At 37.9% G+C, this 288,358-nt stretch overlaps 2 protein-coding genes across 3 annotated transcripts in view; one reads left to right on the top strand and one right to left on the bottom strand.

Annotated features, from left to right (window-relative positions):
* LOC150090584 (uncharacterized) overlaps window positions 1–97,668 on the bottom strand; it is a 168,321-nt gene extending 70,653 nt beyond the window's left edge. Inside the window, exons 1-7 of one of the 2 annotated variants that reach the window (XM_090378868.1) lie at window positions 97,446–97,668; window positions 85,356–85,396; window positions 59,833–59,999; window positions 56,243–56,287; window positions 37,453–37,551; window positions 36,493–36,541; window positions 29,741–29,823 (exon numbers count right to left, since the gene is read on the bottom strand). In XM_090378868.1, the coding sequence (XP_090234994.1) occupies window positions 29,741–29,823; window positions 36,493–36,541; window positions 37,453–37,551; window positions 56,243–56,287; window positions 59,833–59,999; window positions 85,356–85,396; window positions 97,446–97,474 (513 nt within the window). In that variant the 5' untranslated portion in view covers window positions 97,475–97,668. The remainder of the gene's footprint in view (window positions 1–29,740; window positions 29,824–36,492; window positions 36,542–37,452; window positions 37,552–56,242; window positions 56,288–59,832; window positions 60,000–85,355; window positions 85,397–97,445) is intronic. The other variant, XM_090378876.1, reaches the window with a different exon arrangement.
* Window positions 97,669–121,220: 23,552 nt separating this feature from the next.
* Window positions 121,221–274,340, top strand: LOC150090583 (uncharacterized). Its single transcript, XM_090385101.1, has 9 exons — window positions 121,221–121,314; window positions 146,295–148,139; window positions 165,475–165,615; window positions 199,606–199,695; window positions 206,497–206,628; window positions 229,406–229,544; window positions 246,657–246,893; window positions 253,961–254,048; window positions 274,220–274,340. Exons 2-9 carry the CDS (start codon window positions 146,307–146,309, stop codon window positions 274,338–274,340), a joined length of 2,781 nt encoding a protein of 926 aa, XP_090241227.1. The 5' UTR covers window positions 121,221–121,314; window positions 146,295–146,306.
* Window positions 274,341–288,358: the final 14,018 nt, after the last annotated feature.

The raw sequence follows: 288,358 nt of genomic DNA, 5'->3' as shown, positions 1-288,358 counted from the left end.
TACATAATAATAGTTTCAGAATCATTTTCATATATAGTCCCTATTAAAAATAGGGTAACAAATATTTTGGGGGCTGAGCATGACATGGGATAATCAGTAATATTTCAAGCTTCCTTGTGAACTTGTCAGTTATCCAACCAAGGATCACTGTACATCAATTCTTTCTTCTTTTATAAGTGTCTGATAGGTTCTCACACTGAAACTGATAGAAGTGATGATGCAAAACATATACTGCTTCAGCTATTTCTTCGTGTTACCTTTAATGACATCACGAAGTACAAGAAAATTGTCCACAAAAAAAAATTTACAAATTTAAAATATGAAGCACTGCCAATTGAAATATTTCTGCAACCTCAGCATTTATAAGAACACCATTTTCAGTGAGAACTTGTGCATCTTGTAGTCACATGCAGCAATAAAGTACTTCATCACTGAACAAAATCTCTTGTTTTAGACTACAACTTTAGCAGTAGAAATGCCTAAGAATAAGTCAAAATTATCATTCTAGTTTGGTCTGCTATGGTAATCAACTTCCAAAATGGAAGTGGAAGGTTTAAAATCTGTTGATATAATAAATTTGTATATAATGTTCTTCAACATGTCTAGTAGTAATGACCTCAGGATATGGATGCGAGGTATGTTGGTTGGCAAAGCTACATTCAGATTTTCAAATGTTGGCATAACATTTAAAAGAAACAAGCAAACTGCTTTATTCAAGTCACAAGACAGGAATATGAATAGACTTTCTGTAAGAATGAGGATAACATACTTAGAATTATCAGCTTGCTTGGAATGTTTAGGATTGTTTTCACCATATGTTTATGATTTAGAAGTACTTTTCTTGAGTCCGTCAATTTGTCTTCTTTCAAAACTTATGGATTATGAAATGGATTTATATGTGAGTCAGTGCCACTTGCTAACTGCACTTCTCAATTTGTTAACTGTGAAAAGTGCTCATGGCTTCTCTCACCATTTCTAATCTCTTATTTATATAGGCATGTCAGAGGTTGCCACTGTTCTCTTAGTCTAATTATACACTTACCCAAAGACAGCCAATGTTGCATAAACACTCACTTAAAAATCTTTTTTTTTTTTTTTAAGTGTATGTCAGTTGAAACTGCTTACATCCATCTTTCTAGTTAGTAGTAAATGTCCACCACTGTTATTCATCCACTTTTGCAGAAAGGCATGTAGCTCCCTTTCAGCATGCAAATTAATAAAATAAAAAGGAGCCAGTTTATTAGCACAAAATGCCCAATCTCCTCTTTTAATACCCTTGCTTATGCCTACCACAACAGGCACATTATGAATACTAAAGGGACACACAGTTTTCTTAAGGAATCTCAAATGCCTTCATGTTGTTCAGAACAAGTTGCAAAATGCTGTACCCTGTAATCACCTTCCAATGCTAGAACTGAAAGCAAGTTTATTTCAATTTGATTTTATTTATTTATTTTTTTAATATATTAGGAAAGGTCAGCAACACAATGGTATACTGTTTGGAATCACTATAATTCATTGCCCTCTATAACAATCAAAAATGGCACATTTTTCAGAGATATCACTATCACTGCAATTTCGCTAACAATGCCTGCTGTTTCTGTTGTTCCACAACCATATTTTTTTTGCTATTTCACTATTGAAAACACATTACTGAACAATAAATCTACATAATTAGAGCAACTCAGAGGAAGACTACATTCTATGATACGTGATGCAAATAAATATTCGGCACATGATAGTATCATCTTCGCTATGAAATACTATGTCTATTTTTATATTTTATACTATGTGTTTATGCTTATTGTGCTTACGTAATTGTGCGCTGCACTTATGCTTATTTCTTTGCAAATGTCTGATTACATCATGTTTCCCATAACTCGAAATTGAAAAATTACATCTATATGGAATACACAGCAAACGTAACCTTTCCAGATTTTACAATATACAGGAAACCTTGTGTCTACATCTTCTGAAATTTTACATCATATTTCTTTGGTATCTTATTGAAAGACGATATTAATCAGCTTCACACACATATGCCAAAATAAAAAGAACTGTTTGTGGGGACTCAAGCATACTCCAACTGGATTTGCAGCATATTCAATACAATATTGCCATGAACATGCTGAAAAAGGTTACTACACATATCGATACAGATGGATAACATTCTAGTATATTCTGTAATATAACCCTAATACTAATATGAACTAAGTAATCTTATCTTAAATAAAAAAATAAATTATTTACAGATGTTCAAATACATATGGGGTCTTTTTTGGCTACAACACCCTATGAAATTATGAGGAACAAATTGAGTGGATCACATAAAAGAACTTATGTGAATATGTCATGAATTTTTTTTCTTAGTGACTACAGAATATACTGTCTACTCCAGGAGAATATCAGCTTCCAATTGTCAATTATTCAACGCATAGGAAATTCAAATTTTCACAGATAAGCAACTGTTGGGGAGTAAATAGTAAAAATGATAGGAGATATCAACTTCAAAGGTAATAAGCAAGAAATACTGTACATTTGCAGATACTTTCCATGTGGCTCGCAATGGTAAAAAAACAGTTGGATATCTTTGCGCACAGTTCCACACAATAGAGAATGTCTTGCTGAAATTACAGTGAACATGTTCAGTTTCAGTGACTGCATATTAAAACAAAGGTCTTTTCCTGCCCATAGTCATTTTCCAATTCATGTGATATCAGTAACACTGTGTGACCTAGATTGGTAGTGGACAAATATCATGCCAACTCAGAATCCATATCAGCATTTGTATTTACAGAATAAAGTATAAATGGCCATCATCTTAATTACAGAAGTTTAAGTAAAGCTATTTATTCTTATATGTAATAAAAACAAATATATGTTCGTATCACATAATGTTCTTCATGTACACAAACAAAGCCAGAAATTTTCTTATTTTTAATGACATACATCAGATTTATACTTAATTTGTCATTTTATTTTTCTCATCTCTTGATGTTAAGGGTATAAACAATCTAACTAATACCAATTATTTAACCCACTTTCAAACCAAGTCAAAACAAGCTTTGTCCTTTGTTAAGTGAAACGAAAAACGCTTTTATACCAACACTAAAAATAATTTTGCTTTAGTTTGTGTTCTTACTGTTAGTGCAGTGTAACAAGTAAGTAAATGTAAGCTGGCCCAACCCAGTACTATCCAATAACTGATAAAAAATTGTTTACACATAAGATTTCTAAATGTACTGTAGCAAACTGTCACTAGGCAAAAGTTGGGAAATTCCAATTTGGTAAAAATACTAATAACACATAGATGTCTAAAATCATATTGGAGGGTAGAAAACTTAGCTACTAAAATATGATTAAACTATAAGTTTGTGCAGTGGCATCATATCTATATGTAGCCAACTACTAAGTAGTTACAAGATGGTATCATTTAAGTATATCTCATATTGTGAATACCTTCAAGAGTTATCATGATATTATATTACCTCGAATAAGTAACACTTCATCAATGGAGAAGACTACTGTTACTTATTCTCGGTGGATACCACCACCCAGACAGCACCGTTTCAGAGCTTACTGGCTCTTCACTGGTGGGTGGGCAGGTATCCTGGTGTTGCAATGATGAGAATTCATCATTGTTACTTATTCTGCTGAGAATAAGTAACAGTAGTCTTCTCCATTGGTAAAGTGTTACTTATTCGAGGTGGTGCAACCCGTGAAGGAATTCACAATATGAGATATACTAAAATGATGCCACCTTGTAACCACTTAGTAGTTGGCTACATATAGACATGCCATTGCACAAACTTATACGTTGATTAACTTCTTTGTAACCTGAGGCTATTGCCCTAAATGAATTACCATATTTCCCCATGTACAAGACGCACCTTTTTTCAAAACATTTGGAGTCTAAAAACTGGGTGCGTCTTATACAGTGGGTGTACTTTTTTTTTTTACTTGCATTTCTCGCTTGTTGTCTTTGTGCTCATTGTTTCGCACTTGATACCGGTATATTAGGTTACGTTTTGCCACGTTCTGCCCAGAAATGGCTCAAAAAAGATTTTCGTACAGTGCTGAATTCAAGTTAAAAGTGATCCAGTTTGCAAAAGTGAATGGAAATCGTGCTGCTGAATGTAGAGAAAACAATCCGAGACTGGCTACGGGAAGAAGAAACCCTGCTGAAAGCGCCAAAGAAGGCCATTAGAGGCAAGTCAGCAAAATGGCCTGATTTAGAGAGGGAATTGAAGATTTGGATTGAGGAGCAAAGGGCAATTGGAATTCCTGTGTCCACAAAGATGGTTCAGCATGAGGCAAGAAGAACTGCTGATGAAGTTACTGATTTCAAAGGAGGACACAATTGGTGCTTCAGGTTCATGAAATGGAATGGACTAAGCATGCATACACGCACCAGACTTGCCCAAAAGATGCCTGAAAGCTATGAGCAGAAGGTTCTTGAATTTCATCGTTTTGTCATTCAATGTCAGAAGACACATCAGTTTGAGTTGGGACAGATTGCAAATATGGATGAAGTCCCCCTTCAATTTAATGTCCCAAGTAACAGAACTGTTGATAAGAAGGGGGTGAAAACTAACTGTGAAGACGAGTGGACACGAAAAGAGCCATTATACAGTTGTTCTAGCTTGTTGTGCCGACAGAATCAAGCTGCCTCCTATGCTGATTTTCAAACACAAAACAATGCCAAAAGAAGACATTCCTCGAGGAGTGATTGTCCACGTTTATGACAAGGGCTGGATGGATCAGGATGTGATGAAGATCTGGTTTAGAAAGTTTGGAGCAGGAGACCAGGTGGGCTCTTACGCAAACCTGCCCTATTGGTGCTTGATCAGTTCAGGGCACACATAACAAAAAATACAAAGAAGATTGCTGCAGAGCAAAAAACAAAACTTGCCGTCATACCTTGACATCCCAGCTCCAACCACTTGATGTCAGCATTAACAAACCCTTCAAAGCTGACACGAGAGACAAATGGAACCAATGGATGAAGTCTTCTGGGGACAATTTGACACCATCAGGAAGAGTGAAGAGACAAATTATAGGAGAAGTTTTGTAACTGGGTGAAAAGATCCTGGGATAATATCAAGATTGAGATTGTTGTCAAGTCATTTAAAAAGTGTGACATTTCAAATGCTATAGATGGAACTGAGGACGAGGCAATATATGAAGACAGTGATTCGTCACCAGACACAGATGAGGACAAGTTAATGGATGAGAGTTTTGACAGTGATGAGTTGTATGAATTTTATGATGAATAAAACTTGAGTTCAACAACTTTATGTAATACATTTTTTTTTCCAAATTTCGGGCCCCAAAATTAAGGTGCGTCTTATACATGGGGAAATACAGTATGTAATTTGATTAAACTTAAACAACACAATGCATAAATACTACTAAGTAAGAAAATTTAACAGACACTTTACTACATGAAATTTTTAATTGTACATGGTGCAATCAGAATGTGTAGCAACTGAATGGATTTTGTTTGTTTGTTCTTTGGTTTTTAGGAGCATTAGCAACTAAGGCCATATTGCTCCAGGAATATGCGGTGGTCATTCCCTGACCTTTCTGCATCCTCCGTATTTGGTGGTGACTGGCTCGAACCCCGGTATAATCAAGAAGTGTGTGCTACGCACTGCTGCTCCTTCCCACCTGGCTACAGAGGTACCCACTGAATGGGATGATATTTGGTAGATAATGAAGCTGACCAACAATTTGAATCGATCTCCTTGACATCATATCATATACACAGATTCCAAAACTGCTGCAACTCCCAGGAACATTTCTGATATGCTTCTTTTTGAATTGCTAATAATTCCTGTATAGTGCTCTGAATAATTTCCCCCAGTCATTTGCAGTAGCATTGTTATGATGCAAGTACCAATTCAACGAAGCATACTTTTCCCAGCCATTTTCACTAAACAACATTGTGCAATTGGTGTAGAAGTGTTTTGTAGTATTCCACGTTCACTGTTTGACCATGCAGGAGAAATTCATAATAAACAGTGCTCTGCGAATCAAAAAATACAATAACAATGACCTTCACATTCAATGAAGATAGTTTTGCTTTCTTGGGCCACATGGAAAAAACAGTCTAGACCTTTCTTTCGTGTGGCTATGTTATGTCATAGCCACACACTCATGACCTGTAATCAGTAAGGAAGAAAAAAGTGTAGGTCAGAAGCAATGCAAGAACTTGACGTTCTCTGTGGTCATCAGTCACTGTGTAAGGTACAAATTTGGCAGAAACATGTTACATTCAAAATCTTGTATTAAAATTAATCTTGATGTCCCATAAGAAATACCAATCCCACTGGAAACCTTGTTGGTAATTACACTGTGATAATTTTGATAAGATCACAAACAAGAGACCAAATCATTAGTTTTTGAAGTTGAATGGCAGCCAGAACAAGTTCATCCTCAATGGATAAGCAGCCCTCTTTCAACTATGCAAACTGCTAAAAAGTCTTTGAATGACTCACTGCATCTTCTCCAAGAACTGTTTTTAACATTTCATGAAGTTTGGTTCACTTTTCACAAATCTAAAACAATTTTATGCAAATTCACTATTCCTGATTTTAAAATGCAATGAAACACTTAGTATTCAGTGTGCCAGTTCAGACTGACTGCTGTTAAATGGGCGATTAATGCATTACTATGTACAGATGAATCACTGAACACATTGCAACAAGACAAACTCATTATGATGGCAGTTTCAAGGTACAGTGTCTGTTCCTGAAATTGTTGATAACACCTTTTTTTTTTTTTTTTTGTTAGTTGTTGGCATAATGCACCTCCTTCTTCGGCCATAATGCACCTCCCAAAGATTTTCTTTGCATTTTTACTCTGATCCAAGCCCGAGACAGGATTCAAACCTGCGACCTTTGGGTTGTCAGGCAGGCACTTTACCCACCTGGCTAGCCCTGTCGGCTTGATAACACCTTCATTCATCAATTTGTCCTCTCATACCAATCAAATAATTAAGTTTAATAAAAATTTTCTTATTCGTATTTGTATCACATTAATTTTAAATGCTCTTTTACTGGCTAGGTTACTTCTGTAACTGTCAGCATATCCTCTGGAAGAGAATCAAGTGAGTAGTTAAATATCACATATAAGCCTTTTCATATATTCTTTTTTGTGTAATATTTTGAACATTAGCTAACTTACAACAGCAGCTGTCATCATCATCATCAGCCATTTTCAATCCACTGCAGGATGAAGGCTTCTCCAACAACTTTCCAGTTCCTTCTGTTTTGAGCACTGGCCATCCATTTACTACCCAAAAACTCATGAATTTCATCTATTCATCTCTGCCTTTGTCTTCCAGGTTTTCTTCTAGCTCCTCTTGGGTACCATTCTGTTATTTTCTTAGTCCATCTGTCCATCATGTCTTCGAGCTATATGTCCTACCCAAGACCATTTTAGTTCTTTGGTTTTGATAAGAATGTCCTTTACTTGAGTTTGCTGTCTAATCCATGTGTTTCCCTTCTTATCTAACAGTCTGATTCCCAATATAATTCGTTCCATTCTTCGCTGTGTAGTTCTCAGCTTTTCTTCCATTCTTTTGGTGAGTGCCCAAGTTTCACTTCCATAAGTCATGGTAGGGAGTATACATTGGTTCATTATTTTACGTTTCAGACAAACTGGGATATTGCTTTTCAGTATGTGACTATATTTTCTGAATGCTTTCCATCCAAAATTCATTCTTCTCTTGACTTCCAGCCATTCATCATTATTACAGCTAATAACTTGTCCCAGATAAGTATATGACTCCACCTTTTCAATTACTGCTCCTTCAATCATTATTTCCCTTCCTGTGGCACACTTGTTCATCATTACTTTTGTTTTAGCCATATTCATCTTTAGTCAAAAATCCTTACTAACTGTGCATAACTGATTAAGATTTTCCTCTAATTCTTTGGGATCGTGGCTTATGACTACAATGTCATCTGCAAATCGTAAATGGGTTAGGTACTCTCCGTTCACATTGACTCCTTTCTGCGACCAGTCTAATCTTCTGAAAGCTTCCTAAAGGGCAACAGTAAACAGCTTCGGAGATATTGTGACTCCTTGTCGAACTCCTTTCTCGATTTTAAATTTCCTACTGTCTTTGTCTAGTCTAATAAAGGAGGTAGCACTCTCATATATTTTCTTCAAAATCATAATATATGGTATCTATGCCTTGTCTTTCCAGTGCCCGAAACATTGCCTTATGCTGTATGGAGTCAAATGCCTTTTCATTATTCACAAATGCCAGGCATAATGGTGTTTTATATTCATTTGCTTTCTCCATTAGCTGTGATATTACGTGAAGGTGATCCATAGTTGAGAATCCTGTCCTAAAGCCAGCTTGCTCTTTCGGTTGATTCTCATCAAGTATTCTTTCTAATCTGTTAGTAATGACCCTTGTGAACAACTTGTAGATGTGGGATAACAAGCTAATTGGCCTATAATTTCCAATTTCTGATTTATCTCCTTTCTTATACAGCAAAACTATGATTGCATTATTCCACTGCTTAGGCGTCAGACCTTTTCTAATGCACCTTGTGAAGAGCCTTGCCAGTTTTTGTGTTATGTCTCTTCCTCCCAATTTTAACAACTCTGCAGTAACTTCATCTTCCCCTGGGGCTTTCTGATTCTTCATTTTCTTCAATGCATGTTCTACCTCACCAGGAAGAATATCGGGTATGTCGTATGTGTTGCTACTTTGCAATCCATCTTCCCCACTGCTGGCATCATTCCCTCGCTCCTTGTATAATTCTCTATAGTAGTCTTCTGCTATTTGAATTATGCCCTCTCTGCTGTTTATAAGTACACCATCGCTATTCTTCAGTTTCAGTATCATTTGTCTTTCTGTATTACTGCTCATGGCTGCTGATTTAAATCCTTTGTTTTCCCTTAATGCTTGTTCTACTTTTCTTGTGTTAAATCTTCTTATATCCTCTTTGCGTCTCTTTTTAATGGCTTTGCATAACTCAGTATACTCAATTTTCTCCCTGTCAGTGTTTTTCTTACTCTTTTGTTGTCTTCGGTTCATCATGACAAGTGTTTCTTGACTAATTTTTTCTTCTTTGGATTTATTTTTCCGTATGGATTTCTTGGGCTTTATCACTTTCAGAAAGTTGTAGTATTCCTCGTCGATATCTTGGTCCTGAGCAGTCTGCAGAAGCTAAAACTTGTTCTTAAGTTCCAGTACATACTGCTTTTTCTCCTCCTCTGTTATCTCAAAGACCTTTGTATTATTTACTCGAGTCACTTTTTTCCTTTCCTTTCCTACATCTATATCAAGTGTACATCTTACCATTCTGTGATCACTTCCAACATTTACCTTGTTCAGGACCATAACACCATTCACAATATATCTTCTGTTAGTGAGGATGAAGTCGATTTCATTAATTGTTAATCCATTTGGACTCTTCCATGTCCACTTTCTGTTCACCCTTTTCTTGAAAAAAGTGTTCATTACTGACAGTCCTTGAGATTCTGCAAATTCCACAAGTCTTTCGCCTCTTTTAATTATTTCACCAATTCCAAAATTTTCTATAGTTCCTCTTTCTGCGCTGTTTTGCCTTTTTCTAACTTTAGCATTGAAGTCCTCCATAATAATAATGTAGTGGGTTTTCTGCTCATCTAGAAGACTCTCAATTTTGGTGTACATTTCTTCAACCTCTTCATCGTCATGGCTCAATGTTGGTGCATAAATCATTATAATCTTTAGCTTGTACCTGTTAGAAATCTTGAGTATTACTCTTGACACCCTTGGTGATGTACTTTTGAATTCCAAAATGTTGTTTTTAAAATCTTTATGGATCAGAAACCCAACTCCACATTCACTCCTTTCACTGTTTCCATTGGTGTACAGCAGATTTCCACTTGATAAACTTATAAGTGATTCATTTCTTCTTCTTCTTGTTTCAGCCAAACCAATGATAGCTACAGCAGCAGCTGTAGCAGTTCAAATTCTAGTTTTAAGTAAAAACTAGATAACAGTAAATATTGAATGAGACAATCTCATATCAATATCAGTTTGGATGAATATATTTCTTAAATGTGAGATTTTTCTAAACCCACTATATTCCTTTGGCTTCTGTATCGTACTATTCAATGTCTCACACCACTGTGAGACATTGAATAGTACGGTACAGAAGCCAAAGTGATACTACGTATTTGGAAAGTGAAAATTCCTTTGATAAGAATAAATTAGGTAAATTTCATAGAGTAATACTGCTAAGTTTCATATGTACTGATTAATTAATTAAATCCCAAGTGAAGTTTGAAGGAACGAGGACATTTATATATATCACTTATATCATATATTGTATATTTAGCAATTTTTGTACCCATTGAACCAAAAGTATAACTCCATTTTAAGTTCTGATGTTTTCTCTAAAATTTATTTGGATTTTGGGAGCATTAGCAACTAAGGCCATATTGCTCCGGGTATATGTGGTGGTCATTCCCTGACCTTTCCGCATCCTCCATATTTGGTGGTCACGGGCTCGAACCCCGGTCTAATCAAGAAGTGTGTGCTGTGCACTGTCGTTCCTGCCCACCTGGCTACGGAGGCACCCTAAAATTGTAGAGAACCTTTGGTTTGACTACAAAGAAATCTGAATATGTTCACTGGAATTCCAATTTTAATTTGTCTTTGGGGCAATAAATGTTGAATTTTTTTTTTTTTTTTGTATGCAAGAAAATTTTGCAAGTTGTAAAATTCACAAATAGCAGTCACTCGACTAGAATCATACTGTTCAATAACTGGTTATTCAGGATTTTCAGATTGCCTCAGTTTCTATTTACTAAATTCTACCACAAAACTTTCTAACAAATTGACAAACTAACAAAATATTAAACAGAGATAAAACATAAAATAAATTATAAGCATTAAAATACAATAAAATATTGACAAAACCAATATAATTAATAAAATATACAATAGCTTTTGAGATGGCATGCTTCTTAATGAGCTTATTCGGCAAATAGTGTAATGCAGTGTGTGTGTGTATATATATATACATATATTAGGCAAAGGATTGTTTATGAATTTTGTTGTTATAGATCGTTTATTGAGAACAGTACCGCTTAATGCCATCTAAGCGTAAGATTATGCATTACATCGGTCTGTATTGATAAGTACTAGATATGATGGAAAAAAATATCAGTTCGGTAAAGCAGTAGCAGTTTTTGGGTGAGATACGGTGCGATGTGTGGACGCCTTGTGCATCAAACACCCGAATAACGTGCATAGGCCAATGCCGGCACTATGGCGAAACCTAGAGATACAATATATAATATATGATACAATATATAATTAAAAGGTAAGCATAAAACAAAAGATAAAACACAGAGCAAAAAGATTTTGTTTTACGCTTACCTTTTAATTATATATTGTATATTATATCTCTAGGTTTCGCCATAGTGCAGGCGTTGGCCTATGCACGTTACTCGGGTATTTGACGCACAAGGCTTCCACACATTGCACTGTATCTCACCCAAAAACTGCTACTGCTTTACCAAACTGATATTTTTTCCATCATATCTAGTACTTATATATATATATACATACATGTGTGTGTGTGTTGGTTTAAACAGCAAAAGTCAGCCGAGCATGATCATGCATCAAGAGTCTGATGTCAGTAGAGCAGAATTATGTATACGTGACGACTGCCAGCACTCCCCTATTGCAATTCATGGTACTATTACTGCTAGCTATGTGCAGTGCCTGAAGCCATGAGCACTGGTGGTAATCACGTGAATAGCTGACGATTTCAATATCATGTTGGGGGTTGTTTATGCTGCTCAATCCAATAATGCTCAGCAACCGTGAAGCATTCAAAATTAGTAGTTCGAAGAGCCACCTCATGTTCGGAAACCCGATCTTTCAATCTCCTGGCAGACTCACCTACATAACACCCCCCCCCCCCACAATCCGAACATGTAATGCAGTATACGGAACCACTCCGTAGGAGAGGAGGAACAGGTGTTTTCACCTTAGAAATAATAGAATATAATTTCCTCCCTGGAAGTTGCACACATCATATATAGTGAAGATGCAAAATTCTAGCAAGATGTTCTGATATACTCGGATAATACGGGATGTAGGAGGTAGAAATAAATTCATCAACACAAAACAAATTCTTGAGCTTGGAGCTCACATCTATCTAGAACCTGAGGTGGATAACTGCAATTTGAAAGCTCTGCCGCCCTAATTTTTAAAATCTCCAACTGCCTGTCTAAGTGTGGGAGAGTAAAGTGTGAACAGTGCTACGCAAATAACCAGGGCATGCACAGACCCATAGCTGGTAAATTGGCATGCGCCCATTGGATGCCTAAAAATGGCATCCAATGTGTGCGATTGAACTGAAGATCGATAAGAGTATTATTGACCTTCAGTCCAATCGTAAACAATGAAAGCTGACAGGGAATTAAGATATTGCAGCAGTTGCGTTTCTGATCCCTGAGGTACAATGGCAAAGATATCGTCAACGTACCAACACCAGAGAGTGATAGGAACAGGTAATTCAAGAAAACCTGACTCTCAAGTTCTTCTGTGGTGATATTGGCCACGATATGACTAACGGGGACACCCACAGCTGTGCCTTGTATTTGGCAAAACAGAGGGTCATTGAACATGATCCCGCCCCCTGTTAAACACAGATTGAGAGCGGTAGAAATTTTGACTAAAACTCATTTAAAACAGCTTCTATTTTGCAACACATCCGGCCTATCAGTAACAACCTCAAACAATGTCAATGGGAAGTTCTTTCTTCTTTGTGTAAAGATGACACTATTGTAGTCTTGCCTGCAGATAAAGGAAGGCGCACTGTTGTCCTGGACAAGTCCGAGTAAATTCATAAAGCCCTCGCTCTATTGCAGTATAGTGAGGTTTATGAAACTGTGCAAGACTCCCCTATTAAAATGTTGGAGAAGTAGGAATCCAAAGTTAATAACCTTATGCATTCCTGGTTTTTAGGTAACAAGATTAACAAAAATGTTCACTGGAAGCTTCATGCAACAGGTGGTTGACTCGTGCAGTTTTATGGGCTTCCAAAGATCCATAAAGCTAATATTCCATTGCAGCCCAATGTCTCTTTTTGTAATATACCTATGTATGAAAACTTTCTAAATATGTCACTGAGTTATTAATAGCCGTTGTTGGAAGAACTGTTTATACTGTTTCTAGTATTACGCATTTTTTGGATATTATTAAAGATTTTACTATTTCTGAGAGTAAGGTTATGGTCTCCTTTGATGTGGTTTCTCTGTTCACTTCTGTTCCTGTACAACAAGCTATTGCCTGTATAAGAAGTCTTTTGAGTGGGGGTTACCACATTGGGAGACAACCTTGCTCTCTACAGACGATATTTATACCGCTCTCAATCTGTGTTTAACAGGGGGGGGTGATTACATTCAATGACTCGGTGTCGCAGAACACAGGGCACAGCTATGGCTGCCCCTGTAAGTCCTATTGTGGCCAATATTGCCATGGAAGAACTTGAGAGTCAGATTTTCCTGAACTTACCTGTTCCTATCACTCTCTGGTATCGGTACGTTGACGATATCTTTGCCATTGTCCCTCAGGGATCAGAAATGCGATTGATGCAATATCTCAATTCCCAGTCAACCTTTCATTCAGTGTATGATTGAACTGAAGGTTGATAATACTCTTGCTTTTTTGGATGTTTTAGTCCAATGTGTGGGTTCGCGGTTTGTAAGTTAGTTAGTTATTTTGGTTTTTAGGCGCATTAGGCACATTATTGCTACGGGATATGCGGTGGTCATTCCCTGACCTTTCCACATCCTCCGTATTTGGTGGTCACGGTCTCGAACCCCGGTCTAATCAAGAAGCCTGTGCTATGCACTGCTGCTCCTTCCCACCTGGCTACGGAGGCGTCCGCATTTTGTAACTTCCGTTTTTAGGCAGCCAATGTGCGAAGCCCAATTTACCAAATATAGGTCTGCGCGTGCCAGGTAATTTGCATCGCACTGCTCGTACTTTATTCTCCCACGCCTGAAGATTTATAAATTAAGACAGAGTTTTCAAATTGCAGTTATACACCTCAGGTTCTAGTTAGATGTGAGCTAAAACTCATGAATTTGTTTCACAATATAGGCCCGCATCATTGAATTTATTTTTACCTCCTACATCCCTTATTATCCGGGCATATCAGAACGTCTTGCTGGGCTTTTGCATCTCCCACAATATACAATGTGTGCAACTTCCATGGAGGAAATTGCAGTTTTGTTACCACTCCGTATACTGTAATGCGGTATATGGAGTGGTTCCGTATACCGCATTACATGTCTGGATTGTGTGTGTGTTGGGGCGGGGGTGGGGGTGGGGGGGTATGTAGGTGAGTCCACCAGGAGATTGAAAGATCGGGTTTCTGAACATGAGGTGGCTCTTCAAGCCGCTAATTTTGAACGCTCAGCAGTTGCTGAGCATTATTGGGTTGGACAGCAAAAACTTTATCCCCGATGGGATATTGAAATCGTCGACTATTCACGTGATTACCACCAGTGCTCATGGCTTAAGGCACTGAACATAGCTGGCAGTAACAGTACCATGAATTGCAATGGGGAGTGGCACTTGCACCCCATTATGGAATCTACTGTTTTGTAGTGCGATGAGTGCTAGCAATAATCATGTATACATAATTCTGCTCTACTGACACAAGACTTGTGATGCATGATCATACTGAGCTGACTTTTGCTGTTTCATCAACGTATACATACTGTTTGAACCAACATATATATAAATATATATATACACTGCAATACACCATTCACCAACTAAGCTGATGAAGAGGCACATAGTCTCAAAAGCTATAATACATTTTATTAGTTTTATCCATATTTTATTGTATTTTAATGCTTTCAATTTATTTTATTTATTTATTCTCATAATTATTTATTCTTTATTTATTATTTATTTAGAGAAATTATTCATTCTCGTAAGCGGTTTTCGATTTTAATTATTTATTCTGATACGTCTTTTCACACTCATGGTCTTGCTAAGTTGGTTTGATGTGTTTCGGGGTTGGATGGGAGCTCTTGGCTTTCAATTCCATTGCACGTCGAATTGGTCATATTGCTACGAGTGAAAGAATTCATTCAATTATTTTAATCATTACACTTTCCACTTCCCTGAGTGTAGTACCACACAGTTGGTACATTTCGCTTGGGTTACTGCTACCCATATGCAGTACTTTGCATTTGTCAATGTTAAACTTCAGTTGCCACTTCTCAGCCCATTTCCCTAACTTGTCTAGATCCAGTTGGAGAAGTATACTGTCTTTACTGTCGTTAACTACCCTGCCAACCTTTGTATCATCTGCAAACTTGGACATTAAACCTGATATACTTTCATCAATAACATTGATAAATATACAAAACAACAATGGACCTTTGTATCATCTGCAAACTTGGACATTAAACCTGATATACTTTCATCAATAACATTGATAAATATACAAAACAACAATGGGCCCAACACTGAACCTTGGAGAACTCCACTAATAACATATGACCACAAAGAGCAGTGTGGTCTCTATCCACTGTAGCAACTTAATCTTAGTGCCATAAATCTCCAATTTGTACAGCAGCATTCCATATGCAACAGTATGAAATGTTTTCGTGAAATAAAAGTATATGATATAAAAATTATTTTTGGTATTCAGTTCCTTCGTGATCACATCATAGTATCCAATCAAATTGGTCAGACGAGACCTCCCTTTAACAAACATGTGCTGTCTTAACTATTACTGGTCTTGTCTAGATTATCCTGCAATGCTTCTTTAACTAGTGATCCATTATTTTCCCCAGAACACAAGTTAAACTAACATGTCTATACTTCCTTATGTCAACTTTTGAAACCCTCCCCCTTTGTGAATTAGTGATACATTTGCACACCTCCAGTCCATAGAGACATCCCCTGATCCAAGGAAGCTCTCATAATTATGGCTAAGGGTTCTTTTGCTTACTTCTTTTGCTGCCTCCTTTAATATAACTGGATAGATCCCATCCAACCCAGGTACCATTTTTATGTTTATCTTCAACAATTTCTCCTCCACTTTTCTCTCAGTTATTACAAAATCACTTAGCTCCCTGTTAGCATTTGACAAACGTCTGGCACCTCCCTCATTGAATAGCTCCTCATGTGTGAATATAGATACAAAATACTCATTCAGTTTATCGGCTACCTGAGAATGATCATCAATAGTCAACCCATCTATGTTAAGTGGTCCAATCTGATTCATCCCTTTCTTTCTAGAGTTTACATAAGTAAAGAACTCTTTTCATTGCATCCTTTGCCAAAGATTTCTCGTAATCTGCCTAACCTCCTTTGTGATTTGATTAAAAACTAGCTTATATCTGCCAGGCGTCTGTGTCACCTGATACTTTATATGCATCCTTTACACTTTTCTTCTCTGCCACGAGCCTCATTAATTCATTTGACATCCATTTAGGCCTAAACCTTGAACAGCATTTCTTAGTTGGAATGAAAATCCTAGTAGCTTCCAAAATTAAGTCCCCGAAGGATTCCCATTTAGAAGTCAATGTTGGTAACATCATCAGTTGATCCCACTGTACAGAATTTAAAAACTGTCTGATACCTCTATAGTCACCTTTACGAAAGCAAAAGCCCTTCCCTTTATCCCTGATGGTAGTTACATCTTTAAGTAAATCCCACATCAATATATTGTAATCACTGTCACCCAGTGGATCCTTTATCTGCAAATTTTTAATGCATGAATAATCACTGTTGATAATTAGATCAAGAGTATTACTCCGTCTGGTTGCCTCTCGAACGTGTTGCTATAGAAAACAGTCATCCAATAAATCCTGCTAGTGTGCGAGTGACCAATCCACAAGTTCTGGTCAATATCTGAAAGTTAAAATGACCCATTATAAGACAGTCTGATTTATTTGCCCACTCTATTTCTCTGCACAATTGCTCATTATACTCATCAGATTCATTAGGCATATAACACACACCTACTCTCATTTTTCCTTCCCCAGTGCATATGTCACACCAAGCAGACTCAACATTGCTGTGTCCACCAACATCAACTGGATGCACTTCCTTAGATTTTATGTTTCTTAACTAACAGCATAATCCCTCCTCCCTTCCTGTCCTGTCTATCCTTTCTGTACACATTGTACTCCCCAAATTCCAATTCTGCACTGCTTATATCTATGTGATACCACGTCTCTGATATCTCAACAATATCTGCCTTTGATGTCTTGACTAGCACTTCAAGCTCATTAAATTTATTAACTATACTCCTAGCACTGGTGTACATGCACCTGTTTCTACCCTTTGTCACCCTAATACAGCCCAGGGGGCTTAGAAGGGAACAGGTATCCTGTGTGTTTTCAGGCACTCAGTCTAAAACACCAATGGATCCAATATCTTTCTATTACAGAAGATTTAGGAGAAGTCCGGTTGGCCTGCCTCCTGAAAATCCACTCATGCACACATTCTCGATGGTAAGCCCTGTTACATCACTTAGGTGGCAACAAAAGTGTAGAGTGGTTCTCTTCAAGACGTCTGGTCAGCACGAAGAAGAAAAGACCAAACCCTCCAGCATATGACAGCACAACAAAACAAATGGCCCTCGGTCCCCAGCAGCTTTCACTCCCTCTCTTATGGCAGCGAGAGGATCAGAGTGAAAGCAGAGGGTGCTAAGAATCTCTGGGTACGACCAGGCTGCCATGCACGGAAACTGAACTTGGCCTGTTACAATGTCAGATCACTCATCGGTGAAGACAGGATATTAGAGCTGGAAAAGGAATTAGAAAATATGAATTGGCATATCATCAGTTTGGCTGAAACAAGAAGAAGAAATGAATCACTTATAAGTTTATCAAGTGGAAATCTGCTGTACACCAATGGAAACAGCGAAAGGAGTGAAGGTGGAGGTTGGGTTTCTGGTCCATAAAGATTTATAAAACAACATTTTGGAATTCAAAAGTACATCACCAAGGGTGTCAAAACTAATACTCAAGATTTCTAAGAGGTACAAGCTAAAGGTTATAATGATTTATGCACCAACATCGAGCCATGATGATGAAGATGTTGAAGAAATGTACACCGAAATTGAGTCTTCTAGATGAACAGAAAACCCACTACACTATTATTATGGGGGACTTCAATGCTAAGGTTGGACAAAACAGTGCAGAAAGGTGGAATTATAGGAAATTTTGGATTTGGTGAAAGAAATGAAAGAGGCAAAAGACTTGTGGAATTTGCAGAATCTCAAGGATTGTCAGTAATGAACACTTTTTTCAAGAAAAGGGTGAACAGAAAATGGACATGGAAGAGTCCAAATGGATTAAAAACTAATGAAATCGACTTCATCCTCACTAACAGAAGATATATTGTGAATAATGTTACCGTCCGGAATAAGGTAAATGTTGGAAGTGATCATAGAATGGTAAGATGCATAATTGATATAGATGTAAGACAAGAAAGGAAAAAACTGACTCAAGTAAATAATACAAAGGTCTTTGAGATAACAGAAGAAGAGAAAAAGCAGTATGTACTGGAATTTAAGAACAAATGAGTTTCTGCAGACTGCTCAGGACCAAGATATCGATGAGGAATATTACAACATTCTGAAAGTCATAAAGCCCAAGAAACCTATAGGGAAAAAGAAATCCAAAGAAGAAAAAATTAGTCAAGAAACACTTGTTATGATGAACCGAAGGCGAAAAATGAAGAGCAAGATAAACACTGACAAGGAGAAAATTGAGTATACTGAGTAATGCAAAGCCATTAGAAAGAGACTTAGAGAGGACATAAGATTTAACACAAGAAAAGTAGAACAAGCATTAAGGGAAAACAAAGGATTTAAATCAGCAGCCATAAGCAGTAATACAGAAAGACAAATGATACTGAAAGTGAAGAACAGCGATGGTTTACTTATAAACAGCAGAGAAGGCATAATTCAAATAGCAGAAGACTACTATAGAGAATTATACAAGGAGTGAGGGAATGATGCCAGCAGTGGGGAAGATGGATTGCAAATTAGCAACAAATACGACATACCCAATATTCTTCCTGATGAGGTAGAACATGCATTGAAGAAAATGAATGAGAAAGGCCCGGGGGAAGATGAAGTTGCTGTAGAGTTGTTAAAATTGGGAGGAAGAGACAACACAAAAACTGGCAAGGCTCTTCACAAAGTGCATTTGAAAAGGTGTGACGCCTAAGCAGTGGAATAATGCAATCATAGTTTTGCTGCATAAGCAAGGAGATAAATGAAATTGGAAATTATAGGCCAATTAGCTTGTTATCCCACATCTACAAGTTGTTCACAAGAGTCATTACCAACAGATTAGAAAGAATACTTGATGAGAATCAACCGAAAGAGCAAGCTGGCTTTAGGACAGGATTCTCAACTATGGATCACCTTCATGTAATATCACAGCTAATGGAGAAAGCAAATGAATATAAAACACCACTATGCCTGACATTTGTGGATTATCAAAAGGCATTTGACTCCATACAGCATAAGGCAATGTTTCGGGCACTGGAAAGACAAGGCATAGATACCCCACATATTATGATTTTGAAGAAAATATATGAGAATGCTACCTCCTTTATTAGACTAGACAAAGACAGTAGGAAATTTAAAATCGAGAAAGGAGTTCGACGAGGAGACATAATATTTCTGAAGCTGTTTACAATACATACGACATACTTTCAGAAGATTAGACTGGTCGCAGAAAGGAGTCAATGTGAATGGAGAGTACCTAAACCATTTACAATTTGCAGATGACATTGTGGTCATAAGCCATGATCCTAAAGAATTAGAGGAAAATCTTAATCAGTTATGCACAGTTAGTAAGGATTTTGGACTAAAGATGAATATGGCTAAAACGAAAGTAATGATGAACGAGTATGCCACAGAAAGGGAAATAATGATTGAAGGAGCAGTAATTGAAAAGGTGGAGTCATATACTTATCTGGGACAAGTTATTAGCTGTAATAATGATAAATGGCTGGAAGTCAAGAGACGAATAAATTTTGGATGGATAGCATTCAGGAAATATAATCACATACTGAAGAGCAATATCCCAGTTTGTCTGAAACGTAAAATAATGAACCAATGTATACTTCCCACCATGACTTATGGAAGTGAAACTTGGGCACTCACCAAAAGAATGGAAGAGAAGCTGAGAACTACACAGCGAAGAATGGAACGAATTATATTGGGAATCAGACTGTTAAGATAAGAAGAGAAGCACATGGATTAGGCAGCAAACTCAAGTAAAGTACATTCTTATCAAAACTAAAGAACTAAAATGGTCTTGGGCAGGACACATAGCTCGAAGACATGATGACAGATGGACTAAGAAAATAACAGAATGGTACCCAAGAGGAGCTAGAAGAAAACCTGGAAGGCAAAGGCAGAGATGGATAGATGAAATTCATGAGTTTGTGGGTAGTAAATGGATGGCTAATGCTCAAAACAGAAGGAACTGGAAAGCTGCTGGAGAGGCCTTCATCCTGCAGTGGATTGAAAATGGCTAATGATGATGATGAACACAGCCCATGTATTTACTTGTTCCACTATGACTCCCAGCAGTCCTGGAAATCTCCATTGCCTTGCTTTCCAGCTTGCTGCTCATTCTTTTTTTTTTTTTTTGGTAGTTGTTGGCACACAGGCTTTGGCCATAATGCAACTCCCAAGGTTTTTGCAGTACTTTGATCCAAGCCCGAGGCGGGAATCGAACCCGCGACCTTTGGGTTGCCAGGCAGGCACTTTACCCACCCGGCTAGCCCAGTCGGCACTGCTCATTCTAATACAGTTCTTATCCATTTCCAAATGTCTAGAGTCTGACATTGCAACCAACACTGTTTTAGTTGTATGGCTAATAATATCCAATTTCTAGGGAGATATGTCATATTCTTCCATCTTAAATATTTTAAAATATCAATCACCTTATAAACCTCCTAATGATAATTACTGTCTCAGCTTAAAATTCAAAATAAACTGCCCTGAAAGAAGGTCGGAAATACATAGGAAAATTATGTACTAAATATGGATGGTAAAATGCTAATAGATATGGCCACTAATGTGTCAAGCTGAATACTATAATAAGAAAATACTTTTCATACTGTGAGGTGCTCTTTCAATGTTGCCAGGATATATCAGAGAGGACTTGCATGGGCACCGTTTTAAAAAAAAATTTAGTTTGATAAAATGTAAAAGACTATTTAAACCAGGAAGTAGTACCCTTAGCTGGAAATATTCTTAAATGAAATCTTTGTTAAAAAATTGAAAGCTCACCCCTGATGTTGTATAACAAGATATCAGACCATGATCTATGTTTACAATATGCCAGACAAAGATCAGTATTAATTCCTATTGTCGAAAGGAACTGGTACTCAGTGACACGCATGATACATTGAAATATTTGGGCTTATGCTACTAATTTAAAGAATTTGGTCTGATGAAAGTTTGCCTACAGACATATAGAAATGTTGCCTGTAAAAAAAACTGTTTACAGGTGACATGTCTGAATACAGGCAACATTCCTAAAGTTACTGCACAGTTTTGGGTTAGTCTGGCTTACATTTACACGTGATTCACTGCACAACAACAAGAACATGACAACTTAGGGAAAAATTATTTTTGATGTGGTGTAAAAGTGTTTTCCCTACCTTTACATAAAGTAAAGGTTTCAACTATTTGCATTTGTGTTTACCTGTGGTAAAACTGGCTATTGAAACAAAACAGGATAAATATATAAGAGCATTCCATGATTTCAAGTTCTTTTCACTTTACGACTAAAGAAATTCTCAAGTTATCCACATTAGCAACAAACAACTGGTGTTCTGATGACAACTGTCAATGTTACTGATATGCTGTTAAACTACAAGAGACTAGGTTATTTTCTGTATTGTAAAGCAAGCAAATATTCAAAAGGTTACAGTTTTAAGTAACTAAAAAATACAACCAAGGAAACTTTACGAAATGGTTACATTTTTAACATTATTTCTTCTGATGATTAATGAAATGGAATTAATCTGTGCTAACAAATGTAACTCTTCAACTGTGATATTGGCTTTAAAGTCCACATTACAATGAACCATAGTAGAAGTGGGTGCATAGCTGAAATGATTGCTATCACATATTAATTTTAAATGGGTATATTTTAAGAGGGAATTTTGTTGGAATGCCAATGATAAGTGTGTGTGTGTGGAGGGGTTGCTAAACATTTACTTCGCACATCTAATAAAATATAAATAACTACATTTCCTACAATACATGTGCATATTGTATATAATAAAGGAACTTGCATTTTAGTGTATAGGTGTACACGCATGCACATGCACACTCATAATAAATCATAACAGTATTTTAATATATAAAATCCCTATATTCCAACAACAATAATATTCCAAATTTTTTCATAAAGGAATGCATAAACAAAACATATAATAAAAGTAAATCAAAAAATATGAACTCTAAAACCATTACTCCCAACTCTTAAGAAATTAAGATAAAACTTGTTTTAGGGCATAATTAGCATTACAGGTATTCAGTAATACTTGATTGCACATACTATTGCCTACTGTAATATCAGAATGTTGATTACTGGAATTTTTACACTTATAGTTGAATCAAATAAAAATAAGTTAAAATAGGTAAGATATACCCATACAGCACAGATCCTCCCCTTCCAATTTAACAACAACTCACAACCCCATTCCAGAAGACAGATCCAAGAACTGTAGTAGTCATTTTGATTATACATCTCACACCAGTCATTTGGGAGGTGCTTTATAAGCTTATTATCAGGCAACCCAAGGAAGGCTTTTGTATATTCAATTTGTACAGCAGGGCCCACCTGGCCAGGCTTTCCCTTCAGTCTTAAGTTTGTATATTATACTCAGTATTTGTAGGAATTTATAATTTCTTTCTCTCATATTTTTAGCCCAGAAGGAAAACGACAATGGCTTTGAAATATCAGCTACCCATTACCTTAACCACCTTTCTTATTTTAACTTTATTTTTATTATCTTGTTCAATCATTAGCTTAATATCAATAAAAATTCCAATAACAAACATTCTGATGTTATACCAAACAGTAGTGTGTGCCCTCACTTATTAATGAGAGCTTAAATTACAAGAAATGACAACTAATAATTAGTCATTTCTCAGTATACAGTTCAGTAACCATTCTTGTTTACTGCTCTACTCCATTTAATATGAAAGGTTTGGAAGTGTAACCAGCTGGCATCAATTTCACTTAGATGAATATGGTCAACTAAATAGGGGTATCTGCCATTCATCAAAATTTCTAATAAATGATAGTAATGAGGGAAAAACAGAGCAGGTCAGTATAGCAGATGAATAATAAGGATAATATGGAACAGTCATCCCAAATGACAGGCTGGCAATTCCTGCTCTAGTATACCTTATTAGAGTTGTAAAAATAACCAGTGCACTGACAATCAAAAATACAATACATATACATAATGCAAATACTTTCTACTTAAAAAAAAACATAAAATAAAAAATAAATAATAACCTGATCCTGAAAAATAAGATAAAGTTAACAAAAACAAAGCAAAATCTGAACTGGAATTTCATTGTATGGGGATTTTAAAAAACATAATAATAAAATAAAAAAAGATTATAGCAAGAGCATATCTGGATATAGATAACAAGTAAATCCTTATGGTTCTGTCATTATATTAAAAGATCTTAAATATTGCAATGATCAATTTGAGAATGTACATAAATAGCAAAAATTTTATTAATACTAGTTTAAATGTTTAAACTATCCATTTCTATAGAGATAGTTTTGAATTTCTTCAAAACAGAAAAATAAATCAATTTATACACCAAAAATGCAAGTACTTATGGTTGAATGTATTTAACACTTGCCACCTAGCATGAAAAAGAATGGGGTTAAGGCTCATAGATGTGGAATGCATGAAAGCAAGGCTAAGGCATTCTATCTTAGACAGAGGAATAGTTTCTCATTCTTCAAACAAACAAATTGACTACAGACCATATACAGTTTATAGATAACACTTGAGCAAATTACTGCCATCTGAGGTGGCCTTTTAAAATTAGCATTATTAAAGGCATGCACAAAAGGAAACAAACCTTTTGTATCAGTCAAAAAACCACTTCGCTTGTTCAATCCTTATATTTTAGGGAAGAAAAATAATTAAAAAAATACTAATGCTTAACACTTCAAATGACAGCTGCAATAATTATAAACAGTAAAAATATAAATATACTTTATCTGTGCTCCACTGGGATACAGATAGTCCCCCTCTGACCAAAACTCAGTCAAAAGGGAGACTTCCTAACTCTAAAAAAATATTAAAAGAAATAAAGTATTAGATTATTAGAGGATTCAATAACATTACATGTATGTTCGGAAACACCATAAAATTTCCATTTCTGAAAAAAAATGGAAATTTTATTTCTAGTTCAAATTCACTAATAAGACACCAATCAACATGGAAAATATATGAAATGATTGTCCTTACATTTGTAGAGGACTATACCTGTGAATTGGTCCTAAAAGGACCAATGTTAATTTTTATATATACTGTGTTTATAATATGATTGAACTATTTTTAATTATATCTTTCTTATGCTAAAAGAACCATGTCTAGATCTCTTTCATTACTAAGAGAGCTAGACATTGGCCATTTTTTCCTAAGGAAGAAACAATAAAAAAAATAACAGTTCAGTCATACTATAAACACAGTATACATGAAAATTAACAATGGCCCTTTTACAACCAAGCCATAGACATTGTCTAATCACTAATACAGTAAAATACAGAACAAAAGGATTTACCTGTTAACTATATCCAAAAAAAAAAAAAAAAAAAAAAAAATTAGAACTAAGGAACCAAATATTAGTGATAAGATTAAATATTTTTGCCTAATGAAATAAAATACTGCCTTCATTATATTTAACAAATGTCATTTTGTAAAATGATTTTTATGTTAAAGAATAATTCCTTAAAAACACAATTATATGGCTGATTTCTTATCTCAGATTTATTCTTAAAGTTACTCTGAAATTCCAGGTAGAAACAAAATTTCAATTTCAATACACTGTTCATAAATAAAAATTAGTTCTCACCAGAAGAATAGTTAATCTTACAATTAGCTAAATGTTCACTCATACTTTAACCACACATACATTACAGAATGACAAAATTTACCAAACATAAAAAATTAATCTGCCCTTATAGACTAATGCGCACATTACTAATTTGAATGCTATTGATTCAGCAATGTTACTGATGATATATATCTAAGTTAATTAAATATCTTTTGCATGCAATATATTGTACATTTTTGTTATATGGCACAAAGGTAGCAGAAATGTTAATGCTATAATTTTCCCCCTTCCAACTGATGATAATAGCAAGATGGAGTATAGAGATGGAACTTTTATAATTAATGCTTTTTATAACTTAGAGCACATCGGATATATAAAGTCCATTAATGCATTAATGAATTTTGCAAAGTGCATTAATCTAAAGGGGTGGGTGGCTGTGTATAATTAGCATAAAATATTTTTCTAATCAAAATTACAAAGCACTATAATACAGAGAGCAAAAGCCCATTTTTACAGCATGATAAAACTAAAAATATGTTAGGCACTAACAGATGAAACCTCATGAATACTGCTCATTTTTGTTGTATATATTCAGAAAAAAAATAAATGGTCACTAATTTGGTTCACAAAACACAATAACACACACTTTACTGAACTAGTAATATGAGCACAAAGATGTAAATATGCCAGTTAGAAGAATTACAAGTAAATGGTATAGCATGGCATCACACAAAAAAAAAAGCATTTCAATTGCTTGTTCAATAGTCTTTTCTAATAAACAAATTTTACTGGTTTATTAAGAAAGACCATTGCTTTTAATTACAAAAGACTAATTTTATTAATGATTAACCCCCCGTCCAAAAAAAGTAATGTAGGTTAAAGTAGGATTGTCAACTATGTCTAGATTTAAGTGAGTATTCTGATACTTGGGGCATTATTACAAACACGCCATTATGTCTGCTTATAGATTAAATTAATTATGGTAAAGAAAAATTGCCAGTAATTTGGCAAAAGAAGTCATACTTTTGCACCATAAAAAAGTCAACTTTTTCTAAATTTACATAGCCTTCAAGTTAAACTGCAAAAATTTTTCAACAGTGTACTAAATCATTGCAACTATTATCAGCAGTAATGCTGGTAACAGTTCAACAACTGCTATGTTATATGATATCATTTTTCAAAAGAGGAATAAAGCACTTCAAACCATGTTAGGATACATGTTTATTTCCTAACCTAACCGCCCAGGTAGAAATATAACCCAATGGCTCATAAAAATTGTCACACCAGCCCTTACTACAATTCCAGAGTGGTAAAAATCTTGCAACATTCACTCAACCTGCTTGAAAACATCAGTGACGTAGACCTCCTGTTATCATTTGATGTAGATAATGTGTTTATAAATGTCCCATTAGAAGAAACAAAAAATCCACGAAATACTGGGAAACCAATTAAACACTAACTTTTTCTAACAGCTGCCAGAAATAGACAACCTCAATCTAAAAGACTTGCCTACATGAGAAGGTTAACTCAGACCCAAAGATACCTGTACAGACAAAAGCAAGGTCTGAATATGGGCAGCCCTCTCTCCCCTTACTCATAGAAATTTTCATGAGTTCTCAAGACAAAGCCTTCGAAAAACCACCCTTAAACCTACATTCTGGACCCACTAGACAGATGATGCCCTTATCATTTGGCCACATGACATACAGGAACTGGTCAACTTCCATTTATACATCAACAGCCTCCCCATCCACACATCTCTTTCAAAATTGAATAAGTTAAACCTTTGACCTTTCTGAGCTATCTAATAGTAAGTAGCAACAACAATCACTGATGAAGCAGTAAGATATACCTATGCACCATGTCACTCAAGCAACATCCTATATATCAGCATTTCATTTCTTGTGCAGCCTACTTTGCACAGCTCATACAGGCATTCTTGAACTAGATTTATCACAAGATGCATCTTACTTCTTGCATTTAATACATATATTTGGCTCTAGATTAGTTTCTCAATTTAGAATGCCATTGAGTACATCATAATAAAACTACTCATAAGCACATCATAATTTGGACAGTGAAAATTATAATCAATATTTCACATCAAACTACAATGCATACAGATATATCAATAAGAAATGATTATACATGTAATCTTTCTCTTAGCAAAAATGTTTGCAAATTACAGAATTAACTGTAAATATCTATTCAATTATTCCTATGTAAACTGGTTATGTTACAAGAATCAGAGTAATCTTATTTTTTGGTTGGCAGTCACACATATAAGAATTTTAAAATTCAATTTGAAAAATTAAATGCACACTGCTATAAATATACAGTATAAGAATGACTAAATGGTGCAAGGAAGTAGACTTTTGTGTCTAACCAAAAAAAAAATAAATAAATAAAATAATAATAATAAAAAATAAAACCACTCATAACCTTCCCATCACCAAAAAAGTAACCATTCAATTAAACTTTAAATTTTATCTAGTTTATCTGCCTCAAGCCACCTTTGCAGGTGATTTATCCCAATTTATTCTAATGCAATTATTAACCACTTATTTAAGAGAACCTTTAATCAAACTAGGTACAAATTCAAATATTTGTTCAGTTATAAGAGAAACAGGAAATATATTATGCATAATTTCTATAAATAACTTAAATGTCAAACTTATATGGAAGTGAAAAATTCATTCAGAACATATATTAATCAGATATCCTTCTAGTCTATATGCATTTACCTCCTTAACATTAAGTCAATATTAAACCGAAATTAGCAATAACAATATTACGTTAAAATTAATTTGTTGACTAAGGTGCGATTTATTAATATTCAGACTTACGACTAACAGATGAGGATCATGCCAACATAGATGACATTCAAATTATGAATTTTGTATTATGTCTGATATATCGGTAAATTAGGCTGTTAGAAAAGTGAAAGGAAATTTAATCCTTCATTTAGTTTCATTATTTACAATAAAACAATTATGGAATATCTCTGCAGAAAAAAATTCTTTATTTAAAAAAAAAATAAATATATGTAAACTAAATAGAGTTTAATGCCAAAGTAAAACAAAGCAAAAAAACCTATATGGAAACCCAAAAGGATAAGTGTAAGAAATAACACAAGGATCAGCAAGTCTTTTATAAATGAAAACACTTTTGATTCTGATAGATGTAACACAGAATTATACGCACACTGCTTATTATAAAATTTAAAGAATATAAGGTGATTTTAATATATGTTTATTGTGGGAAATTCAGTGGAGTTTCATAGGCTTTAAACATCTTTATGACCGGTTTCATCACTTAATTTTATTTTAAAATTATTTTGAAAGTATATACATGATTTCTGAACCCTGAAAGTAAGAAAAACACCCCGTTAATTAAAAAATGCTATTTATATGCAGGAAATGCATGATTTGCACATACAGTACTCTATATATATTTTCCTATAAGAGAAAATTATTCGTGTGTGTATAATTTAATTTCACATTTTTTAAAACAAGAACAGAAGATGAAATTAACTTTCAGGAAGTAATTTGATATAACTTTTTTTTTCTAAACTGTTCTCACATATATTGGCTCTATTCTGTAAATATAAAATGACAATTGTTTTGTTGACATTTTCTAATGAAAACATACTGAATAGAAAAAAAGTCTGACCCATTACCACTATTTCAATCAAAATAATCTAAGTGTAGGAAGGAGAAATTCAGGAATTTGTAGAACTACAGTATATTTATTTTATAAATACAAATAAACAGTGTAATCACTACTGTGGGAAGCTAACATTCAATAATCTGCTAGAATCTAAGAAAACATAAATAACAATATGTCAAGGCAAAAAAGTTATAAATATGGGGGGGGGGGAGAACACAGCTGATCAAGGCATGGATAATCAAGCTTCTACTGTTTATGTGTGTGTGCGTGCGCACGTGTTTAAAGAATTAAAGACTGTTCAAAATATTAGCATCAATCTCATTACTCAACTTTTTTAAACCTATTTGTATCATGTATACAAGGGCTGATCCAGTTGCAAATTTTACCATCTATAATAAGTGGGTGAAAGTCAAATCATTAAGTACAGCAAAACAAGATATAAAAAGAAAAAAATTCATAAAAAAAAAATCTATTCTTCTGGTAAGAACTTCCTAAAATCATCAAAGAGAGCTCATTTATTTCACTATTCATCTCCAGATGATTTTACAATGTAAATGCTGAAACTAGATATTTTGAAAATAATTCCATTTCACAAAATAACATTTTAATAATAATAATAATAATAAAAAAAAAAAACTATTTCAGCATTTACAAAATGATTCACCACTTTAGTCTCTCATGCTTCTTATATTTTAGCTTAAGATATGTTTTCATAGACTAATTTCAAAAGTAATTTTTATGAAAACATACTTATGTTTTTAACTAGGACTTATCATCTAAAACAATGAAAATACCTAATTACTATATTAAATACTTTCTTAACTAACCCCTTGACAGTCCTGGAGGCATTTTTTTTCGAGTCCAAGCATGAGAGAAAGACAACGGCAAAAAATTTTCAAAGAAAAAAAGGAAATTACAAATAGTCAACACTCCACCTGCTTGCCGCTGAAGGTCACAAAATGTTCTGCACAAACTTGATCGACGCTGTCTTCGGACTCGAATGACAAAAATCCAAAGCCTAACGTCAAATGACGAAGGAAGCACAATCTTATCTATTTAGTCTTCAAAGTAATGACACAAACCACTGTGACAAAATAAAAATATCTTCAAAGAACAAAAATGTTTTTTTTTGTTACCCCCAAAAATTACTTTAAAAAGTTTCATTTAATATTAAATTTAATAAGGCAATAAATTATACATTCCCAATATTTTTAATATTACTTTGAAATATTAAATTTGCTCTTAAACCAGGATGAGCACAGGAGTTTGTGTCATACCATGGTAAAACAGCACTTAGCAGGAACCTATAAGTAAAGAACAAAACTACATGAATTCCATTATTAACAAGAATACAACTTAATACAGTAAGAACTTGTTATAAGAAGGCACGGCATGATGCTTCACAACTCTGTGAAACGGTTTTCCATGTAGAAATATTCATTTGGTATGGTCCAATTCACTAACTCAAGTGATTTAGTCTACAAATAAGACTACCAGAGCAGAGAGCTTTCCAATATTTTAATCCATATTCTGAAAATAGATATATATATATATATATATATATATATATACTGCTACAAGTAAAAAGTACTACTCCCAACTGAAGAATTAAGAATAATAACTGGAAGGGCAATAGAGTACAAAAACTGAAATGGGATATTCTGCTACAGCAGTTACTACACTGTTATTCACACCACTGACAGCTAAAAAGGAGATATGTAATTTAAAATAATAAATTAAAAAATAAACAGTGAGTTAAATAATGGGCTATTTTTCCTGTGGCCTTAAGTACAGAATGTACATAAACAATATCCATTAGCTATAAAAACTGACTGGTTATAATACAGTCAAAGCATATTCCCAGCTAGATCCTTGGCACTGAATATTCAAAGAAAAACATTTCAAACAAGTCTTCATATATATATATATATATATATATAACAATTTAAGAAATGATAGCACCTATATGCCTTCTAAAATCTCCCATGAAGGGGGGGGGAGGGAATGTAGAGGGTAATGATGAAAACCAAGGCTATAATTAGGGTGACCACACTATATCAAATTTTTAAGTTATTCTGATGTCTGATCATATCCTGGAAGTAGACTGCTCAGGTGAGGGAGCATCAAAGATGTATTAAAGTATAATATGCAAATATATCTGGATTATAATTATATATATTTGTAAGATAAGTTCTCAAATTTTTTTAAGAAAACATAATGGGATATATGATATTTCTCTCACAATAAGAAAGCAACACAGCTGGCAACTGTCATGCAATGATACAAATTACACAAGTTTTATAAACATATCATTGGGAACTGTTCATTTTGAACAAATGTGTTGTTTCATAATTTGTATTTTGCTGTTAAAATATAAAATAACTCTGAAGCCACATGCGGGAACACCATTGTGTGTGTGTGCGTGTGTGTGCGTGTGTGTGTGTGTGTGTGTGTGTGTGTGTGTGTGTGTGTGTGTGTGTGTGTGTGTGTGTAGCTAAATTAATATAAAGTTGAATAAATCAAAGTGTAAATGAGTTTTTGTACTAACGTTTTTCGACTGAAGAAAGGTAACCTATGCCTGAAAGCTATTTATGTATGTTTTTTTTTATCTGCCTTCAATTTTAATAAACCATTCTAAGTTTTATGAAGTGTAAAAATGGCTGAAACATTAGAGGAGAGATCTATTACACTAAGAGATGTAAACCAGACTCTATGACTAGGAAGATGGGTGAAACACCGTAGGACTAATTAAATAGAAGTACCAGATGTGAATAATCAACAAGCTGTAATTAATGTGGAAGAGCATGACATAGGGAATGTGTGTTAAAACTGAGTATTGTAATACAAGGTATTGGGGACAAGAGTTAAACACATCGAATAAATACACTAAATGCTGTCATGATGGAAAGGCTTTACTTGACCCACTGTCTGAGACACCCACTTTATTACAAGAGCTGCTTACACGGGATACACGTGAAGCAAATTACTACAGAGAACATATCCAACATTACAACTCAGCAATGGCTTTTTTTTTTTTTTTTTTGATTTGGTAGTTGTTGGCGCATCGGCTTCTGTGGCCATATTGCACCTCCCAAGGTTTTTGCAGTACTTTGATCCAAGCCCGAGGCGGGAATCGAACCCGCGACCTTTGGGTTGCCGGGCAGGTACTTTACCCACTCGGCTAGCCCGGTCGGCTCTCAGCAATGGCATTCACATCAATGGGCGCAGAGATTAAATCACTGCCGGGAAATGGTCCATACTGTTTTAGAATACATGGCCAGATTTACCATTTGGTCTCACTGCTATAGTCAAATGAGGCAAATAAGCCAGGAAATGAACAACTTTATATTTTCGATTCTGCTGAAGCAACAACAACAAAACGGCTTGAAAAACAATCAAACCAAGGGTGTGTGGCCGAAGTAATGCAACAATTGGACGAGATGGTTAAGAGACAATATAATGTACCTACATCCAAAATGGAGGTTGCTGCAATATTTGTTGAAGAAGACAGTCAACCACCTGCAAATAGAGACATATGCATATATCCCACAGGTGACTGCCGTAAAATTATATCATCGCTAAACAAGAATGGTGATGACTGAAGGATCTAGATTAAACTATTTACGCCATAATCAGAAAGATGGCATATGTTACGTCGGGTACATCTAGAAATATATATATATTTAGCAAGAAAATCAAATTTAAAACTGGGCAGGCCAAGAACACCATAATAACCAGTATATTAGAATAAGTAAGCATAACCTATCTTCATCAGGGGACTGTAGTAGTCATGATGACTTATCTATTATACAGCATTTTGATGTTCAACACATTTGTCAAGATTAGACATTGTAACAAAGCATTAGAAGAATGCACAAGATACAGAATATATATGAAATAACATGGTTAATAACCATTTACAACATTTCATCTCATAGAGTTACTGGTCTGTTATATTTTTCTACCTTTCACTTGATCCCCACAGAGAGAGAGATGGTTTTGCATTAGCAACACCTACTTAATAATACCCCGTGGGGCCACCTTTACCCCATAATACAGCCCATACGTATATTGGAATGGACTCCACGTGTTACATGGTATCCTGTGGTAGGACTACCCATGCACTGCACAGTGTGTCCAGTAATGCTTGCATGGTCAGGTGGATCGTCATAGCTTCAAATGTCCTTTTCCATTAGGTCCCAAACATGCTCAATGGGGTTCAGATAGGGCGGGTTGGGAGGCCAGAGTTCACTGTTATGTTCCTGAAGCCAGTTAGCAACCTGCCGGCCCTTGTGGCATGGTACACTGTTGATAGATGCCAAAGTTGTAAGGATATGCTGTCATCACAGTGTACTTGGCTAATGATGATAGAAGGGAGGCGTTTGTTTTCATTGCGCTGTTGATTAACAGCGATCAGAGGACCCAGGGCATGTCACAAAAACAGTTCCAAACAATAACACCAATGCCTCCAGAACACTACTAGCTCATCCAGGTGCCATGGCCTCACATTGCATTCTCCAAATGCAGATATGCCCATCAGCACGAGAGTTGGAAATGGGATTTATCAGACCAGGTGACAGATATCCACATGTTGGTGGTACAGTGTTGGTGCTGACATGCCTATGCAAGGTGCAGTTTCTTGTGTCTCACAGTAAGCATGAGTACCAGTAATAGCCATCAACTGCCATAGCTTATACAAGCTAATGTTGGCACACTGTCCATGTGGATACTGGTCTTGCTATTCCTATGTTGTACTGTGTAGTTAGACTGGCTACTGTGCTGCATCACTGCTGTGTTAAGAGACAAGATACAACACACCCCGTGAACATAGATCACACATGGCTGTCCCATGTGACTTTTGGCTGGTTGTTCAACAACTATTGAACCAGTTACAAAAGACTGGTGATACAACAGAAAGGGAGCACTTAACCATGTTGGCCGTTGTTGAGATACTGGCACCTGTACGTCTTGCCTCCACATTTGAATTTGTAAATATTTCAGTAACAAAAACTCAAAAAATGACTGTGACAAGTGGGAACTACGCTCTTATATCAACCATTCCTGACTGAGCCTTTACCAGTACTACAGGCGAGTCCATTTCTACACAGGGGGGGGGGGGGGGGTTGCTAATGCAAAGCCAACTCTGTGTATAAACATCCATTCCTATTCAGTTTTCATTATATGCTGGTTGATTTGATTATCCACAAGTTGTCTTTGCACTACACACCTATTCACTCTCATAGTTTATTATTTAGTTTCTCTGCATCTATGACAGAACCTCAAATTGAAGATCTCCAGGACCCAGCATGTGCTAGATTTCTTAAAATTCCAGATTTTGAATGTTATGCCTATAGCCTAAGCATTCAGGGGCAATTTACTTTTGTTAGATAACAGACTAGCTCTTATCTCTATAATCTCCAGACAATGATAGTCACCACCATTAATCAAAAATGTTAACCCTACTGCCAGATTAGTCCAGTAGGTAAGATACTTGCCTGATAGATAAATGTCACAGGTTAAAATGCTGCCTGCAATATGGATGTTGTGATTGTCCATTTTTTTTTTTTTTTTTTTTTTAATATGAAGTATAAGTTAGTGCAATGTGATTTCAGCAATTGAATTTCCTTAAAAACCAAATACATACTATTGTACTACAGCCTGAACTAGTATTGAAAGTTTTGCAAATTGAATGACTTTATACCTTGCAAATATATAGTAACAGTGACATGCAGTCTAAGAAACATGTATAACAGAAAAAAACTGGTGTTTGAGAATTATTAATGGAACGTAATGCATAAATTTGGCACCCATGTTGTTGTTGAGTGTTGTTTTTTTTTTAAATTGTTCTGGCCTGCCTATTTCCTATCTTCTCTTGTGTTATTGACTCCCCTCAGAGAAATATTCAACAAGTTAGTTAATGTACGTTAAGTGTTACAGTTCAGGTGCATTACCAAATAGAAATAATTCATGATTTAAACAAAGGGGGAAGGGGCAAATAGAAACTACTTTTATGTGTGAACCAAGAAAATTTCCAGAAAATTGCCATATTGCCCATTATTCCTCCAACTAGAAGCATGGCAACAAACAATATCCAATACAATGCTTTAGCTACTAAAATATACAATACATGGATAGCCTATGTAATGTATATGAAAAATAAATAAATAACTGCTAGATTTCTAGAGGTCTGACTTTAATGAAATTTGTGAAGGGCCTTTCTAAAAGGCCCAAATATAAAATTTTATAAAAATCCATCCACTGGGGGTTGAGTTATTACATGCAAACAGATGGACAAAGAAATAATAAGATTTCTATTGGTCCATTTTAAAGAAATTTGAAAAGGCTCAACAAATCTTTTTTAAAATGGCCAAATATAAAATTCCATGAAAATCTGTCTACTGGGAGTCAACCTGTTACATGTGGATGTGCAAACAGACATGGTAAAGATAACATGCATATCATGCACGTATTCTAATGTGCCTAAAAAGTGGTGTCAGATTTCTGATGTTGTACTATACTTTTCTGTACGCTGATCCAACATTTAAGTTGTATTCCTGCTACACATTTGCAAGAATTATCTGTAAGATGGAAAAGAATCTTGAAAAAGTATATCATTGACTGTATAACAAATATAATATAAAGAACTTGAAAACTCACATTTTCTTATTTCTGAAATGCACTACACTTAAATAATCCAACACAAATTTAAAGTATGTTACGTTTATGTGAATTTTGGAGCTCTTTTTAACAAAATCCAAATCTCTAAAAATGCAACCCTTCTGTATTAAAATAATTCAAAACAATCAGGTACCTGTTTCCTCTGGATGTGAAAGGAGCAATGAAATAAATCTGTTATGTTTGTGAGCTTCCAAAAGACAAGTCTAATATCATAAAACTAATGCCAAGCCTGACCTTTGACAATGAATTTTGTATCACAAAAATAAATATATAGTTGTAAACTTAAAACAGCAGAGATAAAGTGACATCGCAAGAAAATCCATGGGCTAATGTATTTAAATTGTTTCACATTTGTTCATGCCAGCTTATTCCCCATTATATAGATCAGTCATGATTTTCTGAAAAAATTATACGGTCACCCTAACTATAACTGCTCATTAATTATTACTTCAAATAAATATCTCAGCATGCATAACAAATGAAACAATTTTAAAAAAATTTAATTAAAAAATGAACTTTCATTTGGGGGGGGGAATAAAAAATGTCAGTATCTGGCTTACACTCTTTGCTTTCAAGCCAAAGTGGGAAGAGCCGAGGGAGGGAGGGAGGGAGAAAGGATTTAGAACTACTTCTCCCCTCTAGGAATTCAAGGACATCAACTAGTAATTAGCAAACCAATGATGCTGCATTTAGACAATCATGATGATATATTATAACAAGTCCAAACTGTATTTTACATGGTTTCAAAGGGGCACTTAAATACATACTTTACTTTCTAAACTGCCTGTTTAGGCCAATATTTATCTCTTTTCAACTTTTGTATTCTAATTTCTATATATATATATATATATACACATACATATAATATATATACATACATATATATATATATATTTCTATAAAATTTAACACAAATTTAAAAATTTTATCTTAACCAAGATAGTCTTAGTTTTAATGAGCTTAGTTAACCTCTGTTAAAATTAGCAAAAAATATTTATGCAATACTTACCTCTTGATCTTTTCTTTTCTTGGTCATACATGATTACAACATCAATCACCTGTAAAATCAAAACAACTTACATACATATATATACAAATTAAACAGTATTGCCAGTACTAACAGTACAGAAACACTACAGACTTATTTCATGTTTGTTAACATCTCAGTTAAAATGTAGTGTTTTGAAGGAATCTACAGACTATAATTTTAAACATTTCATATTTAGAATAATTATTTTGCGTAAATATACAAGAGATCATTCACTGGCTGAAAACAAATTTTAAAATATTTGAATAAGTTCCATGTTTTACCAAATTTGTTTTATATACTGTTCTTGTTCTTAGAAAATTTTTGCACTATTCAGGCCATAGTGCATTTGCATCTTGTCTGTACAATTGTATCCTTACAGACTGATTGGCATATTGTGGAAGCTACTCACCCCCCCACACACACACCTGAAATTGGCTAGCTATGGCCCTGAGTGAAGAAGCCTTTTAAGAATTCCAAGCTTCAACTGGTTATACCATGTTTAGATAAAAAATAATGCCTAGGAATGCAATAGTGTATTTCCACTACTGATTTCAGATGGGGGGGAGATGAAGATTCAGCATTCAAAAGCCTCTTGGATATCTCAGTTTTTCAAAGGTGGCTATCAAAAGATATTAAAAATGCATACAAAATACCAAATGAGCAAAAAGGGCTCTTATTATATTCAATACTCATATATTCAAATTTCAAAATTCTTGTCAATCTGAAAAGAAAGCAACTGAGAGAGCCAAATGATAAAATGTAAAGACAAATATGCAAAAGAGACTAAGTGTAAATATAATGAACACAAAAAAGAGTGGAGAGAAAAAGAAAAAAAAAACCAATGACAAGAATAAAAACCAAAGCACATATGCATGAAATATATAATAAGAATAATTCTGTGGTATGACATGAATAATTCAAAATTCTTCTAGTACTTACTTTGCCGTATTTTGTAAAAAATCCCCGAATATCTGTTTCTGTACATGTGGGAGGCAGGCCACCTAAAAATATTTTGGGGTAGTTTCCACCTTTTTTACCCTATGACAAATAAAAAAAATAAAAAAAATAAAATAAAAAAAAAGGAAATGTAAAAAATCATCATAAACTATAAAATATTTGATCATCTTAAATAATCTTATAAAATTCTGGGTGCCCACTCTACAAGTTACCAAAATAAATTCAAATTAAAATGCAAGAGATGTATGAAAGTTTCTGATGACAATGAATGTGAATAAGGAAAATATGACATCACCTTGTTAAACATATAAGGGGAGTGCATGATTAAATTTAAACTTTACAAGGATAAAGTATTCCTTCACTGAAGCAAAATTACCAAGCAGTGCAATCCCACATGGCTGAACTAGGTTTGCCTTATTTCCTCTCATCAGTTGTAGTTCCACAGCTGGTATCAGTCCTTGTGGCTATTGTGAAGGCTTACCAATCCTAATCTTGTAGGTCCAATCCTAGTTACGAGCTAAATATACAATTTTTGTTTATATCATTCTATTTTATTTTATTTGATTTTTTTGCCATAAAAACAAAATACAGTAAACCCCGCTATTTGCGGTATCTGTATTCGCGGTCGCTGATTTAATATAAAATGAAACCTAAAAAAATGTGAATTTTAAAGCGCCGTGAACATTTTCCGCCATAAAAATACACGGGCGTGGCTAAAATTATCTTTCCCGGTCAAAACAGTGCTCAGTGGGTGGGGAAGAGGGGTGACAAAATCGCGAGCGCGGATGTTTCTCGCTAATCCTTGTTCAGTATGTGTTATGAGCTTGTCATGGAAGGTTTCGTTGTTTGCTTTTAATTTATATGCTTATAAATTGAATAAATTTATCAATTTATAAATTGATTTACTTACAAAAATGATAAATCTACCGTTTTGCAGTGTAAAACAGACTTTTTCGAGTGTGTTAATGGAAGAAAGTGACTTCATTGTGGACAAGTTCTTTCTAACCTGTACAAAAATATGGCTACAAATAACAAGGGAAATGTGAAAAGATCAAAGAAGGTGATGACATTAGCGAATAAAATTGAGTTATTGGATAAATTTTCTAATGGTGAAAGTGTCTCCTCAGTGGCAAAACATTATAAAATCAATGAGTCAACGGTACGATCAATCAAGAAATCGGAACAAAAAATCCGCTGTAGAGTCCGTGAAAACGCACTAACTGCTTCAAAAATTTGCTCTGTAACTCGTGATGTTAAAGTAGAAAAAATGGAAAAGGCTTTATATCTGTGGATAGAAGATCGAACTCAAAATAAAATTCCCTTAAGTTCACTCATCTTTCGTGAAAAGGCAAAACACCTTTATCAACACTTTAGCGAAACTGGTGATAGCACTGGAGGGATAAGTTTTTTAGTTAGCAAAGGCGCTGGTTTGAAATTTCTAATAAATATTACATTTAATATCAAACTGTTTCTTATTTTCATTTCGATGCCATATGCTTGCATTTCACTATATACTGTCTATGTACATAGTCATATTATGAAGATACATATAATACATACATAGACAAAATTTTAGACTAGTTTTTCTTATACAGTGGATTCCGGTTATTTGGGCCACCGGTTAATCGGGGCAGCCGTTTATTTGAGGCAAATCTTAAAAAACAGAACCCAATCGAGAAAATAGCCAGGGTTTACTTCGCTTAATTGGGACAAAATGCCGTTTAATCGGGGCAGGAGACCGCAGCATTGGAAATTACCCTACGATTGTCTCCATACAACGTAGTTCAAATTTTTGGAGGTCACAACCATAAAACAATTAGCAGTCACCTGTTTATTGGGCTTTTGTGTTAGTGAAATCTATCATAAACTGATAGTAAACTCGATCTTATTGAATATGCGATAATACCGACAGCTGGAATTCTGTGGGTTATTATGGTAAAATGTGTTTACACTTCCATGGAATCTTCAATCATATAAAAAAAATAATTTTCAGAATCTTCTCTTCATTCCTATTTTTAAAGCTTCATAATTTGTTACTCCATTCTCACTTGCGCGTATTGTGTTACTTGCAATTTGTGCATTCTGTGTTCTTTGTTACTGATTGCTTATCTTTTTACTGTTTTGAATTTTAATCCCCCCCGCCCACAAATGTCAGTGAACAGAAATGTCAACTAGTACGTATTAATTATTCTGATTATCACGTATATTCTTCTGAATTTCACGCATCATTTAATTTTTTAATTGGTAAGGTAATAAAGGGTAAATTTGTGCTTAATATATCTTTACTTTTATAGCCTGTGGATAATATTCCTTGCATTTTCGCTAATTAGAATCGCTTTTTAATTGAATTAAAATTCAATTCACAAACGTGATCACAATCATCATCATCATCATCAGCCATTTTCAATCCACTGCAGGATGAAGGCCTCTCCAGCCACTTTCCAGTTCCTTCTGTTTTGAGCACTGGCCATCCATTTACTACCCACAAACTCATGAATTTCATCTATCCATCTCCGCCTTTGTCTTCCAGGTTTTCTTCTAGCTCCTCTTGGATACCATTCTGTTATTTTCTTAGTCCATCTGTCCATCATGTCTTCGAGCTATGTGTCCTGCCCAGGCCCATTTTAGTTCTTTAGTTTTGATAAGAATGTCCTTTACTTGAGTTTGTTGCCTAATCCATGTGTTTCTCTTCTTATCTAACAGTCTGATTCCCAATATGATTCGTTCCATTCTTCGCTGTGTAGTTCTCAGCTTCTCTTCCATTCTTTTGGTGAGTGCCCAGGTTTCACTTCCATAAGTCATGGTGGGGAGTATACATTGGTTCATTATTTTACGTTTCAGACAAACTGGGATATTGCTCTTCAGTATGTGACTATATTTCCTGAATGCTATCCATCCAAAATTTATTCTTCTCTTGACTTCCAGCCATTTATCATTATTACAACTAATAACTTGTCCCAGATAAGTATATGACTCCACCTTTTCAATTACTGCTCCTTCAATCTTTATTTCCCTTTCTGTGGCATACTTGTTCATCATTACTTTTGTTTTAGCCATATTCATCTTTAGTCCAAAATCCTTACTAGCTGTGCATAACTGATTAAGATTTTCCTCTAATTCGTTGGGATCGTGGCTAATGACCACAATGTCATCTGCAAATCGTAAATGGTTTAGGTACTCTCCGTTCACATTGACTCCTTTCTGCGACCAGTCTAATCTTCTGAAAGCTTCCTCAAGGGCAGCAGTAAACAGCTTCGGAGATATTGTGTCTCCTTGTCGAACTCCTTTCTCAATTTTAAATTTCCTACTGTCTTTATCTAGTCTAATAAAGGAGGTAGCACTCTCATATATTTTCTTCAAAATCATAATATATGGGGTATCAATGCCTTGTCTTTCCAGTGCCCGAAACATTGCCTTATGCTGTATGGAGTCAAATGCCTTTTCATAATCCACAAATGCCAGGCATAATGGTGTTTTATATTCATTTGCTTTCTCCATTAGCTGTGATATTACATGAAGGTGATCCATAGTTGAGAATCCTGTCCTAAAGCCAGCTTGCTCTTTCAGTTGATTCTCATCAAGTATTCTGTCTAATCTGTTAGTAATGACCCTTGTGAACAACTTGTAGATGTGGGATAGCAAGCTAATTGGTCTATAATTTCCAATTTCTGATTTATCTCCTTTCTTATGCAGCAAAACTATGATTGCATTATTCCACTGCTTAGGTGTCACACCTTTTCTAATGCACTTTGTGAAGAGCCTTGCCAGTTTTTGTGTTATGTCTCTTCCTCCCAATTTTAACAACTCTACAGTAACTTCATCTTCCCCCGGGGCTTTCTGATTCTTCATTTTCTTCAATGCATGTTCTACCTCATCAGGAAGAATATTGGGTATGTCGTATGTGTTGCTACTTTGCAATCCATCTTCCCCACTGCTGGCATCATTCCCCTGCTCCTTGTATAATTCTCTATAGTAGTCTTCTGCTATTTGAATTATGCCTTCTCTGCTGTTTATAAGTACACCCTCGCTATTCTTCAGTTTCAGTATCATTTGTCTTTCTGTATTACTGCTCATGGCTGCTGATTTAATTCCTTTGTTTTCCCTTAATGCTTGTTCTACTTTTCTTGCGTTAAATCTTCTTATGTCCTCTCTGAGTCTCTTTCTAATGGCTTTGCATAACTCAGTATACTCAATTTTCTCCCTGTCAGTGTTTTTCTTGCTTTTCATTTGTCGTCTTCGGTTCATCATGACAAGTGTTTCTTGACTAATTTTTTCTTCTTTGGATTTCTTTTTCCCTATAGGTTTCTTGGGCTTTATCACTTTCAAAAAGTTGTAATATTCCTCGTCGATATCTTGGTCCTCAGCAGTCTGCAGAAGCTCATACTTGTTCTTAAGTTCCAGTACATACTGCTTTTTCTCCTCTTCTGTTATCTCAAAGACCTTTGTATTATTTACTCGGGTCAGTTTTTTCCTTTCCTTTCCTACATCTATATCAAGTGTACATCTTACCATTCTGTGATCACTTCCAACATTTACCTTATTCAGGACAGTAACATCATTCACAATATATCTTCTGTTAGTGAGGATGAAGTCGATTTCATTAGTAGTTAATCCATTTGAACTCTTCCATGTCCACTTTCTGTTCACCCTTTTCTTGAAAAAAGTGTTCATTACTGACAATCCTTGAGATTCTGCAAATTCCACAAGTCTTTCACCTCTTTCATTTCTTTCACCAATTCCAAAATTTCCTATTGTTCTCCTTTCTGCGCTGTTTTGTCTTTTTCCAACCTTAGCATTGAAGTCTCCCATAATAATAGTGTAGTGGGTTTTCTGCTCATCTAGAAGACTCTCCATTTCTGTATACATTTCTTCAACCTCTTCATCATCATGGCTCGATGTTGGTGCATAAATCATTATAATCTTTAGCTTGTATCTCTTAGAAATCTTGAGTATTAGTGATCACAATAACCGGCGTTTATTACACATCGCATAGTGAACAGTACTTTACTATGGTGACTCCAGCGTAACGTGATTTAATTGTACAGCGAACCAATTGTAAAGTGAGGCATTGTATTTTTAACTATTTACGTGAAACTTCGGATAATTGGGGCAGCCGCTTAATCGGGCCAAAGTGCACTAGTCCCGATGTGCCCCAAATAACCGGAATTGACTGTATATAGTATTTCATACTTTGGAATGGAACCCCTTTATTATTATGGGAGCCATAACTCAGTATTCGCGGCATTTCTCAGGAACGTAACCCCCGTGAATAGCAGGGGTTTACTGTAGTGAACTATTTTAATTGGTCAACTTTAATTACTGCATTCGCTAGATGACGGGCCATACCAGACCATAAGATGCACTTAGATTTTAGGAGAACTGTGTGTGTGGGGGGGGGGATATATATATATATACTTACATTTTCTGAATTGCTGGATGACCAAAATGTCTTTCAGCTACCATGTTTATATGTTCTTTGGCATAATTTAACATCTTCAATTTGAATTCAATGATGTACAAACACCTCATCTGCCTTGTACTTATTTCATGAAGGCCACAAATTTCTGACAAATTAAAACTACTGTACTGCATGAAGCACAAAAATATGAGCTACTAAAGATCTTGCTCCCCCACTAGCACCTCATTGGTTTACAGGACTTTTGAAGGTCACAGATAAGGTTAGTCAATTTGCAGAATGAGGTGAAGCACGTGTAGGCAAAGAATTTTCAGCTCCAGCAAATGGATAAGTTTTTAATTATCGCTTTGATTACTGCCATGTGCAGTAATCAAAAATGGCACATTTTTCAGAGCTATCACTATCTCTTCTTTCCCTCTGTGCAATTTCAGTAAAAATTGTCTGCCTTTTCTGTTTTTCCACAACCTTATTTTATTTATTTTTTTTTTGCTATTTTACTATTGGAAAACATTTCTGAACAACATACCTGCACAATTAGCATAACTCAAAGGAGGATTATGTTCTATTATAAACAATGCAAATAAACATTCAGCACGTGTCACCTTCAATAAGGCATGCTATATCTATTTTTGTATTTCAATCTACTTAGTGCATGTTGTCCTTATGGTTATTTGTTTTCAAATGTCTAATTACATTTCATTCCCCACTGTTCAAAACTTAAAAATCACATCTACATACTGTACAAGGCAAACGTGTTGCCTTTTTCAGATTTTACAATGCACAGAAAATCTTGCATATATCTTCTGAAATTTTACATTTCTTTTGCACCTTACTGAAATAATAGTGTTAATTCGCTTCACGCCACATATGTAAAATGAAATGGCTGCACAAATTGTGCAGCCATTTCAAATTGTGGACATCATGGCTATTATTCCACATTTCTATTTTGCAATGTAGGCAAAGCAAAGCTGGTAGCCAATTCATTCACAAAAATAGGCAGAAATTTGTGGAATTTTTTAAATTCTACTTTTAATTAGTTTTACTTTTTTTCTGTCATAAATCCAGAGAGTTGGCAGCTATGTTCTAAGAACATCATTAAATAAGCAAATCAATAAATTTCCACTTTTACACTGTATGGCCAGAGCCAAGAGTTTATAACTTCACTGTAACTGTTTTATTGCAGCTGCTACACCAAGGCAAGAGTTAACAAAGCATCATAATTTTTTTTTTTGGAAGCATGGGGGAGGGGATTTGATCTCACAATATGCATTTTGATGTTTATGTATTTATTATTTTTTATTGTTTGTATTTTCTGTTTGAGTGGCTCCTAGAACCTAAGTTCATCTCCGGCTCCTGGTCCTGTTAATTTTTACATATTCTGTTAAGGTTAGGCCATATGCGTGCAGTATTAAGAAAAACAAGAAGAAAAAATTATCACACACAAGAAAATCTCGTGCCGGATGCGGATGAAGATAGAGGAAGAGGGAAGTTTTTCATCCCGCACAGGAGCATTTCATCCTGCGTGGGAGAATGACAGGAAAGAAAAAAAAATAAATAAAATGTGAGCTTTAGTGTGTGTTCTGTGGTGTAGTGTTGGGTTTTAGCCTTTTGCAATCACCCAGAAGACTACTTCCAGGCACTCGTCCCTAGCCGCAGGAAGGCAATGCCTCCCCTACTATTAGCTTGCCTTCCTCCCTAAGGAAAGAATTTCTCAGGTAGAAATTAAATTTCAGAGAATGGGGAAGGGGGACTTTCCAGCCCAGAGAAGTCCCAATCTGGGACTGACTATGAGAGGGTAAAAAAAGTAATAATAAATAAATAATGATAAATAAAAAAAAGAAAGAAAGAAAAGAAACTCCTTAGAACAAGATTGGGAGAGGAAAGAGTGAGGCTGTGCTGGTCTGGGGAGCCTCAGGACATAGCAGAATGGGGGGGGGGGCACATTAGATCCTGTACCTGGCTGCAGAAAGGAAGAGAGCAGTAGCCGGGTTGCCAGCTTATGTATGTTACCCCCAAGACACAGTGAACCCAAAGTTAACAAATAATTCTTGAGCAAATGGTGAGATCCAAAGTTTCCTTTTAGGCCTTGGCCAATAATGGGCAGTCTGGTTCTGGGTTATGACAACTCATTAACCAGCTACACACAAACAGTTTTATCTGGAGATCTGAACCATGGTTGCAAAAACTGTCCCTCTATCAATAACACACACAAAAAAAGGGGAAAAACCTAAAAATTAACAGCCATGGTTAAAATTGGATGTATAGAAAATAATCATACATTTATCAGTAGTTTTGATCTAGCACATAATCCAGATGCCAGTAAAATGCATGCATTACTCTGTGCAATGTTGTGAGTGATTATTAAAAAAAAAAGTTCAAAGCAGGTTGTTAAGTCGTGGTTAAGTAGAAAGTAAGATCACATACAATTTTAAAAGATTTTGAAAATTGTAACTTCAAAGATTATTTAAACATTTGTTCAATTTGGTAAAAGTGCAATGATGAAAACACTAGTATGCAGAGCTATTCACTGAAATGAACTCTCAATAACTGCTCATGACTTTCAGCAAGTGGACAATATTGTGAATATAAAAAATTCACAGTAGAAACTGCTGCTCCAACTTTAGGTTACCTGATAGCTGAAAAATGCAGTTTTATATGAAGTATTAAAAGAAATTAGACAAAGGTAAGACATTATTAATCACTCATTCATTTTAAACATTTTAAATAAAAAGTATATGTAGCATCCAAGTTTGAAGTCATTACCCTAAATAATTGTTTTGAACAGTTTTTAAAACGTTTTTTTTTTTTTTTTTTTTTTTTGCCATTTTAGAGCTTCATTTATTTTTTTGGTAGTAGTTTGGTTCTTAATTCACTTAAAAATATATCGGTAAGTCATTCAGAATGTCATTGTAGTTTAATATACTACCTATTTAATTTCATTCACAGAAACTCACACATTCAGTATTTAATTAAGAAAAGTTTATTTTACCTCACGGAACCGTTACGCAGAACACCATTTGGGAATTTTCAGCTATTACAAAAGCATATTATAGTGACAAAGTAATTAGTAATAAACTTTTTTTACATGTTTTTGGTTCAATTCATGGTACTATTTAAGATTACAGTTTCTTTTCCCCCAACACCGTAAATTTAATAAAATCAAATAGGATAGGCTGTTTCTACTCTTTGGGTGATATTTCACGTCTTTTGGAACTGGTACCTCTCGGGGGGGGGGGTACCGCTAAATTAATAACTAATTGGCATTATCCTAAAATTTGTATAGTTTTTGTTAATTGGATTTAAAGATCGAAATTATATTAGGGTTTTTGGGCTACTATTTATATTTATTCTTTCTTTTCGTTCGATTGTTTATTTGGGTTATTTTTATGTTAATTTTCGCTCTACAGTTTTTGCCATACTACTGGCTTATGTTTTATTTAATTTAAAATAATGGATATATATATATATATATACTGAAAATTGCAAAACAGTATCTCAGATATAAGACAGAGACATCAGTCTCTTATTCTCTTCCATTTTTCCAGTTTAAAAGTGTTAAGCAAATAAAATTTCAAGCATGTGCATATTTCTGTTTATTGTATACATAAATATTTCTAAAAAAATTTTTAAAAATAGGGTATGACAAATGAAGTTCCCAGACCACTGAAAGAAAAAAAAACCCACACAAAGTGAAGAAGCTCAAAAATGGTTTTATTTTTATTCAAGGTAATCTACACCTAAATGAATACACTTTTTATACCATACTAAAAGTTCAAGAAAAGAGTCAGCACAGGTGTCCAAGTTCAGTGGTTAAGTTCTTTACGCTCTCAACATAACATCATTAACAAGTACAGGTTGATGTTGAAAAATAGCTGCGAGTTAGTGTTAAATTTGAAAGTGTCTGCACTTTTGCGCAGACACGACAGGACGGAGTATATGATGAGAGCCTTTTCGATTAATTTGGCCCTGGAAAGATTGTGAAAGACTCATGGTGTAGAAATTTTCTCAGCGGGATCTGTGCTTGCTACCATGAGATATTTTTCTACAGGGATGGGATACACTTAAATAGAAAGGGTGCAAGAATATTTTCTGATGCTATTGAGACAGTGTTAGGTGGGTCGGAAAACTGCTAGCTTGGAGGAATTCACAGACTAATAGAATAACAGTAGCCACAGGCAGAGGTGAAAGTGATTCTTGCACTGCTTCTATTGGAATGATGCTGGGAGTCATCATGGAACAAGTAAATATATGGGTTGTGTTAGGGTAACTAAGAGTAAGAATAGGTACATGTATACTTGCATGTACACCAACGTTAGGATAAAGTAAATAAATTTGATGAATTTGAGGTGTTGGTGAAGACATCAAAGGCAGATATTGTTGGAATATCAGCAAGATGGTGTCACTTAGAGATAAGGAATGCAGAATTGGAATTTGGGAAGTACAAGGTGTACAGAAAGGATAGAGAGGGAGGAGGGGTCATGCTGCTAGTTAAGAAAAAATCTAAGGAAGTGTATCCAGTTGACATGGGTGGACAGTGCAGTGTTGAGTCAATTTGGAGAGACATAAGCACTGGGAAAGCAAAGTTGAGAGTAGGAGTGTGTTGTAGACCTAATGACTCTGATGAGTACAATGAACAGCTGTACAGAGAAACAGAGTGGGCCAATAAATTAGACTGTCGTATAAAGGGGGATTTTAACTTCACAAATATAGACTAGAACTTGTGAGTTGGTAACTCACAAGACTTTTGTGGATTTATTGGTCTGATTATCAGCAGTGATTATTCATGCATTAAGAATCTCTAGAGAAAACAACAACTAGGAGGCAGTGTACACAGTGTATTAATATGGAATTTACTCAAAGATGTAACTACCATCAGGGGTAAAGGGAAGGTTTTCGCTTTCATAAAGGTGGCTACAGTGGTCTCAGACAGTTATTAAATTCTATACTGTGGGACCAACTGATGATGTTACCAACAGCAAATTCTAAATGGGAAACATTCAAGGAAGTAATCTTGAAAGATACTAGGCTTTTCATACCAACTAAGAAATACTGTTCAAGGTTTAGGCATAAATGGGTGTCAGATGAACTAACGAGACTGGTGAAGAAAAATGCATGGTAAGCATAAAAATAATTGGGGACACAGATCTCTATGGTAAATATAAGATAGTCTGTAATCAAGTCACAAAGCAGGTTAGGCAAGCAAAGGCAGATTATGAGAAATCTTTGGCAAGGGATGCAAAGGAAAACAGCAAAGAGTTCTTTACTTATGTAAACTGTAAGGAAGGAAGGAGATGAATCAGATTGTTGAAGATTCTGCTCAGGTAGCTGACAAACTGAATGAGCATTTTGCATCTACATTCACACATGAAGAATTCTGTAGGGAAGTGGAGGCCAGAAGCTTATCAAACTCTAACAGGGAGTTAAATGATTTTGTAATAAGTGAGAGCAAAGTAGAGGAGAAATTCTGAAATTAAACATAATGAAGGCACCCGGGGTGGATAGGTTCTATCCAGTTATATTAAAGGAGACAGCAAAGGAAGTAACCAGGCCCTTAGCCATGATTATGAGGGCATCTTTGGACTCAGGGGAGGTCCCCATAGACTGTAGATATGCAAATATACCCCAAATTCACAAAGGGGGGATTGAGAGGTGACAAGTAATTACAGACCTGTTAGTTTCACTTCTGTTTCGAGGAAAATAATGGAGTCACTGGTTAAGTAAACACTACACGATCACCTAGACAAGACTACAGAAGTTATAGTTCAGACACAGCATGACTTTGTTAAGGGGAAGTCTTGTCTGGCCAATTTGATTGGATACTATGATGTGGTAACAAAGGAACTGGATGCAAAAAATAATTTTTATATTATATACTTGGATTTCAGGAAAGCTTTTGATACTGTTGCACATGGAAGACTACTGTACAAGTTGGCATAGTATGGCATTAAGGGCAAGTTGCTACAATCAATAAAAGTATGGTTGAGTGGGAGAAGACAGATTAGTAATCAATGGACACTGCTCTTCATGAACTAATGTTATTAGTGGAGTTCACCAGGGTTCGCAGTATTGGACTCGTTGTTTTGTATAAATATGAATGATATTGATGAAGGTATATCACGCTTAATGTTCAAGTTTTCAGACAATACGAAGGTTGGTAGGGCTGTTAATGACAGAGGATGGTACGCTACTGCAACGTGATCTAGAAAAGTTGAACAGATGGGCTGAGAGGTGGCAACTTAAGTCTAATACTGACAAATGGAAAGTACTGAATATGGGTAGCAGTAACCCCAAAATAACATACCAACTGTGCAGTACTACATTCAGGTTAGTGGAGAATGAAAAAGACCTGGGGGTAGTTGTGCAGTCAGAAATGAAATTTTCTCAGCAGTGCAGACAGGCTGTAAGAATAGCTCACGGGGTCTGGTCAATGGTATATAGGAATTCTCCTAGCAAGGAATATGGAGGCAATTATCCCCTTGTATAAGGTAATGGTCAGGCCACACCTTGAATACTGTATATAGGTCCAGAGGCTTCATTTTAGGAAAGATGTTTAGCTACTTACACTGAGAGGACAGAATTAATGGGATACAGTAGAACCCCGTTAAACCGTACTTGACGGGACCACACTGTCTGGTTTAGCGAAAGTCCAGATTAACTGGAAACTATCTTTAACATACCAGTTTTTATTTAAAGTTACTAAATAACAAAATTTTAACTAAATTGATTTTTATATTAAATTAATAAAACAATATTTTAAAGTAAAAATTATAAAAATTAAAAGAATATGGTAAGTAAACAAAATACTGTACAAAGCAATAAAGTTTTAATGTAGAACATTACATTACACAAAAATATTACAACACAAAATAAATAACTATTTTCAAGATGTTTACTTGAAATAGTCCTCAATGTTTTTTTGCTTTAATTTTGAAACTCGCTTTTGGGCGGCACGATCTTGCAACTGCTTCAAGGTTGCGGGATTAGAAGCTCACCAGCTGATGTGTCATTCTGTCTCTCGAAATAAATCAGTAACTTCTCCAGCATTCCGGTTGCTTCAGTGTGACTCATGTCAGTTGTTTCCTCACACACTTCATCAACGGGAGTTATCGTCTTCATTAGCTTGCAATGATGATGATGAGCATGTTTGCATGATGTCGTCTTCAGTGAGGATCTGATGTCCAAGATCATTATCATACATTATCAATGGGGCAATGTCTTCATTTTTTACGTCTGAACAACCCCCAGATGTTGAAATAACTGAACAAAATCATTATCGTCCTTGTTATCATCAGGATCCAAAGAAATATCCATTTCCTCCTCAAATCTTTCTATTGAAACATCAGGCCAAAGTTTTTTCCAGCATTTGATAAGGGTAGTCTTGTCAGTTTCGTCCCAAGCTGCAGCAGAAAAATGAATGACTGTCTTTATGTTGACAGTTTTAAGGAGGTTCATCATAACGTTTGATTTTTCTTCAAGTGCCTCTTGTTGTTCTTACAGTGAGATTATCAACTTCTTTCTGTACCATCGCTTCACTGCCTCTATAACTCCTTGATCCATAGGCTGTAATAGTGAAGTAACATTGGGCGGTAAAAATTTTACAAAGATCTCAGTTGTTCTTCTGCTGGGTGGGGTGGAGCATTATCAATGAATAAAACTGCTTTTTCTTCCAGTCCTTGATCCCTTAAATATTTTTTTAACTAAGGGAACAAACCAGATGAAAAACCAATCATTAAAAAGAGCTAAACTCATCCAAGCTGATTTTTGTCATATGTACTTAGCTGGGAGGGCATTAAAGTTCACATTTTTAAAAGTGCGGGGCTTAGCAGATTTTCCTATGACTAGGAAAATATTTAAAGTGGTAACTTTAAATTCCTAGATGTGTTACTGCACAAAAGCAATGTCACTCTTTCCTTACTCAATTTAGTTGAAGAGTTCTGATGCAAGTGTTTTTTGGGTAACATTTTGAAAAATAAACCAATCTGGTCAGCATTAAAAATTTGGGATGGAACTAAACTTTCTTCACTAATAAACCTGAGAAACTGTACTTTAAATTCCTTGCTTGCAATACAATCACCAAAAAGACTTTCACCTGTAATTACGAGCTGTCGGATTCCATGACGTTCCTTCCACCTTGATAACCACCCCAAACTTGAAAGTAAAAGACGGGTCACCTCCTAACTTTTTGTTAAGGCTAAGAGCCCTTGATTGAAGGACTGGGCCTGAAAGAGAGCCCAATCCTTCAATAAAGAGGGAAATTGGGCCTGAACCCCTTGCTCTCATTCTTGACAAAACCAAATGTATAAGACCTTGTTCAAATTTTCATTTTTTTTGCCTGCTTAATGGTAGCTCTATTTCCTAAGCTGTCTTTGGCCACCATTTTTGCATAAAAGTCTGATTGCTTTCCTATTTTTTTTCCCAATCAGAAACAGTTTGTTTTGCCACCCCTATATTGAGAGCGATCTTTTTTAAACTTTCCCCCTTATCAATGCAAAAAAGTGCATTCAGTTTTTGTTCCATTGACATGGTACCACTTTCTTTTTGTTGCCATCTTCTGTTACCCAAAACCATAAAAAAAAAAATAATAAAATAAATAAATAAATAAAAACACAATAAAGAACTGAGGTAAAGGGGACGCATGGGCAATGCTAGCTGTAGCTTGTCAACTGAATAGGCCAGCACTTGCGATTACCCTATGATTGTCTCGACTATACCACGTGGTCCAGTCGGATTTCTGGAGGTCACAACCATAAAACAATTAGTAGTCCCCTGTTTATTAGGCTTTTCTGTTAGTGCAATCTATTATAAACAGATAGTAAACACGATCTTACTGAATTTGCGATAATACTGACAGCTGGAATTCTGTGGGTTTTTACGTTATTATGGTGAAGTGTGTTTCCCCTTCCATGAAATCTTCAATCATATCAAAAACATAAATAAATTTTCAGAATGTTCTCTTCATTCCTATTTTTTAAGTTTTGTAGCTTGTTACTCCATTCTCATTTGCACGTATCGTGTTAGTTGCAATTTGTGCGTGCAGTGTTCTTTGTTATCGACTGCTTATCTTTTTTACTGTTTTAAATTTTAAACCCCCTCCCAAATGTCAGTGAACAGAAATATATTTTTTCAATAGTTAGGATTTTTTTCCCTACTGAAAATCCAATTCGGATCATCGGAGTCCAGATTAACAGGGTTCTACTGTACCTGGTTCCTGGAAAACACGATACTGTCACCACTCTTGCTAGAGGATGAAACCAATGGTTGGCAGGTATACAGGTACACTGCATCACTGCATTCACGTATAAGGTAATTTGATGTCAGTATGAATAAACATAGTGACCAAACGACTTCGAAATAGGGATGACTGTGGGTGCCCGACACATAGGTAACTCTTATCATGGAGGTGGTACAGAAATTGCACTATTCCCGTTCAATAGTATCGAGAGTGTGTCGGGAATATCCCATTTACGGACATCCTCACCATGGACAGCACTGTTTGTGGAGAAAGGTGGCGGATGAATGTGGCTGTTGACATCTGTCTCGCTGTTTGTTTGTTTGTTTGTTTGTTTGTTATTTGGTTTTTAGGAGCATTAGCAACTAAGGCCATATTGCTCCCTGGGATATGCCGTGGTCATTCCCTAACCTTTCTGCATCCTCCGTATTTGGTGGTCATGGTCTGTCTCACATTGTTTCAGCCAACTGGAGAGTGACAGTAGCACAAATCACAGCAGACTTCAACGAGGGAGTTGCCAGAAATGTCTCCACCAAAATCATCAGGCGATCATTAGCTGCAATAGGTTATGAAAGCCACCCTACCCACCAGAGTCCCATTGCTAATACCACGACACAGGATTCTATGCCTCAACTGGGCGAAAGAACATCAGCACTGGAACTTGGATGACTGGAGATAGGTCTCCTGGTCTGACAAATTCTATTTTCAGTTATTTCAAGCGGACAGGATGGTGTGTATCTGGTGGAAACCACACGAAGTTATGCATCCGTCAGGTCAACAAGGAACTGTTCAGGAAGATGGACGGTCGGTAATGGTCTGTGGCATGTTCAACTGGCACATATTGAGACCTCTGGTACATCTAGATGCATCTCTGAATGGTCCAGGTTGATAATGATAATGTGCCTCAACACAGAGCCATGGTTCAAAGAGCGTTCTGCAGATTTTACCACCATGGAATGGCCTCCCAGTTCACCAGACATGAACCCTGTTGAGAATCTTTGGGATGATATGGAAAGGTCCAGTTAAGCTTTGGATCCTCCACCCAGGAATGCAACAAAATTATTGACAATGGTGCAGCAAGTATTGATGGAAATACCTGTGGAATGCTTTCATGAACTAGTGGACTCAATGCTTCGCTGTGTGACTGCCCTTATCTGGGCAAAAGTTGGTAACCTACCCGTTACTAGGTAGGTATCCCATGATTTCTGTCCACTCAAGTGTAGAACGAGTACAGAGAAGGGCAACAAGATTAGTGAGTGGAATAAAGTGTTGCTGCTACCAAGAAAGGCTTAAGTTCTGCAAATTGCAATATCTGGAGACTAGGCACCTGCAAGGTGATCTCATTGAGGTTTATAAGGTCTTGAATGGTTTGAGAAGGCTCAATGCTGATGGGATTCTTCCTCTTGCCAAGATTAATCACCTGGGGGAACATAAATTCAGATTGAGGAAAGACAGTTGTAGAATAGATGTGCAGAAATTTGCCTTTAGCCAGCGGGTGGTTGATTGCTGGAACAAACTTCCATTTGTCGTTATGGAAGCTGACGGCTTAAATAAATTAAACGCTGAACCAGACAACTTTTGAAGTGAATGGAAGGATGAAGCAGGAAGGGGTTTTTTTTTTTTTTTTTTGGCTTATGTTATATAAGCTTGCTTTCTTGCATCATATTGCATGCTAACATACTGAAATTTTTTTCCTTTGAGGAAAGTTTACACCTTGGAAAAGAAGATGTTTTTGTTTGTTATTTGGTTTTTAGGAGCATTAGCAACTAAGGCCATATTGCTCCGGGAAATGCGGTGGTCATTCCCTGACCTTTCTGCATCCTCCATATTTGGCGGTGACGGGCTCAAACCCCGGTCTGATCAAGAAGCGTGTGCTACGCACTGCTGCTCCTTCCCACCTGGCTACGGAGGCACCTCTTTAGCCAGCAGGTGGTTAATTGCTGGAACAAAACTTCCACCTGTCATTGTGGAAGTTGATAGGTTAAATAAATTTAAGTAAGGAGGAACTAGACAAACATTTAGAGGGAATTATTGTATGAATTATTTTTTTTTTAAATTTTTTTTTTGGCTGATGCTACATAAGCTCATACGCTTGCTTTCTTGCATCACATGCCACTATTACTATTACTACTATCCAACACTCATCTCCAGTGACAATACAGTCCAAGAAATCATGATTGTCTTGACAATTCTGGATGAAGCTTTCACATGATGATACTTTTCGTTACTTCTGCTGATCTGTGAGGCTGTACAGAACAAATTTTGCATGGACTTTCCTTTACCCTAAATCTTCATGCAGAATTTGACAAATCATGTCTTATCGTATCCAACTCATTAGCCTTCGTTGTGAGGGTCAAACAATAATCTCTTGCACAATTTCCTGAACTTGTGCAATTCTATCCTCATTTCAAGAGGTTGACAGAGGCCCGCTTCTTGGTTCATTACGAATATACTGACATCTATCTTTGTATCAGTCATACCATTTAAACACACTGAATACAATTTAACATTTCATCACTATAAACACTTTTTAACATTTTGTACATTTTTGTTGCAGGTTTTCCCGTTTAAATCAAAATGTGATATTCGTTTTTTGCTCCATAGCAAAATCTTGACACAGAAATGTTAATGCTACTAACAAAACTAGTTGTTACTTGTAATCTGTCAGTCTACTTAGCAATCTGTTCTACCATCTGTTGAAAAAGGTTTCAACTACAACATACTACGTCCATTTATTTTCAAACTCATTGAACACAACTGCAACAGCACCAGTTCAGGAACTTTATTGCCACAACTCGAATATTTTTGGTATTATTAGTTATTTCTGTTTTCAGGTTTTATTCAAATCTGTCGCACTTCACAGAGTGCGAAACATGAAACTACGTATGCAGCAATGGTCATCTTGAGGGAATATCTGGATTTGTGTTCTTGTTAAATAGTGGAAGAAGAAAAAATTTATACATATGATGAATATAAGTAATCTGAAACTATAAATAAACACAACATTGGTGCTTGTCTGGTACCACGCCACTCTTCAAGCAAAAAGCCAAATAGCAGCAAAGAGGGTGGAGAAGGGTCATCTGAAAGGTTCTTGCACACAATTTTCATACGAAAACTTCAGAAACTATGGCTGTAAAAGTTTGGCTATATTTAGGAAACTATAAAAAAATTTCAGACTTTTAATCATTGATTAATGGTTATTGTGGGAATTTTATTTGAAGGCCATTTATCAGGCAACCTATCACCAGTTAATTGTTATTGATTTGAGTGGTATCTAAGGTTTCACCTTCAAACACATACTTGACAGAAATTTCTAAATTTAGCCATAGACAAAAGTTATCAATATGAGCATAAAAGAATACTTTTATGTACTGAGGCACATTGGTGCTAATTTGAAAAATTATGATGGAAAATATTTGGTTACAGTTTTGATTTTTTTTGTTTGATCAACATGCAAATGACTCATTTTCACTTGAAATAAAATATAGAGTAATGTAATTTCAAATATAGGCAGTTGTGCAATTAGTAACATCATTTCTTTATTTCAGCATTATTTTTTAATCTTTTAAATAGGTACACTGGAAAAAATTACAAGTAGACATGCCCTGTTACTGTATACTCAATAATGAGAAATTCAATTTTTTTTAATTGCCTACACTTATCTCATTCTAATACAATCAATGACACAGACCGAAAGGCAAAATCAAACTGAAGAAATACCAAAATTCACATTATGTATGGAGTTATGTAGATGTCACTCATAGATATTTTTTAATTTTTAAATTAAAACTTTTTTGGTGTAAACTGATTTTTTGGCACACCCACAGTGAGCAATACAGATAATTCCAAGGAGATGGCAAATGAGCTGAAGGTTCTTTGCACCTATATTCATACAAGAACATATAAAGGATGAGACAAAAATAAAAAAAAAGGAAAAAACTCAACCACATTATCTATCTATTGTAAATAAGTAAACCGAAAATTAAAATTCTCTTTTTATATTTAACCTTCAAAAACAGAAAAACAGTAACAGGTCCTAGTGACCACTATTAGATATAAAGCTTAATAATCAAGATTTAAAGCAATATATAGAAAATATAATATGAGGAATAAAAATCAATACATACACTTACTTTTTGCATGCCACGAGGCGTACAAGCCTTTGGATCAATCTGCAAGTAAATTTCAATGCACAATAAGAAAAATATAACTTGAGCCATTCAAATCCAAGGTAATATATATACTTATTATATTTAATTTGCACAAAAAAAAAAAAGGAAAAAAAAAGAACATAATAGACAATTTGAAGAATCCCAAATAAAGAGATAAATTTCCAAGATTTAACTATGGCCTTAGTTGCTAATGCTCCTAAAAACCAAATAACAACATGATCAACTTTTCCTCAAACTGAACAAGATCCCACTCTTAATTATCATGCATGCATTAATAAACATAAAAACACACAAAGTATAAAATAAGGCTAAGAGAATATCTGAAAGTTTCTGAACTTTTGCAAAACTATTATGAGCTGTAGAACAAACAATACATATTATCACAAATGCAATTATTCCGTGAAGCAGGTCGGTTAAGGTTGAGATATGATTCATTCATATTTCTTGGGGGAAGGAACACAAATGAATGTGTTCAGTTGGGTTCCTTCCTTTCCTCACATGTCAATTCACTCAAAGATATACAGTCAGACCTCTCTTTAACGAACTTCCATATTGCGAATTTTTCTGTGAAGTGAACTTTTTTGATTTTCCCCTGGTCATTACATTGAAAACAGTTTCCACATAACGAAGAAAATTACCATAAAACAAATTACTTTCGAGAGACCTGGGAACGTACTGTTCGCACCTCTGGCCTTTAGGCAATAGAGCTGATGGTGTTGAAAGCACGAATTAACAGCTAAAAGGATTAAGAATTAATCACTTTAGTTTTTAATAACTAAAGAGTTTAATTCTTAAGAGCATTCCACAATTTAGTAGTGCCCATAAAGCCTTTACTGTAGCGAGAAGTCACGCTGGTTCACTGCTACCTATGTGTCCAAAGTATATTGGCAAAGATTAAGGCATATTCCCGACATAGACATTGGCACTTAGATTTGGAATTCCAGAAGGCTGGAACTTGTACTATGGTCAACAGTGAAAGTCACATCACTTAATTCTATTTGGGATAAGAAAAACTTGGTCTTAAAAGTGTAGTAACAAATGTGGGCACCCACACGTGATCAACTTAGGCACCTTCGTAGCCAGGTGGGCAGGAGCAGCAGTGCATAGCACACGCTTCTTGATTAGACTGGGGTTCGAGCCCATGACCACCAAATACGGAAAGGTCAGAGAATGACCACCGCATATCCCCGGAGCAATATGGCCTTAGTTGCTAATGCTCCTAAAAACCAAATAACAACATGATCAACTTTTCCTCAATCTGAATTTTCACCCAATAGGTCATGTACAGAAGTATGTGAGAATCAAAGAAATCTAAAGAATATCTTCAACATATTGAACTTCACATAATAGAAGGTCCCTAAATCTATGCTATGTAAACTAATAGTACCTCAGTCAGATTGAAAAAAAAACATCAGAACTTCCCAAACAGTCATAAGGTGCAAGGAAGCCACAAGCTTTTGCTACAATGGGGATAGGATAATATAACTTACACAATTCCTACCTCACATGGGTAACTATCCATTTGACCATTGAATTTCTTCAAATTGTCAACCTCAAGTTCCCATGGAGGTAAATTGTTCCAGTATTCAACAAATTGCTAGTTAAAAGAAAACTTCTTACAATGCAGTTTAAACCTCTTTCCCATAACTGGAATTTATGGACTCTAGTTCTGGAATTCTTTATAACAGTGAAAATTCCACTTTCAATCATTTTACTTACACCTCTCAGAGCCTTAAAATCCTCAATCAGGTCCCCTCTGAGGTGCCCAGTTGAAAAGCTTCATAACTGAAGTCTTTCCTTGTATGGTCACCCTTTTACCGATCTCACCATGCCAGTTACTCATCTTTGAATACAGTGAAATTATGATCTCCCTATCTCTACAGGATATTGTTTGATAAATTGTCAATAGGACATCTATGAGCTTTACTATCCACCTGTTTACACTTCTCAGAGAAACTTCACGTCTGTCCCTATTGTGACTCCAGATCCTTTTTTTCCTGTACTGTTTTTAATTCAATCCCAATCAAGTGGGACTGCTAATTCCCAATGTAAGACCCTGCCTCTTGCTAAATTACAACATAGCTGCCACTTCTCTGACCATTCCTGAAGCCTGTTCCAGTCGTCTTGAAGATGCATTGCTTGCCACTGATCATTAACAACGCTCCCAATTTTTGTCATCTGCAAATTTTGACATCATGATCTCTATCCTTCTGTTGATGTCATTTATGAAAATAAGAAACAACTGTCCAAGACCAGATCCTTGGAGATCCCGCATCTGAAATCACACCAAGCTGCAGAATATCCATCAATCACAACCTTCTACCCTACAGCTACCCTGTATTCGATTTTAAAATCTTTCCAGTAATCCTAACATGTTCATTAATGAGGAATAAAAGGTTTGTACTACTGCCAAGAGACAAAAAAAAAAAAAAAAAGATTTCACATTGCATTTATCAAAGTACTGTATAGGGGCAGCGATCCCAGAACAACACACCAACTGTGCAGTACTATACTGAAGGTGGAAGAGAATAAAACGAAGACTCGGGGGTAATTTTACAGTCCAACATGAAGTTCTCAGAGCAGTAGACAGGCTGCTAGGACAGCTCATGGGGTTTTCCCAACGATATACAGGAATTTTGCCAAGAGTGCCAAAGACGTGATTATCCCATTGTACAAAGCAATGTTTAGGCCACATCTTTCAGTATTGCACAGAAGTCAGGAAGCCTCATTTGAAAAAGGATGTAGATCTGTTGGAACGGATGCAGCTGAGACCAACAAGATTAGTCAAAGGAATAAAAGGGAGGCATACCCACCACGAAAGACTTGGCACGCCCTCCCTTAGGGGACACACTTGGTTTTTTGGGAGGAACTGTGTGTTGCTTTTATGAAGCATTTCTATGAATTGCAGCACATGGAAACTAGGTATCAGCAAGGAGACCTGACTGAAGTGTTAAAAGCTTTAAAATAAATTGATTAACCAAAATGCTGATGGCATCTTATTCTTTCTTTAGATAACATACATAAGGCAACAAATTTCAGTTAGTCCTTACAACATGGTACCCCTTCCTGATCAATTGTTGCAAGTAGCAGCGATTGATAGGTCTAGCCCCTCCTATTCATAGCTTTCCTTGCAGTGATTGAAAGTTCTGACCTCTTCAGTATATAGTACCCATTTTAGTTAGCATGTTTATCCCCCGAGGCTGTTTTAAAATCGAAAAACGAGTTCCCAATTTCAAAACAGTGGCGGGGAGATTCACTCTACTCAGTCACTGCTACTCATAATGATTGATCGGAAGGGATACCATATTATAAAGGCCAATCCAAACTTCAATTGAAAAAGTGGCTGCAGAATAAATGTGCTAAAATTTGATTTCAGCCAGAGATTAACTAATTGTCGGATGGGTAGTTTTTTTTTTTTGGCTGTTAAGCTTGCTTCCTTGCACCATTTTGCCACTACTATTATTAAAATGAGATTTTCATGTAACTCCCAGAGCAGTTTTGATTAAAAAAAAAAAAAAAAAAAAAAAATCACTTGGAATACATACTGTTCTACCATCCAATTCATGAGGACCAGTTGCAAGAACAATTGACACACAATTAGAATCTTTAAAAGTCACAAAACCAAATCCTCTTGATCTTCCAGTTTCATTGCTTTTCATAACCACACAATCTACAACTTCTCCATATCGACTGAAATAACTCTGCAAGTTCTCTATATAAAAATAAATACAAGTATTTATTAGTAAAAATGAATTTGGAAATGATTATATAAACTAAAAAGTATAAACTAAGCCTCACTTTAAAAATATAAGTTACTGCAATTAAAGCATCTGATCTGGCACATTTCCTTTGGTGTGTGTGTGTGTGCACGCAAATCCAGTAAAAAGACCAACTCGGCAGAATAATACATAAAGTGAATAAACAGTAGTCTCTACACACATGTGCACACAGACGGTATGAATGGAATTTGTGAAAACATTTTTGGACATTATCTAGAACAATTTCATCTCTGATCTCCCTCTCCAAATGATCTTTGTACCTTAATACAAAGTCACAAATCATGAGGGTGACTTAATATGTTATCTATCCTCTGCAAAAGAGAAACAACAGTTAATTTTTTGAAATTTTTTCGCAAGTAAGCCTGAGGCTTATGCTGCACCAGCCAAAAAAAAAAAAAAAAAAAAAGATCGAGAGAGAAGTAGAAAGGAATCACCAAGAAAGAAAAGAATGATGATATCCAGCTCAGGACCCTGGGTTTGCCAAACCCATACTCACCAGATATGAGCCCCTCGGGTGGTGATGGTACAGAGACTGTCCAGTAGGCTGACAGGTTGCAAGTAACTCTACTAATGAAACTGGTTGTTAATGTTCCGTGTCTTGAATTTGCAATGGAGCAACAAACAAACATTGAATTTTGCTTTAAATTGGGAAAATCTGCAACAGAAACCTATGAAAAGTTAAACACAGTTTATGGTGATGAAACATTAAGTCATACCAGTGTGTTTGAATGGTACTGAGTGGTTCAAAGATGGACATAAGGATATTTGTGATGAACCAAGAAGTGGACCACGGTCAAGCTGTCAAAATGAGGACAGTGTTGCAAAAGTTTGGGAAATTGTGGCAAGAGATCATCACTTGACTCTCAGAATGATGGCTGACGAGTTGGGTAGGAATAAGATGATTCATCAGATTCTGCATGGAGTTACAGAGAGGAAGTTCTGTGCAAAATTTGTGCTGCACAGCCTCATGAATGAGCAGAAGTAACAAAGAGTCTCATCATACAAAGACTTCCTAACAATCCGGTCCAGACAATCCTAAGGGTGGAATCACACTACTTTCACTTCGCAGGACTTCACACATAAACATGTCTAACGTCAAATGTGGGGAGCTATATTTTCCGTTTAGTTTATTGCTCAGAGATGCACTGTTGTCATTGGTTGTATTCACAAGATAACACGTTGGGCTTCAAGGCTGAATCACATTTTCAGGAGCTCAGATATTTCCGTTCAAACAGAAATTTCATTAGGCATGACAAGAGGAAAATGGACGCGATGCTAATAGAAAATTAAATTATAAATAAATAATGCTGTTTTGAGAGCACAAGAATATCCGAAAACAAATAACAACAACATCAAGGACGTTGATCCTGTGCCTATGCCGAAGCATCCTCTACTTCGACCGGCTACTCGGCATACTCACCGCAAATGTCCAGTCACACAGAAGCTCAAAAATGACCAAAGGAGGGAAACAGAGCTGCAGTATTACAATTAACAAATTTATAGGATGAACAAGTTGATCATTACGATTTGTACAACTCATAACAATTTCTTACAAGTTCAATTTTTAGCATTGAGAAGTAGTTTTGTTGTTATTAAATTTAATTAACAAGTTTTGTTTTGTATTTTGACAGAATAAATCCTTATTCAAAATTAAACTTATAGTATTCCAATTTTCCTTAAAGACTCAAAAAATGACATTCTATCTTATTTACAAAGAGGGTTATAGAATATTTATATTATGCTTACTTTGTAACCTTTTACATTGTACTTTACTTCTTTTTTATTTCATTGTAATGTTTTAAGGCTCAGGCAACACTTATTTTATTTAAAATTCCCAATATCAATATCGATTTTCTGTTTGAAGAATATGTTCTGTTGAAATCATTCCATAAAAAGATTGAGACAAAAGACCTCAAAAATACCACAGATATTTGGATAAAATTTTTAAATGCATACGAAGTATGTAATACAGAAAAAATTTTTTGTTTTTGCTCTGCCTCACTCAAATGCAATGAGTGAGCGAGTATTTAGCTTAATGTTTAATGCATGGAAAAAAATTAGACAGAAATAAATTAGATAGAAATAAATTAGACCTAAAGAATGTTGAAGGAGAACTGTTGGTAAAAACCAATCACAATATGTCATGCAAAGAATTGTATGCATATGTACTAAAAAAAGGAAAACTGTTAAAAAGAAAATTCGATCAAATGAAAAGTATTGCTAGGTAAATATTTTCTTTTTAATAAAATAAATCAGGTTTATTGAATATGTATTGTAAATAATTATGTAAAACATTTGATGTTAATATTTATAAAGTTTGCTCTTGCAATAAAAATTTCTGAATTAAATGAATTAAAGCACACGCTATAATTTGATTAATTTTATTAAAATTTGACTAATTTTGCATTCCATGAACTTGTAAAATTCAACAAAATATAAAAATAAAACATTTGTTATTAAAATTGTTCGTTTTTTTTTTTAAAAGATAATGCAAGTAGCCCAAAACGAGGAATGAATATCTCAAGCATAAGCATGAGTACCCCGAGATCAAACTTTTAATCTGGTCGCCCTACGTTACAGTTATGCTACTACGACCGACTTTATAGTTTACACTAAACAGTGACATGACGAGAGTCCCATGATGTGATAATAGTGTGTTTCTGCCTTAACTTCCTTGACCGTATTGTCACTGGTAATGAGTGATGGGTGTTTCAGTACAACCCTGAAATGAAGGATCAGAGCAGTGGACTTCAAAATCATCACCAAGGGCTAAAACATTTTGTTTACACAAGCCCAAGTTCAAGACAATACTGATCATATTTTTCGATAAACAGAGTGTAATTCACACGGAATTTGTAACTGAGAGAGTCAATGTTGTGTTTTATGAACAGGTCCTTCAAACATTATTGAAATGCATTTCCCAGGTGAAGCTGCAATTTTGAGAAAAAGGCAGCTGGTTCTTGTTGCAAAACAATACACCCACCCATTCCGCACCTGTTGTGAAGATATTTTTGATGAAACTAGGCATTGTACAGATCAACCATCCACCCTACTCTTCCTATCCAGCACCAGTGGACTTCTTCCTTCCCAAGGTGAAAACTACCCTCAAAGTTAAAAGATTTCAGGATGTTGCATATTCAGTTTAGCAGTTACATACATAACTGCTAAACTGAACATCAACTCTTTGGATGCCTTCAATGAATCTTTTCAGACTCTTAGAATAGCAAAATAAGTGCATTCAATCAGGTATTGATTACTTTGAATAAAAATAAAACCATTTTTGGACTCCTTCACTTTGGGTTCTTTTTATTTCATCACTCAAGGAACTTTACATTACTCCAGCTCGGCCTTAAATTTATTTAGGCTATTAGCTTCCACAACAAAAGATGGAAGCCAGTTCCACCAATCAACTACCCGCTGGCTAAAGGCAAATTTTCGCAGATCTATTCTACAACTATCTTTCCTCAATTTGAATTTCTGGCCCCTCAGGTTCTAAATCTGAGAAAGAGGAAGAATCCCATCAGCATTCAGCTTGCTCAACCCATTCAAGGCCTTATACACCTCAATCACATCACCTTGCAGGTGCCTACTTTCCAGGGGCTGCAATTTGCAGAACTTAAGCCTTTCTTGGTAAGAGCACTCCTTTGTTCCCCTCACCAATCTTGTTGCCCTTCTTTGTACTCGTTCTAGCAACTCTACATCCTTCTTAAAATAAGGCCTCCAGACCTGTACACGGCTCTAGGTGTGGCTTGACCATTGCCTTGTATAACGGGATAATTACCTCCCTGTTCCTGCTAGCAAAATCCCTATATATCATTGACAAGACTCTGTGACCTGCCCTGGCAGCCTATCTGCACTGCTCAACGAACTTCGTATTTGACTTCACAATTATCACCCAGGTCCTTTTCACTTTCCACTTCCCTGAGTGTAGTACCACACATTTGGTACATTTTTCTTTGGTTATTGCTACCCATATGCAGTACTTTGTATTTGTCAATGTTAAACTTCAGTTCCCACTTCTCAGCCCATTTTCCCAACATATCTATATCCAGTTGAACTAGCATACTGTCTTTATTGTCATTAACAACCCTGCCAACCTTTGTATCATCTGCAAACTTGGACATTAAACCTGATATACCTTCAATATCATTGATAAATATAAAAAACAGCAATGGGCCTGACACCGAACCCTGGGGAAGTCCACTAATAACATTTAGTAGTAGTAGTAGTGGCATATGATGCAAGAAAGCAAATGTATGAGCTTATGCAGCATCAGCCAAAAAAAAAAAAAATAAAAATAAAAATAATTGCAAAACAATACCCTCTAAATGTTTGTCCAGTTCCTCCTTAAATTTATTTAACCTATCAACTTCCACAACGACAGATGGAAGTTCGTTGCAGCAATTAAACACCCACTGGCTAAAGGCAAATTTCTGCACATCTATTCTACATGCCTTTCCTCAATTTGAATTTATGCCCCCTTAGGTTCATAGTCTGAACAAGTGGAAGAATCCCATCAGAATTCAGCATGCTCAACCTATTCAAGGCCTTATACACCTCAGTCAGATCACCTTGTAAGTGCCTAATCTCCAGCTGCTGCAATTTTCAGAACTTAAGCCTCTCTTGGTAAGAGGATCCCTTCATTCCCCTCACCAATCTTGTTGCCCTTCCCTGTACACACTCAAGCAAATCTACAACCTTCCTAAAATGAAGCCCCCTAGACCTGTACACAGTACTCAACGCGTGGCCTGACCATTGCCTTATACAGGGGGACAATCACCTTCTTTTCCCTGCTAGCAAAATTCCTGTATATCATTGACAAAACACCATGACCTCCCTGGCAGCATGTCTGCAATGCTCAGAAAACTTCATATCTGACTGCACAATTACTCCCAGCTCTTTTTCATTTCATTTTCTACCACCTTAAGTACTACCACACAGTCGGTACGTTTCTCTGGGGTTACTTCTACCCATATGCAGTACTTTGCATATTTGTCTATGAAGAGCAGTGTCCATTGATTACCACTCTCTGTCGTCTCCCACTTAACCATCCCTTTATCGATTGTAGCAACTTACCCATAATGCCATATCTCTCGAATTTGTACAGCAGTCTTCCATGTGCAACAGTATCAAAATGCCATAAAGGAACACAGTAGAGCAAAATTTACACTGTGTTTTTCTTCATGACATTGCTCCTATACATAAGTTCCAGAAAATAATTGCTGCTCTGAGAGATTGCATATTTCAGTAGTTTAACCTCCGTACAGACCTGGCCTCTAGTGATTATTTCCTTTTCAGAAATCTGAAGAAACACCTGTATGGGCATCAGTTTTCAACTGATGACACTGGAAGAAGTTATAAATGGGGTTTGCCTCTTTGCCTTCAGAATAGGGGACATACACTGAACCCCGACTTCTTTTTTTTTTAGGTATTTCATCTTTGTCCCAAAGTGGAGGACGTGTATTGAGCTCATACAAATATATGAGGTATGGATTTTCCTGCTAGCTAAATCCCTATATATCACTGACAAGACTCCGTGACCTGCCCTGGTAGCCTGTCTGCACTGTCAGCGAACTTGGTATTTGGCTGCACAATTACCCCCTAGGTATTTTTCACTTTCCACTTCCTTGAGTGTAGTACCACACAGTTGGTATGTATTTTTTTTTTTCGGTTATTGCTACCCATATGCAGTACTTTGCATTTGTCAACGTTAAACTTCAGTTGCCACTTCTCAGCCCATCTGCCCAACTTATCTAGATCCAGCTGGAGTAGCATACTGTCATTACTGTCGTTAACAACCCTACCAACCTTTGTATCATCTGCAAACTTGGACATTAAACCTGATATACTGTCATCAATATCATTGAAAAATATGCAAAACAACAATGGGCTCAACACCAAACCCTGGGGAACTCCACTAATAACATTTGTCCAAGAAGAGCAGTGTCCACTGATTACCACTCTGTTGTCCCCACTCACTCAACCATCCCTTTATCCACTGCAGCAGCTTACCCTTGATGCCATACCTCACCAATTTGTACAGCAGTCTTCCACGTGCAACAGTATCAAAAGATTTCCTGAAATCCAAGTATATGATATCAAAATTATTTTTGGCATTCAGTTCCTTTGTGACCACATCATAGTAACCAATCAAATTGGTCAGACAAGACCTCCCTTTGACAAACCCATGCTGTCTTAACTATTATTGCAGTCTTGTCTAGATGATCCCGCAATGCTTCTTTAACTAGTGATTCCATTATTTTCCCTGGAACACAAGTTAAACTAACAGGTCTGTAGTTACTTGTGTCACTTTTGAACTTCCTTTGTGAATTGGTGATACATTTGAACACCTCAAGTCCATTGGGAACTCCCCTGAGTCCAAGGAAGCTCTCATAATTAGGGCTTAGGGTTTGCTTACTTCCTTTGCTGCCTCCTTTAATATAACTGGATAGATCCCGTCCACCCCCAGGTGCCTTCCTTATGTTTAACTTCAACAACTTCTCCTCCACATCTGCTGTCAGTTATTAAAAAAATCACTTAGCTCCTCATGAATAACTCCTCATGTGTGAATGTAGATGCAAAATTCTCATTCAGTTTATCAGCATGAGCATGATCATCAATAGTCAACCCATCTATGTTAAGTGGTCCAATCTGATTCATCCCTTTCCTTCTCAATATCTGACCTGAATTCAATGTTTCTGGAGTTATCACTTCTGTTGATTATCCAAAACAGGGGCACCTATGGCTTTTCAAAACAGATTTAAACTGCTTGGACCAAAAATTTTATGTGGTATTCAGAAGTGGCAGCATATTCATGAATAGCTTTTGGTCTCCTCTGTCAAAAATTTCATGATGGAGTGATGTTTCAATTTCATGACATCCATATTTCCTTCAGGTTGGCTACTTTAAATCCCAATTTATTCTTCTGTAGTTCACTGTATTAGTAGTAGTAGTAGAGGCTTGTGATGCAAGAAAGCAAGCTTATGTAGCCTCAACCAAAAAAAAAAAAAAAAAAATTCACACATCCAATCCCTCTAAACATTTCCAGTTCTTCCTTGAATTTATTTAAGCTATCAACTTCCAAAACAACAGTTGGAAGTTTGTTCCAGCAATCAGCTACCTGATGGCTAAAGGCAAATTTCCACATCTATTCTATAACTCCTTCCTCAATTTGAATTTATGCCCCCTTAGGTTCTTAATCTGAGCAAGAAGAAGAATCCCATTGGAATTGAGCATGCTCAACCCATTCAAGGCCTTATACACCTCAACCCTTTCAACAAGCACAATGTCTTTCTTTAGGTGCAGTCTCCATACTTGAACACAGTATTCCAAATGTGGTATAACAATAGCCTGATATGACGAATTATGACGGCCTTATCTTGATAGGACACCATGGGCCTTCCTTGCAACCTGTCTACAATGCTTGGGGAACTTCATGTTGGACCATATCGTAACACCCAAGTCTCTTTCCTCCACTACCGGCTTTAGTTCAGCTCTGCCAAGTGTATAAGTTATTTTGGGGTTACTGTTCCACAGGTTTAATACCTTACACTTTGCTGAATTAAAGCAGAGCTACCATTTTTCTGACCATCCCTGAAGTCTGTCTAGGTCACTCTGAAGGAGCTCTGCTTGGCAGTGATCATTAACTACTCTACCAATCTTTACATCAGCTGCAAATTTAGGTATCATGCCCTCTATCCCTTCATCAATGTTATTTATTAAAATAAAAAACAACAATGGTCCTAATACTGATCCTTGGGGAACTCTACTTCCTACGTCAACCCAATCTGAGGAATAACCAATTATCACAACCCTCTACCTCCTGCCCTGAAGCCATCCATAACCTGTTTCAGCTTATAAAGTAACCGCCCATGTGGGACTGAGTCAAATGCTTTGCTGAAATACAAATAAACTATGTCGAAATTATTCCCTAAATCCAGCTCATGAGCGACCCTGTCAAAATAGCTACAATGATTAGTTAAATATGATTTTCCCTTTACCAAACCATGCTGAGTATCCTTCAAAATTCTATTTCTATCTAAATGATCCTGAATTCCACCCTTGTTCAATATCACCATGATTTTCAATACTACTGAAGTTAGACTGATCGGCCGATAGTTTCCCACTTCTTTTAGAACCACCCTATTTACTGTAGATACATTGGTACGTTTCCAGTCCAACAGAATTACTCCTGAGTCCAGTGATGGTCTCATAATTAGCCTATGATTCAATGCACTCACTTTCCGCCTCCCTTAAGATTATAGGGTATATGCCATCAACCCCAGAAGCCTTACTGACCATTGGGTTCTGACATTTTTTAATTTTATAAATATGTAAAATTTCGACATCATTAATTAAATTTTTTTATTCTTCTGTAAATATCGATGCAAAGTAACTGTTGAGTTAACTGCAAGTTCAGCTGAGGTATCTAATACTATCCCATGTCCGTTACATAAGGGTCCGATCGGGTTTTTTCTCTTCTTTGCATTTATATATTTGAATAATTCCTTATCCTCACCCTTTGCTCTCTTTGTCAGTGATTTCTCATAATCTGCCTTTGCCAGCCTAACCTTTTCTGTGGCACTATTACAGATAACTTTGTCGCTGGTATAAGCTTCAGTACTTTTTATTGCTCTGTAACTTTTACATGCCGTTTTCTTCTGCTCAAGTGATCTGGTAACTTCATTATTGATCCAACTTGGAATCCTCCTTGTAGAGTATTTTTTTAATGGTACAGTCAGTCCTCGTATAGCACGATAGTTGTGTTCCTAGAAACTCTCATGCAATGCAAAATCGTGCAATATAAATAACAGGGCCTATGGGAAAAACAGGATTAGGTGCTGACCACCCAAGATTGAACACACATTTGTAACCAAAACATTACCAAACACAATAAATAATCGTAATAAAATACGTAAGTATTTTATTATGACTACAGTGGATTCCAGTTATTTGGGCCACCGGTTAATCGGGGCAGCCGTTTATTTGGGGCAAATCTTAAAAAAAAAAGAAACCAATCGAGAAAATAGCTAGGATTTACTTCACTTAATTGGGGCAAGAGACCGCAGCACTGGAGATTACTCTATGATTGTCTCCGACGGTACCACGTGGTTCGGTCAAAATTCTGGAGGTCACAACCATAAAAACAATAAAAACAATTAGCAGTCAGCTATTTATTGGGCTTTTCTGTTAGTGAAATCTATCATAAACGGGCAGTAAACTCGATCTTACTGAATTTGCGATAACACCAACAGCTGGAATTCTGTGGGTTATTATGGCGAAATGTGTTTACACCTCCATGGAATCTCCAATCATATAAAAAAATTAATTTTCAGAATCTTCTCTTCATTCCTATTTTTACAGCTTCGTAACTCATTACGCCGTTCTTACTTGCGTGTATCGTGTTACTTGCAATTTGTGTGTGCCCGTATTCTTTGTTATTGATTGCTTATCTTTTTATTGTTTTAAATTTTAACCCCCACCCACACACAAATGTCAACTAGTTAGTATGTACATATTATAGTATGTATTAATTATTCCGATTATCACGTATATTCTTCCGATTTTCACGTATCATTTAGTTTTTTAATTGGTAAGGTAATAAATTTGTGCTTAATATATCTTTGCTTTTATAGCCTGTGGATAATACTCCTCCTATTTTCGCTAATTACAATCATAGAATTAAAATTCAATTCACAAATGTGATCACAATGACCGGCGCTTACTGCACATCGCATATTGAACAGTACTTTACTATGGTGACTCCATCGTAACGTGATTTGATTGTACAGTGAACCAATTGTAAAGGGGGGGGGGGTTTACATTGTATTTTTAATTATTTACGTGAAACTTCAGATAATTGGGGCAGCCACTTAATTGGGCCAAAATGCACTAGTCCTGATGTGTCCCAAATAACCGGAATGGACTGTATTACGTAATAAAATATTGCTAATGCTTTTGCTTCTATTGTAAGCAAACTTGTTTTTTGTTTGATTTTCTGTCCAAACAGATGACAGCCTTTTCATCTCTTCCAATTCTTTGTGTCTTAATCTAATGGATTTTAATTACACTTTGAGTTGCTCCTGCTATGAAAGTTTTTATTTTCTCTGCATTCTTTGTAATTCTTGGCGTTGCCTCATTTGGCCTGTAGCAGGTGCAATATCACGTGGTCTTTCATTTCACTTAAAGTGTTTCACAATTACATATATTTTTCTCTATCGACAGAGGCGGACTGGCCATAAGCCTTATCAGGGAAACCCTGGTGGGCCCGGGACCAGTGTGATTCTGGCCATAAACAATAGTGTGAGGCCACTGCAGATTTTCCCGGGTAAGAATTTTTGACCCAGTCCGCCTCTATTTATCGATATTGCTTTCCTTTTTCTCTCTGAATCTGTAGTGTCTTCACCAGGATGCTTCCTTTTCACATCTTTTAAGTATTTTACTCATTTTTAGGAAATAAAGCACAATTACAAAATGAAGAGGCATGCTTGATTCACATAAACAAAGCTGTGTGCGTGTAGCAGCTGAATAAACAACACCGCAAAGGCAGAGACATCTCTATTAACACCTCACTAGCTCACATTTTACTAAAGCACATTTATGGGGGTTACTACCATAAAACAACAAAAACAATTTTCAGTTGCGTTCCTGCTAGTGGAATCTGTTATAAACTGGTAGTAAACTCGATCTAATTGCATTTGCGATAATACCGAGAGCTGGAATTTTACGTTATTATGGTGAAATGTGTTTCCCCTTCACTGATATAAAAAACAAATACATTTTCAGAATCTTCTCTTCATTTCTATCGTGTTCAGTTGGGGTGATTCCAACACAAAGGCGAATCGTGCATAAGCGAATTCGGTTCGTGTTATATACGATACTGTTTCTCTATTTATAAATCGTGTATGATCGAATTCATGTAGTGTAAACACGTGTTATACGAGGACTGACTGTACTGATCTTCGCTAATTAGGTTACAGTTAATCTGGATGTCGGATAATCCAGAACGAAATATGAAAAATTCTGTTCACAGTTGAGTACTTTGAAAGACATATGGAATTTAGGCAGATAAGTTGTCACTCTGACTGTGTGCAAAGAGAGATGGGACATACATTACATTGTCTTGCATGTTGTGCGGTATCGTTGTTGACTCTGAGTTAATGGAAGTTATTGCTTATATCGCTTTATTTGTGTACTTCTTTATACGTATACATATACATAAGTTAACATATGTACATATAATTACGGGTTCTAAAGAACTGAAAAGTGGAATAAAAAGAAAGCAAGTTACTTTAACTATGATTAACAAGTTCAAAGCATTAGAACATAAAAATGGTGTTCCTGGGAAAAAAATTGCTGAAGAATTTGGTATTGGCCAACAGGCTGTGCGATATTAAAAAACAAAATGAATCTATAAAGACATTTGCTTTAAAATTTGATGGGGGAAGTTATAAAAGCAGTGTATCAAATAGAGAGACAAAAAAAAAAAAAAAAAGCCAAAAAAATTGTTGCTGAAAGAATCTGATTTAAGTGGTACAGTAAGTGCTGGTTATAGTGATCATGTTTGCAAATTGAATTTTGATTCTAATAAGCAAAAATCGACAAATATTATCCAGAGGCTATAAAAATAGAGATATAAAGCACAAATTTACACTTTATTACCAAATGTTTATTACCAATTAAAAGATACGTAAAAATCGGAATATTCTTCCGATCTTTACATTCCGAACAAAATAAAAAAATTTATCCACAGGTTAGCAAAATAAAAATAAATGTATACTTACGTACATAGCTTAATTAGCATTAGTAGAGGCATATGATGCAAGAAAGCAAGCTTATTCAGCATCAGCCAAAAAAAAAAAAAAAAAAAAAAAAACCACTACTCCCATTTCACCCCTCCGTTCGTTCGAAATACCTGTCCAGCTGAGCCTTAAATTTGTTTAGGCTATCAACTTCAACAACAAGCGATGGGAGTCTATTCCACAAACCAACTGCCCGCTGGCTAAAGGCAAACTTCTGCACATCTATCCGACATCCATCCTTCCTCAATTTGAATTTATGCCCTCTCAGGTGATTATTCTGAGCAAGAGGAAGAATCCCATCGGCATTGAGCATGCTCAAGCCATTCAAAGCCTTATACACCTCTATCAGATCACCTCGCCGATGCCTAGTCTCCAGGCTCTGTAATTTGCAAAACTTAAGCCTTTCTTCGTAAGAGCAACCCTTTGTTCCATTCACTAATCTTGTTGCCCTTCTCTGTACTCGTTCCAGCAGCTCTACATCCTTCTTGAAATGAGGGCTCCAGACCTGTATACAGTACTCAAGGTGTGGCCTAACCAATGCCTTATACAAGGGAATAATCACATCCCTGTCCCTGCTAGAAAAATTCCTGTATATCATTGACAAGACACCATGAGCTACTCTTGCAGCTCGTCTGCACTGCTCAGAGAACTTCATATCTGCCTGCACAATTACCCCCAGGTCCTTTTCATTCTCTACCACTGTCAGCGTAGTACCACAGAGTTGATACGTTGATCTGGGGTTACTGTTTCCCATATGTAGTACTTTACATTTGTCAATGTTAAACTTCATTTGCCACCTCTCAGCCCATCTGCTCAACCTTTCCAGATCCTGTTGCAGCAGCATAGTATCAGTAGTGTCCTTAACAACCCTACCAACCTTGGTATCGTCTGCAAACTTGGACATTAAGCCTGATACACCATCATCAATATCATTTATAAATACAGAAAACAACAATGGACCCAACACTGAACCCTGAGGAACTCCACTAATAACATTAGTCCACATTGAGCAGTGTCCATTGATTACCACTCTCTGTCTTCTGCCACTCAACCATCCCTTTATCCAAAGCAGCAATTTGCCTCCAATGCCACACTGCTCCAATTTGTGCAGCAGTCTTCCATGCGCAACAGTATCAAAAGCCTTTCTAAGATCCAAATATATAATATCAAAGTTATTCCCTGCATCCAGTTCTTTTGTGACTACATCATAGTATCCAATCAAATTGGTCAGACATGACCTGCCCTTAACAAAACCATGCTGTGTCTGAGCTATAACTGAATTCTTGTCCAGATGATCCTGCAGTGCTTCTTTAACCAGTGCCTCCATTAATTTTCCTGGAACCGAAGTTAAACTAACAGGTCTATAATTACTTGTGTCAGCCTTTGATCCTCCTTTGTGAATTGGGGCTACATTTGCACATCTCCAGTCCATGGGTACCTCCCCTGAGTCCAAGAAGCTCTCATAATTATGGCTAGGGGTTTGCTTACTTCCTTTGCTGCCTCCTTTAATATAACTGGATAGATCCCATCCACCCCGGGTGCCTTTTTTATGTTTATCCTCTACAATTTCTCCTCCACTTTCCTCTCAGTTATTAGAAAATCATCTAGCTCACTGCCAATGTTTACTTCACCTACGACATTCCCCTTCCTGAATAACTCCTCATGTGTGAATGTAGATGCAAAATACTCGTTTAGATTTTTAGCCACCTGAGCTGGATCCTCAACTGTTGAACCATCAACATCCAGTGGACCAATCTGATTCATCCCTTTCCTTCTTGAGTTTAAATAGGTAAAGAACTCTTTTCTGTTTTTCTTTGCATCCTTTGCCAAGGATTTCTCATAATCTGCCTTTGCCTGCCTAATCTCCTTTGTGACTTGGTTACAGACCAACTTATATCTATCATAGGCTTCCATGTCACCCATTAATTTGTATGTATCCCATGCATTTTTCTTCTCTGCCATATGTCTCATTAGTTCATCTGACAACCATTTAGGCCTGAACCTTGAACAATATTTCTTGGTTGGTATGTAAAGCCTGGTAGCTTCCAAGATTAGTTCCTTGAATGCTTCCCATTTTGAATTTGCTGTTGGTAACATCATCAGTTGGTCCCACTGTATAGAATTTAAATACTGTCTCAGACCATCATAGTCACCTTTACGAAAGCAAAAACCCTTCCCTTTACCTCTGATGGTAGTTACCTCCTTGAGTAAATCCCACTTCAGCACACTGTGATCACTGCCACCCAGTGGTTCCTTTATCTGCAGATTCCTAATGCATGAAGAATCACTACTGATAATCAGATCAAGAGTATTACTCCCTCTAGTTGCCTCCCGAACATGCTGGTGTAGAAAACAATCATCCAATAAATCCACAAAAGCTGTTTTTAACTTAATTAATATACATATTAAGTAAACATAACACTTTGTAATATGATTATAATTTAAAATAGTCACTTATTTTAGATTGCTTTAAATTATCACTACAAAGTCTATTTATGGATTTTTCAATTTTGTATAACAGGCTATATTCACGATCACTTGAACCAGTTTCTTCCAACGCTCTCCTCAGGATGGCTATAGCTTCACGAGTTTGCCGTCTTGTAACTGGAATTTGTTCGGGTTCATCTTCATTTTCCTCCTCCTCAGCGAAATTATCAGTAACAGACTAGGCAATTTCTTCATTTGATAAAGCTGTAGTAACTTGTAGACCACCAAATGTTAGGCTTTTCAACGTGATCAGTATCATGACTGAGCTGCCCATCATGAATAATTAATTCACATTTTTTGAAACAGTTGCTAATGCAGGTTTCGGAAACTTCATTCCAGGCATTCATTATCATGTGAAGTGCATCTAGAACAGTTATTTGCTTTGCGATATCGGATGATGTTCCCAAACCTTCATCTATAAATTGGATGATTCTTAGCCTCATATCCGAGCTATAAAAGGTCTTAAAGATTTTTATTATTCCCTGGTCGAGAGGTTCAATCAGTGATGTGGTATTTGAAGGTAGAAAAACTAATTCAACTTTTCTGAAAGTCAACTTTGGATGAGCTGGGCAGTTGTCCAAAACGAATGAAATTTTTTTGTTTTTCTTATCCAATTTCAAATCCCATTTTCAAAGACAATCTTCAAATAAAGAAGCTGTCATCCAAGCATCGGTATTATTGGCATATTTGACAGGCAGATGTTTTACTCCTTTAAAACATCTAGACGATTTACTCTTGCCGATAACTAACAGCTTCATCTTGATTGTTCCAGTCATGTTGCATGTTAAAAGAACTGTAATCCTGTCCTTGATCTTCTTTCCTGCAGACGCAGAGGAATTTTTAAAAATCATGCAGTGGTCTGGGGTAGCCCCGTTTCATCTGTATTAAAAATGTCTTCAGGATTATAAGTTCTTAACACGGTTTGCCAAAAGGTTTTCAACCAGGTGTCAGCTGCAGAACTATCGGAATCCTGTTTTTCTCCGCGAAGTTTTTTTGTAAACAATTTCATGCCTCTCCTTCCATCTTGTCGGCCATCCGCCCATCGTCTTAAACTCTTCGTGTAATTTTTCAGCAAAATCATTAGCTTTTTGAAGAATGCTACCATTGATTGGCACATTAAATGAGCTGGCCTGCTTGAACCAAACGAACAGGGCTTCATCTACTGTTTGGCATTTCCCTTCACGCTTCATTTTTTTGGTTTCACTAATCAGATAGTGTTTAATGTGTGACGTGATTTTAACAATTTTGATAAAGATGACTAAGGCACTTCTAATTTTACTGCCACTTCCCTTTGAGCCATATTGCCTGAGTTTAATTGATCATACGTTTCTAGAATTCGTAACTTATCATCTTTTACACTCAAATTCACTCTCTTTCTGGTCACTGACATTTTTTTTGGTAGTAAAATTTAAAACACAGTAAAAAAGATAAGCGTCAATCAATAACAAAGCACACGGCACACACAAATTGGAACTAACACAACACACGCAAGTGAGACAAAGTTTAGATATAGAAATGAAGAGCAGATTTCAACGAAGGGGAAAAGCATTTCACCATAATAATGCGAAAACACAGAATTCCAGCTATCGGTATTATCATAAATGAATAAGATCAAGTTTACAACCCATTTATTGCACTAACAGAAAAGCCCAACAAACCAGAAACTGTAAATTGTTTTATGGTTGTGACCTCTAGAAATGTGCTTTAGAAAAATATCACAGAGGCATTCAAAATTGATTCTTATAACCAAAAATGTGATTCTAGTAAACAAAGAAAGCATAGTGCATTTTACGGATTTGGATCAGTTCTTTGAAATTTGATTCAAATAACCAGTGATCACTATAATCAGTGCTTACTGTATTCACAGCGACAATCAAGTTCCATTGGTATGAGACGCCAGCCAAAGTAATAGAACAAATTGAAAATGGTGTTCCTGGGAAAAAAAATTGCTGAAGAATTTAGTATTGGCCAACAGACTGCGATATTAAAAAACAAAATGAATCTATAAAGACATTTGCTTTAAAATTCGATGTGGGAAGTGATAAAAGCAGAGTATCAAACAGACAGACATTTAAAAAAAAAAAAAAAAAAAAAAGCCAAAACAAGTTTTGCTGAAAGAATCTGATTTAAGTGGTATTCACAGTAACAATCAAGTTCCATTGGCATGAGATGCCAGCGCCCCCTGATAAATGCATAAAAAGACAATACATTTATTGATCTATCGATGGATAAATGTACTGTCATTTTATAGTTTTTAAATAAAGGTTCTACAGTGATATTTTTGTTATTTATTTTCATCAGCACTACCTATATTTTTTTTTTATTAAATTTTCCATTTATTTGTGTTCTAAGTTTTTGTTCTTTTAAGGCTATCTTTTGATTCACTAATCCGGATTATCACATAATCTGGGTGACCACTCCCCCAATTAATCCAGATTAGCAAGGGTTTCAAGGGTTTACTATATATACTTCAATCCACACTTAAATACAACTGAATCGTAATTCAATTGTATTTACTCTCTGTGCAATATCTACCCAGTTAATAGAGACCATGTAGCACCTTAAGCCATTTGTAATTTATTTTCCTGAAATTACAACCCATTCCTTTTCCTTTAACTACTGCTACCTCTCTCTTCATCGTCCACCACAGAATTCCGTGATCACTCCTTGCTACTGGTTCCTGTACTGTCAGCTCTATTATGTCATCTGGCTCATGGGTGATGATGAGGTCTAGAGCAGTGCTACTCAAAGTGTGGTCCATGGACAGATGCCAGTCTGCAAACTGTTTGTTACCTGTCCGTGACAAATTGGAAACTGGTCGCGGACGTTACCAGTCCGCAAGATTTGTATTTTACAAAAGTACTGGTCCATGACAGATAAAAAGAAATAAAAGAAACTGGTCCTTCAACACAGATAGTTTGAGAAGCACTGGTCTAGAGCAGTGATTTTCAACGGGGCGAAAATTCGTTTTGGGGGGCAAAAAAATCATGGTTATTACAATGGTTTGTGCCCTCCAAAGTTCGACCCTACCTGACATCTTATTTCTTAATATTTAATTTCTTGCACTGCACTTTCTTTACCCCTCAGAAAACTGATTTTTAACATATAGATATATTATAGTAGGAGTGAGTGAGAAATTTTAATAAAAGGGAGATAGTGAGTGTGATTTAATTCAACTACCTGTGCTTTTCATCAGCATTAAATGCCTAAGTGCTTTCAGGGATAATGTGTCTGCAATTCTTGGCATTTGCACCTTTCTGACGGCAATGTTTATTTATTCTTTTGTTTCATTGGTCAATATATGAGGCATGGATGGGATGAGGAAATGTTTCAGTCTATTGTTTTTACTTTCTAAGTGACAATTAGTACTGATTTATTGTTTCCATATGGAAGTTGTTTATTCTTGATTCACAATGCTTTTGTGAGTGACTATGAGAGTTAAATAAAAATTATTTATATTTTATTATTTAATTCTTTGTAGTTATTCAACACATCATCAATCATATCAAATGCTAAAAAGAAAGTGTTGACAGTATCTGGATGTATCTAGCTTATGGTTTTATTGAAAGCCCAATTGACTCAAGAATGCCTGTGTGTTATGTGTAATAGTTCTTTTTCAAATGAGGCTATGAAATCATCAAGACTTTTATATCACTTAAAAGGGAAACATCCTGATAAATTTGGTAAATATATTGAATATTTTAAAAATTTAAAACAGAATTTTGGGAAATGTAACATTGTTTCTTCCTTATTTAAGAAGAAGACACAAATAAATGATGGAATGATTGCGTATTATAAAATTGCAGAAATCATTGCAAAAACTGGTAGTTCTCATAGTTGCTGAGACTGTTATATGATCCGCATTAGAAACTAATTTCAAGTGATGCATCAAAATCCTTCCAGTATTTTAAAAGGATTGCCACTGAGCAATTATTCAATTTGAAGACGAATCGATGAGATATCAGTTAATATTGAAGAGCAGCTAATTGACAAACTAAAAATGAGAAAATTTTCTATTCAGATTGAAGAATCCACAGTTACTGACAATAAGACTGTTCTAATGGCATATGTTCATTATTTCAATGATGACTGCAAATTGCAAGAAGAGATGTAGTTTGTAAAATCTAAAGAAACTGACTGTACTGGAGCATCCATTTTTGCTGTTGTAAAAAACATGGTTTGATGAAAAACAAGTACCACTGGAAAATTTGGTATGCTCTGCCACTGATGGTGCTACCTCCCTGATTGGAAGACAAAGGTTTTATAGCCCACCTAAAGGAAATATGTCCTGAAGTTCTTGCGATACACTGCACTATGTACCGACATCATCTGGTTGAAAAAATATTAGACCATTTCTTTATCAATCTCTCAGTATAGTTATTAAAACCATCAGTAAAATTAAGTCACATAGCAAATATGATCGCCTTTTCAGAAAATTGTGCTGATAATGAAGAAAAGTATGCAAGGCTTCTTTTACATACAGAAGTCAGATGGCTTTCTAAAGGAAACTGTCTAACAAGATTTGTAAACCTTTTTGATATGATAATTAGTTTTTTAGAAAGTGAAGGAGACAGATTTAGCAAAGGAGATCAGGAAACACAAAAACAACATATACTATATGGTTTGGATTTTTTGAAACCTTAATGAAGTATCACTTCAAGGGAAATTAATTATTGTGATAGACTGCAAACACATATTAAAAGCCTTCACTGAAAAACTGGAAATATTTGAAAGCAATTTAATGAGAAAACAATTTCGTGGTATGCAAGAGTTAGCTGAAATCAATCTCTCATTGAGAATGATCTTAAGAATTATTCAGATCATTTGTATTCCTTAAAAGGTGAAACAAAACAGATTTTCAGATTTATTTTCTTTTTAAGTGAAGCCATTGGATGCGTTGTCCAGTCTACTAGTGAAGAAATTCAAGAACTCATTGAATTAAAATGTAACAAAGAATGCAAATAAAAAGGTGGAATGCAGAGTTGAGATGATCAAAAACAACTAAACTTTTTTATCCAACAATGTGGTCTGAAATGGCCAAAGTACTGATTTGTTTTCCAACATCCTATATGGTTGACAGTGGTTTTAGTTCAGTAAATAAAATATAAACAAAGGGAAGAAACAGAACTGGCATATGTTCAAGAGGAGACATTAGAATTAAATTTACTAAGATCGTACCAAACACTGACCTTTTAGCTAAGAAGTATCAGGCTCCGTTACCAGACTCATTGAATAAAAAGAGTACGTATAAAGTATTTTCTTGTTTAAAATTTCATGGGGAGTGATTAGAAAAAAAAAATTGTCTAAAAAAAAAAAAAAAAAAAGGCCTTTCGGGGGCAATAATGAAAACAAAAAGGTTGAGAAACACTGGTCTAGAGTATTCTTTTTCCCTAGTACTTTCCCTTGTTATTCCTTGTCATATTACTCAAACCAATAACATTCATTCCATAAAATGTCAAATTTCTGCATTTATACTGTATCTTTGTCGAAAGTTACACCAATCCTTACAAGAGGGAGAGATTATAAAAAAAATTCAACTTAACAGTGGGTAAACCAACTTGTAAGATACTATTCACCAAGCCAGAATCCTTTATCGGTGGTTGCCATGGCAACTATGAGCTCCTGAGTTAAGTTTTATTTTATTGCTTATATCAGGTTAGAGAAGAACATGAAGATATACTACAGAATGGCTATCTGACTTCAAACCACTGAGGGGATGCATTGTACCGTTCATACATCTTCATGAGCTGCATTATAAAAAATGCTTTATACTAATACAAATACTTGCCCTGCAATGATTAGATCTATGAAGCACAAGCACACTAATAATATAAGAGGCATATGAAAAGTTTGTGGCCTGAGTATGAAATAGTAGTGGTAGTGTTAAAAATTTCTGCACTTAAAATGTATAACACTTCAAATAGTAATCCATCAAGTTTTGTGCAGTTTCGATAACTGTCTTTTTTTTAATTACAGGTGCTGAAGTCAACAAAGTTGTGTGAATTGGGAAAAATGGACAAAATCAATAACTGTGCAATCATCCAGTATTTGCGAAAACAGAGACCAGTGCCAAAAGCAATTCATAATGATGTAGTTAAAACACTGGAGGATGATCTTCCTTCCTATTCCATGGTTAAGAAATGGGTAGCAGAATTTAAACGAGTGAGGGACGGCATGGAGGATGATGCACACTGTGAAGACCTGCCAAGTCCATCACTCCAGAAGTCGAGTGTGAATGATCTGGTGACAAGTGATCGAGAGTGATAGTTCAGTACTCGGCCAGCCTCTCTGGCATCTCATCTGAACATCTGAATGTGTGTACCATATAATAACAGAGGTTCTCATTAAGAAAAAAGTGTTAGCATGATGGATTCCAAAGTTGTTGACAGCAAATCAAATCTTGCATATTCAAGTGAACATTTACACTGTTTTCAAGCAGATCCAGAAAATTTGCTTGCAAGGTTTGTGACCACAGATGAGATGTGGGTCCATCACTTTCATTCATAGACAAAGGAGCAGTCCAAACTTCCTTCTGCTGGCAAGTTGATGACATTGGTTTTTTGGGATGCTGTGCCCCTTTCATTCGGCATAATATTCCCAGTGAAAGAGGCATATTATGAAGACACTGTGAAGCACTTGCTTGAAAACAAAGAAATTCTGAAGAAAACTCAGCAAAGGAGTCTTATTCCACCAGGCCAACATACCTGTTCACAAGTCTGCCATTGCCATGGTTGCACTGAATGAGTTGTGGTTTTGAAATCTTTAGATCATCCCCCATACGCACCAGATAAGCACTATCCAACTTTCATCCATTTCATAATTTGAAAAAATCCCTGGCTAGAGTCCAATGCAATGCATGTGTTATTGGAAGCCCAAGAAAAAAAAAAGCTTTCTTCACAGCAGTAATCAAAGCTTTGTAGCATCAGTGGCAAAAGAGTATTGACTCCAAAGGGGACTATGATGTTACAAGACTCATTAAATAAACCCTTCATATTTGAGCCACGAACTTTTCAAATCCCCTCCCGTCGTATTAGGCCCATAAGGTTTAAAACTATTAATTTAAATTTAATATATTGTAATGTTACATACCAAAATTTGAAATATTTAATGAATTTGCTTCTTATCAGAAGTTATTTACTACATGTCATGTGAAAAATTACAATATATAATAAGTACTGCTCTTAATATGTTTTCGAAACTTCACTGCTTTTTTTTAAAAAAAGGAGAAAAGTATTATCACATATTTTGGGAAATGGGAGAATAGTCCCACAGGAGAGACAAAACCAACTGATGGTACTGCATGCAATCCACCAGTTGACAGCCTTATACTACTACTAAGTTTTAAGAAACCACACTTTGTCAAGTGAATATTGTTTTAATGAGTTTATTGACAGAAAAAGATTAAAATTAGTAATGTTTTTTTAATACATCAACTAATATATCAGCTGATTTCAGTCAATTTTTATAAGCATATTTCAAAAATAATTCTTTAAATTTCACATCATGTCATAATTTTTGTGTTTACCCATAATGCATATAACTTACTAAAATTTAGGGAAATAGATACGACACTGATCTGATGTCTGCAAATAATGTTTGATGAGTTTAAAGATGGCAGCAATGTTAGGGAGGGTTAACAGGTTCAAACTTCTCTGTCTCCCACCACTCTCTTTTAGTAATGGAAAGAGTTGCAGTGTGAGTAGTTTGTTTCTTCTGTTTTGCTTAGCATTGTATAGTTAAAATGTTTAAGCAGAAAGAAAGCGTCCGAATAACCCTGATAATTGTGCTATATGCATGGATGATTTTCAACAAACTCATAAGAAAAAAAAATCTACACTATTACAAAATACACATATTCTTTGTACTTTAGTTGAATGATTGGTGATATCCAGACAAAACCTGGGCTCCACATATATGCTGTATTATCTGCACCACAAATCTGTGGATGTGGCTAACCTAGAAAATTAATATGCCTTTTGCCATTCCAAATGGCAAAAATGCAACGACATTGACAATTGCTATTTGCACATGACAGAAATATCAGTGATTTCCAGAAAAATGCAAGCACAGCATATCATCTACAATAAGGTTGTTCCACATAATGAAGACCTGATAATACCAGATCTGCAAAAATCATGGGATAAAGGAAACAGTGATGAACAGTCCAACGAAGTCATCCTTGGTACAAGGATACTTGTATCCTCGCACCAAGGATGACTTTGCTAGACTGTTCCACTTCAATAGATTTAGACTACCAACCAGAAAATTCTAACGTACTGCACTTAATTAAGCAAGAATGGCTGAATGACTAAGTTTGTGATTTAAACAACTGTTAATATTTGTTCTGAATTACAAGGGTGGAAGTATTTGAGCAGGAACTAAATTACAGTATATCAAAAAATGTCAAACCATTTTCAAAATATTTTATTGCAGATGGTATTGTGTTTACCCATAAAATATAAGGATATTAGCAGCTAATATTCTATAAGGATATTAGCAGTCTTTCAAACAAACTTCACTATCTTTTTCTTTTTTTTAAAAATTTAACACCATCCTAATGAATGGCATATCCTAAACAGTGCCTCAAAATTAAGTTTAGAGCAGTTTTGCAGCAGAACATGCAAAAATGCATTCCTATCAGTTCTTCTATTTCAGGCTTGAAAATAAAAACATGAGGGTATGTTCAAGATCCTGAGTGAAATAAAAGTATCGTGACTTTGCTCAGAATGTCTATGGTGACCTTAAAGTAATTAGACTACTCACTGGTCTGCAGGGTAGTTTCAACCATACTATTGTTTTCTATGTGTGTGTGGAACAGTCATACACAGATTAAAATATTAGATCATGCGGCAGTGACGAAAAGAGGGAAGAATAATTACTAGGGTGAAGTAATATAAAATGCTCCACTGGGCAAACCAAAAAAAAAAAAAAAAAGGTTCTTCTTTCACCTTTGCATACAAAACTTGGATTAATGAAGAATTTTGTTAAGGCTCTGGTCCTCTGGATAAAAAAGAAGTGGATTCTGCTACCTAAGGAAACTGTTCCCAATTTAACAGATACAAAACTGAAAGAAGGAATTTTCATCGAGCCTCAAATAAACTCCTCAAAGGTGATGCATTTGAAACAAAGTTACAGGATAGTGAATTAGCAGCTTGGAAATTGTTTAAAGTAGTTGTACATGAATTTCTTGGAAGAAAAAAAAAAGAGTTAATTATGAATTTCTGGTGTCAACTTTACTGCAATGTTATAAAGATATGGGCTTCCAAATGTCTTTGAAAATTCATTTTCTTCAATTCCTATCTGTTTTTCCTATCAGAATTTGGGAAATGTAAGTAATGAGCAAAGGGAACATTTTCTTCGGGAAATATCTATGATGGAAAGAGCAGTACCAAGGTCACTGGAGACTTACCATGACGTGAGATTACTGTTGTTTTAAGAGGGAGAGCAAAATGGACTATAAATAAAACTCAGTAAGTGGAAAAGATTTCTAAGGAAATAGAATGTATGCAGTACATTATATGTTGTTTGATTAAAGTATTTTAAAATGAACAAGTTTTTTTTTTAAGACATAAAACTTTCTTTCGCACATTAGAGATCAAAATCCCTTTATTCCATAAACAAGTTAAAGAACAGGACAGAATGCCAACTATTTTTTGCAATTGGGTATTCAATTTTATCTCTAACTTCTCATTGCAGGTGATGGTAGACAGCTGTCTTTCTCCTATTCATTTCCTCTTATATATCAATGACCTTCCAACTGTGACTAGGAAACTATCCATAGTTTTCTTGTGATAGCACTTCATTCCACCTTCCAGTTTGAGAAACCTTGCCCTGCATAAACAGCCTCAACTTCTCACATATCCATCACTAATTCCCTAAATGTTGATCTCCATGTAATTCTCCAATAGGATGAAGAACCCTTAGTTAATTTCAATCCTTCTAGAACTCAGTTCTATCTTATTTCTCATGAAAAAAAAAAGTCTACTGCTACTATGCTCATTTTAAATAACACAGATTTCTAGAAAAGATCATACATCTCTATCAAGGATTACCCTGACTTCTAATCTCTCTAGGCATATCACAAGTATTGTTTAATCTGTATAAAAAAAATGGGTTTTCTTTTTTTTTGCTATCTGCTACTGTTCCTATAATCAATTAGTATTAAACTAACATAAAGAAAAGAAAAAATATTAAAATAAAAATTATAAACAGAATATATATTTAGCATATACAAAGCCTAAACACAACCTTGGAATGGTAAATCTTCACTTGAACCCACAGATCACAAATGCTTATACTAGCAAGTAAAATAAAGGCAGTGATAAGGAGTAAAGGAAGACCTCTCTAGATCTTTTTCAGCTGTTCCTGAATATGGGGTCATATTAATTGTTCACTTTGCTTCAGTTAATACTTTATCATCACAACATTTAAACTAAAACAAATATGACACAATCGTGCACTGTCCATAAATAACTCGGCTATGTTCCTGATGAACTAAATTGGTACTTTATACCAATCTTTACAGACAAAAGACATTTTTCTCTGAAAAATGTCTTTTGTTTAAACAACTCTTCCTCAGTTTTAAACAACATGGATATTTTACAATGAGTGTAGGAAACTTTTTCATCCTGGGAGTGTAGACAGTTATGACGATTCAATTCAACAGAAACTTCTTTCCCTGGAAGGTAATGTCAGTAAAAGTAAACAAACAACCTTGGTGAAAGGTGGCAGAAAGTTTTTTGAAGGTCACTCACACTGAACCACATGTGGATGGGTTAACTCTTATAGCATTTGATGTGAAGAGTATTAGGGTTGAAGGGTAAAACTCCAGGAGATGGAGGGGAGTGATATATCAAACTGCACTATACCAGGGAACAAATGGTTTTGGTTTTGTAATTTTGTATTTGGTTACAATAAGTGGCCAATGATAGGACAAGAAGCAGCATCCACTGTATTTTAAACACAATATCTCAAACTATTTTATGAACAGGAATAACTTACCTTTGCTAGTCTCCCAACTTAAGCCGCCAACAAAAAGCTTTCTGTAATATATAAAAAATAAAATAAGAAACCCAGCACACACACAATTTGAGCAATCATGATTTACTGCTATAAATGGTAAGTAGTTAAACCTTATTACACATAAATAGACTAAGGTCACAACTGATAAAACAATTAAACCTCACAACGATAATGAATATATACAGTTATAATATATAATATGGTAAGTATATACAGTTAAGTATATCTATTTGAATTTACAGAGTGTGCGCACGCACACACACACACACACAATATTGTTATATTGCTAAATTTTAGTGACTTTTTCAAAGGTCAACCCCCAAAATATTAGCAGTAGTAATGGCAAATGATGAAAGAAACCAAGCTTATATAGCATCAGCCAAAAAAAAAAAAAAAAAAAAACACTTTACACTTCTCCCATTGATACCTTCCAAGAATTTGTCTAGTTCTTCCTTGAATTTATTCAAACCATCCACTTCCACAATAACAGATGGAAGCCTGTCCCACCCACTAGCTGAAGGAAAACTTCCACACATCTATCCTGCAACTATCCTTCCTCAACTTAAATGTATACCCCCTTATGTGTATAGTCTCAGCAAGAGGAAGAATTCCATTCACATTCAGTTTACTCAATCCATTCAAGACCTTAAATACCTCAATCAGATCACCCCGCAGGTGTCCCACAGGTGCCTCGCAGACACTGCAATTTTCAGAACTGAAGCCTTTCTAGGTAAGAGCACCCTTTTGTTCCATTCACCAATCTGGTTGCTCTTCTCTGCACCCATTCCAGCAGATGTACATCCTTCCTAAAGTCTGGCCTCCAGACCTGCATACAATACTCAAGATGTGGCCTAACCATGGCCTTGTACAAAGGAATAATCACCTCTTGATCCCTGCTAGCAAAGTTTCTGTATATCATTGACAAAAGCCCACAAGCTGTTCAGGCAGCATGTTTGCACTGCTTAGAGAATTTTATATCTGACTGCACAATTACACCCAGGTCTTTTTTCATTTTCCACTACTTGAGTGTGGTACCACACAGCTGATAAGTTAACTCTGGGATTACTGAGAGCCATATGCAGAACCTTGCATTTGTCAATGTTAAACTTTAACTACCATTTCTCAGCCCATTCACCCAATTTTCAATAAATTACATATATATACACACACACACACACACACAAGCATTTTTTGTATACTTTGTAAATTCAAACACAGAGATAATATACTTACCCTATTATATATTTCAGTTATATACATATTTTTTAATAAATATCTTACAAATATGAGTATAGTACAGTAATACCCCGAAGTTACGCGATAGGTGGGTCCGACGAAAATCGCGTAAGTCGAATTCGCGTAAGTCGGGGTACAACTTTGCATATAAATACATATAAATTTTGCTTAATTGGGACCAAGGACTAACAAAAACACTAGTTTAGAAGAAAAATATTAATAAAATTGCAGTTCTTTGTACATATTAATACAAAATATGTATTAGAAAAACAAATGACTTACGTTAAAAAGTTATTTCGATGTCGATGGCTTCATAAAATCTAGCAAATTCGTCTGACGACACAGCGCGTTCTTTTTTTCACGCAGAATTTCTTCGTAGCAAGCTAATAATTTTTTTATTTCTTGCTTTGTAGCTATAACGCGTTCTTCGTTGGAGTCTATGTTTTCTAAAATTTTTAAGCCCTTTACAATTGAGCCCTTTTCAATTTTCAACCTGTCAAGTTTGCAATTGTCATGTGCTTTTCGCCGTTGCTTCATTTAGGCCTGTAGCACGTGCAATATCACATGGTCTTTCATTTCGCTCAAAGCGTTTCACAATTTCATATTTTTTCTCTATCGACAGAGGCGGACTGGCCATAAGCCTTACCGGGGAAACCCCGGTGGGCCAGTGTGATTTTGGCCATAAACCATAGTATGAGGCCACTATAAATTTTCCCGGGTAAGAATTTTTGACCCAGTCCGCCTCTGTTTATCGATAATTGCTTTTCTTTTTCTCTCTGAATCTGCAGTGTCTTCACCAGGACGCTTCCTTTTCACACCTTTTAATTAAGTATTTTACTCATTTTTAGGGAATAAAGCACAATTACAAAACGAGGAGGCACGCTTGATACGCATAAACAAAGCTGCGATGGTAGCAACTGAATAAACAACACCATAAAGGCAGAGATACGCTATTAACACCTTACATTTCTAGGGGTTACTACCATAAAACAATAAAAATCCAGTTGCGTTTCTGCTAGTGAAATCTGTTATAAACTGGTAGTAAACTCGATCTAATTGCATACCGATAGCTGGAATTGTGTTGGTTTTTACGTTATTATGGTGAAATGTGTTTCCCCCTTCACTGATATAAAAGCAGCAAAGTTGAATTTTGTTCATCTTTCGCTCTCATTCTCCGCCGTCGCACCGTATATCGATAACATATGAAAAACGACCTTGAAGATAGTGGGCGGCAGTGTTGCCAAACGAAAAAATCAAGAACCGCGTAACTCCGAGTTCGCGTAAGTCGGGGTATTACTGTACATTAAGAATCCAACAATAATAATCTGACATCTAATGGTCCAAAACACCCAATAATTCAGCATCTGAGTGTGCCAGCCATCACCTCATAATATCTTAAAATTTAATGTTTTCTCAAATGCAGATGTGTGGGATGGAGATTTCAAATGCACGCAATAAAAATTCTTACCACACGGTTATTTTAAAATTAAGTGATGTGCAAGGTGTGCACACACTGTAATTAATTTATGCTACAGGGAATTTAAGAAAGTCATACAACTGTGTTGGTATTTCTGAACAAAGTTAGCAATGAGGAATTCAAAGGAGTTGTCAAGTCCCACAGTTGTTATATAAAGCATTAATCTGGCCATTCATGTTCGAGGAATACTGCATGAATTGCTCAAAGACTAGACGTGCAAGCAAGCTGTAGCATCAATGCCATGGGCACTTCTAAAGTTTTCATAGAATGAGTCTGGCTTTAGTGATTTTCGCTGCTATAGAATCTTTGCAATTGAGGTAAGATTTCTTTACTTGTTCTTTATTCAGTGGATGTTCTTCCACCTGAGTGATTAGTCACTGCCTCTGATGCTATATGACAACTTAGGAGTTTAATCCTGTCATGCTGAAAACTTCAATTAGCACTTAATTATGCAGTGTTCAGAAGAGAATTTGCTTTGGCACGTACGAATGTCCTTGACTGACTGACAAGGCCGCCTACTTCCTCCAGTGTGTTAACACATTCCCTGCCGGAATACAAAGTTGTGTCAAAATGAATTGAAAATTTTGTGCCTTAATGCAAATATGCATCCATTCAATTGTGGTTAATAAATATAAAAATGAGAGATGTAAAAATAAAGGCATGTGAAATGAACAACTGATTGATATCAATACACTGATTGAACCATTTGCATTTATGGCTGGGATTTTACTAAGCATTAATTTCATTGTCCAGAGTGCTATAAAAGCTGTACACCTGGTTCACAGTTTCATATGTTCTTTGCTTATGTTGAAGTTATTTTATCTCATTTAGTATTTTCCACAAGAAAAAGTAAAATTTGTTAATGATTATTGAATTTTAATTCTTATTTTGTGAAAAACAAAACCTCATTCTTAGTGTGTATGCCTACTGATAAAATTTTGTGTAAAAAGTGTTTTCTTATAAAATTTTATTATAAAGTTGATATAATGGATCCACAGCCTGAGACATCAGGACTGAAAATATAAAAAATATGTTACACTAAAGGCACATAGAAAGGACCCTTGCAAATATAAGCAACAGCAAGTGTGTTAAATAGCATGACTGTTAATTATCAAACTGACTGACTATCTATCTTGAGCATGGACAGCCAGCTTTAGATCAACATCATGCATTTTAATTTTTGTGATTATGAACTTCAAAATAAGAACTTCTACCCATTTGCATTTTTAACAGAAAAAATAATGAAATAGCCAAATATTGCTCATTCATGACAGCATTATATTGTATATTTCATAAAGCTTTGTTTGTGAATTACACATTTGTAACTGGAGAGCAGCTCAGCAATTTATCATCCCTTGAGATTTTTCAATTTGTACTGTTTCAATATACCAGTAATAATTAAATTATCATAAGATTAATTTACCATATGGTATAAATGTTACCTCTGTAAAGAAATTTAAGTTTTGCTTTAAATTTCATAGGGTTCAATTATTAACAGACCATCCAGTAACAGCACAGAATGAGTTGGGCATCAGCAGACATGCTCACCAGAAGCAACTATTCAGAACTGTGCCTCTCCCTCTTTTTTTTTTGGAAACTTTAGCAAAGTTTTCAAATGTAACTGGGTGTCACTTTGTATATCTGCTAAACTACTTTGGTTAAAATTAATTTTTTTTTAAAATTAATCTGACAGACATAAATAATGATGCAGTATGTTAGACAATTTCTATTTTGCAATGCACCCCCCCCCCCCTTTTAACCTCTATTAAATAAGAAAAGGTATTTCAAAAAACAAAGAAATTTATCAACTCTTGCAATTTTTCAATTTGTACTGCTTCAATACACCATTAATAATTACGTTATCATTTAATTTACCATATAGAATAAATGTTACCTGCATAAGAAAATTAATTATTTTTACTAGGTTCAATTATCAACAGATAATCCAGTAACAGTACAGAACAACTTGAGCATTAGCAGACGTGCTCACCAGAAGCAGCTATTCAGAAGTGTGCCACTTTTTTTTTTTTGGAAAGCTTTAGCAAATTCAAATATGAAGTTTTCTGAGCAGTGCAGACAGGCTGCCAGAGCAGCTTATCTTGTCAATGATATACAGGAATTTTTCTAGTGGGGATAAGGAGGTGATCAACCCTTTCTATAAGGTAATGGTCAGGCCACACCTTGAGTACTGCCATACAGGTCTGGAGGCCTCATTTTAGGAAGGATGTAGAGCTGCTGAAATGAGTACAGAGAAGGACAATGAGATTGGTGTGGGGAACTAAGGGTTGCTCTTACTAAGAAAGGCTTAAGTTCCACAAATTGCAGAATCGGGAGACAAGGCAACTGAGTAATGACCTGACTGAGGTGTACAAGGCCTTGAATGGTTTGAGCAAGCTTAATGCTGATGGAATTCATCCTCTCACTCAGATTATACACGAGGGGACATAAACTCAAATTGAGAACAATTGTAAAATAGATGTGCGGAAATTGGCCTTTAGCCAGTGGGTAGTTGATTGCTGGAACAAACTTCCATCGGTTGTAGACGTTTATAGCTTAAATAAATTCAAGGAAGAACTGGGCAAACTTTTGGAGTGAATGGATGGGCGAAATGAGAAGGATTTTTTTTTTTTTTTTGTTCTTTTTTTGGTTGATGCTGTATGAGCTTGCTTTCTTGCATCATATGCCACTACTAATATCTGCTAAACTACTTTGGTTAAAATTATAATTTTTTAATTAATCAGACAGACATAAATATCAACACATTGGTGAACAGTTGTTGTTATTTGGTTTTTAGGAGCATTAGCAACTAAGGCCACATTGCTCCGGGATATGTGGTGGTCATTCCCTGACCTTTCCACATCCTCCGTATTTGGTGGTGACGGGCTCAAACCTCGGTCTAATCAAGAAGCATGTGCTATGCACTGCTGCCCCTTCCCACCTGGCTATGGAGGTGCCTATTGGTGAATAGAGAATACGTTAGACAATCTCTGTATCCAATGCACCCCTTTTAAATCTCTATTAAATAAGAATACACATTTCTAAAAGTAATAAATTTACAGTTCCACAACAAGGAAGATTTAAGTTACCCTAAAACACACGGGTTGAGGAATGTGTTATCTATCTTTTGAAAAGATTTCTTGAATAATTTATTGCTGCCTCCATAGCCAGATGGGAAGGAGCAGCAGTGTGTAGCACACGCTTCTTGATTAGACTGGGGTTCCAGCCCGTCACCACCAAATATGGAGGATGCGGAAAGGTCAGGGAATGACCACCGCACATCCTGGAGCAATATGGCCTTAGTTGCTAATGCTCCTAAAAAAAAAACAAAATAACAATTGAATAATTTATGTTATATTTTTACAATCATTAAACAATTTTTCTAAAAAAAAATATATAAATAAACAAATAAATACAGTCTCAACAAAATATACACAACAGAAAACTTCAGTGTGTCACATAGCCATAGAAAGCAAAGTTAGTATTCAGGCAGTTTTTTTCCCTAACTGAAATTCAGTGGCCACCTGATAAACTTTCGCCGTGGCTAAAGCTAATTTTAAAACAACCAAATTCTCTACTTTATATTCAAGAGCAAATGGTTAACATTAACAAAATCCAATTTTTTTCTAATTAAATGTTCCCTTGTACTTTTTTCCTCAATGCTTTACCTCTCTAGATGCCAACTTGCATGAAACAGAGAAAGTTTCTCTTACCTATGATTCTTTAGAATAACTAACTTGGATAACATATAATTTATTTGACAGAAGATTGTTACTAATAAAACATTTTATTTCTGTGTATTCTGCATTTCAACGGTCATCTGGAAGAGTGCATATTTCAAATAAATTTCCAAAAAAGCAGAGGTTTCCTGTATTTAACTTAGCTTAGCTTGTATAAGAATGAACTGCGCTAAACAAGAAAAGCTTTTTCTTCTATTTCCTTAACAGATATGGAATAACTTTTATTTATAACAAAAACATTTTCATTTTGATTTAAAATTCTCCACTTAATGTAATTAAAACATATCCATTTAAGTTTCACTTCTCTAACACTATAAATCAGTGCCACTAGCAATCACCTCACTCATATATCTAAATCTGCTTTCACATGAAAATGCATACATGATCATTCACCTAACAATGATAGGAGCAAAAGGAAAACAATGCTAAGTATAAGAAATACATTTTTAACCAAACAGCTACATTTTAGAAGTTTATAATAATAAACTTTATAACATTTCAATAGTTTCATTATGACAAATGTGACTGTTTTACAACACTTTATAAAGTTAGGTATAGTTTCTTTCAGTCATTGCCAGAACTTCACATATAGTTAAAGAAAGTTAATAACATGGGAAAAAAACAATTGTAACATGCCAACAACATTCTAAATGTACACAATTTCCAAAAATGAACATTACTAGTGCATTTAATGTTTGTTCTTGAAGAAGTGGCGGGAAAAAAAAAAAAAAACTGAAGGTTCACAAAATCAATAAAAAAAATAGACACCTGACTCCACGTTATTTGTGAAATTTTAAATAGTTAACTCAATCCTTGAAGTAGAAATTGGACAAAAAAAAAAAAAAAAAAAAAACCCTATTTCTTACCAATATACCGTAGTCTCCAGTGGCACAAAAACAACTTAGTTGACTTCAATTCCACTAAAACTCAGTCCTGTCTTATATCTTGCAAAAAGGATTCTTCTGCTACTTTGTTTATCTTTGGTGATACTGATTTCTAGGCATGATAATATATCTCTTTTGAGGATTATCATGATTTCTAATCTCTCTTGGCACAAGCACATTATAAATATTGCTTCCTCTGCATCTAAAAAACTTGGTTTTCTCTTTCAGTCTCGCCGTTACTTTTCTTCCAAACAGCTGTTCATTTTGTACAAATCGCAAATCCGCCTTACCATGGAATATTGTTCCCACATCTGGGGCAGTGCCCCCAAAACCTCTCTTAGGCTTCTAGATTCCATTCAGAAGAGGGCAATTAGGTTAATTAATGACTCATCTCTAACAGAGTCTCTCCACTCTGTGACTCAGACATTCTGTTTCTGCTGCATGCCTTTTCTACAGATACTTCCATGGACACTGTTCTTCTGAATTGGCTTCTATAATTCCCGCTCTCTCTTTCAAAACATGTGCTTTCGAACATGTGCTGCCACCAGCCAACATCCATTTACTGTCCAACTTCAAACTCGCAGAACAAACTTTTGATCTTCCTCGTGTATTCATTCAACTGCCGTTTTCTGGAAGAACTTTCCTTCATACGTATTTCCTGAAAATTAGTCTACAGAAGCTCAAGTCTAACGTACACAAATATCTTTTGTCTTCCGAACCTCCAACCCATGCACAGTACTAAGTACTATAGGTTCTAATATCTTTCATGTTTGGGGTTTTCATATATAAAAAAAAAACAAACAAAAAAAAAAAAAAAAAAAAACTGTCCAAATAACAGAACATTCGAGCTAACAGCACATTGAGATCAAATGTTTACATACAGCGCAGATGTCTTGCAGTGCTGAAAAAAAAAAGGGCAAGTCACGTGATTACTGTATTTGTTTATGTTTGCCATTTTGAAAGTGAATTCTATACTGATATCACATATTATACCACTGTTTTAGATTTATTTTAAATAAAAAACTCCTCTCTATGGCTCTTAAAGTTAATAAACCTTATACAGAGAAGAAAAGATGAACAACATTAAAACTTAGTGACAAACTTGATATAATCCAAACTATTACATTAGGGTCCCTCGGAAAGTTAATTTATACTCATGCGAATTGTGTCCATAAATTGCGTGTGTTCTCTGGTCAGTTTGCCTGTTTTGCTGGATGAACCACCCACTTCTGGAGAAAAACCTTGCTATCTACACCTGAGACAGACTAACTCAGCCACAGAGTGAAAAAAGCCCATAAAAGTTCCTTGTGTCATCGGCGGGATTTGAACCTGGGCCTTTTCTACCCAATGTGGGGAGGATGGTGACAATACCAGTGTGCTACCCATGCAGACTAAACTTGACATAATAAAGAAAATAGAATGGTGCATAAGGAGGAGTGTATTAATGGGAAAATATAATGTTGGACTGTCAACATGTTTATGTTTTTTTTATGTGCAGTTAATAAAATTGATTCTTAATCTCTATATTTCTTATTTAGCCTCATTATTTCTGCATTAAATATATCAAAAATAAAACTTTCTAGATAATGGAAAAATCAAAATAATGGAACTCTGAATGTGCCGTTATTCTGAAAGTCTACTGTACCAGATAATATTTCATTCTGGTCAATGTTTTGGATCCAACTTTGGGCATCCCTTATCAAGAAAAATGCAGTATACTCAAATAAAATAATATGCCAACTAGATTATAAAATAAATCAATGAAGTACTGGCTAAAATGCAGTTACTGGAGTATTCACACAACTAAACGTGAAACTACACGATTTGCTTTTTGTGCACTCCAGACTATCAGCTAGAAGAAAAGGAACACGGCAGTGATTGACAGATGGAGACGCCTGCCACTCATTGCTTTTCCCCTGTTCTCCTTGCAATATGTTAAAGGGAAAGGTCACATGATGAACAATAAGGTAAGGCTGATCTCAAGACCATGTGTTTTGTTGTTTCTTGACGATTTGATTTTTTCTTTTCACCGGCAGAGTTCTCTTTTTATTAGTAGGGGTATGGGGAAAAGTCATTTCTGTTGATATGCATGAGCAATCATCATTGTTAATGCACGTGAAATCATCTAGTAATGCATGGGTAAGTAGAATCAGTGGTTGCATGTGGTGTTAATTTTTGTTAGTTTATAAAAAAAAAATTGCCATTTCTTTTTCATTTCAGCTCCGACATATTGTGACGTCACACGACATCCTCTAGAAAGATCGACTTCAGCCCAGAGAAGAGGAAAGCAGCGTGTGGGATGTGACTTGTTTCTGCCACTCCTTGCCTTCGCCAAAGGTAAGTCACGTAGTTTTCCACTCAGTTATTCGAATAATCCAGTAACTACATTTTTACCGAAGTATTTCTTCAAAACAGGATGCTTTATCACTCCAATTATTTGATATCATTTGAATGATATGAACATAATCAAAATAATTTTTTTTATTTATCATTTCTTAATCAAAGTTTCAGTTTCCAAGGAAATTCCTCTGCTTTTAAAATGGTAGAACTAATTCAAAACATTTTATACGGCTCATAACTTAACCAAATGAAATTTTAAATAGGCAGAGATTCAGAAACGGGTGCCCCTTCCAGACTGCTAGCGATACAGCCGTGATTGACGGGTGTTGACTCCGCCTATCGTCACGTGATCTCCTTAAGAGACGGATGCAGCCGGCACGGTAGAACACGCACTGCGTGCCACCCGTGCCACGTAACACAAGGAAACACGTGTTTTGATTACACGTTGTTGCGAGGAACTTCTTTTGATTATTGGTATTGTTTATTGTTCCCACCCCTCACATAGACGGGGGTCTGGGGGCGGTAAGCCCCCTTCTTTTGAGTATTGGTATTGTTTATACCAATTACCACCCCTCACATAGACGGGGGTCTGGGGGCGGTAGCACCCAGAAAAAAAATTATTAAAAATTAATAAAGAAAAAGAATGGCCGCAATCAATAGCCGCACTTGTTACTTGTGGTGTTTTGATATCACGTGGTTGCAAGGTATGTCTTTTGTTTATTGGTATTGTTCTCCGTGACACGTAACTAACGGCACTGGAAACACGCGACGATATGAAACCGTCCTCGTGTATTTTTATTGTTCGTCACATATTATTATTGTTCGTTTTTTTTTATTGTTCGTCACATAATGGCCGTGGTGGCCGTTACTTTGTGGTGTTTTGATGTCATGTGGTTGCGAGGTATGTCAGCTGAATAATTCCGGGGGGTGTGGGGGCTGGAGCCCCCACATAGACAGGGCCCCCAGAAAAAAACAAAGTAAAAAAATAATAAAAATTAATAAATATCACGTGCATTTTGTGTAACTTTTTGTTTTATATTAATATTTTGTTGATTTGCGGTTCCTTTTCTTCGGCGAAATTTCGTTGTCCCCTTTTCAGCTAAATCAGACTCATTCAAATATCACGTGACTTTTTATTTTCGCGAAAAAACGTGCATTTTTGTTCCTTTTCTTTCGCGAAATTTCTTGGTCCCCTTTTCAGCTATATCAGACTCATTCAAATATCACGTGACTTTTTATTTTCGCGAAAAAACGTGCATTTTTGTAACTTGGATTTAACTTGGATTTACCGTGTAACTGGGATTTACCATTTGTTTTCTGCAGCCATTTTTGTTGCTGTGCCAAGTGCCGTTCGCGTGTCACTTGAAATCCATCGGGCGAGGAGAGGAGGGGGAACGCAGTGAGTGGGCGGTGTCACAACCCGCCAATCATTGCTTTTCCCCTCCTCTCCTCGCCGCCATTTTGAAAGGGGCACCCGTTTCTGAATCTCTACCTTTAAATAAATCAAAAGTTCCCTTGGCTATTTTCCCAATTTTAAAATAAAATTTAATATAAACCTGTTGCTCAGCACTTTCTGAAATCCTACTCATAAAAATCACTGGGAAGAAAAATGCCTGTCATTTCAGCTTGCCTCATATTTATACATACACAGTAAAGTGCAACCCTTATAGGCCAACTCATGTGGATATACAAAGGGCTCTCACTGGCTCTATTTCATTTGTAAATGGTGTCCTATGACATGTCATATCATAGGACACCATATTTTCGTAAATACCAATTTTGCACTCCAACCCCATGTTATTGAACTCATTAAAACAGTCCGTCTCTCGGGCTCTTCTAGTTTTGCAATTCTTAGCAAAAAAATTCCAATTTCAAAACCCCAATGATTCATATTCATTTTAATCAAAAATACCCACTTTCCTTTTCAGACATTTCGCGTTACTTTCGGAGATGACTTCAAATTCCTTCCTTGGAGTTACGGCTGGAACTGGCAAAATAACTTCTTAATAATGTTCGCAGTAACTGATACAAGGAATTACGATTTCAGTTTACATTCCACAAAGGAGTTATCAACTTTATCGTAACTGCTTATTGCAGTCAATAAACCGAAGTAACAAATGACGGACAAATATTTTTTGTGCAAGAGTACAGAATTTATCAAATATGCTTAGTATCGGCGTACATTATCTCGGATCTATGTTACCTATTCAGATCAAGAAACAAATACACAAAGAGGAATGTGAAAACCAACTTTCTTGTTGAGACTTCTGTAACTGCATTGTAAAACTGTCAGAAATTTTAAGGATATTAAAAGGCATATGTTAAAACACATAAAAGGTGCAGATCTACAATTTAAAAAATAATAATAATGTATAAATTAAATTAAAATTCCTACCCAGCTTCTTCGCCTTCGGTTTGAGTCATTTTAACACTTGAAATTAAGAGTTCACTAAAGAATGCTGCTATCTGTGACCTCTCTCACTGTTAGTCTGTGTACCAATTATCTCTATATATTAATATTAATCTACTTGAAATAACATATTACCCAAAACATACTGATTCTAACAGAAAAAAAAAGAATTACCTACACGTACGCGTAATTACTATATAGAACGGCGGTAAAGTTATTGGGGTCGATCTTGTAAATTCAGGGAAGTATACAACGCCCTCTCATATTTCCAGAAATGAAAAACAAAAAATGTCAGTTATTTGTTTCTGATGTATTTGAACGTTTAAATCAAAAAAAAAAAAAAATCGTTATTATAAATTTTTTTTATGTTTTCACTCCGGGACAACCTAACGGTCAGAGAAATTCACAAGATAGATAGAATACAAGGAACAGCACCGTATTCAGTAATCACGGGTTTGAACCCCGGTCACTCAAGGCACGTGTACTTATGTACCCGTGCGCCTGACCACTAGGTTACGGCGGCCTCGATATTCTTATGTTTTATTATTATTAGCCATATGATGCAAGGAAGCCTGATGCTTAAGCTGCATCAGAAAAAAAAAAGGTCCCTGAGACAGAGAGAGTCAAAAGTAGAAGGAATTCGCCAAGAAAGAGAAGAATGATGATATCCAGTTCAGGACCCTGGGTGTGCCAAGCCCATATTCACCAGATATGAGCCCCAAGGGTTAAATATTATTGCTCTTATATTATTTCTCAATGATTCGGGGTTCCACCTCGTGACGGCTATTGCTACCAAGTACACAGGGTGGTTATTGTTATGTCTGGTCAAGGAATTCTCTCACTGTCCTACAGGTCTTCAGGATTGTAGCTTTCTTGAGTTCCTTGTAGGATTTCACTGCGAGACCTATTGCTGATAGGCTGTTCAGTAGGGTCTTTGGTACAATACTTGTGGTTGACACCATAACCGGGTCGATCGTAACTTGTTGCATATGCCATATCTCTTTGATCTCCTGCCTTAGGTTCGTGTACTAATTGTTGAAGTTAAACATAATAAAGGCACCAGGGGTGGCTGGGATCTATCCAGTTATATTAAAGGAGGCGGCAAAGATACTAAGCAAACCCTTAGCCATAATTATGAGAACATCCTTGGACTCAAGGGAAGTCCGCACGTACTGGAGATGTGCAAGTGTATCCCAAATTCACAAAGGGGATCAAAAGGATGACACAAGTAATTACAGACCAGTTAGTTTTGATACCAGAGAGCTATTAAATGCTCGATATTTCCTATATTCTATTATATTATGAATCAACAGGGCTTAGCTTTATTTTTGATATAGGAAGCTTCTTTTCCAACTCTCCTTGTCCAACTCGCTAATAATTCATGTGGAAGGCGATATCAATTTTGCAAGACATTGTCATAAAGTTAGATTTTGGAGGTCTAAACTGGCTAATAATTAAGGATCGATTTTTTCTTTTTGGTGCTGTGGCAGGAATTTTGAGTTAAATTTAGGGGTCTAATAATTGGATATGTGGTGGGGGGGTGGGGTTATTCTCTACATTCCTTAAGTCGGACTAGAACTTTTCGGGGTGTCATGTTCACAGGAAGAGAGCTACTCACAATTAAATCGAAACATTTGTCTTATGTTGTAGTGTTTGTTCTTCACGCATGCGTATAAGTGACCAATCGTCGGACAATAGGAATGGCCTACGGATATTGATGGAAGTTGCATGTAGTTTCATATCTAAGGTTTTTGCAATAAGTAGTTTGTAGTAGTTGTGTTGAATATTTATAATTTTAGTTTCACTAAAGCCGAATGTATGTCGTTCATTTATGGCGTGGAACGAAAGTTCCGATGCATTTGAACGACCCGCCGGCACTGAAGCTTCGTGTTGTTTTGCTCGAAGCTGTGCCACTCCCATGGTGGATCCTACGTAGACAGCATCACAATTTTTGCATGGTGTACTGTATACTAGGTCATTTCATCACCATTCCATATATCAAGCACTGGTACAATAAACTTAACCAAATATGCAAGGGAACCGACATGAAAATCATAGCAAAACCCATGAACAAATTACACACATTCTTCAGAAATCGACCTTCAAATACCACATTCCAATTACAGCATGACCTAGTATACAGTATACCATGCGAAAATTGTGACACTGTCTACGTAGGATCCACCATGGGAGTGGCACAGCTTCGAGCAAAACAACACGAAGCTTCAGTGCGGGCGGGTCGTTCAAATGCATCGGAACTTTCGTTCCACGCCATAAATGAACGACATACATTCGGCTTTAATGAAACTAAAATTATAAATATTCAACACAACTACTACAAACAACTTATTGCAGAAACCTTAGAGATGAAACTACATGCAACTTCCATCAATATCCGTAGGCCATTCCTATTGTCCGACGATTGGTCACTTATACGCATGCGTGAAGAACAAACACTACAACATAAGACAAAAGTTTCGGATTAATTGCGAGTATTTCTCTTCCTGTGAACATGACACCCCGAAAAGTTCTAGTCCGACTTAAGGAATGTAGAGAATAACCCCACCCCCACCACCCCATATCCAATTATTAGACCCCTAAATTTAACTCAAAATTCCTGCCACAGCACCAAAAAGAAAAAAATCGATCCTTAATTATTAGACAGTTTAGACCTCCAAAATCTAACTTTATGACAATGTCTTGCAAAATTGATATCGCCTTCCCCATGAATTATTAGCGAGTTGGACATGGAGAGTTGGAAAAAAAGCTTTCTGTATCAAAAATAAAGGTAAGCCCTGTTGATTCAGAAGACCAGTTAGTTTAACTTCAATTCCGGGTAAAATAATGGAGTCACTGGTTAAAGATGCATTGCAGGATCATCCAGACAAGACTGCAGCAATAATTCAGACACAGCATGGGTTTGTTAAGGGAAAGACTTGTCTGACAAATTTGATTGAATAATATGATGTGCTTACAAAGTAACTGGATGCAAAAAATACTTTTGATATCATATATTTGGATTTCAGGAAAGCTTTTGACATTGTTGCGCATGAAAGACTACTGTACAAATTGAAGCAGAATGGTATTAAGGGTAAGTTGCTACAATGGATAAAAGGATGGTTGACTGGGAGAAGACAGAGGGTGGTAATCAATAGGTGCTGCTCTTCATGGGCTAATGTTGTTAGTGGAGTCCCACAGGGTTCGGTGTTGGGTCCACTCTTGTTTTTTATATTTTTCAATGAAATTGATAAAGGTATATCAGGCTTACCGTCGAAGTATGCAGATGATACAAAGGTTGGCAGGGTTGTTAATGAGAGTAATAGCAATGTACTACTGCAACAGGATCTAGAAAATTTGGGAAGATGGGTTGAGAAGTGGCAACTGAAGGTTAACATTGACAAATACAAAGTAATTCATATGGGTAGAAGTAACACCAGAGGAACGTACCAACTGTGTGGTACTACACTTAGGGTGGTAGAAAATGAAAAAGAACTGGGAGTAATTGTGCAGTGAGATATGAAGTTTTCTGAACAATGCAGACAGGCTGCAAGAGCAAGTCATAGGGTTTTGTCAATGATAGACAGGAATTTTGCTATCAGGGAAAAGGAGGTGATTGTCCCTCTGTATAAGGCAATGGTCAGGCCACGCTTTGAGTACTGAGCATAGGTCTGGAGGCTTCATTTTAGGAAGAATGTAGATTTACTTAAGCGTGTACAGAAAAGGGCAACAAGATTTGTGAGGGGAAGAAGGGATCCTCTTACTAAGAGAGGCTTAAGTTCTGAAAATTGAAGCGGATGGAGATTAGGCACCTACGAGATGATCTGACTGAGGTGTATAAGGCCTTGAATGGGTTGAGCAAGCTGAATTCTGATGGGATTCTTCCACTTGTTCAGATTAAGGGGGCATAAATTCAAATTGAGGAAAGACAGTTGTAGAATAGATGTGCGAAAATTTGCCTTTAGCCAGCGGGTGGTTAATTGCTGGAACAAACTTCCATCTGTCGTTGTGACAGTTCATAGGTTAAATAAATTTAATTAGGAACTAGACAAACATTTGGAGGGGATGGTTTTGTGAATTTTTTTTTTGGCTGATGCTACATAAACGCATACACTTGCTTTCTTGCATTACATACCACAATTATTATTACTAGTATTACTATTACTATTACTTCCTGATTGTTTTCCCCATGGGTTTTCTGAAGGTTGCCAGTGTTGGGACCGCTATGTCAATCAGATAAGTAGCCTTTTCTTTTGTCCAAAAGGGTTATGTCCGGTCTATTGTGCATGACTGGCTTCTTTGTTATTATTTCGCGAGCGCAGTGCAGCTTGTGTACTCGGATCTCTAGTACTGCCTTGGGTTCCTACTTGTAGTACAGCACATTCTCTTCGACCAACTGGTATGTCCTTGCTAGCTTCTGGTGTATTATCTTAGCTACCTGGTCGTGTCTACGAGCTTGCTCAGTCTTGGTGATCATGCAGCACATCATCCTGTGATGTGCTGGGTTGTTTCCGAGACCAGGTAGCATTGTCGACGTGTCATCGACACTCGGGGCTGCCTGGCGATGTATTTTCTATAGTTTCTGTTGTTGATTACCTTAGTCTCGGATAGTAACCATGAATACTTCAGTCTCGGAGAAGAGAGTCCCGCTAGTGAGCCGTGCATTGCAATCAGTTTTATCTATGCAATCTCGTTGTGTTTCATTATAATGTCTGCCAGGGAGTGTCTTCTCTGCCCATCTTTCTAGCTTCATTTGTGCCTCGTTGTTGGGAGGGCACTTCTCGTTTAAGTCAGTGGGGTATACCGCTTCACTATCTTCCTTATGGTCTGGTGGAGTGCTGCTGTGTGTTTCTGGAAGTAATCTTTCAGGTTAGCAATCGCTGTTTTCTGTTACTCGAACTGGCCTCTCAGGCCCCGTCCTCCTTTTTTTTCGAACAAATGTCAGTCTCTACATTGCTAACTTCGGGTGGTGTTGGCGGCTGTTGCTCATCATTGTACTTGTCTGTCTCATGATATCTTCCAACACGGTATTAGTCTATCCATGACCCAGAGGGAGTATGTTAGCAATAGGACTGCATAGATGTTTAAGTTTAACTGTGTTTCCTCAATTCAGTTTTGCTTTCAGCAGGCTATTGAGTCAATGATGATATTTTTCGTTAAGGCAGGCCTTAATTTTCTTGTACTGTAACTGCTGAGCCCGCATCATCCCCTAGTATTTGCAGTCCTCTCCCTCTCCCATGGATTCGATCTGTTTACCAATCTGCAGCTGGTAATTTCGGTTGAATAATTTTTCCTGGTGCAATTTGTTGGTCTTGCATTTGTCTAGACGAAATTCCACTCTAATATCATTGCTGCATTCTTCCGTGATCCCAAGCGGTTCCTGGAGTTCCTTCTCGGTTCTCGCGTAGAGTTTGATGTCATTCATGAACATCAGGTTGGTGAGGGTGCACAGGTTCTACCTTCCGTCTTTGAGGTTATATCCGTACTTTCTGCTGTTGAGCATGGTGGACAGCAGGTTAAGTGCTAAACAGAACCACAGTGGGCTCAGGGAGTCTTCCTGAAAGATACCTCTCCTAATGGGGATTGGTCTGGTTGTGATGTTCTCTACATTAATGGTGGTACTCCATTTCCCCTTCATTTCTCATGGGAAGTTTGTCACTATCGGATTGACATTGTAGATGCTCAGCGCCTCTGTTAGCCAGGTATAGGTATGTTGAGGGTCAGACTGCTCCGGGGATTTCGCCCATCTCAGCGTATGTTCTATGTATCAAGTGAGAGTACCCTGTCTATGCCAAAGGTTTAAAAGTAATGTATGGGTCATGTGGTATGTAGTTTGTTGTGCCCATTGTTCACCCGGCCTGTTGGCCGCAAGGCCCCCTAGTGGAACCCGGCGTTTCCATACCTAGCGACGGGGACGCCGGTCGGGTGTACCAAGAGACTAATTATATTCTCGCAGGTCCTGCCACCTACTTTCCTGGGATTTCGGTGGCTAGGACCTAGAATAAATGTTAGACCGATTGCAGTTGATTTCGGTAAAACTGCATTTAGAAAGCGGTGCGTGGGGTTTTCGCTGAAAGAACTATTTCTATAGAGCCTAAAAGGTCGGGCAAATTTTGATGTGATTTAAATTTGGACATGTTGGGCAGTCGCTGTACAAGAGAAAGTGTTGGGAGGGGAGGGTGAAGACGGTGCGGTAAAATAGGAAGAAGATGGGGTCGGATAGGAAGGTGACCCCCATTTCCAGTGAGGCATGCCTCACTGGAAATGGAGGGGGGTCACCTTCCTATCAGACTATGCCCCACCAGAGTGAACATATGGGGAGGCGAGCAGGGTAGTAGGGAGAGGGTCACCAACAGGCCATATCACCTAAGGGTGGGGAGGAGACGGGAACCGTCCACTCCCCCTCTGCCAGGGGTTGGGGATTTAAAGAAACCAGGTTAGGGCACCCGGTTTAGATTGGGAAATAGCAGAAGGTCAGATTTAGGATGTGGCTCTTCCTAACATCCCAACTGGGGGACTAGAAGATGGTTCCATTAGTTGGTATTTGTTATACTTCAGTTGAATTTCCAGTTCTTCCATTTGCTAGTTTCGGTTTTGGTAGGGAATCTTGTACTGCTACTTGGCGCATTGTGGATAGTCAGTTCTGTTCCACCAGACATGAGGCTGATTTGGGACTTATCCATCACCAGTGTCAAGTTGCCATAGGCATCCTCCTTTGTTCATTGCCTTTTCTATTTAATAGTGTCAAGTTTAGGTGCCATTTCTGGGTGTTCAGTCAGTAAGGATTTGTTGATAGGGGCACCATTCCCTTACTTAGGTTCCCTGCTGCTGTTCTCTTGCTCATTTGGTGCGGGTCTACGATCTACTTTCTTAAGCTGCTGTGTTGTTGTGCAGTGCAATCAATGTCCTTCACCTTGCGAAAATATCCTGCGCAAGCTTACTGAACTCTTTGTATTCTTCTTCCGTGTCCAGTAAAAGATGTTCCCGATTACCAGGAAGGTATGTCGTCTTGGTTATTAGGATGGTTCGGAGATGCTCATTATATTCACATTCGTACATTATGTGTTGCCAAGTCTCTATCTCTCCGCATCCACAATTTGGGTCGTCTACAAGTCCCATATTATTTAGCTTGGCATTTATGGCACCATGACCTGTCAGTAGGTATGTAGTGTGTAACCTGGGAAGAACCAATGTGGGGTTCACTCTGCGACTTGAGGTGTGAATTTTCTTGTGATTTCTCCTTTACAGAAGTTTGACCATCTCTTTTGCCATGCCTGCCGCAGTTGCAGCACCAGCTGCGTTTTTGCCTGTTTCCGATTATTCGCCAGATCTGTTGTGTACCCTATGAAAGTTGTTTGGATTCCTCTTGAATACATGTACATTAGCCCACAACGAACCACCTCTAGATCAAGGGGAAGCACGCCTGCCAGGGTTTGTAGGGCATGGGTGCTCACAGTACACCAGGCACAAGTTATAGTTAGTAGAATATTTCTCTGGATGGTGGGTTTTTTTTTTTTTTTTTGGTAGTTTGTTGGCGCATCGGATTCTGTGGATGGTGTCAAGAATTCTTTTGTTAATGGCTGCAACTGCCTTGGTAAACCATACAGGCGAGCAGTAGGTTATTGCTGGGATAAATATCGCTTTCTAGTAGAGTGCCAGAGTTCTTCGTTTTAGTCCCCAGTCTTTTCTAGTGACTCTTGCAATCATGGCCGTGTATTTTCTGAGATTCTCTTTCCGGTAGAGGAGCTGTTGCTTGAAGGATAAGTTGAGTCTAAAATGATTCCAAGATACTTTAGTTGCATGCTAAGCTTGATGGTTGCACCCTCAATTTTAATCTGTGGCCGCCCACGAGTGTGTAGGGTCCCTTTTCATAGGATTGAGCCTGTCTTTGTCGGCGAAATTGACAATGAGTGTAGCATCGTCCATTCCAGTAGCTTTTTCAATACCCTGTTTGCCTGGATTTCCAAGCCGGCCCTTGAGTTCGCCTCCACAGTGAGGATAAGGGCATTTGCAAACACTCCACTGTTCACCACTCCCAGGTCCGTCGAAAAGAAATCATCTAGAACTACATTCCACACGAGTGACCCCAGCACTGAACCCTGTGGGCAGCCTCGGTGAAGGGTCTAGTTATTTTCTGACACTGTTATAACTTCCAATTTTCTGTCGTGTAGGTATAATCTTATGGTGTTGTATAGATTCATCGGTAGGCCTGCCTCCCGGAGTCTGCCGAGGACGCTCGGCCACCAAAGTTAGTCGAACGCCCCGGCAAAGTCAATTGAGAGCAGCTGGAAGAATTTCTTGGAACACTGTTTAGCGGCTTGGATAAAGTTTTGGAGTGCATCTATTGTTGACCAGCGTGATTTGAAACCATATATATTATCTGCTAGAGGCGAGGTTTGCTGAGTTATAGTGGGTAGTAATTGTCATGTGTACGAGTCTCTCGAACAGTTTGCTCACCGTGGAGAGCAGAATTATTGGCCTATAGGAGTCCGGCCTATCTGGTTTCTTGGTTGGATTTTTATAATCAGCCTCAAGTTTGCAGTTTTCCAGCTAGTTGGAAATTTTCCTGCCATGAGGCAGCAGTTGAATAGTTGGAGTAGGAGGTTTGGGGCTATTCCTACCACTTCCTTGATAATCTTTGGTTCCAGAAATCTGGGCCAAGACATTTTTTGTTTCCAATTTGCGCAGTTGCAGCTTGAAGTTCTTCCATTGTAAATTGTGGTTCCATCCTTTGCGTAGTATAAGCATCCTTTGCCTGAAAGATGGTCTGTTGATCAGCTGTTAGCGTGCTGGGTGGTTCCCGTAGAATTCAATTCAGTATGTTAGTTGTTGAGTCCTCCCAGGTTGTTGTTATAGTACCTTGTGGCATCTTAGTTGCCGTTTGAAGCTCTCCCCTCGGGAATTTCTTTGTAGTTATTTTATAAACCAGTTCCCAGGGGTCTGTGTTCGGAGTAATGGAGAGTAGCCGTTCCCAAGAAGGCCTCTTGTTTTTTTTTTATTCTCTTAGTGTATCCGTTCCTGGCTTCCCTATAGCGATGGCGCAGAAACTCAAAATCCGCAGCCGGCCATGATCTACGGGCTTGCTGGAACTCTTTCCTTTTTGCTGGGACTTCTCTCCTCAGCCCTTGGAGCTCCGGAGTCCACCAGGGCTTGGCACCCGATGCAGGGGTCTTTCTTCTCATTGCTGCCTCTGCCGCTATTGTAATTATTTGGGTTATTTTCTTTGTAGGATATCTGGGTTTCCCTGCCAATCAGGATTTTCGTACCTCAATTCATTTGCTTTAACTATAATTTGCTCCTGAAACTGTTCATCTTTATTGAAAATCTGTTTATCTTTAGCCTGATGGTAGGTCTCCTCGTCATGGTTCTGTCAATTTGGAATTTTATGGTGCGATGATCAGATGTGGTCCAGGCGGTTGGGACTTCCCAGTTTGAGACCTGCTCTGCTATGCTCCTTGTAGTTAGTGCGATGTCGATTGTAGCTTCCCATAGCGTATTGCAGAAGGTTAGGAGCTTGAAGGGTTGGTTCTGCCCTGTGTAGGTAGAGTTTGACAAATAGGCTTCCAGTTGCTGGCTGTTTCAGGTGCCTTGCCGGTCTTGGGTTGTGCTGTCCTAGGCTGGCGAGCGGCAGTTAACATCCGCTCCCACTATTATTTTTGTCCTGAAAGGATACCTTGGATAGCCTGGAGGTATCTTACAGATTGTTGGATGTCATCCCCTGGACTGCGGTAGAGTGCGATCACGTAGAAGATTGCCAATAGAGGTGACAATATTGGTGCACGGTGCCCACCTAGTACATAATTGTGGAATACGGGTCGCAGTTATCTCTGGATTGCGGATAACAACAGCTGCCTAGTGTGTATTTTCATCAGTGTGGATCACTTTTTGTAGGCCAGGGGATATCCGCTTACCTGTTTCATATGTGTATTTGGTTCTTGAAGCAGGATTACACCCACGTTTTCCTCGTCCGCCTTAATGCGGACCTGCTCAGCCACTGCTCTGGCCCTATGTGCGTTTAGCTGGTGTACTTTAAGCGCTCCACAGTTGTATTATTTAAACATTGTCCCCATAATTGATTCGAAGTTCGTATGTGCTTTTGACCTTTAAGTAGGTAGGACACTTGGCATCTCCAATAGTGTGAGTGATCCAACCGGAGAGACTTACAGTTGGCACACACAGGTTCGTTTGTCTTGTTGGGGCAGCTATTAAATTCATGGCCCTTCTCAGAGCAGTGGCCGCTGGTCGGTTTAGTTTGTGTTCATGTATGGGAAGTGTGGCTGGACTTACAACATTTAAAACAATTTGGAACAGTCACATGTTCTATGAAGCGCTGGCTTCCCCACTCTATGTAGATCCTGTTCTGCACCTGCAGTACCAGTCAGGCTTATGGGGCCAGTTGAACGATGCGATTCGGGTTGCCATTGCTTCTTGTTTTTTTCTTTTTTTTTTTTTTTTTTTTTTATGAGAACCCCAAACACGAGAGATATTAGAACCTATAGTACTTAGTACCGTGCTTGGGTTGGAGGTTGAAAAGACGAAAGAAGATATTTGTTGACATTGCACTTGAACTTCTGTAAATTGTAATTTTCAGGAAATACGTATGAAGGAAGGTTGTTCCAGAAAACGGCAGTTGAATGAATAAATGAGGAAGATAAAAAGTTGGTTCTGTGGGTTTGAAGCTGGACAGTAAATGGAAGTTGACTGGTGGCGGCACGTGTTCGGACTGTTTTGAAAGAGAGAGCGGGAATTATAGAAGCCAATTCAGAAGAACAGTGCCCATGGAAGTATCTGTAGAAGAGGCATGCAGCAGAAACAGTACGTCTATGAGAAAGCGAGTGGAGAGACTCTGTTAGAGCTGAATCATTAATTAACCTAACTGCCCTCTTCTGAATGGAATCAAGAAGCCTGAAAGAGGTTTTGGGGGCACCACCCCAGATGTGGGAACAATATTCCATGGCAGGGCGGGTTTTGCGATTTATACCGAGTGACCAGCTGTTTGGAAGAAAAGTAACGTCGAGAAGGAAAAAGAAAACCAAGTTTTTTAGATGCAGAGGAAGCAATATTTGTAATGTGCTTGAGCCAAGAGAGATTACAAGTCAGGGTAATCCCCAAAAGAGATATATCATTTTGCCTAGAAATCGGAGTGTCACTAAAGATAAGCATAGGAGGAGAAGAATCCTTTTTGCGAGATATAAGACAAGACTGAGTTTTAGAAGGGTTGAAATCAACTAAGTTGTCTTTGCCCCACTGGAGAATTACCTGAAGATCAGCATTTAAGGAATTGGAAGCAGATTTTCGTAAACTTGAAGCTGATTGAGCAGGACAAGGTTTCTCAAAATGGAAAGTTGAATGCAATGTGCTATCATCGGCAAAACTATGGATAGGATTTCCAGTCAATGGAAGAAGGTCATTAATATACAAGAGGAAAAGAGTGGGGGAAAGAACTGAACCTTGGGGGACACCGGCATTAGTGGAGAAGTTAGAAGACAGAGAGCCATCTACCATCACCCCCAGTGAGCGATCAGAGAGAAAACTGGATAACCAATTACTAAAAACAGTTGGCAAACCGTAAGATGGAAGCTTGTTTAGAAGACCTTTATGCCAAACACGATCAAAAGCCTTTGAGATGTCAAGACAACTACTTGTGTTTCACCGAACCTTTCCATTGAATTAGTCCATAAATGGGTAACATAAGCCAGAATATCACCAGTGGATCGACACTGACGGAATCCATACTGGCGATCGTTGATCAGACGGAAGGTTTCTAGGTAGTTTAAGAGTTGGCAGTTAATTGATTTCTCCATTACTTTAGAAAGAGTACAAGTAATTGCAATGGGACGATAATTGGATAGGAGGGTTTTGTCACCCTTTTCAGGAACTGGCTGGATATGAGCAAATTTCCAAGCAGAAGGAATAAGAATTGGAATAAGAAAGTGAAAAAAGGCGGCAAAGAATAGGAGTAAGTTCAGGAGCACAGGTTTTGAGAACAAGTGGAGAAATACCGTCAGGACCTGGAGCTTTCTTAGCATCAAGATTCATCAAAATCCTTCTGATATCCTTTTGACGGAAGACCACAGACGGCATTGAATGGAGTGTGTTAGGAATGGTGGGAGGTGTTTTACCAAGATCATTAATACATGAGCTGGAAGAAAAATGGGATGCTAGCAGGTCAGCTTTATCCTTGGCTGAAGTGACAACAGAACCATCAGGTTTGGACAGAGGTGGGAGCAGAGATGGACAAAAGTTGCGGCCAATAGCTTTGGTAAAAGACCAGAATGCTCGGTTGCCATTAGGGCAAGAAGCAAGTTTTCTACTCTTAGCCTGTTCAAACACTTGTTTGGACTGATTAATAACTGCTTTACAATTGTTGCGAGCTTCGGTGTAGGCAGAAAATGAAACTGAAGAATTAGAAACAAGCCAATTACGATATGCAACATTCTTCTCTTGGACAGCCTTAGCACATTTGTTGGAGGACCAAGGTTTAGATAAAGGACGAGATTTTATAGTGGAGTGTGGGATAAAGGATTTCATTCCTGCAAGAATAAGGTGTAAGGTATATTGTTGTCATGCGGCACCAGGGGTTTCCCCCATCTCCGCGTTGCTTTCTTTGTGGGTGTACCAGTTTCCTGGGAATGCCAGAGGTTTAAAAGTGTGTGGGTATTGTACCTGTGTAATGTCGTGTACCGTTGTTCATCTGGTCATTTAGCCGCTGGACCCCTGCTGGAGCCCAGCGTTGCCCCACCTTCGCCCCGTGGAGGCAGACCAGGAAACACCAGTAGACTAAGATTTACTCTGGCAGGTCCTGCCGCTTAATTTCCTGAGATTTCGGCAGCTAGGACCTAAAAAAAAAAAAAACTATGTACACATACACATATATATAAGAACATACACATATACGCACATATACACGACAGTGATACATAATATAATATATACGCATCCATGCAATCGTAATTACTTTGGATGTTTGCATACAGCACGTGTGCATGCATTCATATGGCAGGAGTAGGGCAGTTCGGAGGATAATTAGGCCGAGACTGGGCGAAGATTATTTTTGGGATAGATTAAATTTAGTGTGTAGGGCGCTCGCGTCGTGTATAGATAGAGTGGGGGAGGGGAGGAAGAAGGTTGGGGGGAAAAGGCAGAAGTATGGGGGACACAGAAGAGATTCCCCCAGGTTGTCAGTGAGGCATGCCCATGCCTCACCAGAAAGAAAGGTGGGGTAGCAGGGGGGCGAGGTGACTGGTCATCTTGTCCTCCTGCCAGGAAGGGGTATTAAAGGAGAGCCGGGCTAGTGCTTGGCTCAGGCCGCCAGAACAGCTGCTATTCGTCCTTCATTCAGATTTTTTGTTTATCTTCATGGTTGCTTGGTAGGTCCTCTTTGGTGTTATGCACATTTTGGCTTCTAGCCATTATGTGGCTAGTGTGCATTCAGGTCCCGTCTTCTTCTGTACAAGGCTTCAGCGAACTTTGAGAAGGCAATATATTCCTGCCTTCCGTCCAGGAGGTGTTGTTCTCTATCTCTGGGCAAAAAAGTGATCCGGGTGATGAGCTGACAGCGGAGGTCATCATAAAGCTGGCATTCATGCATGAGGTGGTGCCAGCTCTCCAGCTCTCCACAGCAGCAAGTAGGGTCATCTGTAATGCCTAGGGCTGTAAGTTTAGCCTTAAAGGCACCATGTCCTGTTAGCAGGAAGGTCGCGTGGAGTCCCGGCGTGAACCATGCTGGAGCCATTGGATAGAGTTTTCCAACGTTGGGGAAGAATCGTTTGGTGACTTCTCCCTTTGGGGAATTCTCCCATCTGGTTTGCCAGGTTTGCATGAGATGATTTGTAAGTCTCTTTTTCTCAGTCAAACGGTTTGTAGTAGGATCTGCGTCGAAGCTGGCGAAGGTGCAGGCTCTTCCCTTGGAGAGTTCATATAATATTCCACATTTAGCTACTTCGAGGTCTAAAGGTAGGGTTCCCGCCAGCACCTGCAGCGCGTGGGTGCTAACTGTTCTGCAGGCCCGGGTTATAGCGAGCAGCATGGCTCTATGGATAGAGTCGAGGATTCTGCGATTTACAGCCATGGTAACTTTGGGGTACCATGCTCCGGAAGCATAGGTAGCTATCGGCAGGAAGGCGACTTTATAAAACAACTTGAGGGTCTTCTTTTTCAATCCCCAGTCCCTTTTTGCGACTCTGGTAACAAGGGCTGTATAGCCCAGTATCTTCTTACGGATGTATTTCAAGTGTGCCTGGAAGGAGAGAGTGGGGTCCAGTATCACTCCCAGGTATCTAAGTTCCTTGGACAGTCGTAATGTGATACCATCAATCTTAATCTGTGGGGGGTCTCCTGTAATCTAGGGAACCCTTGAGGAGAATGGAGTCCGTTTTGGTTGCAGAGATCCTAAGGAAGTGGATATTGGTCCACTCTTGTAGGATTTTAAGGGCATGATTTGCCTTTCTTTCCAGCTGGATTCTGCTGTTTCCCTCTATCATCAGGATGAGGTCGTCTGCAAAGGCTTGTGAAGACGCCTCTCCAATATTTGTATTTAGGAATTCATCCAAGACGATGTTCCATAACGTAGGTCCTAAAACGGAGCCTTGTGGACAGCCTCTGTAGATTTTTCTGGTGAGTATTCTATATGGAGCATTCACCATGATGAGTCTACTGGAGAGGTAGCTTTCGATTACTCGATAGAGGTTGCCCGGCATCCCACTCTCCCGGAGCCGGACCAGGACGCTCGGCCACCAAAGGGTGTCGAACGCCCCAGCAAAGTCGATAGAGATAGCCAGGAAATATTTGTTTTCTGTGGCAGCTGCATGTGCAAGGACGTTCTTCAGGGCATCTACAGTCGAAGCTCCCGGTCTAAAGCCGTACTGGTTTGGGGACATTAGGTTTGCCTGTAGGTAGTGAGCCTGTATTCTGGTTAACAGGAGTCGTTCCAAGAGTTTACTGCAGACTGTTAGTAGGGCTATTGGTCTGTAGGAAGTTGGTTGGTCTGGTGGTTTTGTCGGGTTTTTAATTATGAGTTTAATATTTGCTTTTTTCCAGTCCTTCGGATAGGTTCCAGTTTGGAGACATAGATTGAAGAGGTTTAGTAGCATGTCAGGGGCTATCTCCACCACCTTCCTGATGATTTCCGGCTCCAAGAGGTCCGGACCCGGACATTTCTTACTTTTAATAAGGTGTGCAGCCGCTTGTAATTCCTCTATTGTGAAATCCGGTTCCCTGTCTTCTGTTCGGTAGTCGTCATTCTCTGTGCACATCTTGATTTGTTGGGGTGTCTGTGGGTCTACATGAGGGTGGAAGGTTGCGTCCAAAATATTGTTAACAGATGCCTCCCAAGAATTGGTAGCATCTCCCTGTGGTGTTATGGTGGTTGAAATTACCTCTCCCCTGGGGAGTTTATTAGTGGTTACTTTGTAGACCACCCCCCAGGGGTCAGTGTTGCCAGTGGTTGCGACCAGATTTTCCCACGAGAGTTGTTTATTTCTGCGTATGAGCGAGGTGTACTGGTTTCTGGCCTCTTCGTAGATTTTCCTGCATCCACTTCAGGGGCAGGCCAGGAGCGTCTGGCTCTCTGGAATGCTTTTCGTTTGTCCTGGACTTCCCTGCGGAGCCTCTGGAGCTCCGGACTCCACCATGGTACAGCGCCTGAGGCAGGTTTTCTTCATTTTATGGCAGCATTCGCTGCTTTAGTAATAATCGCTGTGACTGTTTTTTGGAGTTGGTTAGGGTCTTGGTTTGTTTGAATTGCAGCTTGCTGTGTATCTTTTTCTGCTATTAGGGTATCTATGAATGGGTTCCAGTTTGCAGTGTTCAATGCATATCTCTGCAGCATTTGTCTCTCAGGATATTGTTATTGATGGTCTCTGTTGAGTTGGAAGGTCAGGACCCTGTGGTCGGACGTTGTCCAGGCATCCTGAACCGTCCAGTCTGTTATATTGCCAGCAATGTTCCTAGTGGCTAGGGAGACATCGATGGTTGATTCCCATCGTAGGTTGCAGTAAGTCGGTAGTTGATTAGGTTGGTTTAGCACTGTTATCGTTGATGTTGCTAGGAATTCCTCCAGGCGCTGCCCATTCCTTGTTCCCTGCCTGTCCGGGGTATGGCTGTACCAAGCTGGTGACCTGCAGTTCACGTCCGCTCCTATTATTAGTTTCTGGTCAGGGAGGATATTTGTTACATGTTCTAGGTACCTTGTAGCCATCGTTATGTCCTCTCCTGGGCGGCAATAAAGGGCTACGACGTAGAAGGCTCCCAGTGCTGAGATAAGATGTGCACAGACTGCCCAGGCCGTGCAGAGGTGAGTGATCCTGGTAACTGTTATATCTGGGTTTCTGACCACAATAGCGGCCCAGGGGATTTCATTTTCAGGCTGCAAGAATAATTTCAATGACACGATCTGAGCAAACGTTGACATCAGAAGTTTTGAAACAGTAATCAGACCAAGGAAAAGAAGAAAAGAAGTCTCGCAGGTCATCCCATTTTGCATTCTTGTAATGCCAAACAATACGAGGTTGGGAATAGCCATGAGATAAAGGTTCCATTGGAGAAGAGACAATCACCAAGTTGTGATCTGAAGTGCCTAAAGGACCTTTCACTTCGACCGTGTACTTAGAAGGGTTGTTTGTGAGAAAAAGATCAAGCGTATTGGCTGTATGATTAGGATTGTTCGGTATTCTTGTAGGTAAATGAACAATCTGTGCTAGGTCGTTAGTAATTGCAAAAGCCTCAGCATCTCGACCTGCTGGGTCGGTGTGACTAGAAAACTTAAGCCAGCTGGAGTTGTGAACATTAAAATCACCAAGAAAAATTACCTCACTGTTAGGAAAGTTGGACTGGAGAAAGTCAAGTTGCAAAGAGAGGAAGTCAAAGAGCTCCAAGTGATTAGTGGAGTTGGGAGAACGGTAGAGACAACAGATGAATTCGACATAATGAGGTAGAGAGATTTTAAGCCAGAGCAGATCAAAGAGAGGAGATTCCAAATTGCCAAGTCTCTGACAGGGAATATCAGAACGGACATATGCACAAGTACCACCTTTGAGACGAAAGGGATCATACAGCAAATAATTTGGACATCTGAGATGAGCAGTTGTTGAATCAACTGATAACTGAGATTCAGTCAGAAAAAGTACATGGGGTTTGGAAGACTGCAAGTGGAAATGGACATCGTTGAGATTGGAATTGAGACCACGTATACTTGTGAAATGAATTAGGAAATCCTTGGGAGGTTTAGGTCTTTTCGCAGATAAGCTTGCTCTATTATTTTGACAAGGTTCTGTCCTCTCTGTTCGGGTAGGTCGCTTTGCAGGTTTCTTCCGTAAACTTCTTCTATTAGTTTCTCTTGTGTCAGGTCTTTATCAACATGAAAGATGATCAACGATGGCCTTTTCTTTTTAGGGGGCTCAGCAAGTTGACCCAGCATGGTCATTCGGGATTGCTGATTATGTGCTGCATCTCCTGTTTCGTTTCAGTTTCGATCACGACACCCGGATTTCGGGTCTTTCTAATTGCGTTTATCCTGGTGGTTCTAAGGTGTCTTTTAGGTTTTCCATTATTTTCGATTTAATCTCCTCACGTGTTTGTTTCTGTACTCCTGTTGGTCCTACAATTACAAAATTAGGTGTTGGTAGTAATGTTTTCTTTCTTGCTTGGGGAAGCTTGGGAGCTACTGGTTCACTGTTTTGTGTGTTCCTCAGCGCTTGTGCCTAAGAAGGGAACGCTGTAGCATTTGGATTCGTCCCACTTTCCGTGTACACCTCCAGTTTTGCGGTGGCTCGTTCGCATTCAATGTGAGTTTTTAGGACCACAGTTTCCAGCTTCGTCCAGAGGGTACCGATCTGTTCCCTAAGGCCGGTTGTGACGGTGTTTGACTCGTCCTTTAGTAAGGCCCCCAGGGCCTTACTCAAGGACGAGTCATACACCGTCACAACTGATTTTAATTTTAGCTTCTTTTCAAGGCCAGTGCCGTCTGGAAGGGTAGGGTACAGGGGGGAACCCTGCTGCTTGTTGGTGTTATCTGTTGTGACACGAATAATGACCGGTTTGTCCTGAATCTCCTTGTTTTCATTAACTCTTCTTGTTTCTCGTTTCATTTTTGACACAACCATCTTGTTTTTTTTTTCTTGTTTTTTTTATAGGCTGGCTGGGGGTTGGGCTCTCTGAGGAGATAATTTTTAATGTGCACTTGTGTTAGCCAAGTATGAGGTATGGAGTCGAAGACCTTGCGGTAATCGGTGTAAGCTGTGTACATGTTGTGGCGCTTCTTGTAGGCTTGCTCCATAACCACGGCATCTATGGTTAATTGCTCCTTGCATCCTTTGCTCAGCCGCTTGCATCTTTCTGCTGTTCGGCCATTATGTTCTGGCTGTCCAAGTTGTCTGATATATTCCTGGTTATGCAGCTGGACAGGATCTTATACGTTGTTGGGAGGCAGGTGATTGGGTTGTATTTCGCCGGATTTCTTGTAACTTCCTCTTTAGGCTTCAGTTATGGGACTCCTTGAATGAGAAACTTCGGGATTGTCTCTGGGTGCCTTATCATTCAGGTGAACTGCTCTGTCAGGTGCTGCTGCTGTGTGCAAGCGAGCCTCTTGTACCAGTAGTTCTCGACGTTATCTATTCCGGGAGTTCACCAGTTGTGAGGGTTCTTGATCGTCTGTTTTACTTCTTCTTCCCGAATCTTTCGCTCTCTTGTCTGTTTTACGTCCTTGGTTTCCTATTATTATTATTATTGTTATTTCTTACTCTTATATTATTTCTCCTTGATTGGGGGATTCCCCTCCGTGACGGGTACTACTACTATTAAGTACACGGGGTGGTGGTAATGTTTGGTGTTACTGTTGGTCGAGGAAATCTCTGACTATCCTACAGGTGTTCAGGATTGCGACTTTCTGCAGTTCCTTGTAGGTGTTCTCTGGGGGACCTATTGCGGCTAGGCTACTATGTAGAGTCTTTGCAACCATACCGGTGGTTAATACGATGATCCGGATGGTTGTTTCTTCTTGCATATGCCACATTTCCTTGACCTCACACTGAAGTTCGTGTACTTCCTAATTTTTTCCTCATGGGTTTTCTGGACATTGCTAGTTTTCGACACCGCTATGTCAAACAGGTAGGTAGCATTTTCCATCTTGTCCACAATGGTTATGTCCGGTCTGTTGTGCTGGATGGTCTTATCCGTTATTATGGCGCGGTCCTAGAACAGATTGTGGGTTTGGGTCTCTACTATTGTCTGGGGCTCGTACTTGTAGTATGGTACACTTTCTTTGGTCAACTGGTATTTCCTCGCTAGCTTATGATGTATTATCCAGGCTACCTGGTCGTGTCTATGAGTGTACTCAGTCTGGGTGATCAACTTGCACCCTGTGGTAATGTGTTGGATAGTTTCTGAGGCCAGGTGGCATCCTCGACATGTGTCATCTGACGTTCCGGGCTCCTTTGCAATGTATTTTCTATAGTTTCTGGTGTTGATTACCTGGTCTTGGATGGCCACCATGAATCCTTCAGTCTCAGTGAAGAGCGTCCCGCTTATGAGCCATGCATTGGAAGCAATGTTATCGATATGATCTTGATGGAGGGCATTGTAGTGTCTTCTTTGTCCATCTTTCTAACTTCGTTTCTCGTGCTGTCTGGGTGGGTGGGGGCGTTCCTCGCTTAGGTTGAGTGGGGTATACCATTTATCTATCTTCCTTTGGCCTGATGGAGTGGGCTGGGTTGTTCTTGAAGTAATCTTTCAGGTTAACTATTGCTGTTTTGTGTTGCTCTATCAGGTCTATCATGCCCCTTCCTCCCTGTTTCCGAGCTATTGTTAGTCTCTCCACTGCTGACATCGGGTGGTGTTGGCATCTCTTGGTCATCATTGTCTTTGTCTTTCGCATGATAACTTCTAGCTCGGTGTTAGTTCAATCTATGACCCCGAAGGTGTATGCTAGTACTGGAGCTGTATAGGTGTTTATGGCTTTAAATGTGTTCACTCCGTTCAATTTTGCTTTCAGCAGGCTTCTCAGTCTCTGATGATATTTTTCGGTCAGGCATTTCTTGATTTCCTTGTGCTCTAACTGCTGAGCCTGCATCATCCTTAGGTATTTGTAGGTCTCTGCTTCTGTCATAGCTTCGATCTCTTTACTAGTAAGCAGCTGGTAGTTTCGGCCAACTAATTTTCCCTGGTGCAGTTTGTGGGTCTTGCATTTGTCTAGACCAAATTCCATCCTTATGTCCTTGCTGAATTCTTCGGTGATCCGGAGTAGTTGCCGGAGTTGCTTCTCGGTTGCCGCGTAGAGCTTGATATCATCCATGTACATCAGGTTGGTGAGGGTGTACAGGTTCTTTCTTCCTTCTTTGAGGTTATATCCATACTTGCTGCCGTTAAGCATTGTAGATAGAGGGTTGAGTGCTAGACAGAACCACAGTGGGCTCAGAGCATCTCCCTGAAAGATTTCTCTTCTAATGGGGATTGGCCTGGTTGTGATGTTTTCGATCTTAATGGTGGTACTCCATTTCGCCATTGTTGCTCCTAGGAAGTTTGTCACTATTTTATTATTATTATTATTTCTCCGTGATTGGTGGTTCCACCTCATGATAGTATTGCTACCAGTACACAGAGTGGTTGTTATTATGTCGGGTGTTACTGTTGGTGGAGAATTCTCTGACTATCCTACAGGTGGTCAGGATTGCGATTTTCTGCAGTTCCTTGTAGGTGTTAGCTGGAAGACCTATTGCTGGTAGACTCTCTGGGGGATAGCGCCCCCATATGCAATGTGCTTCGCTGCACTCGCCTCTTTTAATAAAATAAAATACGTAGTGAGTCTTTAATGGGAGATTTTATTTTCCCAGATATTGACTAGAATTTGTGGGTTGGTCACTCACACACTAGCAAGGCTTTTGTGGATTTATTTGATATTTGTTTTCTAGATCAGCATGTTCGGGAGACAACTAGAGGGAGTAATACTCTTGATCTGATTATCAGTAGTGATTTTTCATGCATTAAGAATCTGCAGATAAAGGAACCACTAGGTGACAGTGATCACAGAGTGCTGAAGTAGGATATACTCAAAGAGGTAACTACCATCAGGGGGTAAAGGGAAGGGTTTTTGCTTTCGTAATGCCGACTACGATAGTCTGAGGTATTTAAATTCTGTACAGTGGGACCAACTGATGATGTTACCAACAGCAAATTCAAAATGGAAAGCATTCAAAGAACTTATCTTGGAAGCTACTAGGATTTACATACCAACTAAGAAATATTGTTCAAGGTTTAGGCCTAAATGGATGTCAGATGAATTAATAAGACATATGGCAGAGAAGAAAATTGCATGGGATACATATAAATTTATGGGTGACATGCAAGCCTATGAGAGATATAAGCTGGTCTGTAACCAAGTCACAATGGAGATTAGACAGGCAAAGGCAGATTATTTTCTGCAAAGGCAGAAAAACAGAAAATAATTCTTTACGTATGTAAACTCTAGAAGGAAAGGGATGAATCAGATTGTTCCACGGGATATTGATGGTTCAACAGTTGAGGATCCTTCTCAGATGGCTAACAAACTAAACGAGCATTTTGCATCTACATTCACACATGAGGAGTTATTCAGGAAGGGGAATGCCAGAAGTGAAGTAAACTCTGGCAGTGAGCTGGATGATTTTGTAATAACTGAGAGGAAAATGGAGGAGAAATTGTTGAGCATAAACATAAAAAAAAAAAAAAAAAAAAAGGCACCCGGGATCTCTCAAGTTATATTAAAGGAGGTAGCAAAAGAAGTAAGCAAACCTTTAGCCATAATTATGAGAGCTTATTTGGACTCAGCCAGGTACCCATAGACTGCAGATGTGCAAATGTGACCCAAATTCACAAAGGAGAATCGAAGGCTGACATAAGTAATTATTTCAGTAATGTCAGTCAAACCTGTGAGTTTAACTTCTCTTCCAGGAAAATTAATGGATGCACTGGTTAAAGAAGCACTTCAGGATCATCTAGACAAAAACTTCAGTTTTAGCTCTGACACAGCATGATTTTGTTAAGGGAAAGTCTTGCCTGACCAATTTGATTGGATACTATGATGCAGTCACAAAAGAACTGGATTCAGGGAATAACTGTGATATTATATATTTGGATCTTAGTAAGGCTGTTGATATTGTTGCGCATCGAAGGCTGCTGCACAAATTGGATCAGTGTGGCATTGGAGGCAAATTGCTGCTTTGGATAAAGGGATGGTTGAGGGGGAGAAGACAGAGAGTAGTAATCAATGGACACTGCTCATTGTGGACTAATGTTATTAATGGAGTCCCTCAGGGTTAAGTGTTGGGTACATTGTTGTTTTCTGTATTTATAAATGATATTAATGATGGTATATCCATCTTAATGTCTAAGTTTGCACACCTAAGTCTGCATGAGTTTGCTTTCTTGCAGCATATGCCTCTACTAATGATAATGCTAATGCTAATGAATGTTCCGGGTGGCCCTAGAGTTTCTTTTTATTTAGAATCCTCTTTACTGGAGGTTGTAGTCAGGATTTTTCTTAGGAAAACAATATGGTTTCCCCATGAGTTCTTGAGCCGTACAACATGTAAATGAGTCCGCGAACACTGCTTTATACAGACATAGTGCACAATGGTTATGATCATACACCGGGGAATGTTAAGAACAATACTGTACTTATTATGTTAGCACAGTGAACTTCGCAGCCCTTTCGCATCGTATTGAGAAGGCAAAACTCTGAATATTGTTTGGACGAGAGAAACTTTTATTGGCTTCTGTGTTTCACAACTTAATCGGGGTTGTCTCTCTCGTGCGGTGTTGCGTGGTTTTATGTGGGAGAAACTGTGATTTTTCGTCCAGCACATCGCTCAAGAGTACAACCTGATGATATTAAAAAAAAATAAATTTTCTGTTTATACTCCGGGACGAACAAACGGTCAGAGGAGTTCACAAGATAGAATACAAGAAACAGCACCGTATTCACTAGACACGGGCTTGAACCCCGGTCACTCAAAGCACGTGTACTTATGCCCCCGCGCGCCTGACCACTAGGCTACGGCGGCCTGTTGTCGACTTAGTTGATTTGACACTTGTCGAATACTTCAACTAACCTTAACCCTGTAGTTAAGGTTAGTTGAGGTTAGTCTAATTTTTATTCTTAAAAAAATTCTGAACCCTTTCTATAAATTTAGTTTAGACGTTATTAGGTGTCCTACAAACAGCTTTTGTCACAGATCTGGACTGCCACTGTTCCAGTGTTTTAATACTTCCAGTAATTTATTGCTAACTAATTATTTTGTAAAATTTTAAAACTGAAAATTTTTAACGTTAATAGCATGTCATGCAATAGCGGTTTCATCTGTTATTTTTTATTTTTCATGCAGATCTGGAGCGAAAACTGTCCATGTGTTGCTGCCTATTTCCGCAACACGTTAACTTTTATGATGTTTGAATGATTTTGCTTACAGTAAAAGCCGAAGAAAGAATTTATCTTAGAAATCTGTTCTTCAAAAGTGGTTAGTGGAAATTTGGGTAAAATCCTTGAATAAAATTGTTATATTTTATTTGAGTTATACTTTTTTGGATCCCTGTTTTTCCGTACGACTTAAAAACTTCGTAGGTCCCAGGTACAGTGCGTAAAGTGTGTTATGAAAAAGGTGACCTTGCCTTGTTTTAACGTCGGCGTTTATTCTAAACGGCCCCAGAGTGTAGTAATCTCTGAACGCCCCAACCCACAGAGTAGTAAGATATCTTACTACATGTATGTGCCCCAACCCATTCCGTTTTTATGATGTAGTATTGCAGTAGACCAGCTGATGGCGCTGCCGTTAGGGAATATTGTATTTCTAACACAGTGCGCTTTTGGCTGTCAGTGTTTTGAATTGATGTAAGTGTTTGGATATTAAGTACATAAGCTTTTCTGGCATGAAGCTTCTTAAATAAGCCATTTTATTTCATTATTTGAATAAAGAAATGTAATATATTTTAAAAAAATACCTTTTGTTTTATAAATAAGTTAATTTTCGCATAAGTGGCGACATAGTGCATAATAACAGAAGGCATGCGTTACCCAACCGATGCATTACATGAGGCACAATCTGAGACCAATTTGTTAGGCGCAGAAGTACTATGTTATGGCTCTGAAGTTATGGTCTAAACCAAAACTATTATATTTAGGCCACCCGAATAATTAAATTCTTCTGTCGTGCTGTGTTTTAATTGCATGTGTTCTATGGTTGAGTTGTCTGTTTGCTGGATGAAAAAAATCCCAGTTTCTGGGGGAAAAAACCTTGATTTCTACGCCCGAGACCCAACTCAGCCACGGAGTGAAAAAGCCCATTAACGTTCCTTGTCATCGATGGGATTCGAACCTCGGGCCTTTTCCACCCGGTGTGGGGAGGACGGTGGTGATACCACTGTGCTACCCGTGCAGACTGAAGTTATGGTCAATAGTTGTGCTAAAATTTTTGCACATTTTTTTGACGGCAATGGTTGTCAGATTTGACTAATGATAAAGCAATGTAGCCAATTTTGAATTAGCATAATAAAAAAAAAGGGTTTGTAAAAGCAATCTGGTAATACCACTTAAACTAGCTTAAACTGTAAAACTAGCACCTCCCTGTGGAGCTTAGCCAGGAGGAGAGGAAGTGTAGGTGGTAGATGACTCTCATCAACCAGTGCAATACCACCACTTTGCTTATTGGAGGCTTGAAGTAGTGAAACCCACGTTTAATCTCTAGAGCAAAGTTTCCAACATTCCCCCCCCCCCCATACTTCTCCAACCCATGCACGGTACTAAGTACTATAGGTTTTGATGCTTTTCGTGTTTTGGGTTTTCATAAAAAAAAAAAAAAAGTAGAGTTACCCTGTGAGGTATGGTTTTTCAGCCAACATGCAAACTGACCTACAAAATCTAATTTTGTACAGACAGCATATCATAGATATATGATTGACAGCTCTGTTCACCACTTATGTGAAAATAAAACTGGCAGCCAGATTCCAACTTAAAAGAAAAAAAAAGCCAGTTGGTAAGCCTAGTTTAGGCTCACCCAATCTAGCAACAAGCCTATTAGTAGCTCTAAATGTTACTCTGTATTCTAAGACTATCTCCCATTGTCAGTATTCTCTGAGTATGGTCCTGGCCCTAAATACATTTTCTTTGATACAGAATCTCTTGCACAAATGAAGTTTAGCGAAAATAGCACCAAAAGCAACTTTATTGAAACTTTGAAATTCATTAAAAAGTGAAAACAGATGTCGGAAAACCACAGTTATATAACACTTAAAAACTCAAAACTGTGCAAATTGATCAAAATGCTGTGGGTTCTTGAGTCGTGAATTGCTGAAGTAGTCAGCTTTTAACATCTTTATCAGAGCTGTGCCGAAGGTGAGGTGAACGAGGCTCTTGCCTCAGGTTAAAAGCTGAAAGGGGTGCCAAAAGAAAGATTAAATAATTGCCAATGTTTTCAATTTTATGTTTTGATTATTCCAATCCGTTTATCAACTTGCTTTTGCAAGACAAAAATCTCTGTCGTGCCACTGTACAGATACTGAGCTCTGCGCTAGGGTGTGTCACCATTGTTGTCGCCCCACTGTTTGTCATTTCTATAACCTCAATTTTAATTTTTTATTAAAACGTGTACCAGAAAAATATTTTAAATAAGTTATATATTTTTTTTAATTAAATTTTTTTTTTTTTTTTTTTAACATTTTAGGGAGGGCACAATTTTTCATTCTTACATTAGGTACTAAAACTAAAATGGCTTGGCACAGCCCTGATATTTATACTGCTTTCTTGTCTGCTTACTACAACTGAAAATATCCAGTGAGCAATAAAATTTTAAAGCTCGGTCAAGCTGAATAAATTAATAAAATTAGGAAATATTCAGCCGATAAAATTTTAACATTCAACTAAAAGCTTTGGTGCCATCTTTCAATAGAATAATCATTAGCTTTTAGAAGTTTATCTATTGTTCATTCATCCATATAGAGACTAGACACCTGTGAGATCTGATTGAGGTGTTCAAGATTTTAAATGGATTGAGTAAGCTGATTGCTGACGGAATCCTTACTCTTGTTCAAACTACACAACTGAGGGAGGTGCATAAATTTAAATTTAGAAAGGATGGGTCCAAGATCAATGTGTGGAATGCCTTCAGCCAGTGGGAAATTGGCTGCCTCCGTAGCACTGCTGCTCCTGCCCGCCTCTGTGGGCAGGAGCAGCAGTGCGTAGCACACACTTCTTGATTAGACTTCGAGCCCATGACCACCAAATACGGAGGATGCAGAAAGGTCAGGGAATGACCACCGCATATCCCCAGAGCAATATGGCCTTAGTTGCTAATGCTCCTAAAAACCAAATAAACAAACCAGTGGGTAATTTGAATAAATTCAAGGAAGAACCAGACTAACTATTAGAGGTATGGACATGAGGTGAAAAGGTTTATTTTTTTTTGCTGCTGCTCTATAAGCCTGCTTTTTTGCATTTTCCACTACTAATATTCCAGATATTTATTTCAATCATTGATTATCAGCACATTTTATACTATATGCTTTGTCTTCAGAATAATCAGTTATGAGGTGGTAATATCTCAGACAAATTTTTCAAAAGCTGAAATGACATTTTGAGTAACAAAAGGAAGTGTTGCAATCAATTCTCATATACTCTCATTTTAAGTGAAAAGCCATTCTCTTCTTGGTGTTACTGTTTGAAACCATGTAGTTGGTATTAGTAGTAGCAAATGATGCAGGACAGAAAACTTACACAGCATCAGTAAAAAAAAAAAAAAAAAAAGCTCAACACTTCCCATATTACCTGTCCATCCCTTTAACAGTTTGCCTAATTTTTCATTGCATGTATTCAAACTAACCACTTTTACAACACCAGATAGTGGTTTCTTCCAACAATCAACCACTTTTTTTTTTTTTTTATGAAAACCCCAAACACGAAAGGCATCAAAACACATAGTACCGTGCATGTGTTAAAGGAGAAGTATGGGGGAGGGGGATGCCGGAAACTTGCTCTAGAGGCTAAACATGGGTTTCACCACTTCAAGCCTCCAAAGATTGGTGAATGGGACAAAGGGGTTCTCTTACGAAGAAAGGCTTAAGTTTTGCAAATTACAGTGTCTGGAAACTAGGCACCAGCGGGGTGATCTGATAGAGGTGTACAAAGCCTTGAATGGTTTGAGCATGCTCAATGCTGATGGGATTCTTCCTCTAGCTCAGAAAAATCACCTGAGAGGGCATAAATTCAAATTGAGGAAAGACAGATGTAGGATAGATGTGCGGAAATTTGCCTTTAGCCAGCGGGTGGTTGGTGGGTGGAACAGACTTCCATCCCTTGTCGTGGAAGTTGATAGCCTAAATAAGTTTAAGGCTCAGCTGGACAGGTATTTCGAACGAACAGAGGGGTGAAGTGGAAGTGGTTATTTTTAATTATTTATGTTACTTTTTTTTTTTTTTTTTTGGCTGATGCTGCATAAGCTTGCTTTCTTGCATCAAATGCCTCTACTAATGCTAATGCTAATGCTAATAAGCAAAGTGGTGGTATTTCACTGGTTGACCTGCTGGCCAAAGGCAATTTTCTACATATCTACCTTGCAACAATCCTTCATCAATTTGAATTTGTCCTCTCATAGAAATAGCATGAGAAAGAGAAAGGATTCTATCAGCATTGAGCTTACTCAATCCATTCAAAGCCTTAAACACCTCAATCGGATTTCCTTACAGGCATCCACCCTTCAGTTGCTGCAGTTTGCAGAACTGAAGCTTATCCTGGTAAGAAAAGCCTTTTGTTTCTCTCACTAATCTCACTGTGCTTCTCTGCCCCTGTTCTAACAGATCCATGCCTTTCCTAAAATGAGGCCTCCAGACCTGTATACTCAATATGTGGCTTAACTATTGTCTTATACAATGGGATAATCACCTTCTTATGCCTGCGTACAAAACTTCTTTATATCATTGACAAAACCCTATAAGCTGGCTTGGCTCCTCATATCTGACTGCAAAATTACCTCCAGCTGTATTTATTGTCCAATACCTTTTTCATTCTCTGTTATCCAGATTATCCTACCACAGAATTGATATGATAATCCACAGTTACTGCTACCCATATGAAGTGCCTTGCATTTGTCAATGTTAAAACTTCAATCAGCTATGTGGTTACCTTCAATCAGCTATGTGGTATGTTAATCTGGAATTACTGCTAACCATATGTAGTACCTTGCATTTTCATTGTTTAACTTCAGTTCACACTTTTCACCCCATCTCCTTAATTTATCTATATTTTGTTGCAGTACCATACTTGTCATTAACCACCCTTCTAACCTTCATAATATCGTAAAACTTAAGACATTAGGCCCGATATGCCTTCATCTATATCATTATGGAATTTGTGGGTTGGTCACTCACACACACACTAGCAAAGCTTTTGTGGATTTATTAGATTGTTTTCTACCAGCAGCATGTTCGGGAGGCAAGTAGAGGGAGTAATACTCTTGATCTGGTTATCCATAGTGATTCTTCATGCATTAAGAATCTGCAGATAAAGGAACTACTACGTGGCAGTGATCACAGTGTGCTGAAGTGGGATTTATTCAAAGAGGTAACTATCATCAGGGGTTAAAGGGAAGGGTTTTTGCTTTCGTAAGGGTGACTACGGTGGTCTCAGACAGTATTTAAATTCTATGCGGTGGGACCAACTGATGATGTTACCAACAACAAATTCAAAATGGGAAACATTCAAAGAATTAATCTTGGAAGCTACCAGGCTTTTCATACCAACTAAGAAATATAGTTCAAAGTTTAGGCCTAAATGGATGTCAGATGAACTAATGAGACATGTGGCAGAGAAGAAAAATGCATGGGATACATATAAATTAATAGGTGACACGGAAGCCTATGATAGATATAAGTTGGTCTGTAACCAAGTCACAAAGGAGGTTAAGCAGGCAAAGGCAGATTACGAGAAATCTTTGGCAAAGGATGCAAAGAAAAACAGCAAAGGGTTCTTTACTTATGTAAACTTTAGAAGGAAGGGGATGAATCAGATTGGTCCCTTTGATATCGATGGTTCAACTGTTGATGATCCTGCTCAAGTAGCTAACAAACTAAATGAGTATTTTGCATCTACACTCACACATGAGGAGTTATTCAGGGAGGGTAATGCCAGAGGTGAATTAAACTCTGGCAGTGAGCTAGATGATTTTGTAAAAACTGAGAGCAAAGTGCAGGAGAAATTATTGAAGATGAACATAAGAAAAGCACCTGGGGTGAATGGGATCTATCCAGCTATATTAAAGGAGGCAGCAAAGGAAGTAAGCAAACCCTTAGCCATAATTATGAGAGCTTCCTTGGACTCAGGGGAGGTACTCATGGACTGGAGATGTGCTAATGTGACCCCAATTCACAAAGGAGGATCAAAGGGCGACACAAGTAATTACAGACCTGTTAGTTTAACTTCTGTTCCAGGGAAATGAATGGAGGTACTGGTTAAAGAAGCACTGCAGAATCATCTAGACAAGACTTCAGTTATAGCTCAGACACAGCATGGGTTAGTTGAGGGGAAGTCGTGTCTGACCAATTTGATTGGATACCGTGATGTAGTCACAAAGGAACTGGATGCAAAGAATAATATTGATATCATATGTTTGGATCTTAGAAAGGCTTTTGATACTGTTGCACAAATTTGAGCAGTATGGCATTGGAGGCAAATTGCTGCTATGGATAAAGGGATGGTTGATTGGGAGAAAACAGAGAGTGGTAATTAATGAACATTGCTCTTTGTGGACTAATGCTATGAGTGGAGTTCTCCAGGGTTCAGTGTTGGGTCCATTGTTGTTTTCTGTATTTATTAATGATATTGATGTTGGTATATCAGCTTAATAATGAAAATAGCAATAAGAGCTTAATTTTCGGTACTCACCTCAATTGATCTACTTAGTTACATGGTATTGAAGTGGAAATGAAGTTTAAAATAAATAAATACGGAATTGTTAAAACTTGTAATTAAAATTTGCTCAAGGAAGAAGAAGTGCACTACCTCATCCCTGGTTGTCGTTTATAAAATATTAATATGAGAACAAGGTGATATTAATATTTTTAATTACAGGTTTTAATAGTTCTGTATTTATTTATTTTAACTTATTTTAAACTTCATTTCCACTTCAATACCATGTAACTAAGCAGATCAGTTGAGGTGAGTACCGTCAATTAAGCTCTTATTGCTATTTTCATTATTAAGTCGATTGCATAATGGTACATTAAGAAGCTCTATAAATCATCTAAGGTATATCAGGCGTGATGTCTAAGTTTGGAGACAACATGAAGGTTGGTAGGGTTGTTATTGACACTAATGACAGTACGCTGCTGCAACAGGATCCAGAAAAGTTGAGCAGCTGAGCTGAGAGATGGCAACTGAAGTTTAATATTAAAGTACTGCCTATAAGAAGGAGTAATCCCAGAGTAATGTATCAATTGTGTGGTTGATACATTTCATTCTCTACCACTGACAGTGGTAGAGAATGAAAACGACCTTGGGGTAATTGTGCCGTCAGATATGAAGTTTTCTGAGCAGTGCAGATGGTCTGCAAGAGTAGCTCATGGTGTCTTGTCAATTATATTCAGGAATTTTTCTAGCAGGGATAAGGAGGTGATTATCCCCTTGTATAAGGCAACGGTCAGTACACCTTGAGTACTGTATACAGATCTGGAGGCCTCATTTTAAGAAGGATGTAGAGCTGCTGGAACGAGTACAGAGAAGGACGACAAGATTAGTGAATGGAACAAAGGGTTGCTCTTACAAAGAAAGGCTTAAGTTTTGCAAATTATAGTGTCTGTAGACTAGACACCTGTGAGGTGATCTAATTGAGGTGTATAAGGCTTTGAATGGTTTGAGCATGCTCAGTGCTGATGGGATTCTTCCTCTTGCTCAGAATAATTGCCTGAGAGGTCATAAATTCAAATTGAGGAAAGACAGTTGTAGGATAGATATGCAGAAGTTTTCCTTTAGCTAGCAGGTGGTTGATTGGTGGAAGAAACTTCCATCTGTTATAGAAGTTGATGGCTGAAATAGATTCGAGGCAGAGGGTTTTTTTTTTTTTTGGCTGATACCATATAAGCTTGCTTTCTTGCATCATACGCTTTTACTAATGTTAATAATAAATATTGAAAACAACAATGGGCCTAGCGCTGAATCCTGGGGGTTCACTAATATAATTCATCCAAAAAGAGCATTGCTCACTGAAAACAATTCTGGCTTCTCCCACTCAACCATCCATTGCAGTAACTTGCCCATAATGTTACACTGCTCCAATTTGTACAGCAGTCTTTTATGTGCAACAGTATCAGAATCTTTTCTGAAATCTAAGTATATGATGTCAAATTTATTTTTTCCCAGTTCCTTTTTTACTGTCCAAGTATCCAATCAGATTGGTTAGATTGATCGTGCCTTAAGAAATCCATGCTGTGACTGCAGTATAACAGCATTCCTGTCTAAATAACCATGCATTACTTCTTTAATCGGTGACTCCATTATTTTCCCTAGAACAGAAGTCAAGATAACTGGTCTGTAATTTCTGATATCACTCTTTGATCTCCCTTTATGAATTGTGAATACATTTGCACATCTGCTGTCCATATGGGCCCCTCCAAATCTAATGATGCTTTCATAATTATGGCTAGCGTTTTCTGACCTTGTTTGTTGCCTCTGTAAATATAATTGGATAGCTCCTGTCTACCCCAGGTGCCTTTTTTACATTTACATTGAATAATTTCTTCATAGTATCCAATCAGATTGGTCAGACAAGATCGCCTCTTAACAAATCCATGCTGTGGCTGCAGTGTAACCTGTCTAGACAGATCTCCCTTACTTCTTTTACCAGTGACTCCACTATTTTACCTGGAACAGAAGTAAAGCTAATAGGTCTGTATTTACTCATGTCACCTTTTGATTCCCCTTTGTGAATTGGGGATACATTCACACATCTCCAATCCACGGACCCCCCCCTTAATCTGAGAATGCTTGTATAATCATTGCTTGCCTCTTTTGCTGGCTCTTTTCATATAATGGGTAACTCCCATCCATCCTTCCCAGGTGCTGTTTTATATTTAGCTTCAACAATTTCTCTTCCGCTTTTCTCTCAGTTGCCACAAAGTTATTCAGCCCTCTGTTAGAATTTGATACCCTTCTGGCATCCCATCTCTAAAATATTCTCAGTGTGAATATAGATGCAAAATACTTATTCAGTTTGTCAACATCCTGAGTAGAATCATCAGTGGTTAAACCATTCATATCTAGTGGACCAATGTGATTCAACTCCTTCCTTTTTACTGTTTATGTAAACAGTAAAAAGGAAGGAGTTGAATTTTACTCTTTGCCACAGACCTCTTGTAATCTGTATGCCTATCCTCCTTTATGACTTGACTGAAGACTAGTTTATATCTATAGTAGGCAAATATATCGCTTGATAATTTATGTGCAACCTGTTCATTTATCTTCTCTGCCATGAGTCTCATCAGTTCATCTGACTTCCATATAGGTCTGAACCTTGAACAGTGTCTTTTAGTTGGTATAAAAAGTCTGGTAGCCTCTTCAGTTACATTCCCAAAAGCTGCCCATTTAAAATTTGCTCTTGGTAACTGCATTAGATGTTCCCAGTTCATGGAATTTAAAAACTCTCTGAGAGCACTGTAGTCACCTTTACATAAGCAAAAGCCCTTTCCCTTGCCTTTGACAGTAATTACATCTTTAAGTAAATCCTGCATCGATTAACCGTGATTACCACCACCTAGTGGGTCTTTTATCTGCAAATTCTTAATGCATGAATGGTCACTGCTGGTAATCAGATTGAGTATTGATTTTTCTCATTGCCTCTCTAACATGCTGGTATGGAAAAAAATCATCCAATAAATTTACAAAAGTCTTGCTGCTGTGTGAGTGACCAACCCACAAGGTCCAGTCAATATTTGGAAAGTTCTCCCCCCCCATTATAAGATATACTTGATTTACTGGCCCTCTCTTTGTATGTCTGTACAAAGAGAGGGCCTGTTTGTTGTATTCATTAGGTCGAAATAGAATCTTTACACTGATTGAAATGCAGCGACTGTTATCTATTTGGATTGAAGGTTGTAACCAAAAACGAATCCCACTAAGTATCGATATTATTAAATCAAAAGCATTGTCTCTTCTCATCTTTGAAAGAAAAGGCCACAGAAGATGGAAAAGGGAACAACGAAGAATTCAGTGCTAGTCGTGCACAGAATGCTAGGGCTCGTAAAGTCTTAAATCAAGGATCACACCCTATAATTTGGCAATCTAACAAGAAAATGTGGATAACTAAAGTTCTATTTGAAGAATGGTTCACAGGCTATTTTTGCCCAACAGTTGAAGATTATTGCAGAAAAATAATCTTGATTTTAAAGCTTTATTAATTTTGGATAATGCTCCTGGTCATCCCATTACTCTTGATTCCTTGTGTGAAAATATCAAAGTGATATTTTTACCACCTAATACAACTTCCTTACTGCAACTGATGGATCAAGGGTCTATCTCAACTTTTTAAAGCTTACTACCTGAGGACTTTTAAACAGGCAATTCAAGCAACATATGGAGGGAATGCAATTTCATTGATAGAATTCTGGAAAAAGTATAGCATCAAAGATGCCATTGAAAACATTCATCAGTCATGGATTGTACTTTCATCAAGCAATATGAGAGCTGTGTGGAAGCATCTTCTTCCTCACTGTGGAAATGAATTTAAAGGCTTTCCAATTAGTCTTTCATATATTTTCCCTAGTACAGGGAGTAGGGCTATTGGTCTATATGATTTGGGATCAATAGGGGGTTCTCAGTTTTTTGAGAATTAATCTTAACACAGCTTTTTTTTTTTAATATATTTTTGGGAATATACCTTTTTTCATACAGTTATTATGTAGTGCTATTAATTTGTCTGGTGCTGTTTCCACAAATTTTTTGATAATCTCAACCTCTAAGAGGTCACACCCAGAGCATTTATTGTTTTTGGTTTAAGATAGTGCTATTTCTAAGCCTTGTATAGTAAACAGAGGTTCAATATTGGCATTGTCATATTCAGTGTTTTATTTCATAATATCTAGCTGAGTGGGGGAATGATCCCCAGTTTCAATCTGAATAATATTATCTAAGATGTTATTTACAAAGTCTGCCCAGCACAGGGTTGAGGTCCATCTGGTTTGACAGTAGTTTCTAAGACATCTCCTATTGGCAGCTTGTTGGTCACTATTCTGTAGACAACTCCCCAAGGATAGTTGTTCCCAGTAGTCCCCACCAAGTGCTTCCAGCTTTTCTTATCTCTTATGAGCCTTGTATACTGATTCCTGAGAGTTCTATAGGAGTCTCTCACTGCATCCACCTCATTTTGTGGACAAGATGTTCTGGCTCTTAGAAAATTGCTCCTCGCCTGGTGCACTCTTCTCCTGAGTATAGTCAGTTCAGGGCACCACCAGGGGATTACTTGCTTCCTCGGTTTTTTCTGTGGGATAAACAGGTTTACTGCTTTTATTAAAATCTTTGTCATAGTCAGTGCTTGCTCGTCTGGGCTGCAGTTGCCTGATCTACACCACTCACTTTCCTGATTTTGCAGTTCAGCTACTGTATGGTCTGTGAAAATCTGCCAGTTTGCATTTTTAAGGTTATACCTTTTGATATCAAACAAGGCGTGTTGGGTTGTTGGTAATTGCCTGTTTAGTTTGAAGGTGATGGCTGCATTAGTAGAGGCATATGATGCAAGAGCTAGCTTATGCATCATATGCCTCTAACTTGTCAACTTCTACGATGACAGATGGAAGTTTGTTCTAGCAATCAACCAGCGGCTGGCTAAAGGCAAATTTCTGCACATCTGTTCTACAACTGTCTTTCCTCAATTTGAGTTTGTCCCCTTAGGTGATTAATCTAGGCAAGAGGAAGAATCCCATCAACATTGAGCTTGCTCAAACAATTCAAGGTCTTATACACCTCAATCAGATCACCTCATAGGTGACTGGTCTCCAGACACTGATTTGAAAAACTTAAGCCTTTCTTCATAAGAGCAAGTCTTTGTTCCATTCACTAATCTTGTTGCCCTTCTCTGTACTCATTCCAGCAGCTCTACATCGTTCCTAAAATGACACCTCCAGACCTGTATAAAGTACTCAAGGTGTGGCCTGACCATTGCCTTATACAAGTGGGTAATCACCTTATCCCTGCTAAAAAAATTCCTGTATATCATTGACAAGACACAACGAGCTACCTTGCAGACCATATGCATTAATCAGAAAACTTCATATCTGACTGCACAATTACCCCCAGGTCTTTTTCATTCTCTACCACCCTGAGTTATCACACGGTTGATACATTACTCTGGGGTAGTTTACATTTGTCAATGTTAAACTTCAGTTGCCACCTCTCAGCCCATCTGCTCAACTATTCTAGATCCTGTTGCAGTAGTGTACTGTCATTGGTGTCATTAACAAACCTACCAACCTTCACATCATCTGTAAACGTCGGCATTAAGTCTGATATATCAATATCATTAATAAATACAGAAAACAACAATGGACCCAACACTGAACCCTGGGTGACTCCACTAATAACATTTGTCCACGAAGAGCACTGTCCATTATTACCACTCTCTGTCTTCTCCCACTCAACCATCCTTTTATCCATAGCAGCAACTTGCCCTTAAGGCCACACTAATCCAATTTGTACAGCAGTCTTCCATGTGCAACAGTATCAAAAGCCTTCCTATGGTCGAAGTATATGATATCAAAATTATTCTTTGCATCCAGTTCCTTTGTGACCACATCATAGTATCCAATCAAATTCAGTTATTCGGTTTCTGGATCGTGGTAATGAATCCAATCTTCATCTGTTATCTCCAACATTTATTTTGCATTCTAAAACATTTGCAGAGATGAAGTGGTTTTAGTTCCAGTATTTACATTAACTTATTTGAATTCTAGGAAGATCTATGAGAGTTATCTTTGCACCACTTGCTGTCTCTTCTTTGCATTCCAGTTTTTCAGTACACATTCTGTCCGAAAATTTTTTTTCATGCTGAAGTTGTTTGTGGGCAATACGATGGACTTGTTCACAGGATATTTTAGTCTTTGCTATTTATTATAGCCTAATCTGATGATCTTTCAAAATCCTGTCATCCTTCAAACAGCATTAGTGTTTTCTGTTGATGTGATATAGTCACCAGTCACCCAAGCCTGAATACAACTTTAGTGATTCTACAATCCATTTTGAATTGAGCAGCCCCTTTCTTGATAGTACTTTATCATGGATAATCATTGTGTAATGTCTCCATATCCTTTTGTAGATTTTGTTTTTGGACAGTTCTTTCATAAAGGGGATTTCAGGGCATGCTGAGGGTAAGTATGGAACAAATAAATACATAGGCTGTGATAGAGTAACTAAGAGTAAGATCATGTGCCTGCATACTTGCATATACACTAATGCTAGTGGAATAGTAAACAAACTTGATGAATTTGAAGTACTGATTAGTCGTCAAATGCAGACATTGTGGGGATGTCGTGTCACTCAGTTATAAGGGATGCAGAATTTGAATATGGGGAGTACCCATAACAAGGTATGACCCAAAATTTGTTGATTGGCATTACCTGCATTGACCCTTCATGCATTAAGAATCTGCAGATAAAAGACCCACTGGGTGGCGGTGATCACAGTTCACTAATGTGGAATTTAATTAAAGACTTAACTACTGTCAAGGATAAAGGGAAAGGCCTCTGCTTTCATAACGGTGACTACAGTGGTCTCAGACAGTTTTAAAATTCATTGCACTGGGACTAACTAATGATGTTATCAACATTAAATTCTAAATCTGAAGCACTCAGGAATGTAATTGTAGAAAGTACAGTACAGTTACAAGGCTTTCTTATACCGAATAGGAGATACTGTTCAAGGTTTAGACCTAAATGGATGTTGGTGGAACTGATGTGACATGGGGCAGAGAAGAAAATTTCACGAGTTGCACATAAATTATCAGGTGAAACAGAAGCCTGTGGTAGATATAAATTAATTGGCAATCAAGTCAGACTATGAGAAGTCTCTGACAAATAGTAGCAAAGATTTCTTTAGGTAAACAATAAAAGGAAGGGGTTGAATCATATTGGTCCGCTTGATCTAATGCCTAGGAAGTGAGCTTAAATAACTTTAAAGGTGTGTCACAGTAGTTAACTATACAAGAACACTAAGTCTTGATTGTTTATACAGTAATGTCAGAAGTGTCTATAAAATGAGTGAATTCGAACTGCTGGTTAGGACAAGTAATGCTGACATAATAGGGCTTATGAAACGTGATGCCACCCAGAAATAGGGGGTGATGAGTTTCAGTACGGTACATACAATGTATTTAGGAAAGATAGGGCAGATAGAAGGGGTGGTGGAGTCATGCTTCTTATCAAAAGCAGCCTGAGCGCGACAAAAACTTTCCCGGATTCAGATGTTTTGCATGCTAGTATAGAATCTGTATGGTGTAACATAGTAGGAAGCAAAGGTATAATGAGAGCGGGAGTAATCTACAGTCCAGGTGATTGTGAAGATTATGATGAGAGCTTCTACATGCAAGTGGAAGAGGAAAGTAAGATTGAATGTCTTATTATGGGTGATTTTAATTTGCCTCCAATTGAATGGAGCAAATGGGAAGGAAACTCCACTTGGGGGACAAAATTTTTAAATCAACTAGATGATTTTTATTTGTACCAACATGTCAGGGAAAGTACTAGGGAAAAGAATATTCTAGACCTCATCATTGCCCATGAACCAAATGACATAATAGGGCGGACAGTACGGGAACCAGTAGCAGGAAATGATCATGAAGTTCTACAGTGGATGATGAAGAGAGAGAGCGAGAGCGAGCAGTAGTTAAAGGCAAAGGAATGGGTTGTAATTTCAGGAAAGGAAATTATGATGGCTTAAGGTCTGTATTAACTGGGTAGATATTGCACAGAGAGCGAATACAAATGAATTATGGTATACCTTTAAAACATTAATCACAGAAGCCTTCAATGTGTATGTACCATTAAAAAAATACTCTACGAGGAGGATTCCAAGTTGGATGAATAATGAAGTTGCCAGATTACTTGATGCAGAAAAAGACAGCATGGAAAAGTTACAGAGCAATAAAAAGTACCGAAGCCTATAACAGCTACAAAAATGATCAGTAATAGTGCCACAGAAATGGTTAGGCTGGCAAAGAGTAGGGATAAGGAGTTCTTCACATATATAAATCCAAAGAAGAGAGGGACAAACCATATCATATCCTTATGTAATTGATGTGAGATAGTATTAGATACCCCAGCTGACGTTCCAGATGAACTCAACAGTTACAGACGAGAAATCCTTTATGTCAAAGAGAAATTATGGGAGCGAAGTTTAAAAATATGCAATTAATGATATTGAAATTTCACATGATTATTTATTGAAAAAACTTTCAAGCCTGCAGGCCAGTAAGGCTCCTGAGGTTGATCGCATATACCGCATAATATTAAGAGAGGTGGCAAGTGAGTGCATTGAACCATTGAGGCTAATTATGAGAGCATCACTGGACTCGGGCATGATCCCATTGGATTGGAAAAGTGCCAATACTATCTTCAATACATAAGGGTGGTTCTAAGAGTGAAGTGGGAAATTACCAACCGGTCAGTCTAACTTCAGTAGTCAGTAAAATCATGGAGGCAATAATCAGGGATGGATTTCAGAATCATTTAGATAGAAATGGAATTCTGAAGAATACTCAGCATGGTTTTGTGAAGGGAAAATCATCAAGTTTAACAAATCTAGTTAGCTATTTTGATAAAGTCACTTTTGAACTGGATTTAGGGAATAATTTCAACATTGTTTATTTGGATTTCAGCAAAGCATTTGACTCAGTCCCACATGAGTGGTTACTTTATAAGCTGGAACAGGTTGGAATCACAGGGAAAATTCTTAGATGGATAGCTGGATGGCTTCATTGCAGGAGGCAGAGGGTTGTGATAAATGGTTATTCCTCAGATTGGGTTGATGTAAGAAGTGGGGTTCCACAAGGGTCAGTATTAAGACCACTGTTATTTTTGATTTTCATAAATGACATCGATGAAGGGATAGAGGGCATGATGTCTAAAGCAGATGATGTAAAGATTGGTAGAGTAGTTAATGATCACTGCCAAACAGAGCTTGGTGGTGATCATTAACTACTCTACCAATCTTTACACGTTACTGTTCCACAGATACTACAGAGGTGGTATCTGTGGAACAGTAACCCCAAAATAGTTTATACACTTGGTGGAGTTGAACTAAAGCCCGTAGTGGAGGAAAGGGACTTGGATGTTACGATACAGTCAGACATAAAGTTCTCGGAGCATTGTAGACAAGTTGCAAGGAACACCCATTGATGATTTATCGAACAATTGCTAGTAGAGATAAGGATGTCATAATCCCATTATATAAGGCTATTATTAGACCGCACTTGGAATACTGTGTTCGAGTATGGATACCACACCTAAAGAAAGACATTGTGCCTGATGAAAAGGTACAAAGATGAGTAACTTGCCTTGTGAATTGTAAAAAGTGCGTCCATATGAGGAAAGACTTCGAATATGTGAGTTGCAGAGCTTGGAAACTAGTCACCTTAGAGGAGACTTAATGTGTTTAAGGCTCTGAAAGGAAAATGAAGGAGGGTGAAATTTTCACGGTTATAAGTGATTCTAGAACTAGGGACCATAAATTCAAGTTAAGGAGGAAATGTTTAGACTGTATTGCAGCAAGTTTTATTTTAGCTAGCGAGTTCTAAATTACTGGAATAAGTTACCTACATGGATGGTAAAGACTGATGGTTTGGGGAAATTCAAATGTTAGCTGGATAGTTACCTACGGCAGAAGTGAAGTGCGTAGGTTGTCTATTTCCAAAGTATATTGTGTATTGTCAAAAGGTTATTCTTTTATTAATTATTATTTATTTATTTATTTTTTAATTTTCTGCTTATTATTACCTTTTTTTTTTTTTTGACTGGTGCACCATAAGCCATAGGCTTCCTTGCACCATTTGGCCATTCCTAATACTAATCTCGGTCATGTAACTGTTCATGATCCTGCTCAGGTAGCTCACAAACTGAGTAGGTATTTTTTCATCTACATAACTGCATGAGGAGTTCTTTAGGGAGGGAATGCAAGAAGTTCATCAAAATATTAGAGGGAGTTAAATGATTTTGTGATAACTGAGAGGAAAGTGTAAATGACATTGTTGATGGGATCTGGGTGGACGGGATCTTTCCAGTTATATTAAAGGAGGTAAGCAAACCCTTATCCATAATTGTGAGAGCATTTTTGGATTCAAGGGAGGTCCTTGGGGGCTGGAGATGTTGAATGTATCCCCAATTCATAAAGTTAGAGCAAAAGGTGACAGGAGCCACAGTTCCAACAAAATAATTGAGTCACTGGTTAAAGAACTAATACAGGATCATCTGGACAAGATTATAATTATACTGCAGTCACAGGATCATCTAGACATGATCATTGCAAGATCATCTAGACAAGACTGCAGTAATAATTCAGACACAGCATGGGTTTGTTAAGGGAAAGTCTTGTCTGACAAATTTGATTGGATACTATGATGTGGTTACAAAGGAACAGGATGCAAAAATAATTTTGATATCATTTACAGGCAACCCCCGTATAACGGTACTTCTACAATGTGGTTTCACTCTAGCACGATCGATAAATTGCAGAAATCCTCACACAACATGGCACTTCTACAACAAGGTTTCGCTCTAATGCGGTTTGAGAATTGCTGGAAACCTTGCATACACAGAATTTTTGAGCTTTTGTGTCGGGAAAACCCTGCTATTATGTTAGATGTAATTTTCAATGCTTCCATTCCTTTTTGTGAATCCCTGCTGTTGACTCTCCAATTAGCATTAGTAGATGCATATGAAGCAAGAAACCAAGTTTATGCAGCATCAGCCAAAAAAAAAAAAAAAAAACCCTCCCATTTCACTCCTCCATTCATTCCAAATGCCTGTCCAGCTCAGCCTTAAATTTATTTAGGCTATCAACCTCCACAACAAAAGATGGAAGCCTGTTCCACCAATCAACTACCAGCTGGCTAAAGGCAAATTTCCGCACATCAATTCTACAACTGTCTTTCCTCAGTTTGAATCTGTGCCTACTCGGGTTCTTAATCTGAGCAAGAGGAAGAATCTCATCAGCATTCAGCTTGTTCAACCCATTCAAGGCCTTATACACCTCAATCAGATCACTTCGCATGTGCCTAGTCTCCAGGCACTGCAATTTGCAGAACTTAAGCCTTTCTTGGTAAGAGCATCCCTTTGTTCCCCTCACCAATCTTGTTGCCCTTCTTTGTACTTGTTCTAGCAACTCTACATCTTCCTAAAATGAGGCCTCCAGACCTTTACACAGTACTCTAGGTGTGGCCTGACCATTGCCTTGGTAAACGGGATAATCATCTCCCTGTCCCGTCCCTGCTTGCAAAATTCCTATATATCTTTGACAAGACTCCATGACCTGCCCTGGCAGCCTGTCTGCACTGTTCAGCGAACTTCATATTTGACTGCACAATTACCCCCAGGTCTTTTTCACTTTCCACTTCCCTGAGTGTAGTACCACACAGTTGGTATGTATTTTTTTCTTCGGTTATTGCTACCCATATGCAGTACTTTGCATTTGTCAATATTAAAACTTCAGTTGCCACTTCTCAGCCCATTTACCCAACTTATCTAGATCCAGTTGGAGTAGCATACTGTCGTTAACAATCCTGCCAACCTTTGTATTATCTGCAAACTTGGACATTAAACATGATATACCTTCATCAATATCATTGATCAATATACAAAACAATAATGAGTCCAAACCGAACCCTGGGGAACTCCGCTAATAACATTTGTCCACGAAGAGCACTGTCCATTGATTACCACTCTCTGTCGTCTCCCACTCAACCATTCCTTTATCCATTGTAGCAACTTACCCTTAATGCCATACCTCTCCAATTTGTACACAGTCTTCCATGTGCAACAGTATCAACAGCTTTCCTGAAGTCCAAGTATATGATATCAAAATTATTTTTGGCATTCGGTTCCTTTGTGACCACATCACAGTATCCAATCAAATTGGTCAGACATGCCCTCCCTTTAACAAACCCATGCTGTATCTTAACTATTACTGCAGTCTTGTCTAGATGTCTGTGTCTTAAGACCCATGCTGTGTCTTAACTATTACTGCAGTCATGTCTACAGTGCTTCTTTAATCAGTGATTCTATTATTTTACACGGAACACAAGTTAAACTAACAGGTCTATAGTTACTTGTGTCCCCTTTTGACTCCTCTTGTGAATTGGTGATACATTTGTACAGCTTCAGTCCATGGGGATCTCCACTGAGTCGAAGGAAGCTCTCATAATTGTGGTTTTGCTTACTACTTTTGCTGCCTCCTTTACTATAACTGGATAGATCCATCCACCCCAGGGGTCTTTTTTATGTTTAACTTCAACAATTTCTCCTCCACTTCGCTCTCAGTTATTACAAAATCACTTAGCTCTGCTAGAGTTTGATAAACTTTTGGCATTCCCCTCTTTGATTAACTCCTCATGTGTGAATGTAGATGCAAAATACTCATTCGGTTTATCAGCTACCTTAGCACAATCATCAATAGTCAACCCATCTATGTTAAGTTGTCCAATCTGATTCACCCCTTTCCTTCTACAGTTTACATAAGTAAAGAACTCTTTGCTGTTTTTCTTTGCATCCTTTGCCAAGTATTTCTCATAACTGCCTTTGCCTGCCTAACCTCCTTTGTGACTTGATTACAGACTAGCTTATATCTGGCATAGGCTTCTGTGTCTTCTGATAATTTATATGCAACTCATGCATTTTTCTTCTCTGCCACGAGCCTCATTAGTTCATCTGACATCCATTTAGGCCTAAACCTTAAACAGTATTTCTTAGTTGGAATGAAAAGCTTAGTAGCCTCCAAAATTAAGTACCTGAAGGCTTCCCATTTAGAATTCAACATTGGTAACATCATCAGTTGATCCCACTGTACAGAATTTAAAAATTGTCTGAGACCCCTGTAGTCACCTTTACAAAAGAAAAAGCCCTTCCCTTTAGCCTTGATGGTAGTTACATCTTTAAGTAATTCCCACATCAGTACATTGTGATCACTGTCACCCAGTGGTTCCTTTATCAGCAAATTCTTAATGCATGAATAATCAGATCAAGAATATTACTTTCTCAAACATGTTGCTGTAAAAAAAAGTCATCCTATAAATCCACAAAAGTCTTGCTAGTGTGCAAGTGACCAACCCACAAGTTCTAGTCAATATCTGGAAAATTAAAATCCCCCGTTATAAGACATTCTGATTTACTGGCCCACTATATTTCTCTGCACAATCAGATTCAATCGGCCTATAACACACACCTACTCTCATTTTTCCTTTCCCAGTGCTTATGTCACACCAAACAGACTCAACATTGCATTGTCCACCAACATCAATTGGATGCACTTCTTTAGATTTTGTGTTTCTTAACTAACAGCATAACCCCCTTCTCCTCCCTTTCCTGTCCTGTCTATTCTTTCTGTACACATTGCACTCCCCAAATTCCAATTCTGCACTGGTTATATCTGTGTGTGACACCATGTCACTGATATCCCAACAATATCTGCCTTTGATGTCTTGACTAGCACTTCAAGCTCTTCAAATTTATTAACTATATTCCTAGCATTGATGTACATGCAAGTATACATGCACCTGTTTTTACTCTTAGTTACCCTAACACAGCCCATGTATTTATTTGTTCCACTATGACTCCCAGCAGTCCTGGAAATCTTCATTGCCTTGCTTTCCAGGCTGCTGCTCGTTCTAATAGAAGCAGTGCAAGAATCACTTTTGTCTCTGCCTGCAGCCACTATTAACCTTTTAGTCTTTTTGTACCCCGAAGTTAGCAGTTTTCCAACCCACCTAACACTGCCTCGATAGCATCAGGAAATATTCTTGCACCCTTTCTGTTTAAGTGTACCCCATCCCTGCAGAAGCACTCTCTCCTGTCAACAAGCACAGAACAGGCTGAAAAAAATTCTACCCCTTGAGCCTTGCACAATCTCTCTAGGGGCAAATTGATCGACAAGGCTCTCATCATATACTCCCTCCTATCGTGCCTGGGCAGAATTACAGACACTTTCACATTCAATCCCGACTCGTGACTTTTTTTCAACATTGACCTGTACTTGTTGAGTAAATCTGCAGATCTCTTACTTAGTAAGAGTTCCAACGTATACAAAAATATCACCTTTTGTGCTCTTATCTGCTCTACATCATCATCAACTTTTGCCCCTGGGAGACATACTCTAGTCCTATTCAACCTATCCTTCTTGCATAGTATATTTCCCATCTCCCTGACAATAGTCACCAACAATAACTAGTTCTAACAGAGGCAATCTCCAAGGCAGAATGTGCTGGGCCTTTGGGACCAGTGCATTCTGCCTTGGAGATTGTCTCTGTGTTGCATGATGCACAGGAGTGAGATCTGCCATTGAGCTGGGTAGCTTGAGAGCTTGACAGGCCGCTCATATTAATTTCTTTGAGGTTATCGCCTTTAGTCATATTTTTTGTGATATTAGTTGTTATTGCCTTAGTGATATTTTTCTAAAGCACATTTCTGGAGGTCACTACCATAAAACAATAAAAACAATTTGCACTTTCCGGGTTGTTGAGCTTTTCTGTTAGCGTAATCTATTATAAACGGGTAGTAAACTTGATCTTCTTGCATTTGCTATAGTACCGATAGCTGGAATTCTGTGGGTTTTCACATTATGGTGAAATGTGTTTCCCTTTCCATGAAATATTGAATCATAAAAAACAAATAAATTTTCAAGAACTCATTACTCTGTATCGTGTTTGTTGCAACTTGTGCATGCCATGTTCTTTGTTATTAATTGCTTATCATTTTTATTGTTTTAAATTTTAAAACAAAAAAGTCAGTGAACAGAAATATCGATTAGTTTGTATGTACATATTAATTAAACTATGTATGTAAGCGGAAATTTATTTTTATTTTGCTAACTGGAAAATATTCTTCCGATTTTTACGTATCATTTAACATGGGGGTCCACTGTATTTTTTTGGGAGATCCCTGAGTTAGGTTCTGTGCTATTGAACTTGTGCCTGTTTGAGACCATAAAAAATAATTATGACTCTGAAGAGTGCAGTTCGTGACTTTTAAAGAGAGCAGACGGTACAGGAAATCTAGCTGCTGCAGAAGAGATTGTGCTTAGACGCAATGAAGAGGAATTAAATTAAAAGAGAATGTACATTATCTGACATATAATTATCACAGTTTGTAAGGTAAGATGTTTGTTCAGTTATTACTATTTAAGTTACTACTATTATAAAAATAAAGTTAAAATATTAAGTTATTACTACTATAACAATTAAGTTTCCGATAGTTATAAAAAAAATAGTGTATTTTTGTTAGCTTTTGGAACGTAACCCCCCTTTTTGTATTGGTTCTTAGTCCCATATAACATGGTTTCTCATTACACGAGATTTTGTAGGAACCAAACTACTGTGTTATACGAGGATTACCTGTACTTGGATTTCAGGAAAGCTTTTGACACTGTTATGCCTGGAAGACTACTGTACAAACTGGAGCAGTATGGTATTAAGGGTAAGTTGCTACAATGGATAAAAGAATGGTTGAGTGGGAGAAGACAGAGTGGTTATCAAGGGTCACTGCTCTTCGTGGACCAATGTTATCAGTGGAGAAGACAGAGAGTGGTAATCAATGGACACTGCTCATCGTGGACTAATGTTATTAGTGGAGTCCCTCAAGGTTCAGTGTTGGGTCCATTATTGTTTTCTGTATTTATAAATGATATTGATGATGGTATATCAAGCTTAATGTCCAAGTTTGCAGACGATACAAAGGTTGGCAGGGTTGTTAAGGACACTACTGACGCTATGCTGCTGCAACAGGATCTGGAAAGGTTGAGCAGATGGGCTGAGAGGTGGCAAATGAAGTTTAACATTGACAAATGTAAAGTACTACATATGGGAAACAGCAACCCCAGAGCAACGTATCAACTCTGTGGTACTATACTGACAGTGGTAGAGAATGAAAAGGACCTAGGGGTAATTGTGCAGGCAGATATGAAGTTCTCTGAGCAGTGCAGACGAACTGCAAGAGTAGCTCATGGTGTCTTGTCAATGATATACAGAAATTTTTCTAGCAGGGATAAGGAGGTGATTATTCCCTTATATAAGGCAATGGTAAGGCCACACCTTGAGTACTGTATACAGGTCTAGAGACCTCATTTCAAGAAGGATGTAGAGCTGCTGGAACGAGTACAGAGAAGGGCAACAAGGTTAGTGAATGGAACAAAGGGTTGCTCTTACGAAGAAAGGCTTAAGTTTTGCAAATTACAGTGTCTGGAGACTAAGCACTGGCGAGGTGATCAGATAGAGGTGTATAAAGCCTTGAATGGTTTGATCATGCTCAATGCCGATGGGATTTTTCCTCTTGCTCAGAATAATCACCTGAGAGGGCATAAATTCAAATTGAGGAAAGACAGATGTAGGATAGATGTGTGGAAATTTGCCTTTAGCCAGCAGGTAGTTGGTTGGTGGAACAGACCTTCCATCCCTTGTTGTGGAAGTTGATAGCCTAAATAAATTTAAGGCTCAGCTGGACAGGTATTTCGAACGAACGGAGGGGTGAAATGGAAGTGGGTTTTTTTTTTGGCTGATGATGCATAAGCTTGCTTTCTTGCATCATATGCCTCTACTAATGCTAATGAGTTCGCAGGATTCAATGCTGGGCCCATTGTTGTTTTCAATATTTATTAATGATATTTATGCAGGCATAGCAGACTTAATGTCAAAGTTTGAAGTGATACAAAGGTTGGCAGGGTTGTTAATGTCAGTAATCAGGTTGATCTACTACAACAAGATCTAGGAAAATTGGATCAACGGGCTAAGAAATGGCAGTTGAAGTTTAGTATTGACAAATGCAAGGTATTGCATATTGGGTTGCAGTAATCCCAGATTAATACTGACAAATGTTAATCTGGGATTATCACTGACTACACTTAGGGTAGTGGAAAATGAAAAAGACTTATGGGTAATTGTGCAGTGAGATACGAAATTCTCTGTGCAGTGCAGACCGGCTTCTGTGTCTTCTCGTGGGTTTTTGTCACTTCTATAGAGGAATTTTGCAAAGCAATGCATAGGTCTGCATTTTGAGTACTGTACAGATCTGGAACCCTCGTTTTAGCAAGGGTGTAGATCTGCTGAAATCTGTGCAGAGAAGGGCAGTGAGATTGATGAGGTGACCAAAAGGTATTCTTACCAAAAAAACCCCTTCAATTCTGCAAATTGCAGCATTTCCCTTGAGACTGTGCACCTCCAATGTAATCTGATTGAGGTGTTTAAGGCTTAGAATGGATTGAGCAAGCTCAGTACTGATGGGATTAGCATTAGTAGGGCATATGATGCAAGAAAGCAAGCTTATATAGCATGAGACAAAAAAAAAAAAAAAAAACCACCCCATTTCACCCATCCATTCACTTGAAATGTTTTTCTAGTTCTGCCTTGAACTTATTTAAGTTGCTGACCTCCACTACAACAGATGGAAGTTTGTTCCAACTATGAAACACATGCTGGCTAAAAGAAAATTTCTGCCAGCAGGTGGTTGATAGTTAGAACAAACTTCCATCTGTTGTAGTGGAGGTCAGCATCTTAAATAATTCCTCTTGCTCAGACTGCACACAATGGGGGGTACAAGTTCAAATTTAGGAAGGATTGTTGCAGAATAGATTGAGGTGTTTAAGGCTTTGAATGGATTAAGCAAGCTCTCTTTTCACGGCATTCTTTCTTTTGCTCATACAGCACACGAGAGGCATAAATTTATTTAAATTGAGGAAGGATGGTTGCAGGATAGATCTGTTGAGGTTTGTTTTCAGCCATGTGGATGTTTGAATTTTGGAAAAACGTCCATATGTTGTTGTGGATGTGGATAGTTTGAATAAATTCAAGGAAGAAATAGACAAATTATTGGAGGCAGCACTGTACAGATGATGTGGAAAATTTTTCTTTTCCACCCTGGGTGATGCTTTTTAAGCTTGCTTTCTTGCATAATTTGCCACTACTAATACTTAAAAAAACATATATTTTGTTACTGCTTGCTCTCTTTTTTTAAATCATTGTTTCTAGTAGACATTCCTTATTTTAAACCTAAATACATAATATTTAGAATATTACTTTAAAAATTAGGTTCATACAATAAGTGTTTGTAATTTAAGATCTGTTTATTTTATTTTCGAGTAATGAAATATACTGGAGCCTAGAATACAGTGGGAGTTCCCGAACTTGTCAAAATCCCTTGTAAATCGTTAAACAGTGGTATATCTTAATAGCGTCTTAATCTATACATAAATTGAATGATGATAATTTATTTTAATAAATTATTCCATGTAACAAACTTTTATTGGCAGGTAAATGTATTTTTTTTAATGGACCAGTTGTACTTAAAATTTTATGTTTTTGCTTAGAGATAACAAATAAGTGGAATATTGGAGAACTTGATCCAGTTTGTGCCGGATTTTTTTTTTTTTTTATCGTTACAGATCCTATTCGGTGGTACAAATTGGAATCAAATATCTGATATTCTTGTTTAAATTTCCTGCTTTACTGTTACATTCTTTTATTATACATTACTTTTTTGTACATATATTAGTGACCATCAGTGCACTGATACAGATATTTCTTATTAAGTTTATCTTAAATGAATTTCTGTTTACAGTTGTAGTTAAAATACTAATTTATTTCTTTTATGTAGGTGAACCGCAATATGTCATTTAATCCTCCAGGTGGTCCCTGGTCAGTTCCTTCATCTTCTCATTCTACAAATCATCTTTCATGGGCTATGATTACTAACAGAGAAGGTTCATGCTTTTCACAGTCTGGAAAGCCAGCTAATTTCCCACCACCACCAGTCTCCCAACTATTGCCATCTTCAGCACCCTCAGAAAATATAAGACCAGTATCGTCACAAATGTATTTTCACTCTTCGCCACAGTCTTTGCCTCCTCCACCACCAGTCATTTCATCGTCATCTTGTACTCGTCTTCTTCCACCCCCTCAATTTCAGCAACATCAATCACAAAAGTCATTTGAAATAAATCAACCATCAGTAACACCTGTGCGACCACCACCATCAGTACAGTCAATGAATCATCCTCCATCAGTACAATCAGTTCATCATCCACCATCAGTACAGCCAATGAATCATCATCCTCCATCAGTACAATCCCTGCATCATCCATCATTGGTACAATCTGTGCATCGTCCATCATCAGTACCTGTACATCATTCTTCATCATTAGCACAATCTGTGCACCATCCACCAACAGTACAATCTCAACCTATGCACCATCCACCATCATCAGTGCAATCAACACAATCTGTGTGCCATCCACCATCCTCAATACAGTCAGCACAGTCTTTGCACCCATCACCATCATCAATACAGTCAGCACAACATATGCATTATCCACCATCAGTACATTCAGCACAACATGTGCACCATCCACCATTGTCAATACAACCAGCACCTCATCCACCATCATCAGTACATTTAGTAGCCCATCAATCATCATCACATTTAGCAGCACATCCACAATCATCAGCACATTTGGCACCACATCCACAATCATCAGCACATTTGGATCCACATCCACAGTCATCAGTGCATTTGGCTCCACATCCACAGTCATCAGTGCATTTGGCTCCACATTTACAATCATCAGCACATTTGACAGCTCGTCCACAATCCTCAGCACATGTGGCACCCCAACTACCATCATTAGCACATTTGGCATCCCAACCATCATCATTGGTGCATTCAACATCCCTGCCACCATCATCAGTAGAAGCTATGCCACCACCACCATCAGTACCATCAGCACTTCTGCCATCAGTAGCAGTGAGACCAGCAGCAACAGTAGCATCAGCACACCCACCATCAACAGTGGGAGCATCTGGAACAGTTTTAGGTTCATCAGGAGTGGCAACGATGCAACCAAAATCACTTTCATCACAAGTGCAGTCATCTTGTGGTTTTCACTTTCAGAATAACTCAAATTGTAATGCTGGCTCATGGCCTCAAGATCCTTCTTCAAAAAGTGGTTATCCATTAAATCAACAACAGACAATGCAGGCTCAACAGCAATCTTTTAATTTTCTTAAACAAAGCATTCCAGTCACCCCAAGTCATGTGAATCAGATTTCCAGTACTCCAACTTTAATTCAGCCTTCATTATCTCTTCCTCCATCTCATGCTGTATCTGCTAGTGTTCGGCAACCAGCAAACTCTTCAAATGTGATTTTCCCTCATCACCAAAGTGATATGAATTTAAAGGCACTTCCCCCTCTTCCACTTCCTTCATCTGCAGGCATCATTTTTCCTGCTCTTCCCATAATTAGTGGTCCTCTACAACCAGGCATGCTTGCACAGTCATCACCACATTTGGTACCCCATCCCCAATCGTTGTCACATATGGACATGGGAGAACTTGGACAATGTGAGTCTCAGAAAAATATCGATCAAAAATGGTTGGATAGCTGGTTGGCAAAAAGAGCAAAACCTTCTGAATTCACCAATAAGACAAAAACAAGCATTACAGTAAGTTATTATAATTGTTTTAAAATATTTTGCTTTATTTCTTAATGATTGCTTTTATTGCTTTTTTTATGTATATAATGAAATCTCTGGATGCCCTCTCTCAAAAATTGGCGCCTCTGTTGCCAGGTGGGAAGGAACAGCAGTGCGTAGCACACACTTCTTGATTAGACCGGGGTTCGAGCCCGTCACCACCAAATACGGAGGATGCGGAAAAGTCAGGGAATGACCACCGCATATTCACGGAGCAATATGGCCTTAGTTGCTAATGCTCCTAAAAACCAAATTACTAACCAACCAACCTCTCAAAAATTAAAAACAAATTGTTGTTGGTAAGAACATGAGGTGTTTTTATTCCAAGAGATTGCTTAACCTTCGCAGTCACTACTTGGAAGCATCTGTGTAGGTGTCTGAATTTGTAGCTTAATAATGACTAATAAACTATAGGTTAAAGGGGTCTGTAGTTTTATAGACCTGTTTTTCAAATCCTGTTGATAATCAGAGGAAAAATAGATATGTTATAGATTTTTAGGTATTTAATAGAGATTTTAACCCTGTGCTAATAAGTATCAGGCAGAGGTGGTAATGTTTTTTTAGGGAACTTTGGTGTCTCACTCTTCAAACAGACACTCTTTAGAACATATTCAGCCCACAGAAATATTGTCTTGATGTATCACAAACTGACCTCGTAATATATGCAGTTTACATACAACATCCTGCTGCATAATGAACTGACTTTATGTTGCAGTAATGTAAACAAATGATTTAGTATATACCAGAATGAATTTTAAACTTCAAATCCACTGTTGATAAAGCATAAGGAATAAGGCAGAATGGAAAACCAGTGGCAAGCTTTGGTATACATTGCCACAAGTGGCATGTATAGAAAGAAATATGAGCACACAGCCATTCATTAAAAGGTATTTTTTATATATATATTTAAAAACATTTGTTGTATCATTGTTTTGGCACAAATATTGTAGCACATAACTAGTAATGCAATGGAATAGTAGGGTTTTAATTGGGATAAATAATTAGCTCAAAAGTTCTAATCACTTGCTAGGTGTATATATATATATATTTGTTTTGTTTGTTTTTAGCTAAGAAATTTCACTTTTACTAAGGATATAACTAATTTAAAACACTGATCGTAATGGTATAGCATAATATATATCTTGAACTCGAAAACGTAATGTACATCTTGAACTTGTTAGTGTAATAAGTATCACTGCATTTAGGAATCTATTAGCTTAGTGTGGAATTATGAATTTGTCAATTAAATTTAAATTGATTAATTTTCATTGTTAAATCAAATTGTATTTAAACAGAAATCAAATTGTATTTAAACAGAAATCATTCCCCAGACTAGAGCAGCAAAGCAATGGGCACAAAGTAGCAGAAGTGCTGTGGTTTGGGGGGGGGACTGAAGGGGACAATTCTCCTACTAAACCATGGCCTAACAAAATGTGCAACTTGTGCAATGTTTGCAGGCTTTCTGGAACAGGACATGATACAGCTAAGGCAGATGTGTGTGTGTTTGGTGCAGAGAGCATAAAGAAATTAAGCGCCAACTCAGCGTTCTGATGGGCATTTATAAGGGTTTGAAGAGTAGGGTAGATGCCCTCGAAGGAATTAAAATGGAGGGGGTACATGCTCTAGGTGCCCAACTCTATGCCAGAGCTCACACTTGTGCATTAGACAATAAAACGGCAATCTTCACAGCCTGAATATGCTGGTCCTGTCTGTGACTCTATTGTCAGGGAAATGGGAAATATCTTGTGCAAGAAGGACCCAGGGTATGTCTGCCAGGGGCAAAACTAGCTGGTGTAGAACAGATATCCTCTTTTAAGAGCACAAAAAGGTGATATTCTTGTGCACATTTGTGTACTAATGATATTAAGAGTAAGATATCTGAGGACTTACTTAAGAAGTACAGGTCAGTGTTAAAAAAAATCACAAGCTAGGGTTGAATTTGAAAGTATCTGCAATTTTGCCCAGACACAATAGGAGGAAGTATATGATGAGATCCTTGTCAGTCAATTTGGCCCTAGGGAGATTGTGCAAGGCTCATGGGTTAGAAATTTTTTTAGCATTGTCTGTGCTTGTTAGCCGGAGAGACTGCTTCTACAGGGATGGGGTACATTTAAATAGAAAGAGTACAAGAATATTTACTGATGCTATTGAGGTAGTGTTAGGAAGGTTCAGAAACTGCTAGCTAGGGGAGGATACACAGACTAAAAGATTAACAGTGGCTGCAGGCAGAAGCAAGCAAAAGTGATTCTTGCACTGCTTCTATTGAAATGAGCAGCAGCGTAGAAAGCAAGTTACTGTGGATTTCCAGGACTGCTGGGGGTCATAGTGGGAACAAGTAAATACATGGGCTGAGTTAGGGTAACTAAGAATAGGAACAGGTGCATGTATACTTGCATGTACACCAGTGCTAGAAGTATAGTTAATAAATTTGATGAGTTTGAAGTGCTGGTAAAGACATCAAAGTGAATATTGTTGGGATATCAGAGACGTGGTGTCACACAGTTATAAGAAGTGCAGAATTGGAATTTGGGGAGTATTTGCATCTCATAGATGGGACAGGCAGGGAGGAGGGATTATGCTGTTAGTTAAGAAACATAAAACCTAAGGGAGTGCATCCAATTGACATTGGTGCACAATGCAATGTTGAGTCAGTGTGGCATGACATAAACACTTGGAAAGGGAAAATGAGGGTATGTGTGTGTTATAGGCCTAATGAATCTGATGAGTGTAATGAGCAGTTGTGCAGAGAAATAGTGGGCCAGTAAATCAGGATGACTTATAATGGGGGATTTTAACTTTCCAGATATTGACTGGAACTTGTGGATTGGTCACTTGCACACTAGCAAGACTTTTGTGAATTTATTGGATGACTGTTTTCTACTGCAACATGTTTGAGAGGGAGTAATACACATGATCTGATTATCACCAGTAATTAGCATTAGCATTAGCATTAGTAGAGGCATTTGATGCAAGAAAGCAAGCTTATGCAGCATCAGCCAAAAAAAAAAAAAAACCCACTTCCACTTCACCCCTCTGTTCGTTCAAAATACCTGTCCAGCTGAGCCTTAAACTTATTTAGGCTATCAACCTCCACCACAAGGGATGGCAGTCTGTTCCACCAACCAACCACCCGCTGGCTAAAGGCAAATTTCCGCACGTCTATCCTACATCTGTCCCTCCTCAATTTGAATTTATGCCCTCTCAGGTGATTTTTCTGAGCTAGAGGAAGAATCCCATCAGCATTGAGCATGCTTAAACCATTCAAGGCTTTATACACCTCTATCAGATCACCTCGCTGGTGCCTAGTCTCCAGACACTGTAATTTGCAAAACTTAAGCCTTTCTTCGTAAGAGCACCCCTTTGTTCCATTCACTAATCTTGTTGCCCTTCTCTGTACTCGTTCCAGCAGCTCTACATCCTTCTTGAAATGAGGCCTCCAGACCTGTATACAGTACTCTAGGTGTGGCCTGACCATTGCCTTATACAATGGAATAATCACCTCCTTATCCCTGCTGGAAAAATTCCTGTATATCATTGACAATACTCCATGAGCTACTCTTGCAGCCCGTCTGCACTGCTCAGAGAACTTCATATCTGCCTGCACAATCACCCCCAAGTCCCTTTCATTCTCTACCACTGTCAGTGTAGTACCACAGAGTTGATACGTTGCTCTGGGATTGCTTTTTCCCATGTGTAGTACTTTACATTTGTCAATGTTAAACTTCATTTGCCTCTCAGCCCATCTGCTCAACCTTTCCAGATCCTGTTGCAGCAGCATAGTGTCAGTAGTGTCCTTGACAACCCTGCCAACCTTTGTATCATCTGCAAACTTGGACATTAAGCTTGATATACCATCATCAATATCATTTATAAATACAGAAAACAATAATGGACCCAACACTGAGCCCTGAGGGACTCCACTAATAACATTAGTCCACGATGAGCAGTGTCCATTGATTACCACTCTCTGTCTTCTCCCCCTCAACCACCCCTTTATCCATAGCAGCAATTTGCCTCCAGTGTCACACTGCTCCAATTTGTGTAGCAGTCTTCCATGTGCAACAGTATCAAAAGCCTTTCTAAGATCCAAGTATATAATATCAAAGTTATTCCCTGCATCCAGTTCTTTTGTGACTGCATCATAGTATCCAATCAAGTTGGTCAGGCAAGACTTCCCCTTAACAAAACCATGCTGTGTCTCAGCTATAACTGAAGTCTTGTCTAAATGAACCTGCAGTGCTTCTTTAACCAGTGCCTCCATTAATTTTCCTGGAACAGAAGTTAAGCTCACAGGTCTATAATTACTTGTGTCAGCCTTTGATCCTCCTTTGTGAATTGGGGTCACATTTGCACATTTCCAGTCTATGGGTACCTCCCCTGAGTCCAAGGAAGCTCTCATAATTATGGCTAAGGGTTTGCTTACTTCCTTTGCTGCCTCCTTTAATATAACTGGATAGATCCCATCCACCCCGGGTGCCTTTCTTGTGTTTATCTTCAACAGTTTCTCCTCCACTTTACTCCCAGTTATTTCAAGATTCTGTAGCTTACTGCTAGAGTTGAATACACCTCTGGCATTTCCCTTGCTGAATAACTCCTCATGTGTGAATGTCGATGCAAAATATTCATTTAGTTTGTTAGCTACCTGAGCAGGATCATCAACAGTTGACCCATCAATATCGAGTGGACCAATCTGATTCATCCCCTTCCTTCTAGAGTTTACATAAGTAAAGAACTCTTTGCTGTTTTTCTTTGCATCCCTTGCCAAGGATTTCTCGTAATCTGCCTTCGCCTGCCTAACCTCCTTTGTAACTTGGTTGCATATCAACTTGTATCTATCATAGGCTTCTGTGTCATGTGTTAATTTGTAAGTATCCCATGCATTTTTCTTCTCTGCCATATGCCTCATTAGTTCATCTGACATCCATTTTGGCCTAAACCTTGAACAATATTTCTTAGTTGGTATGTAAAGCCTAGTAGCTTCCAAGATAAGTTCTTTGAATGCTTCCCATTTTGAATTTGCTGTTGGTAACATCATCAGTTGGTCCCACTGTATAGAATTTAAATACTGTCTCAGTCCATCGTAGTCGCCTTTACGGAAGCAATAACCCTTCCCTTTACCCCTAATGGTAGTTACCTCTTTCAGTAAATCCCACTTCAGCACACTGTGATCACTGCCACCTAATCATTCATGCATTAAGAATTTGTGGATAAAGGAACCACTGGGTGACAAGTCATCACAGTGTACTGATGTGAGATTTACTTAAATATGTAACTACCATAAAGGGTAAAGGGAAGGGCTTTTGCTTTCGTAAAGGTGACTACAGTGGTCTTAGACAGTTTTTAGTTTCCGTACAGTGAGATCAACTGATGACGTTACCAACGGTGAATCTAAATGAGAAGTCTTCAGGGACTTGATCTTGGAGGCTACTAGGCTTTTCATAACTAAGAAATACTGTTCAGGATTTAGGCCTAAATGGATGTCAGATGAATTAATGAGGCTCGTGGCAGAGAAGAAAAATGCATGAGATGCATATAATTTATCACGAGACACAGAAGCCTATGCCAGATATAAGCTAGTCTATAATCAAGTCACAAAGGAGGTTAGGCAGATTACGAGAAATCTTTAGCAAAGGATACAAAGAAAAACAGCAAAGAGTTCATTACTTAGGTGAACACTAGAAGGAAAGGGATGAATCAGATTGGTCCACTTAACATAGATGGTTTGATTATTGATGATCATGCTCAGGTAGCTGATAGACTGAATGAGTATTTTGCATCTACATTCACACATGTGGAGTTATCCAAGGAGGGGAATGCCAGAAGCTTATCAAACTCTGACAGGGAGCTAAGTGATTTTGTAATAACTGAGAGCAAAGTGGAGGAGAAAAATGTTGAAGTTAAACATAAGGCACCTGAGGTGGATCGGCTATATTCAGTTATGTTAAAGGAGGCAGCAAAGGAAGGAAGGAAACCCTTAGGCATAATTATAGACCTGTTAGTTTAACTTGTTTTCGGGGGAAAATAATGGAGTCACTGGTTAAAGAAGCATTGCGGGATCATCTAGACAAAACTGCAGTAGTAGTTAAGACACAGTATGGGTTTGTTAAAGGGAGGTTTTGTCTGAGCAATTTGATTGGATACTATGATGTGATCACAAAGGAACTGAATGCCAAAAATAATTTTGATATCATATACTTGGATTTCAGGAATGCTTTTGATACTGTTGCACAGTATTTTTTTGGAACGGTATTGTGTACCGCCACCTTTATTAACAGTAATGTGTGACATTTGGATGCAGTACAATTTGAAATTTGTAAATTTGTTTTCACATGTTTACCTACTATTCAAATAAGCTTAAAGTTATTTAACTAAATTTGCATTTTTCACTGTCTATTGTTAAGATATTTTTTATATAAAACTTTATAACCATTTTTAGAATTCTAAATTACTCAGTCGGACCTCTGTTTACCAAACTCCTTTTATAGAAAATTTTTTTGAATTCTCTTTGGATGTTGCATTTAAAATAGTTTCCATTGAGAGAAGAAAATTTTCATATAACGAACGGATTAGGATAGACGTAACTCTGTATGTATTGTTCACATTTCTGGCCTTCGGGAAATTTGTGCTGCTGCACGAATTAGGAGAGCTAACGGGATTACCAATTTACAACTTAGTGGTATTCGTAAAACTTATCCGACCACCTGCCCCACATATGGAGAAGTTGCGCTGGTCAACAGTGAGCAGATCAAGGAGTATTCCCAATGCTGACAATGGGCTGTGGTTAACCTTCTACTGCAGTGGTGTCCATCCTTTTTCTGTAGAGGGGTCATATTCAAAAGAATTCAAAGTTAGATTTCTTTTGCAGTCCGCACTGAGTGATTCGAGAAAAATTAATGTGTTACATTTTCCATATCTTGTTACATGTAAAAGTAAAATTGAAAATATCCGAAAATTTTATTAAGTACATACACAATCACATTTACTGAACAAAACTTTTAATGATGATAAATTTTTTTTGATAATTAACAAAATTTAAAATGCTGTTTTAGTTCACTTTCCACGTTGGCCCTATGTTGGGCCACTGTGAATCAATTGTAAGAGAATTAGGACAGAGTGATTTTCTTTTACCCTGATAAATAATCATCTGTTGTTTTGCAGAAGTGCATTATCCACTTTTTTTCCTTAAATTTACCCTATCTCTGTTTAAACAGTCACAGTACCTGAATATCTGAATGACACCGACAGATATTCAGGTTGCGCAGGTTCAAAAAAAAAAAAAAAAGAGAGAAGAAGAAATTGAAATTTAACAACTAGTTCAAAGAACCAGTGACAGTGTCGATGACAAGAGAAGGAAAATGAGAATAACGACAGTATTAAACCTTCTAAACATGAAATGTTGGCATTTGGTAAAAACAAAGTTAGGAAATTGTCAGTTAGGTTACAGTGAATTAAATGAAAGAGACACAATTTGTGGATTTCGGGAATACCTAATTGAAAAAAAGGTTTCGGAAGAATTGAAGCATTTGATGGACTCTGAATATGATATCAATTTCATCAAATGAATGTGAATGAGGATTTTCACAAATGAATCTGATTGTCAGCTCAACCAGAGCTTCGTTGATAACAAAAACAATTGTAGGCTCACTGCTGACCTGCTTCGATCCAGCAAAATACGTCGATTCGTGGCTGCTTCGGAAACGGAATTCACTAACCTACACAGACAGTAAGAAAAGAAGTTGGCATAGTGTGTTAGATGAGAACTTTAAAATTTGTAATATTCTATAAAAATTTTATTATGAAATTACTTTTATTTATTACTTAATTTACTCACATTTTACTTATTTTTGTTATATACTTGACTAATAAATTTATGCTTAATAGACTGTGTGTTAATACACTTAATTTGTTGTTCTTATTCTAAAAATATTACTACTAAAGTAACATTACCAGGAAATAATTTTTTAGAGTACTTTTCATATCCATGTAATTTTCAATTTTTCCTGATAGCAAAGAACGAGTACCAGCATCTATTTTTTTACCAAAAAAAGCACTGCTGTTTCACATGTAAAACTGCTGTACAGATTGGAGAGGTATATCATTAAGAGCAAGTTGCTACAATGGATAAAGGGATGGTTTAGTGGGAGACGTCAGAGAGTGGTAATCAATGGACACTGCTCTTCGTGGATTAATGTTATTAGTGGAGTTCCCCAGGGTTCGGTGCTGGGCCCATTGTTGTTTTGTGTATTAATCATTAATATTGATGAGGGTATATCGAGCTTAATGTCCAAGTTTGCAGGTGATACAAAGGTTGGCAGGGTTGTTAACTACAGTAAAGACAGTATGCTACTTGAACTGGATCTAGATAAGTTGGGCAAATGGGCTGAGAAGTGGCAACTGAAGTTTAACATTGATAAATGCAAAGTACTGCATCTGGGTAGCAGTAACCTAAGAGAAATGTACCAAGTGTGTGGTACTACACAAATTGAAGTGGAGAGTGAAAAACACAGGTGTAATTGTGCTGTCACATATGAAGTTTGCTGAACAGTGCAGATGTGCTGCCAGAGCAAGTAATGGAGTCTTGTCAATGACTCCATGACCTGCTTATCCCGTTGTACAAGACAATGGTCAGGCCACACCTTGAATACTGTGTACACGTCTGGAAGCCTCATTTTAGGAAGGATGTACAGTTGCTAGATGAGTACAAAGAAGGGCAACAAGATTGGTGAGGAGGAACAAAGGGATGCTCTCAAGATAGGCTTAAGTTTTGTAAATTGCAGTGCCTGGAGACTAGACACATGCAAAGTGATCTGATTGAGGTGTATAAGGCCTTGAATGGGTTGAGCAAGCTCAATGCTGATGGGATTCTTCCTCTTGCTCAGATTAAGAATCTGAGGGGGCATAGATACAAACTGAGGAAAGACAGCTGTAGAACAGATATGCAGAAATTTGCCTTTAGCCAGCAGGTAGTTGATTGCTGGAACAGACTTCCATCTCTTGTTGTGGAAGTTGATAGCTTAAATAAAGTTAAGGCTGAGCTGGACAAACATTTGGAGTGAATACATGGATGAAATGGGAAGTGTTTTTTTTTTTTTTTTTTTTAACTGATGCTGCATAAGTTGCTTTCTTGCATCGTAAACCTCTGCTAATGCTAATTCAGCCCCTGGAGAAAATGTGTAAGGTTCATGGGGTAGAATTTTTCTCAGTGTGGTCTGTTCTTGATAACAGGAGAGACTTTTTTACAGGGATGGGATATAATAGAAAGGGTGAAGAATGTTTGTTGATGCTATCAAGGTAGTAAGTAATAGGTGGAAAACTTCTTGGGGGATACACAGACTAAGAGGTTTTGCTCTGCTTCTGTTGGAATATGCAGCAGCCTGGAATGCAAGGTAAGGTGTTGGGAATTTCAGGCCCTGCTATATTTCATCATGGAACAAATAAATACGTGGGCTGTGTTAGGGTAACTAAGAGCAAGAACATATGCATGTATACTTGCATGTACACTAATGATAGGGGCACTGTAAATAAATTTGCTGAATTTGAAATACTGATTAAGTGATCAGATGCAGATATTGTAGGGATAGTGGAGACATGGTGTCACTCAGGCATAAGTGATACTGAATTCCAATATGTTGGGTACAATATATACAGAAAGGAGTGAAGAAGTGGAGGAGTTATGCTCTTAGTTAAGAAGCATATTAAATCTGAGCAGTTCATCCAGTTGACAGTGGGTGACCAGTGCAATGTTGAGTCAGTTTGTGTGATATAAGCACTGGGAAAACAAAATTGAGAGGAGGAGTATGTTATAAGCCTCATGACTGTGATAAGTATACCAAACAGCTTTACAGAGAAATAGAGTGGACCAGATAATTAGAATGTCTTATAATGGGGGATTTTAACTTTCCAGATGTTGACTGGAATTTGTGAGTTGGTCACACAAACTAGCAAGACTTTTGTAATTTTCTTGGATGACTGCTTTCTACGGCAGCATGTTAGAAAGGCAACAAGAGGAAGCAATATTCTTGACCTGGTTATCAGCAGTGATTCTTCATGCATTAAGAATCTGAGTAAAAGACCCACTGGGTGTCATCACAGTGTACTAATGTGGAATTTAATTAAAGCATAACTACTGTCAAGCATAAAAGGAAAGGCTTTTGCTTTTTTAAGGGAGACTACAGTGGTCTCAGAAAATTTTTCGGTTCTATGCAGTAAGACCAACTGTTCATGTTATCAACAGCAAATTCTAAATGGGAAGCATTCATTGAAGTTAACATAGAAGCTGCTATGTTTTTCATACCAACAAAGAAATACTGTTCAAGGCTTAGACCTAAATGGATGTCTGGTGAACTATTGAGACGTGGCAGAGAAGGAAGTTGCATGGGATGCATATAAATTATCAAGTTATTCAGAAGCTTATTGTAGGTATAAATTAGTCTATAATGAAGTCACAAAGAAGATTGGGCAAGCTAAGGCAGATTATGAGATGTCTCTGGCAAAGAATGCAAAAAAAAAAGCAGCAAAGACTTTTATGCTTGTATTAAAGGAAGGGATTGAATCATATTGGTCCACTTGATATTGATGATTTAACTGTTGATAATCCTAACCAGCTTGCTCACAAACTCAGTAGGTATGTTGCATCTACATTCATGCACAAGGAGTTCTTTAGGGAGGGAATGCAAGTTCATCAAAATCTAAAATGGTACTAAATGATTTTGTGATAACTGAAAAGAAAGTGGAAGAGAAATTGTTGAAGCTGAACATAAAAAAAAAAAGGCACATTGAGCAGATGGAATCTATCCAGTTATATTAAAGGAGGCAGAAAAGGAGATAAACAAACCCTTAGTCATACTTATGAGAACATCCTTGGATTCAGGGGTGGTCTCTTAGGTCTGAAGATGTGCAAATGTAATCCCAATTCATAAAGGGGATCAAAAGGTGACATATGTAATTATAAACCTGTTAGCTTAGTGTCTGTTCCAGGGAAAATAATTGAGTCACTGGTTAAAGAAGGATGTAGGACCATCTGGACAGGAATGCAATTATACTGAAGTTACTGCATTGATTTGTGAAGGGGTGGTCTTGTCTAACCAATCTAATAGGTTACAATGATGCAGTGACCAAGAAACTTGATGCAAAAAATAATTTTGATATCTCATACTTGGATTTCAGAGAGGCTTTTGATGGTGTTGCACATAAAAAATTGCTGTACAAACTGGACAATGTTGGCATTAAGGGCAAGTTACTACCATGGATAAAGGGATGGTGGGCACTGCTCTTCGCTGACTAATGTTATTAGTGGAATTCCCCCCAGGATTCAGTCCTGGGCCCATTGTTGTTTTTAGTATTTATTAATGATAATGATGAAGGTATATCAGGCTTAATGTCAAAGTTTGCAGATGATACAAAGGTTGGCAGTGTGGTTAGCAGCAGTAATGATGGTATGCTACTGCAACAAGATCTAGAACAATTAGTTCAATGGCCTGAGAAATGGTAGTTTAAGTTTAACATTGACAAATGCAAGGTACTACACATGAGTAGCAGTAATCCCAGAGTAACTTATCAACTGTATGGTACCACACTCAGGGTAGTGGAAAATGAAAAAGACCAGGGGGTAATCTGTATATCATTGACAAAACCCCATAAGCTGGTGAATATTCACCAATTTCACTGGTAAGGTCTACGAGCAGCTCTTGGGAGACCATGTGCACCCTGCCATGTGGGATTTTTTCCCAGACAAAAACGGGATCTTCCAAGACGATAATGTGACACATCTTTGGATTTGCACTGGGCATGAGCAATTCGAGGAACACAGTGAAGATATCACCCATCTTGATTGGCTTCCAAATTCGCCTGACTTCAATCCAATTGAACACGTGTAGAATGTTTTGGAATGGGAAGTGAGGCATGGACACACACACCCATCATCTGTTCCAACGCTATGGAAATCCTTACAGGTAGCATGACTGCAGAACCCTATGGAAGTCTTCAGACATCTAGTGGAATCAATGCCTAGGCAAATAGCAGCTGTTATCCATACAAACAGTAGCCCAATGTAGTATTCGGTAGGTGGTCATAATTCAGTAATCACTGAGTGTGTATACACAAGATCCGGAAAAGTGGCCCCTTGCATTTCGCCTCACACATTTCGCCCTCTGAAATGTAAATGATACACCTAATTTTTTAATAATTCTAATTTATTTTGTTTTAATAGAATAAATGCACATTATTATTGTTTAAAACTCGAAGTTGTATGCAATACCTCTAAGGTAATCGATCACATTACGATTTTGAAAATCTTGGACTATTCTTTTGATTCTAGCAGAAATTGCAGCATACTTCTTGTTTCTTTGATTGCCTGAATTACCGGAAATTAGTTGTGTAATTTTGAAATTGTGTAGCCCTTGTTGTTTCTTTAAAGAATCAATGAATCGGTAAATATTTGGGAATAAAGTAGCACAAGTTTCCTGAAATCCCCTGTGCCACCCCTCCACGCCGTTGTTGGTACGTTGCTGATAATTCAGTGTTCATGTGTAAACATTCCACAATTCGATGGCAAAAATGGGTAATTGCTGGCCTCTCCGTTGTCTTCTTCCAATATATGTATCTTCAAAGTAGTTTGCAATCACCATAGCTTCAATGAGGAAGTTATCAGCTTCAACTAAATCTTCAAATGCTTTAATAACGTTAGCAGAAGGAATAAATGCCAATGCCGGAATCATTCGAATCCAATGAGCAAATTCGTGGTCTTCTTCATATCGGGCTTAAACCTTCATTCGTACCTTTTGCCAAAGCTTTGGGAAAGATGAAAAAAAACAACCAGTATTTACAATACCAGGAAATTCTTGTTGGAAGGCTTGCATGGCACTTTGTTCGAAATTTGTAATAAGTCGCTGGGATTGGAGACCTGGTTGTAGATTTTTAACTTCTTGAAGCAACTTGATGTATGTGGTACGAGTTTTGTTTGGCAGAAGTGCGTAGACCACTGGAATAACTGCATTGAATTGAACCACATGAATTGTATAAAGCTGCTGGAAATGTGTGGGTACTGTGCTAAAAGTTCCATCAGAAAACCATTCCTGGCTACGCGCCAATAACTGAAGATTGTTACTAGTGGAAAAAATAAGCATGCGACCCAGGAGCAGTTTGTCCTGAGAATCATACATCAAAAACTGTTGTACATTGCCATCGATAATAATTTCTTAATAATTTTGTATCGTCTGCAAACTAGGTCCTGGAGATTGCTCGGTAAAGCAGGAGTACCATTGTTGCATCGAACATGACGAATGGTTCGTTTAAGTGAATCCTTTTTAGGAAGTAATGCCGTGACATTGGCATTACTTGTATCAGTAATTGCAGACTAGCCTCTGCAATTACTGATGCAACAATTTGCTGTGACTGTTCGTTCGTGGTTGTTGCATGTTGCCGTATTTGACCAATCAATTGCAATGCTTCCAACCTTGCAGCTTGAGCTGCATGGTTATGTTTAGTTACGACTTTCACAACAGGGCCTTCCAAACCCTCTGTCCAAACACGCTTTTTGCAGGTGGAATGTTTTTCACAAACCCAGATTCCATGTTTTTCATCTAGAGTTCTCTTTGAAAACACGTAAATGTGGTTGTCATCATCTACCAATTTTCTTTTGCCTCTTATTGACGGAACACTTTTTGCCATTGTACACACAGGATTAATCAATCAAGATGCAAAAATAATATGCTGATATTGCACTGCCTGTGACACTCAGCTTGTTCACATGATGCACCGCCGATAATGAGGCGGCGAAAACAGCAAACGCTTGCTGTCCACCTCACAAGGAAATGGGAGGAGAGCCAGATGCAGGAACTTTTATTGTTTGAATTTAGACAAATCAGAACAAGATTCACTTGTTACTGAAAAGACTCCTATAAGATTAGTCACTGTTCCCTCTCCCCATGTCTGTCATTAACACGTGACTATCACTCTCATGGTCAAGTATGTATTCTTTCTATTGTAAAAGGATTAACAGTTCCAGTTAATCCTTTCACAATGGAAAGAGAATCCTGAAGCCATACAAAAAGGGAGAAATTAGTTTAAAGGCTACGTGACAGTTTGTACACGAATGTAATTTTGAAAATTTGTTCAGAAAAGTTAAAAGTTGTCGGAAGTTCAGTTCGAGTAATCGAGATAGTTTAACATTGAATCTCCACTAAAGGAGCTGCGACTTCAATAAAAATTCGACTTATCGAGAATTGACTGTATTTACATTTTTGTAACCTACTTATTATCTACTGGGGGAGAAATGCGAGGGGCCAATTTTCCATAACGCTGTATACATATACACATTCACACACACTTAGCTGAAAAAGAGTGATTAAAAAGTCTCTAATCCTCAATTTTATTATTAAAAATAGTGATTATTTTTAATAATCAAAAATAGTTGTTGTTGAAAAATTGTTGCAAAATAAAATTAAAAATTATTTACTTAGCATTAGCAAAGGCACATGATGCAAGAAAGCAAGCTTATATAGCATCAGCCAAAAAAAAAAAAAAAACCCTTATTTCACCCATCCACTCGCTCCAAATGTTTGTCAAGTTCTACCTTGGATCTATTTAAGCTATCGACTTCTACAATGACAGATGGAAGTTTGTTCCACCAATCAACCACCCGCTGGCTAAAGGCAAATTTCCGCACATCTATCCTACATCTGTCTTTCCTCAATTTGAATTTATGCCCTCTCAGGTGATTATTCTGAGCAAGAGGAAGAATCGCATCCGCATTGAGCATGCTCAAACCATTCAAGGCTTTATACACCTCAATCAGATCACCTCACAGGTGCCTAGTCTCCAGACACTGTAATTTGCAAAACTTAAGCCTTTCTTTGTAAGAGCAACCCTTTGTTCCATTCACTAATCTTGTTGCCCTTCTCTGTACTCATTCCAACAGCTCTATCCTTCTTAACATGAGGCCTCCAGACCTGTATACAGTACTCAAGGTGTGGCCTGACCATTGTCTTATACAAGAGGATAATCACCTCCTTATCCCTGCTAGAAAAATTCCTGTATATCATTGACAAGACACCATCAGCTACTCTTGCAGACCATCTGCACTGCTCTGAAAACTTCATATCTGCCTGCACAATTACCCCCAGGTCCTTTTCATTTTCTACCACTGTCAGTGTGGTACCACAGAAGTGATAAGTTAATCTGGGATTACTGCTCCCCATATGTAGTACTTTACATTTGTCAATGTTAAACTTCATTTGCTGCCTCTCAGCCCATCTGCTCAACTTTTCTAGATCCTGTTGCAGCAGTGTACTGTCGTTAGCGTCATTAACAACCTGCCAACATTCGTATCATCTGCAAACTTGGACATTAAGCCTGTTATACCATCATCAGTATCATTCATAAATACAGAAAACAACAATGGACCCAACACTGAACCCTGACGGACTCCACTAATAACATTAGTCCACGAAGAGCAGTGTCCATTGATTACCACTCTCTGTCTTCTCCCACTCAACCATCCCTTTATCCATAGCAGCAATTTGCCTCCAATGCCACACTGCTCCAATTTGTGCAGCAGTCTTCCTTGTGCAACAGTATCAAAGGCTTTTCTAAGGTCCAAATCAGTGGATTCCAGTTATTTGGGCCACCGGTTAATCGGGGCAACCGTTTATTTGGGGCAAATCTTAAAAAACAGAACCCAAACGAGAAAATAGACAGGGTTTACTTCGTTTAATTGGGACAACATGCCGTTTAATCGGGGCAAGAGACCGCAGCACTGGAGATTACCCTACGATTGTCTCCGACTGTACCACTTGGTTCGGTGGGATTTCTGGAGGTCACAACCATAAAACAATAAAAACAATTAGCAGTCACCTGTTTATTGGGCTTTTCTGTTAGTGTAATCTATCACAAACTGATAGTAAACTCGATCTTATTGAATTTGCAATAATACCGACAGCTGGACTTCTGTGTTATTATGGCGAAATGTGTTTTCACTTCCATGAATCAACCTTTCCCCTGCAGACATACCCTGGTACTGTTCCATCTATCCTTTTTGCACAATAAATTCCCCGTTTCCCTGACAATAGTCACCTACAACAACTAGTTCCTTTGGGACCAGCGTATTCTGCCTTGGGGGTTGCCACTGTTTTGCGTGATGTTCTAGTGCAAGCTGTGGCATTGATGTGGGCAGCTGAGAGCTTGATGGGCTCCCTCAATTTAAATCCTTCGAGGACATCCATCCTGTCCGTCAAGCTCTCATATAAGCCCATAACAATGCCTAGTTGGCGCCTGATTTCCTCGCACTCCTTACATCACACACACACACAAAGACATTCCCCTTGACAATATCATGTCCCATTCCTGATTGCTCCACAAACATCAAACAAGCGGTGCATTTCAGTAGACTGTGATTCAGAGGACAACCGCTCCCCTCAGTTCTCCCCTGAGCCACAGCACTTCCACTAGTTTGAGCGTTTTGCTTTGCTGCTCTGGTCTGAGTCATGATTCCTATTCAAGTTCAAGAAAATTTCAATACAAAATATAACCCTAAACCTATATCCCAATGCTGTTATAACACTATATATATGTATTTCAGTATCGAATATTATCTCTGAGTTACGTTATATGACTTTCTTATCCCCTGTCAACTTATATGTATTAATTTATGATGTTACATTTGTAATAACTAGGTCACTATATTTATTTAGTTAAAAAAGTACAATTCAATTGACAATGAAATTTAATAAGATTAATAAATTTTACTTATTAATTGATACTACTATACTCGCTATCTAGTTTTCCGTTAACTTTATGCTAGCACACGTTATATCATATAATGGCGACAAGTTACGAACGGTTAATCTACGGACACGAGGTATTATTTACTTTCCAAATCACGCTATGTAAATTCAAAATAAACCACGGAGCTTGACTAGGTCTATAAGTTACTTATAGAAAATAATTTAATCTAACAATTAAGTCAATAAAGCGACCAAGTATAATTAAAAACTTTTCGTTCACGGGAGCTGCAAAACCTGTCCACATGTGGATTTGTACCCTTACCGATACTAAGTAATAACCTACAAAATCTCTATCTAAATTCAATTTAAACTAAAGTATTGTTACTAGGAATATAAAGCAACTCTAAAAAATAAATTAATATGCCAATTTAAGTCAATAAAAAAGCAAAAACTTCTCTATTTAACATTTTATTATTATGAAAGCTTTGTGGCAAAACTTTTTTGTTGCAAAAAATTTTTGTTAGCAGATTTACTTGTTAAAAAGAACTAAAATCAGTAAATGTATTCTCAATTTATAATTTTAGATTCCAGAATTTCGCATGTTATTGAAGCAAGCACTTTTATTGTTAACCGAACTTGAAATAGCCCGTGAAAATCTTGCAACGTCAATCGATGTAGACGATGACACTTGGAGATACAGACTACGACGTACAGTGAGAGTAAAGGTTAGTTGTATTTCCATTGCTTTCATGATAAAAACCTGTTTTACCAATTACCTTTATTTACTTAAACCTTTTAATTAGTACATTTATAAATACTTTTTTTTTTTTTGCATACTCATTAATGCTAATGTTAGCAGCAGTACACAGCACTGTAGCTGAGTGGTCAGGAGTGGGAGTGCAGTGGTGCATGCTCTTTGTGTATACTGGGGTTCAAGCCCCTGACTGCTAAATGTGGTCGATCTGCCAACTCGCTCTGGACTAGCATGGCAGATTATGGTCTATTTTCCTCAACATAAATTGTTGAGGAGGCTTCCATTTTGCAGTGGATTGATAATGGCTTTAGTTTACTTTATATATATATATACACACACACACACACAAACACTAAAGGAGTAGCTCATTTTTGCCTTATTATGATGGAGTTAGTAAACTTCCTTAACTAATTATTTGTTTATTAAGCTAATTTACCTGCTGAATTTAGTTGTGGATGCAATGAATGCCTTAAAATAATGTAGTTTCTAAATTATTAATAGCTTGTGCTGGTGTACAGAAATTGCCCAGGGAAATCTGCATTTTAGAATCTCAACTGTGCTGGAAGCATGATCAAAAATATTTGCTAATGTAACCAGCAGCTGGCATGTTGGCACAGAAAATTATACAAATGAAAAGGTGACACTACACTGCATAGAAAAAATATTTAATCTTGTCCTGCATGATAGTATAGCAGTTCTGTCCTTGTTTTTGAAAGGTCTGGATTCCCATTCCATCCGAAGCCAGAATATTCTTGAAGATCTTCATTCTTGTTGTAGCTGATTTTGCAGAGGGAGTTGGATTTTTCTTGGCTTTTAGCCTGCACAACATGTAAATTAACCCCTGAATGCACTTCTACAGACATAACAGACTGCAGCAATGCGGCCAAAGATTCTATAAAGACTCTATAAAAACATTCCATGACAGTATAGTGGTTTCATCACTTGTCATTCATTTGGGGTAGGTCTGAATTCAGATTACATTATAGATTGGAGGAGTTTATAAAGATCTCTTCACTTTGGGGATGTTGTTAACTAGTCTCATGCAGAAGGAGTAGGGTTCCTCCATGAGTTATTTTGAGTTTTTCAGCCTGCAAAACATGCAAATTGGTTCCTGAACACACACTTATTATTAGGCATTCCATTTTTATGGCTAAGTTTCTTGGGCATAAAAAAGTCAACAACATAAAACCATCAGAAATAATTTAGACAATTAATGACGCACTGTACATTGCAATAGAAGATAATTACAAAGCTTTCACAAATTTCGCACAAAAAAATATTTGAAATGCGAAAGAATATTCAAAGAAGGGCAGTTCAGCCACCCCAGCAGCCAAACAATAATTAATAGCCAAAAAATGTCCATGTCTCTCACCATGCCCAGATGATGACATTTGACAGGGCAGCTGTTTCCAGCTCCCTGACAGATAGTTGACTTGACAAAACTGGATTGACCAGAGTTTCCCCCAGGAACACCCTGCTCTGTGTAGGGACCTGGGGTCGCACGCCCACTATGTAATCATGTAGGGGAAGGAGATGTATGGGCAGCCAGGGAAGCATCTTAGCTGAAAAATATTAGTAAGCTAGTAGCAAGGGGATACAATATAGAATGAAAGAAGTACAATATTAGCATTAGTAGAGGCATTTGATGCAAGAAAGCAAGCTTATGCAGCATCAGCCAAAAAAAAAAAAAAAAAAAACCCACTTCCACTTTACCCCTCTGTTCGTTCAAAATACCTGTCCAACTGAGCCTTAAACTTATTTAGGCTATCAACCTCCACCACAAGGGATGGAAGTCTGTTCCACCAACCAACCAACCACCCACTGGCTAAAGGCAAATTTCTGCACGTCTATCCTACATCTGCCTTTCCTCAATTTGAATTTATGCCCTCTCAGGTGATTTTTCTGAGCTAGAGGAAGAATCCCATCAGCATTGAGCATGCTTAAACCATTCAAGGCTTTATACACCTCTATCAGATCACCTCGCTGGTGCCTAGTCTCCAGACACTGTAATTTGCAAAACTTAAGCCTTTCTTCGTAAGAGCACCCCTTTGTTCCATTCACTAATCTTGTTGCCCTTCTCTGTACTCGTTCCAGCAGCTCTACATCCTTCTTGAAATGAGGCCTCCAGACCTGTATACAGTACTCTAGGTGTGGCCTGACCATTGCCTTATACAATGGAATAATCACCTCCTTATCCCTGCTGGAAAAATTCCTGTATATCATTGACAATACTCCATGAGCTACTCTTGCAGCCCGTCTGCACTGCTCAGAGAACTTCATATCTGCCTGCACAACCACCCCCAAGTCCCTTTCATTCTCTACCACTGTCAGTGTAGTACCACAGAGTTGATACGTTGCTCTGGGGTTGCTGTTTCCCATGTGTAGTACTTTACATTTGTCAATGTTAAACTTCATTTGCCACCTCTCAGCCCATCTGCTCAACCTTTCCAGATCCTGTTGTAGCAGCATAGTGTCAGTAGTGTCCTTGACAACCCTGCCAACCTTTGTATCATCTGCAAACTTGGACATTAAGCTTGATATACCATCATCAATATCATTTATAAATACAGAAAACAATAATGGACCCAACACTGAGCCCTGAGGGACTCCACTAATAACATTAGTCCACGATGAGCAGTGTCCATTGATTACCACTCTCTGTCTTCTCCCCCTCAACCACCCCTTTATCCATAGCAGCAATTTGCCTCCAATGTCACACTGCTCCAATTTGTGTAGCAGTCTTCCATGTGCAACAGTATCAAAAGCCTTTCTAAGATCCAAGTATATAATATCAAAGTTATTCCCTGCATCCAGTTCTTTTGTGAATGCATCATAGTATCCAATCAAGTTGGTCAGGCAAGACTTCCCCTTAACAAAACCATGTGTCTGAGCTATAACTGAAGTCTTGTCTAAATGATCCTGCAGTGCTTCTTTAACCAGTGCCTCCATATATGATAAAAACATATATGCAGTTTGAACAAAATGCATCAACTATATGATTTTTAATAAAGGAGTCCAGTCAAATTTGAACTGAGTAAGAAAGCACAGGCTGAAAGAGTTGTCTCTTCTGCTTGAGAAGTGTCTAGCAAAAAAAAAAAAAGTTCTCATCACATGTTACTCCCAAATCACTGTAGCTGTTTACTTTATTAATGGGGGGTGAACCATTTTAGTAAGCCATTCCATATAGAATGGATTAATTGAGTGACAGAGTATGAAAGACTGAGTAAATGTGCTGGGCACTGAATGATTGAGCAAAAAAGGAGTTGTGGTAAAAGGGAATGAACGTTAGTTTTCGTGAAAGAGAGTGACCCAGTAAGAGACAAGAGGGTGCCTCCGTAGCCAGGTGGGAAGGAGCAGCAGTGCATAGCACACGCTTCTTGATTAGACCGGGGTTCGAGCCCGTCGCCACCAAATATGAAGGATGCGGAAAGGTCAGGGAATGACCACCGCATATCCCGGAGCAATATGGCCTTAGTTGCTAATGCTCCTAAAAACCAAACAACAAACAACAAACAAACAAGAGACAAGAGAGTATGAATGAATGAAAGAATGAATGTAATTGACTGCATGATTACACACTTAAAAAATAAAATAATAATAATAATTTATTTGGCTTAAGATACTAACACAACCTGATCTATATATTAACAACACCAACACACTGTACTCCTCCCTGGTCTGCAATGCAACTGAAAAATACTAAGTTTGGGTGCCAGAGGAGTGCAGACCAGTAAGAAAGCTGAACAAATGAGACCAATTCCAGAAGAATGAATGAGAGTATGCCTGTGGTTCTGAAAGAATAAAATACATACATGTCTAATTTTAGTACTTACTAACCTTCTTGTTCTATACTCCTTTTAAGTTACTTAAATTTAGTTATTAGTTATCTAGCACAGCATTTCCCAAACTGGGATCCATAAACCAGTTCCAGGGGGTGCCCAAAATGTTGGTCGACCATATATATATATATATATATACATACAGTAGAACCCTGTTAATCTGGACTTGACGGGACCACATTCGGTCCGGATTAACCGAAAGCTATCTTTAATGTACCAGTTTTTATTTAAAGTTACTAAATGACAAAATTTTAACTAAATTGGTTTTTATATTAAATTAATAAAACTATATTTTAAAGTAAAAATTATAAAAAGTAAAAGAACATGGTAAATAAACAAAATACTGTACAAAGCAATAAAGTTTTAATGTAGAACGTTATATTACACAAAATTAAACACAAAAAAAAAATTACAACACAAAACAAATAACTATATTCGAGAAGTTTACTTGAAACCGTGCTGAATGTTTTTTTTTGCTTTAATTTTGAAACTCACTTTTAAAATTAACACGTGTACCTGTGGACTAGGCTAGCTGCAGCTGTCAACTGAATAGTCCAGAACTCGAGATTATCCTACGATTGTCTCTGACCATACCACATGGTCTGGTCAGATTTCTGGAGGTCACAACCATAAAACAATAAAAACAATTAGCAGCCCCTATTTATTAGGCTTTTCTGTTAGTGCAATCTATTATAAATGGATAGTAAACACAATCTTATTGAATTTGCGATAATACCGACAGCTGGAATTCTGTGGATTTTTATATTATTATGCTGAAATGTTTCCCCTTCCATGAAATCATCAATCATATCAAAAACATAAATAAATTTTCAGAATTTCTCTTCATTCCTATTTTTTAAGTTTCATAACTTGTTACTCCGTTCTCACTTGCACGTATTGTGTTAGTTGCAATTTGTGCATGCGTTGTTCTTTTTTATCGATTGCTTATCAATTTTATTCTTTTAAATTTTAAACCTCCTCCCAAATGTCAGTGAACAGAAATATATATATATTTTTTTCATTAGTTATAATTTTTCCCCTGACTGAAAATCCAGTCAGGATTAACGGGGTTCTGCTGTATATAGGGTGTCTCAAAAATACATGGAATAACTTCAGGAATCAGTTCCTCATATGTAGACAATTAAAAATATTTTGTATCAACATAGTTCCGGAAATGCTTGGTTTCTGAGTTTTGAAGGTCTGTCTATGACACTTAACTGTTCACATCACCTTATAGTAATTGTTCAAAATGTCCACCTTCTGAGACGTCAATGTGAGGCCTGAATACAGGCCTCACATTGATGTCTCATGGACTCGCAAAGACAATGCCAAATTCCTGGCATGTTTCGTATTGTCTCACTACCTGCCACAGTTCGATTGCTGAGAGTTTCCACATCAGCTACCGGAGTCGAATACACCAATAACTTTAAATGGCCCCACAAGAAGAAATCTAGTGGGTTTAAATTAGGTGAGTGTAGAGGCCAGGCAGTTGGTCCACCTCTACCTATCCACTGACCAGGAAACCTTCGATTCAGGTAATTGCGGGCTAGGTGGCTGAAATGTGCGAGAGCACCATCATGCATGAAGTGTGCTTGTTGACGAATGATCAGTGGTGTGTCATCCAAGAAATCAGGCATGTTGTTTTCCAGAAAGTTTCTGTATGCCTGCCCTGTGAGTTTGTTTGGAAGTACATGGGGCCCAAATAACTTATCATCAAAAACACCCGCCCAGATGATGAGGCTGAACCGCTGTTAGTGATGTGATGGAAGAATTGCATGTGGATTTTCCTCAGCCCATACATGCTGATTGTGAAAGTTTTGGGTTCCGTCTCGTGTGAACTGTGCTTCATCTGTGAATATCACTAAGGCAGGAAAGTGAGGAGTTGTGCCACACTGCTGCAAGAACCATTGGCAGAACATTACTTCTGCAGGGTAATCTGCTGGTGACAAGGCCTGTATCCATTGCAGATGGTAAGGATACAGTTGGTGTATATTCTACATTTGGAGAGTGGCAACACTCTCCAAATGTAGGATACACACGTAGAATAGCAATGAACAGCCAGTTACATTACTATTCTAAGTGTGTTGATTCCAGGAGTGGCATACAACATCCAAAATCTCCTCCTCTACTTCAGGAATCGTAGATTTTGGTCATCCTCTGTCGTCAGCACAAGGTGTAAAGGTACTATGTGCACAAAGGCGACAATGGATATCTTCAAACATTTTCCTGCCTGGACATATTTGTTCTGGGAATCTTTTGTGGTACAAACGGCGAGCCTCCAGAGCATTGCCATCTGCCAAACTGTACATAAAGTGCATATCCACTTGCTCTTGATTTGAGCACATGGTAGGAATGGAAAACCACCAGATTCTGTCAGTACCTTGTGATGAAGGAAATCACCTGCAGGAGATAAGACATTCCAATTAATAACTTGGGAACCAAGCATTTCCGGAACTATGTTGATATAAAATATTTTTATTGTCTACATATGAGGAACTCATTCCTGAAGTTATGCATGTATTTTTGAGACACCCTGTATATATAGGGGTCTGCAATTTTTTTTTTTTTTTTTTTTTTTTTTTTTGAAGGGGTCTGTAAACTTTTTTGATTTTTGAAAGGATCCGGTAGATCTCAGTAGTTTGGGAACCACTGATCTAGCATAATAAGATACACCACACACCATTGCCTTTCCCCTGGTGTGAGAAAGAAGGATAAATGAAAGGAAAAATGTAAGAAAAATGCACAAAATTAGAAGAAAATGTGAAAAAAAAAAACAGAATGAGAGTAGAGAACAAATGACTATTGAGTGGGAAAAATTTGCTTGTTACCCACCTTTCCCCTCCTGGACTGACTGGTGTGCAGATGGACAAGCATGGCCCCTGCCTACCCAAGCAGACACCATGCCTTAGCTATTAGCCAGAGTGGTGTGGGATGCAGACACTGGTCAGCAGGGCTTATCCCTGACCAGTATAGAATGAGCAGCAAACAGGCACTGTTTGCTGCTCATTCCCAAAGTTCATAGGGAAAGGGATCCACATATGGATCCCTTTCCCTATGAACTTTCTGTTTTACCACCTGGGTTGGTTGTTCCTCACTCCCCCCCCCAAATTGGGTGATTCCCCCTTTTTTTCCTAATGGGTAACTCCACTGCCACCTGTCAACTCCCACCCCAGGGCAGGATGGGCATCTAGTCCTGGGGGGGGGGGGCTATACTACCCAACTTTCAACCAGGTGGATGTCTACACTACTGCCCTCCTCTTTTCTCTACCACTTTAACCTCCTCCCACTACTATCTTCCATTTTCACTTTTTTTTTTTTTTTTACTGGGCTCTCCCTGTCTGTATCCTTGGCTACCACAGGGTTCTCTCCACCAGTGCTTTACATTCACTACTGCCCAGCCCACCTCCTCGTGGCACTGGACAGTAAACTAGATATTTTTGTGTGAAAACACAGGCCCCTAGGCTGAGAGTCCAGATGAACAACACAACCAACATAGCCTCACACTAATACTACACCAACACTTACTACATAAATCTGCCTTTACAGAGTTTTGTATTCATCACATTGCTTGACATGGAGTTGGGGGAACTCTTAGAGCCGCATTACAAATAACACTGTACACTATGTACATTGCAACCACTGCACGAGGATCTTTCCCAAAGTTACCTGCACAAAAAACAAAAATAAAAATTTACATTACATTAATCAGAGTAAAACTAGCAAATAACAATCTAAAAATGGCACACTATACATAGGAAATAGCCAGCTTTCTGTTCAGATTTATTGGCAGATTTATGATTGATATTATTGAAATGACTGTAAAACTAGATTCAGACATGAAATGTCATATGTCATTTCTTCATTTAAGAAACAAAAATGGACAATAAAAAGAGTGTGATATTTTCTGTGTGTGGTTTCACCACATTCTCATATGGTGAACCATTTAGACATATTTTTCGGTTTTACTTTGATTGTAATATGTGATATATATTTTACTTTTTTTTTTTTTTCCTTCTCTCTTTTGGTTGCATATGCTGTTGAGGAAAACCACCCCAAGCAAGGATTGAAATATATGCTGTACCTCTCTAGTGGTAGATTCCTTTGTAAAGTGCTTGGATAATTTTGAGTGATTTACAAATTATTTTGGAGTAAATGACTTCTCGGTAAAATATTTTTATAATTTTATGAGGCAAAGATTTTTTTAACATCCCTACAATATTTGTTCATTGTGCTATGTGACATTGAACTTTGCCAGTTCTTCAAAAAATACAATTTGATGTGTGGACTTCAAAACTTTTATAGTGATTTTGATTGGCTACTTTCACTTCATTCAAAAGGCAAGTCTCATATATGTAATATAAATGGCAAATGGGGTCCTTGAGGCTGTCACAGACATTCTCTCATATATGCAGAGCTGCCTTGCTACCTGGGAGTCTGAAACACTGATGGAACTGATATTCGGGTGGCACTCAAGTCAAGTGGACTTAATTTCGGCAAAGTCAGATCAGTCTGTGACAGCCAGATCCTTTGCTTATACCTTCGCGATGGTGGGACTTTTAATAACCTGGGTTTAACCCCCACAAGCGAGCAAGTCCTGAAATATGAGAAACTCTGCTTATGTTGGTTCTGACCTCTGCTTATGTTGGTTCGCAACATAAACAGAGATAGGGGCGTTGTGCCCATGCTACATGGGGGATGACTCTCATCAACCGGTGCAATACCACCACTTTGCTTATTGGAGGCTTGAAGTGGTGGAACCCATCTTTAGAATCCAGAACAAAGATCCGGCAACCTCCATCTCTGCCATCATGCGGTATAATTGATGTCTTTTGAGGTTATGATGGACATCATGGCAAGATCTTATCTTCCTTATATTTCAAAGGTATGGCACTAAAACAGTGTTCGCAGGCCAGTCACTAGATAGTCCACGGGACTGAATGTATTGGTAACTTTCTAAGTGGCTTCTGGATCAGCGAGTGTATAATCTCGCTGCCTCTACTCTGCCACATAGTGAGTGGAGGGAATCTGAGGAGTGTGTATTGGGGGAGACATTTGAGGCCACTGGCACCTCCGTAGCCAGGTGAGCAGGAGCAGCAGTGCACAGCACACGCTTCTTGATTAGACTGGGGCTTGAGCCCGTGACCACCAAATACGGAGGATGTGGAAAGGTCAGGGAATGACCACTGCATATCCCCCGAGCAATATGGCCTTAGTTGCTAATGCTCCTAAAAACCAAATAACAAACAACAACAACAGCATTTGAGGCCACATTATGTTAAGGAGCTGGGTATATTCTTCAATGTGTATACCATATCCAAAAATTTCATTAGTCATACATATCCTTCCCACCTTTCCTTACTACTGAATACATCATGCATTGTCAAACTAATAGAACAAACTTATCTGCAAATAAGATCTAAACTTCCCAAACAATTCCTCATTCATTTCACAAATATACATGGTCTCAGTTCTAATCTCACTGATGTCCATTTTCATTTAATCTGCCAAAACCCATGTACTTTTAATGACAGAATCCCAGTTATCAGTTGATTTTAACCATTGCTCATCTTGGTTGGCTTAATTATTCTCTGTACAATTTCTTTGCTTTAGAAGTGGTACTTGTGCATATGTCTGTTCTGATATTCCCTGTCAGAGATTTGTAATTTGAAATCTCTTTTTGATATTCTGTCTTAAAATTTCTCTACTAGATTCTATCAAATTCATATGTTGCTCTATAGTTCTTCCAACTCCACTAATCAGTCGGAACTCTTTGACTTCCTCTCTTTGAAACTTGACTTTCTCTGGTACAACTTTCCTAATAGTGAGGTAATTTTCCTTGGTGATTTTAATGTTCACTCTAGCTGGCTTCCGTTTTCAAGTCACACTGCCCCAGCTGGTTGAATTGCTGAATTGCTGAAGCTTTTGCAGTTACTAATCAACTTGCACAGATTGTTCATTTACCTACCAGAATATCAGACAATTCTAACCATGCAGCCAACACACTTGATCTTTTCTCACAAAAAACCCTTCAAAGTACATGGTTGATATGAGTGGTCCTCTAGGCAGCTCAGATAACAACTTGGTGATGGTCTCTTCTCCAATGGAGCCTTTCTCTCGTGGCCATTCTCAACCCTGTGTTGTTTGGCATTACAGGAATGCAAAATGGAATGACCTGCGAGATTCCTTTTCTTCTTTTCCTTGGTCATATTACTGTTTCAATTCTTCTGATGTCAACGTTTGCTCAGATTGTATCAGTGAAATTATTCTTGTAGGGATGAAATCCTTTATTCCGCACTCCACCTTAAAATCTCGTCCTTTATCTAAACCTTGGTTTTCCAATAAATGTGCTAAGGCTGTTCAAGATAGGAATGTTGCATATCACAATTGGCTTGTATCCAAATCTCCAGATTCATTTTCTACCTGCATGAAAGCTCGCAACGATTGTAAAGTAGTTATTAATTAGTCCAAACTAGATTTCGAACAAGCTAAAAGTAGAAAATTTTGCTTCTTGTCCAAATGGTAGTCGAGCATTCCGTTCGCTTGCCAAAGCTATTGGCCATAGCTTTTGCCCATCTCTGTCAAAACCAAATGGTTCTATTGTCACTTCAGCCAAAAATAAAGCTAACCTTCTAGCATCGTATTTTTCTTCCGAGACATGTATTGATGATCTTGGTAAAACACCTTCCACCATTCCCAGTACACTCTTAATGCCTTCTGTGTCATCCTTCAAAAGGAGTTTGAACAATCTTGATGCTAAGAAAGCACCAGGTCCTGATAATAATAATAATAAAATTCTTTATTCACAAATTTTTTTACAAGGATATGATTCCCATTACAGGAATTCAGAGGAATCTAACAATCTAATTGGAGACATATCTGTTTACATACAAGCTGCTAAAACATGGAAAAACTGCACAAAGTACATAAAACATCCATAGAATACATACAACATCCATATAATACATCCATATAACAACAATATAATACATATAACAATATAATACATATAACAACAATATAATACATATAACATCCATAGAATACACAAATCACAGTGAATATATCACTTTCTCCAGCATAAGATTAACCTAAATAGCTTTTAGTTATCAATAATTGCATTTGAACTGGATCTTCTGAGATACTGATGATAAGGGGCTGTACCATAGAGTACGATCTGGGTATAACTTGATAGACTGATTGAGCCAGTCTGGACATCTTTCACTTGGAGTCAGTTTTAGTGACAGTTACAGGAATGGTGATGGCATCTGAATATGGATTTTCTCTTTTTTTTCCTGTAGGCCGGAACACTGGACCACAGAACAAAATCAATGTTGGCATAGCTCAGTGTGTCGATGATGCCATTGGAAAAGTATGGTATTTTTCCACTTGTTTTCAAAACCTGTGCTCCCGAACTTACTCGTATTCTTTGCTGCCTTTTTTCAATTTCTTATTCCAAGGAAGTTTTCCCTTCTGCTTGGAAATTTGTTCATATCCAGCCAGTTCCTAAAAAAGGGTAATAAATCCTTTCCATGCATTATCGTCCCATTGCACTTCTACTCTTTCTAAAGTAATGGAGAAATCAATTAACCACCAGCTGTTTAACTATCTAGAAACCTCCCATCTGATCAGCAATTGCTAGTATGGATTCTGTCAGTGTCAATCCAATGGTTGATATTCTGGCTTTTGTTACCCATCTGTGAACAAATTCAGTGGAAAAGTTTGGTGAAACTCAAGCAGTTGCTCTTGACATTTCAAAGGCTTCTGATCATGTTTGGCATAAAGTTCTTCTAAACAAGCATCCATCTTATGGTTTATCATCTTTTTATTTATTTATTTATTATTTTTTTTTATTGATTGTTCAGTTTTCTCTCTGACCGCTCACTGTGGGTGATGGTAGATTGCGCACTCGCTCGCCCTCTCTCTCTCTTCCAACTTTTTTACTAATGCTGGCATTCCCTAAAGTTCAATTATTTCTCTCACTCTTTTCCTCTTGTGTATTAATGACCTTCCATTGACTGGAAATTCTATCCATAGTTTTGTTGATGGTAGCACATTGCCTTCCACCTTCCAGTTTGAGAAACCTTGCCTGGCACAAACAGCTTCAACTTCTCTAATATCTACTACCAATTCCATAAATGCTGATCTGCAGGTAATTCTCCAGTGGGGCAAAGATAACAGTTGATTTCAATCCTTCTAAAACTTCGTCCTGTTTCTCGCAAAATGAATCTTCTGCTCCTATGCTTATTTTCGATGACACTGATTTCTAGGCAGGATCATATATCTCTATTGGAGATTACCCTGATTTGTCATAAGCGCATTGCAAATATTGCTTCCTCTGTGTCTAAAAAACTGGGTTTTCTCTTTTGCTCTTGGCATTACTTTTCTTCTGAACAGCTGTTCACTCTGTACAAATTGAAAAACCACCCTAGCATTGAATATTATTCCCATATTTGGGGCAGTGTCCCCAAAACCTCTCCCAGCCTTCTAGATTCCATTCAAAAGAGGGTAGTTAGGTTAATGAATGACTCATCTCTAACAGAATCTCTTCACTCTCTGTCTCATAGATATTCTGTTTCTACTATGTGCCTTTCCTATAGATACTTCCATGGGCACTTTTATTCTGAATTGGCTTCTATAATTCCTTCCCACTCTCTCTTCCAAAGCAGTCTGAATACTTGCCACAACTAGTCAACATCCTTTTACTGTCCAACTTCAGACTCTCAGAACCAACCTTTTTTCTTCCTCATTTATTCATTCATTCGACATTCCATTTTCTGGAACAACCTTTTTTCATACGTTTTTCCTGTAAATTATAATTTACAGAAATTCAAGGGTTGGTCAGGCAAGATTCCCCTTAACAAATCCTTTCAGTGATTCCCATATAACTGCATTCCTCTCAAAATGATCCTATGTAACTTCTTTGAATGCTGACTCCATTTTCCTTTGACAGAAGTCAAACTTATCAGTCTGCAATTACCCACTTTGCCCTTTGATCCCCTTTATGAATTGGGCAGACCTTTGCACATCTTAAATCCATAGGGACCGTTCCTGAATCCAAGAATGTTCTCACAGTTATGGCTAAAGATTTACTTACCTCTTTTGCTGCTGCTTTTAATATAATTGGATAGATTCCATGAGCACTTTTACCTTATTTACTTTTAGCCTCAACAATTTCTCTTCCATCTCTATCCACATTCTGAAAGTGATAAAACCCAAGAAACCTATAGGGAAAAGAAATCCAAAGAAGAAAAAATTAGTCAAGAAACACTTGTTATGAAGAACTGAAGGCAAAAAATGAAGAGCAAGATAAACACTGACAAGGAGAAAATTGAGTATACTGAGTTATGCAAAGCCATTAGAAAGAGACTCAGAGAGGACATGAGAAGATTTAACACAAGAAAAGTAGAACAAACATTAAGGGAAAACAAAGGACTTAATCAGCAGCCATGAGCAGTAATGCAGAAAGACAAATGATACTGAAACTGAAGAATAGTGATGGTGTACTTAAAAACTGCAGAGAAGGCATAATTCAAATAGCAGAAGACTACTATAGAGAATTATACAAGGAGCAAGGGAATGATGCCAGCAGTGGGGAAGATGGATTGCAAATTAGTAACACATATGACATACCCGATATCCTTCCCAATGAGGTAGAACATGCATTGAAGAAAATGAAGAATCAGAAAACCCCGGGGGAAGATGAAGTTACTGTAGAGATGTTAAAATTGGGAGGAAGAGACATAACACAAAAACTGGCAAGGCTCTTCACAAAGTGCATTAGAAAAGGTGATGCCTAAGGAGTGGAATAATGCAATCATAGTTTTGCTGCATAAGCAAGGAGATAAATCAGAAACAAGCTGGCTTTAGGACAGGATTCTCAACTATGGATCACCTTCATGTAATATCACAGCTAATGGAGAAAGCAAATGAATATAAAAAACCATTATGCCTGGCATTTGTAGATTATGAAAAGGCATTTGACTCCATACAGCATAAGGCAATATTTCGGGCACTGGAAAGACAAGGCATAGATACCCCATATATTTTGATTTTGAAGAAAATATATGAGAATGCTACCGCCTTCATTAGACTAGACAAAGACAGTAAGAAATTTAAAATTGAGAAAGGAGTTCAACAAGGAGATATAATATATCTGAAGCTGTTTATTGCTGCCCTTGAGGAAGCTTTCAGAGGATTCGACTGGTCGCAGAAAGGAGTCAATGTGAACGGAGAGTACCTAAATCATTTACGATTTGCAGACGACATTGTGGTCATAAGCCACAATCCCAAAGAATTAGAGGAAAATCTTAATCAGTTATGCACAGTTAGTAAGGATTTTGGACTAAAGTTGAATATGGCTAAAACTAAAGTAATGATGAACAAGTATGCCACAGAAAGTAACATAATGATTGAAGGAGCAGTAATTGAAAAGGTGGATTCATATATTTATCTGGGACAAGTTATTAGCTGTAATAATGATAAATGGCTGGAAGTCAAGAGAAGAATAAATTTTGGATGGATAGCATTCAGGAAATATAGTCACATACTGAAGAGCAATATCCCAGTTTGTCTGAAGCATAAAATAATGAACCAATGTATACTCCCCACCGTGACTTATGGAAGTGAAACTTGGGCACTCACCAAAAGAATGGAAGAGAAGCTGAGAACTACACAGCGAAGAACGGAACGAATTATATTGGGAATCAGACTGTTAGATAAGAAGAGAAACACATGGATTAGGCAGCAAACTCAAGTAAAGGACATTCTTATCAAAACTAAAGAACTAAAATGGTCTTGGGCAGGACACATAGCTCAAAGACATGATGACAGATGGACTAAGAAAATAACAGAATGGTACCCAAGAGGAGCTAGAAGAAAATCTGGAAGACAGCAGTGGAGATGGATAGATGAAATTCATGAGTTTGTGGGTAGTAAATGGATGGCCATTGCACAAAGCAGAAGGAACTGGAAAGTTGCTGGAGGCCTTCATCCTGCAGTGGATTGAAACTGGCTGATGATGATTATCCATATGTTAATTATCTGTGAAACACTTTTAACCCATGTGACTAATTCAAATTAGTTTATTAAGTACTTATAATCTAATTATCCTAAATTAGATACAAAGGCTTATATGAAATTTAGTGTAATTTTTAGGTGATAAGCACTTAATAAACTAATTTGAATTATTCACATGGTATAAAAGTGTTTCATAGATAATTAAAAAAAATCTGGAGAACTTACTTCAAAAACTTAACAAAGAACTGGGGAACATAAAGGAACATAAAGAACAAAATCAGCTGGGGAACATAAAGAATGAGAAGAAGGAGATGGAAGAAATAAAAAAAATTAGGAAATAGAAGAAACCCTGAAAAGGATGAAAAATAGTGGAAGTGTGTAAGCAGACAGGAATGGATGAATTTCCTAATGAAATTATAGACATTGGGGAAATAGGGATCACTTGGTTATGACTGATATTTAACCTGATATAGAATAAAGGGGAAACCCCCCTTACATTTGACAAAAGGAAATTATTGTTCTAATTTTTAAGAAGGGACCCAGAAGACATTATCAAAACTATAGAGGAATCACATTGTTGTGCGATTGCACAAAGTTATTTGAAAAAAATTAGAAGCATGAGTGATGTGTAAAGCAGAATTAAAACTAAGAGAAGAACGGTATAGATTCAAGAGAAGAAGGAAAAGTTTGACCATTGACTTTATAATTATGGAAACTAACAGAAAGGAAATGTGTATGAAGCATTTTTGGACATTTTTAAGTAAATTTTTGGACATTTTTAAGAGAAAATTTGGAGTAATGTAAGGAGACTGAACAGAAGAGAAGAGAAGGTGATATGGTCTGCAATATGTACAAAAAATGTAAGAGCTGTGTTATGACTAAATATGCAATAAGAAGTTGATTCATCATTAAGACAGGGATGGTTCAGTGAAGTATTTTATCTCACCTGTTATTCATTCTCTAACACTTTATCAAATGTTAGAAGACATTAGGGATATAATGAGTTAGTTTTTGTGGATGATTGGATGCTTTGGCCACTCAAGAAAATGATCCCAAGAAAGAAATGGATAGATGGGAAAGCATCTCCAAGATGCATGAATTAAAGATTATCATGAAAAGCAGTGAAATTGTGGTGGTACATACAAAGGAAGGAACTGTAATTAAAATCATATTGGAAAATAAATCTCTTTCAGCTATGAAACACTTTTATATCATGTGAGTAATTCAGATTAGTGTATTAAGTGCTTATGACCTAAAAATTACACTAAATGTGATATAAACCTTTGTATCTAATTTATGTTAATTAGATTATAAGTATTTAATAAACTAATTTGAATTAGTCACATGGGATGAGTGTTTCATCAGATAATTAACATATGGATAATCAGCAAGTATCGTCATTCCCAAATTACATTACATGGGTTTTTTTCCTCCTTTATCAAACAGAAATTCCATTCCATTTATTATTCTAATTTTTAACCATCCTATGGATCATTTTCTTGTTTCCCAATATGTCCCCCTTTTCCAGTTGTTTTGTATACTTATCCTGCATTTTTGCTTCCCTAGTGTTCTCTATTTTTTTTTTTTTTTTTTTTGTGTTATATTTTTCATAAATTTTTATAATTTTTGTGAATATAAAAGAAAAGGTGTGAATTTTATATCCCAGTTTTTTCATCCTGCTACTAGAAAGCAATCAATTACAAATCCTATTAAGAGACAGAAGGTGTGGAACACTTGGATATGACTGACCAGGAAAATCACTAGAATTGCTGAAGAATTTTAAAATGCAGACAGTTACTACTTAGGATGCTTTATCTTAGTGTTGACATATTTCTCAGAAATCTGGACAAACTACCAAGAATAGGGATAGAATCCAGGCATTGGAAATGAAGTTCCTGAAAACTATATTATCAAAAACTTGAAGAGACAGGATTAGTATTAGAGAAAGATTAAGGGTGGAGAATATTGACACAAAAACCCCGTGTAGGGTAAAGTGGTGTGGATATGTGAAAAGAATGGAAAAGGAAAATAGGCAGGTATTTTTAAGGGAACAGATAAAGGAAGATGTGTGAAGTGGTCAACTCTCAAAGACAAAAAAACTTGGTAAAACAGTACAAAATGGTGGAAATTGACTCTTTGACCCAGTATGATGTTGGAACAGAGGATGGACAATGATAATGAATGTGACAAAGCCAAACTTATTTTATTGACCACACCTTTTCATAGTTATATTTAATTGGAAGTATTCATGAATTTAAACAATGTAAAATTCTCTCCGAAATTATAAGAAGAGTGCCATGGCAATGACACTTTAAAAGTTCATTTTAAATAGACTATATGCTTTTGAGGTAACCTAATGTTGCTGTTATTATGATTAAGTGCGCGTGCTGTGATGAACATGTGCTTGAAGGTGCTCCTGAAAGTTTGCATTTTTAAATGGTATTGTCAAGCTTTTTTATGGTGATTATTCGTCTGCCAGGGTCTAAACTCACCGAGTGGTTCCAGTTCTGGTCTTGCAGCATCGACTCGTCAGATACAGGTAATTATTTATAATTTTTAGTTTCTTCCACATGCGATGTGACTTTCTACCTGTTTACTCCGTTCACTTTAAAACTTGAATTTTCACTGACCTTGTTAAGCCCCACCCTGATACTTCATGTCAGCTAATTTCGGCATGAGTGAAGTTGCGTTTTGCACCGAATGTCTTAAGAAAGCAGATTTTCTTCTTGTTTGCACTTCCTGTAAGCAGGTATGTCTTTGCGGACCATGTTTTTTTTTTTTTTTTTTTTTTTTTTGTGAACCCCAAACACGAGAGGTATTAGAACCTATAGTACTTAGTACCGTTCTTGGGTTGGAGGTTGAGAAGACGAAAGAAGATATTTGTTGACATTGGACTTGAACTTCTGTAGATTGTAATTTTCAGGAAATGCATATGAAGGAAGGTTGTTCTAGAAAACGGCAGTTGAATGAATAAATGACGAAGATGAAAAGTTGGTTCTGTAGGTTTGAAGTTGGACAGTAAATGGATGTTAGCTGGTGGCAGCACATGAAGACAGAGAGTGGTAATCAATGGACACTGCTCATCGTGGACTAATGTTATTAGTGGAGTCCCTCAGGGCTCAGTCCATTATTGTTTTCTGTATTTATAAATGATATTGATGATGGTATATCAAGCTTAATGTCCAAGTTTGCAGACGATACAAAGGTTGGCAGGGTTGTCAAGGACAGTACTGACACTATGCTGCTGCAACAGGATCTGGAAAGGTTGAGCAGATGGGCTGAGAGGTGGCAAATGAAGTTTAACATTGACAAATGTAAAGTACTACACATGGGAAACAGCAACCCCAGAGCAACGTATCAACTCTGTGGTACTACACTGACAGTGGTAGAGAATGAAAGGGACTTGGGGGTGGTTGTGCAGGCAGATATGAAGTTCTCTGAGCAGTGCAGACGGGCTGCAAGAGTAGCTCATGGAGTATTGTCAATGATATACAGGAATTTTTCCAGCAGGGATAAGGAGGTTGTTGTTGTTGTTTGTTTGGTTTTTAGGAGCATTAGCAACTAAGGCCATATTGCTCCGGGAATATGCGGTGGTCATTCCCTTGACCTTTCCGCATCCTCCGTATTTGGTGGTGACGGGCTCGAACCCCGGTCTAATCAAGAAGCGTGTGCTACGCACTGCTGCTCCTTCCCACCTGGCTACGGAGGCGCCGGATAAGGAGGTGATTATTCCATTGTATAAGGCAATGGTCAGGCCACACCTAGAGTACTGTATACAGGTCTGGAGGCCTCATTTCAAGAAGGATGTAGAGCTGCTGGAACAAGTACAGAGAAGGGCAACAAGATTAGTGAATGGAACAAAGGGGTGCTCTTACGAAGAAAGGCTTAAGTTTTGCAAATTACAGTGTCTGGAGACTAGGCACCAGCGAGGTGATCTGATAGAGGTGTATAAAGCCTTGAATGGTTTAAGCATGCTCAGTGCTGATGGGATTCTTCCTCTAGCTCAGAAAAATCACCTGAGAGGGCATAAATTCAAATTGAGGAGGGACAGATGTAGGATAGACGTGCGGAAATTTGCCTTTAGCCAGCGGGTGGTTGGTTGGTGGAACAGACTTCCATCCCTTGTGGTGGAGGTTGATAGCCTAAATAAGTTTAAGGCTCAGCTGGACAGGTATTTTGAACGAACAGAGGGGTGAAGTGGAAGTGGGTTTTTTTTTTTTTTTTTTTTTTTGGCTGATGCTGCATAAGCTTGCTTTCTTGCATCAAATGCCTATACTAATGCTAATGTTCGGACTGTTTTGAAAGAAAGAGCGGGAATTATAGAAGCCAATTCAGAAGAACAGTGCCCATGGCAGTATCTGTAGAAGAGGCATGCAGTAGAAACAGTATGTCTATGAGAAAGCGAGTGGAAAGACTCAGTTAGAAATGAATTATTAATTAACCTAACTGCCCTCTTCTGAATGGAATGAAGAAGCCTTAGAGAGGTTTTGGGGGCACCACTCCAGATGTGGGAACAATATTCCGTGGCAGGGCGGATTTGCGATTTATACAGAGTGAGCAGCTGTTTGGAAGAAAAGTAACGCCGAGAGCGAAAGAGAAAACCAAGTTTTTTAGATGCAGAGGAAGCAATATTTGTAATGTGCTTGTGCCAAGAGAGATTACAAGTCAGGGTAATCCCCAAAAGAGATATATCATTTTGCCTAGAAATCGGAGTGTCACTAAAGATAAGCGCAGGAGCAGAAGAATCCGTTTTGCGAGATATAAGACAAGACTGAGTTTTAGAAGGGTTGAAATCAGCTAAGTTTTCTTTGCCCCACTGGAGAATTACCTGAAGATCGGCATTTAAGGAATTGGTAGCAGATTTTTGAGAAGTTTAAGCTGATTGAGCAGGACAAGGTTTCTCAAAATGGAATGCAATGTGCTATCATCGGCAAAACTATGGATAGAATTTCCAGTCAATGGAAGAAGGGCATTAATCAATCAATGGACGAAGGTCTTGGGGGACACCGGCATTAGTGGAGAAGTTAGAAGACAGAGAGCCATCTACCATCACCCTCAGTGAGCAATCAGAGAGAAAACTGGATAACCAATTACTAAAAACAGTTGGCAAACCATAAGATGGAAGATTGTTTAGAAGACCTTTATGCCAAACATGATCAAAAACATTTGAGATGTCAAGAGCAACTTCTTGTGTTTCACCGAACCTTTCCATTGAATTAGTCCATAAATGGGTAACATAAGCCAGAATATCACCAGTGGATCGACACTGACGGAATCCATACTGGCGATCGTTGATCAGACGGAAGGTTTCTAGGTAGTTTAAGAGTTGGCGGTTAATTGATTTCTCCATTACTTTAGAAAGAGTACAAGTAATTGCAATGGGACGATGATTGGATAGGAGGGATTTGTCACCCTTTTTAGGAACTGGCTGGATATGAGCAAATTTCCAAGCAGAAGGAAAAACACCTTTGGAATAAGAAAGTGAAAAAAGGCGGCAAAGAATAGGAGTAAGTTCAGGAGTACAGGTTTTGAGAACAAGTGGAGAAATACCATCGGGACCTGGAGCTTTCTTAGCATCAAGATTCATCAAAATCCTTCTGATATCCTTTTGACGGAAGACCACAGGAGGCATTGAATGGAGCGTGTTGGGAATGGTGGGAGGTGTTTTACCAAGATCATTAATACATGAGCTGGAAGAAAAATGGGATGCTAGCAGGTCAGCTTTATCCTTGGCTGAAGTGACAACAGAACCATCTGGTTTGGACAGAGGTGGGAGCAGAGATGGGCAAAAGTTGCGGCCAATAGCTTTGGCAAGAGACCAGAATGCTCGGCTACCATTAGGGCAAGAAACAAGTTTTCTACTCTTAGCCTGTTCAAACTCTAGTTTGGACTGATTAATAACTGCTTTACAATTGTGAGCTTTGGTGTAGGCAGAAAATGAAACTGAAGAATTAGAAACAAGCCAATTACGATATGCAACATTATTCTCTTGAACAGCCTTAGCACATTTATTGGAAAACCAAGGTTTAGCATTAGCATTAGCATTAGCATTAGCAAAGGCATATGATGCAAGAAAGCAAGCTTATTCAGCATCAGCCGAAAAAAAAAAAAAAAAAACCCACTCCCATTTCACCCCTCCGTTCGTTCGAAGTACCTGTCCAGTTGAGCTTTAAATTTGTTTAGGCTATCAACCTCAACAACAAGTGATGGAAGTCGGTTCCACCAACCAACCACCCGCTGGCCAAAGGCAAATTTCCGCACATCTATCCGACATCCGTCCTTCCTCAATTTGAATTTATGCCCTCTGAGGTGATTATTCTGAGAAAGATGAAGAATCCCATTGGCATTGAGCATGCTCAAACCATTCAAAGCCTTATACACCTCTATCAGATCACCTCGCCGGTGCCTAGTCTCCAAACTCTGTAATTTGCAAAACTTAAGCCTTTCTTCGTAAGAGCAACCCTTTGTTCCATTTACTAATCTTGTTGCCCTTCTCTGTACCCGTTCCAGCAGCTCTACATCCTTCTTGAAATGAGGCCTCCAGACCTGTATACAGTACTCAAGATGTGGCCTTACCATTGCCTTATACAAGGGAATAATCACCTCCTTATCCCTGCTAGAAAAATTCCTGTATATCATTGACAAGACACCATGAGCTACTCTTGCAGCTCGTCTGCACTGCTCAGAGAACTTCATATCTGCCTGCACAATTACCCCCAGGTCCTTTTCATTCTCCACCACTGTCAGTGTAGTACCGCAGAGTTGATACGTTGCTCTGGGGTTACTGTTTCCCATATGCAGCACTTTACATTTGTCGATGTTAAACCTCATTTGCCACCTCTCAGCCCATCTGTTCAACCTTTCCAGATCCTGTTGCAGCAGCATAGCGTCAGTATTGTCCTTAACGACCCTGCCAACCTTTGTATCATCTGCAAACTTGGACATTAAACTTGATATCCCATCATCAATATCATTCATAAACACCGAAAACAACAACGGACCCAACACTGAACCTTGAGGAACTCCACTAATAACATTAGTCCACGTTGAGCAGTGTCCATTGATTACCACTCTCTGTCTTCTGCCACTCAACCATCCCCTTATCCATAGCAGCAATTTGCCTCCAATGCCACACTGCTCCAATTTGTGCAGCAGTCTTCCATGTGCAACAGTATCAAAAGCCTTTCTAAGATCCAAATATATAATATCAAAGTTATTCCCTGCATCCAGTTCTTTTGTGACTACATCATAGTATCCAATCAAATTGGTCAGGCAAGAACTGCCCTTAACAAAACCATGCTGCGTCTGAGCTATAACTGAATTCTTGTCTAGATGATCCTGCAGTGCTTCTTTAACCAGTGCCTCCATTAATTTACCTGGAACAGAAGTTAAACTAACAGGTCTATAATTACTTGTGTCAGCCTTTGATCCTCCTTTGTGAATTGGGGTTACATTTGCACATCTCCAGTCTATGGGTACCTCCCCTGAGTCCAAAGAAGCTCTCATAATTATGGCTAGGGGTTTGCATACTTCCTTTGCTGCCTCCTTTAATATAACTGGATAGATCCCATCCACCCCAGGTGCCTTTTTTATGTTTATCCTCAACAATCTCTCCTCCACTTTCCTCTCAGTTATTACAAAATCATCCAGCTCACTGCCAATGTTTACTTTACCTGCATCATTCTCCTTCCTGAATAACTCCTCATGCGTGAATGTAGATGCAAAATACTCGTTTAGATTGTTAGCCACCTGAGCAGGATCCTCAACTGTTGAACCATCAATATCCAGTGGACCAATCTGATTCATCCCTTTCCTTTTCGAGTTCAAGTATGTAAAGAACTCTTTTCTGTTTTTCTTTGCATCCTTTGCCAAGGATTTTTCATAGTCTGCCTTTGCCTGCCTAATCTCCTTTGTGACTTGGTTACAGACCAACTTATATCTATCATAGGCTTCCATGTCACCCATTAATTTGTATGTATCCATGCATTTTTCTTCTCTGCCACATGTCTCATTAGTTCATCTGACAACCATTTAGGCCTAAACCTTGAACAATATTTCTTAGTTGGTATGTAAAGCCTGGTAGCCTCCAAGATTAGTTCCTTGAATGCTTCCCATTTTGAGTTTGCTGTTGGTAACATCATCAGTTGGTCCCACTGTATAGAATTTAAATACTGTCTCAGACCATCATAGTCGCCTTTACGAAAACAAAAACCCTTCCCTTTACCTCTGATGGTAGTTACCTCCTTGAGTAAATCCCACTTCAACACACTGTGATCACTGCCACCTAGTGGTTCATTTATCTGCAGGTTCTTAATGCATGAAGAATCACTACTGATAATCAGATCAAGAGTATTGCTCCCTCTTGTTGCCTCACGAACATGCTGATGTAGAAAACAATCATCCAATAAATCCACAAAAGCCTTGCTAGTGTGCGAGTGACTAACCCACAAATTCCAGTCAATATCTGGGAAATTAAAGTCCCCCATTATAAGACTCTCTGATTTACTGGCCCACTCTATTTCCCTGTACAATATCTTATTATACTCATCAGAGTCATTAGGCCTATAGCACACTCCTACTCTCAATTTTGATTTCCCTATGCTTATGTCACACCAAACTGACTCGACACTGCCCTGTCCATCGATGTCGACTGGCTTCACTTCCTTGGACTTTATGTGTTTCTTAATTAATAGCATAACCCCTCCTCCCCTCCTGTCCTGTCTATCCTTTCTATACACATTGTATTCCCCAAATTCCAGTTCCGCATTACTTATATCTGTGTGACACCACGTCTCTGATATCCCAACAATATCTGCCTTTGATGTTTTGAGCAATACCTCAAATTCATCAAATTTATTTACCAAACTCCTAGCATTGGTGTACACGCAGGTATACATGCACCTGTTTCTATTCTTAGCTACCCTAACACAACCCATGTGTTTACTTGTACTGCAATGACTACCAGCAGTCTCTGAAATATCCTGCATCTTGTTTTTCAGACTTCTGCTCGTTTCAATAGAAGCAGTGCAAGAATCACTTCCACCTCTGCCACTGGCTACTGTTAATCTATTAGTCCTTGTATCCCCCCCAACTAGCAGTTTTCCGACCCACCTAACACTGCCTCGACAGCATCAGCAAAAATTCTTGCACCCTTTCTATTTAAGTGTATCCCATCCCTGTAGAAGCAATATCTCCTGTTAACAAGTACAGTCCAGGCTGAAAAAAATTCTACCCCTTGAGCCTTGCACAATCCCTCCAGGGCCGAATTGATCGACAAGGCTCTCATCATATACTCCCTCCTATCGTGTCTGGGCAGAATTGCAGACACTTTCAAGTTCAACCCTAATTCACGGCTTTTTTTGAACAGTGACCTGTACTTGCTAAGTAATTCCGCCGGTCTCCTACTCTTAATATCATTAGTGCCAACGTGTACAACTATATCACCTTTTGTGCCCTTAAAAGATGATATCCGCTCTACAACGTCATCAACCTTTGCCCCTGGCAGACATACCCTGGTCCTATTCCACCTATCCTTTTTACAAAGTATGTTCCCCGTTTCCCTGACAATAGAGTCACCAACAACTACTAGTTCCTGTGGGACCAGCGCATTCTGCGTAGGGGGCTGCTTCTGTGTTGCCTGATGACCAAGTGCAAGCTCTGGCGTTGATGTGGGCAGCTGAGAGCTTGATGGGCCCCTCAATTTATTTCCTTCGAGGGCATCCACCCTGTCCTTCAAGCTCTCATAAAGGCCCATAACAACGCTGAGTTGTCGCCTGATTTCCTTGCACTCCTTACATCGTGCACACACAAAGACATCCCCCTTGGCAGTATCATGTCCCGTAACCGACTGCTCCGCAAACATCAAGCAAACAGTGCATTTTAATAGACTGTGATTCAGAGGGCAACTGCCCCCCTCAGTTCTCCCCAGAACCACAGCACTTCCATTAGCTTGAGCCTTTTGCTTTGCTGCTCTGGTCAGAGTCATGATTCCGATTTAATTGAATAAAATTCAAAACAAAAATTAAATCCTTAAGTTATATCCCAAAACAGTTATGTTATATATATATATTTTTCGGTATCTAGTGTTTTCTACGAGTTCTCTTTATACAACTTCCGTATCACGTGCACCACTATAGTTATGTATTAATTATTTGTTACGATTAAGTCGTTATATATATATATATAGAGTTAAAAGTCCAATTTAATTGACAATAAAGTTTATCAAGATTAATAGATTTACTGATTAATTGACAATATTATATTATGCACTATACGACACTAAGCTTATGCTATCGTGTAAAAATGGCGGGAATTCACGAACGGTATTTCTACGGACTCGTAAGTATTGATTAGCTTCCAAATCTCGCTATCTCAATTTAGAATAAACTAAGGATCCTGACTAGGTCTATAATCTACTTATAGAAGATAATTTGATATAACAGTTGGTTAATAAATCGACTAAATTTGGTTAAAAAAAATTTGGTTTGTGACACGTGGATTTGATACCGTTACCGATACTGAGTAAAATCTACAAAATCTCTGTCTAAGTTAAACTTTAAACTAAGTATCATAACTAGGAATATAAAGCTACTCTAGAAAATAAGTTAATATGACAATTTAAACTAATAAAGCAGAAAATAAATCAGGAAAAACTTCTCTGTTTGAAGAGCTTTAAGGACAATGTCCGCACAGGCCTTTAGGTTTAATAAAGGACGAGATTTTAAAGTGGAGTGTGGGATAAAGGATTCCATTCCTGCAAGAATAATTTCACTGACACGATCTGAGCAAACGTTGACATCAGAAGTTTTGAAACAGTAATCCGACCAAGGAAAAGAAGAAAAGAAGTCTCGCAGGTCATCCCATTTTGCATTCTTGTAATGCCAAACAACACGAGGTTGGGAATATCCATGAGATAAAGGTTCCATAAAGACAGATGTAGGATAGATGTGCGGAAATTTGCCTTTAGCCAGCGGGTGGTTGGTTGGTGGAACAGACTTCGACTCCTGAGAAGAGACAATCACCAAGTTGTGATCTGAAGTGCGTAAAGGACCTCTCACTTCGACCGTGTACTTAGAAGGGTTGTTTGTGAGAAAAAGATTAAGCGTATTGGCTGTGTGATTAGGATTGTCTGGTATTCTTGTAGGTAAATGAACAATCTGTGCTAGGCCATTAGTAATTGCAAAAGCCTCAGCATCTCGACCTGCTGGGTCGGTGTGACTAGAAAACGGAAGCGAGCTGGAGTTGTGAACATTAAAATCACCAAGGAAAATTACCTCACTGTTAGGAAAGTTGGACTGGAGAAAGTCAGGTTGCAAAGAGAGGAAGTCAAAGAGCTCCAAGTGATTAGTCGAGTTGGGAGAACGGTAGAGACAACAGATGAATTTTATACAATGAGGTAGAGAGAGAGAGAGATTTTAAGCCAGAGAAGATCAAAGAGAGGAGATTCCAAATTGTCAAGTCTCTGACAAGGAATATCAGAACGCACATGTCCGTTCTGATATTCCTTGTCCGTTCTGACAAGGAATATCAGAACGGACATGTGCACAAGTACCACCTTTGAGCCGAATGGAATCATACAGCGAATAATTTGGGCATTTGAGATGAGCAGTAGTTGAATCAACCGATAACTGAGATTCTTTCAGAAAAAGTACATGGGGTTTGGCAGACTGCAAGTGGAAATGGACATTGTTGAGATTAGAATTGAGACCATGTATATTTGTGAAATGAATTAGGAAGTGCTTGGGAGCTTTAGATCTTTTCGCAGATAAGCTTGTTCTATTAGTTTGACAATTCATTGTGTATTCAATAGTAAGAAAAAGTGCGTGGGACATGCTGTATGAAGTAATGAAATTTTTGGATATTGCGTACACATTGTAAAAATATACCCAAATCCTTGACATAACGTGGCCTCGACAATGCTCCCCGCATACACACTACTCGGACTCCCTCCAGTCACTATCTGGCAGAGTAGAGGTAGCAAGATTATACACTAGCTGATCCGGAAGCCTCCCAGAGAGTTACCAATAGGTTCAGTCCAGTGTACTAACTAGCGGCCAGCCTACAAACACCGTTTTAGAGCTGTACCCTCGAAATGTAAGGAATATCGGATCTCGCCACAACGTTCATCATAACCTCAAAAGTCATCAATCATACTGCATGATTGAAGAGATAGGAAAGGGTTGACTGGAACTTAGCTCTAGAGACTAAACATGGGTTCCACCACTTCAAGCCTCCAATGAGCAAAGTGGTGGTATTTCACCGGTTGATGAAAGTCATCTACCACCTAGTACTGCCTGTTAACATAGAGGGGCGGCGTTCCTCCATGTGGTGTGGGTGCCACACCTCGACCCCTGATTACGTTGGTTCACACCTGGGTGGTCACCCACCATGTACTTGAGCATGGAGGTTATACCCAGGATTGCTAACAGTCCCACCATCGTGAAGGTGCAAGCAGAGGATATGACTGTCACAGACCATCCGGGGCACTTATGAAACATTTCTACCATTCCAAGCATCTCTCTACCGAGATGCAGTTTCCTGAAGGGTGTGAAACCATGACGAAGGAAAGGAAGAGCTGACTCAGACCCACCATCAAGTCTAAGAAAAGGGAGAAGCATTCAGGTTATACTGTTCCGAACCTCTCCAAAGGTACGAACAGCCTCATAGAAACAAGTCAGCAACAAGAACAACCAATAGATTGACAGTAGCCACTGGCAGAGGTGAAAGAGATTCTTGCACTGCTTCTATTAGAATGAGCAGAAGCCTGAAAAACAAGATGCTTGATATTTCAGAGACTGCTGGGAGCCATTGCGGTACAAGTAAACACATGGGTTGTGTTAGGGTAGCTAAGAATAGAAACAGGTGCAGGTATACTTGCGTGTACACCAATGCTAGGAGTTTAGTAAACAAATTTGATGAATTTGAGGTATTGCTCAAAACATCAAAGGCAGATATTGTTGGGATATCAGAGACCTGGTGTCACACAGATATAAGTAATGCGGATCTGGAATTTGGGGAATACAATGTGTATAGAAAGGATAGACAGGACAGGAGGGGAGGAGGGGTTATGCTATTAATTAAGAAACACATAAAGTCCAAGGAAGTGAAGCCAGTCGACATCGATGGACAGGGCAGTGTTGAGTCAGTTTGGTGTGACATAAGCATAGGGAAATCAAAATTGAGAGTAGGAGTGTGCTATAGGCCTAATGACTCTGATGAGTATAATAAGATATTGTACAGGGAAATAGAGTGGGCCAGTAAATCAGAGAGTCTTATAATGGGAGATTTTAATTTCCCAGATATTGACTGGAATTTGGCGGCTGGTCACTCACACACTAGCAGGGCTTTTGTGGATTTATTGGATGATTGTTTTCTGCATCAGCATGTTCGGGAGGCAACTAGAGGGAGCAATACTCTTGATCTGATTATCAGTAGTGATTCTTCATGCATTAAGAATCTGCAGATAAATGAACCACTAGGTGGCAGTGATCACAGTGTGTTGAAGTGGGATTTACTCAAGGAGGTAACTACCATCAGAGGTAAAGGGAAGGGTTTTTGTTTTCGTAAAGGCGACTATGATGGACTGAGACAGTATTTAAATTCTACACAGTGGGACCAACTGATGACGTTACCAACAGCAAACTCAAAATGGGAAGCATTCAAGGAACTAATATTGGAGGCTACCAGACTTTACATACCAACTAAGAAATATTGTTCGAGGTTTAGGCCTAAATGGTTGTCAGATGAACTAATGAGACATGTGGCAGAGAAGAAAAATGCATGGGATACATACAAATTAATGGGTGACATGGAAGCCTATGATAGATATAAGTTGGTCTGTAACCAAGTCACAAAGGAGATTAGGCAGACAAAGGCAGACTACGAAAAATCCTTGGCAAAGGATGCAAAGAAAAACAGAAAAGAGTTCTTTACATATTTAAACTCAAGAAGGAAAGGGATGAATCAGATTGGTCCACTGGATATTGATGGTTCAACAGTTGAGGATCCTGCTCAGGTGGCTAACAATCTAAATGAGTATTTTGCATCTACATTCACGCATGAGGAGTTATTCAGGAAGGAGAATGATGTAGGTAAAGTAAACATTGGCAGTAAGCTGGATGGTTTTGTGATAACTGAGAGGAACGTGGAGGAGAGATTGTTGAGGATAAACATAAAAAAGGCACCTGGGGTGGATGGGATCTATCTAGTTATATTAAAGGAGGCAGCAAAGGAAGTAAGCAAACCCCTAGCCATAATTATGAGAGCTTCTTTGGACTCAGGGGAGGGTACCCATGGACTGGAGATGTGCAAATGTAACCCCAATTCACAAAGGAGGATCAAAGGCTGAACAAGTAATTATAGACCTGTTAGTTTAACTTCTGTTCCAGGTAAATTAATGGAGGCACTGGTTAAAGAAGCACTGCAGGATCATCTAGAGAAGAATTCAGTTATAGCTCAGACGCAGCATGGTTTTGTTAAGGGCAGGTCTTGCCTGACCAATTTGATTGGATACTATGATGTAGTCACAAAAGAACTGGATGCAGGGAATAACTTTGATATTATATATTTGGATCTTAGAAAGGCTTTTGATACTGTTGCACATGGAAGACTGCTGCACAAATTGGAGCAGTGTGGCATTGGAGGCAAATTGCTGCTATGGATAAGGGGATGGTTGAGTGGCAGAAGACAGAGAGTGGTAATCAATGGACACTGCTCAACGTGGACTAACGTTATTAGTGGAGTTCCTCAGGGTTCAGTGTTGGGTCCGTTGTTGTTTTCGGTGTTTATGAATGATATTGATGATGGGATATCAAGTTTAATGTCCAAGTTTGCTGATGATACAAAGGTTGGCAGGGTTGTTAAGGACACTACTGACGCTATGCTGCTGCAACAGGATCTGGAAAGGTTGAACAGATGGGCTGAGAGGTGGCAAATGAAGTTTAACATTGACAAATGTAAAGTACTACATATGGGAAACAGTAACCCCAGAGCAACGTATCACCTCTGCGGTACTACACTGACAGTGGTGGAGAATGAAAAGGGCCTGGGGGTAATTGTGCAGGCAGATATGAAGTTCTCTGAGCAGTGCAGATGAGCTGCAAGAGTAGCTCATGGTGTCTTGTCAATGATATACAGGAATTTTTCTAGCAGGGATAAGGAGGTGATTATTCCCTTGTATAAGGCAATGGTTAGGCCACATCTTGAGTACTGTATACAGATCTGGAGGCCTCATTTCAAGAAGGATGTAGAGCTGCTGGAACGGGTACAGAGAAGGGCAACAAGATTAGTGAATGGAACAAAGGGGTGCTCTTACGAAGAAAGGCTTAAGTTTTGCAAATTACAGAGTCTGGAGACTAGGCACCGGCGAGGTGATCTGATAGAGGTGTATAAGGTTTTGAATGGTTTGAGCATGCTCAATGCCAATGGGATTCTTCATCTTGCTCAGAATAATCACCTCAGAGGGCATAAATTCAAATTGAGGAAGGACGGATGTCGGATAGATGTGCGGAAATTTGCCTTTGGCCAGCGGGTGGTTGGTTGGTGGAACCGACTTCCATCACTTGTTGTTGAGGTTGATAGCCTAAACAAATTTAAAGCTCAACTGGACAGGTATTTCGAACGAACGGAGGGGTGAAATGGGAGTGGTGTGTGTTTTTTTTTTTTGGCTGATGCTGAATAAGCTTGCTTTCTTGCATCATATGCCTCTACTAATGCTAATGGTAAGAACACCTGCCACCAACTGCTGAGGGACATATGAAGATTAAAGTGAGAATTACCTCCAGAACGAATCAAAGCCAATATTCAAAGGCCACCAGAGCTCCAACAAGGACATACATCAAAACTTCTATGAAGTGCACTGTTTTCTACCAAAACGCTAGAAGCCTGAGAAAGAAGCTTCAGACAATGGAAATTCTTCTCCTATCAAGGTTGTATGACGTGATTTGCATTACAGAGACTTGGCTCTCCCCTAATGAAGAGAACTTCGCCTTCTCTCAACCTGCATGTTTTTCTGGTATTTTTGCCTCAAGAGAGCGGAGGATTGGTGGCAGTGTAGGCATTCTCTTCAACACACAGAAATTCTTACTGACTAGCTCAGCCACTTTGAAGACAGAACTGTTTGAAACTGTAAGAGTCCCACTCAGTGTCCAAGACAACAGACTTGACATGTGCACAGTCTATATCTCCCCACCTTTAGTTAAGAACACTATACAAGAGGTCTCTAACTGGATCATTAATCAATGCCACCCAAAAGAAACTTTACTTTTGTGTGTGGAGGCTTTAATATTAGCACAGACCAACACAGTCTTCACAGATTGTTGTCCTCTAATCTGGCTGCAGTAGGACTGACCCTCCAGAACTTTGCCCCCACTAGAGGCACTAGCCAGTTAGACCTAATCTTTGCAACAGACTCCCTCACCTTAGACAGCCAGCCTGAAACAGCCTTCATGTCAGACCACTTAACAGTAGCCCTCTGTCTCCCAATTGCTTCCAAGTCACCATGGCAACATCAGATACCAGTTAAGAAAAATGTGATTAGTACTTCACTCCTTGATCCACAGAAATGCTGCTTTGAAGCATCCATCTTTCCTTGGGATGCCCTAAACTAATGTCATTCACAGCTCGGGCTGCACTTTCTTACCTGCTGGCTGAATTCCATTGCTCGATCTGCAGCATCAAAAACCATGTCAATTTCTCGCCGGAGTAAAGCATGGTGGAACCAACACTTCAGCCTCGAATTTCAGAATAAGCAAAGGCTTCATGCAAAATGGAAAGCCACATCAGACCTAATAGACAGGATAGCATACTCAAGAACCCGTGCTCAGTTTAACAGAAATAAATCTAAAGCCATGAAAGCCTACATTGATATCTGGTGTCTTCCCTACTCAAGGTAGGGAAGACACTGTTTAAGGCAGGTCTTGATGATTTCCCTCAACAAATTAATCCGATCGAATGGCTTGACCACATTACAAGATTCGAGCCCAAGTATGCGTCAGACTGTAAGAACCTTCACAACAGTTGTCCGAGAGATACCTTCACATCCATCATCATTACAAAAGGAGAGCTCATCCAGTCCATCAGTAGTATCCCACCAACATCATGTGCTGTATTTGATGGTATCCCACAATTTATCCTTAAGAGTGTAAGTGTTTTCATCATAGATGCACCTCTAGAAATCATAAATGGAATTCTCACAACTCAAAGTTTCCCAACAGCCTGGAACCAATATATAGTTCAGGCAATTCCAAAAACACATGAAGCTACCTCAGTATCACAGTTCAGGCCAGTTATTAACGCGTCATGCATCCTCAAAGTTATGGAGAAGTGCCTTCTTCCCATCTTAACCAACCAAGTTCTCCCATGCAATTCACAATTTATCCGTTATGCACTGAAATGCAGGTCCACCATTACCAACCTGTTGGCAACTACTAACACCATTCTGGAGGCTCTACAGGATAGGGAGGAGATGGCAATTGTGTATCTAGATATCCAGTCTGCCTTCAACTGCATTGATGTCCAGCCCCTCCTTTGGCTATGTGAGGAGGGATACCAGATTAAAGGAAATATCCTTGAATTCTTAAAGTCGCTTCTTACAACCAGGGTTCTTCACCTGACGGTGAATAAAAAATCCTTCACTAAGAAAGTCAGTGTAGGTGTTCCCCAGGGCGGAGTTCTGTCTGGGCTCCTCTTTACTGCTGCCATCCACCCATTCCTGTTCCAGGAAATGGATTTTCTTAGCTACACAGATGATTTGAAGCTCCTCTATCGGATCCATGGGACCGACCAACCTGAGACTGCTTCCGACACCGACAACAGCCTAAAAGCTCTTGTTACGTACTTAGCACAGTTCTCTCTCCAGATTAATCCAAATAAATCTGCACAAATGGTGCTCTCACTCAAATCACACCCAACTCAACTAAACCAGAAAATCCATGGAACCTCCATTCCTCCAGTAACCAAGCACAGAGATCTTGGGGTCATCTTTGACCCTAAGCTCAGCTTTAAACACCATGTGGCAGATATTCACAATAAGGCCTGCTGATCCAGATGGCTTGCCAAACAACATCATGTCACAGAGTCTCAGTACACCATTCAATATATTTACCGGTTTCTTTAGCCAGTCATTACCTACTGATCTGAAATCTGGGCATCGGCAGCAAAAACCACGCTAAAAACCATCTCATCTGATGAGTACTGGCTTCTTCGGTGCGTGCTCTTCAAGCACAAGCTTCCACCCTTCACACATACTTCAGAAATGACAAACTTCTAAACTACAGAAAAGTCTCAGAACGGATCTTCACCCTCCACTTGCTCGTCACCATTAAAATGATAGCGGGTGAAACCAACAGGCCAAGTTTTTGGCAGATTTGTAGTTGGAGAATCCCCCCCGAGACCCGTAAGGGTCCTCCCTTCTTTACAGTCCATGGTGTGGAAGCTCAGGAAGGGCGACAGATTCCAGCCAATGGAGATGCTTCAGAACGTCCAAGATATGGATGCTGACTATAAGAAATTCATTGAGGACAAAGCCTACAGAAGATGTATCATCATGGAGCAGCTCTTGTCTTCAACCGAGTGACTGTTACTATTTTTCCTTGATTGGTTTGTTGATATTGTAAAAAAAAAAAAAAAAATCTTTTCATGTGTTTACAACTTATGTTTTTGTTATTAGAGTTTTAGTTTGTTTCTGTGTTAAACCCCTAGCATTTTTGCTGTTATGGGCATTGCATATATGTAAAATATACTTATTTTTGCTGGTTGCAATAAAGATATTATATTTATATTATTTTTACATGTGCTATTTTTAACACAGGACTTTAAGTTATTTGATATCATGTATCTTTGTTGTTTAGAATGATGTCTTACTTTTTTAATTTAATATATGTGTAACAAGTTGTAATAATTCGAATGCCTGTCTGTAGAAACTTTAATGGAATATTTATGCCTTGTATTATAGGTGTACAAAAAAAAAAAAAAAAAAGGCTTGCAGTAATACTGAGAGGGGGAACATGGGATTGCAGTTTCTATGATTTTTAATTGTAGTTACTATGCAATTTTTATATCTTTTGATTATTAGAGCTGCAAATATTGAAAGTTGGATATTCTTATAGGAGAAAGTGCAGAATATTGCTAAAGCACTGTTGGAACCTAATGTAGTTTCTCATCTAAAGAAAAAGCTAGAAAGGATAAAAAAGAAGAGGGTAAGTGCATTGTTTATAAAACAAATCGATAAATTGATTAACATACATTTTATATAATAAAATGCTTATTTAATTATTCATTTCCTGTATTCATTCTTTAATCTTATTAACTTAATTTTCTTCTAATTTTAAATCCATCCTTTGAATTGAAAATGTTTCTTTCCTTCTAACACTGTCTTTGAGCATGAAGCATTTGATGAATTTTGGCAAATATATTATAATATTTTTTGAACCATTTCATACACAACAGTACAGCAGGCCCCTGTTATAACGCAGTTCGCTTTACGCCGATTCGCTATAATGCTGTTCTTATATTATAACCCGTATCTGACTATAACATTGTCACAGATCACTATAACGCTCTTTTACAGATTGCATTTTTGGCATATTTAACGAAATCGTTTCATTTGATGGAGTCGATGGCTTGAAAATGAATATCAAAACAGCATTAAAACATTTCCCATGCCGACTGAGAAATTTTCCCACGGTCAGTGATATTTTCTTGCACGCTAATTTAATTGCAGTACAGTGACTTGTTATGTAGTTTCGAGATCAACATTTTTTTAAAATGTTGATCTCGGGAAAATTATGATACAATGATACTTGAACATTGTATCATAATTAATGCAACCAAGGCAGTTACATTTTCGAAGAGTTAATAATGGCCGATAAGAATAAAAAAGCAACAAGGTCTGGGTGCAGTACGAAAACTATAAATGTAAGAAAAAGACTGAATTTTAAAATTAAATTAGATGTTTTGAAGCAAATCGATTCCGGTCAAAGACAAGCAGATGTGTGCCATAATTTAGGACTTGCAAGTTTAACTGTAAGAACAATTATAAAAAAATAAAGAATTAATTTTATTTCCGGAAAGCCGGAAAGATACAATACGATGATCTGAAAAAAACTCACCTAAAAAAAAATGTGGAACCATTTAAAACTAGTAAGGGCTGGTTGAATAGATTTAAAATCCAGGGAGAAGCCGCAAGTGCAGATTAAGGAGCCGAAACTTTCAAAAAAGAACTTGTTAAAATTATTGAAGAGGGATATTATGTGTTATACTTCTCAACAAGTTTTTAAAATAGATGAAGCAGGACTTTTGTGGAAACGAATGCCTAAAAGAAGTTTCATATTGAAAGAAGAAAAAAACATGCCAGATTTCAAAGCGGCAAAGGATCGGTTAACTTTATTGTTGGGTGGTAATGCTGCGGGGGATTTAAAATTAATACCCCTTTTAGTTTATTTGGAAGAGGGCCAAAGTTCAACCCAAAATCAACATATTTTTCTTGATTAAATTCATCAATTAAATTAAATCAATTTAGATCAATTAAATTCATGATTTTAATTGGAATTTTAAGTTTAATTTTGATACGTAAGTAGTTACCACATAATTATATACGTATGTAATGCAGAATATTTTATACGTACAAATATTTGAATATTAAATATTTTGACCGACATTTGTGCATCTTTTCACTATCGTTTATTATTGATCAGGAAATATCCTATTACCACATAATTATATACGTATGTAATGCAGAATATTTTATACATACAAATATTTGAATATTAAATATTTTGACCGACATTTGTGCATCTTTTTACTACTGTTTATTATTGATCAGGAAATATCCTATGGCATCGACCACAACTCACAAATACATACGTTACCTTATGGGAATGTGGTGCTCGCTTAGCGCAGATTCACTTAGCGCTCTGTTTTTCCGGAACGAATTATCAGCGTTAAGCGGGGGTCACCTGTATTTGAATTCTGTTCAATTGAAACATTTGGTAAATCTAATGAGTACAAATTCTAAGCAGGAAATGTTCAAAGGAGCAAATGGAAAGGTTACTCATCAATTTTTTAAACTTTAAAGGGTTGTTATTAAGATCGTTGTTTGATTGTTATTATTAAGGTTGTTGTTTGATTGTTATTATTAAAATTGATTATTGTTAAGATCATTCAAGGATTATTGTTGCAGTAGTTATCCACCAAAGTGGATGACTATTCAGTTAATGAAGTCTCAATTAATGAAGTTAGTAAGAGAAAAGGAAGTATATTGCATGGGTTCAATATAAATTTTAAAAATACTGGATACTATGACAGGTATAAATTTATCCATAAAGTTACTTGTTCAGCAAGGCATGCTAAAGCAGACAATGAAAATACTTTGTAAAAGTGGGCTAAGAACAACTAGTGAATTAAATATTTTGCACCAGTATTTACACGAGAGTACTCTTTTAGAATTGAGTTCTAATACCTGTTTCAAATATCAGTTATTGGAAACTACATGATTGTGTGATCATAGAAAATGGATTGAAAGAGAAACTGTCATGGTTGCAAATGAAAAAAAAAGACATTAAGAGCTGTTGGGATTTATCCATTTATATTAAAGGAAAAATTAATCACACTTGAATGTCAAAAAGCACAATGAGTTGATGGGATTTAGCCAGTGATATATAAGCCAACAGCAGGACAGAATATCAAACCCCTTTCCATTATTAATCGCTGCATCCTTGGTGAAATCTCAATAGTTTGGAGATGTGCAAATGTCTGTCTACTTTACAAAGGTGGTTCCAAGGGTGTAATGCAGAGGTTCTCAACCTTTCTCGGTTCACACCGCCCTTAGTGTTCCAGTAATTTTTTTCACGGCACCCCTAGGATAAAAGAAATACCTAACACAGTGGTTTTCGACCTTTTAATATATACCTATATAATAATTTTATTCTTTATATAGAGGTACTAAATAAAGATCAATTATAGATCACCACAAAATTAAAAAGATATGGTACAATGGATATTGTACTGTACCTTTAAAATGTACCCTTTTATAATGAAATAAATATATAAATTTCAAAATAATAATAATAATATCTTTAAGTAACTTAAACCCAAATTACAAAGCACCCCAAGAATGTTGTTGCAGCACCCCAGTTGAAAACCACTGGTGTAATGTGTTAATTACAGACCCATAAGTTTAACTTTTGTGGCAGGGAAAATACGAAGTCCATTATTAGGGATGTATTGTAGGATTATCTTGATAAGAATGCAGTTGTATAAGAAACACAGCATTGATATTTGTGTAGCTAGTATGAATTTGTCACAAAGAACTGGAATGTGTTTTCAAGTTTTCATGGATACACCTAAAGGAAGATAGAACTTCTATAACAGGTTCAAAGAAGGGCAACCAAATTGGTGAAGAACACTGATCGCTGTCCCTACAAAGAACAACTTAGGAGCTATAACTGAAATTTGAAAACTAGATGGCTTGTGGGTGAGGGTTGTTCTTATGAAGGTATTTATAAGGGTCTCAAAGGGATGAATAAAACAAAGTATGTTCTCACTTGTAGAAAAAGAGTCAAAGGATACAATTATAAAGTCTTAAGGAGTAACAGAAGGCTGGATTTTGTGAAATTTACCTTTTTGCATAGTGTTTATAAACAAAATTTCTGCATTGCCCAAGATAGTCTATATAGAAATTTAGTTAGTGTTCAAAGTGAAATTTAAAGAACACTTCTTGGCAGTGGAAAAAGTATGAGTAATTGTGATAGTTTTTGTATATGCAGATAAAGTCTGCACTTCCTTACATCATTTGGCTATTCTGATACTAATATAAATTTTGTAGCACATTTTCACCCTATTCAGTAGACTTATTGAATTTTTAATAAAACCATTAAAAATAACCTTAAAGCATAGTGGGTTCCAGCATTTTGAACAGAATAGCTGGAATGAAGTTGGAACAAAGTAAAAAAAAAAAATATATATATATATATATATACAAAGGGTACTAGGAAAGTTTTGCAATACAGCTTTGTTTATTTAATTTTTTCAAAGTAATTTCCTCTACATTCAATACACCTCTCCATCCTCCGAAACCAATCTTTAAACCAGTTCTGCCAAGTTTCACTAGGGAGTAAAGCACACTCGTTGTCCCAAGCCCGTAGAAGGTCCTCATCACTGGAAAACCGCCTCCCTTTTAGCTTCATTTTCACATGCGGGAACAGTGCAAAGTCACAGGGAGCAAGATCTGGACTGTAGGGAGGATGCTCGAGAAGTTTCAGTCCTGTCGTGGTCAAATATTCGGTGCAGGCTTTGGCGCGGTCAGCTGGAGCATTATCGTGATGGAGGTACCAGGTGTCCATTCTTGACTTTGGCCGCAGGTTCTTCATAGATCCAATGACTTTAGGCAGGCATTGTTCAGTATACCACTTAGCTGTGACTGTCTTCTGCTTGTCCAAAACGACACGTTCCACAATTCCACTCGATTTGAAAAATACAGCTATCATTTTCTTCTTTACAGATCGGGATTTTCTGACAATTACGGGCGTGTCGTCATCATCAAAGACCCAAACTTTGTTTTGAGCCTTGGTCGGCAGATCGTAATAGTACAGCCAAGTCTCATCACCTGTCACGATGTTGTTCACATACCGAGATTGTCCCTTATCAAACTTTTTTAACATCTCCCGGCACCAAGTCACACGTCGTGTCATCTGCTCTTCGGTCAGTTGATGCGGCACCCAGAGAGAACAAAGTTTCTTCACGTGCAAATGATCTTGCAGAATCGAACGAATTGCTGGTGCATTTAGGCCCAAAGTATCCTCTATCTGTTGGTAGGTCACTCGCCTGTTTACGTCAAGCATTTTCCTCACAGCAGTAACGTTTTCCTCCGTAACTGACGTTCGTGGCCTTCCCGGCCTCTCAGAATCCTCCAGAGTGAAATTTCCCCTTTGGAATTCTCTATACCACCTGAATATCGTTGTACGATGTGGACAATCATCATCTAGTGCAAGAGTCATTTCTTCTAAGCACTGGTCTATGGTTAAACCACGCACGAAATTATACTGCAAAACTGTCCTTATCTCATTTCGTGACCACGATGCCATCGCAAGCACTTTACACTCTCACTACTAATGAATAACTGAGCCCATCGACTTGGCGCGGCGGCTACTATGCACGTATGAGCATGTCTCAACATGCAGCAACAAGCAGCTTCCTGTGATTCATTGTTGCGTCATATTGCAAAACTTTCCTAGTACCCTTTGTATATATATATGTATATATATATAAATAAATAAATTATGAGGTCAAAATGGCCCAATCACTTATTTATTAGCACAACATAATTGTATTTACTTTGTTCAAAATACAATTAGATCATGCTAATTATATTTTTTGATGAGGGGATGATATTATTGAAATAAATTTCACAAGGTATCACTGTTAATACTGACTACTACCCAACAGCTACATCTCACAACCATTTAATAATTGTGAGATGAGTCCACTGTAAATTAACCTGAAAAAAAGGTGAAACAGGTGGCTCCTTCACTATGAAAATGCACCATGCCACACATCACTTATTATCTAGCAATTTTTGACTGACAAAGACATTCCTATTGTGCCACCACTATCTTATTTTTCTGATTTAGCACTAAGTGGCTTTTGGCTGTTCCCAAAATTAAAACAGGACATGAAAGGAAAATGGTGACTGAATTCAAGAAATCCAATCAAACAAAACTATAACAAGGTTACAGAAGGAGAATATTAATAATGTAAACATTTATCGTTTGCAATTTATGAGTGGTAGATGACTTTCATCAACCGGTGAAATACCACCACTTTGCTTATTGGAGGCTTGAACTCCTTCAACCCATGCATGGTACTAAGTACTATAGGTTTTGATACCTTTTGTGTTTGGGGTTTTCATAAAAAAAAAAAAAAAACATTTAACAAAATGTTATGTCAAATCTTGCAATTTCTTCTCTCTTGCCTTAAATGTTATTATATGTTGTTTTTGTTTTGTTTCAAAATTAGATGATGTTTAATTGAAAATAAATTCTCTGTACTTGTTGTTTCTGCAAAAATCATGGAAATAACAAAGATATCACAAAAATCTTAATCAGTTAAGCAGAGTTAGTAAGGATTTCAGGCTAAAGATGAATATTGCTAAAACAAAAGTAATGATGAAAAAGTATGCCACAGGAAGGGATATAATCATTGAAGGAGCAGAAATTGAAAAGGTGGATTCATATATTTATCTTGGACAAGTCATTAGCTGTAATAATGATAAATGGCTGGAAGTCAAGAGAAGAATAAATTTCGGATGGATAGCATTCAGGAAATGTAGTTACGTATTGAGGAGTAATATCCCAATTTGTCTAAAACATAAAATAATGAACCAATGTATACTCTCTGCCATGACTTATGGAAGTGAAACTTGGGCACTCACCAAAAGAATGGAAGAGAAGCTGAAAACTACACAGCGAAGAATGGAATGAATTATATTAGGAATCAGACCGTTGGATAAGAAGAGAAACACATGGATTAGGCAGCAAACTCAAGTAAAGGACATTCTTATCAAAACTAAAGAATTGGACTTAGGCAGGACACTTAGCTTGAAGATATGATGACAGATGGACTAAAAAAATAATAGAATGGTACCCAAGAGGAGTTAAAAGAAAATCTGGAAGATTTAGCACCGGAGATGGGCAATTTGTGGGCATTAAATGGATGGCCATTGCACAAAACAGAAGGAACTGAAAAGTTGCTGGAGAAGCCTTCATCCTGCAGTGGATTGAAAATGGCTGATGATGATCACAAAAATTCAAGTTCAATTATTGGTTTTATAATTATGTAGATTAAATGTAGATCTGTGCAGATAGAAAGAAACCTGAAATTTGGCATATATGTATATTATTAATGTATCAGTTTATTTGAACAAATGAGCATTTTTCTGTATATTGGACTAGCATACTTATAAAACTAAATTGGTCATAGCTAGGAATATTTTGTTATTATAGGTCATACAGAGGAGGCAGCGAGAAGAACGAAAACAATTGAAAAGAGAAAAAGAGCAGGAAAGAGAAGAATTAAATAGGCAGTTGGATAGTTGGATAGAACACATTAAAGAAAAAGACATTCAAACTAAAAAGGCAAGTTGCAGAAGTAAAAATTTTATTTTATTGAATAATATTTAAAATTATTTGATAATTTTTGTTAACAGAATTTATCTGAAAGGATTGATTAAATAATATAAAATATAAAAAATATAAATTAAATGTGATGTAATCAATTGATGACAGAACAAACTTATCTGTGAAAAAATCTAAACCATCCAGAAACTTCATGATTCATTTCAAAAATATATGTAGGGTTAATTCCATCCACAGTGATATCCATTTTTATCTACAATCTGTGAAGCCCAACTTACATTTTTTCCTACCAGAATCTCAATTATTGATTGCCTCAACCCACCGCCTCATTTTGGCTATTCTAATTATTCATTCTCCGATTCCTTTGCTTAAAAGGTGGTGCTTGTGCATATGTCTGCTTGGGATTCCTTGTTAGAGACTTCCTAATTTTGAATTTCATCTTTTTGCCTCCCCCTTGACTTAAAATCTCTTTAACCAATTCTGTGTATTCATCTGTTGTCTCTATCATTCTCTGAACTTTCTGATTTCCTTTCTTTGAAACTCTTCTTCCTATAGTCAAACTCTCTTAAATTTTTTTTTTTTTTACAAGCTTTTATCATGATTTTATTTCTGTTTTTATGCAATTTTTAACTAGTTTTCTGCACATTGTGGGTGATGGTAGATAGCTCTCTGTCTTTTAACTTCTCAACTAATACTGGTACTCCCCAAGGTTCAGTTCTTTCTCTCACTCTTTTCCTTTTGTATGTTAATGACTTTCTTCTACTGACTAGATCAAATACCAATTCTTTAAATGCTGATCTCAGTAATTCCTTGATGGGGTGGATAAAACTTAGCCAACTTTATTTCTTCTAAAACTCAATCCTTTTTTATTTCTTGCACAAAAAAGAATTCTGCTTCCTTGCTTATCATCAATAACATTCATATTTCTAGGCAGAATCACGTCTTTTTTGGGTTTACCCTGACTTCTAACCCCTCTTGGCAAATCACAAATATTACTTCTACTGCCTCAAAAAAAGTTTTCTCCTACACTTTGTTAGTTTTCTTTTGAAGAGTTACTAACTCTGTACAAATCTCTTATCCACCATGGAATATTGTTCCCACATCTGGGGTGGTGCCCTCGAAATCTCTCTCATGCTCTTGGACTCTGTCCAAAAGAAGGTAGTTAGATTAATTAGTATTAGCATTAGCAACAGCCACATGGTGCAAGGAAGGCTATGGCTTATGCTGCACCAGCCAAAAAAAAAAAATTAAATAAAATAATACTAAGAAGAAAAAAAATTAACAAAAATTAAATAATTAATAAGAGAAAAGGAAATAGACAACCTATGCATTTCCCTCCTCCTATAGGTAATTATCCAGCCAACCTTTGAATTTCCCAAAATTGTCAGCCTCTACCACCTATGTAGGTAACTTATTCCAGTAATTTATAACTCGCTGGCTAAAATAAAACTTCCTGCAATCCAATCTAAACATCTCCTCGAGTAACTTGAAATTATGGCCCCTAGTTCTAGAATCATAACTGTGAAAATTTCATCCTCATTCATTTTACTCATGCCTCTCAGAGCCTTAAACACCTCAATCAAGTCTCCTCTGTAAGGTGCCTAGTTTCCAAGATCTGCAACACATATTCGAATTCTTTCCTCATATGGATGCCCTTTTGCCAATCTCACCAGGCAAGTTACCCATCTTTGCACCCTTTCAAGAAGCATAATGCCTTTCTTTAGGTGCAGTTTCCATACTTGAACACAGTATTCCAAGTGGGGTCTAACAAAAGCCTTATATAATCAGATTATGACATCCTTATCTCTACTAGTAATTGTTGGTTAAATTATCGATAGGACACCATGGGCCTTCCCTGCAACTTATGTACAATACTTGGAGAACTTCATGTCTGTATTGCACACCCAAGTCCTTTCCTCCACTACTGGCTTTAGTTCAACTCCACCAACTGTATAAGCTATTTTGGGGTTACTGTTCCCTAGGTGTAGTACTTGACACTTTGTTGGATTAAAGCATAGCTGCCATTTTTCTGACCATCCCTGAAGGCTATCTAGGTTACTCTGAAAAAGCTCTGCTTGGCAATCCAACAGAATCACTCGAGTCCAGTGATGCTCTCATAATTAGCCTCAATGGTTCACTGCACTCACTTGCCACCTACCTTAAGATTATAGAGTATATTCCATCAACCCCAGTAGCCTTAGTGGCCTGTAGGTGCAAACGTTTTTTCATTAAATAAACATTTGAAATTTCAACATCATTAATTACATATTTTTCAACTTCACTCCCATAATTTCTCTTTGACATACAGGATTTTTCTTCTGTAAATATCGATGCAAAGTAACTGCTGAGTTCAACTTCAGCTGAGGTATCTAACACTATCCCACATCCATTACATAAGTCCAGTGTGGTTTGTCCTTCTCTTCTTTCCATTTATACATGTGGAGAAATCCTTATCTCTACTCTTTGACAACGATTTCTCATAATCTGCTTTTGCCAGCCTAACCTTTTCTGTGGCACTATTATAGATCACTTTGTAGCTGTTATAGGCTTCGGTACTTTTAATTGCTCTGTAACTTTTCCATGTTGTCTTTTTCTGCTCAAGTAATCTGGCAACTTCATTATTCATTCAACTTGGAATCCTCCTCATAGAGTATTTTTTTAATGGCATTTATGCATTCAAGGCTTCTGCGATTAATGTTTTAAAGGTAGTAGTAGTAGTAGTGGCATGTGATGCAAGAAAGCAAGTGTATGAGCTTATGCAGCATCAGCCAAAAAAAAAAAAAAAAAAAAATCACACAATTGCCTCCAAATGCCTGTCCAGTTCCTCCTTAAATTTATTCAATCTATCAACTTCCACAATAACAGATGGAAGTTTGTTCCAGCTGGCTAAAGGCAAATTTCCGCACATCTATTCTACATCTGTCTTTTCTTAATTTGAATTTATGCCCCCTTAGGTTCGTAATCTGAACAAGTGGAAGGATCCCATCAGAATTCAGCGTGCTCAACCCATTCAAGGCCTTATATACCTCAATCAGATCACCGCACAAGTGCCTAGTCTCCAGCCACTGCAATTTGCAGAACTTAAGCCTCTCTTGGTAAGAGGATCCCTTCATTCCCCTCACCAATCTTGTTGCCCTTCTCTGTACACGCTCAAGTAAATCTACATCCTTCCTAAAATGAGGCCTCCAGACCTATACGCAGTACTCAAGGCGTGGCCTGACCATTGCCTTATACAGAGGGATAATCACCTTCTTTTCCCTGCTAGCAAAATTCCTAAATATCATTGACAAAACCCCATGACCTGCCCTGGCAGCCTGTCTGCATTGCTCAGAAAACTTCATATCTGACTGCACAATTACTCCCAGGTCTTTTTAATTTTCTACCACCTTAAGTGTAGTACCACACAGTTGGTACGTTTCTCTGGGGTTACTTCTACCCATATGCAGTACTTTGCATTTGTCAAGGTTAAACTTCAGTTGCCACTTCTTAGCCCATCTGCCCAAATTATCTAGATCCTGTTGCAGTAGCAAACTGCAATTACTGTCATTAACAACCCTGCCAACCTTTGTATCATCTGCAAACATCGACATTAAGCCTGATATAACTTCATCAATATCATTGATAAATATACAAAACAACAGTGGACCTAACACCGAACCCTATGGGACTCCACTAATAACGTTAGTCCATGAAGAGCAAAACCCATTGATTACCACCCTCTGTCTTCTCCCACTTAACCATCCTTTTATCCATTGTAGCAACTTACCCTTAATACCATTCTGCTCCAATTTGTACAATAGTCTTCCATGCGCAACAGTGTCAAAAGCTTTCTTGAAATCCAAATATATGATATCAAAATTATTTTTTCCATCCAGTTCCTTTGTAACCACATCATAATATTCTATCAAATTTGTCAGACAAGACTTTCCCTTAACAAACCCATGCTGTGTCTGAATTATTGCTGCAGCCTTGTCTGGATGATCCTGCAATGCATCTTTAACCAGTGACTCCATTATTTTACCTGGAACAGAAGTTAAACTAACTGGTCTGTAATTACTCGTGTCAGCCTTCGATCCCCCTTTGTGAATTGGGGATACATTTGCACATCTCCAGTCCGTGGGAACCTCCCCTGAGTCCAAGGACGCTCTCATAATTATGGCTAAGGGTTTGCTTAGTTGCTTTGCCGCCTCCTTTAATATAACTGGATAGATCCCATCCACCCCAGGTGCTTTTCTTATGTTTAACTTCAACAATTTCTCCTCCACTTTGCTTTCAGTTATTCCAAAATCATTAAGTATCCTGCTACAATTTGATAACCTTCTGCCATTTTCAAACCTTAATAATTCCTCATGTGTGAATGTAGATGCAAAATACTCATTCAGTTTGTTTGCTATCTGAGCAGGATCATCAACAGTTGAACCATCGATGTCAAGTGGACCAATCAGATTCATCCCCTTCCTTTTAGAGTTTATATAAGTAAAGAAATCCTTGCTGTTTTTCTTAGCATCTTTTGCCAAGGATTTCTCGTAATCTGCCTTCACCTGCCTAACCTCCTTTGTCACCTGATTACAGACTAGCTTATATCTGCCATGCTTCTGAGTCACTTGATAATTTATATGCATCCCATGCATTTTTCTTCTCTGTTATGAGTCTCATTAGTTCATTAGATAACCATTTAGGCCTAAACCTTGAACAATATTTCTTAATAGGTATGAAACTTTTAGCAGCTTCCACGATTAATTCCTTGAACGCTTCCCACTTAGAATTTACTGTTGGTAACATCGTCAGTTGATCCCACTGTACAGAATTTAAAAACTGTCGGAGAGCACTGTACTCACCTTTACGGAAGCAAAAACCCTTTCCTTTACCCCTGATGGTAATTAAATCTTTAAGTAAATCCCACATCAGTACACTGTGATCACTGCCACCTAGTGGTTCCTTTATCTGCAAATTCTTAATACACGAATGATCACTGCTGATAACCAGATCAAGAGTATTACTTTCTCTGGTTGCCTCTCGAACATGCTGCTGCAGAAAACAATCATCCAATAAATCCACAAAAGTCTGACTAGTGTGTGAGTGACCAACCCACAAGTTCCAGTCAATATCTGGGAAGTTAAAATCCTCCATTATAAGACATTCCGATTTACTAGCCCACTCTATTTCTCTGTACAATTGTTCATTGTACTCAATCGAGTCATTAGGCCTACAACACACTCCTACTCTTATTTTTGCTTTCGCAGTGCTTATGTCACACCAAACTGACTCAACAGTGCACTGTTCATCTATATCAACTGGATGCACTTCTTTTGATTTTATGTTTTTCTTAATTAACAGCATAACACCACCTCCCTTTCTATCCTGTCTATCCTTTCTGTACACATTGTACTCCCCCAATTCCAGTTCAGCATTCCTTATATCTGTGTGACACCACGTCTCTGCTATCCCAACAATATCCGCCTTTGATGTCTTGACCAACACTTCAAATTCATCAAATTTATTTACTATACTTCTAGCATTGGTATACATGCTCCTACTCCTATTCTTAGTTACCCTAACACATCCCATATACCCACCTATTTCAGGATGACTGCCATCCGTCCCTGAAACCCCCCACGCTCCAGGTCGCTACTTATTCTAATAGAAGTTGTGCAAGAATCGCCTTCACCTCTGCCTACAGCTACTGTTAAACTATTAGTCCTTGTATCCCCCCCCCAAAGGTATCAGTTTTCCGACCCACCTAACACTGCCTCGATAGCATCAGCAAATATTCTTGTACCCTTTCTATTTAAGTGTATCCCATCCCTATAGTAGCAGTCTCTCCTGTTAACAAGTACAGTGCCGACCGGGCTAGCCGGGTGGGTAAAGCGCCTGCCTGGCAACCCAAAGGTCGCGGGTTCGAATCCCGCCTCGGGCTTGGATCAAAGTACTGCAAAAAACCTTGGGAGGTGCACTATGGCCACAGAAGCCGATGCGCCAATAACTACCAAAAAAAAAATAACAAGTACAGTCCAGGCTGAAAAAAATTCTACCCCTTGAGCCTTGCATATTCTTTCCAGGGCTGGCAAGGCTCTCATATACTCCCTTCTATCGTGTCTGGGCAGAATTGCAGACACTTTCAAATTCAACCCTAATTCTCGGCTTTTGTTCAACAGTGATCTGTACTTGTTAAGTAATTCTGCCAGTCTCCTACTCCTAATATCTTTAGTGCCAACGTGTACAACTATATCACCTTTTGTGCCCTTAAAAGATGATATCTGCTCCACAACATCATCAACCTTTGCCCCTGGCAGACATACCCTGGTCCTGTTCCACCTATCCTTTTTACAAAGCATGTTTCCCGTTTCCCTGACAATAGAGTCACCAACAACTACTAGTTCCTGTGGGACCAGCGCATTCTGCCTTGGGGGTTGCCGCTGTTTTGCGTGATGATCAAGTGCAAGCTCTGGCGTTGATGTGGGCAGCTGAGAGCCTGATGGGCCCCTCAATTTAGATCTTTCGAGGGCATCCACCCTGTCCTTCAAACTCTCATATAGGCCCATAACAACGCTGAGTTGTCGCCTGATTTCCTTACATCGCGCACACACAAAGACATCTCCCATGGCAATGTCATGTTCCATTCCAGAGAGTTCGGCAAACATTTCACAAGTTGCACATTTTTTTAGGCTGTGATGCGTTGGAGAATCGCCCCCCCTCAGTTCTCCCCCGAGTCACAGCACTCTTGCCACTTTGTGCCCGTTGCTTTGCTGCTCTAGTTTGGGGCATGATACTTTAAATTAATAAAATCAATAAATTAAATTAATTAAATGTCAATACTACGCTATCTAATAGAAACAGTGAAGCGTATTACTCTAAATTATGCGTTAGAGCTACCTAACTACCTCAATTAAAAAAATTTGAATTCCCTACCACTATATACAAAAACAATGGCTGCAAGATTCGAGCGAATCTTGCAGGTATTCCATAATTCAATTGCATTCACTCTCTGTGCGAGTGAATGCAATTCATTGTAATTTCCTTTCCTGAAATTACAATCCATTTACTACATTTACTATCACCTGACCTGTAGATTACTCCCACTCTCATTATACCTTTGCTTCCAACTATGTCACACCATACAGATTCTATACTAGCATGCAAAACATCTGAATCTGGGAAAGCTTTCGTTGTGCTCAGGCTGCTTTTGATAAGAAGCATCCCCCCCCTCCTTCTAAATGCGCTGTTTTCCTAAATACATCGTACATACCATACAGAAACTCATTATCCTCTATCTCCGGTTGGCACTATGTTTCTGTAAGCCCTATTATGTCAGCATTACTTGTCCTAACCAGCAGTTTGAATTCACTCGTTTTATTGATGACACTTCTGACATTACTGTATAAACAATTAAGACTTAGTGTTACTAAGAGAAAAGGAAATAGACAACCTATGCATTTTCCTCCTCCCATAGGTGAGGAGGGAAATGCATAGGGAAACACACCCTTTTAAGTTTTTTAAGCTCACTTCCCTGGCATTAGCTACCAGTCCATTTGAAACATTTCTGTTCCCAGAATAGCTTGCTAATATTATCGGTTGCGGTAACAAACAAGAACTCCTGAGGTATGTGCAAGCATTACTTTGACCAATATTATCAGATAAACTCATGTCTGTATTACCCTTGTCCTCCCCAAACTAGCAGTTTCCCTGAACCTTTAAGGTATCCTTGATAATACTGGCAAAAACTCTTGCACCACCTTTGTTTAAATGTATCCCATCTCTACCTACAAGTGTGGGCCAAGCTGATAGAAATTTCCACCCAAAAGCCTTGCAAAATCCAAGTCTTGAGTTAATCCACAAGGCTTTCTGCATGTAATCCCTCCTATCGTGCCTGGACAGAATTGGAGAAAATTGACATTGTGACCTAACTCGTGGCATTTCTTCAGCATGGTCCTATATTTGAGAGGAACAAAGGGGTTCTCTTACCAGGAGAGGCTTAAATTCTGTAAGTTGCAGCATCTGGAGACTAGGCACCTGCGGGGTGATCTGATTGAGTTGTACAAGGCCTTGAATAGTTTCAGCAGTCTCAATGCTGATGGGATACTTCCACTTGCTGAGATTAAAACCTGAGGGGGCATAGATTCAAATTGAGGAAAGACAGTTGTAGAATAAATGTGTGTAAGTTTGCCTTTAGCAAGCAGGTAGTTGATTGCTGGAACAGACTTCCATCTGTTGTTATGGAAGTTGATAGCTTAAATAAATTTAAGGCTGAGCTAGACAAACAGTTGGAGTGACTGGATGGGTTAAATGGGAAGGGTTTTTTTTTTTTTTTGGCTGATGCTCTATAAGCTTACTTCCTTGCATCATATGCCTCAACTAATACTAATTTGTGTAACAAATCATCAGATCGTGTATGCTTAATATCATTAGTCCCCATATGAATAATAGTCTCTTTATCCCCCCCTTAAAATCTGACAGTCTGTTGGTGACATGATTAATAGTTGCTTCCAGCAGACATACCCTGGTTCTAGTTCACCTATCATTATTCCAAAAAATATTTCCCATTTCCCTGACAATGGAGTCTCCTAATAGAACTAAGGCCTTTTGAACCAGAGTAGTTTGCACTTCGTTATTCTGCTTTGGGGCTCGAATCGGGAATGCATCACTTGGTAGGTTACTAGAGTCTTGAATCCCTGAAGAGCTCCTAGTTACATTATTCTCGGGGGCAAGCACCCGTTTTTTTCAGCGACTCAAATTGTTCTAGCAATGCACCAAATTTTAACTTAAGATCGGTACACTCCTTACAGTGGTGACAAAGAAAAGTATCGCCAAGTGAACTATGATTATCCACTAGGTCGACCTTGGAATACATGCCACGGGTTCTGCAAAAAAATCATGACTCACTCGGAAATCTCCATTAGTTGCTAATGCTCCTAAAAACCAAATAACTAACTAACAGACACAGCATGGGTTTCTTAAGGGGAAGTCTTGTCTAACCAATTTGATAGGATACTACGATGTGGTCACATCGTAGTATCTGGATGAAACTGGATGAAAAAAATAATTTTGATATCATATACTTGGATTTCAGGAAAGCTTTTGATACTGTTGCACATGGAAGACTGCTGTACAAATTGGAGTGGTGTGGCATTAAAGGCAAGTTGCTGCAATGGATAAAGAGATGCTTGAGTGGGAAACAGCAGAGAGTGGTAATAAATTGGCACTGCTCTACGTGGACTAATGTTATTAGTGGGTCCCCCAGGGTTTGGTGCTGGGCCCATTGTTGTTTTGTGTATTTATCAATGATATCGATGAAGGTATATCAGGCTTAATATCCAAATTTGCATATGATACAAAGGTTGGCAGGATTGTTAATGACAGTATGCTACTGCAACAGGATCTAGAAAATTTAGGCAGATCGCCTAAAAAGTGACAACTGAAGTTTAACATTTACAAATGCAAAGTACTGCATATGGGTAGCAGTGACCCAAGAGAAACATACCAACTGTGTGATACTACACTCAGGGAGGTGGAGAATGAAAAAGACCTTGGGGTAGTTGTGCAGTCAGATAGGAAGTTCTCTGAGCAGTGCAGATGAGCTGCTAGAGCAGCTCATGGAGTTTTGTCAATGATATGTAGGAATTTTGCTAGCAGAGATAAGAAGGTGATTATCCCTTTGTATAAGGCAATGGTCAGGCCACACCTTGAGTACTGAATACAGGTCTGGAGGCCTCATTTTAAGAAGGATGTAGAGTTGCTAGAATGAGTACAGAGAAGGGCAACAAGATTGGTGAGAGGAACAAAGGAGCACATTTACAAAGAAAGGCTTAAGTTCCGCAAGTTGCAGTATCTGGAGACTAGGCACCTGTGAGGTGTATAAGGTCTTGAATGGTTTGAGCAGGCTCAATGCTGACAGGATACTTCCGCTTGCTCAGATTAAGAACCTGAGGGGGGGGGCATAGATTCAAATTGAGGAAAGACAGTTGTAGATACATGTGTGGAAATTTTCCTTTAGGCAATGGGTAGTTGATTGCTGGAACAGACTTTCATCTGTTGTTGTGGAAGTTGATAGCTTAAATAAATTTAAGGCTGAACTAGACAAACATTTGGAGCGACTGGATAGGTAAAATGGAAAGGGTTTTTTTTTTTTTTTTTTTTTGGCTGATGTTCTATAAGCTTGCTTTCTTGCATCATATGCCTCAACTAATGCTAATTTTATTAAAATATTACAGTAATTAAATTAACAAAATGATACAATAATTAAGCAGATACTATAAGTTTATAAACTCTTGAACTTAAGAATTGAAACTTACAAGATCTTGAAAAAAAAAAAAAAAAAAGAAAAAAGAAAAAGAAACCATAATTGGCTTTTAGCAATGGTGCTGTTATCACAACTTTTGAAAAATTGATAGAATCTAAAATTCATATTACTAGTAACATTTGATACAAGGAAGCAAGCTTATACAGCATCAGCAAAAAAATAAACAAGACTTTCCATATCACCTGTCCATCTTATCTAATAGTTTGTCTAATTCTTGAATTTATTCAAACTATCTATCTCTAAACACCAGATGGAAGATTGTTCCAACGTTTAACTACTTACTGACCGAAGGCAAACTCTCGCAATGTGTATCCTGCAACCATCTCCTCAACCTGAATTTATGCTACCTCTGTGTAATCTGAGCAAGAGGAAGGATGCCATCAGCATTGTACTTACTCAATCCATTCAAAGCCTTGGGCACCTCAATCAGATCTTTTTTCAGGTACCTAGTCTCCAGACACTGTAATTTACAGAACTGAAGCCTTTTTTGAAAGCACCCTTTTGTTTCACTCACTAATCTTGCGCTTCTCTGCACCCATTCCATTAGATCCTCATCCTTCCTAAAATGAGGCTTAACGAAAGGGGAAGATTAAATTTACAGAATATCACAGAAAATAATCAGAAGTTACCAAAATTAAATTTATAAATTAAAAAAATTCAATTTACAAGATATTCAAGAATGTTTGAACTCATTTTCAGTCGTAATGGTGACAATTCTTGCAATGGTGCCCTTGTCGCTACTTCCGGAGAATTGGAAAATCGGAATTCTCCAATTGGGAGGCAGGTAACCCATTCTAAAAAGAATACTTTTTCATTAGAAAATTATTTGAAAAACTGTCTTTTATATAAATAAAACAGCTGCTGGCTTGATGATGGTAAGGTATCCAATTTTAATGCAGCAAGGAAAGAGGCATTTCGGAAGTTTGTGTTCCGAGATTGCCACAGGTAAAAGAATGTTTTCTGATAATTAAATCCAATTTTTCTCCTCCAGATATGGATGCCTGGCTATCTTGTTCCTCAGATTTAATGGAAAAATCAGGATTCTGGGGGTTCTATCAGCTTTTTCTTTCCTGTCAATTATCTGATTTGTCTGACATCGAATGAAATCAAGAAATCCTTATGGAGATTATTAACAGTCTGCTAAATCAGTCTACTCTTCCTTATTGTAAAATTCCAAACTTTTGTCTGAAGGCTGCAATGTGTATTTGACTTGATATGTTAATGTCCTTATTTCCACATCCTTGGTGTGGGAATATTTCTAGAGAATTGGTTGGTTTATAAGGTTATTGCTATTCCAAAAAGAGTAGTAAATATGGCTATAAGGCTTTAGACAAATTTGGATCTCCATTTCTTAAAGCCCTAGAGAAATTGTTTTTTCCTTCTGTGTCTAAACAAATTTGCTTTGATAAATTTGAAACTTCTTACTATAGGTGTGAATGTATATCTACTGTTGTGTTTGAACCGGCTAACGTCCAAGATTTATAATTCTTGGCGGAAAGTAGGGAACATGTTCTATTTATTAATGTTTGTGCTGCAGTTCAGTCTGTTGAGATAAAGCTTTTACTGTATCCTTGAGATAATTATTATTTAATCATCAGATCCTTGTTAGCCCTTCTACCGTTGATTTATCATGTTTCCAGCTTCCTTGGACTCAGGGGAGGTACCCACAGACTGGAGTTGTGGAAATGTGACCCCAATTCACAAAGGAGGATCAAAGGCTGACACAAGTAATTATAGACCTGTGAGTTTAACTTCTGTTCCAGGAAAATTAATGGAGGCACTGGTTAAAGAATCACTGCAAGATCATCTAGACAAGACTTCAGTTATAGCTTGGACACAGCATGGTTTTGTTAAGGGGACCAATGCCCGACCAATTTCATTGGATACTATGATGCAGTCACAAAAGAACTGGATGCAGGGAATAACTTTGATATTATATACTTGGATCTTAGAAAGGCTTTTGATACTGTTGCACATGGAAGACTGCTGCACAAATTGGAGCAGTGTGGCATTGGAAGCAATTTGCTGCTGTGGATAAAGGGGTGGTTTGTTATTTGGTTTTTAGGAACATTAGCAATTAAGGCCATATTGCTCTGGGATATGCAGTGGTCATTCCTTGACTTTCCGCATCCTCCGTATTTGGTGGTGACGGGCTCGAACCCTGGTCTAATCAAGAAGCGTGTGCTACGCACTGCTGCTCCTTCCCACCTGTCTATGGAGGCGCCTTAAAGGGGTGGTTGAGGGGGAGAAGACAGAGAGTGGTAATCAATGGACACTGTTCATTGTGGACTAATGTTATTAGAGGAGTCCCTCAGGCTTAAGTGTTGGGACCATTATTGTTTTCTGTATTTATAAATGATATTGATGATGGTATATCAAGCTTAATGTCCATGTTTGCAGACGATACGAAGGTTAGTATTGTTGTCAAGGACACTACTGACACTATGCTGCTGCAACAGGATCTGGAAAGGTTGAGCAGATGGGCTGAGAGGTGGCAAATGAAGTTTAACATTGACAAATGTAAAGTACTACACATGGGAAACAGCAACCCCAGAGCAACGTATCAACTCTGTGGTACTACACTGACAGTGGTAGAGAATGAAAGGGACCTGGGGGTGGTTTTGCAGGCAGATATGAAGTTCTCTGAGTAGTGCAGAAGGGCTGCACGAGGAGCTCATGGTGTATTGTCAATGATATATAGGAATTTTTCTAGCAGGGATAAGGAGGTGATTATTCCCTTGTATAAGGCAATGGTCAGGCCACACCTAGAGTACTGTATACAGGTCTGGAGGCCTCATTTCAAGAAGGATGTAGAGCTGCTGGAACGAGTACAGAGAAGGGCAACAAGATTAGTGAATGGAACAAAGGGGTGCTTTTACGAAGAAAGGCTTAAGTTTTGCAAATTACAGTGTCTGGAGACTAGGCACCAGCGAGGTGATCTGATAGAGGTGTATAAAGCCTTGAATGGTTTGAGCATACTCAATGCTGATGGGATTCTTCCTCTAGCTCAGAAAAATCACCTGAGAGGGCATAAATTCAAATTGAGGAAAGACAGATGTAGGATAGACGTGCGGAAATTTGCCTTTAGCCAGCGGGTGGTTGGTTGGTGGAACAGACTTCCATCCCTTGTAGTGGAAGTTGATAGCCTAAATAAGTTAAAGGCTCAGCTGGACAGGTATTTCGAACGAACAGGAGTGAAGTGGAAGTGGGTTTTTTTTTTTTTTTTTTTTTGGCTGATGCTGCATAAGCTAGCTTTCTTGCATCAAATGCCTCTACTAATGCTAATGCTAATGTCACAATTTAAAATTTCATAATTTTTAGAGTTGGGATCATTTGTTCCATTTCTGTTATTTGTCTAATATTGGGACTCTTTCAGCATATTATTTGCTGCCATTTTGATTCCCTTCTTGCGGGTTAATCCAAACTTTGTTTCTTGTAATGATGATTAGTATCTCTCTGGCTGTCAAAAGACATTCCATGATATGCCATAGATTTTTCAGTTTTGTGGAAGAATCTATTTATATATTTGTATTTGTATATCTAATTGTATATATATTATATATCTATTTATATATGTTCTATCTGATTTTATATATAGGATATTAGTACTAATATAAATACTAACAGAAACTGTTGAAAAAAAGCAGTGAATTAGGGTTGAATTTGAAAGTGTCTGCAATTCTGCCCAGACACGATAGGAGGGAGTATATGATGAGAACCTTGTCGATCAATTCGGCCCTGGAGAGATTATGCAAGGCTCAAGGGGTAGAATTTTTCTCAGCCTGGTCTGTACTTGTTAACAGGAGAAACTGCTTCTACAGGGGTGGGATACACTTAAATAGAAAAGGTGCAAGAATATTTGCTGATGCTATCAAGGCAGTGTTAGGTGGGTCGGAAAACTGCAAACTTGGAGGGGGATACAAGGACTAATAGATTAACAGTATCCATTGGCAGAGGTGAAAGTGATTCTTGCACTGCTTCTATTGGAATGAGCAGCAGCCTGGAAAACAAGATGCGGGATATTTCAGAGACTGCTGGTAGTCATTGCGGTACAAGTTAAACAAATGGGTTGTGTTAGGGTAGCTAAGAATAGGAACAGGTGCATGTATACTTACATGTACACCAATGCTAGGAGTTTGGTAAATAAATTTGATGAATTTTAGGTATTGCTCAAAACATCAAAAGTAGATATTGTTCAGATATCAGAGACGTGGTGTCACACAGATATAAGGAATGCAGAACTGGAATTTGGGGAGTACAATGTATACAGAGAGGATAGACAGGATAGGAAGGGAGGAGGGGTTATGCTATTAGTTAAGAAACACATAAAATCCAAGAAAGTGAAGCCAGTTGACATCGCAGGACAGTGTAGTGTCGAGTCAGTTTGGTGTGACATAAGCATTGGGAGATCAAAATTGAGAGTAGGAGTGTGCTATAGGCCTAATGACTCTGATGAGTATAATAAGAAACTGTACAGGGAAATAGAGTGAGACAGAAAATCAGAGAGTCTTTAATGGGGGATTTTAATTACCCAGATATTGACTGGAATTTGTGGGTTGGTCACTCACACACTAGCAAGGCTTTTGTGGATTTATTGGATGATTGTTTTCTACATCAGCATGTTCGGGAGGCAACTAGAGGGAGTAACACTCTTGATCTGATTATCAGTAGTGATTCTTCATGCATTAAGAATCTGCAGATAAAGGAACCACTAGTTGTCAATGATCACAGTGTGCTGAAGTGGGATTTACTCAAAGAGGTAACTACCATCAGGGGTAAAGGGAAAGGTTTTTGCTTTCATAAAGGCAACTACGATGGTCTGAGACAGTATTTAAATTCTATACAGTGGGACCAACTGATGATGTTACCAAGAGCAAATTCAAAATGGGAAGCATTCAAAGAACTTACCTTGGAAGCTACTAGTCTTTACATACCAACTAAGAAATATTGTTCAAGGTTCAGGCCTAAATGGATGTCAGATGAACTAATGAGACAATATTGTAGAGAAGAAAAATGCATGGGATACATATAAATTAACATGTGACACAGAAGCCTATGATAGATATAAGCTGATCTGTAACCAAGTTACAAAGGAGGTTAGGCAGGTGAAGGCAGATTACAAGAAATCTTTGGCAAAGGATGCAAAGAAAAGCAGCAAAGAGTTCTTTACTTATGTAAACTCTAGAAGGAAGGGGATGAATCAGATTGGTCCACTTGATATCGATGGTTCAACTGTTGATGATCCTTCTCAGGTAACTAACAAACTAAATGAATATTTTGCATCGACATTCACACATGAGGAGTTATTCAGCGAGGGGAATGCCAGAGGTGTATTCCACTCTGGCAGTAAGCTAGATAATCTTGTAATAACTGAGAGTAAAGTGGAGGACAAATTGTTAAAGATAAACACAAGAAAGGCACCTGGAGTGGATGGGATCTATCCAGTTATATTAAAGGAGGCAGCAAAGGAAGTAAGCAAACCTTTAGCCATAATTATGAGAGCTTCCTTGGGCTCAGGGGAGGTACCCACAGACTGGAGATGTGCAAATCTGACCCCAATTCACAAAGGAGGATCAAAGGCTGACACAAGTAATTATAGACCTGTGAGTTTAACTTCTGTTCCAGGAAAATTAATGGAGGCACTGGCTAAAGAAGCACTGCAGGATCATCTATACAAGACTTCAGTTATAGCTCGGACACAGCATGGTTTTGTTAAGGGAAAGTCTTGCCTGACCAGTTTTATTGGATACTATGATGCAGTCACAAAAGAACTGGATGCAGGGAATAAGTTTGATATTATATATTTGAATCTTAGAAAAGCTTTTGATACTGTTGCACATGGAAGACTGCTGCACAAATTGGAGCAGTGTGGCATTGGAGGCAAATTGCTGCTATGGATAAAGGGATGGTTGAGGGGGAAAAGACAGAGTGGTAATCAATGGACACTGCTCATCGTGGACTAATGTTATTAGTGGAGGCCCTCAGGGTTCAGTGTTGGGTCCATTATTGTTTTCTGTATTTATAAACGATATTGATGATGGTATATATATCAAGCTTAATATCCAAGTTTGCAGACGATACAAAGGTTGGCAGGGTTGTTAAGGGCACTACTGACGCTATGCTGCTGCAACAGGATCTGGAAAGGTTGAGCAGATGGGCTGAGAGGTGGCAAATGAAGTTTAACATTGACAAATGTAAAGCACAGTAAAGTGACAAATGTAAAGTAAACCCCCGCTATTCGCGATCACTGATTTAATATAAAATGAAACCTAAAAAAATGTGAATTTTAAATCGCTGTGAACATTTTCCGCCATAAAAAATATGGGCGTGGCTAGAATCATCTTTGCTGGTCAAAGCAGCGCTCAGTGGGTGGGGGGAGAGGGGTGAAAAAATCACGAGCGTGGATGTTTCTCGCTAATCCTTGTTCAGTATGTGCTATGTGTTTGTCATGGAAGGTTTCATTGTTTGCTTTTAATTTATATGCTTATAAATTGAATAAATTTATCAATTTATCAATTTATAAATTGATATACTTACAAAAGTGAAAAATCTACCGTTTTGCAGTGTGTTAGTGTAAACAGACTTTTTCAAGTGTATTAACGGTAGAAAGTGACTTTATTGTGGACAAATTCTTTTCTAACCCCTACAAAAATATGGCTACGAATAACAAGAGAATTGCGAAAAGATCAAAGATGATGGCATTAGCCAGTAAAATTCAGTTATTAGACAAAATTTCTAATGGTGAAAGTGTCTCATCAGTGGCAAAACATTATAAAATCAATAAGTCAAGGGTACGATCAATCAAGAAATCAGAAGAAAAAATCCGCCATAGTGCCGTAGTGAAAACGCGCTAATTGCTTCAAAAATTTGCTCTGTAACTCGTGATGTTAAATTAGAAAAAATGGAAAAGGCTTTACATCTGTGGATAGAAGACCGAATCCAAAATAAAATTCCCTTAAGTTCACTCATCATTCGTGAAAAGGCAAAACACCTTTATCAACACTTTAGCGAAACTGGTGATAGCACCGGCGGGATATGTTTTTAGCTATAGCAAAGGCACTGATTGAAAGATTTGTTTGAAATTTCTAATAAATATTACATTTAATATTAGATTGTTTCTTATTTTCATTTCGATGCCTTATGCTTGCATTTCACTATGTACTGTCTATGTACATAGTCATATTATGAAGGTACATATAATACATACATAGACAAAATTTTAGACTTGTTTTTCTTATATATTTCATACTTTGGAACGGAACCCCTTTATTACTATGGGAGCCATAACTCAGTATTCGCAGCTTTTCTCAGGAACGTAACCCCCGCGAATAGCGGGGGTTTACTGTACTACACATGGGAAACAGCAACCCCAGAGCAAAATATCAACTCTGTAGTACTACACTGACAGTGGTAAAGAATGAAAAGGATCTGGGGGTAATTGTGCAAGCAGATATGAAGTTCTCTGAGCAGCGCAGATGGGCTGCAAGATAGCTCATGGTGTCTTGTCAATGATATACAGGAATTTTTCTAGCAGGGATAAGGAGGTGATTATTCCCTTGTATAAGGCAATGGTCAGGCCACACCTTGAGTACTGTATACAGGTCTGGAGGCCTCATTTCAAGAAGGATGTAGTGCTGCTGGAACGAGTACAGAGAAGGGCAACAAGATTAGTGAATGGAACAAAGGGTTGCTCGAAAAACAAGATGCACGGTATTTCAGAGACTGCTGGGAGCCATTGCAGTACAAGTTAACACATGGGTTGTGTTAGGGTAGCTAAGAATAGAAACAGGTGCAGGTATACTTGCGTGTACACCAATGCTAGGAGTTTAGTAAATAAATTTGATGAATTTGAGGTATTGCTCAAAACATCAAAGGCAGATATTGTTGGGATATCAGAGACGTGGTGTCACACAGATATAAGGGATGCAGAACTGCAATTTGGGGAGTACAACGTCTACAGAAAGGATAGACAGGATAGGAAGGGGGGGGGGGTTATGCTATTAGTTAAGAAACACATAAAAACCAAGGAAGTGAAGCCAGTCGACATCGCTGGACAGTGCAGTGTTGAGTCAGTTTGGTGTGACATAAGCATTGGGAGATCAAAATTGAGAGTAGGAGTGTGCTATAGGCCTAATGACTCTGATGAGTATAATAAGGAACTGTACAGGGAAATAGAGTGGGCCAGTAAATTAGAGAGTCTTATAATGGGAGATTTTAATTTCCCAGATATTGACTGGAATTTGGGGGCTGGTTACTCACACACTAGCAGGGCTTTTGTGGATTTATTGGATGATTGTTTTCTACATCAGCATGTTTGGGAGGCAACTAGAGGGAGTAATACTCTTGATTTGATTATCAGCAGTGATTCTTCATGCATTAAGAATCTGCAGATAAATGAACCACTAGGTGGCAGTGATCACAGTGTGCTGAAGTGGGATTTACTCAAAGAGGTAACTACCATTAGGGGTAAAGGGAAGGGTTATTGCTTCCGTAAAGGCGACTACGATGGACTGAGACAGTATTTAAATTCTATACAGTGGGACCAACTGATGATGTTACCAACAGCAAATTCAAAATGGGAAGCATTCAAAGAACTTATCTTGGAAGCTACTAGGCTTTACATACCAACTAAGAAATATTGTTCAAGGTTTAAGCCAAAATGGATGTCAGATGAACTAATGAGGCATATGGCAGAGAAGAAAAATGCATGGGATACTTACAAATTAACACATGACACAGAAGCCTATGATAGATACAAGTTGATATGCAACCAAGTTACAAAGGAGGTTAGGCAGGCGAAGGCAGATTACGAGAAATCCTTGGCAAGGGATGCAAAGAAAAACAGCAAAGAGTTCTTTACTTATGTAAACTCTAGAAGGAAGGGGATGAATCAGATTGGTCCACTTGATATTGATGGGTCAACTGTTGATGATCCTGCTCAGGTAGCTAACAAACTAAATGAATATTTTGCATCGACATTCACACATGAGGAGTTATTCAGCAAGGGGAATGCCAGAGGTGTATTCAACTCTAGCAGTAAGCTACAGAATCTTGAAATAACTGGGAGTAAAGTGGAGGAGAAACTGTTGAAGATAAACACAAGAAAGGCACCCGGGGTGGATGGAATCTATCCAGTTATATTAAAGGAGGCAGCAAAGGAAGTAAGCAAACCCTTAGCCATAATTATGAGAGCTTCCTTGGACTCAGGGGAGGTACCCATAGACTGGAAATGTGCAAATGTGACCCCAATTCACAAAGGAGGATCAAAGGCTGACACAAGTAATTATAGACCTGTGAGCTTAACTTCTGTTCCAGGAAAATTAATGGAGGCACTGGTTAAAGAAGCACTGCAGGATCATTTAGACAAGACTTCAGTTATAGCTCAGACACAGCATGGTTTTGTTAAGGGGAAGTCTTGCCTGACCAACTTGATTGGATACTATGATGCAGTCACAAAAGAGCTGGATGCAGGGAATAACTTTGATATTATATACTTGGATCTTAGAAAGGCTTTTGATACTGTTGCACATGGAAGGCTGCTACACAAATTGGAGCAGTGTGACATTGGAGGCAAATTGCTGCTATGGATAAAGGGGTGGTTGAGGGGGAGAAGACAGAGATTGGTAATCAATGGACACTGCTCATCGTGGACTGATGTTATTAGTGGAGTCCCTCAGGGCTCAGTGTTGGGTCCATTGTTGTTTTCTGTATTTATAAATGATATTGATGATGGTATATCAAGCTTAATGTCCAAGTTTGCAGATGATACAAAGGTTGGCAGGGTTGTCAAGGACACTACTGACACTATGCTGCTGCAACAGGATTTGGAAAGGTTGAGCAGATGGGCCGAGAGGTGGCAAATGAAGTTTAACATTGACAAATGTAAAGTACTACACATGGGAAACAGCAACCCCAGAGCAACGTATCAACTCTGTGGTACTACACTGACAGTGGTAGAGAATGAAAGGGACTTGGGGGTGATTGTGCAGGCAGATATGAAGTTCTCTGAGCAGTGCAGACGGGCTGCAAGAGTAGCTCATGGAGTATTGTCAATGATATACAGGAATTTTTCCAGCAGGGATAAGGAGGTGATTATTCCATTGTATAAGGCAATGGTCAGGCCACACCTAGAGTACTGTATACAGGTCTGGAGGCCTCATTTCAGAAGGATGTAGAGCTGCTGGAACGAGTACAGAGAATGGCAACAAGATTAGTGAATGGAACAAAGGGGTGTTCTTACGAAGAAAGGCTTAAGTTTTGCAAATTACAGTGTCTGGAGACTAGGCACCAGCGAGGTGATCTGATAGAGGTGTATAAAGCCTTGAATGGTTTAAGCATGCTCAATGCTGATGGGATTCTTCCTCTAGCTCAGAAAAATCACCTGAGAGGGCATAAATTCAAATTGAGGAAAGACAGATGTAGGATAGACGTGCGGAAATTTGCCTTTAGCCAGCGGGTGGTTGGTTGGTGGAACAGACTGCCATCCCTTGTGGTGGAGGTTGATAGCCTAAATAAGTTTAAGGCTCAGCTGGACAGGTATTTTGAACGAACAGAGGGGTGAAGTGGAAGTGGGTTTTTTTTTTTTTTTTCTTTTTTTTTTTTTTGGCTGATGCTGCATAAGCTTGCTTTCTTGCATCAAATGCCTCTGCTAATGCTAATGCATTTATGAGATATAACAGAATGATCACAGAATGGTAAGATGTACACTTAATATAGATGTAGGAAAGGAAAGGAAAAACTGACTCAAGTAAATAGTACAAAGATCTTTGAGATAACAGAAGAGGAGAAAAAGCAGTATGTAATGGAACTTAAGAACACGTTTGAGCTTCTGCAGACTGCTCAGGACCAAGATATCGATGAGGAATATTACAACTTTCTGAAAGTGATAAAGCCCAAGAAACCTATAGGGAAAAAGAAATCCAAAGAAGAAAAAATTTGTCAAGAAACACTTGTTATGATGAACCGAAGGCGACAAATGAAGAGCAAGATAAACACTGACAAGGAGAAAATTGAGTATACTGAGTTATGCAAAGCCATTAGAAAGAGACTCAGAGAGGACATAAGAAGATTTAACACAAGAAAAGTAGAAGAAACATTAAGGGAAAAAAAAATTGCTGGAGAGGCCTTCATCCTGCAGTGGATTGAAAATGGCTGATGATGATGATGAAGGTATAATAGGTAATAGGTTGCCTTTTTTTTTCTAATGCTTTCAGAATTATTTTAAGATGTTAAAATTATTATATTTTTACCTGGATGGTATTTCAAATCAAAATTTAAATATTGGAGTGGTTATAAGCTACAAAATTTTATTATTATATTTTTTTATCATATAAAACTGTTTCTTCTAATATTTATTTTTTCATTTACTTTTATAAGCTTGTGAGTGTATCACACCCTCTTTCATTTATAGCAGAGCAGATTTGTATGTTAATAGGTGTGCAACATCTATTGGCAGTGATTAAAATTGGGACACCATAGTTTCAGGGTCACTGCAAGTGGGCAGGCGAGGTATGCCTTACAAGCGGCAGTGTATGGTTTCAGATGTCTAATATTCATACCTGTTATACATATATTACCCCAGAATCAGCAATATGAATTTCTTCCCCCTCCGCTCATAACCATTTGTATACCATGCATTCTTTAACTTTTCAAAAAAGACCTAATATATGAAACATGATATAAGAAACTAATAAAAGCAGGATGCATAAATTTTCTATGAAAATAAGCTTTTTTTTTTTTTTTTTTTTTTTTTTGGATAGGTTGTTTGTTTGTTTGCAGTGGAAGAAATTATCTTTTCTCGGTGACATTTATCTCATTATCTGAGGCTGTTATAAGTCCTTAATATTTCATTCCAAATAAACAGCACTTATTATTACTCTTCATATATTTATTTCTGTTATGAGAAATGCTGCTTATATATAGTGCAAGACCAAAGCAAGTCATGGAAATAGCTTTGCAAAGTGAGAGACCCATGCTGAAAAGATAAACTCTTGTAAAAAAAATATATGCTTGCTTGCCATTGCAAACTTTGGGTTGCAACCTTTTTTATTCAATTGTAATTTCCTACTTTGCTACTCATTTACAACCTATTTTATAGCAAATAGATGCAAGTCTATTTTATTGTCTTGTACTGTACCAATGCCTGTAATAATGATGATTAGCTTAGAGAAAAAAAAAAAAATCTGTCAGAATAACATGAAGCTTTGTTATCCATATTATTTGAATAGTGGAAGAATTTTCATTATATGAATTTCAAAAAGTGAAATTATTTTTGACACCCTTAACTGCTGTACATTCAAAGGAAACATAACATTTATTGGATGGATAGCATTTTCCATCCAGTAATGGGTTCAAGTGACGATAACTATTTTATCGTGAAACCCAAGTAATTATGATTTTAGTGTAACTTTATGTATTATTGTTGGTATGGTATAAATTTATGAAGCCTGATTATTAATTTTTTTTTTTAAATTTATTTAGGAAAATGAACTAAAAGCAGAAGCTGATGATATTCTTTCTGAAGTTAGGAAAAAGATACAAGAAGCAAAGAAAACTCTTGAAAAACTTAGAGTCTTAGGAAAGCTAAGAAATGCAAGGAAGGAAAATGCTCAGAAAAAAGGTAATGTGGAATGTTTGTTTATTTTGAAAAGACTGTCCAGCATCGAAATGAATATGTACATTTTTGAAGGAAGTTGGACATTTGTATGAAGTGCATCTGCATTCTGAAATAATATAATAATGTTTTGATTTAAATATTAAGGCGGGTAATTGTTTATTTATTACAAGCTAAAGCTCCCTTATTGTTTTAGCTTGTAATAAATAAACAATAACATTCTGTATAAATCTATACATAGTATTTATTCTGTACAATAAATAAATAAATAATCAAAATGATGTATAGATTTATACAAAATATTAGTGACTTCTTTTATAAGAATAACTCACCTCTATAGATCTGCTGATTAGACTTCCATGGGAGTAGGGAAAGACTGGGAACTAAAGGTATGGAAAACCATTAAGATGCACATCCTCCTTGAAGTGCACTTCAGTAGAGTGTAGTAATCTTAATACTGCCATTACTGATTATAATATAATCAAAAGTTAAAGGATTTAAAAAAGTAAAGGTATTTAAGTTCTTGTTTTTTGATGTTGTCTCCAGGGGTTCCCCCTATAGACCACAATAGCATCTGAAAAGCAAACATGCCAATGCCAGCAAGTGTAAATAAATGTAAAAGTGTGTGTGTGTGTGTGTGTGTGTGTGTGTGTGTGTGTGTGTGTGTGTGTGTGTGTGTGTGTGTGTGTTGAATGCCAGCACCTGGCAACTTCATAGCCAAAGGGCAGTGAACACCCTCAAAAAATTAAAGAAATTTTAAGAAAGAACATAATGGTAAAAGGAGCACCACTCTTTTTGGATTTGTTGTCAGTTGTCACATAGGTGTGTTTTTACAGCAGGGATTTGTATATCTGGGGCAGTGACATGCTGTGGAGAGCATGTATAGGGGTAGTTATTTGTGAACTTAATTTTATCCATGCACCAGACATTGGAATAGTTAACAGGTGGTTTGCTATTGATTGTGTTTGAATCATCTGATTTGTACTTAACTATGGTTAGTGCTTCCATGGTTTATAGTTTACTTTGAGCTAAAATATGGGTGATGTCTATCTGCAGCTATGGTCACATGCATGCAACGACAATTCTGTTAGTCCAGTTCCAGTGGAGATGCATATTTGTAGAAATATGCACACGTTTGAGATGCTATGTGGCTATATTGGATGGAAGTGGAGCCTACATATTTGGCTGAGCGGCTTCAGATGATTCAAGTTTTATCCATAATCAGTAAGGGCAGCATTAAGATTACTGCAGTCAGTTGAAATGCACCTCAGGAAGGCTGTGCTTCTTAATGGTTTTCCTCCTCACCACCTCTTTCTTCTCTCCCATGGAAATCTAATCAGCAGGTTTATCCTTATAAAGAAGTCTCTAATATTTTGTAATTGTTACTTGGATAACTAGAAGCATACAGCTAATATTATAATAGTATAGATTTATAATAATTGCTTTATTTTATCTCTATGATGCATCTCTTGAAATCTTTATCAAACCAAAACCTCAACATTTAAAGTATTTTAAATGTTGGGCTGGCCATGGTCCAATGTTTAGTGTGCATGGCCACAAATAAGGAGATAGTGGGTTCAAGCCTGTATGCTACTATGAAAATTACACTGCCCATTATAGTAGAAGTCGCTGTGGTCGCGGAAGTGTACGGACGCATCTGCACGAAGCTCCACTTGATGTAAATGGCGGACGACGATATTGCGCGATCTTCGATTTAGGCAAGTATTAGAACATGGATTTTTCAGGTTTGAAGAATATCACAGATGAAGGTAAGTAAATTAAGTCGGGCAAGAATAGTTTTTGTGATTGTATTTGCCTATTTTTGCTCTTTTGAGAGTGATTTTGTCCAGCGCGATCGCTACAGCTTCAGCGGTAGCGAGCCCACTGGCATAGCCACTGATTTGAATACGTCTCAAAAGTCGAGAAATTTGAATATATTGTACTTGAAACGTCTCGGGATAAGGTTATTTTGTATGGAAAATATAATACTCCTGACAAAATTAACTTATACTTAGCTTATAAAATAGTTTTCTTTGTCTACAGGCGTTTCCCGCCAAAACCTGAAAATCGCGATTTCTGATTTCTAGTGGGCCTACACTGGAAATAAGTACCTCAAACCGCTACTTAAAACGTCAGAAAATTGCTAAAAGTGAATTTAATGCAGAAATTATGGCTGAAAAATCAAATAAAGACAAAATTCTGGACAATGACCTAAAAGACTCCTCTGAAAATGAAGCTAGAGTGCTCAGGGAGAAAGTCCCTGTTAATGAGGAAAATGGTAACGAACTGGATAGCTGGCCTACTGGCCCCCTCAGTATTAAGAAGGGCAGGAAAGGAAAAAATCAAGAAACTATAGAAATTCCAGAGATGCAACAAAAGACAGAAGAAGAACTAAAACTACACTACCTAACAAATTTGACTGACCCTATCAAACAGGCAAAGGAAACCAGAGTGTATCTAGAAGAATATATGCACAAGCAAACCAACAGGATTACTTCTGCAATTAGGCTGCAGATAGTGAACTGTTGGTCACTGCTTGAGCAGCGCCTGATTGAATTAAACACAGAGAACCAAGTGTTAAAATCAAAATTAGAGGTTACAACTGAGGAGAAGAACAACTATAAAACAATGAACACACTAACCTATGCCCAATGTGCAAAGGTTAATAGCAAACAGGACATAACTAAAGCAAAACAAATAGCTACTAAGCAACCTAATATAAACAAGGAAAGCAACATTGTTATTCTGAAAGCAAAAAGTGACTCTACCCATAAAACCAGTGAGGCAGTTAAGGACACAGTGGTAACAAAGCTGAGGCCTCATCTGAGAGAAATAAAGATAAACAACATGCGGAAAATCAGGAATAATGGAGTCCTGATCGAGGTAGCAAGCAAAGAAGATCTAAGAAAAATAGAAAACCATCCTGAAATTGAAAAACTGGGCTTGCTCCCTGAAAAACCAAAAGGGAAAAACCCTAATATTATAATCTTTGATGTACCTGTGTCAGTAATAGAAAAAGAATTCATGATGGATATCTACTTCAAAAACTTTAACAATGAAATGACAATAGATGAATTTGCTGCTGAATTCCTGCTGAAAAGAGCAACAAAAAACAAAAGGAATGGACAACTCAACATAATTGCAGAAATTACACCAAAAATTTGGAAGGTATTGCAGGGACAACAGAGAATCTATGCTGGCTGGACCAGTCATAGATTTAGAGAACATTTCCCTATCCAAAGTTGCTTTAACTGCCATAAATATGGTCACATTGCCAGAGACTGCACTCAGAAAGAACCTGTCTGTGGTCACTGTGCAGTCACTGGCCACGATTACAAAAATTGCAAAAATAAGTCTCAGCAGCCAAAATGTGCTACCTGCAAGGCAGCACGGCTGACTGACTATACACATAGTATCAGGGATGATAAATGCCCCAGTTATAAAAAAATGGCAAAACTTATACAATCTAGGACCAACTATGGGCCAGATTGAAAACATGAATGTGACTAGGGCTCTAAATCTTGTCCAATTGAATGCTCAAAGAGCAAGAGCCGTTGTAGATCAGATCAAACTCAAATTGGAAGAAAATAATATAGATATCTTGGTACTCCAGGAGCCCTACGCACATATGGGTAGAGTTCAGGGATACCCAAGAGACTATAAAATAATAGAATACACCTCAGGTGTCCCTTCCACAGCAATAGTAGTTAAAAAATACTGACCTTACAGTCACAAAGGTGGGTCACCTCTGCTCCCCAGTGGGAGTGTGTGCCCATATTACCAGTGCTGTAGGACAGTTTTACATTATTTCACTATATTCCAGACCAGGTGAAGATATAAATCCAACTATTGAATACCTACAAGTAGTCACAAACTTGCTACCTACTGCAAATATCATAGTGTGTGCTGATGTCAACTGCCGGTCAGCCTTATGGCATAGCCGTACAGAAGACAGAGCAGGCACACACAACGGCCAGATACTTTCAGACTATATAGCCACCTCACCCTTTCAAGTGCTAAACCAACCAAATAACCTCCCAACTTTTAGCAGTACCATGTGGGAGAGTGACATTGATATCACTCTTGCCACCAATTCAATAGCTTATAAAATCACAGACTGGTGTGTCCAGCCAGCCTGGACCACATCAGATCACAGAGCCATTTCCTTCAAACTAAACAGGCAATTACAAACAACCCAACACTCTCTGTTGGATATCAAAAGGTATAACCTTAAAAAGGCAAACTGGCAGATTTTTGCAGAACATACAGCAGCTGAGCTGCAAAAACAGGAAAATGAGTGGTCTAGATCAGGCAACTGTAGCCCGGACGAGCAAGCACTGACTATGACAAACATTTTAACAAAAACAGCAACCCTGTCTATCCCACGGAAAAAACCGAGGAAGCAGACAGTTCCCTGGTGGTGCCCCGAACTGACTATACTCAGAAGTAGGGTACACCAGACACGGAGACATTTTCAAAGAGCCAGAACATCTTGGTCACAAAATGAGGTGGATGCACTGAGAGATTCTTATAAAACTCTCAGGAATCAGTATACAGCCCTCATAAGAGATAAGAAAAAGGAATGCTGGAAGCACTTGGTGGGAACTACTGGAAACAATAACCCTTGGGGAGTTGTCTACAGAATAGTGACCAACAAGCTGCCAAGAGGAGATGTCTTAGAAACTACTGTCAAACCAGATGGAACCCCAACCCTGTGTTGGGTGGATTCTGTAAATAACATCCTAGACAGTATCATTCAGACTGAAACTGGAAATCATTCCCCCACCCAGCTCGACATTATAAAAGAAAACACTGAATATGACAATGCCAATATTGAACCTCTGTTCACTATACAAGACTTAGAAATAGCACTATCTAAAACCAAAAACAATAAATGCCCAGGTTTTGACCTCTTAGAGGTTGAGATTATCAAAAAATTAGCAGAAATAGCACCAGATAAATTAATAGCACTATATAATAACTGTATGACAGAAGGTATAGTCCCAAAAATATGGAAACAAGCTGTGTTAAGGTTAATCCTGAAAAACCCTGAAAAACTCCCTACTGATCCCAAATCATATAGACCAATAGCCCTACTCCCTGTACTAGGGAAAATATACGAAAGATTAATATACAGCAGATTAGCTCAATATTACACAGAAGCAGGCTTGCATTCCAACAATCAGTATGGTTATAAGCAGGGCAATTCTACGGAGGATGCCATGCACCACCTACTGACAACAGTTAAAAACACAGAGGAGAAATATATGCTGGCAATCTCCATTGACTTTGCTGGGGCATTTGACTCACTGTGGTGGCCTAGTGTCCTTAGGAGACTTCGCCAGGCAAATGCCCCACAAAACCTCTATAAGGTAATAAACAGCTACCTTACAGACAGAAGTGTCTCAGTACGCACAAGGTTCCAGGAATTGACACGCCCTGTGAATAAAGGCTGCCCGCAGGGATCAATCCTTGGCCCTTTCTTTTGGAACATTGTTCTGGATGAATTTCTGGCCTTGGATCTGGGCCCCGTGGAAAGCCTGGCCTTTGCAGATGACATGATTTTCCTTGTAAAAGGCAACTCACGAGTGGTTGTAGAGCAAAATCAAATGCCGCTCTCTTGCAGCTGCAGGAGTGGGCACAAATGCACATGCTCAAAATATCGCCTGAAAAAACCAAACAAATACTTCTAAAAGGTAATTTGGACATGAGAAGACGTCCACAAATCAAAATTAACACAATCACTATAAAAATGGTAACAGAACTAAAATATCTTGGAGTGGTCTTTGATTCAAAATTAACTTTTTACCCCCATTTGATCTACTTGGCGAAGAAAGTGCGAAATTATGCAGGTATGATTGCCAGGATCAGTCGAGCAGACTGGGGACTCAAAAGAAAGACCTTGGCAATCATATACCGTGCAATGTTCCTGCCTGTTATCACCTATGGAGCCGGTGCGTGGTTCATCCGCTCGGCCATAGTAAGAAATAGGAATAAATTAGAATCGATACAAAGGACAATACTACTCACTATTACCAGAGCATGTCGCACAGTAAGCACACCTGCACTACAGTTGCTGGCCGGAACTCTCCCACTTTACCTGGAAGTAGCCAAAAGAGGCTTATATTATAGATTTAAAAAGGGCATATCCACAGAATTTCTGGGGATAGCCCTTGATACAACCAATACCTTCAATGATGAAAGAAAAAGAATAGCCACAAAGCTCCACGAGCTATGGCAAACAAAGTGGGAGCAGGAAACCAGAGGTCTGGTCACCAAACGGTTTCTGCCACTGGTGTCAATGGTTAGCCCAAAGCCACCTAAGTGGTATGCCCCTGGACTTTTTACAACATTTATATTGACAGGGCACGGCTCCCTAAAGGCGAAACTAACCTCCTTAGGCCTGACCGATGACCCAAACTGCACCTGTGGCGAAAGTGAAGACTGGGCACACATTCTCTATGAATGTATAATATATGACATCCCCAGAACAGAGCTAATAGCACAGATTGGTCCCCTTCCCAGGGGAGAAGAACATCTCTTCATCATAGAAGAGCAAAATTATAAAGCTTTTACATCTTTCACACAGAAAGTTTTCGAAATGCGCAGAGCAATTTCAGCCCCCCAGCAATTAAACAATAATCAATAGTAAAATTGCCCAAGTTTCCCACCACGCCCAGATGATGACTTAAAAACTATTAGGATAGCAGTATTCTGCACCCTGACAGAAACCTGACATAACAAAACTCCCCATGACTACCATGCCATGTGTAGGAACCTGGGGCCCCAAACCAATGTAGGGGAGGGGGATGGGAATGCATGCAGAGAAAGTGAATGGGAGTGAGCAGAAGAGCAAATGTAATTGGCCGAAAGAATACAAAGTTAAAAATAACTTACATTACTTTATATATACTGTACCAACAAACATTTACAAACCACATAAACACTATCACTGCATTCTCCCCTGGCCTGCAAAAAAAAAAAAAAAAAACTTGCGGCTAGGCCTGCACCACAACTGAAGAATAACAGTAAGTTGCGGTGCCCAGAGAGTGCAGTGCAGAAAGAAAGAGTCGAATAAATGAGATGAGAGCTAGAAGAATGAATAAAAGTGCAAGCGTGAGAGAAAAGAACACAAACCACAAATGCTAAGTTAAGTACACACTAACCCTGGTTTTAATTAGTATTTAAATTTACGCTACCCATCATTGCATCCCCTCCTGGTGTGTGAGAAAAAGATGAATGAGTTGAGTGAAATAAAAAAAAAAATAATAATAATAATAAATAAAAAAAAATATATATATTTATATATATATATATATATATAGATATAAAAAAAAATTATAAAATAAGAAAAAAGTATAAAAAAAATAAATAAATTAAAAAAAAAAAAAAATTATAAAATAAGAAAAAAGTATAAAAAAAAAATAAATAAATAAATAAAAAAAAAATAATAAATAAATAAATAAATAAAAAAAAAAAAAAAGAATGCAAGTAGAGTGAGAATGCACATTACGAATGAAGTAAATGTGTGTGTCTCCCCCCCCCCCTTCACCTGGTAGGTTCCCCACTGCCAGCTAACATATCCCACCCCCAGAGCGGGATGGGCAGCTGGATCTTCATACCGGATTCGACACTCCTTGGACAAGACACCGACGAAGACATTCTGCGGCTTTGCTGCCAACACGCCATTGGCGATCCGAACTGGGTACTCTAACCTGGTTCCCTTTAAAACCCCATCCCCAGGCAGGGAATGGAGGAGACGGATCTCTGTCTCCTCTCCTCCCTGCCTACCCCCCATATTTCGCCTGGTGGGGCTCATCTCCACTGACCTCTTTGGGGATGCCTACTCTATCCGTCCCTCTTCTTCTATCTGTTTCCTCCCCAGTCTTCAATCTCCCCCCCCTCTCTCTCACTAAATCGACCAAGTACACCCCTTAACAATGCCGCCAAATTATAACCAACGTCTAAATTCTACCGGTTTTGTGCAAATCTCTAAGATATCTAACACTATCAGTTTTTATCTAGCATTACATGTCTAAATTTAATAACATCAAAATTTTGCCCGACATATTTGGCCTTTAACACATCTCTTTAGTGTTCAACCCTAACCAGCGATTTCCTAACAGCAATCCCATTAAGCATTAATGGCAAATGCATAAACTTTTTATTTTATTTTATTTTTTTTATTTATTTCTTTTTTAAATAGGCCCTAGCCACTGAAATCCCAGGAAACTAGGTGGCAGGACCTGCCAGAGCAAATTGTTGTGATACTGGATAATTGTTGTGATACCCGGCTAGCCTCCACGTGGCAGGGTATGGGCAACGTCGGGCCCCACTAGGGGCCTGGCGGCCAATAAGCCGGATAAACAATGGGCACAACATATCACACTGCACAGACACGACCCACACATTTTCAAGTCTCTGGCTTGACAGTGTACTGTCCTCGATACAGCGAAACACACGCGGAGATGGGAGAAATCCCAGGTGCCGTCTGACACGAACATACCTTACCTTACATACCTGCCCATTATAGTAGACCTAGGCCGGGCTCATCAAACCTGGGGAAGGGCACCAGGTGGCAGCTGCCCAAGTGTGGCTGTTCCTGGTGGCGAAGTGGCCTAGAGTTTCTGCACCATCACAGAGAACAAAGGTGGAGATGGGCTTATTGCCTTGGAGCCACCACAATACAGGCGCACGCGCGCGCGCACGCACACACACACACGCGCACACACACACACACACACAAGCCCTGGATGATGAGAATGTATATATAATTGTATATATATAGGCACCTCCATAGCCAGGTGGGCAGGAGCAGCAGTGCATAGCACACGCTTCTTGATTAGACCATGGTTCGAACCCGTGACCACCAAATACAGAGGATGCGGAAAGGTCAGGGAATGAATGACCATTGCATATCTCTGGAGCAATATGGCCTTAGTTGCTAATGCTCCTAAAAACCAAATAACAACAACATAATTGTATATAAATCTTCTGTGTAAGTTTTGTATATACAGTAGGTCCTCGATTTAACGGACCCCGATTTATGGACTTCGGATTTAACAGACAAAAAATTTCTGTCCTAAAGGAAAAATTTAGAACCTATTTATATCTGATAGCGTTGCACATCAGACAGTTGTACTATCAGGCAGATGTGCTGAAAACTCCTTCTAATGAAATAAAGGCTGTTTTACTGCTAGATAATGCACCTGCTCACCCTAATGCTGAGAGGTTATTTAGTAGGGATGGGAGAAATAAATGTGTTTTTCTGCCTCCTAACACCACTTCACTGATACAGCCGATGGATCAGGGTGTAATCGTTGCATGTAAGAGGCTGTATAAGAAGACGTTTTTGGAAGAGGTGATGGTTGTTTTGGAAGAAACAGAGGACACAGAAGAAGATACAAGCGGCACCAGGACACTGCAAAATTTACATACATACAATATCAGATCTGCTATCTTCAACTTAGCAGCTGCGTGGAAAGATATGAAGATTGGAAGAAGATGTATGATGTAGAACCTAAAATGGACTTTGAGAGAGTTGAAGCGTCTAATTTTTGGGACGCTCTTCTGAGGACCGGCAACAAAAATGCAACTGAGAATGATGTGGAACAGTGACTCAAAAATGATGGTGATCCGGGCTATCAAATTGTTTCTGAGGGAGAGATTGCGGAAAATGTTCTTCATGGAGAACAAGAGGACGATGTTGATGACAAAGACGAAGAATCAGTTGAATCTCATCCTAAATTATCTGTTATAAGACTACATATGGATGACATCATACATTATATTGAATCATCATCAGACCCTGATGTGCTTCCTTATTATGAACATTTTAGAGAATTTCAACCTACAGTAGTAAGGAAGCAGCACCAAGGTGTAAAGCAACTGAAGTTTGATGATTTCTTCAAGAACACTTCATCAGCTGGACCTGTTTCACCAGAACCCTCTACCAGCAAGGAATTAACACCTCTCCTTCCATATGACAGTTGTTTCTGACTCTGAAAATTGCGATTCTTTCAATTAAATTAATATTAATATCAATATTGAATATTATATATCTTTTTTTAATGTTTTTTGTTCAATGGAGTTTAAGAATTTTAAAGCATTTTTTCCCTTTAAAATGGATTTGAATGAAAAAACTAATGTTCACATTGAAAACAATTTTGTGTGAACTTTAAGAAAAAAAATAAAAAAAAGTATTGGAAACACTCCATTAGTTATATTGTATAGTTTTTGACGTGTTTAATTAAAATAAAGTTTGGTTCCTGCCATAAATTTATTTTTATATTTTTAACAGATGTTTTAGTGGCGTGTATAAATTACTCAATGTACATTATAATAGTATTTTATTCATACTCATACATTATAATAACATTTTAATACATCCTGTACATTGTAAGCTCATTATTAATATATGTTTTTAAAATACATTCGATTTAACGGACTTTCGTCAATAGCAGACACCCCTTCCCTTAATTAGTCTGTTAAATCGAGGGCCTACTGCATATGAATGTATGTAAATTGTGTGTATTAGTAAATGGAAAATGCCCATTATTGACAGCTAAGATGGGGGGGAACCTCTGGTGCCGTCAGACAACTAACACCACCATACTTTGCCCATTGGTGATACTAGAAAACCCTGGTTTTTCCCATAATTCCATACATATATAATTACAATGAATGTGTAAACTCTTTTGACCTTGGCCATGTGAGTAAACAGAAATTTTTCTATTTATTTATTAAAAAAAGACTTAATTTGAACAAGGAGTATTTATTACACCACACTTTATTACAGTGTTTGACAATATCATTAATGTAGAGCTACTATGCAAACAATATTTTTTTTTCCATATGAGGCCAAGAGAAAAGGTTTTTCCTATTACCAACTCTACAGTAGTGACATAATTTTCCTGGAGAAAAATGCAGATTTTGCAGGTTGAAGCCAACAACTTTGATTGTTTATTCCTGTGCCTTCTTAATACTCATGGAAAAATGTAGACAAACAGAACTGGAGCTGCTTAAATTAAAATGAAAGATCTGAATGTGCGAAAGAGAAGATGCTGATTGCTGCATGGTCAATCATGATGGTAGATGGTACTGACTTCAGTGATATGTGTTGTGAGCTTTCTTCTAGACATCAATATGAAATGAGCTTTTTTGCCAGTCTTATTCCAGTGCAGAATGCTAGCTGGTATAGATTTCTGAGGTGATTGTGGTTTCAAGCCAGTATGTTGAGATTTTAAGCTCCATACTTGTGATGAGGCACACCTAGTAGCTCCAGAGAGTACAGAAAGAGCTTTTCAGTTGGGTAGTTGCCTCCCTCATTGGTATTTTTTACAGATGTGTAATTTTGCAGTACCAGGCAATGAAAAAGAAGTTTTCTTTGTGGTATTGACCACATCATTTTTAGTGCAAGGTATGTCTCTTTGGTAAAGCCACTTAATAGTAATATGCAACATTTTTAAATATTATCTTTTGGTTCATAAAGTGGTGTAACTGTTTTCCCAGTTATTTACATTGAAATAGTTTCAAGTTGATCATCAGATACAGTGGTTCCATATTTGAAAATTTTCTGCAAACTTTCCAGTAAATGCATCACCTTTTAGATGCACTTCAACATTTACCATTAAGTTGAGTTGCTGAATGCTCTTCCAGATGTATGAAACTTAGAGGTAGACTAGCAATTCAAGAACTTTTGTTCTATGTGGAATGACTTGCAGTGTTCAGTGAAAGCCACCAGCTAATGCTAGAGATACTCATCCTTCCTATATGTTGAAGGTCGTGCAATCAAGAGCCTCTAAGGCAGCTTTTTGAGACCTTGTACACTCATTCCAGACAGTGAGCTGGCACTCTTCAGAACCTTACTTTTTCATTGTCCGTGGAAATGCTGCAGATTAGTGCCTTTTTACTTGACAGATTTCAGGACAACTTGAAGATTGAGTGAGTTGTTTTCCTCCTGTTAGCAGCACTGTCTAGTGGTGCTACTACAAGTGCAGTCATATTTCCTGCCAACTTTTCATCAAAAGAAGATTAATGAGAAGCATTTGTTCACTGCCACATGAGGCATTCAGGAAAGAGATGTCCTCATATGCATCAAAAACTGCTTCAGTAATTTGTTCAGAGGCATCTATTTGCTTTATGATCAGATTTCTCATTTTCTTGTATATATTGAGTTATTTGGTTGATTTCATATTTGGAATTTGATACTTAATATAGGTTATTTTCTTGTGGAGCATACCTTGCAATTTGAGCATGATCTCCACCCTAGTGTGTTCAGTTAATGTAGTGCTTTCAGTCTACTTGGTATCATCACCCATGGAGTAAATCTGCAGGAATTCAGGTCAGTCTTCATTTGGTCATGGCTATAGACTGCTAATCCAAATAATATCATGATGCACGGGCTTTCAGAGGAAACTTTCATTATATATGTAGTTTTTCACACTGATCATTAATGACTTATTGTGATTTTGGATTGTCTATAATTGTCTTAAATCTCTGATTCTTGAATATGTTTAACCATTGTCAAAGTTGTAGTTTATTGGGTTGATTATACTAGTGAAATTCTTCACTCAATCTTTGCCCAATGCCAAAAGTATGTTTATGAAAAAAAAATAACCTTTTTCTTAGGTGTTTAACTGTCTTCCATGTAAGTCATTGTGTTTTATTGTTTTTCTAAAACTTTTGATTTAAATTTAGTAGTATAACATTATTTTGTGATTTTCTGATTAATTTGGTGTATTTATTCTTTACTCGGCCTTGTAATTGCATAAAAGTATCGGTAAGGGTTTCCACGTGTTTCAACTCCGCTACCGTTCGTAAATTTCCCGCCTTTGTGATACGATAGTTATATACCGTACTAGATAGCGTTAGTTGAACTTCGTTAGCAGTTAAATTGTACGTTTAAATAAATACATATAACGACTTAGATTACAAACGTAATATAATTAATTATATTTAACATAATAACATAACATAATTAATTATAATTAAATAATAAATTAATAGAATCATGACTCAGACCAGAGCAGCAAAGCAAAAGGCTCAAGCTAATGGAAGTGCTGTGGCTCAGAGCAGAACTGAGGGGGGGCAGTTGTCCTCCGACTCACAGCCTTATAAAATGCACTGTTTGCTTGATGTTTGCAGAGCAATCGGGTACGGGACATGATACTGCCATGGGGGATGTCTTTGTGTGTGCGCGATGCAAGGAGTGTATTGATATCAGGCAACAACTCGGCGTTCTTGTGGGCCTATATGAGAGCTTGAAGGACAGGGTGGATGCCCTCGAAGAAACTAAATTGAGGGGCCCATCAAGCTCTCAGCTGCCCACATCAACGCCAGAGCTTGCACTTGGGCATCGCGTGACACAGAGGCAACCCCCAAGGCAGAATGCGCTGGTCCCGAAGGAACTAGTAGTTGTTGGTGACTCTATTGTCAGGGAAACGGGGAACATGCTTTGTAAAAAAGATAGGTGGAACAGGACCAGGGTATGTCTGCCAGGGGCAAAGGTTGATGACGTTGTAGAGCGAATATCATCTTTTAAGGGCACAAAAGGTGATATAGTTGTACACGTTGGCACTAATAATATTAAGAGTAGGAGACCGGCAGAATTACTTAACAAGTACAGGTCACTGTTGAACAAAAGCCGAGAATTAGGGTTGAATTTGAAAGTGTCTGCAATTCTGCCCAGACACGATAGGAGGGAGTATATGATGAGAGCCTTGTCGATCAATTCGGCCCTGGAAAGATTGTGCAAGGCTCAAGGGGTAGAATTTTTTTCAGCCTGGACTGTACTTGTTAACAGGAGAGATTGCTTCTACAGGGATGGGATACACTTAAATAGAAAGGGTGCAAGAATATTTGCTGATGCTATCGAGGCAGTGTTAGGTGGGTCGGAAAACTGCTAGCTTGGGGGGAGACAAAGACCAATAGATTGACAGTAGCCACTGGCAGAGGTGAAAGAGATTCTTGCACTGCTTCTATTAGAATGAGCAGAAGCCTGAAAAACAAGATGCATGGTATTTCAGAGACTGCTGGGAGCCATTGCGGTACAAGTAAACACATGGGTTGTGTTAGGGTAGCTAAGAATAGAAACAGGTGCAGGTATACTTGTGTGTATACCAATGCTAGGAGTTTAGTAAATAAATTTGATGAATTTGAGGTATTGCTCAAAACATCAAAGGCAGATATTGTTGGGATATCAGAGACGTGGTGTCACACAGATATAAGGGATGCAGAACTGCAATTTGGGGAGTACAACGTGTACAGAAAGGATAGACAGGATAGGAAGGGGGGAGGGGTTATGCTATTAGTTAAGAAACACATAAAAACCAAGGAAGTGAAGCCAGTCGACATCGCTGGACAGTGCAGTGTTGAGTCAGTTTGGTGTGACATAAGCATTGGGAGATCAAAATTGAGAGTAGGAGTGTGCTATAGGCCTAATGACTCTGATGAGTATAATAAGGAACTGTACAGGGAAATAGAGTGGGCCAGTAAACCAGAGAGTCTTATAATGGGAGATTTTAATTTCCCAGATATTGACTGGAATTTGGGGGCTGGTTACTCATGCACTAGCTGGGCTTTTGTGGATTTATTGGATGATTGTTTTTTACATCAGCATGTTCGGGAGGCAACTAGAGGGAGTAATACTCTTGGTTTGATTATCAGCAGTGATTCTTCATGCATTAAGAATCTGCAGATAAATGAACCACTAGGTGGTAGTGATCACAGTGTGCTGAAGTTGGATTTACTCAAAGAGGTAACTACCATTAGGGGTAAAGGGAAGGGTTATTGCTTCCGTAAAGGCGACTACGATGGACTGAGACAGTATTTAAATTCTATACAGTGGGACCAACTGATGATGTTACCAACAGCAAATTCAAAATGGGAAGCATTCAAAGAACTTATCTTGGAAGCTACAAGGCTTTACATACCAACTAAGAAATATTGTTCAAGGTTTAGGCCAAAATGGATGTCAGATGAACTAATGAGGCATATGGCAGAGAAGAAAAATGCATGGGATACTTACAAATTAACACATGACACAAAAGGCTATGATAGATACAAGTTGATATGCAACCAAGTTACAAAGGAGGTTAGGCAGGCGAAGGCAGATTACGAGAAATCCTTGGCAAGGGATGCAAAGAAAAACAGCAAAGAGTTCTTTACTTATGTAAACTCTAGAAGGAAGGGAATGAATCAGATTGGTCCACTTGATATTGATGGGCCAACTGTTGATGATCCTGCTCAGGTAGCTAACAAACTAAATGAATATTTTGCATCGACATTCACACATGAGGAGTTATTCAGCAAGGGGAATGCCAGAGGTGTATTCAACTCTAGCAGTAAGCTACAGAATCTTGAAATAACTGGGAGTAAAGTGGAGGAGAAACTGTTGAAGATAAACACAAGAAAGGCACCCGGGGTGGATGGGATCTATCCAGTTATATTAAAGGAGGCAGCAAGGGAAGTAAGCAAACCCGTAGCCATAATTATGAGAGCTTCCTTGGACTCAGGGGAGGTACCCATGGACTGGAAATGTGCAAATGTGACCCCAATTCACAAAGGAGGATCAAAGGCTGACACAAGTAATTATAGACCTGTGAGCTTAACTTCTGTTCCAGGAAAATTAATGGAGGCACTGGTTAAAGAAGCACTGCAGGATCATTTAGACAAGACTTCAGTTATAGCTCAGACACAGCATGGTTTTGTTAAGGGAAGTCTTGCCTGACAAACCTGATTGGATACTATGATGCAGTCACAAAAGAACTGGATGCAGGGAATAACTTTGATATTATATACTTGGATCTTAGAAAGGTTTTTGATACTGTTGCACATGGAAGACTGCTACACAAATTGGAGCAGTGTGACATTGGAGGCAAATTGCTGCTATGGATAAAGGGGTGGTTGAGGGGGAGAAGACAGAGAGTGGTAATCAATGGACACTGCTCATCGTGGACTAATGTTATTAGTGGAGTCCCTCAGGGCTCAGTGTTGGGTCCATTATTGTTTTCTGTATTTATAAATGATATTGATAATGGTATATCGAGCTTAATGTCCAAGTTTGCAGACGATACAAAGGTTGGCAGGGTTGTCAAGGACAGTACTGACACTATGCTGCTGCAACAGGATCTGGAAAGGTTGAGCAGATGGGCTGAGAGGTGGCAAATGAAGTTTAACATTGACAAATGTAAAGTACTACACATGGGAAACAGCAACCCCAGAGCAACGTATCAACTCTGTGGTACTACACTGACAGTGGTAGAGAATGAAAGGGACTTGGGGGTGGTTGTGCAGGCAGATATGAAGTTCTCTGAGCAGTGCAGACGGGCTGCAAGAGTAGCTCATGGAGTATTGTCAATGATATACAGGAATTTTTCCAGCAGGGATAAGGAGGTGATTATTCCATTGTATAAGGCAATGGTCAGGTCACACCTAGAGTACTGTATGCAGGTCTGGAGGCCTCATTTCAAGAAGGATGTAGAGCTGCTGGAACGAGTACAGAGAAGGGCAACAAGATTAGTGAATGGAACAAAGGGGTGCTCTTACGAAGAAAGGCTTAAGTTTTGCAAATTACAGTGTCTGGAGACTAGGCACCAGCGAGGTGATCTGATAGAGGTGTATAAAGCCTTGAATGGTTTGAGCATGCTCAACGCCAATGTGATTCTTCCTCTTGCTCAGAATAATCACCTGAGAGGGCATAAATTCAAATTGAGGAAAGACAGATGTAGGATAGACGTGCGGAAATTTGCCTTTAGCCAGCGGGTGGATGGTTGGTGGAACAGACTTCCATCCCTTGTGGTGGAGGTTGATAGCCTAAATAAGTTTAAGGCTCAGCTGGACAGGTATTTTGAACGAACAGAGGGGTGAAGTGGAAGTGGGTTTTTTTTTTTTTTTGGCTGATGCTGCATAAGCTTGCTTTCTTGCATCAAATGCCTCTGCTAATGCTAATGCTATTCTACCTGTTGCAAAAAAGAGTTAAAACAGTAATTTTCTGAGACAAGATTTAAGGGATACTTTGTATATATAGTTTTGGCTGTAAAGAGGTTTTGGTACCTCTTTACAGCCAAAAACAGCAAAAAAAAATTTAAATAATTGATTAAAGTTTTATTTATTTAGGCCTTCATGTCTCACCTGAAATGGATGAAGCATTCGAAAAGGGGGTCTTTTCTCTTAGGGAGCTAATGCAGCGGCAGTTATGTGATTATGAAGCTGAAGAAAGAGCTTTGAAAGTTATGTTAGAGACTGAACAAGAAGGACAGCGAGAGGAAGAAGCTGCTCGGAGATTAGAGAGAATAAAGAGACTCTCAAAAGAACGTCAAAATGAAATTGGAATATGCTTATTTGGTGATAAAAGTAAGTAATAAAGACTTTTCAGTGAGAAAAATATTTAAACTTTTTTTAGTTAAAAAATAATTTTTATTATTTTTTTATTCAGAAATTCTTTTTATTCAGCTGCTTGATTAATGACAGGAATTGCATCCATTTTCCAGCTGTAAGAAATCTTTCAAGTGAAAAGACAAACATCCTTTTTGAGTGGCATTGGTCTTTTTTTTTTTTTTCTTCTTTTTTTGTTTTTATACCTTTCAGTGTAAGGCTTCTTATATCCTGCAAATGGACACATCCTGCCATTACTGCAGGATCTTAACAAAGTCCTTGCACATTTTTAAACCTTGATAGTCCTAAATGTACATTTAAAAAACCCATGAATGTTAAATATAAAATAAAATAAACTTTCATGTGGAAATATCTTTCCACATGAAAGTTTATTTGGTACAGCCATTCAGTATACATTATTCACACTGCTAATCCAAAGCATTTGAGAATGAGTAAAAAAAAAAAAAAACTGTATAAAGTATGATATTTAATTTTGTCTTACAAGAAATTTGATTTAATTAGGCTAGCGACTATCTTGTTTCTTTTGAAATTGTTATTTATTCAAAAAATTAGAGTTGTTTTTTAAATTATACCCAAAAGAAAAATTAAAATTGTGTAAATGGTCATCTAAAGTGCAGAACTGTAATTTTTACATGCTTATAGGAGGCCATTTGGGAATGTGTATTACCAATTTTTTTTTCCCTAGCAAAAAATATATTCATAATGGTAGTTTCACATCTAATACAGTATTGTGCCAAACTAATTACTGTAAGTTACATTCCTTGATTAACTGCACAGTCCCATTGTTATGCCAAAAATGGGTTTAATTCAGATACAGGTAACTGCAAATTGAATAATCTGCACACAGATAAATGAGAAGCTTACTGCAATGTACTTTTGGAAAAATATGCCAACAAAGATTGATGCCATTGTTGCTTTTTGCAAAGACTTGCCATTGACAGTTGCAAAGATTTCTGTTACCATCAACACAACATCACTATAACCAGTTATACAAAATCAAAAACTAACCCAACACTAAAGAAATTAAAGAAAAATTGAAGGAATACTAGAATTCATACGTGGTGCACTCAGTAGCAAGGGATATAATTTTTTAGGTTGTGCTACTCCACTTATAACATGATCAGTGATGTGGATCAAAGGACAAAATCACACCAAGGGAATACTAAAATTCATATTAGTGTCACTCTTAGGTATTTTAAAATTCAATTAAATTGAATGAATAACAATGCTGCATGTTTGAAAGCAGCAGTTGTTTTAGTGACCCTGTAATGCTGAAAAATCTTATATCCAGAACATTGAGTTGCTAAACTACTTTTGCAGCCAAAAGTAGTTTAGCAACACAAATAAAAACATTTAAAACTACAAATAAAAAGAAAACATTACATTACTAAATTGTGCATGCAGAAGTAAAATTTCACAGCATAAAGTTGTATTCTAAACAGCTTAAATATTGTGAAAGAGGCCTATGCGCTCCGGATTCATATTATTGAAATGAAAAATTATAATTCCTCAGAGCAGTTAATACTAGAATATACATATAGAGAACGATTAGTATTCAAAAGAGCTTTCAGCTGAGTAGACAGCCTTCTTCAGGTAGACGTATTGAATGGCAGTTAGAATGGAGATGTGCACTGCCAAGTTGGTGCGTGAGGCGCGTGGCTAATTGTTTGAGGTTGAAGTTTGTGGCTGTGACGTATGGTGGTGCCGCGGCCAACGTTTGTCTATGGACAGAATTATTGCTTCTGTGATGGGGTTAACTTGACAACCACTGTTCCTGTTCAAAGAGGTATCTGAGCATTTTATGTTTAACGATTCCAACCAGGTGCGCCGTAGGTAATGGTGGGACCTGTCCACAACCACGACATCGCGGTGTGGGTCAGTGTCGTGGTGGGTTGTCCAGACATGCTCGGCAATATATGAGTGTTTCACATCTGCTAAATGGATCACCCTATACACCTGTCCCCACCCTTCTGCAGAGCAGTTTGGTCTATCGCATCTCTTGCCGTGACTGCACTAGCTGCTACTTTGGAGAGACTGGACGTCGGCTCGAGAAACGTCTCTTAGAACATAAAAGGGCGATCCGTTTAGCAGATGTGGAACACTCAGCTATTGCCGAGCATGTCTGGACAACCCACCACGACATTGACCCACACCGCAATGTTGTGGTTGTGGACAGGTCCCACCATTACCTACGGCGCACCTGGTTGGAATCGTTAAACATAAAATGCTCGGATACCTCTTTGAACAGGAACAGTGGTTGTCAAGTTAACCCCATCACAGAAGCAATAATTCTGTCCATAGACAAACGCTGGCCGCGTCACCACCATACGTCACAGCCACAAACTTCAACCTCAAACAATTAGCCACGCGCCTCACGCACCAACTTGGCAGTGCACATCTCCATTCTAACTGCCATTCAATATGTCTAACTGAAGAAGGCTGTCTACTCAGCCAAAAGCTCTTTTGAATACTAACTGTTCTCTATATGTATATTCTAGTATTAACCGCTCTGAGGAATTATAATTTTTCATTTCAATAGCTTAAATATTGACTTTTTAAAAATCGTTTCAAGAGTATGCACTCAAAATGAACAAAACTTAAGTCCTAATATATAAAAATTATAAGAGAGAAATGGGAAACAAAAACTGCAGAAATGAAACAAAACATGTTATATCTTTGCACACAGATATCTCATGTGCATTGTAGTTCATCCGACACATGGGTCAGCATGTTAGTATCTGTATCTGCAACAGTCTTGAGTTCTTTTGACCAGTAGAGAGGTGCCGTACAAACTAGAGATTGTTTTCCTCCCATATTCTCATTGAAAATGGCTTTGAAGGCTGCAGCCAAACCATGACACATATTGCTGCTCACTCACTGCAGATGACATCTACTATTTTTACCCTTGACTTCAGAGGGAAATGTATCAAACTGAACTGGGCAGTATGAAAACTTGAAGTTCACACCAATATAATGTGCTTTGTTTTATTTCCCTAGCTTTGTTCACTTTAATTTTATAATTTTTATATATAGGGACCTAATTTTGACTTGCACTTGTACATCCTCTTTAGAAAAATTTTAATGTTAAAATCATATGAAAATAAAATTAAATTAAGCATGGAACTTACCACAATGTTAAATGCCTTTCACTCAACGTATTGGATACATAAATATTTTGGCATAACTTAAGTAGGGGTATGCCCACTTTTGGGTTAACATTATCACCATCTTACATAACGCTTTGTTAAATTCATGAAATTCCAAGTCATTGAAGATGTACTCCGTAAATACAGTTTGCTTGATTTTAAAAAATCACATTTATGATTTTGCTTTCAGTTCCTTCTAAGAATGTGATCCAAAAAGTAAACTTTTGCAGGATCAGTAACATGTAAATTGTAGAAATATAAGATGGGAAAGTAATGGTGGGGGGGGTGCAATTACTGTGATTTAATTCTGTTGTCTGTTGAGCTTGTATACACATACTTCAGACACAGCATGGGTTTGTTAAGGGAAAGTCTTGTCTGACAAATTTGATAGGATATTATGATGTGGTTACAAAGGAACTGGATGCAAAAAATAATTTTGATATCATATACTTGGATTTCAGGAAAGCTTTTTACACTGTTGCGCATGGAAGACAACTGTACAAATTGGAGCAGAATGGTATTAAGGGTAAGTTGCTATAATGGATAAAAGGATGGTTGAGTGGGAGAAGACAGAGGGTGGTAATCAATGGGCGCTGCTCTACATGGGCTAATGTTGTTAATGGAGTCCCACAGGGTTCGGTGTTGGGTCCACTGTTGTTTTGTATATTTATCAATGATATTGATGAAGGTATATCAGGCTTAATGTCGAAGTTTGCAGATGATACAAAGGTTGGCAGGGTTGTTAATGACAGTAATGGCACTGTGCTAATGCAACAGGATCTAGAAAATTTGGGCAGATGGGCTGAGAAATGGCAACTGAAGTTTAAAATTGACAAATACAAAGTAGTGGATATGGGTAGAAGTAATCCCAGAGAAATGTACCAACTGTGTAGTACTACATTTAAGGTGGTAGAAAATTAAAAAGACCTGGGAGTAATTGTGCGGTCAGATATGAAGTTTTCTGAGCAATGCAGACAGGCTGTCAGGGCAGGTCATGGGGTTTTGTCAATGATACACAGGAATTTTGCTAGTAGGGAAAAAGTGGTGATTATCCTGTTATACAAGGCAGTGGTCAGGCCACGCCTTGAGTACTACTTATAGGTCTGGAGGCCTCATTTTAGGAAGGATGTAGATTTGCTTGAGCGTATACAGAGAAGGGCAACAAGATTGGTGAGGGGAATGAAGGAATCTTCTTACCAAAAGAGGCTTATGTTCTGCAAATTGCAGTGGCTGGAGACTAGGCACCTGCGAGGTGATCTGATTGAGGTGTATAAGGCCTTGAATGGGTTGAGCACGTTGAATTCTGATGGGATTCTTCCACTTGTTCAGACTACGAATCTGAGAGGGCATAAATTCAAATTAAGGAAAGACAGATGTAGAATAGATGTGTGGAAATTTGTCTATAGCTAGCGGGTGGTTAATTGCTGGAACAAACTTCCATCTGTCATTGTGGAAGTTGATAGGTTAAATAAATTTATGGAGGAACTGGACAAACATTTAGAGGGAATTGTTTTGCAAATTTTTTATTTTTTTTGGATGATGCTGCATAAGCTCATTCACTTGCTTTCTTGCATCACATGCCACTACTACTTAAGTACATGGATGCATAATTTTATATTTAAATTCATTTTTTTATCATTAAAGTATTTCATTGCATCACTAATTGAATTATATATAGCCACACATACATTGGTCGTTAAGAAAAGATGCAGAAGTTTTAAATGTGTATATTTTTTATGTATAGGCAGTTCCCGCTTTACGAGTTCCCTGGTTTACGAGTTTTTTTTTTTTTTTTCCAAGTATCAACAAAATCGAAAATATGAATATTAATTGCAAAAAAAATATTAAAGTTAAACATTCATAAATACCGCATTTCAAACCACGCTTGTAGCTATACAATACAATGTATCCCGCTTTACGATATTGATCCATTCTAGAGACACCATCATATTGTGAAAATATCGTAATGTGAACCCAATAACACATTGTTTTTTGCTAATTCGTTCCACGACCTCGGAAGTTGAAATTTTATAGAAATATAACTCTCTAAAAGGTCGTTTTTATAGTGTAAATTGTATTAGTTACCAATTCAAATCATTGATATGCAATACAATTTCATCATTGTATGTTCTTTTATAAGAATCAGTTTTGAACAGCTTTGTGAAATTTTCTAAAGCACGTTTCTGGAGGTCATGACCAAAAAACAAAAACATATACACTTTCCGGTTTATTGGGCTTTTCTGTTAGTGCAAGCAGTTATAAACAGGTAGTAAACTGCAAGTTATTCCATTTGTGAAAATACCGATAGCTGGAATTGTGTGGTTTTTTTACGTTATTATGATGAAATCTTCCCCCTTTATTCAAATCTTCAATCGTATAAAAAACAAATTTTCAGAATCTTCTCTTCATTCTTTATTTTTTTTTAAGCTTCGTAAACTTGTTACTCAGTGCAAATCGTGTTGCAATTTGTGCATTCTGTTAAAAAATGTTTATGCGTGCTATTGAAATTTATAAAAAAAAAAAAAAAGAGATTATCTTGGAAACAAACGCCTCATGAAACATTTCTGAAGAAGATGACTCCTTGTGCAACAAACCAACAAGTGCCAAGCCAATAATGAGTGATCAACGAGTGTGCATTTAGTCGAGTATGATGATAAAGAATAAACATTCTTTTTTAACATTTCTAAGTCATAAATAATTTCTTTATTATTATAATTTGCTTGATTTTACAGGCTACGTTTTCATTTCTTTGGATAAATCAATCATTGTTGAGAACGTAACCCCTATTTTAACATTGTCTATTTATGAGTTTTCGCTTTACGAGTGCACGCTAGGAACGAATCAACTCATAAAGTCAGGACCCCAGGGGCTCACATCTGATGAGTATGGGCTTGGCACACCCAGGGTCCTGAACTGGATATCATCATTCTTCTCTTTCTTGGTGATTCCCTTCTACTGCTCTCTCTCTCAGGGTAACTCGTGAATTTTTTTTTTTTTTTTTTTGGCTGGTGCAGCATAAGCCTCAGGCTTCCTTGCACCATATAGCTAATAATAACTACCTGTATTGCACTGACATTGACGAGTTTGGTGTCATTAAATGTAAGATTGGAATATGAAAGTTTATTATTCAACTGTCTGAAAAGTTTTAAAATTTGTCAGACAGTTATTAAAATGTTTATTTGTTTGTGTGTGTTTGTTTTAAGCCCATATGTTAAAAAAATCACTTCACAGATTTCCTTGAAATCCAGTGTATTTCTTTCTGCTAGTAAAGACTCTTATTGTTGATCAAAGAACTAGATTGTTCAAACTTCTTTAAACTAGAACGATCAACAATATATATTTAGTAACTTTTAAATTGTTGAACTTTCTGGATCTTTTCAGCAACTTAACCTCACTTTAAACTCATTCTGCACTGTAACACACTGTGAGTTTCATAAATCTGTTTTTCACACAAAGTATCAGTTGCATCTTGCTTACAGAATTTTCCTGCTAGAATGCATCACAGCTGATATATAAAAAAAAAAAAAAAAAAATTCATACATGTTTAAACTCACCAATGCTAGTCCAGTACATCATAAAATATAGGCATTCAAAATTGTTGCATCTTTTCTTGATGGCTATGTAATTATGGTTTTTTATTATTATTATTTTATTATTTTTTTTTTTTAACAAAACGTGTATTTACTTAGGTCACTTTTCCAACTTTTTACTGGCTTCGGTAAGTAATTTATATCAAAGCAAAGTATCCTGTTATGGATGAGGATGATTTACTACATAGTAAATCAGACTTGGACATAATAAAACATCATAAAAATTAGGTGATCAATCCAGTTAATTTAAGCTGCCTATGAAAATAATATATATATATTTTTTTTTCAGGTATTCCAGATGCAACTGATCCGCTGTATTTCTTCTGGCAATACTATAATCGAACAGACTGCAACCTGGAGAATCTTTTACAGATTAGGTATAATGAGGTTTTTTTTTTTTTTTTTTTCTCCAGTCAAAATCTTGTAGGGTGTTTCCTAGGTGCATTTGTAAATGCACCTAGGGTACACCTCTTACCTTGACCATTTCCATCCACAAGTAACATTTTGACTCCCGTTGGACAAATTTTCATGAAAGGTTATATTTGACTCTTTGAAAAATATTTATGGAACAATCTACAATTTTTCATTAAAATCATGCCAATAGAAACTGTGTTGAATTTCCATTGGTCTGATTTTAATGAAATTTGGATGGCTCAGTTGGTTCAATTTTATATAAATGAACGTTTCAGGTGTTTTTCCATTACACAGCAAGGACAAGTCATTTTCAGAATTTGTTCTGTTAGCCTGTGGGATGGCTTTGGGCCCAATTCAAATTCCTTGTCCTCCCCCCAACACCACCACAGAAATCTATAAATAGATTTCTGTGGTGGTGTTGGGGGGAGGACATTTCCCTGAATCCAAGGATGCTCTCATAATTATAAGAGCATCCTTGGATTCAGGGAACGTCCCGTGGACTAGAGATGAGTGAATGTATCCCCAGTTCACAAAGGGAGAACAATGGGTGACAAGAGTAATTACAGACCTGTTAGCTTAACTTTTGCTCATGAAAAATAATGGAGTCACTTGTTAGAGAAGTAATGCAGGACCATGTAGACAGTTGTACTGTTATATTTCAGTCACAGCATAGGTTTGTTAAGGGGAAATCTTGTCTGACCAGTTTGATTGGATACTATGATGCAGTCACAAAGGACCTGGATGCAAAAAATAATTTTGATATTATATTCTTGAATTTCAGGAAAGCTTTTAATACTATTGCACATAAAAACTGCTATATGAATTGGAGCACTGTGATATTAAGGGCAAGTTACTGCTATGGATAAAGCGATGATTGTGTGGGAGAAGACAGAGAGTGGTTATCAATGGACACTGCTCTTTGTGGAACTAATGTTATTAGTGGAGTCCCTTGGGGTTTGGTGCAGGGCCCATTGTTGTTTTATATATTTATTAATGATATTGATGAAGTTATGTCAGGCTTAATGTCTAGGTTTGCAGATGACAAACACTGGTTGGCAGAGTGGTTAATGATGGTAATGATGGTATGCTACTGAAACAAGATCTAGAAAAATTAGGCAGATGGGCTGAGAAATGGCAGTTGTAGTTTAACATTGCCAAATGCAAAGTACTGCATAATGGTAGCAGTAATATCATAGTAATGTACCAACTGGCAGAGTGGTTAATGAGAGTAATGATGGTATGCTACTGAAACAAGATTAGAAAAATTAGGCAGATGGGCTGAGAAATGGCAGTTGAGTTTAACATTGTCAAATGCAAAGTACTGCATGATGGTAGCAATAATATCATAGTAATGTACCAACTGTATGGTACTACACTTAGGATATTGGAAAATGATTCTAATTCTAATATATATAAGAAACATATCTTTCATACTATATACATAGTATGTTTCAGGTGTTTAGGCATCACGAACATACTCTCGAGAAGGAAAAGTTGGCTCGTTACCAAGTAGCAGATCCTTGTTATGAGCAGCTCTTTCTACCAATTCCACATATTCTCAATCAGATTGAAATTTGGTGACTGAACAAAATGATGTATGGTAAAGTCACCCTCGTGCTCCTGGAACTATCCTTGAACAGTGTATGCCTTTTGAATAGGCACATTATCCTGCAGGAAGTGATTGTTACCAGATGATAAACTGTAAGAATGAAGATACATCTGGTCAGCAACAACATTTTGAGTAGTTCATGGCATTCAGATGTTTATCTGCTGGTATCAGGGAACCTAATTGCATGCCACAAGAACTCTCCCTACATCACCAACCTGGAATATTGACACTTGGATTGAGGAATCCATAGATTCATGCTACTATCACGATACCCTGATCTTACTATCATCGTGGTCTGGAGTCATAATTTATTGGACCAGTGACCTTTCCACTCTTCAAAAGTCCAATGTTCTTGTGCCCATTGTACCTCTAGCTGCTTGTTTATACGCTGAAAAGAGTAACTCAGTAAGGTTATCAGCTTCTGTACTCTGCAAGTGATGGGCTGATGTATTATGCATTCCACATTATCCTTTTGTATACCACTGTTTTATTGCATTACCATTTAACTAATTGTGGTTCATCTGTCTAACAGATTCTTTTCGCTCTTCATTGGCCTCTTACATCAGCAAGCTGTCTCTGGCCACAAGGCTACCATGGTAAGCTTAAAATGTTTGTTAGGTTTTGGGCTATTCTTTATACACTTTTGTGCACAAAAATCCCAACGGCAGTATTGTCTGATACTTGCATTGACACATATTGTCATTTAGGTTGTACTTTTGGCTCATTCTTTCACTGAATTACACACACACACACACACACACACACACACACACACACACACACACACGCACGCACGCACGCACGCCTGCTGTCTCCACATATCCGTCTGTCGGTCTCCATATAAGAACTTGACTGCCAGTGGACGGATTTTCATGAAATGTTACATTTAGTTGGACATGTATTGGACAAGATTTTGCAGCTATTATATTTAGCCGTTATTTTCTATAAGTAGCTTATAGATCTAGTCAAGCTCCTTGGTTTTTTTCAAATTTATATAGTGATTTTGAAAGTTAATTAATATTTAGTGTCCATAGATTTACTGTTCGTAACTTGCCGCTATTGTTATACGATACAACGTATATCCCGAACTACTTAGCGTAAGTTTAACGTAAAACTAGATAGTGAAACATGCAGCACTGTATTAGAAATCTATTAGCTTAGTATAGTATAGTATTACCAATTGATCGGTAAAATTTATTAATCTTATTAAATTTCATTGTCAATTAAATTGTACTTAAACGGAATCATGACCTAGACTAAAGCAGCAAAACAACGCTCACAGATTAGCCAGAGTGCTGTGGCTCGGGGGAGAACCGAAGGCGGCGATTCTCCAATGCATCACAGTCTAAAAAAATGTGTAAAATGTGAAATGTTTGCAGACCTGTCTAGAACATGACATGATCTAGCCCAGGAGGATGTCTTGGTGTGTGCTGGGTGCAGAGACTGTGAGGAAATTAGGCACCAACTTAGCATTCTGATGGGCACTGTGAGAGTTTGGGGTGTAGGGTGGATGCCCTCGAGGAAATTAATAAGAGAGGCCCATCAAGCCCACTCAATGCCAGAGCTCACTCCTGTGCATGAGGAACACAGCAGAAATCTCCAAGGCAGAATGCGCTAGTCCCACAGGAACTAGTTATTGTTGGTGACTCTATTGTCAGGGAGACGGGGAATATATTATGCAAAAAGGATAGATGGAACAGGACCAGGGTATATCTGCCAGGGGCAAAAGTTGATGACGTCGAAGAGCAGATATCTTTTAAGGGCACAAAAGGTGATATTGTTGTACACATTGGCACTGCTTCTATTGTAATGAGCAGCAACCTAGCGAGCAAGTTGCTGGGGACTTCAAGAGCTGCTGGGAGTCATCATGGAACAAATAAATACATGGGGTGTGCTAGGGTAACTAAGAGTAAGAACAGGTGCATGTGTACTTGCACGTACGCCAATGACAAATGCAAAGTACTACATATGAGTAGCAGTAACCCAGGAGAAATGTACCAACTGTGTGGTACTACACTCAGGGAGGTGGAGAATGAAAAAGACCTTGGGGTAATTGTGCAGTCAGATATGAAGTTCTCTGAGAAGTGCAGACGGGCTGCCAGAACAGATCATGGAGTTTTGTCAATGATATATAGAAATTTTGCTAGCAGAGACAAGGAGGTGATTATACCTTTGTATAAGGCAATGGTCAGGCCACACCTTGAGTACTGCGTACAGGTCTGGATGCCTCATTTTAGGAAGAATGTAGAGTTGTTTGCACGAGTACAGGGAAAGACAACAAGATTGGTGAGAGGAACAATGGGGTTCTCTTACAAGAGAGGCTTAAATTCTGTCAATTGCAGCATCTGGAGACTAGGCACCTGCAAGGTGATTTGATTGAGGTGTACAAGGCCTTGAATGTTTTGAGCAGGTTCAATGCTGATGGGATACTTCCACTTGCTGAGATTAAGAACCTGAGGGGGCATAGATTTAAATTCAGGAAAGACAGTTGTAGAATACAACTGTAGAATGTTGTAGAAGTTTGCCTTTAGCCGGCGGGTAGTTGATTGCTGGAACAGACTTTCATTTGTTGTGGAAGTTAATAGCTTAAATAAATTTAAGGCTGAGCTAGACAAACATTTGGAGTGACCGGATGGGTGAAATGGGAAGGGTTTTTTTTTTTTTTTTTTGGCTGATGCTCTATAAGCTTGCTTTCTTGCTTATGCCTCAACTAATGCAAATACTAATATAGGCTGGTATGGTTTTAGGTCCAGTCCTGATTCCATGTTCTCATTTGGAAAAGTGACTTAGATCCTTTTAAAAACTTCAAGGCTTATTCTGAATATTCTTAGGAACTATCTACAAAATTTCATGTTGATAGGATACCTATTTCCTTTATGAAGCTGTCTCCTCTTAAGAAAATAGTTGAGAGATGGAAGTTGCTGCACAAATCCCATCCCTCAACTACTTACCATGTGAACCTCATTCATCTAGTGAAATTTCAGTAAATTGCTTAGGTCAGCAGTTCCCAAACTGTGCACCATGGCGCCACAGCAAACTCACAGGGGCGCCACAGGACATTTTAATTTTTCAAGGAAAACACAACGATACTCAACATCTGTCAGACATTATGCAAACTACTAGCTCTAAGTAGTTCACAGTTTCAACATTACTTAAGTTGTTTGGACCTAACTGCTTAATAAACAAAACTGCTAGGTATTTCTTTTGGCCTAGGGGCACTGAAAAAATTACTGAGACACTAAGGGTGCTGTGCACCAAGCAAGTTTGGGAACCTCAGGTCTAGGTAATGCATTGGCCTTGTTAAAACTTTGCCTTAACCATGAGTTTCCATGGTATTATACCACTTACAAATGGCACTAAAAGGTAAATTGGTCAGTTGTACAAAAGATGAGACACTGCTATGACAGTCTGAGGTTGGTTCCCTTGTCAGACAAGCAGCAATCTGTGCTTTGTCACATAGTACTGTGTAGAGATTTATAGTCCTAAGGTGTTATATATTTTTTAGTTCATTCATGTTCTTCAGCTTCTGTCCACCCATAGAAAACTCAGTGCTTTTATGGAGAAAGTATTTATATTTCAATATAAATATATTTCAGTTTGGTATTGTATTACTTTCAAACAAATGACATCCTCAAAAAATTAATCTGCCATTTATATAAAAGATGAGATGCTGCTATAATGGGCTGTGTTAGAACTTGCTGGTCCCCCATCACATAAGCAGCCATCTCTGTTATGTTATCTCATATATGACAAAAGTTCATAAAATGTTAGCTGATCTGCACTTCATAGGAAATGCGAATTTCTCTTATAATTATTATATTTTAATGAGAGATATATCAATAATAATTAAAAGCAAAAAAAAAAAAAAAAAATTTATTTGTGCCCAGACACCGTCGAGACAGCATGGGGTTTCTGTCGGTGATGTACAGAAACTATACCAGTGGACACAGAGATAATTATCCTGCTATATAAAACAATGGTTTCATGTTAAATATTTTATTAACATTTGGAATGTGTATATCAGGAAAGATGTTGTTGTTGTTTGGTTTTTAGGAGCATTAGCAACTAAGGCCATATTTTTTTTTTTAGTTGGTATAAAAGCCTAGCAGCTTCTATGATAATATCCCTGAATGCTTGCCATTTAGAATTTGCTGTTAGTAACTTCATCAGTTGTTCTCACTACATAGAATTTAAAAACTGAGACTGCTGTAGTCTGCTTTACGAAAGCAAAAGCCCTTTTCGTTGCATTTGACAGTAACATCTTTAAAGAAATCCCACATCAATACATCATGGTTACTGACACTCAGTGGGTCTTTTATCAGCAGATTCTTAATGCATGAAGGGTCACTGCTAATAATCAGATTAAAAGTATTGCTTTCTCTTGTTGCATCTAACATGCTCACGTAGGAAACAATCATCTGATGAAAAAGGCTTGCTAGTGTGTGTGACCAACACACAAGGTCCACTCAATGTCTGAAAAGTTAAAATCCCCCATTACAAGACATTCTGATTCAATGGCCTACTTTATATGCCTGTAAAGTTGTTCATTATACTGTACTCAATACAGTCATTTGTCCTATAACACACCCCTGCTCTCATTTTTGTTTTCCCAGTGCTTATGTCATACCAAACTGATTCAACATTGTACTGGCCACCGATGTGCTTTGGATGCACTGCCTTAGATTTTGTGCTTAATTATGAGCATAACCCGACCTGCCTGTACCCATTCTACTTCCCATATTATAATTCTGAATCCCTTATTCAAGTAACACCCTGTCACTTGAATAAGGGACGGGGTGTCACTATAAGTACTTCAAATTTATTTACTATCCTCCTAGCATTAGTATACATACAAATATACCTGTAATTGTTTTTACTCTTAGTAACCCTAACACAGCCCATGTATTTGTTTGTTCCATGAGAACTCCCAGCAAGTCTTGCAATCCCAGACATCTTGAGTTTTCAGGCTGCTGTATATTTTGATAGAAGCAGTGCAAGAATCACTTTCATCTTTGCCGGGGGCTACTGTTAGACTATTAGTCTGTTTCCTCCAGGCAGCAGCCTTCCAACCTACCTAACACTGCCTCAATAGCACTAAAAAATATTCTTGCCCCTCTTATATTTAAGTGTATCCCATTCTTCTAGAAACAGTCTCCTATTAACAAGTACTGACCATGCTGAGAAAAATTCTACCCCATGAGCCTTGCACAGTCTCTTAAGGGCTGAATTGATTGATATGGCTCTCATCATGCAAAGTGTTGTTATGGAGTACAAAACAAGTTGCATAGTAGACTTCCATTGTTCCTTTGATTTTTTTTTTTTTTTTTTTTTCCAATTCCCACAGTCCCCACACACTTTTTAAATCTCTGGCCTCCACAGGGCCAGAGATTTAAAAAATTCTGTGTCACTCACAAAGAATACAATGCGGAGATGGGGGAAACCCCTGGTGCCATCAGACAACTAACACACTTTACACTTAGTCCTGGGGGGGGGAATCCCTGGTGCAGTTAGACAACTAACAGTTCTGCATATATGCGCCCCCCCCCGGTTTTCAGCAGGTCTCTATGTCACTTATCTTCTCATGGGACATGGCTCATTAAACCAGAAGCTTGCTGATCTGGGTCTCACTGACAGTGCATCCTGTGTTTGTGGTCCCCCTCCCCAAGAACTGGTAGCATGTGCTATACCACTGTGAAAATTACCATCCGTTCAGAAGCATCATGCAGGCAAACCTCCACTCCCTCCCATATGGAGATGAACAATTTTTCGTTATAGATGAGCAGCACTACAAAAAAGTGCTACAAAAATTTGACAGTAACATCTTTAAAGAAATCCCACATCAATACATCATGGTTACTGACACTCAGTGGGTCTTTTATCAGCAGATTCTTAATGCATGAAGGGTCACTGCTAATAATCAGATTAAAAGTATTGCTCCGGGGATATGCGGTGGTCATTCCCTGACCTTTCCGCATCCTCCGTATTTGGTGGTCACAGGCTCAAACCCCGGTCTAATCAAGAAACGTGTGCTACGCACTGCTGCTCCTGCCCACCTGGCTACGGAGGCACCAAGAAAGATGTGGACTTGACACAAAAAGTAATAGAGGAATTAGTTAAAAAGTAATAATATTCCCTTACCTGAATAAGATCAGTTAAGGGAATTACTTTCTTAAAAACTCCACAGACTCCAGTTATCAGTTGAGAGTCTGAAACCATGCACCTACATAATGAACTGAGTTATTTAAGTTGAGAGTTGAATAAACCAAATATTACAATGATCTCTCTCTCTCTTTTCATCTTTATATGCAGAATTCTCTATAAAAGCCCAGCCCTCAGACAGAAGTATAAGATCTACCCCACACAAACACATGTAAACTGGATACTAATATATATAATTTATGATATACTAATATCTCGTGATTTTAGTTGCATCAGCACCTTTCTTTATAGAGTCCAACTCTTTCATAGGTGACACAAACTAGGACACACACAAACAAAACAAAGAACAGATAATTGGATGTTTCTTTTATCCAAAGAGTTTCCAAAACAAATTCCAGTTAATCTTCTGGAACTGTTATGTAAAAGCTAAAGAAAGATTAGACAAATACAGGAACTCCCCGACTTACATAATACTGAACTTTATGTAAGTTTTCGCCGGCCTGTGCAAATTTAAAAAATTCGTGGAAATATATATTGCATCCCGTAGGAATAAATGGAGGTATCGTGAAAATATTAGAATGTGTAGCCAATAACACATTGTTTTTTGTTTTTTGTTTTTTTTTTTTTTTTGGTAATTCGTTCCAAGACCTTGGAAGTTGAAATTTTTGCTTTATAATTAAGCTACTTATTTTATCTCTCTCTCTCTCTCTACAAGATCATTTTTATAATGGAAATTGCACTACACTCTCATTTTTGTCATATGTTCCCATTATAGCAATCTTTTATATTTTTTTCTGTTAAACGGGTAATAAACTCAATCTTATTGCATTTACGATAATACTGATAACTGGAATTGTGTGGGTTTTTACGTTATTATGGTGAAATGAGTTCCCCTTCACTGAAATCTTCAATCATATAAAAAACGTAAATATTTTTTCAGAATCTTCTCTTCATTCTGTACTTATTACAATGATGAAGGGAAAGGGACCAATGGAAAGTGCAAATGTTGGCAGTGCCAGGAAACGAAACAAAATTGATTTAGAGATGAAAATGATTAAGAAGTACGAAGCAGTTTGTCATCTATTGCACGGAATTAGGTCTCGCTGCTTCAACAGTGAATACTATTTTAAGGGACAGTGTGCATATAAACAGAAACAAGTTAAAGGATCAATGCATTTAAGATCAACAGTGATCACAAAACAGCATTCAGGTGCTATATCGAAGATGGAAAAGCTATTAGTAATATGGATGGAAAATCAGATTCAAAAGCAGTGGCCCTGAGTCCAATGGCCATTCAAGCAAAAGCAAGAAGTATTTATGAAGATATTAAAGATACGTACAGCGAACCCCAAGCCAAGTTCGTGGCAAGCAACAGGTGGTTTAATAGGTTCAAGCATCGCGCTGGTTTCAAAAACATTAAAGTATGCGGTGAAGTTGCCAGTGCAGATTCTGCAGCTGCAGAGAAATTTTGTGATGTGTTAGAAAAAAAACCCTTCTAAATCTTCACACCCCTCAACTTCCGCAGCGGCGTGCTTATCAGCTGGAGAGTTAATTCTGGCAACAATGCTCGAAAGGTAAAACTTGCTGACATCTCCTCTCTCTTTTTGTATTTTTATAATTTTGAAATTTTTGTAATTTTGTACACTTTGTAAATTTTCCTGTGCATGAGATATAAAAAAATTTAATAATTCTATTTGCATGTTCGTCGAACTTTTTTTTTTTTTTGCTTCTATCAAATTCAGCAAGCATAGTTGCAAGTACGGAATTCCCCTAAATGCTTATTTAGGGAAATTCTGATTACGTAGCAGTCTGCTTAAAGCAACCATTACGTAAGTCAGGGAGTTCCTGTACTTAAAGGAATTAAAAACAAGTAGTGGCTGTTACTTATATTATTTATATAGAACATTTACGTCAACATCTAAGGCCATATTGCACTGTGTATAGTATGTCTGTAAGTTTGTGTTCACAGGCTGACTGCACATTGTGCGGGTTAAGAAATCTGGAATAATTCATGGGAGAAACCGTATGCTTTTGACCTGGGATTGGCAAACTGTAGCTCTCCTTTAAGAATTCCTCCAGGCCCAAATCTAGACCTCTTCAAATCAGTAATAAGTAGCAAAAACCATGATAATGTCAATGAGGACATAGAGTACAGGTTGACTGTCACTAATCCGGCATCATTGGGACTTGTGGGGTGCTGGATTAGTGAGTTTGCCGGATCACTGGTGGTTAGATTAGCACATTCAGTTTACCCAACAGCTAACCACCTCATCCTACGTTTAAAATACCCTGTAAATCAGTACAAGTTGGTTAATAAAGGAAAAAGAAACATTAAATGAAAAGCAAGTGAAATTTTAATGAAAAAGAGGTAAAATAAAGGGTACAGATACAGCAGCAATTCTGTTGAATTATGTAAGAAAATTCATCACGGCCGTTTCGAAAGTAAAGAGCCGGAATTGCCGACTCCACTTAGTGGTGCACCCTTCAAAATGGCGACGAGAAGTGGGGGAAAGCAGTGATTGACAAGTTGTTGCTCCGCCTACTCACTGCATTCTGCTCTTTGTTTTAGGTGGATGTCACATGACACATGACGTTGGTATTGCAGTGGTAAGTGCGAAATTCATATCGTTTCGTTGTCACATTTGCTTGCTGGGTTTGGTTTCCACATGGCACCTTGTGTCGTACTGAGTTAAAGAAAAGTGAAACTTGGAAATGGGGTGAGTTTTCTTTTCCCATCTCATTAACCTGACACAGTATTGTCAGTTGTTACATTTTAAAAAAAAAATTCTACTGGCATATTGTGCATATACTGTACAAAGAGGAATTTTATTGTTAATTGCACGTGTTAGTCAACTTTCATTTGTGTTTAGTGAAAAAAAAAGGTTAGGTTTTTATGTGACTTTGGGAGGGATTCAAGCAAAAACCGGTTGTCAGCTGCACGTGGTATTGTTTTTGTTTTGAAAAATAAAATTGCTGTTTTCGTGTTAATTTTTCTTCATTTTAACTCTGAGATGTTATGTTACGTAATAACATTTTGTCTTGTCCGAATAAATTGCATTTCTGTTATTTGATGCTCCAAAAAAATTGCTATTTTGCCGTTAATTTTGTTGTTGTTCAGCTCCAATATACTGTACTGTTATGTAATGTGACATCTGCCACGTGCAGTCCTCGAGAAGAGGGGGAACACAGTGTGTGGTCAGAGTTACGAACCCTACATCATTGCTTTTCCCCTCCTACATTTAAAATACCCTGTAAATCAGTACAAGTTGGTCAATAAAGGAAAAAGAAATATTAAATGAAAAGCAAGTGAAATTTTAATGAAGAATAGGTAAAATAAAGGGTACAGGTACAGTAATTCTATTGTTGTTATTTGTTATTTGGTTTCTAGGAGCATTAGCAACTAAGGCCATATTGCTCCGGGATATGCAGTGGTCATTCCCTGACCTTTCCGCATCCTCCGTATTTGGTGGTGATGGGCTCGAACCCCGGTCTAATCAAGAAGCATGTGCTACGCACTGCTGCTCCTTCCCACCTGGCTACAGAGGCGCCACAGTAATTCTATTGATTAAAACTGGCACAACATCTTCAGGAGCTGGTGATGATAGTTGCAGCACATCTGGGTGAGCAAGAAGTTGATGGCACAGGATTTTCAAATGTTGACTCCTCTATTGCACAATTTTTAGCTTTTTTTTTTTTTTTTTTAACATATCTTGCAAGCTAAGCTGTTTCATATATTTTGGCCTTTCTTTGATTAGTTTATCCTGCAGCATGTAAATGTTCATTTCTTGTTCAGTTATAAAACTGCGTTGCTCTAGACCTTTTAGCACTTCACCTGTCAACTGAATTAACCTATCAATAGAGATCCTTTCTGCTACATCTTCCTCATTTTTATCACTGCTTTCTTCTCCACTATCTTCTTTCTCTGGACTTACAACCATCTGCACGATTTCTGAGTCAGTATAATGATGAACAGTAGCTACAGCATCATCTACATTCATCCATTCCTCAGCGTTATCTTCATCCATCCTCGATGCAAGATCCTTGGAAACAGGATTAGTTAGATCAAGAGTGAAAGAAAGCAGTTAATGTATAATCTGCTTTTCCTTTGAAACCCTAAATCCTGTAAAGTCATTTGCAGTGTCTTCACCAGGTGCTTTGAAACCCTAAATCCTGTAAAGTCATTTGCAGTGTCTTCACCAGGTGCAGACTCAAATATTAAACCTGGCCACAATTTATGCCATCCATTTTTTAGTGTGGATGCCTCTACAGACTTCCAAGCATTGGCAATGCAGTAAACCATATCTCATCTCTCACATTAAATTCCTTAAGAAATTCCTGTACTGGTCTGCCAGAGTTAACTGCACTAAGTAGGCACCTCATAAACAGGGAGCGATACTTACGCTTAAGAGAACGTAATATGCCATTGTCCAGGGGTTGAATTAATGACGTACAGTTAAGTGGGAGGTAGATACTGAAAATATTATTTTTTACCAGAAGTTCTGCTTTCGGATGTGTGGAGCAGTTGTATAAAATAAGCATTATCTTACAGTTGTGGTCCAGGCCAACAGAGTCACAGTGAGCTATTGCTTCGGGAACAAAATATTTTTAAAACCATTCTTGTTGGCATGGTAAATCGCTGAAAACTGTGTCATACCTTTGAAAGCCCTGGGACTTTAACTTTTGCCGATGACCAGCAACTTACACCTGTGGGTTCTGGCAGCATTACAGCAGCTCAGCACAGTGACATGATCTTTCGATGCTTTATAACCTGTTAGTGATTCTGCATCTCAGTTGTCAGAGTTCTTCTTGGAGTACATCTCCAATACAAGGCAGTCTCATCGGCATTGTAGACCTGCTCAGGACTTAATTTTTCATTAGAAACTAACTTGGTGAACTCATCAACAAATGCAGCAGCTGCTTCCTTGTCTGCTGAATGTTCTTCGCCGCACACTGCATGAAACTTTCTTAAATAAGAAAGCTTGAAATGCTGAATTGCCTGAAATGCTGAAGCCAACCTTCACTATAATCACACTTGTAATCTAGTCCTAGTTCTTTATGAAAAATTTTAGCTTGTTCCTTCAGCAGATCTCCAGACAGCTCAACACCATCACTTTGAGCTTAAACCACATTATCAGCACTTTATCCAGTTCTGAACTCTTTCCGTCTTTCATTGTTTTCCTTATGCCCATCTGTTTCTTTGATCCACTGTTAGCAAAGAATGAGCAATTTTTCTTTCTGTTTCTTTATGTCATACATTGTCGAAGAGCCAATGCTGTATAATTCACACAAGCTTCTCACAGACACACCACTGTCAAGTTTTTTCAGAAGTTCAACTTTATTGGTTATGGACATTGTATGGTGTTTGTGCTTTACACCACAAGAAGCACTTCTTTGATGCATTGGAACCATGGCTAGGGCTAAATGTAAGCAGGTTATAATGATAAATGCAGAAAAACAAGTAGGAATGGCTTACCAGTGTTTACGAGTTAGCGCCAACAGCTGATGCTGCAACCAACGGCAACAAAACAGTAGTGGCAGGTCGGTGCGCTTACCCGGGAAATTTGAAATTATGTTTGAGGAAATTATGTCCGAATTAGCAGTGGAACCAGATTACGGGTGGCCAGATTAGTGATGGTCGACCTGCCTTACAAAGCTTATAGATATACCAGAGATGTACCTACCATGTTGCAAGAATTAGCACAGTGTAAGGGCTCATATAGATGGGCTCAAAAATCTGTACTAGTAAATTTTTTTTATAGATATTATACAAAAAAAACTATATTAAATAACAATATTATTATATAGTAGTAGAGAGCCATATGTATTATTTCTTACATTTTTGATAATGTTGAATGGTCATTTAATAAATTAAAAATAATAAAAGGCCACAAAAGAAGTTCTGTTATAGGGCAAACTAGATTAAATGATCTCGCTGTCGAACACACAAACAGACACACACACACACACAAAAAAAATAAAAAATAAAAAGGACCTTAAAGAACTAATTCTTTTGATTTTGTGAATGTAATGACAAAATGAATTTTTAAATTTAAATAAGAACCAAATTTATAAATTAACCTAATTATAAACAGTATGTTGCTGTATATTAACCTAATTGTAATTAGGTTAATATACAGCAACATGTTCAAGAAGCAACCAGAGAGAGTAATACTCTTGATCTGATTATCAGCAGTGATTATTCATACATTAAGAATTTGCAGATAAAGGAACCACTGGGTGACAGTGATCATAATGTACCGACGTGAGAATTACTTAAAGATGTAACTACCGTCAAGCCTAAAGGGAAGGGCTTTTGCTTTCGTAAAGGTGACAATAGGGGTCTCAGACAGTTTTTAAATTCTGATGATGTTACCAATGTTGAATTCTAAATGGGAAGTCTTCGGGGACTTAATTTTGAAGGCTACTAGGCTTTTCATTCCGACTAAGAAATACTGTTCAAGATTTACGCCTAAATGGATGTCAGATGAATTAATGAGGCTCGTGGCAGGGAAGAAAAATGTATGGGATGCATATAAAGTATCACCTGACACAGAAGCCTATGGCAGATATAAGCTAGTCTGTAATCAAGTCACAAAGGCGGTTAGTCAAGCGAAAGCAGATTACGAGAGATCTTTGGCAAAGGATGCAAAGAAAAACAGCAAAGAGTTCTTGACTTATGTAAATTCTAGAAGGAAAGGGATGAATCAGATTGGGCCATTTAACATAGATGGGTTGACTATTGATGATCATGCTCAGGTAGCTGATAAACTGAATGAGTATTTTGCATCTATGTTCACACGTAAGGATTTATTCAATGATGGCAATGCCAGAAGTTAATCAAACTCTTTTAAGAGGGAGCTAAGTGATCTTCTAATCACTGAGAGCAAAGTGGAGGAGAAATTGTTGAAGTTAAACATGAGGGAGGTGCCTGGGGTGGATGGGATCTATCCAATTATATTAAAGGAGGCAGCAAAGGAAGTTAGCTAACCCTTAGCGACAATTATGAAAGCTTCCTTGGACTCAGGGAAGGTCCCCATGGACTGGAGGTGTGCAAAACGTATTACCAATTCACAAAGGGGGTTCAAACGGAGACACATAACTACAGACCTGTTAGTTTCACTTGTGTTCCGGGAAAAATAATGGAATCACTAGTTAAAGAAACATTGCAGGATCATCTAGACAAGATTGCAGTAAGAGTTCAGACAGAGCATTGGTTTGTTAAAGGGAGGTCTTGTCTGACCAATTTGATTGGATACTATGATGTGGTCACAAAGGAACTGAATGGCAAAAATAATTTTGATATCATATACTTGGATTTCAGGAAAGCTTTTGATACAGTTGCACATGGAAGATGGCTGTATAAATTGGAGAGGTATGGCATTAAGGATAAGTTGCTACGATGGATAAAAGGATGATTGAGTGGGAGACCACAGAGAGTTGGAATCAATGGACACTGCTCTTTGTGGACAAATGTTATTACCCCAGGGTTCGGTGTTGGGCCCATTATTGTTTTGTATATTTATCAATGATATTGATGAAGGTATATCAGGTTTAATGTCCAAGTTTGCAGATGATACAAAGGTTGTCAGGGTTGTTAATGACAGTAAAGACAGTATGCTACTCCAAGTGGATCTAGATAAGTTGGGCAAATGGGCTGAGAAGTGGCAACTGAAGTTTAACATTGACAAATGCAATGTACTGCATATGGGTAGCAATAACCCAAGAGAAACGTACCAACTGTGTTGTACTACCCTCAAAGAAGTGTAAAAAGATCTGGGGGTAATTGTGCAGTCAAATATAAAGTTTGCTGACAGTGCAGATGGGTAGCCAGAGCAGGTCATGAAGTCTTATCAATGATATATAGGAATTTTGCTAGTTGGGACAGGGAGGTTATTATCCCCTTGTACAAGGCAATGGTCAGGCCACACCTAGAGTACTGTGTACAAGTCTGGAGGCCTCATTTTGGGAAGGATGTAGAGTTGCTAGAACAAGTATGGGCATCGCGTGACACAGAGACAACCCCCAAGGCAGAATGCGCTGGTCCCGAAGGAACTAGTAGTTGTTGGTGACTCTACTGTCAGGGAAACGGGGAACATGCTTTGTAAAAAAGATAGGTGGAACAGGACCAGGGTATGTCTGCCAGGGGCAAAGGTTGATGACGTTGTAGAGCGAATATCATCTTTTAAGGGCACAAAAGGTGATATAGTTGTACACGTTGGCACTAATAATATTAAGAGTAGGAGACCGGCAGAATTACTTAACAAGTACAGGTCACTGTTGAACAAAAGCCGAGAATTAGGGGTGAATTTGAAAGTGTCTGCAATTCTGCCCAGACACGATAGGAGGGAGTATATGATGAGAGCCTTGTCGATCAATTCGGCCCTGGAAAGATTGTGCAAGGCTCAAGGGGTAGAATTTTTTTCAGCCTGGACTGTACTTGTTAACAGGAGAGATTGCTTCTACAGGGATGGGATACACTTAAATAGAAAGGGTGCAAGAATATTTGCTGATGCTATCGAGGCAGTGTTAGGTGGGTCGGAAAACTGCTAGCTTGGGGGGAGACAAAGACCAATAGATTGACAGTAGCCACTGGCAGAGGTGAAAGAGATTCTTGCACTGCTTCTATTAGAATGAGCAGAAACCTGAAAAACAAGATGCATGGTATTTCAGAGACTGCTGGGAGCCATTGCGGTACAAGTAAACACATGGGTTGTGTTAGGGTAGCTAAGAATAGAAACAGGTGCAGGTATACTTGTGTGTATACCAATGCTAGGAGTTTAGTAAATAAATTTGATGAATTTGAGGTATTGCTCAAAACATCAAAGGCAGATATTGTTGGGATATCAGAGACGTGGTGTCACACAGATATAAGGGATGCAGAACTGCAATTTGGGGAGTACAACGTCTACAGAACGGATAGACAGCATAGGAAGGGGGGAGGGGTTATGCTATTAGTTAAGAAACACATAAAAACCAAGGAAGTGAAGCCAGTCGACATCGCTGGACAGTGCAGTGTTGAGTCAGTTTGGTGTGACATAAGCATTGGGAGATCAAAATTGAGAGTAGGAGTGTGCTATAGGCCTAATGACTCTGATGAGTATAATAAGGAACTGTACAGGGAAATAGAGTGGGCCAGTAAATCAGAGAGTCTTATAATGGGAGATTTTAATTTCCCAGATATTGACTGGAATTTGGGGGCTGGTTACTCACACACTAGCAGGGCTTTTGTGGATTTATTGGATGATTGTTTTCTACATCAGCATGTTCGGGAGGCAACTAGAGGGAGTAATACTCTTCATTTGATTATCAGCAGTGATTCTTCATGCATTAAGAATCTGCAGATAAATGAACCACTAGGTGGCAGTGATCACAGTGTGCTGAAGTGGGATTTACTCAAAGAGGTAACTACCATTAGTGGTAAAGGGAAGGGTTATTGCTTCCGTAAAGGCGACTACGATGGACTGAGACAGTATTTAAATTCTATACAGTGGGACCAACTGATGATGTTACCAACAGCAAATTCAAAATGGGAAGCATTCAAAGAACTTATCTTGGAAGCTACTAGGCTTTACATACCAACTAAGAAATATTGTTTAAGGTTTAGGCCAAAATGGATGTCAGATGAACTAATGAGGCATATGGCAGAGAAGAAAAATGCATGGGATACTTACAAATTAACACATGACACAGAAGCCTATGATAGATACAAGTTGATATGCAACCAAGTTACAAAGGAGGTTAGGCAGGCGAAGGCAGATTACGAGAAATCCTTGGCAAGGGATGCAAAGAAAAACAGCAAAGAGTTCTTTACTTATGTAAACTCTAGAAGGAAGGGGATGAATCAGATTGGTCCACTTGATATTGATGGGTCAACTGTTGATGATCCTGCTCAGGTAGCTAACAAACTAAATGAATATTTTGCATCGACATTCACACATGAGGAGTTATTCAGCAAGGGGAATGCCAGAGGTGTATTCAACTCTAGCAGTAAGCTACAGAATCTTGAAGTAACTGGGAGTAAAGTGGAGGAGAAACTGTTGAAGATAAACACAAGAAAGGCACCTGGGGTGGATGGGATCTATCCAGTTATATTAAAGGAGGCAGCAAAGGAAGTAAGCAAACCCTTAGCCATAATTATGAGAGCTTCCTTGGACTCAGGGGAGGTACCCATAGACTGGAAAATGTGCAAATGTGACCCCAATTCACAAAGGAGGATCAAAGGCTGACACAAGTAATTATAGACCTGTGAGCTTAACTTCTGTTCCAGGAAAATTAATGGAGGCACTGGTTAAAGAAGCACTGCAGGATCATTTAGACAAGACTTCAGTTATAGCTCAGACACAGCATGGTTTTGTTAAGGGGAAGTCTTGCCTGACCAACTTGATTGGATACTATGATGCAGTCACAAAAGAACTGGATGCAGGGAATAACTTTGATATTATATACTTGGATCTTAGAAAGGCTTTTGATACTGTTGCACATGGAAGACTGCTACACAAATTGGAGCAGTGTGACATTGGAGGCAAATTGCTGCTATGGATAAAGGGGTGGTTGAGGGGGAGAAGACAGAGTGGTAATCAATGGACACTGCTCATCGTGGACTAATGTTATTAGTGGAGTCCCTCAGGGCTCAGTGTTGGGTCCATTATTGTTTTCTGTATTTATAAATGATATTGATGATGGTATATCAAGCTTAATGTCCAAGTTTGCAGATGATACAAAGATTGGCAGGGTTGTCAAGGACACTACTGACACTATGCTGCTGCAACAGGATCTGGAAAGGTTGAGCAGATGGGCTGAGAGGTGGCAAATGAAGTTTAACATTGACAAATGTAAAGTACTACACATGGGAAACAGCAACCCCAGAGCAACGTATCAACTCTGTGGTACTACACTGACAGTGGTAGAGAATGAAAGGGACTTGGGGGTGATTGTGCAGGCAGATATGAAGTTCTCTGAGCAGTGCAGACGGGCTGCAAGAGTAGCTCATGGAGTATTGTCAATGATATACAGGAATTTTTCCAGCAGGGATAAGGAGGTGATTATTCCATTGTATAAGGCAATGGTCAGGCCACACCTAGAGTACTGTATACAGGTCTGGAGGCCTCATTTCAAGAAGGATGTAGAGCTGCTGGAACGAGTACAGAGAAGGGCAACAAGATTAGTGAATGGAACAAAGGGGTGCTCTTACGAAGAAAGGCTTAAGTTTTAAAATTACAGTGTCTGGAGACTAGGCACCAGCAAGGTGATCTGATAGAGGTGTATAAAGCCTTGAATGGTTTAAGCATGCTGAATGCTGATGGGATTCTTCCTTTAGCTCAGAAAAATCACCTGAGAGGGCATAAATTCAAATTGAGGAAAGACAGATGTAGGATAGACGTGCGGAAATTTGCCTTTAGCCAGCGGGTGGTTGGTTGGTGGAACAGACTGCCATCCCTTGTGGTGGAGGTTGATAGCCTAAATAAGTTTAAGGCTCAGCTGGACAGGTATTTTGAACGAACAGAGGGGTGAAGTGGAAGTGGGTTTTTTTTTTTTTTCTTTTTTTTTTTTTGGCTGATGCTGCATAAGCTTGCTTTCTTGCATCAAATGCCTCTACTAATACTAATGCTAAGTATAAAGAAGGACAACAAGGTTAGTGATGGGAACAAAGGGGTGCTCTTACCAAGAAAGGCTTAAGTTCTGAAAATTTGCAGCACCTGGAGATTAGGCTCCTGCAAGGTGATCTGATTGAGGTGTTTAAGGCCTTGAGTGGGTTGTGCAAGCCGAATGATGATGGGATTCTTCCTCTTGCTCAGATTAAGAACCTGAGAGTTGTAGAATAGATGTGCGGAAATTTGGCTTTAGCCAGCGGGTAGTTGATTGGTGGAACAGACTTTCATCTTTTGTTGTGGAAGTTGATAGCCTAAATAAATTTAAGGCTGAGTGGACAGGCATTTGGAACAAATGGAGGGGTGAAATGGGAGGGTTTTTTTTTTTTTTTTTTTTTTTTTGCTGATGCCGCATAAGCTTGAACACATCGTATGCCTCTACTAATGCTAATAAATAAATTGATTTTGGTACCAACTTTTATAACAGTTTTTATAGTTTTGATTTGTTGAATGTTATTTAAAATGTACATCATAAATAATATTTTTATGAGTAAGGCATTGGCATTTCAATGGAGATTTAACATGGCTCTTCCATTGTTCATAGGGGCCAAAAAAATTTAGCTATGACACTCTGTTACAGAGAAGGAAGTTCACTTTTTTTTGTGTGTCATGTTAATGTTATGCAAGCTTTGCATCATTTTTGCTAGTATTAATATGAATATGTAGCATTATTTTTTATTTTAAACGAAGTAATGTGCTCCACTTCGTCTCTTTTCAGACATGAATGGGATGTTTTCCTGGTTCCACATAGTTGCTCTGAAGGCAGTAGTATATGTTCCAGGTGGGTTGCCCCAGAACTTCCTTCAAGCAGTATATGGGCGTCTTCATTACAGACCTGAGCTTTGTATTCCATTTTTATATTAAAATTTAAATGCTTGTAATTAGTCATTTGTTGTGAATTGAATAATAATTTTTTCAAAACTAAGTGTGTTTGTTTTATTTTCAGTTCTGACAATTTTTATGAATCCTTTAGCAATTGTTTTTATTGTGGGATAATACGTGAAAGGAAGTATTGGACATTTCTGATTTCGTATGTAAAATAATTAAAAGTACACCACTTTTGTCCATATAATATGCAGTTTTGATCTGCATTATAATCAGGTGATATTTAATAATTATATTATTATACTTAATTATTATTTGATCACTGAATTTTTTGTTAATTTCTACATCTACACACTATCAACAATTTATTGAGAATAAATTGAAGGTATTTTTCATGCTGCACTTCTTCTGCAAAGTAGTAAAATATTAGCTTTAGGCCTAATATTAAATTAATGGATGTTATTAATTTCACTAGATATTGTTCTTGTTATTTTAACCTGCTATGTACTAATACAGAACAAACAAAAAATTTGGCATAAGCAGAATTAAAATATTGGGAATAAAGGAACAAAGTGATTTAAAAATCAGCCCTTTGTTGTCATTCTTTATTTTAATATTAGCATTAGCATTAGTAGAGGCATATGATGCAAGAAAACAAGCTTATGCAGCATCAGCCAAAAAAAAAAAAAAAAAAACCCACTCCCATTTCACCCCTCTGTTCGTTCGAAATACCTGTCCAGCTGAGTCTTAAATTTATTTAGGCTATCAACTTCCACAACAAGGGATGGAAGTCTGTTCCACCAACCAACTACCCACTGGCTAAAGGCAAATTTCTGCACATCTATCCTACATCTGTCTTTCCTCAATTTGAATTTATGCCCTCTCAGGTGATTATTCTGAGCAAGAGGAAGAATCCCATCGGCGTTGAGCGTGCTCAAACCATTGAAGGCTTGATACACCTCTACCAGATCACCTCGCCGGTTCCTAGTCTCCAGACACTGTAATTTGCAAAACTTAAGCCTTTCTTCGTAAGAGCAACCCCTTGTTCCATTCACTAATCTTGTTGCCCTTCTCGTTCCAGCAGCTCTATATCCTTCTTGAAATGAGGCCTCTGGACCTGTATACAGTACTCAAGGTGTGGCCTGACCATTGCCTTATACAAGGGAATAATCACCTCCTTATCCCTGCTAGAAAAATTCCTGTGTATCATTGACAAGACACCATGAGCTACTCTTGCAGCCCATCTGCACTGCTCAGAGAACTTCATATCTGCCTGCACAATTACCCCCAGGTCCTTTTCATTCTCTACCACTGTCAGTGTAGTACCACAGAGTTGATATGTTGCTCTGGGGTTACTGTTTCCCATACGTAGTACTTTACATTTGTCAATGTTAAACTTCATTTGCCACCTCTCAGCCCATCTGCTCAACCTTTCCAGATCCTGTTGCAGCAGCATAGCGTCAGTAGTGTCCTTAACAACCCTGCCAACCTTTGTATCGTCTGCAAACTTGGACATTAAGCTTGATATACCATCATCAATATCATTTATAAATACAGAAAACAACAATGGACCCAACACTGAACCCTGAGGAACTCCACTAATAACATTAGTCCACAATGAGCAGTGTCCATTGATTGACCACTCTTCTGCCCCTCAACCATCCCTTTATCCATAGCAGCAATTTGCCTCCAATGTCACACTGCTCCAGTTTGTGCAGCAGTCTTCCATGTGCAACAGTATCAAAAGCCTTTCTAAGACCCAAATATATAATATCAAAGTTATTCTCTGCATCCAGTTCTTTTGTGACTGCATCATAGTATCCAATCAAATTGGTCAGGCAAGACTTTCCCTTAACAAAACCATGCTGTGTCCAAGCTATAACTGAAGTCTTGTCTAGATGATCCTGCAGTGCTTCTTTAACCAGTGCCTCCATTAATTTTCCTGGAACAGAAGTTAAACTCACAGGTCTATAATTACTTGTGTCAGCCTTTGATTCTCCTTTGTGAATTTGGGTCACATTTGCACATCTCCAGTCTATGGGTACCTCCCCTGAGTCCAAAGAAGCTCTCATAATTATTACTTCCTTTGCTGCCTCCTTTAATATAACTGGATAGATCCCATCCACCACGGGTGCCTTTTTTATGTTTATCCTCGACAATATCTCCTCCACTTTCCTCTCAGTTATTACAAAATCATCTAGCTCACTGCCAGAGTTTACTTCACCTCTGGCATTTCCCTTCCTGAATAACTCCTCATGTGTGAATGTAGATGCAAAATACTTGTTTAGTTTGTTAGCCACCTGAGCAGGATCCTCAACTGTTGAACCATCGATATCCAGTGGACCAATCTGATTCATACCTTTCCTTCTAGAATTTACATAGGCAAAGAACTCTTTTCTGTTTTTCTTTGCATCCTTTGCCAAGGATTTCTTATAATCTGCCTTTGCCTGCCTAATCTCCTTTGTGACTTGGTTACAGACCAGCTTATATCTATCATAGGCTTCCATGTCGCCTATTAATTTATATGTATCCCAAGCATTTTTCTTCTCTGCCATATGTCTCATTAGTTCATATATTTTTTAGTTTGCAGTAGTGCACCACGATGACCATAATTGATAGTCTTTATTAGATAATTACCCCGTGCTCCATTTCAAACTCAATTAGTGATTCAAATTGAAAGTTATACCAAAGCTAAAGAAATATTAGAATTCACATTGTCCCTCTGATGACCTCCCACCAAAAAAACTGCACAAACAGGAATGCAGATGCACTTTGTGTATCATTTAATATATTTTTAAAATAAAATTTGTCAGATAGGTATGCCAAAACATGTTATTCATCTGAGAGGAATAGGTATCTCTCCACATAGTAAATGTTTAACAATGTTGTACTTGTCAAGTTATAAAATTTTTAATTTATCTGCAAATAGCAGATATGGTATTCTTAAGGACCTCACTATAAATTAAAATCTTATCAGTTAACTTGCCAGAAGTTAACAGATTTGTAGTATCTCTCATAATTTCTGTTTAACAAGTGCTTTACTGTGAACAAGGCAGTCATTGTGGAACCTGAAACGCAAGTAACAGACATGTTTGTTACTGCTAGTACAGAGTTCTGCCACACTGGATACTCAACTGAGTAACTGGTATGATTCGTTAATAGAATAACACTGTTCACATATGTTTTAGTACATATATTTTATATTGTTTAAAGTTTGTTTTACACAATCATTTTTAAGGTATGAATTTGAACATAAAAATGTCTTACCATTTAACAAGATTAACTTAAAATTCATGTTTAATATTCTAGTCTCCAGACACTGTAATTTGCAAAACTTAAGCTTTTCTTCGTCAGGGCAACAAGATTAGTGAGTGGAACAAAGGGTTGCTCTTACGAAGAAAAGCTTAAGTTTTGCAAATTACAGTGCCTGGAGACTAGGCACCTGCGAGGTGATCTGATTGAGGTGTATAAAGCCTTGAATGGTTGGAGCATGCTCAATGTGGATGGAATTCTTCCTCTTGCTCAGAATAATCGCCTGAGAGGGCATAAATTCAAATTGAGGAAAGACGGTTGTAGGATAGATGTGTGGAAGTTTGCCTTTAGCCATTGGGTGGTTGATTGCTGGAACAAACTTCCATCTGTCGTTGTAGAAGTTGATAGCTTAAATAGATTCAAGGCAGAACTTGCTATATATAAGTTTGCTTTCTTGCATAATGTGCCTTTGCTAATGCTAAATGCTAATGCTGCATGTACAAATTCCAAAATGCAGAAACTAAATAATGCATCATTTATTATCAATGAGTTGCTAATCTTGTTCATGAATAGCAATTAGGCAATTCTGTGACTTCTCAAATTTTGCATTGTCATTGGAGCAGTAAAAACTTAACTCCAAGGTGAAACCTTTACTTTGCACAATCTGCTCTGATGTTTGCCACTTTGGTGATTGACGCATCCAAGAACCAAATTTGTGATCCATAGGTGGCTTACTGGATTTGCCTGTTTTCCTAAACATAGCCAGAAAATGAGTGGTGCTAGGAAGTAGAATTCCAAATATGGGAGGTATGATTGTGCATAGATGCATGAAGAAAATCATTATGAACAAAGACATCAAACTTTTTTATTCTAAAGAAGATTGTTACACATCATTTATTAAGAAAATATTTCTTCTTAGCTCATCTATTAATGGTCACATCTTGAATTTTCAAAAATCCAGCAAGGACTAAGTTCCACTATTACTAAATGTTTTAGGTTCTTGAAAATTCAAAATTTTTGAACCCTAACACTTATAGCGGCTCTGCTAGTAAAATGCATGGATCATTAACTATGGTAGAAAGATTATGCAACAAAAAATATAAAATTATGGGATGGGCAAATGAAATGGGTAAATTCTTTTCTAAGTTGGAGCTGCATAAGCTTTACTTCCTTACATCATGTTGCCTGTACTAGTACTAATATTCCAATGGAGTAGTGAAGCAATATTGCCACTACAGCAATTGTAGGACATTGCTCATGTCAGAAAACTTTTCTGACTATCATATTCTGATCCTTAAGTTAAAAAAAATAAACAAATGTCATAATTACAATTGTAAATTCTTTACGACTTCAGGAATGGCAGCTCCTGATGCAGGTTGTTTCTCAAGTCAATCAAAAACATTCTGATATCATTGGACAGTTCATTGATAAACTTTTTGTTGTCTGTATTATTGATTGCTTGTAAACATGGTTATGACCTGCAACTACTACTATTCCAACTGTAAATCATATAAAGTTTGAAAAAAGCAAGCAAGTGGGATTTTTATTTTAAAATGTTTTTTTTTTGTGGTTTTATAAGGCTTAGAATGTGTGCTCAGGAAAGTTTCCCAACATGTGATAATACCTTTCTAAGCCGTAAGTTTAATAAAAAAAAAAGGCAATTATAAAAAATGGATAATCTGTTTTGATTTATGTGATGTTGTTTCAATAACAGTAGCTACCAGTTTAATGTGGTGTACCCAGTGAGAGTCATTATGAGATTTATCAATAATCCATCCAATCATATCATTGGTTTGATTGACATTGGGAAACCAATTAGCATTAATATTAGCATTAGTAGAGGCATTTGATGTAAGAAAGCAAGCTTATGCAGCATCAGCCAAAAAAAAAAAAAACAAAAAAAAAAAACACTTCCACTTCACCCCTCTGTTCGTTCAAAATACCTGTCCAGCTAAGCCTTAAACTTATTTAGGCTATCAACTTCCACAACAAGGGATGGAAGTCTGTTCCACCAACCAACCACCCACCCACTGGCTAAAGGCAAATTTCCGCACGTCTGTCCTACATCTGTCTTTCCTCAATTTGAATTTATGCCCTCTCAGGTGATTATTCTGAGCAAGAGGAAGAATCCCATTGGCGTTGAGCATGCTCAAACCATTCAAGGCTTTATACACCTCTATCAGATCACCTCGCTGGTGCCTAGTCTCCAGACACTGTAATTTGCAAAACTTAAGCCTTTCTTCGTAAGAGCAACCCTTTGTTCCATTCACTAATCTTGTTTGCCTTCTCTGTACTCATTCCAGCAGCTCTACATCCTTCTTGAAATGAGGCCTCCAGACCTGTATACAGTACTCTAGGTGTGGCCGGACCATTGCCTTATACAAGGGAATAATCACCTCCTTATCCCTGCTAGAAAAATTCCTATATATCATTGACAATACACCATGAGCTCCTCGTGCAGCCCTTCTGCACTACTCAGAGAACTTCATATCTGCCTGCACAACCACCCCCAAGTCCCTTTCATTCTCTACCACTGTCAGTGTAGTACCACAGAGTTGATACGTTGCTCTGGGGTTGCTGTTTCCCATGTGTAGTACTTTACATTTGTCAATGTTAAACTTCATTTGCCACCTCTCAGCCCATCTGCTCAACCTTTCCAGATCCTGTTGCAGCAGGATAGTGTCAGTAGTGTCCTTGACAACCCTGCCTAACTTTGTATCGTCTGCAAACTTCGACATTAAGCTTGATATACCCTCATCAATATCATTTATGAATACAGAAAACAATAATGGACCCAACACTGAACCCTGAGGGACTCCACTAATAACATTAGTCCACGATGAGCAGTGTCCATTGATTACCACTCTCTGTCTTCTCCCCCTCAGCCACCCCTTTATCCACAGCAGCAATTTGCCTCCAGTGCCACACTGCTCCAATTTGTGCAGCAGACTTCCATGTGCAACAGTATCAAAAGCCTTTCTAAGATCCAAGTATATAATATCAAAGTTATTCCCTGCATCCAGTTCCTCTGTGACTGCATCATAGTATCCAATCAAATTGGTCAGGCAAGACTTCCCCTTAACAAAACCATGCTTTGTCCGAGCTATAGCTGAAGTCTTGTCTAAATGATCCTGCAGTGCTTCTTTAACTAGTGCCTCCATTAATTTTCCTGGAACAGAAGTTAAACTCACAGGTCTATAATTACTTGTGTCAGCCTTTGATCCTCCTTTGTGAATTGGGGTCACATTTGCACATTTCCAGTCTATGGGTACCTCCCCAGAGTCCAAGGAAGTTCTCATAATTATGGCTAAGGGTTAGCATTAGCATTAGCATTAGTAGAGGCATATGATGCAAGAAAGCAAGCTTATTCAGCATCAGCCAAAAAAAAAAAAAAAAAAAACCCTCTCCCATTTCACCCCTCCGTTCGTTCGAAATACCTGTCCAGTTGAGCTTTAAATTTGTTTAGGCTATCAACTTCAACAACAAGTGATGGAAGTCGGTTCCACCAACCAACCACCCGCTGGCCAAAGGCAAATTTCCGCACATCTATCCGACATCCGTCCTTCCTCAATTTGAATTTATGCCCTCTGAGGTGATTATTCTGAGAAAGATGAAGAATCCCATTGGCATTGAGCATGCTCAAACCATTCAAAGCCTTATACACCTCTATCAGATCACCTCGCCGGTGCCTAGTCTCCAGACTCTGTAATTTGCAAAACTTAAGCCTTTCTTCGTAAGAGCAACCCTTTGTTCCATTTACTAATCTTGTTGCCCTTCTCTGTACCCATTCCAGCAGCTCTACATCCTTCTTGAAATGAGGCCTCCAGACCTGTATACAGTACTCAAGATGTGGCCTAACCATTGCCTTATACAAGGGAATAATCACCTCCTTATCCCTGCTAGAAAAATTCCTGTATATCATTGACAAGACACCATGAGCTACTCTTGCAGCTTGTCTGCACTGCTCAGAGAACTTCATATCTGCCTGCACAATTACCCCCAGGTCCTTTTCATTCTCCACCACTGTCAGTGTAGTATCGCAGAGTTGATACATTGCTCTGGGGTTACTGTTACCCATATGTAGTACTTTACATTTGTCAATGTTAAACTTCATTTGCCACCTCTCAGCCCATCTGTTCAACCTTTCCAGATCCTGTTGCAGCAGCATAGTGTCAGTAGTGTCCTGAACGACCCTGTTTGCTTACTTCCTCTGCTGCCTCCTTTAATATAACTGGATAGATCCCATCCACCCTGGGTGTCTTTCTTGTGTTTATCTTCAACAATTTCTCCTCCACTTTACTCTCAGTTATTACAAGAATCTCTAGCTTACTGCTAGAGTTGAATACACCTCTGGCCTTCCCCTCGCTAAATAACTCCTCATGTGTGAATGTCGATGCAAAATATTCATTTAGTTTGTTAGCTACCTGAGCAGGATCATCAACAGTTGACCCATCGATATCAAGTGGACCAATCTGATTCATCCCCTTCCTTCTAGAGTTTACATAAGTAAAGAACTCTTTGCATCCCTTGCCAAAGATTTCTCATAATCTGCCATTCCCTGCATAATCTCCTTTGTAACTTGGTTACAGATCAACTTGTATCTATCATAGGCTTCTGTGTCACGTGTTAATTTGTATGTATCCCATGCATGTTTCTTCTCTGCCATATGCCTCATCAGTTCATCTGACATCCTTTTAGGCCTAAACCTTGAAAAATATTTCTTAGTTGGTATGTATACCTAGTAGCTTCCAAGATAAGTTCTTTGAATGCTTCCCATTTTGCATTTGCTGTTGGTAACATCATCAGTTGGTCCCACTGTATAGAATTTAAATACTGTCTCAGTCCATTGTAGTCGCCTTTATGAAAGCAATAACCCTTCCCTTTACCCCTAATAGTAGTTACCTCTTTGAGTAAATCGCACTTCAGAACACTGTGATCACTGCCACCTAGTGGTTCATTTATCTGCAGATTCTTAATTCATGAAGAATCACTGCTGATAATCAAATCAAGTGTATTCTTCCCTCTAGTTGCCTCCTGAACATGCTGATGTAGAAAACAATCATCCAATAAATCCACAAAAGCCTTGCTAGTGTGTGAGTGACCAGCCCCCAAATTCCAGTCAATATCTGGGAAATTAAAATCTCCCATTATAAGACTCTCTGATTTACTGGTCCACTCTATTTCCCTGTACAGTATCTTATTATACTCATCAGAGTCATTAGGCCTATAGCACACTCCTACTCTCAATTTTGATCTCCCAATGCTTATGTCACACCAAACTGTCTCGACAGTGCACTGTCCAGCGATGTCCACTGGCTTCACTTCCTTGGATTTTATGTATTTCTTAACTAATAGCATAACCCCTCCTCCCTTCCTATCCAGTCTATCCTTTCTGTAGACGTTGTACTCCCCAAATTCCAGTTCTGCATTCCTTATATCTGTGTGACACCACGTCTCTGATATCCCAACAATATCTGCCTTTGATGTTTTGAGCAATACCTCAAATTCATCAGATTTATTTACTAAACTCCTAGCATTGGTGTACACGCAAGTATACATGCACCTATTTCTATTCTTAGCTACCCTAACACAACTCATGTGTTTACTTGTACCGCAATGACTCCCGGCAGTCTCTGAAATATCCTGCATCTTGTTTTTCAGGCTTCTGCTCATTCCAATAGAAGCAGTGCAAGAATCTCTTTCACATCTGCCAGTGGCTACTGTTAATCAATTTGTCTTTGTCTTCCCCCAAGCTAGCAGTTTTCCGACCCACCTAACACTGCCTCGATAGCATCAGCAAATATTCTTGCACCCTTTCTATTTAAGTGTATCTCATCCCTGTAGAAGCAATCTCTCCTGTGAACAAGTACAGTCCAGGCTGAAAAAAATTCTACCCCTTGAGCCTTGCACAATCTTTCCAGGGCCGAATTGATCGACAAGGCTCTCATCATATACTCCCTCCTATCATGTCTGGGCAGAATTGCAGACACTTTCAAATTCAACCCTATTTCACGGCTTTTTTTCAACAGTGACCTGTACTTGTTAAGCAATTCTGCCGGTCTCCTACTCTTGATATCATTAGTGCCAACGTGTACAACTATATCACCTTTTGTGCCCTTAAAAGATGATATCTGCTTTACAACGTCATCAACCTTTGCCCCTGGCAGACACAGCCTGGTCCTGTTCCACCTATCCTTTTTACATTTGTAGAAATGTAAACATTTTTACATTTTTACAATTAAGATTTGTAGTTGCATATTATTTACAGTAGTCAGAACAATAGCACTTATTGAATTATAGGACTCGAGGAGCAATTTCTGAATCTTTTTTTTTTTTTTTGTAAAATTTTTAATACTGAACAAAATTACAATAAATCAATAAAAAATGTTTTGTCTAAGAGGAAACTCAGTACTGCTTCTCTACAGTACATACAACTTTTATACAGGTTATCTATTTATTGTCTTTTGCCCAATGATATGTACTAAGTTAACTATAGCTACAGAACATGATATATGGAATAAAGAATAAAAATTTTTATCCAAATGGCAGAAGGCAATAGTATATAAGGAGCAGTTAGTTTGGCATGTAACATGGGATTTCCCCAGAGAGGAATGCTTATTTATTTTAAAATGTTACCTTGAAACCAAATCACTTTTCAATTCTGAAAGACAACTGATAATAAAATATCAAAGCAAGCTTGTACAAAAGAATAAAAAACTGAGAACTGTCAAAACACCATTGATTAGCCCAGCGTTTCCCATACTTTGTTCCGTGAAAAATCGTAATTAATAATTAAAAAATAAATAAATAAAATAAATAAGTTTTGCATATTTGTAGCATACACTACTTTTGTATCATTATTTTTTTTCGGTTATTAATATAATGGCACCAGGGGCTCACATCTGGTGAGTATGGGCTTGGCACACCCAGGTCCTGAGCTGAATATCATCATTCTTCTCTTTCTTGGTAATTCCCTTCTACTTCTGACTCTTGTTCTTTCTCTCACCTGGGATGGATGGGATCTATCCAGTTATATTAAAGGAGGCGGCAAAGCAACTAAGCAAACCCATAGCCATAATTATGAGCATCCATGGACTCAGGGGAGGTTCCCACGGACTGGAGATATGCAAATGTATCCCCAATTCACAAAGGGGGATCGAAGGGTGACACGAGTAATTACAGACCAGTTAGTTTAACTTCTGTTCTGGGTAAAATAATGGAGTCACTGGTTAAAGATGCATTGCAGGATCATCTAGACAAGACTGCAGCAATAATCCAGACACAGCATGGGTTTGTTAAGGGAAAGTCTTGTCTGACAAATTTGATAGGATATTATGATGTGGTTACAAAGGAACTGGATGCAAAAAATAATTTTGATATCATATATTTGGATTTAAGGAAAGCTTTTGACACTGTTGTGCATGAAAGACTATTGTACAAATTGGAGCAGAATGGTATTAAGGGTAAGTTGCTACAATGGATAAAAGGATGGTTAAGTGGGAGAAGACAGAGGGTGGTAATCAATGGGTGCTGCTGCTCTTCGTGGACTAATGTTAGTAGTGGAGTCCCACAGGGTTCGGTGTTGGGTCCACTGTTGTTTTGTATATTTATCAATGATATTGATGAAGGTATATCAGGCTTAATGTCGAAGTTTGCAGATTATACAAAGGTTGGCAGGGTTGTTAATGACAGTAATGGCAGTGTGCTACTGCAACAGAATCTAGATAATTTGGGCAGATGGGCTAAGAAGTGGCAACTGAAGTTTAACCTTGACAAATGCAAAGTACTGCATATGGGTAGAAGTGACCCCAGAGAAACATACCAACTGTGTGGTACTACACTTAAGGTGGTAGAAAATGAAAAAGACCTGGGAGTAATTGTGCAGGCAGATATGAAGTTTTCTGAGCAATGCAGACAGGCTGCCAGGACAGGCCATGGGGTTTTGTCAATGATATATAGGAATTTTGCGAGCAGGGAAAAGGAGGTGATTATCCCTCTGTATAAGGCAATGGTCAGGCCACGCCTTGAGTACTGCGTACAGGTCTGGAGACCTCATTTTAGGAAGGATGTAGATTTACTTGAGCATGTACAGAGAAGGGCAACAAGATTGGTGAGGGGAACGAAGGGATTCTCTTACGAAAAGAGGCTTAAGTTCTGCAAATTGCAGTGGCTGGAGACTAGGCACCTGCGCGGTGATCTGATTGAGGTGTATAAGGCCTTGAATGAGTTGAGCACACTGAATTCTGATGGGATTCTTCCACTTGTTCAGATTACGAACCTAAGGGGGCATAAATTCAAATTAAGAAAAGACAGATGTAGAATAGATGTGCGGAAATTTGCCTATAGCTAGCGGGTGGTTAATTGCTGGAACAAACTTCCATCTGTCGTGGAAGTTGATAGGTTGAATAAATTTAAGGAGGAACTGGACAGGCATTTGGAGGGAATGGTGTGATTTTTTTTTTTTTTGGCTGATGCTGCATTAGCTCATACACATGCTTTCTTGCATCACATGCAACTACTACTACTCTCGGGGTAATTCAGAAATTTTTTTTTGGCTGGTGCAGCATAAACCTCAGGCTTCCTTGCACCATATGGCTAATAATAATCTACGAAAAAGTAGCAATGTAGTGATCTAATATGCCATTTGTATGCGATTTAACCTGGAGTACATGGATTGAAGGAGAGGTAAACCTTTATCATAACTAAACTCACTTCCTTGTATAATTTTTTTTTTTTTTAGTAATTATCAATATTTTGAAATATTATTAAAATAAATGACAATGGATTTGTGGTTGAAAAAAGGAACTTTAAAACGAGAAACAAGTAGCTCTAGTATTGCAACTGTGGTCGATGATAACGAACACAATATTGTCACACTTCAAAGTGAGGATGAACAATCGCAGCCTTTTGTACCTCAAAAATCCGAAATGAAAAAACAGGAACCAACTAATAAAAAACCAAAACGAAAGTATGATGACAGTTATTTGAATTTCATCTTTACATTTGTTGGTAATAAAGATGCTCTTGATGCACAGGGCATTGTATGCAATAAAATATTAGCAAACAGTTCTTTAGTTCCCGCTAAATTTGTGTTTCATAATATACACTGGTGTTCAAAGAAAATGCATCGCCCCTTAAAATTGTAATTGTCATCCGAATAATGTAAGTATATGGCAATATTTCTTACAGATTGCATCAGATAAGATTGACATGCATAGTTGATGACATAATATTTCATCAGCTGTTACTTTCAGCTATATAAGCATGCTCTGCAAGAGTTGCAGTCATTCCTTGCTTGTGTCAGGATGGTGAATTATGTGCAGTTGATGCCATGAAGAAAGAGTGTTGTTGCTTTATGTGAGGAAGGATGTTCTTCCCAGCCATTTAACTCCACTTGTGAAGACAGCCTACTACCATTATTTTGGCTGTAAAGTAGGGGATGAAGACAAACCCTGGGCACCTCATATTTGCTGCAAGACATGTGCTGTAAATCTCCGTGGATGGTTGAATAACAAAGGACATTCAATGCCTTTTGCCATCCCAATGATTTGGAGGGAGCCTTCAAATCATGTAAATGACTGTTATTTCTGCATGGTACCTCCTCTTCAGCATGGCATGTCAAAAAAAAGGAAGTGGACTGTGGAATACCCCAACATCCCATCAGCTATCCGACCAGTGGCACATGGGGATGGTCTGCCTGTACCTCACCCTCCAGAAGAGTACACTTTGGAGTCTGATGAAGACTGGGATAGTGTGAGGAATGTTGGTCAACCTGGGCCTTCAACATCATGGGATTCTGATTTTATGCCAGAACCTGAGTCGCCGAGAGAGTCACACAATCACTCAAGGTGAACTAAGTGATCTAATTCAAGACCTAGATCTATCAAAAGATAAAGCAGAGCTTCTGGGATCAAGGCTCCAACAGTGGAATCTTCTGCAACCAAATGTCAAGGTGTCTATGTACAGGAGCAGGCAGAATGCTTTGACTCCATATTTTAAAAGTGAAAACAGCCTTGTTGAAAATGCATCACTTGTTGCCTGCTGTGATGTCAGTGGTTTGATGACAGTTTTGAATGTGGAGCACAACCCACAGGACTGAAGGCTATTCATAGACTCATCAAAGCCAAGGTTAAAAGCTGTTTTGCTCCCTAATGACAACGCTCTTCCTTCAATTCCTCTAGGCCATGCTGTCCACATGAAGGAGACATGAGAATATGAAATTAATTCTGGAAGCAATAAAGTACAAAGACCACCAATGGCAGATCTGTGGAGACCTGACGGTGATTGCAATACTGCTGGGCATGCAGTTGAGAGACATGAAGTACTGCTGTTTCCTGTGTGAGTGGGATAGTCGAGCTAGGTCCTCACGCTACAAGAGAAGTCTAGCCTATAAAGGAAAATCTGCACCCCAGGGAAAAATGTCCAGCACAATCCTCTGGTTGATCGAAGAAAAATTCTTCTGTCCCCTTTACACATCAAACTGGGACTCATGAAGAACTTTGTTAAGGGGATGAACCAGGATGGAGAAGCTTTCAAGTACCTGAGAGGACAATTTCCACTGTTGAGTGATGTTAAGGAAGGAATCTTTCTTGGTCTGCAAATTCGTGAACTTTTAAAGGATGAAAACTTTGAGCGAGCCCTCCAGGGTAATGAGAACGCAGCTTGGGAAGCTTTTAAAAGTGTTGTGTGTGACTTCCTGGGAAACCAAAGAGCTGGAAACTATGTTGAGATTGTGAACAACCTTCTAGAAAAGTATCATCAATTAGGCTGCAACATGTTG

The sequence above is a fragment of the Mastigoproctus giganteus genome, chromosome 1 (assembly GCF_048544385.1).
Source record: "Mastigoproctus giganteus isolate SK-2022 chromosome 1, ASM4854438v1, whole genome shotgun sequence".
Classification (NCBI taxonomy): Eukaryota; Metazoa; Arthropoda; class Arachnida; order Uropygi; family Thelyphonidae; genus Mastigoproctus; species Mastigoproctus giganteus.
The sequence above is the reverse complement of the archived record's forward strand: the minus strand, read 5'-3'. Positions and strand labels throughout refer to the sequence as shown.

Bases quoted from the DNA above. Each gene is read 5' to 3' on its own strand.
- LOC150090583 (XM_090385101.1), top strand. From the start codon at position 146,307: ATGTCATTTAATCCTCCAGGTGGTCCCTGGTCAGTTCCTTCATCTTCT. The intron at 199,696-206,496 runs GTAAGTGCATTG...TTGTTATTATAG, and splicing joins AAAGGATAAAAAAGAAGAGG to GTCATACAGAGGAGGCAGCG. The intron at 229,545-246,656 runs GTAATGTGGAAT...TTATTTATTTAG, and splicing joins GGAAAATGCTCAGAAAAAAG to GCCTTCATGTCTCACCTGAA.